The 288,358-nt window shown below is 47.0% G+C and overlaps 2 protein-coding genes and 2 long non-coding RNA genes across 7 annotated transcripts in view; 3 read left to right on the top strand and 1 right to left on the bottom strand.

Annotated features, from left to right (window-relative positions):
- Window positions 1–36,787, top strand: part of LOC125430911 (disks large homolog 2-like) — a 204,586-nt gene extending 167,799 nt beyond the window's left edge. Inside the window, exons 6-9 of the mRNA XM_048493268.1 lie at window positions 21,501–21,637; window positions 29,658–29,802; window positions 31,195–31,336; window positions 36,349–36,787. Coding sequence (XP_048349225.1) covers window positions 21,501–21,637; window positions 29,658–29,802; window positions 31,195–31,336; window positions 36,349–36,367 — 443 coding nt within the window. The 3' untranslated portion in view covers window positions 36,368–36,787. The remainder of the gene's footprint in view (window positions 1–21,500; window positions 21,638–29,657; window positions 29,803–31,194; window positions 31,337–36,348) is intronic.
- Window positions 36,788–39,871: 3,084 nt separating this feature from the next.
- On the bottom strand, window positions 39,872–53,197 carry LOC125430921. The gene is made up of 4 exons (XR_007244256.1): window positions 53,187–53,197; window positions 50,205–50,208; window positions 41,553–41,562; window positions 39,872–39,972 (listed from the first exon to the last, which is right to left on the bottom strand). It is a non-coding gene; the product is annotated as an uncharacterized LOC125430921 (long non-coding RNA).
- LOC125430917 lies at window positions 45,430–48,700 on the top strand. Its single transcript, XR_007244252.1, has 2 exons — window positions 45,430–47,408; window positions 47,538–48,700. It is a non-coding gene; the product is annotated as an uncharacterized LOC125430917 (long non-coding RNA).
- A 75,188-nt stretch (window positions 53,198–128,385) lies between the features above and the next one.
- LOC125430912 (disks large homolog 2) lies at window positions 128,386–278,276 on the top strand. Of its 4 annotated transcripts, none has more exons than XM_048493272.1 (12): window positions 128,386–128,629; window positions 174,247–174,361; window positions 216,992–217,168; window positions 228,363–228,438; window positions 259,734–259,779; window positions 264,706–264,747; window positions 269,630–269,680; window positions 270,402–270,503; window positions 272,389–272,561; window positions 274,460–274,569; window positions 275,977–276,068; window positions 277,168–278,276. In XM_048493272.1, exons 2-12 carry the CDS (start codon window positions 174,291–174,293, stop codon window positions 277,272–277,274), a joined length of 1,047 nt encoding a protein of 348 aa, XP_048349229.1. In that variant the 5' UTR covers window positions 128,386–128,629; window positions 174,247–174,290; the 3' UTR covers window positions 277,275–278,276. The 4 variants fall into 4 exon arrangements, with proteins under 4 accessions (XP_048349229.1, XP_048349227.1, XP_048349230.1 ...); XM_048493270.1 differs by lacking the exon at window positions 259,734–259,779 and adding an exon at window positions 258,056–258,155; XM_048493273.1 differs by lacking the exon at window positions 264,706–264,747.
- The last annotated feature ends 10,082 nt before the right edge of the window (window positions 278,277–288,358 follow it).

Genomic DNA, 288,358 nt, shown 5'->3' with positions numbered 1-288,358 from the left:
AGCTCGTGTATCTAATCTGGAGGAACCGGGTTTGATTCTCCGCTCTGCCGCCTGAGCTGTGGAGGCTTATCTGGGGAATTCAGATAAGCCTGTGCACTCCCACACACGCCAGCTGGGTGACCTTGGGCTAGTCACAGCTTCTCGGAGCTCTCTCAGCCCCACCTACCTCACAGGGTGTTTGTTGTGAGGGGGGAAGGGCAAGGAGATTGTCAGCCCCTTTGAGTCTCCTGCAGGAGAGAAAGGGGGGATATAAATCCAAACTCTTCTTCTTCTTCCTGTTCCACCCTGTCTCCATGGTCCGAGAGAAGCCACCTGCTATTTCCCGGCCATCAAAGGGAAGCCACCTGCTATTTCCCCGGCTTTTTCCTTTCTTTTTAATTTTGCCGCTTGCAGCTGCTTAGCTATACAGGTGCAGCTGGTCTTGTCATGGAACATGGGTATGGCTGTGGGGGTTCATTTCAGCCTGCCTGGGTAGCTATGCATGTGTTGCAGGACGAGAAAACAAAGAGGAGGGTCTCCGTGCAAAGGCGCGACAGCAACCCGGATTGTTTCCGTAGCCTCCAATTGTTGCCTTCACGGGACTCATGTGAATGGGAAAACAGGAAAATGGGTTCCTTTATCACAACTGCAACCCATTATCTGGTTGCTGTGCAGAAGGGCAACCTACTATAGTAGGTGACAAAATCTTATTGTGGTTCCTAGCAAAACAGTCTGGCTCTCTTTTCTTGCTTACTCTCCATTCAGTGACTCCACCCCATATGGGGTCAAATGTCCCTGCGCTGCAGCCATTTAGTCACGTGGGGATGGAAAATCGCCCCCACACCTCTCCTCCTTTCCCCCAGGTCCATACACTGACTTCAAGACCTGGTGCAAAAAACCCTGTTGTTTGGTTGTGGTGGGGGAGGGTGGCCGTCCATGGATGGGGCAGAAAACTCAGATTTTGCAGTGGGCTACATTTTCCCTAGATGCTTCTCTGCTCTACCCCTGCTTGGTTAAATCAACCAATTTCCAGGTGTCTTCCACTGTAGAAAACTGCGAGAAGGGAGTGGATATTTTGGTTCTGTGACATGCAAGGTTATACAAGTCCTTGCAAAGCATACCAGCCTGGGATTACCTGAACAGGTACAGCCCAAACAGCTAACTTTCATGCTGATCAAGACACTCCCTCCACAAGTGTAAACAGTTTCCTTACTTTGACATTGGAACACTTTCACATGTTCGTTGGATTATCAGTACTCTGACTGACATGTGAAAATTGCTTTGTAATTCTGATCCGAACAGCATAACATCAGGGCTTGCAACTGCTAGAGCTGTTTTCTCTGGCCCTTTCCACACAGGTCGTTGAAAATGTTTTGAAAACATCTGCAAAACGTTTTCAATCCTGCTCGCCCCCATTAGTTCACACTCATCCCCTTCCTGGCTGCCATTTTGTGGTTGTTCTGGCTTGTTTTTTTTTTCTTAAAGATCTGTAAATTCGATGGTACGACTCTTCAAAGCCCCATGCCGCGATTCTCGAGGGGTTATGTCTTTGAAGCTATGGAGACCCAACCCCCCACAATTTAAAAAAAATGGCAAAAATACAGCATGAAACATCAGGTGTGAGCTTAGAAAATGGCACCTATGAGGAAATTTGGGAGGTGCAGAAAACATCTTAAAGACCTACGCATTGTCAGTGAGAATGTTTTCAGGAAAAGAACAGGATGTAAACAAATAGTTCTGAAGCTGGAAATAAATCATTTTGGGCTAAAAACCAGGCGGAACTCCTTGGGGGGAAACGTTTTATTTCCTGTCTCAAAATATTTCATTTTAGTTGTGCGGACAGCCCCTCTGTCTTTTTCTCAGCCCCTCTCCTAGCATTTATGTCATGGTGCCACTACAGTCTGTCTATTAGAGTGATCTTATTTTATAGCATGAAATAGGCAGTAATCTCCAAATCGATGCCCACCATTATGTATACTGGCACCCACTTACTTCTTCACCAAAATGATTTCCCCCAAGGCAAAAAGGCAGTTCTGGTTTTCTCCCACCTCACTGGAGCAGGAACTGGTCTGGAGGCATGAACTTCGGGTCAGCGATAAGATTTGCTAGCTTCCAGGCAAGGCCTGGATATTTCCCATAATTCCAACTGATCTCTCAGTTCCCCTGGAGAAAATGGCTGCTTTGGAAGATAGAGTCTATGACATTACACTATGGTCAGGTTTCTCCTTTTCCCTCAGGTTCCGCCCCTGAATTTCCCATCCCACTGTTAGCAACCCTAATTACCAGAGAGCACTTGAAAATAGCTGTGCTCACAATGAGAAAACTTTTGTGTGGGTACATCCCAACCTTTGTCATTGCAACCCCCTTTTCAGCCATTTTGGGCTTGGCCCCGCCTCTCGTGGCAGCCATTTTCCTCAGGGGTGCCCACTCCCCCTTCTCAAAACTCCAGATTTGTCCACGGGCTCAACAAACTTGGGGACCCTTGATACCAAGTGACAGGAAGGAGGACAGAGAAACAGAATTGCAGAGGCAAGTCATTTGGCCGGTTGTCAGGGTGGAATCGGTAGCCGCAGCCATCTGCTCGCCCTGTCTCCCCTGGGGCTAGGAATGCATGATGCGACAATCCCTTTTCATCAAGTTGTCTCACCCTGCAACCCTTTGTTGTCTGCCGTTTGCAGGGCGAGGGCAGGGAAACTCCTCTTCTGAATTTGCTTCACATGCATCGCAGGGTGAGACGTGGAGGAGAATTCTTGAGGATCCTGTTTTGAATGGCGGCCAGTCGTGGGACTGCTCAGTTTGGGGATCAGCAAAGAAAGCATTAGAGCCAGTCTTGATGTTTCGTTAAGGGGAGTCAACTGCCAGTGCTGGGACTATAGATTAGGAACAGGGGAAAGCCTGAGAAAAGGGAATAGCTTTGCCTTTTCTCTCCTTCACCTTCTCTTCCAAAATCATCCTGTGATTTGTGGCCTAATTGCTGGTTACCAGATAGTCCACCTTACTCTGAATTCATCAGAGTCTGAAAGTTAAGCAGGATTGGCCTTGGTTAGTACTTGGATGGGAGACCACCAAGGAATCCAGGGTTGCTAAACAGATGCGGGCAATGGAAACCACCTCTGTTAATCTTTTGCCTTGAAAACCCTATGGGGTCACCATACATCAGCTGTGACTAAATGGCATGTTCTTCTTCTCCTTGTCTTTAAGTCTCTGTTGGACATCAGAATTCAGTGAGAAGGAAATGTGGGGAAAAAATTGGGTAGGGGCATAGGTGGGATCCAGCAGGTTCTCACAGGTTCCCGAGAGTAGGTTACTAATTATTTGTGTGTGCCGAGAGGGGGTTGCTAATGGGTGATTTTGCCACGTGATTTTTGCCTTAGTTACGCCACTCCTCTCAGCAGTAGCTTGAAGCAGAACTTGAAGCAGTCTAGCAGGAGGTGCACCGGCTTGAGTGGCAGCCTGCGCCTGCGTGCATTCGTTTCCCTCCCAAGGACCGGCACATTGGCTGCGTCCTTGCCACAGCCCCGACCAGGAATGCCCCACCCCCTGAATGCCCGGCCATGCCCCCGTCGTGCCCTGCCCAGCCCCATTGGCGCTACGCCACAGTTTGAATCCCACCACCATTTTGAATCCCACCCACCACCAAAATTACTAAAAAAATTGGATCCCACCTCTGGGTAGGGGATAATTTCAGATCTGGGCTTGTGGCTCCAATTCTCGGTGGCAATCAGATTGCCCAGTAATTCGTTATTTGGTTTCCTCCAGAAAACAATCTTGAGACGAAACGTCTCTGATTGTTGTGTTTCCCTGCATCATCAGCTCAGCAGGCCCCTTTGAAGAAAAGTCTGGAAGCTGTGAAGGGAAGTCTCAAGCCATCTTCTGATCTTCACTCCTGCTCTTCCCTCTCTGTACCATTTCGTCCACCCCCATCTCTTGCCGTCTTCACATTACCTTAGTGTGGATTTAGAAGAAGAAGAAGAAGAAGAAGGAGAAGGAGAAGGAGAAGGAGAAGGAGAAGGAGAGTTTGGATTTATATCCCCCCTTTCTCTCCTGCAGGAGACTCAAAGGGGCTTACAATCTCCTTGCCCTTCCCCCCTCACAACAAACACCCTGTGAGGTAGGTGGGGCTGAGAGAGCTCCAAGAAGCTGTGACTAGCCCAAGGTCACCCAGCTGGCGTGTGTGGGAGTGCACAGGCTAATCTGAATTCCTCACAGAAGCCTCCACAGCTCAGGAGGCAGAGCTGGGAATCAAACCCGGTTCCTCCAGATTAGATGCATGAGCTCTTAACCTCCTACGACACTGCTGCTCCTTACACCACTGCTGCTCCTTAGAAGGAACTGAGAGGTGGACTGTAAGTTGGAGCGAACAGTAATTCCTGCAGGTGGGATTTCTGTCAGCAGAAGAGCAGTTTTGACCTCCACCATTCCATAGTGAGGTATAATGTCATAGAATTTGCCCTTTCAATCCACCATTTTCTCCAGGGAAAATCATTTCTGTAGTCATAGAATCATAGAGTTGGGAGAGACCCCAAGGACCATCAAGTCCAGCCCCCTGCAATGCAGGAGGACACAATCAAACCACTCCTGACAGATGGTCATCCAACCTCTCTCTAAAAACCTCCAAAGAAGGCGACTCCACCACACTCCGAGGTCATGCATTCCACTGTCTGCTGATCAGTTGTAATTCTAGGAGATCGCCAGGCCCCGCCTGGAAGTTGGGAACCCCAGAAAGTGCATGTTCACCACAACCTTGGAGAGGTGAACCCACGGGGAATAAATGCACCTTCTTATTCCCTCTCACGGGTTTCATAAAGATTGCATTTGATGAGGTCTGGATTTAAACAGATACATGGGAAAGCACTCCCTTTTTAAGATCTCAAGGTGAAAGGCAGTAAATTTAGCATATCCGCTAAGCTTTTGATAAAGCGGTAAAAAAAAAAAAGACAATTTAACTCGACAGCGCAAGCTGGTATATTGTAGAAAAGGGCAGTATTAAACAGTGGCACTTCGGTAAGAAAATCCTTGCAAGGTTATTCATTTTCAGCTGAGCCGCCTGGAACAGTTTTGCTTTCCCCATTGTTAAAAGAGAGAGAAGGGTGAATATTTTTAAGAGCTTTTATAACAAGCTGGGTTTTTTTTCCTTTTTTTTTTAACCTCCTCACATTTCAAACACTGATTTGATCAGTCAAGCATCCTGGATTTGAAATTTATTGGGAAACATACATAGAAAATGCTGGGGGGAAGAATTAGGACTAATAAAAGGAAACGGTTCTTCACGCAACGTGTGATTGGTGTTTGGAATATGCTGCCACAGGAGGTGATGATGGCCCCTAACCTGGATAGCTTTAAAAAGGGGCTTGGACAGATTTATGGAGGAGAAGTCGATCTATGGCTACCAATCTTGATCCTCTTTGATCTGAGACTGCAAATGCCTTAGCAGACCAGGTGCTCCGGAGCAACAGCCGCAGAAGGCCATTGCTTTCACCTCCTGCAGGTGAGCTCCCAAAGGCACCTGGTGGGCCACTGCGAGTAGCAGAGAGCTGGACTAGATGGACTCTGGTCTGATCCAGCAGGCTAGTTCTTATGTTCTTATGTTCTTAGGGCTGGAATTTTGTTCTTGACCCGGGTACCAATCAGATTCCATTCTAGTGAGGAACTCAGCTGCTAATGTACCATTATGGAGGCTTCTGTGCAGGGGCGTACCGCCTAGGGGGACATATGGGGTCAAATGTCCCTGAACTGCAGCCACTTAGTCATGTGGGGGGATGGAAAATCGCCACCCCCACCCCCCTCCTCCTTTTTATTTCCACTGTGTGGCATGGACCATTTCTGTGTTCAGATTTGTGAGTTGGGACATGTTCTGTAATGTGATGGTGACTTTGAACCTGCTGGATCCCACCTCTGAATAAAACTCTTCCATGTATTGTCATTGTGATGTTGTGTGCGTGAGTTAGGAACACTGCCGGTTCCTGCTGTCGTGCAGATAATGCCCCCGCTTCCACCAGGGGATTCCCTCTCAACCGATGCTGTCCTTTGTCAGTCCTCTGGATTATTCGGCTGCACAGAGATTGCTTTGGGTAGCGTAACCCGATGCCTCTCCCAAACTTGGTGTTTTGCAGTCCGCGTCTAGCCACAAGGGCCTTAACCGACTCCCGCTAGCTCAGCCTTTATCTATCCTAATACTGCCCCCCCCCACCCCAGTTGATCTTGTCTAGGCCACACTTGTCAATCCTTGTCCTGCCGGAGGGCACGGCCTTGTCTTCTGAGCCATGAAGAACAAGCGAAAGGTCACGTCAGGCGCCAAAGATAGAACCAAAACGGAGCCTCCAGGGGGCCTCGTCACTCGTTCGCCCCTCCTTCTCGCTGCCATTGGTTTTCCGAAGGCTGCGTGCAAAATTGAGAGGGGTGTGTGTGTGTGTGTGTGTGTGTGTGTTGCTGCTGCTGCTGCTGTTGCATTAGACACAGCCAGACCACTGACTAGCATTGCCAACCTCCAGGTGGGGCCTGGAGATCTCCTGGAATTACAGCTGATCTCCAAGCCAAAGAGGCCAGCTCACCTGGAGGAAATAGCTGCTTTGAGGGTGAGCTCTAATGCACTTCAGTCCTATTGAGTTCCCTCCTATCCCAGATTCCACCCTCCCTGGGCTTCCCCCCCCCCCCCCCAAAAAAATCTTCAGGAATTTGCCAAACCGGAGCTGGCAATCCTAGATGCATTTTCTACCCTTTACTTGTCCATTCCAGCAGGTCAGGGCTCCCCAGGGTGTCTTGCCAAAAGCTTACTTGATAGACGAAGAAGAAGAAGAAGAAGAAGAAGAAGAAGAAGAAGAAGAAGAAGAAGAAGAAGAAGAAGAAGAAGAAGAAGAAGAAGAAGAAGAAGAAGAAGAAGAAGAAGAAGAAGAAGAAGAAGAAGAGGAGGAGGAGGAGGAGGAGGAGGAGGAGGAGGAGGAGGAGGAGGAGGAGGAGGAGGAGGAGGAGGAGGAGTTTGAATTTATACCCCACGTTTCCTCAAGGTGTCCTACAAGCCCCTTACCTTTTCTCTCCCCCACAACAGACACCTTGTGAGGTAGGTGGGGATGAGAGAGTCCCAAAGAACTGTGACTAGCCCAGCAGGAATGCTGGAGTGCGGAAACACATCTGGTTCACCAGATAAGCCTCCGCCACTCAGGTGGAGGAGTGAAGAATCAAACCTGGTTCTCCAGATTAGAATCCACCTGCTCATAACCACTACACCACGCTGGCTCTTGAAATGACGTAGCCCAGCTAGTACTATTATAACCATAATACATGTTATGCTAAATCTAATTTCACTCTTTTACTGAAATCTAATCTCACTCTTTTCTGCAAACTATAACCACGTTACTATGCTATCCCATATATTGTAACTAGATTCTTGTTCAATTGGCCATGCTGGCAGGGGCTGGTGGGAATTGTAGTCCATAACATCTGGCGTGCCAAAGGTTCGCCATCACTGGCCTAACACAAGGACAGATCAGATTGTTCAGTCTCTAAGAAGTATGCAGAGGGAAGGCCGCATGGTGTAGCCTGATATTGTCAGGTCTGGGGCTTGGATGAGAGACCACCAAAGAAGGCTTCGCAGAGGAAGGCAATGGCAAACCACCCCCGCTTCTTGTTTTGAAAGCCCTTTCTGGAGCCACCATAAGTTGGTTGCAATGTTTGACAACATTCCTGTAGGTAATTTTAAGACGATGTCTCCGTGGTGCCAAAAAAAAGGACCAGCAGGAATATTTCTGAGAAGCCCGTGTGGAATCTTGGCAGACCGACATTGATTTCAGAAATCGTAGCAATTTGACAACACTTCTGTACGTAATATTATGGTGATGTCTCAATGGTGCTAAAAAAGACCAGCAGGAATATTTCTAAGACGCAAACTGTAGGACAAATCTTTTTCTTTGTCAGAAAAACAGAAAGGTGGGGGGAATCATCTGTGGTTGTTTCTTGAGGTGATGAAGACGTCCCTGTTGGACATACCCAGCTGGAGAAAAAGATGCGACAAATAAAAATTGAAAATGCCACCGGAGAAAAGGGAACTTGATAAGTTTCGTTCGCATTCCGTTGCTACAATTTTATACAGACTTGACAATTTATTTATTTATTTGGTTGAATTTATATGCCGCCCTCCCTGAAAGGGCTCAGGGCGGCTTACAATAATAAAAGCATAATATAGTAAAACTCAATGTCTTGTCGAAGGCTTTCACAGCCGGAATCACTGGGGTGCTACACTACATGCTACATTTCATTGTTACTCACTTGCCAGGCTACTCCTATTCTGATGCCCTCACCTGTTGACCTTTACTCACAGGCATTACTCCACTTGCTTTCCTTTCCTACAATCAGATCCTCTGAAGATGCCAGCCACAGATGCAGGCGAAATGTCAGGAGAGAATGCTGCTAGAACACGGCCATACAGCCCGGAAACCACACAGCACCCTAGTAAAACTCAATTAAAAGTGCTATTAATAATTAAAATCAAGTCCAAAACTAATTAACATACAACTGAAATTAGAATCTACTTAAAACTTAAAGCTTGAGTTTTACGGGAGCAGCAGTGGCGTAGTGGTTAAGAGCAGGTGCATTCTAATCTGGAGGAACTGGGTTTGATTCCCCGCTCTGCCACTTGAGCTGTGGAAGCTTATCTGGGGAATTCAGATTAGCCTGTACACCCCAACACACGCCAGCTGGGTGACCTTGGGCTAGTCACAGTTCTTCTGAGCTCTCTCAGGCCCACCTACCTCACAGGGTGTTGTGAGGGGGGGAAGGGCCAGGGGATTGTAAACCCTTTTGAGTCTCCTTACAGGAGAGAGGGGGGGGGGATATAAATCCAAACTCTTCTTCTCTTCTTCAAACCAGGATTAGGGCTGGCGACAGATGTAAATGTATGGGCCTGCGTTCATTGATGTATAACCTGAATGAAGGCTTCCTGTGACCAATGCCTACCTATTTCATTCTTTCCCTATTGTATTGTTGGCTGAACAGAAGGGAAACCGGACTCTTTCGGATACTTCCCTCAGGCTCTAAAACGTTTTGTCCTGTTTCAATAAACGTAGCACACGTTTGAAGAGCCGCTATCGTTTGCTGCAAATGACATCTCCCTTTTTAAAATACGCCTCCACCCCTCCCCTCCCACTTATATTAAAAACTTGGCAGCCAGAATTTCTGCTGATGGAGGGCAGAGTGTCCCATCAGCCAATTGAATCACCAGCTTGCGATCATTTTTTGTTTGTTTGTTGCAGAAGACAGGTGCATATTTTCCAGATTGCCAGCAGGCCTGAGTCCCATAATTGAAGGGGGTGACAGTTCGGTTTCTCGGTGATCTGTCTCGCACGGTAGAATTGGAAACATTTCATTTTTAGAGGGCTGCTGGGCCTTTCTATCACTGTTACTCACATGAACCCGTGATATTTTATTTTTCTGCGTGTTTAGAACAGGGAAGGCGACCTGGGATAGCTTGATCGTGTCAGATCTCGTAAGCTAATTAGGGTCGGTACCTGGGAGACCATCAAGAGAGCCAGCGTGGTGGAGTTAAGAGCAGGTGGATTCTAATCTGGAGGACCGGGTTTGATTCCCCACTCCTCCACCTGAGTGGCAGAGGCTTATCTGGTGAACCAGATGCATTTCCGCACTCCTACATTCCTGCTGGGTGTCCCTGGGCTAGTCAGAGTTCTTCGGAACTCTCTCAGCCCCACCTACCTCACAAGGTGTCTGTTGTGGGGAGAGGAAGGGAAAGGAGCTTGTAAGCCACCTTGAGTCTCCTTACAGGAGAGAAAGGTGGGGTATAAATCCAAACTCCTCCTCCTCCTCCTCCTCCTCCTCTTCCTCTTCCTCCTCTTCTTCTTCTTCTTCTTCTTCTTCTTCTTCTTCTTCTTCTTCTTCTTCTTCTTCTTTGGATTTAGAAGAAGAAGAGTTTGGATTTATATCCCCCTTTCTCTCCTGCAGGAGACTCAAAGGGGCTTACAAGCTCTTTGCCCTTCCCCTCTCACAACAAACACCCTGTGAGGTAGGTGGGGCTGAGAGAGCTCCAAGAAACTGTGACTAGCCCAAGGTCACCCAGCCTTCGTGTGTGGGAGTGTACAGGCTAATCTGAATTCCCCAGATAAGCCTCCACAGCTCAGGCGGCAGAGCTGGGAATCAAACCCGGTTCCTCCAGATTAGATACACGAGCTCTTAACCTCCTACGCCACTGCTGCTCTCCTTCTTCTACTCCTTCTACTTTTTCTACTACTTTTTCTTCTTCTTCTTCTTCTTCTTCTTCTTCTTCTTCTTCTTCTTCTTCTTCTTCTTCTTCTTCTTCTTCAACGCTTATATAAAGTGCTTCAAAAATGTTAAAAACAGCTTGTCCAAAAGTGTTGGTCTGTTGTGTATGGATGCTGGTAACCACAAACCCAAAGGGTTATGTTCCACCCCATGGAGGCCTGCTTTGGGTGTCTTGCTTTCCAGCCACCCAGCGGAACATCCGTTTGAAACAGGATGAGGAAGATCCATCCGCAGGAAATGTAATCTCATGTAATCATCGACTTTCAAAGTCTGCCTGGTGTGCTTTATGGGATTGTAGATTTCACACGTGGCTACAATAGATTCACTTCCCTTCATCCGTCCAGGGTAAATGATTCTTGGCCCTGCTCGGCTGAGTATGTTGCTCGGCCTTAATGGAAAAAGAGACAGGGGCCATCCGTCTGGCGACCAGGAATCAGCTGCGATTTCCTAGGCCTGCTGCGTTTCTTTTCCTCTCCCATCTCCTTATCTAATATTGGAATGCAAAGAGAATTACGTGCAGCGGCAGGAGAATGCGGGGAAAATAAAGTAGAATGAAGGGTACAATCTACAAGTTGGCAGACTTTCTGCGGGGCTTGGAGACCTCCCTGAGTTATAGCTGCTTTCTAGACTACAGACATAAATTATCCTGGAGAAAACGGCTGCTTTGGCGAGTGGACGGCGTGGCAGTACACCCCACTTTCTTCCCCGAATCCTTTCCTCCCCAGGCTTCACTGTAAAAACCTCTGGGAATATCCCAGCAGGGAGGGGGTAATCCTAATGATAGTGCTGAGCCAAAGGAGCAGCAGTGGCGTAGGAGGTTAAGAGCTCGTGTATCTAATCTGGAGGAACTGGGTTTGATTCGCAGCTCTGCCGCTTGAGCTGTGGAGGCTTATCTGGGGAATTCAGATTAGCCTGTGCACTCCCACAAACGCCAGCTGGGTGACCTTGGGCTAGTCACAGCTTCTCGGAGCTCTCTCAGCCCCACCTACCTCACAGGGTGTTTGTTGTGAGGGGGGAAGGGCAAGGAGATTGTAAGCCCCTTTGAGTCTCCTGCAGGAGAGAAAGGGGGGATATAAATCCAAACTCTTCTTCTTCTTCTTCTTTTCCATCTGGAGCACCTTCCCTATGAGGAGAGGCTGCAGCGTTTGGGACTCTTTAGTTTGGAGAGGAGACGTCTGAGGGGGGATATGATTGAAGTCTATAAAATTATGCATGGGGTAGAACATGTTGACAGAGAGACATTTTTCTCTCTTTCTCACAATAGTAGAACCAGGGGGCATCCACTGAAAATGCTGGGGGGAAGAATTAGGACTAATAAAAGGAAACACTTCTTCACGCAACTGTGTGATTGGTGTTTGGAATATGCTGCCACAGGAGGTGGTGATGGCCACTAACCTGGGTAGCTTTAAAAAGGGCTTGGACAGATTGATGGAGGAGAAGTCGATCTATGGCTACCAATCTTGATCCTCCTTGATCTGAGATTGCAAATGCCTTAGCAGACCAGGTGCTCCGGAGCAGCAGCCGCAGAAGGCCATTGCTTTCACCTCCTGCACGTGAGCTCCCAAAGGCACCTGGTGGGCCACTGTGAGTAGCAGAGAGCTGGACTAGATGGACTCTGGTCTGATCCAGCTGGCTTGTTCTTATGTTCTTATTTTTTAAAGAAAGGAGGGTCCCCAAAGCCTGCCCACCCCTCTTTTTTTGTCCTTCCTTCTGTGACCCTGCTGGCAGAAATAGGATTGCCAGCAAGCTTGGAGGGAAAATGTTGTTTCCCAGCATGCCATGAAAAGCGTCACCTGCCCATTTCCACGCATCAAGCCTCTCTTTGAGAGCCAGCATGCTGTCGTGGTTAAGAGCAGGTGGAGTCTGATCTGGAGAACCAGGTTTGATTCTCCACCTGAGTGGCAGAGGCTTATCTGGTGAACCAGATTCGTTTCTGCACTCCTACCTCTCTGCTGGGTGGCCTTGGGCCAGTCACAGTTCTCTCTGAACTCTCTCGGCCCCACCTGCTTCACAGGGTGTCTGTGTGGGGAGAGGAAGGGACAGGAGTTTGTAAACTGCCTTGAGTCTCCTTACAGGAGAGAAAGGTGGGGTATCAATCCAACCTTCTCCCTTCTCCTTGTTCTTCTTCTTGGGACAGGACATTTTTCACCAAGATTGTTTTCAGCCCCAGGTGGAGGACATTGTGGTACGTTCTGCTGCAAGACACCATTTTTCATTTATCTGGAAGTTGGCAACCCCACAGGTTGCAGATCTCTTCAACCAGAGAGTTTATTTGCCTACGGGCAGACATTCAAAGTGTTGAAGGAGCTGTTAAAAATCAGTTACATAAGCCGGGTTCTTTTTTTTTAAAAAAAATCAATTAAATATTTGCTTGCTGGAATATTGCCTGTCAGCCTGTTATAAAGTTGTCGTGAAGCGTTTCTGTTTGGACAGCAATTGATTCCTTCGGTTATCAAGTTCGACGGAAACAAATGACGGTCTCAGAAAACGCGGGGGCCGGCTGTGCGTCTCCTGGTGCTTAACAATCTCTTCATATCATTCCGGCCTGTCGCTTCAGTTCGCGCCGCTTTTCCCGGACTGGTAGCAAATGCTTCCTCGAACGCTCGCTTATCCTCTCATCGCCGACGTTAAGTTATGTTGGTTGAAATTGTTAGGGCTGCTCTCAGTAACTGAATCTGAACCCAGGATTGTGACACGCTGTTCTCTCAGACAAAACGTCTTGAGGCAAGCGTCCAATTGTGCGCAATGAAGTGGTTAAGAGCAGTGGGCTCTAGTCTGGAGAACTGGGTTTGGTCCCCTACTCCTCCAGCTGAGCGGCTGTCATGCCCCTGGAATGTTCAGTATTGAGACTTCTTGTTCAAAGGATTTCCTTTTGTGAAAACAGGATCAGGATTGAGCGTTCAGACTTCCGTTGACAGAACTAAGGATTAAATGCCAAAACAGCTTCCTCAATAACCTCAATTGCCATGGCTTTCACCTCCTGCACGTGAGCTCCCAAAGGCACCTGGTGGGCCACTGCGAGTAGCAGAGTGCTGGACTAGATGGACTCTGGTCTGATCCAGCAGGCTAGTTCTTATGTTCTTAATCCCCCCTCCTATGTCGCTTGATACCATAGGTACTTCGATGCCCTTGGTGGGGGGAGAAGCAGCCACAAGCTGAGCTACCTCTCCCTCTGCTTTCCAAGGCCCCCGCAGTTTGGGAAGCAGAGTGGGGGGAAAGACAGCATGATCCCAGAAGATGCCAGTCCTCCCAACAGCTTGTTTGCAGATCTGTTGTTTGCAAAGCTGGATCCCGGTTTTGCAAAGAGTGGGGATCCAGCAGAGCCTATTGGGGAGGAAAGGCAGGAGGACTTGCGCCCCTCCCCCAGAGGACACCGTTCCCACCAACAGAGCTAGCTCTGTTCAGCATGCAAGATTGCCCACCCACCCCCCACTTTCCAAAGCCTGGAAGCCTTGGAAAGCAAGGTGTGGGAGGGACAGCATAGAGATGCCTAGGAGATGGGGGGAACACTCTCTTTCTTCACAGGCACCCTCCTTGATCCCCCCCCCGCAAAGCTATGATCCCAATTTTGCTAATGGGGAGGGGGGCATGGAAACGGGGAGAACTCCTGCATTCTTCATAGGCACCCTATTGACTCCTCCCCTCACCTTTGCAAAGCTGGGATCCCAGCTTTGCAAAGGGTGGCAGCAGGGTGCCTGTGAAGATGGGGAGAGTTCCCCGAGTCTCCTTAGCCACCCTCCAAAGACTGTACTATCTGAGACTTCTAAAGAAACAACAACTGAATGGAAAACTCCTGGTGTCCTTTGACCGCTGTGCTATAGAGAGTGTCTTAACCTACTGCATCTGTGTATGGTTCTCCAGTTGCACAGTGGCAGATAGGAAGGCGCTCCAAAGGGTGATCACTACTGCACAGAGGATTATCGGCTGCCCTCTCCCCTCCTTGGAAGAACTCTATAATTCCCGAAGCCTCAAAAAAGTCCAAAATATTCTGAGAGACCCGTCTCATCCAGCACACTCTCTTTTTGAACTGTTACCATCCGGCAGGCGATACAGGTCTATCAAAACTAGGACAAAGAGGCTTAGAGACAGCTACTACTCTAGAGCTGTGGCGATGCTGAACTCCGCGGCTTCGTGTTGATGTGTTTGGGGCTGTGTAGGGATGGGTGGAGGAAGGGGAAAGTGAGGATGGGGTATGAGTCTGGAATTGTGTGCACCGAGGAATGCTGCTGTAAATTTCGTTGTGCGTGCACAATGACCATAACATGCTTATGCTTATGCTTGTTTGCAAAGCTTCATCCTGGTTTTGCAAAGAGTGGGGATCCAGCAGAGTCTAGGGGGAAGGAAAGGCAGGAGAAGCTACCCTCCCCCTGAGGACACCGTTCCCGCCAACAGCTTTCTAGAGCTCATTGTATTTGTTCACACAATGGGCTTTTCTGCTAGTGAGTGACTAATATAAAATAGGATTGTTAAAGTCTCAGACTTATTTATTAGCTTTGCTTGAACTTCTTGATTAATATGCAGTTTAAAAATACAGTGGCAATGCTTTATGTTTAGAAATGCAGAAAACAGGATCTATCTGATGAAGGGAACTTTGATTCTCAAAAGCTCATATCCTCAAAGTCCTGTTGGTCTCTTAGATGCTGCAGCATTTTAAACTAGCTCTTGTCATAGCAAATGCCCAGTGGTCTGACAGAATGCAGGGCAGCTCCAAGTAAATACTTGCATGAAGTGTGTTTTCTGTGAAGTCCACTGACTGCACCTAGTTAAATGAGATGCATTCTTAGCTCATTGTAGTTGTTTCCAAATATATGGGTGGTGATTGTATCTAGTTGATTGAGATGCATTCCTGCTTCAATGTAATCGTGACAAGATATATGTATTCAGCCTGCTATATGTTACCACTGCTGTAATAAGGACATTCTTCCCTTGAGCTCTCCTTTATGGTTTCACATGCTTTAAACATAACTAGGCTTACCCCTGACAGCTTCCGCTCCATGGGAAATGGGATGAATAAAGGGGATAGCAAAAGCCAGGTTCGCCAGAACCGGCTTTAACAAGCTGGCTGCTTGGTTGCCTTCCAATAAACACAGGTGATCAACAATCCAGAGTTTGTTTATTGTTTTAAGGTTCGAGACCTAACACTGTCCCACTGGAATCACATCTTTGAGCTATACCAGTCCTTTAGAATGGTGAAACACCACAGTCACATTTATCTTAGATCTCTCTCTCTCTCTCTCTCTCTCTCTCTCTCTCTCTCTCTCTCTCTCTGAATAATCAGCGTCTTAGACGAGAAATGAGACGACACTTTATTTTAATTATCCTGGCAGTTGGCAGTAATTTCACTTATATTTTTAACTGTAGTAATAATTCATGCAGGGTTCACAGATTTCTAGAAATAGTTCAGGAAGTTCTGTCTTATGATGCATTGTCAGTATCAGCGGGCTTTAATTAAGCCATTATACTGTGACATCCTTTCGTCTCTAAAGAGAGTAACCTTTAACAATCTGATGGCGTGCGATCTGTCTGACGGAACAGAGTTCAGAACAGCTCTACTATCGTGGAAAAGGGTAAATGGTATTCTCTATGACATATTATACATGGAGCCCCTACCTCACAGTGGGGTTGTCGGTGGGGTCCCCTTTCATTTCTCTGTTAACATATAAGCAGGCACCCCCACTTCCTGCTGCACGGCTGGCCTGCTAAACTCTCCTGGGTTGTTATTTTAATATCCCTTGCAGAGGTGGGATCCAGCAGGTTCTCACAGGTTCCCGAGAGTAGGTTACTAATTATTTGTGTGTGCCGAGAGGGGGTTACTAATTGGTGATTTTGCCACGTGATTTTTGCCTTAGTTACGCCCCTCCTCTCAGCAGTAGCGCACAGAACTTGAAGCAGTCTAGCAGGAGGTGCACTGGCGTGCGTGGCAGCCTGCGCCTTCATGCATTCGTTTCCTGCCCAAGGACCGGCACAGTGGCTGCGTCCTTGCCACAGCCCCGCCCCTGGAATGCCCGGCCACGCCCCCGTCGTGCCCCGCCCAGCCCCATTGGTGCTACGCCACTGTTTGAATCCCACCACCGTGGGAACCTGTTACTAAAATGTTTGGATCCCACTACTGATCCCTTGGTATTTCAATATTCTTCTATTATATCTATTATTATTTCTGATAGATCAAATAGGGTGCGTATGCTTGAAGTTGAGATAACGTTTTTAAAAACCCTCCTGATCATTGGCAGAAATAGAGCTGGGTGAGAAAGGGTGAAGCAAAAAAGCCCGAAGCAAAGAATAATGCAGGGCCATTTGTTTCATGGAATCATAGAACCATAGAGTTGGAAGAGACCAGAAGGGCCATCAAGGCCAATCCCCTGCAATGCAGGAACACACAATCAATGTACTCCTGACAGATGGCCATCCAGTCTCATCCAGAGAGCAGCAGTGGCGTAGTGGCTAAGAGCAGGTGCACTCTGATCTAGAGGAACCGGGTTTGATTCCCAGCTCTGCCACTTGAGTTGTGGAGGCTTATCTGGGAAATTCAGATTAGCCTGTGCTCCCACACATGCCAGCTGGGTGACCTTGGGCTAGTCACAGCTTTTCGGAGCTCTCTCAGCCCCACCCACTTCACAGCATGTTTACTGTTAGGGGGGAAGGGCAAGGAGATTGTAAGCCCCTACAGGAGAGAAAGGGGGGATATAAATCCAAACTCCTCCTCCTCCTCCTCCTCCTCCTCCTCCTCCTCCTCTTCTTCTTCTTCTTCTTCTTCTTCTTCTTCTTCTTCTTCTTCTTCTTCTTCTTCTTCTTCTTCTTCTTCTTCTTCTTCTTCTTCTTCTTCTCTCTTTAAAAACCTCCAAAGAAGGGGACTCCACCACACTCCGAGGTAGTGCATTCATCTTCCCTGAGAAGCAAGGGGAAAGGTTACTCTTTGCCCATTCTCAGAAACAGCAGTGATTGTGGAATCTTCCGCACAGTGAGTGTGAGAGGCCGGAAAAGGCATCGGTAACAGAAACTCTGCCCCAAAGAGAACCTTTCCTCACCGCGAGTCATAGCACCAGGGTATAATCAGCCTATGAGGTTCTTTCCCCAATGACAACCAGGTGCTTCATGAGCAGAGAGACCTTTTTGATATTTCATGGATTCCACTCTGGGTGATCCACATTTTGTTTCTTTTTTACGCTGTGGCCAGTCTTGAGACGGGCTTTGGTTCAACCATATTGTGTGCACATTCTAGCAAGACTTGACAAGCCATAGAGATGGCAAGGCTGACAATGGTTATAAGAGACAAGTATATGGACAATTTTCTGAAAGACTGGAAATCCTTTGCAGTCTACTTATCGAAAACATACACAAACAGAGAAACAATGGCAGGATTCGAGACTTAAATGAAAACACCGTATTGGATTAAGACAACTTTAGAAGAAGGACTAGAAGTGGAAAAAGGTGTAGATATTAATTATAAGCACTGAGTTAGAATTATGCTTGGATCCTTAGTGAGGTAGCTGGAAGTCACCATATATATGTGTAGGTGTTTATGTATTTTTTATTTAATTTTTTATTTTCATTTAGTATTATTATGGGGGAGGGGGATTGGATTGGGATTTTTTTCTTTATCTTTCTAAGTCTGTGTTATTTAGATGCGTAAAATAAAAATTCTCAAAAAAGACTTGACAAGCCCAGGCACCAGGTTTCCATGGGATCTAGACATTTAATTGTGCTGCCAAGAGAGGGGGGGTGGTCTTTTGTTTGTGGTCACAATATTTCAACTCTGAAGACTGAAATATGAATCAGGCCCCTACATTATTGAGCAGAAACAGAGCGAGGGGAAATTGCACCCACCCTCACCCTGGAACACCCCCGGCACACCTCGCCACCTGGGGTGTCATTCCCCCCTATCCCATGGATGCTACGCCACTGTTGTTGGGCTAGCTTAAAGAACCTAGGAAAGTCTGTCAAGGCATGCATTATAAGCTGCCAGCTTCCACCATCGGTTCCCAAGTCTGTCCCCTCCAGATTCAGGTTGAGAAACTCCTGGAAATTTGTGGATTGAGCCTGAGTGGGGCAAGAACCCCTGTGGGGAGTCCAGCCAGCAAAGTAGCCATTTTCTCGGGGGGGGAGGTGCTGATCTTTGCAGTCTGAAAATTACCTATAATTCCAGGAGATCTCCAGGTCCCACCTGGAGGTTGGCAATCCTAGTTGTATGGTTTCTACACTCCTTGATATCTGACTAAGAGAGCGGACTCTCAAAAACTTAGGTCCTGAACGCCTTGTTGGTCTGTTAGGACTGGACTTGGATCTAGCTATACTTCTTCCAGGTTGTCTTTATAAGCCATTTTTATATATAATAAATGCAAAGGGTTTTTTAAAAAATTTATCGATATAAAATAATGTTTAAAAGCTTGCATTTTATGGAGAAAAACACTGACGTAAAAATAGACGATGGCGCCAAGTCATTAACTAAGTGGTTAATTTTATTTAATGCGGCTGGCCTCCACGCGGGCCAGGGCCTGGCCCCGGCCTGGTGGAACGCTCTCCCTCCAGCTGTCTGGGCCCTGCGGGACCTTGGTGAGTTCCACAGGGCCTGTAAGACGGAGCTGTTCCGCCGGGCCTTTGGAGGGACCAGCCGCTGATAGTGCCCCCCCCTTTTAGGCCCTTTACATCTGGGCCACTTATCATCTAATGGGACTCGCCGCTCCTCCCTCTAGGGGGGAGGACTTTGAAAATTGAGTTGCTGGACGCCACTTATATTTATACTTGCATTTACTATATTAATATATTTAGTTTTATTGTTCTTATCGCTGCTTTTAAAGGTTTTTAGCTATTTTATGATTGCACTACGTTTATATGTTGTACACCGCCCGGAGCCCCCTGGGGACAGGGCGGTATAAAAGTCTAAGGTATAAATAAAATAAATAAATAAAATAGCCCACCTCTTCCCCACAAAAGGTTTTTCAAGGCAATTCAATAAACTGGCTGTCCTGAGTATTCGGGACAGTGCGGCCATGGTCTGGTAGTTTTTGTGCCTAATGTTTTGCCTGCATCTATGGCTAGCATCTTCGGAGGTGTGTCATGGTAAGATGTGTTTCTCTCAGTGACACAGTGTGGAGTGAGTATGTGGTGGGGAATATATGTTTTGTCTACCTGACAGGAGGAAGTGTTAGGTCCGTGGTGGCGAACCTTTGGCACTCCAGATGTTATGGACTACAATTCCCATCAGCCCCTTCCAGCATGGCCAATTGACCATGCTGGCAAGGGCTGATGGGAATTGTAGTCCATAACATCTGGAGTGCCAAAGGTTCGCCACCACTGTGTTAGGTCATGAACCTTGAATAGATGAATGAACCCTGGATTGTTGTTCAGTAGTGCTTATTGGAAGACAACAAAGCACGCCAGTTCTGGCAAATGTGGCTTTTGCTATCCCCTTTATTAAGAAATAACCCCCCTTCCCATTTTCCCAAAGAATGTGAGAAAGAGTTACTTCAAAGCCGAGGTACCCCAAGATCAGTGACAGTTAGAGATGAAACCACCTGTCCTCCTACCTCCACAGAGTTACGGAAACATCCCAGTTCTCATGGGAGCAGAAGATTTCAGGGGGTAAGCCTAGTTATCTGTAAAGCATGTAAAACCATAAAATACAGATCAAGGAAAGAATATCCCATTGCAGCAGTGGTTACATATAGCAGTCTGAGTACATATATCTTGAAGCAATTATATTGAAGCAGGAATGCATCTCAATCAAGTAGTTACAATCACCGCCCATATATTTTGTAACAATCACATTAACCTAGGAATGCATCTCAATCAACTAGGTGCCATCCTGGCAGGGAGGAAGGGTGAGGTGCATTTGTATATGTCCAGGGGAAATGCTTTTGCATTTAACTGCAAATGAACTCCATCCAGACTCATGCAAATGCACCTCACACACCCTCCCACCTGGGAGGTAGACAAAACACTCCACATCGTGCCACGGAGAGGAACACATCTTACCGTGACACGCCTCTGAAGACGCCAGCCATAGATGCACATGAAAGGTTAGGAGGAAAAGCTACCAGATTAAAACCACGCAGCCCGGAAAACCCCGAAAAAACCCAGTTGATTCCAGCCATAAAACCCCATCAGGTTTTCAAAGCAAGTTGTTCAGAGGTGGTTTGCCATTGCCTTCCTCTGTGTGGGCTGAGACTGTCTCGAAGTCACCCAGCAGACTTCATGTAGATGAAGAAGAAAAAGAGAAGAGTTTGGATTTATACTACCCCACCTTCCTCTCCTGTAAGGAGACTCAAGGTGGTTTACAATCTCCTTTCCCTTCCTCTCCCTACAACAGACACCTTGTGAGGTAGGTAGGACTGGGAGAGTTCTGAGACAACTGTGACTAGCCCAAGGTCACCCAGCAGGGAGTGCGGAAACGCATCTGGTTCACCAGATAAGCCTCCTCCACTCAGGCGGAGGAGCGGGGAATCAAACCCGGTTCTCCAGATTAGAATCCACCTGCTCTTAACCACCACACCAGAGGTGGGATCCAGCAGTTTCTCACCAGTTCCCGAGAGTGGGTTACTAATTATTTGTGTGTGCCAAGAGGGGGTTACTAACTGGGTCTGCTTTTCTGTTAGAAATTCCATTAGGTCCAAAAATCATGAAGTCCTGTTGTTTCCTATGTGGCTGGTTAGCGAAGGTAGAAAACGGGATAATTCTCCCTGTTGGGCTGTTTCAAAAACATGTTTTAGAAATATGGTAAAGTTCCTTGTTTCAGGAAAGTATCCTTCTTTTGATTTCTAGAAACAAGATTAAGTATTTGAAAGTATTAAGTATTTGACAGGAAGTCAATTAGAGGAGAAGTTGTTGTTTCTGTTGGCAGTAGACGATAGGGCTTGCTATAATGAGTTTAAATTATGGACAGAAAGATACCAGCTGGAAATTAGGAACTTTTTTTTTACAGTAAGAGTTTTTTACAGTGACAGAGAAATTATTAATGCCCCGCCCCCGGAATGCCCGGCCACGCCCCCGTCATGCCCCGCCCAGCCCCATTGGCGCTATGCCACTGTTTGAATCCCACCACCACGGGAACTTGTTACTAAAATTTTTGGATCCCCCCACTGCACCACACTATGCTGGAATGGCTGATTTTAAAAAAACTTTACATTCGTCTACTGCAGGGCACCTGGATCTCCATGCGGAATGGAGTGGCATGTGGACAACTGAAACACATTGACCTTCTATCCCCACCTTCATCGTGTGTATCTTTTCAGCCTTGTCCTCCCTTCTTCCTCTTTCAGGGCTCGGGTTCAGCATTGCGGGCGGTGTGGGGAATCAGCACATCCCTGGAGACAACAGCATTTATGTCACAAAAATTATCGACGGAGGCGCGGCGCAGAAGGACGGGCGGTTGCAAGTCGGAGACCGGCTTCTTATGGTGAGAATTGGATGACGCACCTGTATGTGTTCGTGCGAACGTAAGAGCGAATAATAGTTCAGTGTGAATTCTCTCCTTGGTTTCAATTGATTACAAGTGACCCCATCAGAACTCCTTAATGGATAGATTTTATTTTATTTGTTTATTAAATTTAATCTCCTGGACTCGGGGAAAGTCTAACATTCATAGAAACAATCATCTGGCTAGATTCAACCCTTTGACATCTACTCTCTGTGGAAGATTCCAAAATGTCGCTTATGTAGAAAGACTCTGCCCCTATACGCTGGGTTGCCCTGAAACTTTACAGCACACTTTCTTCTATTGCCTGTTCTAAGATGAAATCTGAGCGAAGTAAAGAAGCACCATTGTAAGTCATAGGGCCGAGGTTTCTGATACTTCCAAGCTGATCTTCCTACTACAGTGGTGGTGAACCTTTGGCACTCCAGATGTTATGGACTACAATTCCCATCAGCCCCTGCCAGCATGGCCAAGTCACTTCCAATTGGCCATTCTGACAGGGGCTGATGGGAATTGTAGTCCATAACATCTGGAGTGCCAAAGGTTCGCCACCACAGTCCTACTAAGTAGCCTCATTTTAGAAATGTCTGAGAGTGTAGCTAAATTTCTGCAGGAAGCTATTAAACTCCGTCTTCCAAAGAGAGGGTGCTAATTTTTACCCTGGTCTTTTTTTACAATTGCCTTTACAACTCCACGCAGTGTTGTATTGCATTATGTCTTTTATCTATTTTTAATCTCTGTATATTTTAAATTCTTGTATATTATGTAATACTTTGTAGCCTATATAGCCTAGAAGCCGATAAAGGTGTGATTGGTGTTTGGAATATGCTGCCACAGGAGGTGGTGATGGCCACTAACCTGGATAGCTTTAAAAGGGGCTTGGACAGATTTATGGAGGAGAAGTCGATCTATGGTTACCAATCTTGATCCTCTTTGATCTGAGATTGCAAATGCCTTAACAGTCCAGGTGCTCGGGAGCAACAGCCGCAGAAGGCTATTGCTTTCACATCCTGCATGTGAGCTCCCAATGGCACCTGGTGGGCCACTGTGAGTAGCAGAGAGCTGGACTAGATGGACTCTGGTCTGATCCAGCAGGCTAGTTCTTATGTTCTTATGTTCTTATTCTTATGTTCCTATTCAAACGTCCAATAAAACAATATTTCCCAAGTGGCAATTAAATTCAATCAACAGCGAGTAATACCGCCACACCAAGGGGATCTTGACTACAGGGAAATGGTGTGGGGAGGAGAGACTTACCCCCAAAGGTGGGATCTAACCAGTTCTCACCACTTCTCCAGAAGTGGTTACTAATTTTTTCCAAGTGCCGAGAAGGGGTTACTAAAGCAACCTCCCTGCCCAATAGGGACTGGAGGTGCGTGTGTGCGGCGGCGCCACTGTTTGAATCCCACCACCATCGGAACCTGTTATTAAAAATTTTGGATCCCACCTCTGCCCCCCCTCCCACCACCATGGCTTTGGTCCAACTTCTCCTATCTCCCCCACCCCCCAAAGTATTGGCACCACTACCAGAACAAAACAGGTACACATGCCTTAGAAGACTGTGTTGACTTCCCCAAGCAGATCTGGAAGACCGGACCAAGGCTCAGCTCCTTATTTCTTTGAATCCTACCTTTTTTTCTTTTAGAAAAAAAAATCTTTTAATTTCATCGTCTGGTCTTGTATGCCTCCTCCCCACCCCTGTCTCTCCTGTGACAGCTTTCAGTTGCTATGACAGCTAAATTATTTGGTTTAGATGCGTCTTGATCATTCTCAATGCCTTTTCTTTCTAGCCTGAATACCTTGGGAAATATCTGTCAGGTGGACGGTGTTTCTTCCGTTCACCGCTGTGAAAAGTGAGGGATCGAATTCATTACATTATGATATCGGAGTTGCCAGGCTGCATCAATAGAATGGTGTCCCTGTCACCTATAAGATTGGCTTCTGCTTTTCTGATCTCTCGTCCGGGCGTGAAGAATTTGTATTAGTTCTTGGTTTTAGTTATTTGTGTCGTCTCTGCTTTTTGCTTTTTTGTTTGTTTCAAACTTCAGAAAGTTCCATTGCAGAACTTTTCAAATCCATCCAAACAGTTGTCATGACTGTGGAGGCCATTTTGTGGAGGCCATTTTGTTTTGCAGCGTGTCCTGTGATTCATGCTGCCAGCAGAGTTGCCCGATTTCCGATTTCTGCCATCTTCGATTCAGTGAACAAGCTGAATGAAAACTGTGGCAGGCTGCTAATGGAGCAGGCACCAAATAGCCACCTTTCTCACCCTTTCGAAAGGATGGTGAGCAAACATCAGGAACATAAGAACTAGCCTGCTGGATCAGACCAGAGTCCATCTAGTCCAGCACTCTGATACTCGCAGTGGCCCACCAGGTGCCTTTGGGAGCTCACGTGCAGGATGTGAACGCAATGGCCTTCTGCTGCTGCTGCTGCTCCTGAGCACTTGGTCTGCTAAAACATTTGCAATCTGAGATCAAGGAGGATCAAGATTGGTAGCCATAGATCGACTTCTCCTCCATAAATCTGTCCAAGCCCTTTTTAAAGCTATCCAGGTTAGTGGCCATCACCAACCTGGATAGCTTTAAAAAGGGCTTGGACAGATTTGGTGTAGTGGCTAGAGAAGTTTCATGATGTGAAATTCAAAATGGGTTGCATTTTCGCTGGCATCCCTGATGAGCATTCGGAAATATTTAAGTATAGAAGAAGAAGAAGAATTAGTTTTTATAAGCCACTTTACTTTCCTGTTAGGAGTCTCAAAGCGACTTACAATCACCTTCTCTCCCCCTTCCCATAACAGACACCTTGTGGGGCTGGGAGGGTTCGGAGAGAACTGTGTCTAGCTGAGGTCACCCAGCAGACTTCTTGTGTAGGTCTAGGGAAAAGAAGAAGAAGAGTTTGGATTTATATCCCACCTTTCTCTCCTGTAAGGAAACTCACGGTGGCTTAAAAACTCATTTCCCTCCCTCCCTCCACAACAGACACCTTGTGAGGTAGGTGGGGCTGAGAGAGTCCAGAGAGAACTGTGACTAGCCCAAGGTCACCCAGCAGCAATGTAGGAGTGCAGAAACACATCTGGTTTACCAGATAAGCCTCTGCCACGCAGGTGGAGGGGAATCAAACCCAGTTCTCCAGATTAGAATCCACCTCCTCTAGCCACTACACCAAATTCAATTCACCAGATAAGAGGCTGCCGCTGATGTGGAAAAGTAAGGAATTAAATCTGGTTCTCCAGATGGGAGTCTACCACTATTAACCATCAACTTTGCTTTCCTGGAGAAAGCAAGGGAAAGTTTGTGCTAGTGTCATGGTCAAACACCATGCTAGTGTAACCTCAGCTTGTGGGTTCTGTGGGGCAGAACTTGGAATGAATTTGCAACAACAAATTTTTAAAAACAAAATGGTTTACTTTCTTAACATATAACATCAACATTTAACATCACATTTCAAGGTTCTGTTCAGGTTGCATTTTCAAGTCCTTATATTTACAGTCTACTGATACTGCCAAGTCCAATTCTTCTTTGCCAGTGGGTTGGCTCCTGAAGACTCCAAGGGCTTGGTGAACAGGATTCAACATGATGAAGGTTTCCAGGAGAACTCTCACCCATTTCAACCACAAAAAGAAACCCTGAAACAATAAACTCCAACATTTACAACATAGCAAAAATAAACTACCTTCCCAGTAGTTCCCAACAATATTGCAGTTTACCTTAACAAGGTGTCAAGGGCTTATACAACCAAGGTCCGAGTCTGGTAGCCTTGTCTTCTCCAAAGAGCTCTGCAGCCTTTCTGCAGCTCTGAGTCTCCACCCCTTACTGGTTCAACCTATTCTGGGCATGGGGGTTACACTAACAGATGTGTGTTCACATACACCTGTTTTTTTCACTGCCAGCTCCCCTCCTACCTGCTGGTTCCCTGCTCCCTCAATCACAACTTTCAAGAGCAGGAAGGCTCCCCCACTAGCTGGACCAGACCTCCAGCTTTTATTTAAATTTTGCAAAAAAAAATGTGTCCCTTTTAATGTATGGAAACACAAGGGAAATTCTACAACCAGTATCCTGTCCGCTTGATTAGCCAGAAGAAAGCCTATGCTCAGCTTCCAGCCTTCTGGACATCTGCACGGTGATTGAAGTGTCAGGAAGTGGTGATCCTGTGGCCATTTATGCACTTGTGGTATATTGGTAGTGAGCATACATTCCCTTGGGGTCAGATTCTCAGTTATGCACTTGATTTCCTGGCTTCCAAAAGTACCGCACCACAGATCAGAGAATCCCCGCGGCTTCTGAAACAGGGTAAAATGCGACTTTTCCCTGCTTTCTCCAGGAAAGCAAAGTAGATGGCCACGTGTTACTCTCTTCAGGTTTTCTCACTCCTCCCCACCTTGTCCTGCCCACCCAACAGCTCTTCCAGCCTCTCTGTTCTTTTTGTTTTCACGCAGTTGGTCTGTCGATAATTCAGAAGATCCGTGAAATTGACTTGGCTTGTTGAATTATCGATGGATCAGTGATGTCACCCACCAAAAAAAAATGCAGCAGGTAACCTCCGCAGCGGGAAAATAAAGAAAGCGGCGGGCAAGCAAAATGGGAGATCAGAACGGTGTGGCGGAGGACACTTTGTAGCAGGAGACTTCCCTTTTAAACAGAAAAGCGCAGGGAAATCCCACTGCGAGGCATACAACCAGTGGTGGGATCCAACAATTTTAGTAACAGGTTCCCATGGTGGTGGGATTCAAACTGTGGCGTAGCGCCAATGGGGCTGGGCGGGGCACGACGGGGGCGTGGTTGGGCATTCAGGGGCGGGGCATTCAGGGGCGGGGCTGTGGCAAGGACGCAGCTGCTGCGCCGGTCCTTGGGCGGGAAACGAATGCACGCAGGCGCAGGCTGCCACGCGCACCGGTGCACCTCCTGCTAGACTGCTTCAAGTTCTGCGTGCTACTGCTGAGAGGAGGGGCGTAACTAAGGCAAAAATCACGTGGCAAAATCACCAATTAGTAACCTCCTCTCGGCACACACAAATAATTAGTAACCTACTCTCGGGAACCTGTGAGAACCTGCTGGATCCCACCTCTGCATGCAACCATGCCTCAAGCAGTAAGTCCACAAACGGCCTATATTTCAAAATTCCCTGGCTTATAGGTAGTGGTTAATAATGAAGACAGAAGCAGAGTTTGCCTGTCGCTGTTTATCAAAACTTTATTCAATCTTTTTGAAACAAAGAAAACAAGTATATTCGGTGGACTGGTTAACATAGGCCTCAGGTAGGCTAAGAACCAAAGGCCAAGATCTCTTTCAGTGCTGTTCTTCAGTTAATGCCTTTGGTCATGTACAAGCAGACGAGAAGACACGCTCAGCCCCGATGTGGTTCAGCTGCTTTTAGCAATCTACCAAGAACTTCCTGACTTCCTCCTCTGCCTGAAATGCATCTGGCCTCTCACAGACTAAGTGCCTCCAAACAGATTCAGCCCAGATTTCCTTCTATGCCAGAAATACATCTGGCCATTCATAGGCTGAGTACTTGCAAAAGGAGCAAACAAACTCAACTCAGATGTAGTTCAGCAACTTTTAGCAATCTAGAAGAAGACGACGACATTGGATTTATATCCCCCCTTTCTCTCCTGTAGGAGACTCAAAGGGGCTTACAATCTTTCCCTCCTGCAGGAGACTCAAAGGGGCTTACAATGCTGCCTCAGGAGGTGGTTATGGCCACTAACCTGGATAGCTTTAAAAAGGGCTTGGACAGATTTATGGAGGAGAAGTCGATCTATGGCTACCAATCTTGATCCTCCTTGATCTCAGATTGCAAATGCCTAAGCAGACCAGGTGCTCAGGAGCAGCAGCAGAAGGCCACTGCTTTCACCTCCTGCATGTGAGCTCCCAAAGGCACCTGGTGGGCCACTGCGAGTAGCAGAATGCTGGACTAGATGGACTCTGGTCTGATCCAGCAGGCTAGTTCTTATGTTCTTATGTTCTTAATCTCCTTGCCCTTCCCCCCTCACAACAAACACCCTAAGAACCCTGTGAGGTAGGTGGGGCTGAGAGAGCTCCAAAGAACTTTGACTAGTCCAAGATCACCCAGCTGGCATGTGTTGGAGTGCACAGGCTTATCTAGTTCACTAGATAAGCCTCCACAGTTCAAGTGACAGAGTGGGGAATCAAACATGGTTCTCCAGATTAGAGTGCACCTGCTCTTAACCACTACACCCCTTAACCACTACACCACACTAGCAGGATCTTCCCCACTTCCTTCCCTGCCTTTTAGAAAGATCCCCTCTAGCGTGGGCATTTCTTTTATTTCCTAACCCTGAGCAAACTCATTGACCCATTGAACCTTGTCTCCCCAAGACTAACTGAACCCCGTTTCTTACAAAACCCAGGGAAAAATGCAGCCAGATTTATTTGTCTCTCTTCCAACGCCCAGTCAGCACCAGATGTAGCCCATTCAGTCCTGTCCTTTGAGGGAATAATGCACAGCCAATTGGACGAAACAATGGATTTGCTTTCTTAAAACAATTTTTAGGTTTTCAGCAGAAGGAGCGCCTTCCTTTTTAGCGCTTTCCAAATCATTCCACGCTTTTAAAGGGCCACATGAATGCACAGCAATAGACCAATTACCGCCTTCCAGTTCGCAGATGTTTGCTGGAGAATACTCAGTCGCGGCGCACTTCAGTACATTGGCAGCGGAATGATACTCAAGAGGTTTATTTCCCCCTTACAAAAAAACCCCAAAGATGTAACTCTACTGTGGCTTAAAAAAAAAACCACATTCATCTCCCTCTTAGTTGCAATCCACTCAAGTCCCAATGAGCCATGTCTTACAGATGTAAAAAGGGCAATTTTCCACTTGAACAAGAAATGTAAATAAAAATGTGTCTGTTTCGACCAAAAATCTTCGCTTCCTTGCCACGGTTTCTTTTGACGTTCCTGCCAGTTTGAGTGTCGTGAATACAAATAAAGGTTGCTTGTAGGAACCAGGGCTGTTTGAGCACCAGGGTTGTTTTAGCGCCTCTTCTCCGAAGAAGAATTCACAAGTGACTGGACAAGAATGAACCAGGGGTAGATTCTGTTATGGAATATTTTCTGCCCCAAAATACTCACGAACAAGGCAGTCAGCAGTAGGCAGTTTATTGTAGTCACGACTGCAGACGTGGAGAGAGGGCACCTTGGTGGGTGCGGCTCTCTAAAGTCTGTGGGGCAGCACAGCTCATTTTTAAGGCCCCCGCTCTGCCCTCTTGCCCACCCCTCAAGTGGACACGAGGTTCACAATCTGACCAATCAACTTTTAACACATATCCCCTTGATGCATCAGGGCTTTCCACATGCAGGCATTAGCTAAGCAAGCACAGAATACTTTTATTAGGAAATTGGTGGCACAAACATGCGTCAATATCCTGTGTTTCTGGCTACCACAGGCCTAGTTCCCTGTTCTTTCCTCCCCTTAGTTACTCTTTTCTCTCTGTCTCATTTTCCGTAGTGTGACCTTCACACTGTGACCTTCACACTCAAGAAATACATTTTTCCACACCAATTCCACACCCTCTGAGGAGTAACTTAGGGAGTTGGGAATGTTTAGTCTGGAGAAGAGAAGGTTAAAGGGCGACATGATAGCCATGTTTAAATACTTGAAGGGAAGTCGTGTTGAAGAGGGAGCAAGCTTGTTTTCTTGTCATGGTGATGCTATCTAGGAGATTGAGATTCATTCCTAACTCAATGTAACTGCTTGCAACTATATATCAACGCTACTACAAGCTATATGTAGCCAGCCTGCTTTATGTTACTACTGCCATCTGGGGCATTCTTTCCTTGATTTACTTTATGGCTTCACACACTCTGTAGATAACTAGGCTTCCCCCTGACACCCTGGTCTCATGAGATGCGGCAGGCCTGTCATTATGCCATTATTATAACTATTGCAGTCTTGGAGTGGACTTTTATATTCTCTTCAGCATATGAATGATCTGTGCACCTGGTCATCCTAACACACCTGTCTCTGTTTTCCCTGGCAGGTAAATAATTACAGTTTAGAAGAAGTAACTCACGAAGAAGCTGTAGCAATATTGAAAAACACATCCGACGTAGTGTATTTAAAAGTTGGGAAGCCCACCACCATTTACATGACTGATCCTTATGGCCCGCCAGACATTACCCATCGTAAGTGCCTGATCAACTTTTGTTCTGACTTGTTGTTAATAACTTCATGTTACTTCCAGAACTGTTATGTTTCCTGCTCAGTTTCTCTGGAAGGTGCCTTGTGCACACAGCCTGACATTGCCTACTGTAATTGATTCTGGTCCTGATTTTTTACTTCTTGTTTCATTTATTCGACTTATCAAATCATTTGACGAACGATAAATGCTCTTGTATCTAGGGCCCCTTCCGCACAGGCAAAATAATGCATTTTCAAACCACTTTCACAACTGTTTGCAAGTGGATTTTGCTATTCCGCACAGCTTCAAAGAGCACTGAAAGCAGTTTGAAAGTGCATTATTCTGCATGTGCGGAATGAGCCAAAGTGCCATGTTTAGCAATGCACAAAATGATGGTTTTGACAACAGCAATACGGCAAAATGAATGATAATTCTCATATTCACTTGGCACTATATTCTAATGTGGAAGTTTACAATTTTCTCGGCACCTCAACTGACCACACTAAGATCTCTTTCTGAGACAGAGTATAGGCTGAGTGAGTGCCATTGGCCAAAGGGGCAAGAGCAAAGTAGGAAGAAGTTTCCATTAATGGTGGAGAGCTTCAGCTTTTGAAGAAAAAGAGCCAGTTGCAGGCGATATCTTTTGTAATGAGTAGTAAATACATCACCTTTGCACTCACAGCAGTGTTGAAAGCAAGACAGTGTTGAGAGTCCCCTACTTGTGGATCCATCTCAACTGGTTGGAGCTTTCCAAAGCCTATGTCAATATATTAGCCATTAAGGTGTAGCAAGACTCTTGGTTACTTCCTACAACTCTGTTCCCGTTTGTGTTAAAATTTATGCCGTTTCTCCCAGTATTTTCACGAAAACAAAGTTTGAGTAGTAGAATTATAGAAACGTAGAGTTGGTCCATGCCTACCTGCCCAACAGAGGGAGGGAGGTAACAAAAAAACTGCGCCTCCACGCAAAGGCACAACAGCAACTCGCATTAGTTCCGTGGGTTCCATTCACTGTCTGCATGGAGGCATGCGAACGGGTGAACAGGAGAGCGGGTTTCTTTATCCCGACTGCAACCCACTCTACCTGTGCTGTGCGGAAGAGACCATAGAACAGTGGTGGCGAACCTTTGGCGCTCCAGATGCTATGGACTACAATTCCCATCAGCCCCTGCCAGCATGGCCAATTGGCTGATGGGAATTGTAGTCCATAACATCTGGAGTGCCAAAGGTTCGCCACCACGGCCATAGAATGATCAAGACAGATTCAGCAATGTGTCTTGCCTGCGTCACTCCGCACCACAGGACTCTTTTTCTCTTAACGTTTTTACTTTACTTTTCCTCGCATGTTTCACGCCACTAACGTTCAATGTTTATCTATTTTTTTTTCTCATCTCCAGCTTATTCCCCGCCAATGGAAAACCATATATTGTCTTCGGGCAACAACGGCACTTTAGAATACAAGGCATCTTTGGCCCCTATCTCCCCGGGAAGATACTCGCCTATCCCAAAGCACATGCTAGTGGAGGATGACTATACCAGGTCAGATATCCATCTTTACTTGAGTGCCTTTGATTGATCTCTTGCTTCAGGAAATGTGATTTTAATACCATTATTAGAACCTCCGGCCGGAAAATGAAACAGACCGGTAATCTCATTATGCGGAAAATTGTTATCCGGACCGTTCTCTGTCTAACCGAAACTCAAAATGAGCAAGGAAGGGTATACCGCAGGCAACGGTTTTGGAAAGGGGGGAAACGTACATCGTACTTTCCATTATTTAATTAATGGTTTGATTAATGGACTACCATATTCAGAGATAGTCAACAGGCCTTAGCAGCAGTGGGGTCTGGTCAGGGCTGTTTTTCCTTGCTGCATTGTGGCTCGAGGAGAATATTAATCACATTAGGAAAATGTTGCCGGCAGACTCTCTAATGTGATATTGAGATAAATCACATTGGAGAATCTCCTTAGATCAAATTAGAGACTCCAGTCGTAAAATGAGTATGTTTATATGTGGGTTCCTGGATTGCAGAAACGTGTATCCAGAGTCCTCAAGAAACTGTGTATTTTTTTTGTGGTTTCCCTAATCAGTGGAAAACAGGGAACCGTAATAAACTGCCTGGTGTCATTTTCCAGGATTCCTTGAATTGCAGGCACGTTAAACATTTTTGTCCATGATAGCTATGGTCTTCATGGATATCAGAGAGAAGAGGGAGAGGAAATAACAACATTTTTTTAAAATGAGGCGTTATCTTTTTACACCTTGGATCTTGCTCCAAGAGGTTCCTCACGACTGGACAAAATGTTGTCCAGAGGGATTCCACAAGTGCAGAGAAGTTGATCAGACACCATAAAGGATGGAGTCGAGTGAATGGGCTTGTTCGCTGCTCCTTTGCTCTCCTTTTGAGAGCCACAGTTTGGCAAGAGGACCAAGCTAAAGAACATGGGTCTTTGCCCATGCTGTGAATCAAGTTCCATGTTGGCCCCAATTAACAAAGCAATAGAGAACAATTCAGAATAATTAAGAAGGTAATAGAAGAATCCAGAAAATAATAGAGAATGAAGCAGTATTCCGCACTTGGAATACTGTGTAGCATTTTGGTCACCACAGCTTAAAAAACGGGAATATTGCAGGGCTTCAAAGGGTGCAGAAAAGGGCAACCAAAATGATCGGGGGACTGAAGCAGCTGCTGTGTGGTCCCTTCCGCACATGCAGAATAATTCACTTTCAATCCACTTTCAATGCACTTTGCAGCTGGATTTTACTGTGCAGAATAGCAAAAACCACTTGCAAATGTAACCGTAGCTTGTGGGTTCTGTGGGGCAGAACTTGGAATGAGTTTGCAACAACAAAATTTTAAAACAAAATGGTTTACTTTCTTAACATATAACATCAACATTTAACATCACATTTCAAGGTCCTGTTCAGGTTGCATTTTCAAGTCCTTCTAGTTACAGTCTTCTGATATTGCCAAGTCCAATTCTTCATTGCAAGTGGGTTGGCTCCTGAAGACTCCAAGGGCTTGATGAACAGGATTCAACATGATGAAGGTTTCCAGAAGAACTTTCACCCATTACAAACATCAAAAGAAACCCTGAAACAATAAACTCCAACATTTACAACATAGCAAAAATAAACAACTACCTTCCCAAAGTGGTTTAACAATATTGCAGTGCATAACAGGGGTGTTGAGACTTATACAATAAGGTCCGAGTCTGGTAGCCTTGTCTCCTCCAACTACATGAGGTCTGCTGCAGCCTCTTGCTGCTTTGAGTCTCCACCCCTTACTGGGTCAACCCATTCTGAGCATGGGGGTTACACAAACAACTGTGAAAGTGGATTGAAAGTGCATTATTCTTCATGTGCAGAAGGGGCACATGAGGAGCTGTAAAGCTGTTTATGACTGTTTAGTCTAGGGAAAAATGTGAGTAAGGGGGAGCTGATAGAGGTCTATGATAGAGATCACGTGCAGTGTGGAGAGAGAGTGGTCATTCTCCTTTATTGAATAGCTTGAGCCATTTAGGTTGGCATGCACTGAGCCGGCCTGATGGTTGTGATTCTCAGTGGTGACTGTGATTACATTTTCCCCCATGCCTCATTCCCATCCCGAACAAACGAATGAGGAGCATATGTTTTGCCTAGGCACTGATTTTTAATTTTTGTGAACAGTATGAATTTGTCAGGGATGTGACGAGTAGGCAAAAAAAGCCCTCCTTTAAAAGTTTGCTTGGCCTGCGGGGCCTCTAATTTGGTGCGCTTCTGTACTGCAAACGGCTGACTTGTCAGAACATCCCCCTCCCTTAAGAAACCTGCAAAATGTTGCTCTGTGTGGACGCTGAGCATCCTCTATTGAGAGATCCCTTGCCACACAGACAGCTTCAGTTTGATCACTCCCCTGGCAACCATGGCCCAAAAGGGAAGAGACGGGGCGTCAAGCGCTCATTCACTGCCAGCCGAAACCTGCAGTTTTGAGAGTTTTGAGTCAGCCCCAAATGCAAAGGTTTGAGAAACGTTACTTCTGCTTTTGGCAAATGGCTTTTGGATCCTAGATGCGATCGCGAAGCCGCTGTTAGCAGCGCCTCGTGTATTGTTATTGAGTTTTTTCAACCAGCTTTTCTCCAGAACACAGGGGCGCTAGCACATGCAGAATAATGCACTTTCAATCCACTTTTGCAATGGTTTGCAAGTGGATTTTGCTATTTCGCACAGTCAAATCCTGCTGCAAAGTGCATTGGAAGTGGATTGAACGTGCATTATTCTGCATGTGCAGAGAGGACCTCAGTACGAGTGGGATCACAGCGATGATTAACACAACATACAATGAAAATGTGTACGGACTAATGCATATTTAGCTCTCGTTTTAAAGAAGAACAACTAGATGGCCATATTAAGGGTTTCAACAATAACAGCTTCAGGAAAGAATGGGAGCATCCATTTGAATAATTCTAGAGCAGGGATCCCCAACGTGGGTGCCCACGGTTAACTTTCCTGGCACCCACCAAGAGCTTTAGAAAGTAGGCAAGGACAGGTGGGTCTTGTTCCATGTTTGATTGACAGGGCAGTCTGTTTCAAAGCTGCTTCCGCAACAACTGCTTCCGTAGCACAAGGATCTTCACAGTGTTACAACGTGTGACGGCCTGAAAATATTTTTAAAACATGTCCATTTTAAAAGTCACCCTGTCGAGCCAAGCTTCTGCCTAAAATGCTGAAGAGATGCTATCATCTCACCCGCTGACATTTTGTAGTTAGCTCCGCCTCCTGCAGCAGCCATTTTGTGGTTGTGCCGGTCAGCCAGTGTTGGGATTTGAAAGGTGCCCCTGGGCTAATGGCTTTTGTCCTAAGGAACTCTACTGCATTCTACAGAAGGGAGCAACTGATAGGTGTTGGCCAGAGGAGAAGGTTTAGGAAGTTGGCATCTAGAAATTTAATTCTCTTTGCAAACTTCATACTAAAAGCCTTCAATCCACATGTTGTTATAGAAAAGTAGCCTTGTGTTTTGACACTTATTCGTTCAACAGTCAGTCCCTCTCTCCAATGGATCCTGGGAGTTATTGATAAGGATCTCTAATGGACAATTCTCAGTAACCCTGAGTTGAGCTAAGCCAGCGTCTAATCAATAGAAGTTTGTAGAGCAGATCTGGCATTTGAAGCTAATGCCTCTTTTATTGAAACCGTCCTTTTCAACAGCCTATCTGCTGGCCATTTTTCTTGTAAGATAATTCCCTTAGATATGAGTCATCCTGGGACCGTGCATTGTGATGCTATGTGTCCATTAAGCCATTGACCGCAAGAAGAGAATTGCAGGCGGTGGAGGAAAATAAAAAGAACAGCAAACCTATCTGTGTCCCGGCTGTAGAGCCAAGAAGCGGACCCAGGGAATATGTACACCAAAGAACCGCCAGCACAGACCCAAAGGCGTGTTTGCAGATCCCTGGAGGCTTAAGGAAGAGGCACACACATTTCCAGGAAGGCCCATTAGGAGGAAAAAGCCTTCCAGGTTGTGCAAAGGAGTGGGAAGATACAGGGACATAGGTAAGGGGAGGTTCTCGGGTTTAAACCCCCCACCCTCATTGCATGTTCGGTGAGGGTGGGCACTCCTGTGCACCCACACAGGCACAGCCCGCATCCAGTGACGTATCTAGGCAAACTAGCTCAAGTCTGGGAAACATTCATGTGCTACGTAGAACGTGGTTGGTGGAGAACTGGATTTGCACCAGTCCCTCTTCTCTCTGGTGCTGCTCTCACCGAGGGCTCGGATAGGTGATTGTGTCTCTTGGTCTGAGCAGGACTTGAGTCCAATAGCAGCTTAAAGACCAAAAAGATTTGCAGATTTTGTCAGTCTTGAAGGTGCTGCTGGACTTGAATCTCGCTCGTCTGCTTCAGGCTGCCCACCTGCAGCTGTATCTTGGTCTGTTTATATATTGCAAATGGCAAGTTCTGTCAGCCTCAATTTGCAGGGGGCGGGGCATTACAGGAAGGAGAGCCGGGGTTTAACCCTGAAGACCACTCCTCCATTTTCACATTGGAAGCAAACGGGCCTTTCCTACCTCAGCATCTTCAAGGAATAAAACGAAAGTGCGGAATAATGCACTTAAATGAAAGTGCACAATAATGCACTTTCAATCCGCTCCGTCTCTGCTTCCCCTATTGGCCCAAGGCAAATTGAGGCCACGCCAGCCAAAAGTTTGTACATTATAGGCAAATGGACCAAAATGCACAATCTCGTCTTGTCTGATGAAACGTGATTCTCCCTTGGACACAACGCTCTATCCCAACTAGGGGAAGAGGAAGTTGTAGGGGAGAGCAGAAAGGAAGGGAAGGGTTAAACATCTGGCAATTGCTGCTTCTCTCTGGAAAATCCTGCACCCTCGCCAGCCACGTAACAGTGGAGCAGGAGCAGTTCCTGTATTTGCCCCCCCACCCCAGTGTTGAATGTGCACCAAGAATGTGTAACGTGTAACGGGACCCAGATCAAAAAGCATTGTACCAAATCGCATGTTCGGTCTCCTTCAAGAACTCTGGCCCAAGTGATTTCTCTCTCTTTTTACAGATATGACTTCCCTTGGTAGGTGTCTCTCACTGGAACAGGGATAACAGCCAGCCCTTAGGGGAGTCTCACATGAGTGCAAGAGATACAGTCAATCCATCAGACCAGTTAAAATAAACAAACAAACCTTTTTGTTCCTTTTGCTGACTTCTGCCTGCTGGAAAGGGAGAAGATCATATATGCCTTGTTTGAAAGTTAACTTAAGTGCTCCAAACCAGCTTTTACTGGCACCGGCTTGCGAACCTGCTTGATTGTAGTATGGCTATTTGGTGTGAATATTTTCGTGTTGCTAGATTTGCTTGAAACAAACAAACAAACAAAAAACAGAGTGCACCAGCAGTTAGATCTGGAGGAAGTCAACTCACCTTTGGTTCCTCCATCTGCTGCTGATTCTTCCTTCCTTCCTTCCTTCCTTCCTTCCTTCCTTCCTTCCTTCCTTCCTTCCTTCCTTCCTTCCTTCCTTCCTTCCTTCCTTCCTTCCTTCCTTCCTTCCTTCCTTCCTTCCTTCCTTCCTTCCTTCCTTCCTTCCTTCCTTCCCTCCTTCCTCCTTCCCTCCTTCCCTCCTTCCTTCCTTCCTTCCCTCCTTCCCTCCTTCCTTCCCTCCTTCCCTCCTTCCCTCCTTCCTTCCTTCCCTCCTTCCCTCCTTCCCTCCTTCCTTCCTTCCCTCCTTCCCTCCTTCCCTCCTTCCTTCCTTCCCTCCTTCCTTCCCTCCTTCCCTCCCTCCTTCCTTCCTTCCTTCCTTCCTTCCTTCCTTCCTTCCTTCCTTCCTTCCTTCCTTCCTTCCTTCCTTCCTTCCTTCCTTCCTTCCTTCCTTCCTTCTCAAAATTTGTTTTGTTGATGCTATAGAAAAACCGATCCTTAAAGTTAGTTGCTTGCACAATGGTTTTACAACCCCTAGATGGGGGGGGGTGGGGCAGGGAGCTAAATAATGTTAAGATTTGTCATTAGTTCTTTATGCATTTGGGAAGGAGCAATATAGTTCGGAATGCTTTGGGGGATGAAATTCAAAGATGGTCTGTGCTACTGCACCTAACTCTTCTGGGCTGTCCATCAGTTGCTCGACAAGAGTTAAGTATAATTTCTCCCACCCATCTTGCCCTGTTTTGCCTGATAGATACAGCAATAGCATTGTTTGGTGGTGTTATTAATAACCAATATGGGACAGAAGAAAGAGCCATCAAGTCATAGCTGACTGATGGTGAGTTTTCAAGGCAAGACACAAACAGAGGGGCTTTGCCATTGCTTGGCTCTGCATAGGCGCTCTGGGCTTTCTTGGTCTCCAAGTACTAGCCAAGGCAAACCCTGCTTAGTTTCTGAAATCTAACAAGAATGGGGTAATCTGGGCTATCCAGGTTAGTGCAATTGCAAGATAACCTTCTACAAAACAAAACAGAAGAATTCAACATGTCCTTGATGGATCAGAGCAGAGGTTCACCTAATCCAGAGGTGTCCAACTCTGGTGCCTTCAGGTGTTCATGGACTACAATTCCCATCAGCCCCTGTTGGGGATTGTAGTTCATGAACATCTGAAGTGCCAGAGTTGGACACCCCTGATCCAAAATGGTGTCTCCCTAACTTCTCAAGCACAGGTACAGATTTATTTGGTCACAGTTCCACAATGGCCGCCCACAAGGGCTATCATCATTCTTTCTTCCTCTATTTTATTCTCACAACAATAATCTGGTGAAGAAGGTTAGGGTGAGAAAGGGCCATTGCCCAAGGTCATCCCACAAGCTTCCATGGCAAAGGGGGGTATTCGAACCTGGGCGTCCCAGATCTTAGGTCATTTCTCCACTTACCTGCTGCTGCGCACTACTCTCCCCAAGTAGCGCGGGGTCCCCCGGCACTCCCCACTACAGGGGCGGCGACAACGCAGCCTCCCCGACTCTGCCGCTGTCGCACCCCCTCAGCGCGCGTCATTCCTGGCGCTCCTCAAAATGGCGCCTTTTGATGACCCCGCGCAGGGTCGTGGGGAAGCCCGGAAGCGTGCCAGCAATGACACACGCTGGGAGTAGCATGCAGCAACCTTTGGTCAAGGTAAGTGGGGAAACGACCTCAGTCAAGCACTGCATTGAAGACACTGTGCCGGGTCTGCTTTTTGGCCTTGGCTATTGTATTATCCCCAGACCTTAAATCTTGGATCAAAGAAGCAAGGAAATATCTTCCCTCGGCTTGTGCTTGGAGATTAGGGAATTTCTCCATTGACCTGTCTGGTCTGTTGGAAGCTTTACCCTTTTAAACACACACGATCAGACGGTGAGCCAATAAGTTTGAATTTTATTGAGCAGCTCGGCTGCCTAACAAGTTCATGTCTACCTGGCGGTCTGAAGCCAGCTCAAGGCTGACGGCAAGATCGGCTGCTCCATAAAATTCCCTCCCAGGAAATCAGCTATGCAGTAAAGCTGAAGTTGGGGGGGGGGGGGGGCACGTTTTACATCCCTCTAAGTTGCATGGGGACAAACAGCGCGCTCCTAACAAGAGTTACTCCCATCTCAGCCTGTTAAAGTCAATAGGCTTAGACTCAGGGGTGTAACAAGGCAAACTGGAGCCCTGGGCAAAACCTGAGTTGGATGCCCCCCCCCCCCATGGTTGGCCACCCCACCACAATCCCCAAAAATTTTTTGCACCAGGTCATTGGTGCCTGCAGGGGTGCATTTTTAGACATATCACCACCAAAATTTCAGCGTATCATCAGGAGACTGTCCTTATGCTACCCTCCAAGTTTGGTGCAGTTTGGCTCAGTGGGAACAAAGTTATAAACCCTCAAAAAGGTAGCCCCCATCTCCTTAGCTCCCATTGGAAAGAATGGGGGATGGCACACCCCCTTTGAGGGTCCCTAGCTTGGCCCCCCTAAACCAAACTGCACCAAACTTGGGGGGGTGCCATCAGGACAGTCTCCAGATGATACCCTGAAATTTTGGTGCCGATATGGCCAAAAATGCGCCCCCTGCAGGCCAAAAATGGAAAACCACTAAAAATACCCCAAAACGAACCCTGCATTTTTGGTGCCTCCCACAAGGTGATGCCCTGGGCAGCTGCCCACCTTGCCCAATGGGCATTACGCCCCTGCTTAGACTGGAGAAACTCTTCAGAGGATCATGCTAAAAAGCAATGCTTTGGCTCTCTTCATTGCAAAAGGGAGAGGAGGAACAGTTCTCCCTTCCCCCCTAGGATAGAAGTCAGGCTTTCAATCTTTGCATTGCTCAGGGAGGAGAAGGATAGAGCTCGTGTCTATCCATCCTCTTCCTATTCGTCAGTTTCCACTGAACAAAAAGGGCAGGATTGTCATGGGTTTCCCCTGCGATTTTGTTCACTATGTATGATAATATAAAAGAACAGTGGGGAAGAGCTGTGTCCCAAGGGTAGACTGCAGGCGCTGCTGATTCCCAGATTCAACTCCTGCTCTCTCTAGTTCTGTACACAAAGACCGGGACTACACATCCTCTCCTGCCCCTGCAGTTTCATGAGTTTCCATATGTTGCTCCAGCCATACACCAGTTGCACAGAACTGCTTAAAAAAAAAGGAGAGACCCAAATGGGCTCAAAATGGCATTGCAGAAAAAGAGGGAGGAAGTGGTTCTGGTGGGTTTTCCGGGCTGTGTGGCCGTGGTCTGGTGGATCTCGTTCCTAACGTTTCGCCTGCACCTGTGGCTGGCATCTTCAGAGGTGTATCACAGAGGGAAGTCTGTTACACACAAAACGTTAGGAACAAGATCCACCGGACCACGGCCACGCAGCCCGGAAAACCCACCAGAACCAGCTGAATCCGGCCGTGAAAGCCTTCGACAGTACAGAGGGAAGGAGATTTATATTCCGTTTTTCTCAGCCACAAGGAGTCTCTAAGTGGCTTACCAACTCCTTTCTTTTCCTCTCCTCACAACAGACACCTTGTGAGGCAGGTGGGGTCGAGAGAGTTCTGAGAGAACTGTGACTGGCCCAAGGTCACCCGGCAGGCTTCATGTGAAGGAACAGGGAAACAAGCTTGGTCCACCAGATCAGAGTCCACCACTCAGATGGAGCGGGGAATCAAACCTGGTTATCTAGATAAGAGTCCCCCTGCTCTTAACCACTACACCTGCCGGGGAAAGGAATGGTTTTGTGCAGTGTTCCCCATATGGAAACTTTACGAAAGGGAATTATTTTGCTTTTCCACTTACACATCATCATCATCATCATCATCATCATCATCATCATCATCATCATCATCATCATCATCATCATCATTATTATTAATATTATTATTAAGAGTTTGGATTTATATCCCCCCTTTCTCTCCTGCAGGAGACTCAAAGGGGCTTACAATCTCCTTGCCCTTCCCCCCTCACAACATCCTGTGAGGTGGGTGGGGCCAGTGGTGGGATCCAAAAATTTTAGTAACAGGTTCCCATGGTGGTGGGATTCAAACTGCATTAGTATGAGCCAATGGGGGCTGGGTGGGGCAATGACAGGGCATGGGCTGGGCGTTCCAGAGGTGGGGAGGCATTCCTGAGGCGGGGCTGTGGCAGGAGCGCGAGCCACTGCGCCCGACCGCAGGCTGAGGAAGCTGAATGCACACAGGCGCTGAGCTGCCACGCACGCCGGTGCACCTCCTGCTAGGGACGGCTTCAAGTTCTGCGCTCTACTGCTGAGAGAAGGGGCGTAACTACGGCAAAAATCTACGTAGCAAAAAATCACCAATTAGGCAACCTCCTCTTCCCGGTACTGGGGCCACAAATGAGTGAAGTAGTGCAACCTACACTACCTCCTGGGAACTCCCGTGTGAGAACTCCTGCTGGATCCTCACCTCTGGGTGGGGCATGGAAGAAAGCTCCAAAAGCTGTGACTAGCCCAAGGTCACCCAGCTGGCGTGTGTGGGAGTGCACAGGCTAATCTGAATTCCCCAGATAAGCCTCCACAGCTCAGGCGGCAGAGCGGGGAATCAAACCCGGTTCCTCCAGATTAGAATGCACCTGCTCTTAACCACTACGCCAGTGCTGCTCCTCTTCACAGATTTCCTCTTCACAGCACCGTTTTTGCATGGGAAAAATGCTCAGAAAGGAGCCCTTCCTTAATTCGCAGTGCCATTCTGAAAATGTGTGGACTCTGTTGCTGTTTTTTAAATACAAGCAGTACCCCACGACTGCTGTGTAGCTGCGAGGAGCACATGAAAATGACTGTAAACGGGTGAAACAAGTTAACTGATAATTTGGCTCATGGCCCATGGAAACAGAGGTGGGACTTGAATCCAGATCAGCCAGACACGGCTTTTCAACCTGCTAGCTATTGCCGCCAACTTTCAATACAACCCACATTAATGAACTTTGTATATTATGAGAGATGTAATCTCTGGACAGCCCGTAGCTGAACCATTGCAAAAGCCACCTCTGTGATTAATTTCATTCCCCATAGCTATTTTTGCTTATGGAGTTTGATGTAGTTTTTTCTGTAAAAAAAAAATCAGCAACAGGGGAATATGATCATTACCGCCAAGTTCTCGGGGCTTCTTTGCTTGGTAACCGTGACAACCGCAAGAGTATGTTAGCCAACAACGGATGTGCTGCGGACCGAGTTCCACTCAGTTTCCTCTATAGAGAGAGCAATATTCTGTGATTTAATAGAGCCGTATGCAATTCTTCCTTTTTTTTTTTAAGTTCAGCATCGCAAAGCATATGGAGGACGAACTGGATTCCTCTCACTTGTTCACTGCTCTGGTATTTTAGATTGTGCTTCTTAAATGGTTTGAACGTTAACTGAAAGGGGGAAAAAAACCTCTTATCTTGCTTCTCCATCCCATTTTGTTATGAATATAAATGGTTTATTATTAATGGATTTTGCTTGTGTAATATAATGCAATTTTTAGATTACAACTGAGAGAGCACATGCTATGATTTTTTTAAAAAAGTGAATTTTTGCTTACCATAGAATTTTGGTGTGTGTTTTTAACCCCCAAAGTAGCCAAGATGGCATGCAGACAGAAAGGTCAATGATATCACAGATCTTCAACTTTTTACTAAATGGACTTTCCTGTCACTGTACAGACTTGCCTTGGTGTCGGATGTATTGGTTGTTTGCACTGAACTGGCGGCTTTCCCTAATTTTGGACTAAGGAACATCTGTCCCTGCCATATTACTTTTTGAACTTCTCTTCCCTTCTTCATGAGTCCCACAAGTAAGGGTGCCAGACCTACCCGTAGCATGGAAGGCCCCTATCTAACAGACGCTGTTGCCTTCTGCTGCTCACTGTGTTGGCAGGACAACCTGAAAGTGATAATGTGTAGCTCTAGGAATCACCAAAAACTCTATGGTTTAACCATAAAGTTTCTGGGGATTCCTAGAGCTACCCATTTTCACTGTCTCCCTTGCCCCTTCCCTTCAGCCTCTCCACTGGTTGCGAGCCTTGGCCTGTCAACTTGGGAAGACTTCCTGCTAGTGTTATGCAGAGCAGATGCATGAGATGAAGTGTCTTGATCACTTTTTTAGAGTAAGACCCTCTAACTGCATGGGCTTGCAAAGTAGGTATTGATTCTTGTCCAGTTTGCAGCAAGCCTGGACAGTTGGATTCAGACAGTATTGGCCTTGTAGCAACCATGACATTCAAGCCTTTACCTGATGGCACCAGAGTCCCAAAAGCTGTCATTACTGTCTAGCGTGGGCTTTTCACATTGTCCTCAGAAAAAAAATGGAATATCGCCATTGCAGAGTGCTTCAGCTGTATTTCAGTTGGCAACTCCTTTATCTGTATAATTCTGCTTGTGCCTTCTTTATCATCCTGCTTTTCCTCTAAGGAATTCAGGGTTCGGTCTCCCCCTTCTTGCAGCGTTATCTTAGCGGGAGCCCTGTAGAGTAGGCTTAGCGAAGAGATAGTGGATTGGATCCCTTCAACCATTTCTGTGCAGGCAAAGGGGGCTATTTTTTTTTGCCAATTCTCCCCCTTGCAGACCCCTGATAGCTGTTCATGAAGGTCTCCTGTCCCCAGGAACAACGTTTCAAGGTTTCTTTTGCCCTACAGTAACAGAGGGGAGGTAGAACCGTTGTGTTGTCATCGAAGGCTTTCACAGCCGGAATCACTGGGGTGTTGTGGGGTTTCTGGGCTGTATGGAGAAGAGATGATAAAGTCGAGAAATGCTCACTTGGCCACAAAGTTTACTTGTTCAAATGCTCGATTGCCCACAAAGCTCTCACTGGGAGACTTTTGGCCCATTGCTGGCTTGGACCCCACCCAAATTCTCCATAAGGACAACACAACTGGGGTGTTGTGGGGTTTCCAGTCTGTGTGGCCGTGTTCCAGTAGCATTTCTCCAGATGTTTTTGCCTGCATCTGTGGTAGGATCTGACGGTAGGATCTTCAGATCCTCTGAAGATGCCAGCCACAGTTGCAGGCGAAACATCAGGAGAAAATGCTACCGGAACACGGCCATACAGCCCGGAAACCCCACAACATCCCAGTAGTGTTGTCCTTGTGGAGAATTTGGGTGGGATCCAAGCCAGCAATGGGCCGAAAGTCGCCCAGTGAGAGCTTTGTGGCCAATCGAGCACTTGAACCAGTGAACTTTGTGGCCAAGTGAGCATTTCTCGACTCCTAGTTGAACATTATCATCTCTTCTCTACAAAAGGCAGAAAACGTCACTATTCTGGTTGCGCTGCTGGTTTGCCCGGAGCAAAAAATAATCAGTTATGAAAATATCAGCGCTAATGACGTCGCTCAGTAACTTTGAATCCGCTGCGGGAGTTAATTCTGCTATTCCGAAGGATCCGTTTTGTTCAAAGTTTTGTTGTGTGACAGCACAAATCTGCCCTGGAAAAGATAGCGTAGCCTAACACCATGTGATATCTGTCTCTTCTTATAATTGCTTTTGCCTCCCACTACAATTATGATATTGCTATCGTTTTATTTTAATTAAATAAAACAAGAACGCCAAACAAGAACGATCAGTGATCCCAAATCAGGAAACCCGACGTTAGCAGCCGCCTAATGATTGCCGAGATATGATTTAGTGCAAATGTCCTTTTGTTTAAACTGAAAGAAAAGAAACAATCTGGCACTGTTTTTCTTTCTTTCTTTTGGTCACCGGGGATATTAATTCCACCGAGGAAGCCGAAGATCAGTTTTTAAGAGACAGCTGGCTACCTATATTTAGAATAAAATTGGAATTGTTTTTCTAACCACTGTTGCAGATCTCAGATACTTACCCTCATTTGGCTTTAACTGTGTTTAACAGGATAAGGAGGGAGCTGTACTATAGGATCCCAGGGGGTGTGTTATAGAGTACATCATTTCAGCTCACAATAATGATCACATATTATTATTTTTTTGGCCAGCATGGAGGTTTGAAAATTGGATTCTGGGGCTCTAGAGTTCCTTAGAATCATAGGATTATAGAGTTGAAAGAGACCCCAACGGCCATCCAGTCCAACCCCGTCCAATGCAGGAACACATAATGAAAGCACTCCTGGCCATCTAGCCTGTGTTTAAAAATCTCCAAAGAAGGAGTCTCCACCACACTCCAAAGTAGTGCATCCCACTGTCGAACAGCCCTGATGGTCAGAAAGTTCTTCCTAATGTTTAGGTGGAATCTCTTTTCCTTCACCTTGAACCCATGACCAGTGGTGGGATCCAAAAATTTTAGTAACAGGTTCCCTCGCCAGCCCCCCCTCAGCAAAGGGGGCAGAGGCGTTCCTAGGCAAACCTGAGCGCTGGGCAAAACCTGAGTTGGATGCCCCCTCCCATGGGCAGCCAATTCCCACCACTTCAAATCTCTGTAGAATTTTTTGCTGTAATTCAGGTCACTTCTAAATCATCACCACTGCTACTATAGGAAAAAATGTCTCTAACCTTACAAATCTAAAGACAGCAATGCAGTGAAACATACAGGTTCCCTTTGATAGAGACTCAAGTGAGACAAAAGGTAATGTAGGGGTTAGCTGAGAATCCAAAGAACTGCAGTACCTTGAGGCGGACTAACCTAGTTCCAGGGAGTTACATTATTAGTCAGCAATTGCTATATGGAACCCTTCACGCCTAAAGGCAGGATGTTCTTGGGGAGGCGAGGGCTTGGAGAAGGAAGTGCTGACTCCACCTTAGTAAACTCCTCTCGGTACATACAAATAATTAGTAACTCCGAATCTCTGGAATCTCAGGAGAACCTTGCTGGATCCCACCTCTCCAGCTCATGACTCCTGGTCCTAGTCCCTGATATAGCAGAAAACAAGCTTGCTGTCTCTACTCCACACATGACGTTCCTCCGACATCTAAAAATGATGGCCACTGATGGTCACCTCTTAACCTTCTCTTTACCAAACTAGATATACCCAGCTCTCTATATAAGAGACCCAATATTTGACTGCAACAGGACAGCAAAGCCAGCCCCTCAGCCATATCTTATGGAAACAAACGAGAAACAATGAAGTGAAAAGAAAAATCCCTCTGAGGCGTCTTCCGCACATGCAGAATAATGAACTTTCAATCCACTTTCAATGCACTTTGAAGCTGTGCAGAATAGCAAAATCCACTTGCAAACAGTTGTGAAAGTGGATTGAAAGTGCATATTATACTGCATGGGCGAAAGGGGCCCATGAGAGTCTTCAGTGAGCTGGCTAAGACCAGAGTCTCTTTCAACTTCTGTGGTTCCCTGAATGGCCCTCCCTTGCTGTCTGTCATAATCAGTGGTGGGATTCTAATAATTTAACAACCAGTTCCGCTGGTGGGATTCAAATAATTTAACAACTGGTTGCTTACAAGTTCTTTACAAGTTACAAGTTACATTTTAACAACCGGTTCTGCTGAAGTGGTGCGAACCTGTTGAATCCCACCATTGGTCATAATATAATCTGAGCTGTAAAGTAACCTGCAGGCACTGAGTCGCCTCCAGACGAAAGAGGTAGTTTCCAACAATTATTATTATTTATTAATTTTCGTATACTATCCAACCCCTGAAGCCTCCAAAGGGCTACAGGAAGCTGCACTGGGTAGAGGTCCGCGGGAAAGTTGATTTCAGCAAGCATCGCACTTCTTGTGTTGCACAGGAGCATCCGTTCCCAGTTTTATGCCATCTTTCCAGAATCTCTGCAAGCAAGGATAGCTTTGTTGAAAGTGCCATGTCTTTTGGCTGGGATAGCAGTTCTGATTTGAATGGCCTATTCTCAATGGGGAAAAAAAGACTGACAACAGTAGAATTTGAGTGGGAATAGCAGAGTGGGAATAGTCGGAATAGCAGAGCAACGGAAGGACTCCTTCGTGAAAGGGACGCACAAAATGATAAAAGGTTAAAGTGAGGAAACAGGCCGGCAGGGAGAAAAACAGGATGTAGCATAATGGAGGAAAGCCAAAGGAGGCAAAGAAAGAACTTTAAATATTCTATGCTTTATATTTATAATCTCTTATCAGTGACTGGATTCCTCCAGTCTCTTTATTAAAATTCATTGCTTTTTAAACTCACTGTTCAGTGTCTGGTCGTTCAGTCGATGTTTATTGAAGGAAAACAGCCAGCGGCCTGCGTTTAGTGGCAAGCGTCAAATTCGGAGATAGCTTCTTTGATAAAATAAATCCACACTTTCTAGGTAGAAGAAATCTGGGCTGGAATAACTCTGCCTAGAATAGTACGGCAAATTGCATAGACTGCGGCTCCAATTCCGAGAACCCTTTCACGGGTGTAAGTCCTACTGAATAAAGTGGGACTTACTTCTGGGCAGGGCTTCTTCAGCCCTAGCCCTAGCCCTAACCCTAACCCTAACCCGTATCCAGGCCCAACAGTGCCTCATCCTAAAAAGAGGTACACCCACAGAACTCCATGGAAATCAGCGGGCTTAGAAGGGACTAACTCTGCTAAGGAGGAGGTTGTTGGGAGTTTGTTATGTCACGTCAGCTTAACAGGATAGACTGAGGAAATAATGTTCTTGTGTAACAAGGATTTAATGCACAATTTCAACATGTCCAATCGGGTTTCATGATAAGAATGAGTGCAAACGATTGTGGGGGTTTTGTGATCATGGACAGATCTAGGTAGGCTTGCCAACTCCAGGATGGAAAATTCCTGGAGATTTTTGTGGGGATGGATCCTGTGGAGGCCAGAGTTTGGGAATGGGAGGTACGATGTGGAGTACGATGCTATGGAGCAGGGGTCTTCAGATGTTCATGGACTACAATTCCCATCAGCCCCTGCAAGCATGGCCAAGTGGCAGGGCTGATGGGAATTGTAGTTTATGAACATCTGGAGGGCCATAGTTTGAAGACCCCTGCTATGGAGTGTCACCCTCCAAAGCAGCCATTTTGTCCTGGGGAAATGATCTCAGTAGACCAGGTGTCGGTTATAATCCCAGGAGATCTTCAGACCCCACCTGAAGTTGGCATCCTTCACAGTAGGCTGACAAGGACAGACGTGTTCATGATTCTGATCCTTTTTTATTTCTATTTTTCTACTCTTTTCAAATCATCTTTGATTACCTTTTTCGGCTTTTTTTAAAAAAAATTCATAAAATTAAAATGCATCATGACAGATAAAGTAATATGTGAAACTTGCTTACCTGTTCTAACACCTGAACTTACAACTTTTTAAATCCCATTTGGCACTTGCATAACTTGACTTCATTTCCTTTCCCTTCCTCTCCGTATTCTCCTTCCGATTTCTGTTTAAAGCCATTCACAGTACAATCCTAAACAGAGTACACCCTTCTAGCCCCTTTAACTTCATTGGGTTTAGAAAGGTGTAACCAGTGGCGGGATTCAAATAATTTAACAACCGGTTCCGGTGGTGGGATTCAAATAATTTAATAACTGGTTGTTTACAAGCGCCGTTTTAACAACCGGTTCTGCCGAAGCGGCGTGAACCGGCTGAATCCCACCACTGGGTGTAACTCACTTTCAGATTATAGTTTAAGTATGCATAGAAGTGAACTGTTGGTCATTTTTTCTCTGACTGCAAGTAAAACAACTCGGGCTTTGGTTTTGTGGGGAGCTTTTTGGTGGCAAATTCTTATGTACTGTTGCAGTTCTAATCTGTGGATGGTGGATTCGTTTTAGACCAAAACGTTTAAACAGGGTTCTGAATTTTTTTTCTGTTAACATCTGGCTCGCATGCCCAGCAGCTGGTGAGATTTGTATGTATATGAAAGATTACTCCATAGCCCACTTTGTAAGATGTATGGACTAATGCGAATCTTCTGTCCAAAGGTGTGTTTGAGAATGTATAATTAAATGTCTGGATTTTAAAAAGAAAAGACAACTGTATTTGAAATTGAAAATGGGAACGACGTACCCAGATGCTTGGGGGAGAAGCTATTTCTTCTTTTTTTTTGCATTTCTTATGTAATCTGTTTCTATTCATGAGTGTAACAAATGCTTTGTATTTGTGTTAATCACAATAAAAGGACATAAAATGAACAGCTGTTCAGTCTTTGAAAGTGCTTTGGTTGTAGATAAAGTAGCAGGGATCCGTCTTGAAAAGACGCTTATCCATTTTTCCCCCACACATCCCTAATGCTTTTTTTTAACATGATTCCCTGTGCAGATTTGAATTCATTTGGAGAGTTAGTGCCTCGTAATGTAAGCTTTTATTGCCCGTTTCCAATCTACCGTTATATATCTGTATAAATACACACACACACATACAGAGGGTTGTATCCAATGGATAGAGTCATTTAGTTGAAAAAGGTTTGGTAGAGTGGATGGGTCTATGTACTTTCCTGGACTGCGCAACCCACTGCAATTAAAAAAAACGTATCCTAAATGATGTTGTACCCTTCTGAATCCATTGAAATCATTGGGCCTAGGATTATGTAATTGTGTTTAGGATTGCATTTCTTCTTCTAAAAACCTTGATCCGCCATTCTGTCAAGGGGTCCCTTATTCAGTTCAACATGGCTGCCCTCTGAAATGTATTTGTCTTCTTGTGGTAAGATAGGGGAACGTGAAAATGGAGCACAGGATCACCAGTAGGTAGCTTTAAAAAAAAGAAAGAATTGAGGAACTGGCGTTGTTTCCTATTTGGGTCAGAGAAATGTACATGGAGAGTGATTCATTATTCTCAGTCCTGCACATTTTTTTTCTTGAAAGCCAGTGTCTCTGGGTTGAATAGACATCCAAGACAACTGAATAGTGTTGAATAGACATCCAAGACTTCTGGCCCAATTTTTTAAAAATCCTCTTTAAAAATAAATAAGTAAATGCTTTAAGTTAAGTTTTTCCGAAGAGGCAGCATTTAGACTCTCAAAATGAATTATTAATAGTGTGTGGAAACACAACTGCCCTGACATGAATAGCCCAAGCTAACCCAATCTCATCCGATCTCAGAAGCTAAGGAGGGTCATCCCTGACCACTATTTGGATGGGAGACCACCACCGGAGTTGCTACTTTCTAAACATCTTATGCCCTGAATACCCTTCAGCGTTGCTGTAAATCAGCTGTGACTTGATGGCAGATAGATAGATAGATAGATAGATAGATAGATAGATAGATAGATAGATAGATAGATAGATAGATAGATAGATAGATAGATAGATAGATAGATAGATAGATAGATAGATAGATAGATAGATAGATAGATAGATAGATAGATAGATAGATAGGATGGATATGGGGAATTGGATAGGGATGGATGGATGGATGGATGGATGGATGGATGGATGGATGGATGGATGGATGGATGGATGGATGGATGGATGGATGGATGGATGGATGGATGGATGGATGGATGGAGACAATGTTTTTTTAAATGTCAATTTATCACTTGGTGAGCCAGTTAAGTAGAATCATAGAATCATAGGGTTGGAAGAGACCACAAGGGCCATCAAGTCCAACCCCCTGCCATGCAGGAACAGACAGTCTAAGCACCCCTGACAGATGGCCATCCAGCCTCTGTTTAAAAACTTCCAAAGAACACTCCACTCCACTCCAAGGAAGTGTATTCCAAGAAAGTAAGCTCCAGACAGATAACTAAAATGCCAAAGGATAGGCTTTCTCAATCAGTGCCGCCCTTGATTCCTTTTTGATGTTTTCTTGGCCACATGAAAGCCCCATTTCCAGGTGCGAAACCTGTGTGGTTGGGGCTGGGTCTTGTTGACTCAACTGATACTGTCGAGCCTTCCCATACCCCCTCAGCCATGTCTGTGCAGTTGTGTCATTCAGAACTGGTCCAGGGGCGCTCACAGAAAAGGGCCCACCACACAGCTTGGATCACATCTGTAAGTTGATAGGTTCATGAAGGTAGCAATGTTAGGCTCATTCCGCACATGCAGAATAATGCACTTTCAAACTGCTTTCAGTGCTCTTTGAAGCTGTGCGGAATGGCAAAATCCACTTGCAAACAGTTGTGAAAGTGGTTTGAAAACGCATTATTTTGCGTGTGCGGAAGGGGCCTTAGTTTGCAGTAGAAGAACTGCATTTGAGTCCAGCAGTATGTAAGGTTTTAAGAGTCAATACCCTTTGTCCGATAGGGACGACTATGCCTATTTGTATCTGACAAAGGGAGCTTTGATTCTCAAAAGCTTACACCCTGAAAGTCGTCTTGATAACCAAGATGCTACTGGACTAGTATCTCGCTCATCTAAAGGGTCAAATCTGTCATCTTGCCAAGTAATTAAGGAAGATATAATCGTGTGCTTGATGCAGATGAGAGGTGAAAGAGTCATCTGTGAAGGCTGTTTACGACCTCCTGCCAAAAGGTGAGGGAAATACTTGTTTGATAGGGCATGGAATGGGAAAAACAGTTGTCTGGAATCACCCAGCAGAATGTTGGGGCTCAAGTGTGCTCTAGGAAACCACTCAAACATGTTCCTGACCCCCACAAATGTATAAATATAAGGAATGACTGGACAGTAATAGACATCCGTGGGGAACCTCACCCCTGCTTTGCTGTATTCTAATATGCTGGGTTCTTCCATAATTCAATGACCTTGTCCATCTATCACTGGTGCCATTTCCACCTTTCTGTTCAATTATTAAAGGAGAAACCCCGGGTTGGTGGTACAATCTGGCTCCACAGCACTCCAAATGTTGGCTGTGCTCTCCGAAATAGTTTGCCACTTGTAATCTTTTCCTAGATCAATACCTTACCAAATTCAGCTCCTGGGGCTCAAGTCTGCATGAAGAAAATGCTATCCAACTGGGAAGGCCTGATCCCTCACATCAGATGGGTGGAGTCCGAATGGTGATGGAGGAGATGCGTGTTCTTTCGATGGGGGACGGATACTCGAATATAAGCTTGGGGGCTTAGACCCATTAGAAATTAAGTCTTTCCCTAGTTTTCTAGGAAAGGCAGAAGTAGTGGATTTAGCAGGAGAAGAGATATTTCTGTAGGCTCCAATTGCCTTGGGACTTAGACCATATTTCTGGGCTTTAGATTTGGGTGAAGATGAAGGTGTCCTAGGAACATCAGGAATTATGATACTGCCAGGTTCTTCCTCACCATCTTCCTGCCATTAAATCCTTCTCCACTTTGCCTGTGACATGTGTCCTTATTCCTACCTTGCTACTTCTAAAACAACCCTCTTCTTCATTATACCCTCAGTATTTTGATCCAGTTTAGATACTGGCTGTGATTTTTGCCTTTCCCGCTACCTCTGGTTTCCCATCATCGATCAGATCCTTTGCTTCTCCATCCATTCTGGCAGTGGTGGGATCCAAAAATTTTAGTAACAGGTTCCCATGGTGGTAGGATTCAAACTGTGGCGTAGCGCCAATGGGGCTGGGTGGGGCACGACGGGGGCGTGGCCGGGCATTCCGGGGGTGGGGCATTGCTGGGCGGGGCTGTGGCAAGGACACAGCCACTGTGCCAGTCCTTGGGTGGGAAACGAAGGCTGCCACGCACGCCAGTGCACCTCCTGCTAGACTGCTTCAAGTTCTGCGCGCTACTGCTGAGAGGAGGGGCATAACTACGGCAAAAATCACATGGCAAAATCACCCATTAGTAACCCCCTCTCGGCACACACAAATAATTAGTAACCTACTCTCGGGAACCTGTGGGAACCTGCTGGATCCCACCTCTGCATTCTGGTATCCACACCTCAACCCTCCTTTAAGCAGCTTCTGAACACTGGCTCACTTGAGGACTTCTACACGGAGGCAAGATATCCCACACCTTCGGTCCTCCTATATAGCTTAAGGGCAATGGGTCATATATCAAAAGCAGCCTGATGATTTTTCCTACTGCTGACTGAATCTGTTCCGATCCGTTCTCTTCAAGTTAACTGAGTCTACCAAATCTATTGATTTGAGCTGCTCTTCACTGTTGGCCTTCTCCCCTGAACAACATTTGGCTTTGCAATTGCCGGTACTACAACACTGGTGTGGTGGAGTTGCATGTTATTTCAAGTTGACAGATAACTGACATGTAGGTTCTCTGTTGACCTCAAGACACTATTATCAAAATTTGTCATCAACACATACATGAGTTTTCTGAGCTATACCCTGAAAAGGATAAAGGTTGAAAGAGCAGAGGGATCACATTTCCATCTCTGTCTAAGAGGATTTAAGAAACGTTGTATTTGGGATTTATTCTAGCTGTGTGAATGATACTCAAGAATCTAATGCTATGCCCACAGCAATTTTCCAGACAGTCATTTTCACTTTGTACTATTACTTCGGTCTGTGGGATTTGCCAAAGGGGTTGGCTGTTTTTCTTCACATTTTATCAACAGGGTACCATGATCCTTTTATGCCCAAAGGTAACGATGGTTAGCATCAAAAGAAACGACTGCATGTACACCCAAAGGTTAGAACTTGCCCAGTGGGATATTTTGCTCTTTGAAAAACAAACTGTTATGCCATATCACGTTTTGAAGATCCTCTTAATGTCAGAGGAATTTTTGCCACTTGACCAAGTTGGAGCATTTGAAATGAGTTATGTGATATTATTGGATCCCAACCAACGCAGGATCTCAACCAATATTTTGGACTACAGGAACTAGAAATAAGCCTAGCATAAGAACCATGGTAAACATGGAGAGAGTCCTTTTTAGAGTAGATTCTCATAACCATTCCTTCCCCTGCAGTTTGACTCCTCCAGTGGATTCTGAGATGTAGAAGTAGTCTTGCTTCAACATGATTTCCCCACCCCCACCAGGATATGACCCTTTAAATCTTGATATGTGTTGTAACATTCACAAGAGCAGAATATCTGGGATCTATTGAAGAGATCAGATCAGTTGAAACATATATAATCTTCTGCCACACAACCAAACCTCACCAAATACCCTGTTTATTACTTAGGCGGTGGTCTTCTGAACATGATATATGTGTGCAGATATGGTTTATCCCAGTGGTGATACTTTATGCCAAGTGGTGAGCCTTCCTTTGATGGAAGATGTCCTGTGGAGAAAGATGCCATGCAAAAGAGGAAGGGTCTTTACTTGATGGAACAGAGTCCTTGGGTTAGATCCTGCAAGCTTTTCAGCTTGACCTTGCTCAGTTGCTCTCATTATAACTCCAATTTTGGGGGGCATTTGTCCATGTGGGTTCTAAGATTTCCAGCATGTTTTTGGAAGTCAAAAATGGCCACTCCCCCCTCTTTTGCTACCAGAAAAGCTGGTGAGCCTCAACCCGCTGGATTCAACCCGTTGGATTCAACTTACAGTGAAGTTCCAAAATGTTGACAGCAGTCCAGTTTGGAAAGCAGACGTTCCTCATTCTACAGCTTGCAAGTGTATGTTTAGTTTGTTATTTAGAACAGCTATACCCTTCCCTGATCATATGTTCTTCCAATGATATAAGAAATACAAACTGAACAAAATGACTAGAAGTGTATTGCTGGGCCAGGGGAAAGTACAGGTTGGAGAATTCACAATCAACTACTAAGGTATTTGTTACATATATTTACTGATTTGAGCTTCAAGAGATCGTTTTTGGGTTGTCGTTTTCTTCCAAAACGAGACAATCCTTCAAAAGCAGTGCTGAACGGCACATACTCTCTGTCTGTCTTTCAAATACTTGTATAATTGATTCTAAATAACCATCAGCTTTCAAAGAATGGAAGCCTGTGTGCTGATCTTAAATGACCACAAAAAAACCCCTTCTATGCCACCTTTTTGTTTATTAGTGTCCCACCAATGTTAGAAGGTAACACTATTGCTAACATTTCCAAACTTCCCTCATATAAGGGGTTATTTTTACATTTTCCAGATGCCCATTCCAAACCCTGTATATTTACTCAAGTAAATGCAATTTTTTACTGTGAGAATGTGATACATCCAGACAGCCGAAAAGCCCATCTAAACAGGCTTTCTCTGACATTGTCTTCCAAGAGACTCACACGAGGCTAAAGCGATGGAGAAACCAGCAAAACAGAGGGACTGAAATGAAATTTATTCTTTGCATAAGTTGTCAAGACTCACTGTGTCTTTTTGATTCTATCCAGGGAAGCTCTGAAAATGGGATTTGACCTTAAAAAGGTATAGAGATGAGCGTCATAAAATTGGATCACAATGTTGCCCAAAGAATGAAAATGGTTTTATTCAGATTATTACTTTCTGTATTGAATCTGCAGGGCCTCTTAAGGTACAATAAAGACTTTGGGTGAGGGATCTCCTCCTCCGCTTTTAGGCCGACGATATCACTTGGGCGTTCAGAGCGTTATGTTAGCCACTGTGATGTACAACGCATGCTAACAAAGATTATATATCTGGATTGGATTTGGGAGTTCGGATGATACAGGTGGCCTACGCGCATGAGGAGTTTGCGAGAAACCTCTCTAAATTTGATTTCCTGAAGATTGACAAAATGGGAAGCAAGAATGAGATTGCTCGTTTCTGATGTTGCCACTGCCACAGCAAAACCAGCCTATCAACTACCTTCTTGACTTGTAGATGCTGAAAGGTTTACTGTTTGAGACTTGAAGGATCTGGGATCTGTCTCTTCCACAAAGCGCTTGAACCGACTGATCCTTGCTTTTTTCGATTCATCGTGGAGCGTATTTCTGGTTTTTTTAAAACTGTTTTGTATTCTGATAGCCAAAACGACAATAATTCTCCCAAACTGTGTATTTATTCAATTGTGTAGTTTCGGGTCTATGGTAAAACTTTGAAAGGTGTCACCTTTGTTCCTTGTGCTATCTTGAAAGTCTCCTTGTCTCGAACGGTGGTTTCCAGACTGATGGATGATGGTCAACCGTTGCGTCAACGATCCCTATCCATTTTGTGGGGTAAACTCCAGTCACAATATCAGAACTGTTTTGGTCCCTGGGAATCCAAGATCAGGGAAGGAATTTGGCCTGCTGGTCAAATCTTCTCTGTTATCAAATTCTATACCAAATTTTATAACAACCGTACGTCTTTTGCCCACAAATGATGGGTAGAAGGCTAGAATGCGTATACTCGTTTTGAGCCATCCACAACTTTGAGCAAGGAAAGATAACTGCTCTGCATGATCCCTTTCCTTTCTCAGGGAAGCACTAATGCACCTGCATAACACTTGATTGTCCTAACTCACTTTGTCCATGGTCCACCTGTGGACCACCCTGGACCTCACAGACAACGTCTATTTCAAGAGCAACCACTTAAGGAGCCACAGTTATAGAGGCCGGAGACATCTTTTGTGTTGTTTTCTACAATTCATGAATGTGTCACTCATAAATATATGCCGTAGAGGTTCCATAAACGCCTGTAGGCTTCACAATAACTAGTGCGCATGCACATCGTCATCCTCGTAGTGTGAATGTGTGTGCGTGCCTCGTTTTATTGCTGAGATGATAAAGCTGTGTGTCTTGCTTTTTAGTATAGAGGTACTGGTAAAGTATAGCCCTTTTTGGAAAATAAGCACCTCGATTGGGTTCCGGAAGGTAAGACGTAAACTGCTAGCCAGGCTGAAGAATGAAACGTTATGGTACGGGCATGGTTGCCAGTTTACTTTTTCTCTAGCTGTTTTTCGTGTTCGGTTCCGTGACTTCCATGTCCTTAATCTTCGTGACTAGCGTCCTGTACCTTAACAGAAGGTTTTTTTCCTTGATACATGTATCTAATTCTTCTCCTGTTAATCTTCTTTGCATGCTTGGCAGTGCCGTGGGGCGTCTGTTCGACGGTGTGTGCATGTTAACGCCCATCTAATCTCTTGTTCTTGTCTCTGTTATCACCAGGCCTCCTGAACCAGTTTACAGCACTGTGAACAAATTCTGTGATAAGCCACCTTCTCCTAGGCACTATTCCCCTGTCGAGTGTGACAAAAGCTTCCTCCTTTCAGCTCCTTACCCCCACTACCACATAGGCCTGCTCCCTGACTCTGAGATCATCAGGTACTGCATGTGCTTCTTCCTCACTTCCTCACACGTTAGGTTGCATGCGCGTCTTGAGAATGTGTGAACCAGATTTCGCTTCTTATCCTTGCAGTAAAGCACCCTCCGTAAAGGCTTGTGTTCACCTGATTCCCAACCACCATAAAACGGGCTCCTTGTACTAAACCTGGTTTATTTTGTTTATGTGTTCATAAGAATGTTTGTGCCCCACCTTTGCTCATGGTTCAAGATGGCAGGAGTTGGGTGTTAACGAACTGGTAAAGTCCAGGCAAAAGTAACCGTTTTCAGTTCTTTATTGTACTGGCAGTCATAGTCGAATACAGGCAATGCGAGTTCTGAGAGCCTCAGAACTTTGATAATAGTTTTTTTTTGATAATTAAATTTTATTAAGTTTTGAATAATACATTTACAATCAACAATCCGTATAGTTACAATTAGTATGGATACATAGTAAACAAAACAGAACAGATGTGTCATAATAAACATGAATTATCATAAAAAGCTAATAGCGTTCTCCTTAATCTATCTAATAGCCTTTATCTTGGGTGTATATCTACCCTTCTTTAGCCTATTTCCAGAATATTAATAATAATAAATAAATTGGCTTCTTCACCTAAAGTCAATTAAAAAAAATTGACATGAAGAGGAAAAAAAATTACATACTAATAAGCGAGCTAACGTAATAGTTGATACATTTTTAGTCTTGTTTACATTTAGGTAGGTATTTACATCTACATCCTTTGTTATAACAAAACATATCCATTGCCATAACAAATCATATCTATGTACCTCCTTATCTATCTTTAAAACATATTATAAATTAGTTTCCACTAATAAAAGAGAAGGAGAATAAAAGAGAAGGAGAATAGATAATAGTTTTAACACAGTAGCAAACCTCCTTCCCGCCACATGAAATTCAACAGTGCATAGTTTCACACAGTCAAGCCGAGATAACGTGAAAGCAAAACATCCCCAGTCCAGGCAGAGAGCCAGGGCTGACAGGCGGGAGAAACTCAAGGGCAGAACACACATCAACATCACTCTGACATTGGGTTTGGATCAGGTGGAGTTAGGTTTGCAAAGAAGAAGTAGGGATCTGCTCTAGGGTTGCCAGTCCCCAGGTGAGGCCTGGAGATCGTCCGGAATTACAGTTGATCTCCTGGCTATTTTTATTTTTTTATTTATTATTTACATTTATAGACCGCCCCATCCCCGAGTGACATCAGTGACATCAGTTCCCCTGGAACAAACTAGCTGCTTCGGATGGGGCACCATATGACATTATACTCTTCTGAGGACCTTTGCTCTCCACAAACCCTGCCCTTCCAAGGTTCTGCTCATCAATCTCCAGGAATTTCCCAACCTGGGTTTGGCAACCCTATACTGGTTCGTTATCTCACCTTAGGTTGGAGGAAGTGTGGGTTTTCTGGGCTGTGTGGCCGTGGTCTGGAAGTTGTACCTCCCAATGTTTTGCCCACATCTATGACTGGCTTCTTCAAAGGCATGTCATGGTAAGACGTGTTTCTCTTCATGTCACACAAAACACTCCACACGGGGCCACAAGGAGAAACACATCTTACTGTAACATGCCTCTGACGAGGGCGAAGCATTAGGAGCTGAAACTACCAGATCAAGGCCACACAGCCCACAAAACCCACAACAGCCAGTTGTGAAAGCCTTCAACAATACAAAGAGTGGGCTGTGGGAGGCCGTCTACTGAGTTAAAGATACAGGCAAGAGTTCATAACTGAGTCTCGCAGCCATTCTAGCCCACCGGTATAATCTTTTCCTTTCTCTCACATCTTGCGGTTCATCTCCTGTAAGGCAACTCCAAGGTCTCATAAGGCTTCTCATCTACACTACACCGATTTTATGCAGTGCTCCACAAGAGAGATGTCTTTCTAGCCTGTAATGAAAGAGTCGAGCCAGCTGCATCTCACAGCAGGCCCAGAAGACAGAAAGGAAAGGGCTCAGTAGAAACATCCTTGAAAACTTGTAGAGGGAAGACGATCTCTCGTGGAGATCTCTGTCGGTTGAGCACTCCAGGAAGGAATTTACCTTTAATTAAAAGATTACGATGCCACCCTAGCTGGCATCATAATCTTCCATACCCAATGGTTTGTAGCAGTTTATGGGGACCTCACTGCAAATGGAGATTTGATTCCACAGTGCATATTATCAATTTAACATATAAAGGTGTGGACGTGATTTTCGAAGAAAATCCCTAAATGCAGCACTCCCTAAATGCGAGTGCTGCCAGATGACTGCTTCCCCCAGAGATGGTAGTCCCCCAAATTTATTTATTTTATTTACTTCATGTATACCCCATTTTTCTCACCCCATGGAGACCTATAGCAGCTGACATAATTCCCTCATTCACCTGTGTGGTAGGATAGGCTGGCAATGTGTACTGACCCAAAGGCACACGGGCCCTTTCTGTGGATTAAATGAACCCATGTTGAATGTCTCGCTGCTCTCATGGCAGGCGCAGGGGCCATCTGGGGCCACTGGGATCCGGCGACAGGATGCGGGATGTTTCAACAAGAAATGCTTGTTTCCTTGTGAAATGCGCATCCGAGAATCCACCCACCCACCCAAGGATCCCTCCACCCAGGCATCCCCCCCCCCAAAAAAAACATTCTGGCACAAAATGGAAGCTGCTTAGAGAATCCACTCTAATGGCGTCTGCCTACCGAATCCACCATAATGGTGGACGGAAGTGGGAGAAATAGAATGCTTCCTGCTTGCCGTAGTTCACACAAGCAAACAGAAACTGTGTGAAACCCTGGCTAAAGGAGGAAAGTCACTAATTAATAATTTTCATTTAATCTGGGTTCAGCAAAATAAAACAAGTTAGAAATGTGTGAGGGGGAAGGGGAAGTCCTGTGTGGACTTCTTCCCAATAACGCTTTTTTCACACCCCTTAGCTCAATATATTTTGCCGGGGCAGAATCACCCCCAGTTATCGACCATGGCAGAGCGGGGATTCAAACTTGGGTCTCCAACCCTTTTTAACTTCCAAGATCTCATGAAATCAGGCCATCCAAGTCAGAACAACTCTGTAGAACGTCCAAGCATTAATGTACAGGGCTTTCTGGTGGTCTTCTCCTGGGAAGGCTTTGAGTCCAAGGAAGTATCAGCCTGTCACTGGGGCAAATGAGGCAATCCTTTGGAGTATCAAATTTCCAGAAATGCCTGTCTCATGACAGTCAGTCTCTGAGAGATAACTGTTCCGTGCGGCTTGATAGGAGATATACTGAGGACTCGAGCGCAAGTGATGAAGATTACACAAATTGTTCCATCCATCAAATGCAAATTGCTGGCTCACGTAGCCTCATTTTGCCTCAAGGCTGTGCAGGAAAGGGAGAAGATGAATCAAGATGTACTCTGTTCTGGAGTTTAGTGTCTGCCCCCTGCATTCCAGGAGACATAATGAAGAGCCTTCTCTTGGGCCTCCAGAAAAAAGTTGCAGAGGAGAGAAACTGAAGTAAAAGGCCCTGAAAACAGGAAATAGGTTCGAAAGCAGTTCTTGGCTGTTTAATGTGCTGCTCTTCAGCTGTTCAGCCTCTGATATGTGAAGAAGGGAAGATAATGTTAATTCACTTGGGGAAAATGGCAAATCTCTGGCCAAAGGGCGTCAAATGCAGGGGTTAAAATTCTATTCCCTGGTGGTCAGGTTGCTGAGTGAAGGTCTGTTCTGTCAAATTGCTATTAAAACAGGAAGCACAGATTTCATTCTTCGGCTCATTCCGCACATGCAGAATAATGCACTTTCAAACTGCTTTCAGTGCTCTTTGAAGCTGTGCGGAATAGCAAAGTCCACTTGCAAACAGTTGTGAAAGTGGTTTGAAAACGCATTATTTTGCGTGTGCGGAAGGGGCCTTCTAGTTATCTGACCTACCTCAAATTTAGGCAGTTGGCGTATAATCTTAGTGCTGTGTGTGTTTGTCAGCATTTAAGTGTCCACACCAAGATGATTATTACAAGCATTATTGTTATTATTATTTATCATCATCATCTAGCATACCAACTATTATTTCTTGAATTGACCCTACCTTCCCCCTCTTGATTTGAACAAGGCATCACATACCGTTACCTTTTATTTCAGAAGGTTGTAAGTTCTTTGCAGTGTCGACAGCATGCGTGTCTGGGTTTCTTTTTCCTCAGCCATGGGCGTGGATGAAATCACTGCCCATGCTGAAGGTTGTGATGGGAGTCCATTTTTTGTGTATGGCCTCTAATTCCACAGCAAACTGATATTCCACTCTCATAGTCTTTCAGATCATTCTTTGTTTTGGGTTCTGCGTTCCTTTTTCTTTCCGAGCGTACATCATTCTCTTCTGCTTGCGGTTGAGATTGGCGTGTTTTGCATGTTTTGAAACGAATCACCCCCTTTCACTCATACGTCACTGGACTGTGCATGAATGAAACTCCTATTCTGAAGAGCCCATAATCCTGTAAATTACCTTTGTTTCAAGAAACCGTGGCAGGTGAGCCTGCAAGTCCACTGGCTGGGGCAGAGTATCCCCCGCCTCATTGTTGCATGTGGATTTTTGTTTTTGTAAAAGGCAGCGTTGCATACACCGTTATGTCTGTTCCAGTGAAAATCAGGGATGGAAAAGTAGTTCTAGAAATACTGGAAACCATGGTTTCCATCAAGGAAGGTGAGGGACTTCTCTGCCCACTCAATCAGCGTAGCCTCAGTCTAATAGTTTGTCTCTTTTTTATTTTTTAGGGCAGTCTATAATTTTTCCCAAAGTCACTGGCATGTCAATCCTTACAGAGTTACACCCTTGAAAGCCTGTTGGCTTCAGTAGGTTCAGAAGACAGAAAGCCTCCTTAGGATTGCAGTCAGTGAGTTTCATGATAGAGTGAGAATCGGGGAAATGGTTCAGCTCCATTCTGATACTCTAACTATTACTGCACTTTCTCTATGGTAAATATTGTACTAGATCAGGGGTCTTCAAACTATGGCCCTCCAGATGTTCATGGACTACAGTTCCCATCAGCCCCTGCCAGCATGGCCAAGTGGTAGGGCTCATGGGAATTGTAGTCTATGAACATCTGGAGGGCCATAGTTTGAAGACCCCTGTACTAGATCATCCTTTCCAGTGGTGTGGCTTTGCAGCCCCCACTTTTGAAAAGAAGCTGGCTTGGATGTGCCCTCTGACTGAGGAACTGCACCTCATCCGAAGACATAAAGTAACCCAAAGATTTATGACAAGGCATGGGCTGGAATTGAGGACCTGTCTCCTCTGGGCAACGGACAAAGTCCATGCCTTTTTCAGAGCGGTGGAGAGGGGAAGCCGACTGCCTGTATATATGGAACCATTAGTGGTTATAAAAGAAGGCTCAAATAAACTCAAAATCACACACCTTGCACTCTGGCTGTGTCCAGTCTTATATATTGATCTTACATATAATTAAACAACTTAAAACTTCTATTTGTATTTACATTTCCGTATTTCTCTAACAAAGTTCTTAAAGATACAGCATAAGGCTTCCAAGCTCTTGTAGCTAAACATAAATAATCACTTAGTCCATTCAATTCTTGACAAGACAAAGGGAAGGCAGAGATGGGAGCGGGCAACTCTGAACAGAGAGCCAATATACCCATTAGAAGCCTCAAAGAACGGTTGGAAGTGGATTGAACACACTGGCATGCTGAGGAAGACATACGAAAAACGTTTTATACGCGTGCGACGTTTTTATGTAGAACCTACTGAATTGGACTATGGATTATATGGAACTGAAGTTTTGTTTCTGAACAAAGAATTGAATGGACTAAGTGATTATTTATGTTTAGCTACAAGAGTTGGAAGCCTTATGCTGTATCTTTAAGAACTTTGTTAGAGAAATACGGAAATGTAAATACAAATAGACGTGTTAAGTTGTTTAATTATATGTAAGATCAATATATAAGACTGGACACAGCCAGAGTGCAACGTGTGTGCTTTTGAGTTTATTTGGGTTAACTTTGACATTGCACTCTTAAAGATAGTGGTGATTTTTAAAAGAAGGCTCACCATGTAGAAAAAATGTTGGTCTCTGGTTTTTATGTTTTCTGTGTGTGAGAAAGTTGATCGTATTCTGCGTATGAGGTTTGAATTGCCAGTATGGCTCTCCACTATGCTTCACAAGCCTCTTTGGATTGGGTGAGTTACGATTGGGCAGCTCTTGTCTGGATGTTGGTGGGGAGCTGACCTGCTCTATGGCTTTCTCCAGTGGCACAGGGGGCGGACAGGGTCGCTTTTCAAAGCACCGAATTTTCAGGCAGACGTTGCCCGTCCTCCCGGAAAATTCGTGAAACCGAACTGGGTTCAGCGTGACTTGCGTATCTGTGTTAATGGTCAGTTCTGTCTCATTGGCCACGTTTTCGGTTCCCTTCGAAGAACTTATCAATGTCATCTGTGCTGTTTGGGGGTGAACAAAGGAGACCAGCCATTTAAATATGCCTCGTGCCGGTCCGTCTTGTGTAGAGTTGTCAACACTGGGTTAGATATTTCCGGAGATTTGAGGGTGGAGTCTGGGGAGGGCAATATTTATGGAGTGGGGGGACCTCAACAGTGCCCTATAGCCCCCCCCCCCCAACGCAGCTATTTTATGAAGAGCTGATCTCAGCAGTCTAGAGATCAATTATAATTCTGACAGATTTCCAGGCCCCACCTGGAGTTTGCTAGTATAGTTTTATTTTATGACCATCGTCTATACACATAAAATTCCTAAGAGGCCTTTGAAGGGTTTTCAGAACCCCAGACTTGCCTCACTGGCTGAGGTCAAAGATTCATAGAATCATAAAGTTGGAAGAGACCCCAAGGGCCATCAAGTCCAACCCCCTGTAACGTGTGTTCCACCATTGCAGGGGGTTGGACTTGATGGTCCTTGGGGTCTCTTCCAACTCTATGGCTGATTCCGCATGGGCCAAAAACAGTGGTGTGAAAACGGTGTGAAAACAGTATAAACCCTTTTACACCGTTTTAAACCGTTTTAAACCCTTTTACACCGTTTTAAACCCTTTTACACCATTTTCACACCATTTTCACATTGCTGTTTTTGGCCCATTCGGAATCAGCCTATGATTCTATGATTCTGTGAGGTCCTACAACAGGAGTCAAATCATTATTCTCAGAGTCAGGGAGTACCATGTGTACAGTGGGAGTCTATGCACAGACTATTGCCCAGGGAATGATAAACAGATAGACTTCCCCACAATCATCTGATCCTGCGTTTTGTACCATTTCAAGGACTGTTATACAGCCAGTGGCTCCTTTCCAGGCATTTTCAAGGGTCTCAGGAAGTTTATACTCTGGCCAGGTAGGATTGCCAGTTTCCAGGTGGGTCCTGAAGAACTCCCAGAAGTACAACCAATTTCCACACTATGGAGAATATGGCATTATAGTCCTGAGGTCCCTCCCTTCTCCCTAACCCCACCCTCCTGTAGCTTCCACTTCCAAATATCCAGGAATTTCTCAACCTAGAATTGTCATCCCTACATGTAGCTGGATTGACTGTAAGAACGGGAGCCAGGAATTAAGCTTTTTCTGTAGTTTGCCATGGCGGCCATTGTGGTACAAACATCCAATGTAGATCCCACCATCGGTCTAATTTTCCACGCAGGTGTAACTCTTCACGCAACGTTGGTCCAGTGCCGATATTTGGGTTGCACCTGGGCCCTGACTTTAATAGCTGAGAGCGTCAATTAGTCCAAGAGGTTCCATAAGCAAAAGAGCCTGCAGGTTTTATTAATATGGTTTTCCTTTCTTCCCCCTCCCTTTCTTTCTCTATAGTCATTCGCAGCACAGCACGATCGCCCGGCCGCCCACAGTGAGCATACAGCGGAGCATTTCTATAGAAGGGTAAGGTCAGCTTTGCTTAGTCTTGCTGTTTCCTTGATCCCTCCTCCTGTTCTGAACCATTGGGAGCTAATTCCCTGCGCATTGGCAGACAGATGGTTACCTGCCCGTGCCTTTGATAAAATGACCAATGGGAGAAGGCCAAGGCCAAAGTTGCCGGCAATGAATTTTATTTATTTATTTATTTATTGTTCACACTTTTATACCGCCCCATCCCCTAGGGGCTCTGGGCGGTGTACAACAACTTAAAACACAATAAATAAGTTATTAAAATCTTTAAAACAGCGGTAGCACAATACTAACAATGGTAGTAATAGGAAGGCGTCCGACCAGCCCCATTTTTCATTAAAATTCTCCCAGGGGAAAGCAGGGGGGGGAAGGCGGCGAGCTACGTCAGATGGTAGCCTAGATGACCGGCCGGCTGGGGCACCATTTCAGCGGCTGGTCCCTCCAAAGGCCCTGCGGAACAACTCCGTTTTACAGGCCCTGCGGAACTCATTAAGGTCCCGCAGGGCCCGAACCGCCGGAGGGAGGGTGTTCCACCAGGCCGGGGCCAGGGCGTCAGAAGGCCCTGGCCCCGGAGGCCAGCCGCATCATTGAGGGGCCAGGGACCACTAATAAATTAGCCTCCGTTGAGCGGAGAGGCCGTGCAGGGACATACGGGGTGATGCGGTCTCGAAGGTACGAGGGCCCCAGGCCGCGTAAGGCCTTGAAGGTCAACACCAACACCTTGAAGATGATCCGGAACTCCACCGGGAGCCAGTGCAGCTGGCGTAATACAGGCTGAATATGATCATAAATGGCGCTGCCTGTAAGTAGCCGCGCCGCTGCATGCTGGACCAGCTTTAGTCTCCGGATCAAACGCAAGGGAAGACCCGCGTAGAGCGAGTTACAATAGTCTAATCTGGAGGTGACCGTTGCATGGATCACAGTGGCCAGGTCTGCTTGGGAGAGGAAAGGAGCCAGCCTCCGGGCCTGGCGAAGGTGGAAAAAGGCAGCCCGGGTTGTATGGGCCACCTGGGTCTCCATTGAAAGAGACAAATCCAGGTGGACCCCCAGGCTGCGCACGGAGGACGCAGAAGAAGAAGAGTTTGGCATCCCTACATGTGGTTTCTCTCCTTTCTCTCCTGGAAGAGACTCAAAGGGGCTGACAATGCCTCCTTCTCCCCTCCCCCCGAACAGCAAACACCCTGTGAAATGGGCAGGGCTGAGAGAGCTCTGAAGAACTGTAACTAGCCCAAGGTCACCCAGCTGGTGTGTGTTGGAGTGCACAGGCTAATCTAGTTTCCCAGATACGCCTCCACAGCCCAAGTGGCAGAGCGGGGAATCAAACCCGGTTCTCCAGATTAGAGTGCACCTGCTGTGATATTTATTCTTCTTCTTTTTCCTTCCTTCCTTCCTTCCTTCCTTCCTTCCTTCCTTCCTTCCTTCCTTCCTTCCTTCCTTCCTTCCTTCCTTCCTTCCTTCCTTCCTTCCTTCCTTCCTTCCTTCCTTCCTTCCTTCCTTCCTTCCTCCCTCCCTCCCTCCCTCCCTCCCTCCCTCCCTCCTTCCTTCCTTCCTTCCTTCCTTCCTTCCTTCCTTCCTTCCTTCCTTCCTTCCTTCCTTCCTTCCTTCCTTCCTTCCTTCCTTCCTTCCTTCCTTCCTTCCTTCCTTCCACTCTGTCCTTTTCCTTTCAGAACTGAGGTATCTAGTCTGCTCAGCAATAGAGTACTGGGGAAAATGTCTAAATGCCAACAATGAAAAAAAAGTACTGCTATTAAAACCCAACAACTCAAGTGGAAGCCAGAAGTTTAACAAATAAGGTTACCAACTGTGGTAGGGTCATTCTTGGAGCTTTGGGAGGCATAACCTGAGGAGGGTAGACTTTGGGGGAGGGAGGAACCTCAGTGAGATATTACACCATAGAGTTCACCTTCCAGAGCAGACATTTTCTCCAAGAGAACTGATCTCTGCAGTGTAGACATCAGTAGCAATTCTGTGAGCTCTCCAGGCCTCACCTGGAGGTTGGCGACCCTACGATACATACGTCTAATACTCAGAAATACAACATAAGGCAGTTCGCAACAACCGCGACAGCGCCAGTTTCAGTCCTTGTTAATTCAATTACCTCTATTATAAAATTCTCATTAAGCGATTCTTTATGCTGAAACGAATCTTGTCTTTGAGGTACCATAAAACTCCTTTTCTGCTTACGAAGAAGGAGAGCGTCACTAACACCCATTCAAATGCATTGTGCCATGGCGTTCAACCTTGTAGAAATCAATACGTGCATAAGGTTGAAGAAATTAAAAACACAAGAAAACCATGAGGTCACGTTGCACAGTTTTAAACTGTGCACAGTTTTAAATGTTGCACAGTCTAGCTTTAAAAAGGGCTTGGATAGCTTTAAAAAGGGCTTGGACAGATTTATGGAGGAGGAGTCGATCTATGGCTACCAATCTTGATCCTCCTTGATCTGAGGTTGCAAATGCCTTAGCAGACCAGGTGCTCGAGAGCAAAAGCCGCAGAAGGCCCTTGCTTTCCCATCCTGCATGTGAGCTCCCAGAGGCACCTGGTGGGCCACTGCGAGTAGCAGAGTGCTGGACTAGATGGACTCTGGTCTGATCCAGCAAGCTCGTTCTTATGTTCTTAGTTTAGAAACCGGCTTGAGAACCAGGGGCCGATTACCCACTGCTGGCTGTTCCTGCCCTTGCCCCACTCTGGCACAAAAAGTTGTGCCAGGAATGCTCTCGCTTTCCCTGCAGAAAACGAGAAGCGCGCGTGGGGCAAGAGGAAGTGTGTCAAGACAAGAAATCTTGCCCCGATGCGCCTCCTCTCTTGGCACGCTCAAAAGAGGAAGCACGTCAGGAAAAGTTTTTTTGCCCCATTGCGCTTCCAGTCCCCTCACCAGTGGGTAATCAGCCCAAGTCTTCATGAGGAAAAAGTGGCGGGAAAATGTGACCCAATAAGGATGCCAGCCTCCAGTTGGGCCCCAGAGATCTCTGGGAATTACTGCTGATTTCCAGACAACAGAAATCAATTCCCCTGGAGGAAATAGCCATTTTGGAGGGTAGAGTCTATGGCACTCTACCCCATGAGGTCTCTCCTCAAACCCTGCCCCCCTGCTCCACTCTAAATTTCCCGCTCTGAAACTGAAAACACTAACAAACATTTTTCCTCCCCTACCGTATCAAGTCTCAGAAGCTGAACCAGCATCAAACGTTCAGGGAAGAGGGCCCCGATCCATCAGGAACGTATCCTGTGCCCGCTCCGTGGAAATTTCTTGTGCGGCTTCCGTTCAGTCGAAGGGGATTTGATCAGGAGAATCCCCCGCTGCCCGCTTAGTTTGGAGAATTAACTCACTTTCTCTCTTGAGTAGCAGCCATTATCCCGACCGTTTCCCTAGCTGATGACAGAAAGTGCTACTTGACCAATCTCGGGCGTTAAACATGTCAGAGAAACGTCTTTGTTGCTGCAAAATGTCTGGAGTACTTTGAGGAATTGATTTGTGAGATTTCTCTCTTTTTTAAAAGAGAGGAAGAGAAAACGAGCGCCTTTAACGATGCAGAAGCGGACTCTTTTTTTTAAAAGTCCTTGGAGTGTGCCTTTTTGATACTTAAATGATCAGCTCCATCTACCGGCGGGAAACTAGAAAAAGATCATTTCAAACAAACCTGCTCCTTGAAATCTGGCAAAGTGTGCTACATTGACACAGCCTTTCCTGTACGATGTAGAATTTCAAAGCCTGCAGACTTTCCAGATTCTCTACTAGCTCTGAAGACCCGCAGAGCTAGAGCAGGGGTCTGCAACCTGCGGCTCTCCAGATGTTCATGGACTACAATTCCCATCAGCCCCTGCCAGTCGCAGGTGGCTGACCCCTAAAACTCTTTGCTGGTTGAGCCAGATTTGAGTCCAGTAGTACCTTAAAGACCAAAAGGAAACTTTGTCTCTTCAAAGCTGGCAATCGTATTGGTTTTCAAGGCACAACTGGATTTGAGCCTTGCTTCAGACCAGGGGTCTTCAAACTATGGCCCTCCAGATGTTCATAGACTACAATTCCCATGAGCCCTACCACTTGGCCATGCTGGGAGGGGCTGATGGGAATTGTAGTCTATGAACATCTGGAGGACCATAGTTTGAAGACCCCTGCTTCAGACCAACACAACTGCCTACCTGAAACGTTCATTGGTTGAGAGTCTCAAGATATTTGGCCGCTCCAAGCTGGCGTGTGGCGAAACGGGCTTGCTTTTGGCTGGCAGGCCCTATTTCACACTCTGCACACCCCCAGGAGTTACCGACTTTTCCTGGGGAGGGCTAGCTTTCTCTCTGGGTATGCTGCCCCCACCTGATCATTTGAGGACTGCCCGCTGAGGAAGATCAGGATCTCCCAGCTTACTCTGCTAGACTTTGCCCCGTAGGCATAGAAGCATAGAATCTATTCCAGAGTCCTTTTTAAATCATTCTTTCTATGTGAACCTTCAGCAAGGTGTAGTGATGAAGAGCAGGTGGACTCTAATCTGGAGAACTCCTCCACGTGAGCGGCGGACTCTCGTCTAGTGAACTGGGTTTGTTTCTCTGCTCCTACACATGAAGCCTGTTGGGAAACCTTGGGCCAATTCCCAGTTCTCTTTGAACTCTCTCAACTTCACCTACCTCACAAGGACCCTTTCCGCAGTGCGGTATAAATCCAAACTCCTCCTCCTCCTTCTATTTTTGAACCCCTCCTCTCTAAAAGGAAAGGGCAGTCTGATAAAACTGGTGTATTGTTTCTTTTGGCAAATCAGAACCCAACTATAGTTGTGTGGGTTGCAGAGTTCCTTCCTCATGCTATAAGGCTGTGCCAATCCAGCCTGTTCAAGGTTTGATATCTTAGAATGTTTTAAATATCTTATGTTTGTGTATCCTATTTATATTTTTGTGCTTTTACTATATGCCAATATAGCCTCTGTTGTTTAACTAGGGACCTTGCCTGTACAGGATCTGCTACAAAAGAACCTTGCTGACCAATGGGAGAGAATTAAGCTGTCATATATGAGATCAATAGTGTGAAATATCCATATCAGTGGACATATCACGATAGCACTCATTCACAACTATGTGGATGAGCCTGTCACATTGCAAAGGATTTCTGTGCTTCAACAGTAGTGTAATATCCAATGACCTTTGGATGCAGCCTTTGATAAGCCTGTGTCCTTTTGGAAGTTATCCCACTGGTCAAGCAGGAATCTGATACTGTCAGGAGAGATAACTGAGCAAATCACTGAAGGAGCGTCTACTGCGACCCAGTCTCTTAATCCACCTGGTTGTTTCTGCAGGGAACCTCGCAAAGTTGTCCTCCACAAGGGCTCAACAGGACTCGGGTTTAACATTGTGGGAGGAGAAGATGGTGAAGGCATTTTTGTATCCTTCATCCTCGCGGGCGGGCCAGCCGACCTCAGCGGGGAGCTGCAGCGAGGAGATCAGATTTTATCCGTAAGTACTCCAGATTCCCACTTGCATATCGTCCCCCAGCCTTATCCCCTTGGTTGTGCGTTTTCCTTTCCACTTCAGCTTGCTTTGCTGGCTCGAAGCTTTACAGAAGACTGGGCTCGTATTGACAAAGGGTGGTGAAGCTTTATCGTGTACTTGACCCAAGAGTCAAGCACGGCTGGGTCAATGACCATCCTTGGGCTTTGTAAACACTGCTGTTGTGATTCAGTACCACTTACTGGCTTGTGAAAAAAACACTGTGTACGATGTTGCCATTTGTTAACATCTTCATCACAAACGAGCGTTTGCATCACAATGCTGGACCGTTTTATTTGTTTCTTTTTAAAAAAGATGTATGAACCACTTTTCTCCCCAAGGGGACCCAAAGCAACATGATTCTCCTCTCTTCCATTTTACATCATTGTACACCAGCCTGGTGTAGTGGTTAAGAGCAGGTGGATTCTAATCTGGAAAACTGGGTGTGATTTCCTCCGCCTCCACCTGAGTGGCAGAGGCTTGTCTGGTGAACCAGATGTGTTTTCACACTCCTACATTCCTGCTGGGTGACCTTGGGCTAGTCACAGTTCTCTCACGAACTCTCTCAGTCCCACCTGCCTCACAAGGTGTCTTTTGGGGGGAGAGGAAGGGAAAGGAGCTTCTTCTTCATCATCTTCTTCTTCTTAAGAACATAAGAACAAGCCAGCTGGATCAGACCAGAGTCCATCTAGTCCAGCACTCTGCTACTCGCAGTGGCCCACCAGGTGCCTTTGGGAGCTCACATGCAGGATGTGAAAGCAATGTCCTTCAAATGGCCTTCTTCTTCTTCTTCTTCTTCTTCTTCTTCTTCTTCTTCTTCTTCTTCTTCTTCTTCTTCTTCTTCTTCTTCTTCTTCTTCTTCTTCTTCTTCACAACTACCATTTGAAGTAAGTTAGGCTGTAAGATAGTGACTGGCAAATGCCAACTTGGCAAACCTTTGTGGCAGAGAGGGGATTCAAACCTGGGCCCCCCAGATCCCAGTGCAACATGCCAAGAACTATACTGTACCACTCTGAGAACGCTGAGTTCTTCACTGAGTAATGGATTTTACTCCACTGCAAATTAACTGGCCTGGAATTGGGGTACTTGCTTGGACAGCTACCTCCTCCTGTACTAACCAGCTGCCATTAGGACCATGTCCTTCTCCTTATGCCCCACGCGCCACCACTAAAAAGGCCCTGTCTTTGGTTCACCTTCTTCCCAGCTCCCATATGCAGGCCTTCAGATTTCAGGACCTCTAAAAATAGTTTCGGGGGCAGGCAGGTATGAACCATTTACTGTTGATGCAGCAGAAGCTAGGGAAACCACAAAGCACTCATTCATCACCAAGCCTTGTTGGAGAGCCTACTAAGAAGAGAGGAGGCAAGGTGTAACCCTATCAGCATTCCTTCCCGATGCCGAGGATACAGATTGGCCAAAGACTTGAGGAAGTCACTGAAGCATCCTTGATGACCCCATTCAGCCTCTTTTGCAACTTCACACCTGGCTGTGAATCTGGATTTCTCCTATCAAATAACCAGAGGTGGGATCCAGCAGGTTCTCACAGGTTCCCGAGAGTAGGTTACTAATTATTTGTGTGTGCTGAGAGGGGGTTACTAATGGGTGATTTTGCCACGTGATTTTTGCCTTAGTTACGCCCCTCCTCTCAGCAGTAGCACGCAGAACTTGAAGCAGTCTAGCTTAGGGGAGGCAGTGCACCGTGATGCAAGTGGCAACTCATCGCGCCTCGCGTGCATTCATTTCCCCTGCTTCTAAGGACCAGCGCGAGTACAAGGCTCGCGTCCCTTGCTTGCCACAGCCCCTGCCCAGCAATGCCCCGCTCCGCCCAAAGTGCTGCCATTGCCACGCCCTCATCGTGCTCCCACTCCTAGCCCCTAATACTTGGAAGGCCATATTTCGGAGCAGTTTGAATCCCACCACCATGGGAACCTGTTACTAAAATTTTTGGATCCCACCACTGCAAATAACCATTTATTGTGTTTGATTTAAAGTAATTTTATCCTGGTTCTCTTCCCAGTCGGGTCCCAAAGACAGTGTCGTGGTTAAGAATGGCAGACTCTGATCTGACAAACCAGGCTCGATCCCCCCTTCGTCACGTGAAGTCTGCTGGGTGACCCTGGGCCAGTCATAGTTCTCTGAGAACTCTCTCCGCCCCACCTACCTCACAAGGTGCCTGCTGTGGGGAGAAGGAGGGAAGGAGCTTGTAAGTCTCTTTGAGACTCCTTATGGTTGAGAAAAATGGGGCATAAAAACAAACTCATCTTCTTATAAAATATAGAAACTGTGAATGGGATGGGGGGGGGGGGATGGAACCAGAAACAAACAGTGCAGTAATTATTCATTCATTCATTTAGCCTTTATTTGGCATAAACAGTATAAAAACACATCAAAATCTCATCAAAATGCAAGCTTGCAATATATAACAAATGAAGTTGATTCATACATACTGTTGCTTATGGGATATTTCCAGCAGAAAGTTCGCAGCCATTTTGCAGAATGTAGCATCAGAATTATTTAATAAAAACAATAGTCTGCTTAGTTCATCCAGCTCGCTAGGCATCATAGAAAGCAACCTAGAGTATTTGACTCTAACACTTGCCAATTTGCACCGAGACTCAACACGGAATAATTGGTGAGAGTTAATGTTTTCTAATTGGATTTTGCATCACATATGAACACACACCCTGTTGCACATTTCTAGGATTGTTATATCCTGCACCTGCCATTAGGTAGTATGGCAGAAGGGAAAACATTGAAGCGAGCGAGTGAAAAAACTCTTCTCTGATCTGGATTGGTCAGATGATACAGATAGGAGGCCATTCTGTTATGTTGTAAGGGGACTGATAGATGTAAAGGTGAACAAGTTTTCCTCGCTGCCAGAGTTAAATAGTTCCATTCTCTCACCAACAATTTTTGTTTTAATAATGTATACGGTTCTGAACAAGTTAAAGGTAGAAGGGAGTCAAGGGGTATACCAATTGATTCGATCTTCCTCTCTATCAGTGAGAACCAGGAATTGCAGTAATTATATCCAACGAGTCCTACGTCCTCTGAGTCAGGGTTTAAGGCTATGAGACAGAAGCCCTGCCTTCTGGCTCCTGTCTCTAGTCACCCCAGGCTGAAATACCTGCAAAAAGAGGAGAAATAGAAGTTCAGCTCCCATTTCATTCAGCTGCCCTCCCTACTAGTAGAATCGCTGACCTTACCTACATATATACTAGGGATGAGCACAGTGGTAGGATTCAAATAATTCAACAACCGGTTTCGAATGGACTCAGTGGTGGGATTGCAACCAGTTCTCTGAACTAGGCAAGAAATATAGCTATATATATTTATTTATTTATTTATTTATTTATTTATTTATTTATTTATTTATTTATTTATTTATTTTCTTGAACTTTTATACCGCCCCATCCCCGAAGGGCTCTGGGCGGTGTACAACATAGAGGAAACAATATAAAATAAACATTTAAAAACAGCGATAACCATAAGAACTATTTCTAACAATATATAATAAATCTCAATAAACTGAATAGCGTTCAACAGTCTATTTATAAATTTCCATCCCCTCCCCTAAAAGGGAGGAGTGGCATCCAGTATTCTAGCTTTAAAATTCCCTCCCCTTCCAAAAGGGAGGAATGGTGAGTCTCATTGGATGGCAGTAGGCCCAGATGTCAAGGGCCCGATAAGGCCCGATAAGGGCCGATAAGGGGGGGCACCATCAGCGACCGGTTCCTCCAAAGGACAGTGTCTTTTATTAATTTTTGCTCCCAAAGATGCGCTACGTCTTATTTTCAGGGGATGTCTTATTTTTCTGTGTTCTGTTCGTCGGGCATGCTTCCAAACAAAAACTTTGCTACGTCTTACTTTCGGGGGATGCCTTATATTTCGCACTTCAGCAAAACCTCTACTAGGTCTCATTTTTAGGGGATGTCTTATATTCGGGGAAACAGGGTAGTGTGATTTCTAAGCATCCACGTATCACTATACCTAACGGACTACCACTATTTACTGATGCCTAATTCTAACACATAACAAATACTTATTAGCAAACATACAACTCTTGCTCATAACAAATACTTATTACCAAACATACAACTCTTACTCATAACGTACAGTTTAGACATACAATTAAATATACAAACATACAAGAAGCCATTAAGAATGTAGAAGTTGGGGGGGGGGGTGTTAGCCCTTAACTGATCAGTTTATGTAGTCCAATTATATTAGCTTCCTTCTCTTCTTGGACCATGAAGCCAGAACAATTCAACTGTCCATGAGAAATTTCCAATTAAGTCTTGGAGGCCATCCAAACAGATTGGCTTCTCTCTTCTCTCCATCTGAGCATCTCAAACGGGATCCGCGGTATCATTCCACTTTTTCCGAAAAGCAATCTTCTTCAGTGGAAGCTCAGCATAAGTCATTTGATAAGGGTATCATAAGCTATTAAGCTCCCTGTCCCTCTTGACTTGAATCCGAATTACCTGTATATTGAGGCTTGTGTATTAGGCAGATATATCTTTGTGTTTTGGAACTTATCCGCTGTACACTATTGGATATTGATTTCTTTTTTTAAAAGCCAGATAAAGGGGTACTCCTTTTCTGAAATTTTGTTGGCCTTTTAAAGCCGAACCTGAGCTGCAAAGCCGAGTGATGGGATTGGTCGAGCTGACATCTGCATGCCACTCTGCTGGCTGGACTGGGAATAGCTGAAGAAGCTAAAAACCTTTCCAACTTCGTAAGGCTTTGGCTGTTTGGATCTATCTGGATAGACTAGGGTTTTTTCCTGCCCCCCAAATGATAGAAGAAGAAGAAGAAGAAGAAGAAGAAGAAGAAGAAGAAGAAGAAGAAGAAGAAGAAGAAGAGAAGAAGAAGAAGAAGAAGAAGAAGAAGAAGAAGAAGAAGAAGAAGAAGAAGAAGAAGAAGAAGAAGAAGAAGAAGAAGAAGAAGAAGAAGAAGAAGAAGAAGAAGAGAGGAGGAGGAGGAGGAGGAGGAGGAGGAGGAGGTGGTCACCCAGCAGGAATGTAGGAGTGCGGAAACACATCTGGTTCACCAGATAAGCCTCTGCCACTCAAGGAATCAAACCCAGTTCTCCAGATTAGAATCCACCTGCTCTTAACCACCTCATCACACTGGCATAGAAGGCATAGAAGCTCAGCCCCAATCTCCTTAACTTTGCTAAGATGCTGCACTTCCCTGTTAGAAGAGCCCCTGGCCATACCCGGACTAAATACCTGTAAGAAGAAGACAACTTCAGCTCAATTTCCATTCAGCTGCCATAAAGATCTCGTTCAGCGGTCACAGCAGCAACCTGTTTGGCAGTCATTGAAAAGTTCAGCCTGCCGCTGTGCATTGTGGAGACAAATGGGACTGCCTACAGGTTTCTGTTGGCTCTCTTTTCATAAGAGTATGGAATTATGCTGTAGGTTTCTCCACAGAGCCACGCTTTAGCAAAGGAGGTCTACGCCTGCCATCTACTGGACGCAACTGGGCCGGGCGGGCCTCCGAGAAACACACTGAAATGAGCCGGGGCGGGTTTCTTATCTCCGGGTCGGTAATGAATTGGACGGCGGCTCTGCGATTCATTTTCGAATTTGCGATGGGTTTTTTGTCACGCCTCTGGCTACATTTCATGCATTTAGCGCTGGTGACATTATCATAATTGCCTTTTCATTTGTACATTGATAGGGTGGAATTAAGAAACTATGGGGGATGGATTGGAAGGGCTGGCCCAGAAAGGGAGCTTATGCTTTGAGTGCTGTACACGCAGAGGGGTTTTAAGCACAGCCTGCTCGGTTCCCAAAGCATAAGTAGGAAAGGTGGCCGTTGCTTTGGGATTGAAATGGCCAGCAGGGAGAATCCAAGAGGGAGAGCTCTAAAGAACTGTGACTAGCCCAAGGTCACCCAGCTGGCATGTGTTGGAGTGCACAAGCTAATCTGGTTCCCCAAATAAGCGTCCACAGCTCAAGTGGCAGAGCGGGGAATCAAACCCGGTTCTCCAGATTAGAGTGCACCTGCTCTTAACCACTACATCAGACTGGCTCTCTAAGAATAAAAGATGGTTGGGAAATAGCAAAAGGATCTATCGGTAGCATTTTATTAAAAGAAGGAAACCCTGAAGCCTGTGAGCTGTTTAAAAAATTGCAATAGCAAACAGAGGGGTTTTAAGCACAGCCTTTCCTGGTTCCCAAAATATAAGTAGGGAAGTAGGGAAGGTTTCTCTGGGATTGAAATGGCCAGCAGAGAGAATCCAAGAGGTGTCTTCTTGAATAGGAACTTAAGTGGCCAACTCTGGGTGGGGAGGTTCCTGGACCTTTGAGGAGGGAGGCTGGGGACCAACCTTGGCAGCATGTAACGCATAGAGCAGAGGTTTCCAACTGGGGTTCTGCAATACCCTGGGTGCCGTGAGCACGTCGCAAGGGTACTGCGACAGTTCTACTGCCCCCCTTTGAAGAATCGCCTCCCACACAGACCTAGCAAGCTGGCAGAGCATGCATCATGGGGGTCATGAGGTGGGGCAAGGGCACTCGCATGACGGCAGGCTGGCCCTACGAGCCATTGACCCTCTGGAGCCAGAGCCTGTTCCGGCACGCCGACTCGGCCCCTTCCGGCCTTCCAAGCGGTAGACCTGGGCCTCTTTCGGCCTTTCAAGCTGTAAACCTGGGCCCCTTCCGCCCTTCTGAGTGGTAGACCTGGGCCCCTTCTGGCCTTCCAAGTGGTAGACCTGGGCCCCTCCGGCCTTCCAAGCAGTAGACCTGGGCCCCTTCCGCCCTTCTGAGTGGTAGACCTGGGCCCCTTCTGGCCTTCCAAGTGGTAGACCTGGGCCCCTTCCGCCCTTCTGAGTGGTAGACCTGGGCCCCTTCTGGCCTTCCAAGTGGTAGACCTGGGCCCCTCCGGCCTTCCAAGCAGTCGACCTGGGCCCCTTCCGCCCTTCTGGGTGGTAGACCTGGGCCCCTTCTGGCCTTCCAAGCAGTAGACCTGGGCCCCTTTCCGCCCTTCTGAGTGGTAGACCTAGGCCCCTCCGGCCTTCCAAGCAGTAAACCTGGGCCCCCTTCCACCCTTCTGAGTGGTAGACCTGGGCCCCTTCTGGCCTTCCAAGCAGTAGACCTGGGCCCCTTCCGCCCTTCTGAGTGGTAGACCTGGACCCCTTCTGGCCTTCCAAGTGGTGGACCTGGGCCCCTCCGGCCTTCCAAGCAGTAGACCTGGGCCCCTTCCGCCCTTCTGAGTGGTAGACCTGGGCCCCTCCGGCCTTCCAAGCAGTAGACCTGGGCCCCCTTCCGCCCTTCTGAGTGGTAGACCTGGGCCCCTTCTGGCCTTCCAAGTGGTAGACCTGGGCCACTTCTGCCCTTTTTTTTTTGAGTGGTAGACCTGGGCCCCTCTGGCCTTCCGAGCAGTAGACCTGGGCCCCTTCTGGCCTTCCAAGTGGTAGTTCTGGGCCACTGTCAAGGGTACCGTGACTTCAAAAAGTTTGGGAAACACTGCCATAGAATCTGCCATCCAAACCAGCCATTTTCTGCTGTGGAAGTGCTCTCTACCATCTGGAGATCAATTTGAATTCTGGGAGATCCCCAGGTCCCACCTAGAGGTTGGCAACCCTACTAGGAAGAGGTCTCCTCAATGGCTGGAGTCACCAGCAGCCAAGATATATTTTGTGCCTTGCCCAAGTGGTAGCCCTTTGCCGCTTTCCCACACAAGCGTGTGAAGCTGTCGAACGCCAAATCAGACTCTTGGTCTAGCCAGGCCAGTGTTGTCTTAGACTGGCGACAGCTCTCCAGGGACCTCCAGGTTGAGGTCCTTCACATCATCTCCCTCCTGATCCTTTTAGATGCCAGGGATTGAACCTGGGACCTTCTGCATTCCAAGCAGATGCTCTACCACTGAGCCATGTCCCTTCCCTGTGGCTCTCTAGGGTCTTAAGGAGCAGTCTATCCAGAGGCGGAGCTACCAGGGGGTGGGGGTGCACGCTGCACCGGGTCCATGACTGGGGGGTTAGAAAATCACCCCCACGGTGCCCCCCCCCACTTACTTTAGTGAAACAGTGCAGGCTGGAGAAGCAGCCTGTTCCCTTCAGGCTGAAAATGGCCTGGTGGGAACTACACTTCCCAGGAGACCTTGCAAGCCCCAAGGTCTCTTGGGAAGTGTAGTTCCCACCAGGCCATTTTCAGCCTGAAGCGAACAGGCCACTTTTCCAGGCTGAACTGAGGTAAAGGGAAGGGGGTGGGGGGCAGAAAACACAGAGTGCGCACCGGGCGCAGTAGGGCCCAACTACACCTCTGAGTCCGTCATACCATTTCCTACCTGGTTGTTTTAACTGGAGATACTGATAATTGAACCTGGGACGTTCTGCATTCCAAGCAGATGCTCTACCACTGAGCCATGCCCCCTCCCTGTGGCTCTCTAGAGTCTTAAGGAGCAGTCTGTCCAGAGGCAGAGCTACTAGGGGGTGCAGGGTGCACGCTGCACCGGGCGCATGACTGGGGGGTTAGAAAATCACCCCCACAGTCCCCCCCTCACTTACTTTAGTGAAACAGTGCAGGCTGGAGAAGCAGCCTGTTCCCTCCAGGCAGAAAATGGCCTGGTGGGAACTACACTTCCCAGGAGACCTTGCAAGCCCCAAGGTCTAATGAAAAGCGTAGTTCCCACCAGGCCGTTTTCAGCCTGAAGCGAACAGCCCGCTTTTCCAGGCTGAACTGAGGTAAAGGGAAGGGGGTGGGGGGCAGAAAACACAGAGTGCACACCGGGTGCAGTAGGGCCCAACTACACCTCTGAGTCCGTCATACCACTTCCTACCTGGTCGTTTTAACTGGAGATGCTGAGAATTGAACCTGCGACCTTCTACTTGCCACAGAGCCTCAGCACCTCCCCCTTTTCCTGCCTTCCATGAAAGGATGAGACTCTTCTTTCCTTCCCTTCCTTCCGCATGAGCCTGTTGTTTTCCCTCACTGCAGTGCATAAGAAGATGGGCTCCCAAACATTCAGAAGAGTTCAGGAGGCTCTACTGGGCTTGCTGCCTAGGGTTGAAAAAGGGCTGGAAACTAGAGAAACAGGACGCACGCTAACTCTCATCCTAAGGGCAAGGGATGGGAGTTGAGCAGAGAGAGTATGAGGGGCTCTGAGGTGCAGTGGTTAAGAGCGGGTGGATCCTAATCTGGAGAACCGGGTTTGATTTCCCACTCCTCCACCTGAGTGGCAGAGGCTTATCTGGTGAACCAGATGCCCTCCTACATTCCTGCTGGATGACTTTGGACTTGTCACAGTTGTCTCGGAACTCTCTCAGTCCCACTTACTTCACAAGGTGTCTGTTGTGGGGAGAGGAAGGGAAAGGAGCTTGTCAGCCACCTTGAGTCTCCTTAAAGGAGAGAAAAGGTGGGGTACAAAGGAAGTAGATAAATAAAAATTCCTCAGTGTCGCTAAATTAGACACAGTTGTGCACATGAACATAAGAACATAAGAACAAGCCAGCTGGATCAGACCAGAGTTCATCTAGTCCAGCTCTCTGCTACTCGCAGTGGCCCACCAGGTGCCTTTGGGAGCTCACATGCAGGAGGTGAAAGCAATGGCCTTCTGCGGCTGTTGCTCCCGATCACCTGGTCTGTTAAGGCATTTGCAATCTCAGATCAAAGAGGATCAAGATTGGTAGCCATAGATCGACTTCTCCTCCATAAATCTGTTAAAGCTATCCAGGTTAGTGGCCATCACCACCTCCTGTGGCAGCATATTCCAAACACCAATCACACGTTGCGTGAAGAAATGTTTCCTTTTGTTAGTCCTAATTCTTCCCCCCAGCATTTTCAATGAATGCCCCCTGGTTCTAGTATTGTGAGAAAGAGAGAAAAATTTCTCTCTGTCAACATTTTCTACCCCATGCATAATTTTATAGACTTCAATCATATCCCCCCTCAGACGCCTTCTCTCCAAACTAAAGAGTCCCAAACGCTGCAGCCTCTCCTCATAAGGAAGGTTCGGGGAGTACGGTATATAAATATAAATAATAAATAAATAAATAATAAGCTGCTCCAGTCCCTCAATCATCCTCGTTGCCCTTCTCTGTACTTTTTCTATCTCTTTGATATCCTTTTTGAGATGTGGCGACCAGAACTAAACACAGTACTCCAAGTGCGGTTGCACCACGGCTTTATATAAGGGCATGACAATCTTTGCAGTTTTATGAAAAAATCTTTTTTGTGATAAACAAACATAAATTATCCATCTGTAGGAAACAAAGAAAGGCACTTTCTGTTATAAGGGAGGCAAAGCACGAATGTTAGTTTGGAAACCTCTGGCAGAGGCCAAAGGCAGATGTGCATTTCTGCGTGGCACGTGGCTTCGGGGAAGAGGCCTCCAGTGTGGGTGGGAAGCACGCATTTTCATCCCCTTCGACATGCCAACCAACACACCCCTCCTTGGCCGTTCTCCTGGACTGCACAGTCAGCATTGCTTGCGGTCCCACTTGGACCCGGGCCTGGGTACGTTCGTTTTTGGTTCGTACCCGGCTCGCGTGCGAGAGAGAGAGATGAGCTGTTTTGGCCCGGTCTTGTCGGCGCCAAATGAAGTTTTGTGTCTCATCAGTCAAACGGAATCGAAGCAATCATCCAATTAGGGCTCCAGCCGTCCTCTGGCAATTTCAGGGGGGAGAGAGAGAGCACACGCCAAGTTAATCAAGCGCGGATAATGATAATAAAGGCATTCTTCCACATCCGTCCCCAGCGAAAGTTCACATTACGCCACGCGGCCCTCTTCCAGGGGCAATTGCCGTTAATCAGTTTGCTGAACCAGAGCCAGGGGGAGTTGGATATCAGCAAAAAGATACATTTGCTTGCCGTGGGTTTTAATATGTTTGGAGAGATGAAGCCCAAAGTGGCAGCTTTTCACAGGCACGGATTTTTTTTTTTGCAATATGGAAATGTATTCCAACTCCCTATGAGAGCCAGAGAGGTGTAGTGGTTAAGAGCAGGTGCACACTAATCTGGAGAACCAGGTTTGATTCCCCGCTCTGCCACTTGAGCTTTGGAGGCTTATCCGGTGGACTAGATTCACTTGTGCACTCCAACACATGCCAGCTGGGTGACCTTGGGCTAGTCACAGCTCTTTGGAGCTCTCTCAGCCACACCTGTCTCACAAGGTGTTTGTTGTGAGGGGGAAAGGGAAAAGAGTTTGTAAACCCCTTTGAGTCTCCTAACAGGAGAGAAATGGGGGATATAAATCCAACTCTTCTTATGACCGTTTTATACCAACCTTTCTCAAGGGAGCTCAGGGCCTGTGTACATATTTCTCTCTTCCCCCATTTATCCTAAAAACAATCCTGTGATGTAGGCCAGTCTGAGCGTCATTCTCCCTCATTCTCCTTCAGTGAGTTTCATGGCAGAGTTGGGATTTGAACCCGGACCTTTCCAGTCCTGATTAATCACCTTCACCGTGAGGCTACACTGACTTTGACATGCGCTGTTTGCATGGTGTCCTAAAGTACAGGAAGGGCTTAAATAAGGAGCAATATTTCTAAGTAGGTCGTTTGTATCAGAGAAACAACTTTTGAGGGGGGAGAGGGCACTTAGAAGCACGTGTGAGGATCTTCTGTTTGTCTTTTCAGCTGAATAAATTGGTTGGGTTAGTAAGCTAACCTAAAAAAAATTAAGAACTTATTGCTGGCAAAACCAGCACCAGAGTGCACCATTTCTCGGTATACTCTGGAATAATCTCCCGTCCTGCATGCCTGCATGTGCACTCTGATGACATTTGCTAAACTGGATGAACAATAGCATTAAGAAGACTGTTTCTAGGTAGCCGGTTCCCAGATAAGGTATTATGTTATCAATGTATGGAAATTCCAAACTATATATCAGATAGAGGATTATAGGCACGGATTGTGAACAAGATCAACTGTGACCTTCGTCTGGAAATATAAATTAGAGGAAAATAAGGAGATATTACAGGTCCCTTGAATAAGCCATTGAGTGAAACAAAGGTCCCTTCCACACATGCAGAATAATGCACTTTCAATCCACTTTCGCAATAGTTTACAAGTGGATTTTGCTATTCCGCGCAGTAAAATCCATTCAGCTTTATGATTCTGACACGGGCACCTTTTTAACCGAAAAGGCACTGTAGAGCACAAAGGAGTGAGAAGCCTGAACATTCTGGGTTCTGCTTCAGCACCAAGGACAGCTCATGAGGTTCGCATGTTATCGCACCATAGATCACCTAGCCCAGGGGTAGGGAACCTGCGGCTCTCCAGATGTTCATGAACTACAATTCCCATCAGCCTCTGTCAGCATGGCCAATTGGCCATGCTGGTAGGGGCTGATGGGAATTGTAGTTCCTGAACATCTGGAGAGCCGCAGGTTCCCTACCCTTGACCTAGCCCAAGGCCAAGCTAGAGAGAAAGCAGGAGGATCTGTGAATGGTTCTTCCATGTGGTTTTGGAGTTATACCCCACCTTTATCTCTTGTAAGGAGACTCAAGGTGGCTTACAAGCTCCTTTCCCTTCCTCTCCCCACAACAGACACCTTGTGAGGCAGGTGGGGTTGAGATAATCCGGAAGAACTGTGACTGACCCAAGGTCACCCAGCTGGCATGTTTTGGAGTGCACAAGTGAATCTAGTCCACCAGATAAGCCTCCACAGCTCAAGTGGCAGAGCGGGGAATCAAACCTGGTTCACCAGATTGGAATCTACCTGCTCTTAACCACTACACCATGCTGTCTTTTGACAAGCAGCAACTACAGATTCCCACAACCCACCCACCCAACTTCATCTCAAGTTTTAAACATTCCCCCTTTCACGATGTTTTCCCAACTGCTGCAATGAGGACTTTTATCAGAAAATATTGCATAATAATACTTGCCGCAACTTGGATGTCCCAGGATTTCATCAGATCTTGGAAGCTAAGTAGGGTCAACTCTAATTAGGACTTGAATGAGGGGAGAAGAAGAAGAGTTTGGATTTATATCCCCCCTTTCTCTCCTGTAGGAGACTCAAAGGGGCTTACAATCTCCTTGCCCTTCCTCCCTCACAACAAATACCCTGTGAGGTAGGTGGGGCTGAGAGAGCTCCGAGAAGCTGTGACTAGCCCAAGGTCACCCAGCTGGCTGGCATGTGTGGGAGTGTACAGGCTAATCTGAATCCCCCAGATAAGCCTCCACAGCTCAGGCGGCAGAGCAGAGAATCAAACCTGGTTCCTCCAGATTAGATATACGAGCTCTTAACCTCCTACGCCACTGCTGCTCCCATCTGTTGCCTTGAAAACCCTACAGGGTGTCCATATATTTAGGCTGCAACTTGGTGGCATTTTCCAGCACCATGGCGTAGCGGATCCGGGAGAGAGCCTTCTTGGTGGTGGCGCCCACACTTTGGAACGTTCTCCCGACAGAAGCCCAGTGCGCTCCTTTTGTGCTCTCCTTTCATCGTTGGGTGAAGGTGTTTTTTTTAATTTTGGATGGCTTTCAACGTCTACATTTTAGCAAGCAGCAATTTATTTTTTGTAGGTGTGTTTTATTGTAGGCTTGATTTTTACAGCACCGTGTGGCCCTGAAGGGTCTTCAAGGGATGTTCAGAGGTGCTTTGCTATAAGAACATAAGAACATAAGAACTAGCCTGCTGGATCAGACCAGAGTCCATCTAGTCCAGCACTCTGCTACTCGCAGTGGCCCACCAGGTGGGCTAGCCTGCCTCCATGTCACAATCTTCATGTTTGTGGAGGTCTCCCATCCAAATACAAGCCAGGGCTGAGAGAGTGTGACAGGCTCCTACAAGGGGAGGAAGGGGGTTTGTAAGCCCCTTTGAGTCTCCTACAGAAGAGAAAGAGGGGATATCAATCCAAACTCCTCCTCCTCCTCCTCTTCTAAATTAAGTGAGAGGCTGTATGGGGAAGACTGAGATCTGGGTTCAAATCCCCACTTTGTCATAAAACATTCGGGGGGGGGGCTTCAGGGCCATCCCACCCACCCATGCTCACAGAGTTCTGGTGCGGAGATAATGAGGCAGGGCAAGGATTCCTGGCGTTGTGATCTCCTTTGGGGAAGGAATGGGTAGCCATGATCTAGAAAAACGAAAGGCAAGTCAAGCAATCTGGAAAAGAATATGTGAGAAATGATCCCACTGTTCCTCCAGGTAGCAAATCATGGCACTGACAGGGCCATGTAGAAGAAGAGGAAGAGGAAGAGGAAGAGGAAGAGGAAGAGGAAGAGGAAGAGGAAGAAGAAGAAGAAGAAGAAGAAGAAGAAGAAGAAGAAGAAGAAGAAGAAGAAGAAGAAGAAGAAGAAGAAGAAGAAGAAGAAGAAGAAGAAGAAGAAGAAGAAGAAGAAGAAGAAGAAGAAGAATTATTTGGATTTGGATTTGGACTCAAAGGGGCTTACAATCTCCTTGCCCTTCCCCCCTCACAACAAACACCCTGTGAGGTAGGTGGGGCTGAGAGAGCTCCGAAGAGCTGTGACTAGCCCAAGGTCACCCAGCTGGGGTGTGTGGGAGTGTACAGGCTAATCTGAATTCCCCAGAGAAGCTTCCACTGGGGGGGGGAAGAAGAAGAAGAAGAAGAAGAAGAAGAAGAAGAAGAAGAAGAAGAGGAGGAGGAGGAGGAGGAGGAGTTTGGATTTATATCCCCCCTTTCTCTCCTGTAGGAGACTCAAAGGGGCTTACAATCTCCTTTTCCTTCCCCCCTCATAACAAACACCCTGTGAGGTGGGTGGAGCTGAGAGAGCTCCAAGAAGCTGTGACTAGCCCAAGGTCACCCAGCTGGCGTGTGTGAGAGTGTACAGGCTAATCTGAATTCCCCAGATAAGCCTCCACAGCTCAGGCGGCAGAGCTGGGAATCAAACCCAGTTCCTCCAGATTAGAGCTCTTAACCTCCTACGCCACTGCTGCTCCTGTAAGAAGAAGAGTCTCCTGTAAGAAGATTCAAGGTGGCTTACAAACTCCTGTCCCTTCCTCTCCCCACACAGACACCCTGTGAAGCAGGTGGGGCTGAGAGAGTTCTGAGAGAACTGTGACTGGCCCAAGGTCACCCAGCAGGAATGTAGGAGTGGGGGAACACATCTGGTTCCCCAGATAAGCCTCTGCCACTCAGGTGGAGGAGTGGGGAATCAAACCCAGTTCTCCAGATTAAACTCCACCTGCTCTTAACCACTACTCCACACTGGCAATCAAGGAGATATGCGAAGCAGGAGATGTACCAAGAGTGCCTCCGAGCTTCCCAAAAGCCAGGGGGTCGCACTGCCCGAGGCCAAAGAACAGTTCTGAAAGCAAACATATGTATTTCCAGACTAAATTTAAACATAGAAGCAGGACGTTGTTGTTGCAAAGAGAAGACTCCCGTGTTACATTAGGGGCCCCGGTGAGGTTTTTAAAGGAAACCTTTTTAGCAAAGTCATGTCTCTTCCTGAGCAAAATGCTGTTTGGGTACTTGGAGTAGACTAACAGACAGCAATTTCTCCATCCATCAGCAGTCAGAAAGAGTTTCCAGTTGTTTAATTAAGTGTTAAATAACAAAACCTGGGTTTTTCATTTGCCCCCCGCATGCTGGAATGAACATAAGAACGAGCCTGCTAAATCAGACCAGAGTCCATCTAGTCCAGCACTCTGCTACTCGCAGTGGCCCACCAGGTGCCTTTGGGAGCTCACATGCAGGATGTAAAAGCAATGGCCTTCTGCTGCTGCTGCTGCTCCCGAGCAGCTGGTCTGATAAGGCATTTGCAATCTCAGATCAAGGAGGATCAAGATTGGTAGCCATAGATCGACTTCTCCTCCATCAATCTATCCAAGCCCCTTTTAAAGCTATCCAGGTTAGTGGTCACCACCACCTCCTGTGGCAAACACGACATTCCAAACGCCAATCACACGTTGCGTGAAGAAGTGTTTCCTTTTATTAGTCCTAATTCTTCCCCCCAGCATTTTCAATGGATGCCCCCTGGTTCTAGTATTGTGAGAAAGAGAGAAAAATTTCTCTCTGCCAACATTTTCTACCCCATGCATAATTTTATAGACTTCAATCATATCCCCCCTCAGACGTCTCCTCTCCAAACTAAAGAGTCCCAAACGCTGCGGCCTCTCCTCATAAGGAAGGTGCTCCATTGTGAAGACACAATGTCCAAAGAAGGGTTGATTGTTGACTGATCTGCATTGTTATTAAATGCTTACAGCGGTGGGATTCTAAAATTCCAACTAACGGTTCACCCCCCCCCCCACTTACCTGGCTGCTGTGCTGCGCCCCCCCTTCCGATGTTGGGCAGGGGGGAGTACGAGGGATGGTAGCAGCTGCTGGTGCTCCAGCAGGCCTCCCCCAAAGCGATGACCGTGCCACCAGCCACGAGGCGTGGCCGCCCTGGTGGGATTCCAGCCGATTCCACCTCTGAATGCTTCTCTCTATTTACGCTTGTTTGGGTATTTGTTTTGGTTACTCCAAATTTATCCAGGACATTTTATGGTACATTGATAAAATATAATGTAACAATCCATGTGTAGACATATAATGCCACTTAAAGAAACAGATGATGAAGAAGAAGAGTTTGGATTTATTTCCCCCTCTTTCTCTCCTGCAGGAGACTCAAAGGGGCTTACAATCTCCTTGCCCTTCTCCCCTCACAACAAACACCCTGTGAGGTGGGTGGGGTTGAGAGAGCTCCGAGAAGCTGTGACTAGCCCAAGGTCACCCAGCTGGCGTATGTGAGAGTGTACAGGCTAATCTGAATTCCCCAGAGAAGCCTCCACAGCTCAAGCGGCAGAGCTGGGAATCAAACCCGGTTCCTCCAGATTAGATACACGAGTTCTTAACCTCCTACGCTACTGCTGCTCACAATCCTGGGCTAGTCTTGATACTTAGATCCTGGGCTAGTCTTGATACTTACAGGTCCCTTGCTGCAAATCATAGAATAAGAACCAATGTAGGGTTGCTAGGCCTAGCCCGACAACCAGTAGAAAACCACGCGTGGCTAGAATTGATATCAAACCTTTCTAGGAATTGGGCAACACTCTGGCCAAACCATAGAGTTTTTGGTGATTCCTAGAGAGGACTGAACATCACTTCTGGCAAAAACCTGATTTTTCCATAAGTAACGTTGCCTCGTTGGCCAATGGCCTTTTATAATTTTTTTTCCTGCCGCTGCTCTGAACAGTCATGAGAAATGCCAGCTGTGTTGCTGGCAAACCGAGGCCCGGTCTCCCATCTGAATACTAACCCCAGCCAGCCCTGCTTAGCTTCTGAGATCTGACCAGATGGGTCTAGCCTGAGCTATCTAGGCCAGGGCCTGGTTTTAATTAGTAATGCTGTGATGATTAGTGATAAGCCACCTTGGACCAAGAGGAAAGGCAGGATATAAATACTTTATGGACTAAATAAAACAAGGAGAGCGGCTGTTGAATGAAACCAGTTGCGCAGGGTCAGGGGCAGAGGTGGGATCCAGCAGGTTCTCACAGGTTCCCAAGAGTAGGTTACTAATGATTTGTGTGTGCCGAGAGGCGGTTACTAATTGGTGATTTTGCCATGAGATTTTTGCCTTAGTTACGCCCCTCCTCTCAGCAGTAGCGCGCAGAACTTGAAGCAGTCTAGCAGGAGGTGCACTGGCGTGCGTGGCAGCCTGCGCCTGCGTGCATTCATTTCCCACCCAAGGACCGGCGCAGTGGCTACGTCCTTGCCACAGCCCCGCCCAGGAATGCCCCCCCCTGGAATGCCTGGCCCCCCCCCCCTCGTGCCCCCCCCAGCCCCCTTGGCTGCCACGGCCACAGATTCCTTCCTGAATCCCACCACCATGGGAACCTGTTACTAAAATTTTTGGATCCCACCACTGGTCAGGGGGTGTGAGCTCTTCATCCCTGGCGGTCTTCACACAGAGGTTGGACCATCCTCTTTCAAGAATGCTGTCACTTTGGACTTCTTGAACTGAGCATGAGATTGGGCTAGATGGATTTTCATCCCCCTCTAGTTCTTGACCTCCATGACATGTAAAGTGAAAAATGTCATCCGGTTTCCTGCATATCATTGCTCATGTTAATAGAAGAGAAGAAGAAGAGTTTGGATTTATATCCTCCCTTTTCCCTCCCCCCTACCCACAACAACCCTGCGAGGTGGGTGAGGCTGAGAGCGCTCCAAAGAACTGTGACTAGCCCAAGGTCACCCAGCTGGCGTGTGTTGGCGTGTACAAGCTAATCTGGTTCCCCAGATAAGCCTCCACAGCTCAAGCGGAACAGCAGGGAATCAAACCCAGTTCTCCAGATTAGAGTGCACCTGCTCTTAACCACTACACCACACTGGCTCTCTAATCTAAAGCATTTGGAGATCCTGCAACATCCAGTTGATTCCTAAAACCTGGAAGCAAAAGTATTGTGGGTTTTTTTAAAAAAAATCCATATCCATTTTCAAAACACATTGGGGTACGGCGATTTTTAGAAAGTGCTTGTTCCTTCAACATTCATTCCCAGTCTCTGAGGAAACATCTTTCTGAAGCTATCTCACTGGCACGCCTTGCTATTATTATATTTTCTGTCATAGGATATCGAAGAGATAGAAAAAGTGCAGAGAAGGGCAACGAGGATGATTGAGGGACTGGAGCACCTTCCTTATGAGGAGAGGCTGCAGCGTTTGGGACTCTTTAGTTTGGAGAGAAGACGTCTGAGGGGGGATATGATTGAAGTCTATACAGTTATGCATGGGGTAGAAAATGTTGATAGAGAGAAATTTCTCTCTCTTTCTCACAATACTAGGGGGCATTCATTGAAAATGCTGGGAAGAATTACAGGACTATCAATAAAGGAAAGCGGCTTCTTCTACGCTAACGGGTATGATTGGTGTTTGAATATGCTGCCAGCGGGAGGTGCGTGATGGCCACTAACCTGGATAGCTTTTAAAAAGGGCTTGGACAGATTTTATGGAGGAGAAGTCGATCTATGGCTACTAATCTTGATTCCCTCCTGATCTCAGATTGCAAATACCTTAGCAGACCAGGTGCTCAGGAGCAGCAGCAGCAGAAGGCCATTGCTTTCACCTCCTGCGTGTGAGCTCCCAAAGGCACCTGGTGGGCCACTGCGAGTAGCAGAGTGCTGGACTAGATGAACTCTGGTCTGATCCAGCAGGCTAGTTCTTATGTTCTTATGTTCTTATTGCAATCACTGGACCCACATTTCACCAGCCCTGGCCAGGACAGGCCCTTTGAAGATGGAATGTTCCCAGACACATCAGCGACTCTTCTGTGTTTGACAGCTCCAGCTGCCCTAAGTGGCAGCTGCCGAAAAGGACTGCTGGAGAAGGCCTAAAGGATTCTTTGCCAGCCATCTGGCTGTCGAGGGGTATTCGGAAATGAAAAAGTTGGGAGGGTTGGTTGATCATCTAATGTGCTTTTTGGAGTGGAAGGAGCCATTTACTTCCCATGTGCAAATCCCAGAACGATCGGGCTTTAAAGCAATGACATTGACAGCACCGTAAATACTCTGCACTTCCGGAGCCCCAGTTCAGTTATCCACAGACACTTTGGATCAGAGTTTGGAAGGCCCTGGGCCGTCCCTTCTTTTTCCCATCACTAGACCCCTCCCCACACCTGTCTGTCTGTCTAGAGCCAGAGTGGTGTAGTGGTTAAGAGCTGGTTCGTTTCCCCACTCCTCCACATGAGCAACAAACTCTTATTTGATGAGCTGGATTTGTTTCCCTGCTCCGACACATGAAGCCTGCTGGCTGATCTTGGGCCAGTCACAGTTTGCGCAGTAGAAAATCTCGCAGTTTGGTGGTCTTATTATTAATCAACCTGGCATTACTCAACACCAGGCGTGGAGCAGAGTTAAATTTCAACAGTCTACAACCTGCATGTCTCGGAATGGGACGGAGGCCAGAAGGTGGGCGAGCATAACCATCTCTTCCCCACCTTCTCTCATATGGCCCCTGCCCACCACAGTTACTTTGCCCCATAATAACTGGGATCCCTGGCCACATGCCGGCCCAACAGTCTTCAGATCCTCTGGAGATGCAAGCCACTGATGCAGGCGAAACGTCAGGAGAGAATGCTGCTTGAACATGGCCATACAGCCCAGAAACCGCACAGCACCCCAGTCTTTTATCTGTCTAAAATCCACAGCTAAATTACTGACCAATCCGATCTCCAGCCTAGACTTTATTGATACATCTACAAAGTCCGGGGAGTAATTATAATATCTAGTTTACTGTACTAATACTACCACTGGATCACTATACTAATGCAACAGCTGATGTACTATACCAGGGGTAGGGAACCTGCGGCTCTCCAGATGTTCAGGAACTACAATTCCCATCAGCCCCTACCAGCATGGCCAATTGGCTGGTAGGCTTTGATAAGAAACAACGCTGTCCTAATTTATCGGAAAACTTACACTCCATACTATTACCATCCAACTACCCTTAGGCCCCTTCTGCACAGGACAATAAACCCAAGGTAAGGGTAGGGAAAACCCCGTTTCAGGGAGAACTTCGCATGGCTCCCGCCCCTAAAGTGAGGCTGCCCTGCGTTCCCCCCTCCCCCGAAATGGGTTATTGGAGAATCGCGCTATCCACGATTCTCTTGTTTTAATGTGTTTTGCAGCTGCTCGCAAGTGAACAGCTGCCCCAGGAAGTGCTTTACTCAGCAGCACTTGCTGGGTTTTAACAGTTACTTTATCCCGCCTGCAACCTGCTCTCCCTGTGCTGTGCGGAAGGGGCATTCGTTAATCAGTCATTATTCCAATTGTACAGCACTCAATAAGCCCTTTTGTTAACAAACATTCTATTCAGTGTCTTGTCGAAGGCTTTCACGGCTGGATTCAACTGGTTGTTGTGGGTTTTCATGGCTGGATTCAACTGGTTGTTGTAGGAGCAGCAGTGGCTTAGGAGGTTAAGAGCTCGTGTATCTAATCTGGAGGAGCCGGGTTTGATTCTCTGCTCTGCCGCCTGAGCTGTGGAGGCTTATCTGGGGAATTCAGATTAGCCTATGCACTCACACACACACCAGCTGGGTAACCTTGGGCTAGTCACAGCTTCTCGGAGCTCTCTCAGCCCCACCTACCTCACAGGGTGTTTGTTGTGAGGGGGGAAGGGCAAGGAGGTTGTAAGCCCCTTTGAGTTTCCTACAGGAGAGAAAGGGGGGATATAAATCCAAACTCTTCTTCTTCCTCTTCTTTTCCAGGCTGTTGTGGGTTTTCCAGACCATGGCCACACAGCCTGGAAAACCCACAACAACCAATTCTATTCAGTCTACCAAAGGAAATGAAATAATAAGCAAAATAGATCTATTTTTGTACTGTATGTCTTATGTAACCTCAAACACACACACACACACACACACACACACACACACACTCTCTCTCTCTCTCTCATATGGACAGGAAAAACCCTACGTCTACTGCAGGAGGCCAAATGGGTTTCTACCACATCCGCTCCAGCAGGAGATTCCAGCTGGTTGAAAAACCCATTACTACAAGCTCTGCTGCCTCCTCGCTCCACGAACGATTGCGCCTGACGATAAAAGCAAATGGGACTCGAACAGTTTCAACATGCGTCTGAAAGACAGATTGTTTACGGGGAAACGTTTCTCCCTCGTTCACCTCATTCGGTGTTTTGGGTTTCCTGTCTGGTTGAGCCAGAAGGGAGTTTTCCTCTTGTGTGCGTAAAGGGTCATCGGGTCGCAGCTGATTTATGGCACGTGAAGGTATGGGGTAAATCCCCTATAGCAGAGTGGCTCAATATACTGGAACACAGTAGGAAGTCGGACGCACACAGCAGCTCAGCTTCACAGAAGCGGTCCTACTTTTATCAGTTCACAAGTATAGCGCACACAGACAAAGTGCTTCGCCAGGCAGTGCGAAGACAAGTGTCTCATAGTCCTCAGTATACTGCAGCCTTATGTCTGGTTTACTGGCCTATCACAGTCCCAGAATGTCTGGTTTACTGGCTTATCACAGTCTCAGCCTTATGTCTGGTTTTTCTTATCGGGCTTCCATCAAGCAGCCCCAGAATGTCTGGGTTGACGTGGGTTGCCTATCACAGTCCCAGAATGTCTGGTTTACTGGCCTATCACAGTCCCAGAATGTCTGGTTTACTGGCCTATCACAGTCTCAGCCTTATGTCTGGTTTACTGGCCTATCACAGCCCCAGAATGTCTGGTTTACTGGCCTATCACAGTCCCAGAATGTCTGGTTTGCTGGCCTATCACAGTCCCAGCCTTATGTCTGGTTTACTGGCCTATCACAGCCCCAGAATGTCTGGTTTACTGGCCTATCACAGTCTCAGCCTTATGTCTGGTTTACTGGCCTATCACAGCCCCAACAATTGGTTTACTGCCGCCTATCAAGCAGCCCCAGAATGCGTCTCGGGTTTACTGGCCTATCACAGCCCCAGAATAAGTCTGGTTTACTGGGCCTACCATGGCAGTCCCAGAATGTTCAGTTTACCGGGCTCTATCACAGTCTCAGCCTTATGTCTGGTTTACTGGCCTATCACAGCCCCAGAATGTCTGGTTTACTGGCCTGTCACAGTCCCAGAATGTCTGGTTTGCTGGCCTATCACAGTCCCAGCCTTATGTCTGGTTTACTGGCCTATCACAGTCCCAGAATGTCTGGTTTACTGGCCTATCACAGCCCCAGAATGTCTGGTTTACTGGCCTATCACAGTCCCAGCCTTATGTCTGGTTTACTGGCCTATCACAGTCCCAGAATGTCTCAGTTTACGGCCTCGCTCAAGCAGTCCCAGGAATGTCTTCTGGTTTGGCTGGCTTCATCTACAGTCCCAGCCTTATACCTGGCCTGCATTGGCCTACTTTCCACAGTCTCCCAGAATGTCTGGTTTACTGGCTCATCACAGTCTCAGCTTCCAGCCTGGTTTGCTGTATTGGCCTATCACAGCCCCAGAATGTCTGGTTTTGTTGGCCTATCAGCAGTCCCAGCCTTATGTCTGGTTTACTGGCCTATCACAGTCCCAGAATGTCTGGTTTACTGGCCTATCACAGTCCCAGAATGTCTGGTTTACTGGCCTATCACAGTCCCAGCCTTATGTCTGGTTTACTGGCCTATCACAGCCCCAGAATGTCTGGTTTACTGGCCTATCACAGCCCCAGAATGTCTGGTTTACTGGCCTATCACAGTCCCAGCCTTATGTCTGGTTTACTGGCCTATCACAGTCCCAGAATGTCTGGTTTACTGGCCTATCACAGTCTCAGCCTTATGTCTGGTTTACTGGCCTATCACAGCCCCAGAATGTCTGGTTTACTGGCCTATCACAGCCCCAGAATGTCTTGTTTACTGGCCTATCACAGTCCCAGAATGTCTGGTTTACTGGCCTATCACAGTCCCAGCCTTATGTCTGGTTTACTGGCCTATCACAGCCCCAGAATGTCTGGTTTACTGGCCTATCACAGTCCCAGAATGAGGCAGGGTCAGGTGTTACCTGTCAGTTAGCTGTCAGATTTTGATGATCAGACACATGTTACATCAGTGCTCTGACATGGCAACCCCTGTAGGGTTTCAAGGCAAGAGACCAGCAGAGGTAGTTTGCCATTGCCTGCCCCTGCCTAGCAAGTCTGGACTTCCCATCCAAGTACTAACCAGGGCCGACTCTGCTTAGCTTCTGAGATCTGACGGGATTGGGCCCTCGAGGTCCGTTTTCTTCACGCTCTGTAAAAGAGAAACAGCCAAGGTGGTGCAGTGGTTAAGGGCTTTGGACTCTGATCCAGAGCACTGGGTTCGATTCCCCACTCCTCCACATGTGCAGCGGACTCTTACCCGGTGACCTGAGTTTGTTTCCCTATTGCTCCACACAAAGCCTGCTGGGTGACCTGGGGCCAGTCACAGTTCTCTCAGGACTCCGTCAGCCCCACCTACCTCACAAGGCATCTGTTGTGGGGAGAGGAAGGGAAGGAGTTTGTAGGGCGCCTTGAATCTCCTTACAGGAGAGAAAGGCAGGGTATAAATCCAAACTCCTCTTCTCTTCTTCTTTTAACAGAACCCTGTGTTAAAGAACCTCGCTTAGGATTACAGATGCTTGATATCTTCCTGTAGGGCTTTCCTCTGGCGTGAGGGATCTTCTGCTGATGCAGGGAAGTACAAGAGTTCTACAAGCAGACCTTGTGTAGACCTTCATATCAAACTAGACTTGACACTGTGGTTCTGTAATCTGGTCCCCAAAGTAGCTGCAAGAGGTCCTAATATTGATGGGAGCCCATTGGGCTGGGGGGTGGGGGGGAAGGGGTTAACTTCCCCTGCACTGTCTCCTTATATCAAAACCAGCCAGCCACCGGAGGCTGCTATTAGCCTTTGCGGAGGAAAAAAGACAGGCAAGCTGTGGTTGCCTGTCTTTTTCCTCATCTCTAACATCAGTCTGCAGGGGGGTTTCTGACTGGGGAAATAGCTTGGAAGGATGAGTTACCCCTACCACCACCACCTAAATGCAGTGGTGGGATCCAAAAATTTTAGTAACAGTTTCCCATGGTGGTGGGATTCAAACAGTGGCGTAGTGCCAATGAGGCTGGGCGGGGCACAACGGGGGCGTGGCCAGGCATTCCAGGGGCAGGGCATTAATAATTTCTCTGTTACTGTAAAAAAAACTCTTACTATAAAAAAAAGTTCCTAATTTCCAGCTGGTATCTTTCTGTCCATAATTTAAATTCATTATAGCAAGTCCTATCGTCTAAGCTTTCACCACAATGAAACAACTACTTCTCCTCTAATTGACTGCCTGTCAAATACTTAATACTTTGAAATACTTAATTTTGTTTCTAGAAATCAAAAGAAGGATACTTTCCCAAACATGGAAACCCTTGGTCATGTTTCTAAAGCATGCGTTTTTTAAAACAGCCCAACAGGGAGAATTATCCTGCTTTTCTACCTTCGCTAACTGTTTCAGCTACATACAGGTGAAACGGTAACAGGACTTTATGACTTTTGAACTTAATGGAATTTCTAACGGAAAAGCAGACCCAATTAGTAACACAAATAATTAGTAACCCACTCTCGGGAACTGGTGAGAACCTGCTGGGATCCCCACCTCTGCTTCTGGAACAGGTGTGCATGAACGCATACATGTACGCGTGTTCAATTTTGAGATAAAACGGCACCAATCCCTGGATGGATGTGAGGTTACTGGCACACATCCAGCTGTGCGTGTGCTGAACAGAACGTGAGAATTAGGAAAAATCAAGGATGCCCTGTACACAGATTGTACATATGTTCACTGTAACTTGTGACTCAACTTTAATCCACATCAGGAGATCTCTGCAGCAGCTTTCTGGAACTTAAAATTTTTTCAGACAACTCGATCACAAACTCTCCGGCCCCTTTCCGCACATGCAGAATAACGCACATTCAATCCACTTTCACAATTGTTTAAAAGTGGGATAGTAGCGGATTTCTTCTATGATAATAGAGGGATTTGGATCGGGAAGAGTCAGTTGCTTTTTCACGGTCGGAATTCATTGGTCTGAAGTTGTGGTGGGTTGGGCTGTGTGACAGAGGTCTGGATAGGTTCCTAACGTTTTGCCTGCATCTGTGGCTGGCATCTTCAGAGGTGTTACATCAACAAACCAAACAATAGAGGTGTATCACAGAGGGAAGTCTGTTACACACTGTCTATCTGTGATGCACCTCTGAAGATGCCAGCCACAGATGCAGGCAAAACGTTAGGAACAAGATCCACCAGACCACGGCCACACAGCCCGGAAAACCCACCACAACCAGTTGAATCCGATCGTGAAAGCCTTTGACAATACATTCCAGATCCTCTGCACATAGAGCATCCTTTGCTATACTCAAGCATGGATTGAGTTATTTAACCAAGGGGAAAAAATCAAGCATAGAAGCTGAAACAATTTGTCAGCAGATGGCAAATAACCCTGAAATGTGGCTAAATTATGTCCTTTGGCAAAGAAATATGTTTCCAAGCTTTAATGAGCAAAGGATCTTCTAAGTTTCTTAACTGATTTCCAGTGATGCCAAAGTATCCTCAGAGGGACCAATAAATGTGACTTTAGAACATTGGGAGCTGTGTAAAATCAGGACAGCAGAGAAGGAACCATCGTCCAAAAGGTGGTGTGCTTCTTTGTAGTTCAGGGCTAGGTGATGATGCAGTAGAGATAAGCAAGCCATCATCTGATGTTTTGGGAGAGCTGTTAAAAAATAAAGCAGACCTTGATATTGGGGTGCTGTGTGGTTTCCGGGCTGTATGGCCGTGTTCTAGCAGCATTCTCTCCTGGACCATTTCAGCTTGGCATCTAGGTTGCAGTTACAGCCATAGATGTAGAATCAGGTGAGAATGCTGAATAGAATACTGCCATATACAGCCTGGAAACCACAGCCACTCCCAGTGATTCCAGCCATGCGAAAGCCTCTTCGGCTACAATGGCGGCGATTATATCTCGACATTTCTTTAAACAATTTATATTCCCTTTTTTTTTCTCTGTGCAAGAATCCATATAGAAATTTGGGGCTGTTAGGGAATTTCCGCGCTGGCCCAAGTTCCAGGAGCATTTTCTCCTGACGTTTTGCCTGCATCTGTGGCTGGCATCTTCAGAGGATCTGGTGGTAGCAAAGCAAGTGGAGTATAAACCAGGGATGGATGTCTCTTATTTTGCCAAAATCTTTCACTCTAGATCAGGGTCTTTTCAATTATATTCTCCCAGATAAAGAGGACTACAATTCCATCAGCGCCCTGCCAGCATGCAGCCAAAGGGCTCACAGGGTCTGTGGTAGTCTGATGAACATCTGGAGGGCCATAGTTTAAAGACCCCTGCTCTAGATAGTCAAGCCAAAGGAATCTGTGAAGGGCAGCATGATTGCTGTCTGAATGTGAGTTGCCATGCATTTAGGAAGGTGGTTGGACGACTTGGCTTGACGAAGCCCAAGTTCCCCACTTCTAAGTCCCATTGATTGCAACTGGAGAGTTCAGCAAGTGGTGAATATCTCCTTTCCCGCCGGAATTGATGGCGCTTAAAATACACCACATTAAATGAAACAAAAACTAAGCTGGCAAATGCCATTTGAAAACTGGGATGCTTGTAGCATGACAACGTTTATCAGTGTAGATTGCTGGTGAACAGAGTGTTGGCAGGTTGGTTTTTAATCGGCTTGAGGGACTGTCTTGAAGCAAGAGATAAGATAAGAAGGGTATCTTGATCACCAGGAGATGCCTCGATTTGTGGAACAGGGGAGGGAAATGTGAAATCGGAAGCTTAAATCTGTGCAGATATCTTTCCTCTGACTGTGATGAAGCTGTAGGGCATTGCAGAATGAGGTCCCAGGGGACTAGCTACATGTTTAAAAGTGGGTGGGTGTAAGAAAGAAAGAAAGAAAGAAAGAAAGAAAGAAAGAAAGAAAGAAAGAAAGAAAGAAAGAAAGAAAGAAAGAAAGAAAGAAAGAAAGGTTAGAAAGACACATGGAAAGCAGAAAGTGTAAGGTGACCAGATGGTGCACCTCGAAACCCGACGGGGGGTAGGCAGCTGCGCCATTACCTTGGCGTGCATCTTGGAGATGCAGCAGCCTGAGACACTGCCTTCTGGGCCACTGCCGCTTCCCCTCCCTGGGTGACAGGGTAGGAACAAGTGCCTCCAGAAGGCCGCTCTTGTTTTCTGCCTTCATGGGAGGCTGTCGCCGACTGCCTTGCTCCCTAGAGAGGCTGCAGTGCCACCCAGCCTCCCAAAATCGGAGGACAATGCAAAGGAACCCGCTGGACGCAGGACAATATCACTATATCTGAGGCAGTGGGATTGTCCTGCCAAAAGCGGGATGGCTGGTCAGCCTAGCTAAAGGGATAAAGGTCCTTGTGGTACCTCCCATCCCCTTCTGGGCCAACATAGGCTTCCAGATTCTGACTCGGATCCAAAAGACTCCTTCCATGGGTGGAAGGATTTCTTGCCTTCACTTCCCAACAGAAACATTTTGAAAGAAAGTATTCACTCTTTGTTCCCTGTGCATAGGGGCCTGTAAGGGAGTTCTTAGAGCTGCTCTGGAGCCCCTGGACTTTGGGGTGGAAGGCAAAACGCTTGCAAAGGAAGAAAGTGCTAACCTCAAGTCTACTTACTCATGAAGGTCTTACCATAGAAGTTCCTGGCGATCTCCTTTGTAGAGCAAACCTAGAAAGTGAAAAAAGGGGTGGCTCTAAAAAATTCCTACCTAAGCTTGCCATAAAGTTTCTGGCAATTCCTAGAGCTACCATTTTCACTTGTAGCTCCAGGAGTCTCCAGGAACTCTTTTAAGAACCTCCTGCAAGTAGACAAGGTCTTCCCTCTCCCTTTCATTACTTTTTCTCCCAGGATGCTGCCCCACAATAAATCCTCCTCGCTTTGCCAAGCAACCCTAGCTCATGGAAAATCATGTGGATTGCTAGGGTCCTGAGCCACACTCCAAGGAAATCAAGAGGCAACTCCACAATAAGAAAAAAAAAGGCAAAAATTCAGATATGCTCTTTACTGTAGTGGAAAATAAAAGTGAGTTTATAATCTGAGATTTATATAATTATTCAAGAAGAAGAAGAAGAAAAAGAGTTTGGATTTGATATCCCCCTTTCTCTCCTGTAGGGGAAACTCAAAGGGGCCGACACCCTCTCATTCCCCTTCCCCTCACAACAAACACCCCAGAGGTAGGTGGGACTGAGAGGGAGGCCTCAAGAAGCTGTGACTAGCCCTAGGTCATCTTGGCTGGCAAGTGTGGGAGTGCACAGGCTAATCTGAATTCCCCTCAGTATGAAGCCTCTTACAACTCAAGCGTGCAGAAGCCGTAAATCAAACCCGGTTCCTCCAGATCAGAGTGCACCTGCTCTTAGCCGCTGCTCTTAGCCACTACGCCACTGCTGCTCCTCAAAAGAAAATTCTGCAAACAATTCTAAGTGCTTAATCCTTACTAACAAAATGTTTACAAAACATAGATGGCGACTGCACATCCAACAACCATCGTGTGTATTTTCACAAGGTCCCAAAACTCAGAATGGTTGTTTCATGTACTTAATACAAAGGAAAAAAAGGGGGAGGTTCAAATAAAAACGCACGCTTTCCGTGGTGGACAGAGCTTTGTTCTTCACAAGTAATACATTCAAAGCCAAAAGAACCGTTCCTGGTAGGGATGCTTGAAATGAAGATGTGAGGAGAAGCTCTTCCCTCGTACGCTTTCTGTAGCTGGTGCTAGGGTGCAACGCTTCTACCTACACCCAGAGGTGGGATCCAGCAGGTTCTCACCAGTTCCCGAGAGTGGGTTACTAATTATTTGTGTGTGCCGAGAGGGGGTTACTAATTGGGTCCGCTTTTCTGTCTCCAGCGCCCTTCCCCGAGAGGCATCCCTGCCTTTGAACGTGGAAGGTTCCAGATAGCACCATTGCTAACTAATAATGTAACTCCCTGAACTGGGTTAATCCCTTTCAGGTACTGCAATTCATGGATTCTCAGCCTTTCGTACCTTTTATCTCACCAGTCTCTATCAAAGAACCTGTGTGTTTCACCATTGCTGTGTTCAGATTTGTGAGTTGGAGTATTTTCTATAATGTGATGATGATTTAGAAATGACCTGGTGCAAAACAATTTTGGGGGGTTGTGGTGGGGTGGCTGCCCCTGGGGGGGCATCCAACTCAGGTTTTGCCCAGGGCTCAGGTTTGCCTAGGTACGCCTCTGCCCCCTTTGCTGAGTGGGGGCTGGCGAGGGAACCTGTTATTGAAATTTTTGGATCCCACCACTGCCTACGCCACCGTCTGCCTTTCCGTCATATGTTGAGATCCCGTCTCACAAGCCCCAGGGTCCAAGATCATAGGTTGTGAAGGTCCGCTGTTTTCATCAGGTGGGAGCTGCAGGAGTTGGGTTGGGTTGTTGCCTCACCTGCATAGAATTTGCGGATCACTAAATGCAGGAAAGGAGCCTGGTTAAGAGTCTGGGTGAGGCCACTTCAAAAGGAGTCCAGCTTAGGTGTTGCCTGGCAGCGTCAAATCTCTCCTCCTGGTTTCAGGTCTCTCTTTATGGACTGCTAACACCGGGGAGGATGAACGTGCTGACTTAAGTGACGGTAAGTCCTGGATTTCTCTGGAGTCTGTAAGGTACTAAAGCTGATATGGAGTCATAGGCTGGGGGTGTCCAACCCTGGCCCTCCAGATGTTTGTGGACTATGATTCCCATCAGCCCCTAGTCCACAAACCTCTGGAGGGCCAGAGTTGGACACCCCTGTCATAGATTTTGTTGGAAGGGTATCAGGAAGCCTTCTTCTGAAATAGTTTTGTCAAGTAGAAGAATGGTATTATTAGCTGGTTGGGCAAGGAGGACTTTAAGGAGCTCTACGGTGGCTCCACTGTTGGTATCTTCAGCATGGCCCTTTTATACCACTGGAGCAGCAGTGGCGTAGGAGGTTAAGAGCTCGTGTATCTAATCTGGAGGAACTGGGTTTGATTCCCAGCTCTGCCGCCTGAGCTGTGGAGGCTTATCTGGGGAATTCAAATTAGCCTGTACACTCCCACACATGCCAGCTGGGTGACCTTGGGCTAGTCACAGCTTCTCGCAGCTCTCTCAGCCCCCCCCCCCCACCTCACAGGGTGTTTGTTGTGAGGGGGGAAGGGCAAGGAGATTGTAAGCCCCTTTGAGTCTCCTGCAGGAGAGAAAGGGGGGATATAAATCCAAACTCTTCTTCTTCTTCTTCTTCTTCTTCTTCTTCTTCTTCTTCGTCTTCTTCTTCTTCTTCGTCTTCTTCTTCTTCTTCTTCATAATTGTTCATTTGGACATATTTGCATTTTTGACCAATTTAGTTGACTTCCTTACTTTTGAAACACAGGGACAGAGGTGTAGCTTGTTTTGGCACATGGTTCTTTTTTTTTTTTTTTTGCTTATTTAAACTGTATTTTTTTAATTTGTACTTTTTGTGTCTGCACTCGGGAGAAAAATACTAAAATAAATACAAATCGGCATGATGGAGGTCTGGAATATTTGTGCGTGTATTGTCAGGAAGTAGATAAACCTTATTCCTTCCTCTGTTATATCATTGGGACTTGCAATCACCCTATAAAAACTGACTTGCCATGAATTTAAGTACAGTTGCTAAAGTATTCACCCGCAAAGGAGTCTTCCCATTGCATCTCTGTGTGATATACTGCTCCGGTCTTTCTCTTCTTCAAGTCATCCTCTGCTATGGGCAAATCAGTCAACGATCAGTGTGCTGGGCGCGACTGGAATAATTTAGGATTACATGTCCTCAGAATCTCTGCATGAGTCACTGTTCTGGCCTTTTTTCCTTCGAATTAAGATGCACATTAAAAATCGTGCGGAGAGATATTTAGAGGTTCAGTTCTTCTGAGGATGAATAATATTTTTTTTGTGCTCTTAAAATAAATCAGGGCTTACGAGTGAGACGTGCCTCCAATTTTAATTCAGAAAAAGGCACATCCTTTGGGCTTTCAGAGGGAGCGCAAAACGGCGTTGTGTGGCATATTTCTCAGAGGAGACTTCACCATGATTAAGCCTGACATTTGCTTGACGGTTAAAATATACCAATGATCAATATTCAACTTTAAGACAGACTTCTACGGTTTCTGTTTCCCAGTAGGTGGTTTTCATTAATTCAAAGCCGCAAATAGTTATTGACTTGAGCATATTCTATGCCATACGCGAGCGATGGAGCCAAATCTGTCCTACTTTGAAATTCGGGACTCGTACACACTTTTCTGTCTTGGGTTGAAGAGAGATAGGCGTTCTGTGTTGTGCTTCCATAATTTCCTTTTGAAACCCAAAAGCTGGGTCCCTTGTGGCCTAGAAGAGAATGAATGCATTTGGAGAACCATTCGTTCAGCACACTGTTGTTCAAAAATGTCATTAAATGGGTCATTTTTTGAGGCACATGGTGTTGTCTGCAAAACAGACACTCTGGTTCACCGAAATCGGTTATTTTGGGAGTCCTGAGAAACCAGGCATTGCCCTGTCTTGTTTTATTTACGTATGTAGTTACTTTGCTTGTAATCTTTCTTTCTTGTTCAGCTTCAAGACAAATTATAGAATCGGGAAACAGTGCAACAGAAGTCAGTAGAATGCATGCAGCAAACGGAATTCCAAAATTAAGAGACCAGTGAAACAGAAATGGCTGAATAAACCCAACCCATAATACAAAGGGGTAAAAACAGTTTAAATTCCTCAGGTAGAAAAGCAGCTATTTCATAAAATGAGCGCTGGTGCACAATGATATTTTGCCCAGCGCTTCTGTTTTGCTCAGGACTGATGTGATGGCTCGGATCCAGCCCGGTAAGCAAGTGGGAAACGAAACAGATTCTTTACTACACAGTTCGACTCGCTAAGTGGAGATCTTCCAAGAATACCTTTTCCTCAACACATGCAGACTAATGCACTTTCGACCCTCTTTCACAATTGTTTGCAAGTGGGTTTTGCACAGTCAAATCCCGCTGCAAAGTGCATTGAAAGTGCATTGAAAGTGCATTGTTCTGCAGGTGCGGAAGGGGCCCTAGCGTTTCCCCCCTGTATATATTACAGTGCCCCCCAGTTGGTTGCACAAGATCTCGCGCAAGTGGAAACATGAATGGAAATGCAATAACTTAGTGACTGACTTAATTGAAATGTTGCGCTGGATCCAACCCACAGAGTTGGGAAATTTGTGTTTAGAGCCCTTGAGTAGAGAGCAGAGTGAAAATGTAGCAGAGAGCAGAGTGAAAATATGGCTGCCACTAATTGTCACTTTAATTGAAACAAGGCTCAGCTTAAAGAATCAGTGGTTGCCACACTGGGCAGCCTTGTGGGAGAGACTGTCTGGGAGGATCCTACAAACACCCCCCCCCCCCCGGAGCAATGTGGGCAGGGTCTGTTGTGCCGCCAGCATGCCTACATCACTTCTGGTTTAAACAGGAAGTGATGCTCTCTCTCACTCTTTCTCTCTCTGGCTTTACCATAGAGTTTTTGTAGAATTCTTGAATGCACTATGCCCATTTAAACCAGAAGTTACATGGGACTTCCATATTCCCCCCCCCCCCCCGTTCCTCCTACCGATTCTTGAAGCACCAGCAGGCCTCACAGGGAATTTTCGGGAGGCCTCCTACTATAGCAGAAGGCTTGGTATCCCTAAGACACCCAAAGCACCATCCCATCCACATCCTCCCATCAAACAGCCAGCGTGGTATAGTGGTTAAGAGCAGGTGCACTCTAATCTGGAGAGCCGGGTTGGATTCCCCGCTCTTCCACTTGATCTGTGGAGGCTTATCTGGGGAACTAGATTAGCTTGTGCATTCCAACACATGCCAGCTGGGTGACCTTGGGCTAGTCACAGTTCTTCGGAGCTCTCTCAGCCTCACCTACCTCACAGGGTGTTTGTTGAGGGGGGGGAAGGGAAAGGAGTTTGTAAGCCCCTTTGAGTCTCCAACAGGAGAGAAGGGGGGATATAAATCCAACTCTTCTTCTTCTCTTTGATGAATAAATTCAATATTGTTCAGCCCAATTTCTGTCAGTCTCTGTCCATGCATTGTGATTAACTAAAGCTCATCCCATACTCAAACCTCAACCGGGTTTGATTCCCAGCTCTGCCGCCTGAGCTGTGGAGGCTTATCTGGGGAATTCAGATTAGCCTGTACACTCCCACACACGCCAGCTGGGTGACCTTGGGCTAGTCACAGCTTTTCGGAGCTCTCTCAGCCCCACCCCACCCCCCACCTCACAGGGTGTTTGTTGTGAGGGGGGAAGGGCAAGGAGATTGTAAGCCCTTTTGAGTCTCCTGCAGGAGAGAAAGGGGGGATATAAATCCAAACTCCTCCTCCTCCTCCTCTCCTCCTCCTCTCCTCCTCCTCTTCTTCTTCTTCTTCTTCTTCTTCTTCTTCTTCTTCTTCTTCTTCTTCTTCTTCTTCTTCTTCTTCTTCTTCTTCTTCTTCTTCTTCTTCTTCTTCTTCTTCTTCTTCTTCTTCTTCTTCTGTGTGTTTTTCCCCAACAGTAAACCCCAACGAATATCATTCAATGTACCGGCTGAGTCACCAAGCGTAGGGTTGGATTGTCGGCAAACGTTCACGGGCCCTGGTAGCAAATGTCTCCGCATCTCAAATGGCAAAATTGGATGCTTTCAGGGGAGAAAAAACAGACACAGCGATTGCTCGCTCTTTGTTTGACTAACTCCAGTCAGCAGACAGAAAATAACGTCAAAATACAGGGAGCTTTTTTGCCTTTGTTGTGAAGTTTGAGGCGTCCTCCTGTTGTTCGTCAGCTGCACCGTCAGCTGTCTTGGTGAATGGGTCCCTCATCCTCCGTAGTCAGTTTCTTTATACAAGAGAGGGGGGGAGAACCGGCAAGTATTGAGTCTTTGTGCCCCCCCCCCCCCGCTCAAGCGGCTGCATTTATGCTGGCATCGCAATAGGAACTGCAATCCCAGACAACCCCCTCCCCTTTATCCCCACCGAATCTTATTTTGTTTCCTGAAAAGAATAGATGCGTTTGAAACGGCTTGTGTGGTTAAAGTTGCCAGCACAAAGCTTGCCCTGGAGGGAAACTCAACAAGACAAAGTGTGCCGTTCCTGGAGATGTAATGATGTTGCCGATGGCGTGCTGACATCACTTCCTGTGTGGCCAGAAGTGACAATAGCAGCTAGGGACAATGTAGCATTCGGGCAAAATGATATCGGTTAACCGTTGAGTTTTGCCCTAATGCTACGGCAACCCCAGCAACACCCTGACATCACTTCCAGCCTCACGGGAAGTGATGTCAGGATGTAAACCCCACCCACCCCCATTTTCCCCTCTCTTTTTCTCCCACTGTCCAGCTTATCCTCCTGCTCCCAGCAAGGACCTGGCAGGCCTACATTCTGTGTATTGCTAAAAATCAGTGATGTACACTAACCTTTACTTACATCCCAGAGGAATCAAACTGGGAACACACTACTGGGCTAGATCAGGGGTAGGGAACCTGTGGCTCGAGAGCCGCATGTGGCTCTCCTGCCCTTGCACTGCGGCTCCACAAGCCGAGCCGCTGGCCCCATCCTTGCCCGCCCTGCAGGCAGCAAGCATGGCGAGCACCAACTGCCCACGGTCGCTGGGCACTTGCATCCAGGCTTCCCCTCTCACCTGCCCCATTGGAGCGGGGCGGGCGCTTTCTCAGCAGCAGGCGAGGCCGATCCGCTGGCCCCATCCTTGCCCGCCCTGCAGGCAGCAGGGCGGACGCATCCATGCACTTCTCAGAATGGGCGGAGTAAAAGGTAAAAAAACCCAATATATACAGTGTTATCTTTAATTTAAATGTCAAACATTATTTGCGGCTCCAAGTGTTTTCTTTTCCCATGGAAAACGGGTCCAAATGGCTCTTTGAGTGCTAAAGGTTCCCTACCCCTGGGCTAGATGAACCTTATGTAAGATACAGTGAGATAGTTTGTAGGGGATCCCACCACTGGTTAATCCCCCCACAATGTGACTCAGGCCCCTTCCGCACGTGCAAAATAATGCACTTTCAATCCACTTTCACAATTGTTTGAAAGTGGATTTTGCTATTCTGCACAGTAAAATCCAGCTGCAAAGGGCATTGAAAGTGGATTGAAAGTGCATTACATGGATTACCTCTGTTTTAAGACTCCCTGGAAAGATGAAATCTAAAATACCCATTCTGCAGGCCTTGACACATGGAAATATTCATAATTAATACTCCTAAATAACAAAGCAGTGCAAGATTGTCGTCCCGCCCCCCCCCTAGTTGGACTTGGATATGAATGCTGAGAAAATAACATTGTATTCTGTCCGCCTGTTTATAAAGCTGGAGATTGCAATGATAGAAAAGGCATGTAAGAGCCCCCCAAAATGTCCCATCTGCTCTGAAAGGAACAGGCTTTACGGTAAGCACACCTTGGATTGATAAAGGGGGGGAAAGCAGAAGAGAAGCCAGCGAGATGTTGTCATGGCAACCGTAATATTGGATTTGATGGACTTATTGCAGACGATCTTTGTTTTGCGAAGGGGGAAGGAAGGGAGGCATCAGCGAGCCAAAAAGTTAAAAAAATGACATTCACGCCACGACCCCCTGACTAGTCTCCTCCCCGAGACATTTCACAAATTGTTTTCATTATTTTGTTTTACTGTTAAGATTAGGGGGAAAAAAACCCTGACCCGGATATATTGCGGGTTGTGAGTTCCAGTTGTGAGACTTTACAAAAATGATACCAGCTGTTGACATTTCCTAATGAAATGGATGGACATCGATTTAGGACACAGTGGATAAACTACTTCCTCGCCCAATGCGTAATTAGTGTACGGAGTTCATTGCATGACTCAGTAGAACTTCCATAACCAGAGGCAATATACCTTCGAATGCTAGTTGCAGTACCCAGAGAGAGCTGCTGTTTTCACGCCATGCTCATTCGCTGCTTCTGGGTGGCCACTGTTGGAAACAGGATTTTGGACTTGGGTCTGATCCAGGAAAACGTTGTTATATACCTTCCACATTTCTCAACTTGGGAAAAGCCTTCAAATTTCTCTCGTAAAATAATAACTGACTTCCTAATTAGACCATGGGATTGCCTAGGCCTGGATTCCTTCTTTGTTCAGCAACAGTGGCCAACTCAAACCTCTGGTCAGTAGCATCAGTAATTAGAGGACTGAAAGCAAACTCTTGTGACATAGGAAAAGAAGGGTGGGGCACAAATCTAATAATAAATACATGAAACATAGGTGTGACAAAGCATCCCAGAAAATATCCCAAAATCTTTCCTGTGCGTATTTGGAATCTGTTTGCAAAAGATTTGTGCTTCGTGACCGTGAGAAACAAATCGGCTTTAGAAAACTGAAAAGATACAAAAAATAGTTGAGTATGTCAAGACAGGTCATAAGAACATAAGAACGTAAGAAAGAGCCTGCTGGATCGGACCAGAGTCCATCTAGTCCAGCATTCTGCTACTCGCAGTGGCCCACCAGGTGCCTTTGGGAGCTCACGACTCACCAAAGAACATAAGAAAACCCCTGCTGGATCGGTCCAGTGGTTTATCTGATCCAGCATCCTGTCTCACACTGTGGGGCTTTCCCCACTGACAGAGTTGAACTGGTTTCTACCTAGGTTCATCTCAGTGAATCCCCACTGCCACCGAGCTCAACATTGTTTTGTCTCAGCGCCCCCCCCCCCCCCGAACTGCGACATTCTTCTCCCAATTATGAACTATACTTTTCTGCCGGAACAAGGTCGATACCGCTTCGAAGCGTCGAAGTGGGGAAGCATTGAAATGACACCTCATCCATTCAACCAATAACGAGCCGCTTTTGTGGCATGTGCAGAACGGGAGAGTCGTGGCAGGCAGAAAGCGCATGTAACTGTAAACTGTAAAAACTGTTTTAAAAAAAAGAACGCTCCTGTTTCCCGCAGTAACACAAGCGCCAATCACGATCGAGGAGGAAACAGGCACCAAGATGATCCCGCTTCTGACTTAGCTTTCGGTTCCAGGGGGCCAACTCAGTTGCTGTGGGGACAGCCTGGAATCGCCCTCCACTGTAGGGAACCGAGTCTACCTTAGCTCCCTTCTGTAGTGGGGAAAGCCCCTGTGTCATGGTCCAGCTCAGTGACAGTGAAGACTCCTTGGAGGAAGAGGACCTATACAGCACTATGCAGCTGGCCCACAGCTGATAGCAGGTTACTATCAGAGTGATCAGGCACTCTCGGGATTGCAGGCAACTGTTAGTTAAAAGAACCCCAGCACCTGACTCGGAGGCAGCTAGGGCAGAACAGCCCCCCCACCAACTCCAGTTCTCCAGGGTCACCAGCCTCACCCCAGAAGCCTGTAGAAAGAGACTGAAGTCAGAACTGCAGGTGCAAAGATGAAGGTGGGCACCTGACTGCTCAGTGCAAGGTGAGATTTCACAGGATTGCTCTTGAGAGGCAGGCTGTATGCTTGAGGTCCTTGTGGGCAGTGGTGTATCTACCTAGGGACAAGGGGTGCCCCACTGTCCCTGGGCTTAAATTTCTTCTGGTCGCGTGCAGGCTTAGGGAGTTCTGTGTCCTGCTGCCTCATCCGTTTTTTTGCATGCCTCAACCTATTCGTGGTCCAGTCCAAGGCACTTCAAAAAACAATGAGGCAGCAGAGGACTTCCTGCTGCCTCCAAGCACCCTCAACCCCCCCCAGACTCCCCCCTCCCTTCCTTCCTTCCTCCCCTCCCCAGTCAGAAGAGACTGCAGGCTGCTGGCTGGGAGCCCAGCTGGCAGGGGGAGGGAGGGGTGAGCACCCTGCATTGCCCATTGTCCCATGTCCCATGAGCCGTGACATGGGGCTGAGGTCAAGGTCAGTGGGGGTGGAGCCTGGGGCATCAGGGGGCAGACCCGGGTGGTGGTGGGGGGCAGAGCCTGGGGGCATCCTGGAGACAATTTGTCTCCAGGCACCATTTACCCCTGGTGCACCTCTGCTTGTGGGTGGCTATAAAGTTGGGGTGTCCAACTCTGGCTCTCCAGATGTTTGAGGGATTGGAGCACCTTCCTTATAAAAAGAGGCTGCAGCGTTTGGGACTCTTTAGTTTGGAGAGGAGACGTCTGAGGGGGGCAAGGACATAGGTAACGGGGGGTTCTCGGGTTCAACCCCCCATTACATGTCCCGGAAGTCCTACCCGCTTTGTGCTCGTTTTTTATATTTTTTAAATGTTTTTTTAATTTTTGGCCTGGAGGGGGTGTAGTTTTTAGGCTAGCAACACCAAAATTTCAGGGGTTTGTTGTGAGACCCTCCTAATGATATCACCCAGATTTAGGGAAGTTTGGTTCAGGGGGTCTGCCATCCCTGGCCTCAGAGAGCTGCTTTTATAAGCACTGAGGCTGGGGGCGGGGCTTGGGGAGGCATGGAGATGTACACTGCTAAGTGGTCCCCTGGCCCATCTTCAACCTGCAGATGTCTTCCTGAAAGCCAGCATGGTTTACCCTTGAGTTGACAAATCCCTGGAGACTTGGCGGTAGAACCAGGAGAGGGCAGAGTTTGGTGAAGGAACGGGAGGGTACAAAGTCGTACCATCCACTCAGGGACAGAGTGAGGGGGAACGGTGCCCGGGGCATGCGTGCATCCTGTGCCCCCACCCCACCCCAGAATGCCCTCCCAAACACTGTAACGTCCATGCACTGGGGCGTCCCTCCCCCTGTCCCATTGATGCTACGCCACTGCGTCCACTGTCCAAAGCAGCCATTTTCTCCAGGGGAATTGATCTCTTTCGCCTGAAGATCCGTCATAATTCTGGGAGATCTCCAGACCCCACCTGGACATTGGCATCTGCTGGGACTCAAAACTAGGGTTCCAACAGGAAACGGTGGTTGTATGAATGGTTCCCACATGGCAAATGATGTGAAACCAAACACAAGACTCAGTTATTTCGACTGGTAGTAAACAACAGGCAGAGGGCCAGTGGGACGTGGAATCTGTTAGTGCTGTATAGACACAATAATCAAGTTCTTCTAATCACTGTAATTAATTAGTCACTTTCTGGCAACCTGATTGCTTTTTCTCTTCTCCCTTTGGGTGATTTTCTCATTCATTTCCCCCTTTCTATGTGCGTGTGTCTGCGCTCGGCTTACTCATGTGAGGAGAAAGCGAGACAGGAATTCGCCGGGGCGTGTTTACTCTCCCCGAGTTTTCGTTTCTTCTCATCGCTGCCACGGATCCTCGATACACCCGTGCGCGATTTCGACGTTTGCTCACCCCTGCAATTTAGGTTTCCAAAATTAATCATACGAGCAATGTGGGAGGAAGTATATTATTAATCATTGTCCCAATTAATTGTGTTTCACGTTGCTAGCTGGCTCGTGGGCACCTGGGCTCGACTCTATAAAATCCATTTCTGTTATACTCCCTTCTCTTTGGGAAACTTGGCAGCCTGCCGCCGCGTAGCACATCTGGAAGGGACCCAAAATTCCCGCCAAATGAGTGTCCCGAAGCAGATAACATGTCGTAAGCAAACCACAATCTGTTTTTGACAACAATGAGCCTGAATTCTGTGATTCCCCCTCCCCCTCCTCACATTTGTAAAATGGAATAATTGCAGAGATGGGGGATGGAATTCTAATGTGGATAAATGCCGACACATCATTTAACAAACTCAAATGTGACCTTCAATGCACTGGTGGACTGCCTTGCTTTAAGTGCACGTCCCTTTTAGGTTGGATTTTTGATTATGTGCTCCTTTTGGCCTCTTTGGAAATCACCACGCTGTCAGATCAGAGAAGCTCGGTGGTTTCTGAAAGGCAAAGTGTGACTTTTCCTTCCCTTCTCAGAGAAGGCAACGGGAATTAGCACATATTACGCTTCCTTCAGGTTTTCCAGATCCTCCCTTAGAAGGGTCAAAAGAGGAGAAGCCCAGCAACTTTCTTCCAGACCTCAGACTCTGACTTCTTTTAAAGGAGTTATCACTCCCTTCATTGGCCCCCTGGGCTGCCTGAACCGGGAGCAAGCTCACCCCGGGACCTTGGAATCGGGTCCTCCTCCTGTCTGTCTTCACTTTATCTCCATTCCTACCCCTTCTGCAAGCCCTAGGTGCTGCTTTCTCTGCTCTGTCTTGCTCCGTCTCCAAAATCTCCAGGTGTCTCCCAACCCACAGCTGGCAAACCTTCTGTGAGGTATCAGGTGACCCAAGATGAACATATGTATGGTCCCAATTGGTGTTATCTGGGTTTGTTTTAGTTTTGTCTTGTTGGTGTTATTCATTGTTATTCAAGTGATATTCATTACCAGAAGATGTGGGAATGGCGTCTGCTCCTATTGACTAGTTGCCAGCTGATGCCTAATTAATTTATTTAGGAGTTGGCATGCAATGGCAGTTAGTAATTCACTGCTTAAATACCTGACATGCAACGGTATTTAGCCCTCTCCAGTAGAGAGTCAGGCTGCTGTTTCTCAAAGGGGAGGGTTACACCAAAGACAAGGATATGCCCCCTGGTTCTAGTACTGTGAGAAAGAGAGAAAAAGGTCTCTCTGTCGACCTTTTCTACCCCATGCATAATTGTATAGACTTCAATCATATCCCTCCTCAGACGTCTCCTCTCCAAACTACAGAGTCCCAAATGCTGCAGTCTTGTAACGGTAGTCAAGTTCAGAAGGAAGGAAAAGATGTAAGTGGAATGCTGAGATTGCTTTTCCCACTTCTGGTGAATAGTTAACTCCCTTTGGTAGCTAAGTGTCTGCCAGTTTACATTTTCCCCAAGATCCCCGTAGAGCTCTGATATGAATTATTATCTATTGGAGGTGACAGGGGGAGGCGAACGTTCCCAGGTTACAAGAATGCATCTCTGTTCTGTGTGACAGCCCCTTTCCTTGTTGGCTTTGCTCGGGGCAAATGTGTGTTAACCATGTTTATATCTACCTTTCCTTTTGCTGGTTTACAGTATTCACTGGCACATCTCCAACCATCCAATTCTGGGAATACAGACATTCTGGCTCAGTGGTCAAGCATCTCCTTTGGAGGCAAAAGCTCCCGTGTTCAATACCCAGCATCTCTGGTTTAAAAAACAACAACAGGTAGTAAGTGATATTGAAAAACTCTAGCTAGGTCACAGTGGTGGCGAACCTTTGGCACTCCAGATGTTATGGACTACAATTCCCATCAGCCCCTTCCAGCATGGCCAGTTGGCCATCCTGGAAGGGGCTGATGGGAATTGTAGTCCATAACATCTGGAGTGCCAAAGGTTCGCCACCACGGAGCTAGGACCTCAAAGGAGAGACTTAGGGAACTGGGGATGTTTAATTTGGTGAAGAGGTTAAGAGGTGACATGATAGCCATGTTTAGATATTTGAAGGGATGTCATCAGTGGTGGGATCCAAAAATTTTAGTAACAGGTTCCCATGGTGGTGGGATTCAAACTGTGGTGTAGCGCCAATGGGGTAAGGGTACGACAGTGGGGGCATTCCTATGGGCTGTGGCAAGGACGAAGCCGCCATGCCGTCCTTAAGGGAATTGAATGCACGCAGGCGCAGGCTGCCACACACGCCAGGGCACCTCCTGCTAGACTGCTTCAAGTTCTGCGCGCTACTGCTGAGAGGAGGGGCGTAACTAAGGCAGAAATCACGTGGCAAAATCACCAATTAGTAACCCCCTCTCGGCACACACAAATAATTAGTAACCTACTCTCGGGAACCTGTGAGAACCTGCTGGATCCCACCTCTGGATGTCATGTTGGTGAGGGAGCAAACTTGCTTTCTGCTGCTCCAGAGACTAGGACCAGGAGGAATGGATTCAAGGTGAAGGAAAAGAGATTCCACCTAAACATTAGGAAGAACTTTCTTCACTGTCAGAGCTGTTAGACAGTGGAATGCACTACCTCGGAGTGTGGTGAAATCTCCTCCTTTGAAGGTTTTTGAAGAGAGGCTGGATGGCCATCTGTCAGGAGTGCTTTGATCGTGTGTTCCTGCATGGCAGGGGGTTGGACTGGATGGCCCTTGGGGTCTCTTCCAACTCTATGCTCCTAAGGCCGGATTCAGTACAAAGCATGTGTTCATTTGTTCATGGTCCAGACAGTGTGGTGTATGTGATAGGGATCAATAGCCCAAAAGAACTAATTAAGCAAAGCTCATAATAAATATAATTTGAACAAATAACTCAAAATTACTTTTAATTGTTCATAAATTACATATCTACCGAAAAAATTGTTCTGCTTATGCATGAACAGTTTGTCAAATAATGTGATACAAAAAAGAAAATCCCAAATGTGTTTTTTCAGTGGTGCAGTATAACACAATTCTGATACATATAAAGGTAATTTCCACATACAAATAGGTCTAAATATCTCGTATATCAGGTTCAGTCCTCATGTTCAGTACATGTTGTAAACATACTTGAAACCAGTGTGGTGTAGTAATTAAAAGCAGTGGACTCCAATCTGGAGAACCGGATTTGATTCCCCCATCTGCGCATGAACAGTGGACTCTTATCTGGCAAACTGGATTTGTTTCCTTGCTGATACACACCTGCTGGGTGACCTTGTTGGGCTAGTCACAGTTCTCTCAGAACTCTGAGCCTCATCTGCCTCACAAGGGCCCTTTCCCCACTTACCGTTTGCGGCGCGCTACTCTCAACGCGAATCATTTCTGGCGCGGGGTTGTGTTCCCCACTGCTGCGGGGTTATCGAAAGGTGCCGTTTTTTCAGCGCCAGAAATGACGTGCACTGAGGGGACATGAGAGCGGTAGAGTCGGGGCGGCTGCGTTGTCGCCGCCCGGACTTGTGGGGAGCGCCGCTGGACCCCGCGCTATTTGGGGAGAGTAGTGCGCAGCAAACGGTAAGTGGGGAAAGGGCCAAGGTGTCTTTTGTGGAAGGGAAGGAGTTTGTAAGCGGGTTTGAGACTCCTTACAGTTGAGAAAAGTGGGAGATAATTCCAAACTCTTCTTCTTAAGAAGAGAGGAGGGCTCTCACAATCTGCATCTATGGGAGAATTCACTGGCAGAATTCTGCCGGTTGGTCTTGAATGCGATTGGATGTTCATACCAACATTACCTTATGCATTTCTTGATTGAGTTTTGTGCCTGTGCCTCTTATATAGGTGACAGGAATTTTAAAAAAAGCCTTGTCCTGAATGTAGTCTGTATGTATGTGGTGATTACCTTTACACCCATTAGAAGTTTTTTTTTTCATGTCACCAACAGGTTGGGTTCCTATTACAGCAAATAAACCATTCCTGCATATCGCTCCCTAGCATATTCTGATTCATGTAAAAACTTCCCTTCTCACCAAGGCTAAAAACACTGCTGTAAAAACAGCACAACACATAAAGCTAACAAAATTAAAGAACGCTGCGTCACAAACACAGTTTAACACAGACAGTAAAGCAAGAATTACAGGAGAAGAGACCGTGGCCATGGAACATAATATTACGTACAGTAAACTGTAGTGAAACTGAACTGCAAAATTAAAGAGCAGCACGACAAAGAAATCCCAGCACAAGCTGCAAAATGAAGACTGCATTCAGTTTCACAGGCATTAACTACAAGTTTAGGGTTTAATCCAAGCAAATTTTCGACGGGTGTGAAAGGGAAGATTTAACAGCCATGTTGTGAGCCGCCTGGAGCCCTTCGGGGATAAGGCGGCCTATAAGTTTAATAAAATAAAATAAAATAAAAGAGAGAATCCCGCAGACCAGCGTGGACGGGTCTGTAGTAAGAAATTGAACTGGGCGAGGCTGAGTGAAAATATTGCCTGGATCTAACTCTTATGCCCTTTGTCTTATCATATTTCTGTGGAATTGTAGGTGTACAAAGTCCCCCAAGCACGTTTTCTCCCTTTGGCAGCGGGTATGAATGATCTATGCGCAACACATTCATTATTGCTCGCTTGTAACAGGGAAGTCCCCTTTTCTTTCTTTCTTTCTTTCTTTCTTTCTTTCTTTCTTTCTTTCTTTCTTTCTTTCTTTCTTTCTTTCTTTCTTTCTTTCTTTCTTTCTTGATTATATTTATATACCACCCTCCCCCGGAGGGCTCAGGGCGGTGAACAACAAACATAGATAGAGCACAATAAAACCAAAGATTAAAATCAGTTAAATATTAATTAATTTGGCTCTATATAAAACAAACCCCACCCCATTAAAACACAGCACACTAAATCAGCATAACAGATGGCACCTACTATCAAAGCCCCTAAAAGAAAGAAAGGGAGGGGGGACGGCAGGATCCACTGATGTTATGAAAAGGAGGGGAGGGGGCCATCGGCGGCCAGCCTCCCCAAAGGCCCGGTGGAACAGCTCAGTCTTACAGGCCCTGCTGAACTCATTAAGATCCCACAGGGCCCTGACAGCTGGAGAGAGAGCATTCCACCAGGCAGGGGCCAGAGCTGTAAAGGCCCTGGCCCAGGTGGAGGCTAGCCGCATCATTGAGGGACCAGGGATCACCAGTAGATTGGCCTCTGCCGAATGCAGAGACCGATTCAGGACATATGGGGTAAGACAGTCCCGCAAGTACGGAGGTCCCAGGCCGTGCAAGGCCTTAAAGGTTAACACCAGCACCTTGAAGGTGGTTCGGAATTCGATCGGTAACCAGCGCAGGTGGCGTAACACAGGTGTGATGTTTGGTGTGTTGTGCGTTGCACATGCGCAGCTACACAGGTGCAGCCAATCATATTGTGGGACAATCGGCATGGCTGCAGGGGCTCATTTCTGTACGCCTGCACAGCTACGCATGCGTTGCAGGAAATTGAAGAAAAAGAGAGAAGCGTCTCCGTGCGAAGGCGCAAAAGCAACCTGGATTGTTTCCATGGGCTCGCTGCCTGAATGGGTGAAGGACACACGTGTGAATGGGGAAAAGGAAAACGTGTTCCTTTATGATGACTGCAGCCCATTCTACACATGCTGTGCGGATTCCACCTCTGGCTCAAATCTTAGGCTGCTAGGAAGCTCGCTGGATGAGTTTGGACCAGTCACTTACCTTATAGAGTTGCTGCAAACAGAAAATGGTGAAAGGGTAGAATAAGGGTAGAATAAACAACACAAATGGAGCAGCAAAAAGCAAAAATAAGTATATTCTCAGTCTGAGTAGTCAGAAATTCAAAATGACTCCCTGGACTATAAAATACTTAATATAACCCTAAATATAACACAACAAATGTGATGGTTTCCCCACTGGTTTGGGCATTGGATTTCACCTCTAAGCAACTAGCGGTGGAAAGCAAATGTAGAATAAACAACAGAAACCATTTACACAGCTTGTTTTCTTAGGGAGCTGGGTATGTTTAGTTTGGTGAAGAGAAGATTTAGAGGTGACATGATAACCATGTTAAGATATTTGAAGGGATGTCATATCAGTGAGAGAGCAAGCTTGTTTTCTGTGGCTTCAGAGGCTAGGACCAGGAGAAATGGGTTCAAGGTGACGGAAAAGAGATTCCACCTAAACATCAGGAAAAAACTTCCTGACAGTCAGGGCTGTTAGACAGTAGAATGAACTACCTCGGAGTGTGGTAGAGGGCACTTTCCCACTTAACTTCTGCCCCACGCTACTGTAGGCAAGTAGCGCGGGGTCCCCCGGCACTCCCCACTACAGGGGCGGTGACAACGCAGCTGCCCCGACGCTGCCGCTGTCGTGCCCCATTAGTGCGCGTCATTCCTGGCGCTCTTCCAAACGGCGCCTTCCAAACAGCGTCGTGGGGAAGCCCAGGCGCGCGCCAGAAATGACGCGCGCTGAGAGTAGCGCGCCGGCATAGGGGGCTATGAGGTAAGTGGGGAAACGCCCAGAGTCTCCTTCTTTGGAGGTTTTTAAAGAGAAGCTAGATGGCCATCTGACAGGAGTGCTTTGATTGTGTGTTCCTGCATTGCAGGGGGTTGGACTTGATGGCCCTTCTGGTCTCTTCCAACTCTATGATTCTATGAACCATTGGGAGCCAGGGGCACAAGAGTTATTACGATTTTATAAATGCACAAGACAGATCTTCCTTTTTAATGAGACGAAACCAGGCTGCGGCCTTCGTTTAGGAGCAAGAGCATTCAGGACTCTGTTCCAGATTCCACAGTTTCCCAAAACGGCCGTGCGGACGTCACCCACGCAGTGCCCAAATGGTTAATTTCACAGTTGATCTAGTTTCCATTACTAAGTTGCTTCCCTTGCTGTACAAGCGGCAGATCATGCATTCTTCATCGAAGGGGTCATTTTCCTTCCATCACCAAAAGCAATCCAATTTTCTCTCATGTTATTACATTTGTATGCATTGTTGTGGCTGAATATTCCTCTCTCCGCCCACCCAGCCTTTGAGAGGGAAGGCACAAAGAATCGCCGGCTGCTCTCTCCGTCCCTCTCCGGATCATTTCATATGATTTATGATTTATTTTTGTGCGTGTGCTCCGTTCCCAGGTGGCATTTTCAATTACATTTTGTTTTTGTAAAAAAAAAAAGTCTATACTATTGGCAGGGCGGACATAATGAATTCTTTGAATCCTTTTGTGCATGCTGGAGACATACGTGGCATTAATTTGCAGTCACTCTTGACCTAGACCTTGTTTTGTTTCTGCATCTGTTCTCCATCTCTCTCCCCAACTGAACGCATGCACGTAGCAGATTCCCCCAACAATGGCTGCAAATGTCATGGGAAGTTTGGGGAAACGAAGTTTCTTTCAAAAATCCCTTTCTTCGGATAGGATCATTTTGTATCAGGGCATTCCCAAAATCAGAGAAGCTTGTTATCCTAATGGTCTGGGTAGCAGCATGTGCGGACGAGATCTTAAGAACATAAGAACATAAGAACAAGCCAGCTGGATCAGACCAGAGTCCATCTAGTCCAGCTCTCTGCTACTCTCAGTGGCCCACCAGGTGCCATTGGGAGCTCACCTGCAGGATGTGAAAGCAATGGCCTTCTGCAGCTGTTGCTCCCGAGCACTTGGTCTGTTAAGGCATTTGCAATCTCAGATCAAAGAGGATCAAGATTGGTAGCCATAAATCGACTTCTCCTCCATAAATCTGTCCAAGCCCCTTTTAAAGCTATCCAGGTTAGTGGCCATCACCACCTCCTGTGGCAGCATATTCCAAACACCAATCACACGTTGCGTGAAGAAGTGTTTCCTTTTATTAGTCCTAATTCTTCCCCCCAGCATTTTCAACAGATGCCCTCTGGTTCTGTGAGAAAGAGATAAAAATGTCTGTCAACATTTTCTACCCCATGCATAATTTTATAGACTTCAATCATATCCCCCCTCAGAGGTCTCCTCTCCAAACTAAAGAGTCCCAAACGCTGCAGCCTCTCCTCATAAGGAAGGTGCTCCAGTCCCTCAATCATCCTCGTTGCCCTTCTCTGCACTTTTTCTATCTCTTCAATATCCTTTTTGAGATCTTGCAGTATGGATGGACAATCAGCCAAATATGAGCAGTCATTTGCCCCTTCTGCACGTACAGAATAATGCACTTTCAATCCACTTTCAATCCACTTTGAAGCTGGGCTTTACTGTGCGGAATAGCAAAATCCATTTTCAAACAAATGTGAAAGTGGACTGAACGGGCATTATTCCGCACGTACGGAAGGGGCCAGCGTGACGCAGCGGCAAAAAAGGCGGATGCGATCTTGGTGTGTATCCATGGAGGCATGACATCCAAACTGCAAGATGTCATATTCCTTCTGAAGACTGCACTGGTCAAGCCACACCTGGAGGACTGTGGGCAGTTCTGGGGACCTCGTTCGTGGACAGAATTGTTTGGGTGCAAAGGACAGCGATGAGGATGATCAGGGGCTCGGAGAACAACCCCTTTGTGGAAAAGTTGAGGGACGTCAGGATGCTTAGTCAGGAGAACAGGAGGTCGAGGGAGGTCATTGTTGCTCTCTTTAAATATTGAAAAGGCTGTCACTTGGAAGAGGGCGGGGAGGTATTCCAGTTGGCAGCAGAGGACAGGACTCACAACGATCGATATAAATCCTGGGCAGAAAATTACCAGCTAGATATTAAGAAAAAACTTTTTTTACAGTCAGAGTAGTTCAGCAGCGGAATTGGCTGCCAAGGGAGAAAGCGAGCTCCTCCTCACTGGCAGTCTCTGAGCAGCGGTTGGATGAACATTTGTCAGGGATGCTCTGGACCACAGGTGTCAAACTAGCAGCCCTCCAGATGTCATGGACTACAGTTCCCATCATCCCCTGCCAGCATCATGCTGGCAGGGGATGATGGGAACTGTAGTCCATGACATCTGGAGGGCCACGAGTTTGACACCTGTGCTCTGGACTAATCCCGCATTGAGCAGGGCGTTGGACCAGATGGCCCGTGTGGCCCCTGCCAACTCTATGATTCTGTGGAATTATTCAAATTCTTCACTCCTGGATTTCTCTGAGTGCTCAGTTGTTGTTGCTCACACATAGAAGAATTGCTGATGTTGGGACAGGATGATCGTGAATTTCCCAGCTTTACTTACCTGACCAGTGGTGGGATCCAAAAATTTTAGTAACAGGTTCCCATGGTGGTGGGATTCAAACTGTGGCGTAGCGCCAGTGGGGCTGGGCGGGACACAACGGGGGCGTGGCCGGGCATTCCGGGGTGGGGCATTCCTGGGCGGAGCTGTGGCAAGGACGCAGCCACTGTGCCGGTCCTTGGGTGGGAAATGCAGGCGCAGGCTGCCACACACGCCGGTTCACCTCCTGCTAGACTGCTTCCAGTTCTGCACGCAAAAATCACGTGGCAAAATCACCAATTAGTAACCTCCTCTCGGCACACACAAATAATTAGTAACCTACTCTCGGGAACCTGTGAGAACCTGCTGGATCCCACCTCTGTACCTTACTCGAAAAATCTCTGTTTTGTTTTCTTTTCCCCTTTCGTGAACCGATTTCCCGAATGCATAAGGGGTCCTTGTTCTGGTGCCATTTTTCATTCATTTCATTTTTCATTCATTTTCACCTCGTGCAGAGGGGTAGCTGCAATGGGGACATCTGGGGTGGCTTGCCCCGGGCACCGCCATTTCAGTCACATGTCGGGGGCGGGGCATGTCGGGGGTGGGGTGGAGCAGGAGGGGGTGGGAGAAGTCATTTCAGGGGCGGGAGGGGGCTCGTGGGCAGTTCACGTCCTGGGCGCAGTTTCCCCTCCCTTTGTCACTGCCCTCGTGGCAATCATCCTTTAAAGTCCCGCCTCTCCTCCAGGGCTCTGAACCAATCCTTACTGTTTTGCCGTCATGCGAATCCAAGTAATTGTTAGCCAATCGGAGTCCAAGGAACTCCGCCAGATGGGAGGGGTGAGCCAGTTTCAGCTTAAGTTGAGGTGAAAACTCCCCCTTTTGGACAGAGATTTTGTGGATCTAGAGAGGAGCACCCCTTTAGCCAGGTTTTTATTTGGCCTTTAGGGATTGGCTTAGGGAAGAAAACTGGTTTCAGGCCCCTTCCGCACATGCAGAATAATGCATTTTCAATCCACTTTCAATCCACTTTTGCAACTGGGTTTTACTGTGCGGAATGGCAAAATCCATTTGCAAACAACTGTGAAAGTGGATGGAAACTGCATTATTCCGCATGTGCGGAAGGGGCCTATGTGTGACAAATAAGCATCCTTTTAAGGGCTCATCATTTCCAACTGGTATGCATGGGACCTGTGAAAAGGAGATGCATGTGGTAAAAGAGCAGACTTGAAGCTGTTAAGAGAAGGGGAATCAAATCTCCCTTTAGGGTTTCTTTGCTGTGCTTGAGGCTCAGCCAAAAAGTTTTTCTGCAGGGAGAAATTTTATAACATTTTGGGGTGAAGTTGAGAGCCAGTTTTATTTTGTATGTTGGAGCCATCTGCGCAAGATGCCGGCCTCTTAAAACCTTTATTCTCTGTTAAAGCCTGTTGTTCATTCCCAGCTGGGTCTTGTCTTGAAAATCCAAGCAACATGATCGCTCTTTGTGTGTGTACAGCGCTGTGAAGTCGCAGCCTGGCTTATCGCGACCCAGCAGGGTTTTTAAGACTAGAGACGTTCCGAGGTTCATAGCATCTTCTGTGTAGTGCCCCTGATATCTCTTGGTGGTCTCCCATCCAAGTACAAACCAGGGCCAACCCCGCTTAGCTTCTGAGATCTGATGAGGTCGTGTTAGTCATTGCCCACTCACACTGGGAGGAAGGGGCCTATCATCTGGTCAGGGGCCACCCATCCAGGGGATAGGGGAGGAGAGGGGTCCCATCACCCTTTGGGGGAGGGAGGGGAGAGCCCAAACTATCCAGGTCAAGCCAGATCAGATCTCTATTTACCTGATATATAAGTATAGCCATAGTCCAACAGATTTCCAGGTAAGATGCCTGGAAAGATTTAAGTTTATTAAAGCTAAAGAATAAATTACCAAAGAATAGTGAAGTAACTGATTTGATTTAGATGTATTGAATTATATGTTATTGTTATGGGTAGTTGGGGTAGGATAGATTATGTTTGGGTAACTGTAAATGTGGGTCATTTGTTACATGTTAATATTTGTTGATGTCTCATGTGTTTCAATGGTTTCATGTATGTTTCATGTTCAATGTGTTTTTTAAAGAAGGAAATTAATAAAAAGTATTTTTTTAAAAGATGCCTTTGAGAAGTACATATTTTGCACAATCTACTGTGTTTCCCCGAAAATAAGACAGTATCTTATATTAATTTTTGCTCCCAAAGATGCGCTATGTCTTATTTTCAGGGGATGTCTTATTTTTCTGTGTTCTGTTCGTCGGGCATGCTTCCAAACAAAAACTTTGCTACGTCTTACTTTTGGGGGATGCCTTATATTTCACACTTCAGCAAAATCTCTACTATGTCTTATTTTCTGGGGATGTCTTATATTCGGGGAAACAGGGTATAATTTAACACTTTTGTCTCTCTCTTTTTGTTTGATTGTGGGTGGTTGGGTTTTAAAGAATCTATAGGAGAGGCCAGAATGTGGAGTTGGATATTCTTCAGTCTAGATGGTCCTCAGGGCCTCCCCCTCCCCCTCCCCAACACAGAATCATAGAATCATAGAATTGGAAGAGACCACAAGGGCCATCTAGTCCAACCCCCTACCATGCAGGAACACACAATCAAAGCACTCTCGACATCTGTTCATCCAGTTTCTGTCTAAAAACCTCCAAAGAAGGAGACCCCACCATCTCCTATAAAGCAGCAGTGGCGTAGGAGGTTAAGAGCTTGTTTATCTAATCTGGAGGAACCGGGTTTGATTCCCAGCTCTGCCGCCTGAGCTGTGGAGGCTTATCTGGGGAATTCAGATTAGCCTGTACACTCCCACACACGCCAGCTGGGTGACCTTGGACTAGTCACAGCTTCTTGGAGCTCTCTCAGCCCCACCTACCTCACATGGTGTTTGTTGTGAGGGGGGAAGGGCAAGGAGATTGTAAGCCCCTTTGAGTCTCCTGCAGGAGAGAAAGGGGGGATATAAATCCAAACTCCTCCTCCTCCTCCTCCTCCTCCTCTTCTTCTTCTTCTTCTTCTTCTTCTTCTTCTTCTTCTTCTTCTTCTTCTTCTTCTTCTTCTTCTTCTTCTTCTTCTTCTTCTTCTTCCAAGGCAGTGGATTCCACAGTCAAACAGCCCTGACAGTCAGAAAGTTCTTCCTAATGTTGAGGTGGAATCTCTTTTCCTGCACCTTGAATCCGTTACTCTGTGTCCTCGTCTCTGAGGCAGCAGAAAACAAGCTTGCTCCCTCTTCCACATGGCACCCCTTCAAATATTTAAACATAACGATCATGTCCCCCCCCTTAACCTTCACTTCTCCAGACTAAACATCCCCAGCTCTGTAAGTCTGTCCTCGTAGGGCAGGGATTCCAGACCTTTTGCCATTTTGGTTGCCCTCCTCTGGATTTCTTCCAGCTTGTCAAAATCCTTCTTGAATTGTGGTGCCCAGAACTGAACATAGTACTCAAGATATTGCTGCTACTGTTGACTTGGTTTGTGTGTTGGAGGTGCTGGATGTTTTAAAGTGTTTTAACTGAAATATACTATATTTTTATTGAGGTATATGGATTTGTTTGTTTAAACTGTACGCCGCCCAGAGCCCTTAGGGGATAGGGCGGTATAATAAATCCAACTAATAAATAAAATAAATAAATAAAGATGAGGTCTGACCGATGCACACACACATCTTATCCTGTAGCTGCCACGATAAATTTTTCCCCGTCAAGTATATGCCAAGTTAATGTTCTTTTTGGCATCTGTGGCACATAAAAGACATTAAAATGCCATAATAACGTCATGCAGTGCCATCAAGGAAATAAACCGGGGCCTCACTCAATCACAACGAGCCGCGTGGAGAGAAAAAAGGAAATGGAAAAGAACCCGCCAGCGCCCCCTAAATGATGTTCAAATACCCTCAACCAGAGGTGGGATCCAGCAGGTTCTCACCAGTTCCCGAGAGTGGGTTACTAATTATTTGTGTGTGCCGAGAGGGGATTACTAACTGGGTCCGCTTTTCCATTTGAAATTCCATTAGGTCCAAAAATCATAAAGTCCTGTTGTTTCCTATGTGGCTGGTTAGCGAAGGTAGAAAACGGGATCATTCTCCCTGTTGGGCTGTTTTAAAACCATGTTTTAGAAATATGGTAAAGTTCCTTGTTTCAGGAAAGCATCCTTCTTTTGATTTCTAGAAACAAAATTAAGTATTTGAAAGTGTTAAGTATTTGACAGGCAGTCAATTAGAGGAGAAGTAGTTGTTTCTGTTGGCAGTAGACGATAGGACTATAATGAGTTTAAATTATGGACAGAAAGATACCAGCTGGAAATTAGGAACTTTTTTTTACAGTAAGAGTTTTTTACAGTAACAGAGAAATTATTAATGCCCCGCCCCCAGAATGCCCGGCCACGCCCCCGTCGTGCCCCGCCCAGCCCCATTGGAGCTAAGCCACTGTTTGAATCCCACCACCATGGGAACCTGTTACTAAAATTTTTGGATCCCACCACTGGCCTCAACTTGGTTGTTTTATACCACCTTCATCCGTCAGCTCCGCCTCTTACAGGATCTGAGAGTTTGCAGCATCTTGGGGGCTTTTAAAACGCTATTTCGTTTTCTCAGTGTCTCTGTAGTCTGTAAGATGCTCTGTTTAACCAGATGGGGTCTCCGTCTGCTTCTCCGCCATTGGAGGCACCAGGCCTTGAAATGCACAGGAATTGACAAATTGCATCAGGCCGACTCGAGCAATGAGTTGTAAAAAGAGCTGACTGGCCGGCCGGCATTAAACAGCCTAATGTTAGCTTCGGTAACAGAGCAGGCGTTTATCCTTTGCAGGGGATTATCCCCCCCCCCCCAAAAGGGAAGCCAAGCAGTCTTTTCAGTAGAAACACAGAACAGGGAGCTATCGCGTCTTCCGGCGTCGAGGACAAATGCTAGTCTCCCAAATGACCGACTAAGGGCCGCTCTTCACACGCCCAAGACCTCGTGTTTTGCTGTAGGAAGACACAAAGCTTCATAGCTGAGTAGCAGTAAAGTCTGCGAAATACAGAGGGCCTACATAGGGTGTGTGTGGGGGGGGGAGTGTTAGGGCATGTAGGGGACTGGTTTTCCCAGCTTGTCTTTGACGGGGAGGGAGGCCAGGCCAAGGAATGGGAAGGCAGCCTCAGTTTGCCTTGCGTTTGGGGGGGGGGTTGAGAGGTTGGGCAGAGGAGGCAGGGGGCTTGTTCGGGGCCGGGGTGGACGCTGTGGGTGGGGGGAGGGCTGAGAGGGCTAGGGGAGGGTGAGGGTGACAGGGCTGGTGCTGCCCCACAGCAGTGACACCAAGGCGCCACTGCCTGGGGGTGGGGGGGGAAGGCCAGGAGGGTTTGCTGGGGATGGGGGAGGGTGCCAAAGCAGTGGCATCAAGGTGCCGCTGCCCCCAGGAAGAGGGGGAGAAACCTGGGAGCACTTGCTGTGTGGGGGATGGTGACAGGGCTGGTGACACCCCAGAGCAGTGGGAGTGAGTCTTGGAGGGCTTGCTGGGGGTTGGGGGAGCAACAGGGCCGCCCCGGAGCAGGGACGGAATGTCTGACAACGAATCTTCCTCCAATAAGAGAGCAGGACTCCCTTTATGAATCCTGCTCCCTTATTGGTGGAGAGTTCGTCGTCGGACATTCCATCCCTTAGTGCTTTATTATTGGTGAGATGGGCAATCAGATTATGTTTCCTGAATGCACACCAGCCCTCTTCTTGTGGAAGATTCAGCTTCAACGGCCCCTTCCACACATACACGCATCATTTGTGCATCCTCAGACTACCCCATGGAGCCATTCCTGGCTTTGGTCCACAAATCACGCAACTGAAGTTGGCCACACATAATTCCGTCCAATCATGCCCCCCCTCCCCTGTAATCTGAAGTTGTCAAAGTGTTCAGAGAGAAGACCAAAGCTACTTATCCCTGCAACCAGTGGTTAAGAACAGAAAAGGACCAGGGTGCATCTGAAATGCACCCAACGCCCATTGTGGGTCAGATGCAAAGTCTTTATGTCATCCACAAATAGACACAGGGACTTTGTTCCATAACCGTTGGCCGTAAAGTCATGATACACACTTGGCTGCCACTGAAATTAACAGTCACAGGTCTTCTCTCTCCCTCCATCTCTTGCTCTTCCTAACCTGTTATGGACAAACGAGAGATCCTGTCATTGGCTGATTACCTCTCTGGCACGTGTTGGGACAGGAAGCACATCTGGGCAAGAAATTTTGTCCCGACAAACTTCCTGTTTGCAGCGCACTGAGAGCGGAGGCTTGTCGGGGCAAGATTTCTTGTCTCAACACGCTCTCTCTTGCCCCCCGTACGCATCTTGCTTCAACTGGGGAAAGTGAGAGCACTTTTGGCGCATCGAGGCGAGGCCAAGGAGTGCTGGGAGTGGGTAATCAACCGTTGTGTGTAGTCTGCCTTGTGAGCCTTGCCAGCCCCACAGAGAAGCAAATGCTTTGGGGGGATACATTCCGTGATTGTAGGGCTCAACTCGACGATCCTGGCCAAGTCCTTGTCGCTCAGTGATGGCAAACCTTTTCGAGACCGAGTGCCCAAATTGCAACCCAAAACCCACCTATTTATCGCAAAGTGCCAACACGGCAATTTAACCTGAATACTGAGGTTTTCGTTTAGAAAAAACGGTTGGCTCCGAGACGTGAGTTACTCGGGAGTAAGCTTGGTGGTAGTCGGTGGCTTTGCTTTGAAGCAACCTTGCAACTCTTCCAACGGGTGAATCACGACCCTAGGAGGGTTTACTCAGAAGCAAGCCCCATTGCCAGCAACCGAGCTTACTCCCAGGTAAAGGATCGCGCTTTAGTTCTTCGCATGAAAATCAGTGGGGTTTAACAGCACTTAACAGGGTTGCCTACACTGCTTCCCCAAAACTAGGTCTGAGGTTTAATGCTAATAATTGAGCCCAGCTGCCCAGACCAGCCTAAATTGGGGGGGGGGCAACTCTGTTTGCGCGTGCCCAGAGAGAGGGCTCTGAGTGCCACCTCTGGCACCCGTGCCATAGGTTCGCCACCACTGTTGTAGCTTGACAACAGCCCTTTAGGGGTGCTGAGCTACTTAATCGTAGAGGCTTCGGTGAATATTATAAATGATTATTCAGACCAAATCCAAGAAGGCTTGTCCAAATTATTCAGCCTCTTCCCTCCAACCCCCCACCCCCCCCCCCACCATAACCTGATGGGTCGTCATTTTACTTACCAGCTGCTCCTCGTTCCAAATCCAGCTACTCATGTCCCGGAATCTATGAAGGGCCCCCCCCTTCCCTTTTAAAGTCTCTTTTATTAACGGCTAAAGCAAACCACTTTCTTTTCACTGCCTTTGATTTCCTGGACGTCACACACACATACACACACACATACACCGTTCCTGAAATCAATTATTCCAATGCCGCCAACCGTCTCCCCTTGGACTTATCTGCCGGGCAGTTTTTCTAAAGAAGAACAGGGGCAAACTTGGCTGGCACCATATTTAAAAGAGGGCGGGATGCCCAGAGGGAACAGCGTGGCTCTTTGACCTACGAGACCGTGCCCGAGATGCATGGATGTGCCTGTGATACATGTGTTGTTCTGATAATTGGTCTTCCGCAGCGAGCGCCGTGCCTCCGTAGCGCCGTACGAGCCCTTTGCAAATTAGTAACGACCTTTGATTCGTTTGTGCCTGCAAGAGGGGTTTTTCGTTTGTTTTTAATTAGATGGAGGGATTCGGCAGAGTCCTTTGTTGAGACCAGAGGGGTATGAAAAGAGAGAAGAGAGATTGGTTTCTGCGGGCTTTCTCGGGTTTGTCTTAGTTTGTTTGCTTTGGGAAATTGCACGTCCCTTCTCTTCCTGGAGAACAAAGCCGTTTCTTGTTCTTTCAGACAATTGAGCCGTAGGCAAAGGATCGTAAGGAATTAGCGAAGGAGTTGGGCTGAGCCTTCATCTTGACCAGGGTTTATTAAATATGAGCTCCACAGTCCATTTCCAGTGGTAAGAGAGCCAGGAGGTGTGGTGTTTGGGGGGGCCAGACTAAGAACTAGCAGACCCCCAGTTCGAATCCACACTTGGTCAGAGAAGCTCTTGGGCCAGTCACACACACGCGGCCCAACTCAGCTCACAGGACTTTTATGGGGTTAAAATGGAAGAGAGGACAAGAAGAAGAAGAGTTTGAATTTATATCCCACTTTTTCTCTCCTGTAAAGAGACTCAAAGGGGCTTACAAGCTCCTTTCCCCTCCTCTCCCCACAACAGACACCCTGTGAGGTGGGTGGGGCTGAGAGCTCCAAAAAGCCGTGACTAGACCAAGGTCACCCAGCTGGCGTGTGTGGGAGTGCCCAGGCTAATCTGAATTCCCCAGATAAGCCTCCACAGCTCCACAGACAACTTGTGTGGTAGGTAGGGCTGAGAGAGTTCTGAGAGAACTGTGACTGGCCCAAGGTTACCCAGCGGGAATGCAGGAGTGGGGAAACACATCTGGTTCACTGGATAAGCCTCCGCCACTCAGGTGGAGGAGTGGGGAATCAAACCTGGTTCTCCAGGTTAGAATCCACCTGCTCTTAACCACTACACCACACTGGCTCTCAACAATGTAAGCTGAATCCTCACCAGGAAGAAAGGTAGGGTATTAATGATACAGCCCTGAGCCCACGAGGGGATGGGTGGCATATGTTCATTGGCAGGGCGGGGACAGAAAGGAGATTTTGAGCCCCTTTGATTCTCCTTATAGAAGAGAAAGTGGGGATATAAATCCAAACTGCTACCACTACTACCCATGTTTCCCCGAAAATAAGACAGGGTCTTATATTAATTTTGCTCCAAAAGATGCATTAGGGCTTATTTTCAGGGGATGTCTTATTTTTTAAATAAATACAGACCAAAAAATCACAAGACGCACGTGTGCTGCACAGTGCCTTGTGTATATTACAATTATTTTTACAGTGTGTAAACATACATAAAATGCAATTGCTATTAATTCCAATTGTCATAAGTAATTGTAATATACACAAGCCACTGTGCAGCACACGTGCGTCACGTGATTTTTTGGTCTGTATTTGGTGAATGCTGTTAGAGGCGCACTTACTCTATTCATTGATGTCTTATTTGTTCCCATGATTTTGCGCCCCCCACGTGACCAGATCAGCTGCGCCGGGGAATCTGTAACTAGGGCTTATTTTTGGAGTAGGGCTTATATTTCAATCATCCTCCAAAAATCCCAAAAAATCATGCTAGGGCTTATTTTCAGGGTAGGTCTTATTGTCGGGGAAACAGGGTCCTTCTTCTTCTCCTTCTCCTTCTCCTTCTCCTCCTCCTCCTCCTCCTCCTCCTCCTCCTTCTTCTTCTAGTTCTAGGTAATTCCCAGATTCCACTCTGACATTGCAGAGACTCCATAGCCAACTAATGTTATTTCTTACCCAGTTGCTTTGTTTCTCCTGGTCTGGGTTTATTTCTGGTCTGGGTTTATTTCTGGTCTGGTCTTTGAGAGTCCAAGTGGAGCCACACAGTGTGCCAAGGGGGGCACACCAAAGAGGGATCCTCTAACCTTCCCCTCTTCAATGGTCCCCCGGGCCTTCTCTTTTGCCACACCCCCATCTCTTCCGCATTCCGTCCAGCCCTCACGCCCACCTGGACAGTTCTACCTTAACAAGGTGCAGTGAGCGACAGCCGGGGATGCTGCACAGAGATGCGAGTGGGAGGCGTGGCGTTCCATTGGCTGGTGCCTGTACATCTCCGGCACCAATTAGAATCCCCGCTGCCATCCCTGATGTGTTTAGTGGGATGAGGGATAACGGCATAGATGTACACAGGCGGAGTATATGAGCGTGTGCACGCTGGTAGATGACCTGCCCCCCCTGTGATGTAAAATCGGAGAGTCTGGCAGCGAACCGTTTTATAATTCATCAGCTCCGGTGACTGAGCAGAGCTGCTTGGTTTAATTATAAAGGCAAGCCTGTGAACTGTGCAGAGGCTTGCGGGAGAATCTTGGAAGAGCTGCGGCGGCGGCTGCGCCCGCTGCTGCTGCTGCTGCTGACCGGGCTTTCTCTGTGTGAGTGTCGATCTGCTTTTGTGCTGACGAATTCTGCCTTTGGGGTGAGTGTGGAGCTTTCACTTAGCCCAGGTGCTGGGAAATCTCGTCCCCTTTGTTTGTCTTTTCTGGCAGAGACACCGGTCGGTGGGACTCGGTGTGCCATTCCGATCCTTCTCTCTTAACCACATCGGGTGAGACTCTGGGGAGAAGGACGAGGTGCCGAATTGCAATGTGTTGCCGAATTTTTGCAAGGGATTCAGAGCTGGCTGAAGTTTCGGGCTGGTTTTGGGGGCCGCAAGGCGTCCGGTGGGCAGCCCCCCTGGCTGGTTTCGGTTGCTTGTGTTTGCCGTTGAGACAGGCGAGCGATGTGGCGGTGGGCAGCCAACAGAGGGAAGATGGTACAGCGAGAAGCATTTGGCGTTTTTCGCAACTCCGGTGTACGTGCAACTTCTGCTGTGTGTCTGTATGCAGTGAGCTGTGACTTGCATGGGAGGCGTAATGAAGCTAGCTGAGAGCTTACATGGCGATGTGTCGAAAGCCACTTTGAAATTAATTCCGAGAGCTGGGATCCCTCTGCAGCAAAACCCACAAAGTCCTGTCACGCCCATCTCTGGTCCCCTTTGCAGGTGTCAGGGTAAATTTTCAAAACTTGGCCCATGGCAACATTCACGGGTGAATGGCAGCAACCCCAGGCGAATCCAGTGACCGCCTTCACTCTCTGAGATACGACGCCAAATACTATCTACCATCTACATGGGATAGTCAGCATTTGTTGGGGCATGACTGAAAAATGGGAAATGTGTAGTTGTTTCGGGACACTCCCCAATTTTATCTCCCCCCCAAAAAATAGCATGTGCAAATGTTGAAATTCACCCGTTTGTAATCATCTGTGGGTGCCCAGATGTAGAGATCCACTCTTTTCCCACGTGCATTGGGGAAAGTGAGTTCCAATCCAAGAGAACCTCAGCCAGAATAAATTGGCTGAACTTCAAAGCGCCACAGAACTCTGTGGTTTCACATCAGAGATTCTTTCCCGTCCCATCTTGGAAAGCAAAAGCACGCCGCGTACAAAAAGTGTGCTATGCTCAGAGATACTTCGGTTCTGCTCTTATTCCTGCTGGGCGCTTCTTTCAGAACCAGAGGGGTATGTTCCGCACGGCAATTATCATCCGCCTTGTATTGACCTTTACTTTCAGGGACATTGACCTTTACTTGTAGAAAGGAAGTGGAAACGGCTCCCTGTTTATTCCGATCCTCCCTTGTGTAGCTTTGAAAGACAGAGAAGGGGGCAGGGAGCGATTCTTTCTTCCGGCCACCCAGTTCACATCTCTGCCTGCAGATTTAAGCTCTCTACTTTGGGGTCTCTTCTTCCTGCTCCTCAAAGCAGCTGAGTTTCCTCTTTCCCATAATTGCACACCATCAAGTTGCAGCTGGCTCATGGCAGCCCCGGGGTCCATGGGATTTTCACGGGAGGAGCACAAACCGTTTGCCATGGCTTTTACCTCTGCATGGTGCCCCCTGTCTTCTTTGGTGGTCTCCCATCCAAGTACTAAATGTGGCCAGCCCGGCTTAGCTCCCAAGCTCTGATGAGACTAGTCTGGGCTATTATTATTATTATTATTATTATTATTATTATTATTATTATTATTATTATTATTATTATTATTCATTCATTCATTCATTCATTCATTCATTCATTCATTAAATTTAGTATACCGCCCTATCCCCGAAGGGCTCAGGGCGGTGTACAGATAAAACATCAGCTAAAAACATACATATAATTAAAACAACAGTAGTATTTTAAAACATCGCCCACACCCTTACGAAACCCTCCTAATGTGAAATAATGGGTCCTGATGGTATTAGGGCCCATGGGGGTAAAGAGGAGGGAGCAGGGGCAGGTTTCTATTCCCCATCTGGGTGTTCAGAAATGAGCCGAGAGGTTGGGCATGGATATAACCAAACCTTGAAGTATCAAGGACGGTGGGAAGAACGGCACCTGTTGATCTAACGCCTTGATTGCTGGCTGTGGTTTTGGCATTGCTCGGGCAAGCCGTATTCCTCGGTGTGTCCGAACTTGCGAATAGACTGTAGAAGTGAAACAACAGACCCATCCTTGCTTAAGGTCCCATTGTGAGCTCTTAAGCCACTGTCTCTCTGCCTGGGGCCTTCCACCCCACCCCCTCCACTTACAACATTGGGAAGTAAACACTGATCTTCCTTGCAAGGTTGTTGTAAGAATTGGCATGCATGCCAACCATTTTGAATTCCGTAAAATGCAACCTAAATCCCATATTATCTCGTCATTGCTACTTATTATTGTGAATAAGAACATCTAAACTTAATTAGGGATAGATGTGGATATTTGAAAACCTTTATGTTTTCTATTTTCCCCCCTTATTGTGAGGGGAAGGAAGAGGAACCAACCTTTTCAGATGACTCTGAAAGAGTCGAAGCGCTCAGGAGAGGGATTTTACTAATGAAGTGTCCTGCCATTAAACCTCTGCCATTTAACCAGCTGTGAAAAAGAGAGATCTTTGCCTCAGAATCCCTCCGTGATAAATGTCTCCGGTTTTTCCCATTACTGTTGTTTTCCTTGTTATCCTTGTCAACAGCAGCAGCCACACAGGGTGCAGAATCACAACATAAGAATTAAAACTGAAATAGCTGAAGCCTAAGAAATCAGACGCGCGTCAAATTTAGCTCTGGGAAATACTCCAAAGAAGCCAATTGCTTCCAGTGCAATCTCTTGACACCGTTCTTCTACTCTAGGAGCAGCAGTGGTGTAGGAGGTTACGAGCTCGTGTATGTAATCTGGAGGAACCGGGTTTGATTCCCCGTTCCGCCGCCTGAGCTGTGGAGGCTTATCTGGGGAATTCAGATTAGCCTGCGCACTCCCACACATGCCAGCTGGGTGACCTTGGGCTAGTCTCAGCTTCTCGGAGCTCTCTCAGCCCCACCTACCTCACAGGGTGTTTGTTGTGAGGGGGGAAGGGCAAGGAGATTGTAAGCCCCTTTGAGTCTCCTGCAGGAGAGAAAGGGGGGATATAAATCCAAACTCCTCCTCCTCCTCCTCCTCCTCCTCCTCCTCCTCTTCTTCTTCTTCTTCTTCTTCTTCTTCTTCTTCTTCTTCTTCTTCTTCTTCTTCTTCTATTTCAGTGAACTTAGCACAGGATTGCCCTGTTGGTGATGTACCAATGCATTGAATTTTGGTGGGACCCTGATACCTGTGGCGTACTCACCTGTGGGGAACTGGGTGGGATAAAAATGCGAAAAATAAGTAAACAAAATAAAAATATTGCTCATGCTGAGTCAGACCTTTGGTTGATTTCCCCCCTTAAACTGGCAACGGCTCTCTGGCTTTCAGACACCGACTTGACCCAGGTTTGTTATTTGAGACTCTTTTAAACTAATTCGAATCTGGAACCTTCCAGATTGATCTGCTCTGTTGCTGAACTGTGTCTTTCTCCCAGGTCAGCCTTGCCCGATTTATGGCTACCAATCTTGATCCTCTTTGATCTGAGATTTCAAATGCCTTAGCAGACCAGGTGCTCGGGAGCAACAGCCGCAGAAGGCCATTGCTTTCACATCCTGCCTGTGAGCTCCCAAAGGCACCTGGTGGGCCACTGCGAGTAGCAGAGAGCTGGACTAGATGGACTCTGGTCTGATCCAGCTGGCTTGTTCTTATGTTCTTATGCCCTGTATCAACATATATTCACTCGACAGGTCCACATTCACCAGAGAATCTTCCCTTCATTCTGAATTTGGACATCGGCACCATCTTCGCCCTCGCCGAAATAGTCAGTTTGCGGTTCTGCTAGCACCCCCTCCCCTCTTTCTGCAGAATCTGGAACTGCATCCATCTGTCAGAGTATTTGCATTGTGCTTATCACCATGGGTACTATTTTAAGCAGCGCTGGGGAAACGAACCGTAAAAATATACATGCTGCAACTGGGGGAGATCAGCAGGCAAAGGAAGGAGATGGAAGCCTGAAGGGAGAAAAGAGAGGGATTTGGTCAGCACACAGGTTTTTAATTAGTTTGAACGTAGTGTGGTGCAGTGGGTAGCAACGGCCATGAGTTGGGAGAACCAGGGTTCAGACGCACGAATCCCTGAGGCCCCTTCCGCACATGCAGAAGAATGCACTTTCAATCCACTTCCAATCCACTTTGCAGCTGGATTTTACTGTGCGGAAGAGCAAAATCCACTTGCAAGCCGTCGTGAAAGTGGATTGAAACTGCATTATTCTGCATGTGCAGAAGGGGCCTGAGTCATTCCCTCTGACTCTTCTTCCTCTAGAAAACAAGACCAAAACTGAAAACTAGTTTTGTGTATTACAGTGCTATGCGGAAGCAGGGAGCCCTCTATAGGATAAGTAACAGAAATCATATTTAAACATAGCTATCAGCAGTGGCGTAGGAGGTTAAGTGCTCGTGTATCTAATCTGGAGGAACCAGGTTGGATTCCCAGCTCTGCCGCCTGAGCTGTGGAGGCTTATCTGGGGAATTCAGATTAGCCTGTACACTCCCACACACGCCAGCTGGGTGACCTTGGGCTAGTCACAGCTTCTCGGAGCTCTCTCAGCCCCACCTACCTCACAGGGTGTTTGTTGTGAGGGGGGAAGGGCAAGGAGATTGTCAGCCCCTTTGAGTCTCCTTGAAGGACAGAAAGGGAGGATATAAATCCAAACTCCTCCTCCTCCTCCTCCTCCTCCTCCTCCTCCTCCTCCTCCTCTTCTTCTTCTTCTTCTTCTTCTTCTTCTTCTTCTTCTTCTTCTTCTTCTTCTTCTTCTTCTTCTTCTTCTTCTTCTTCTTCTTCTTAACTTACACTTCTCCAGACCAAACATCCCCAGCTCCCTAAGCCTCTCCTTGTAGGGCATGGACTCCAGTCCTTTTTACCATTTTTGTTGCCCTCCTCTGGACCCATTCCAGCTTGTCAAAAAATCAATTTGTGAAGCTTCGTTTTTCACCCCATCCCAATGCTTCTTGGCTCTCACTGCCCCTTTAAGATGGTCAGTGATGGTGGAATTCATGGAAAGGTGAAAGAGTCCTGCTAGGACCTCTTGCTGCTCTCTGGCTTGTACCCTAAGGAGCTGGGATGTTCCTGAGCATTCTGTGCCCTCCCGCCAACTCAACTGGCTCACAGTTCAATCCTAAGCCATCTTAACTTCTATTAGAAAGGTGTAACTCTGCCCATGACTTCACTGTATGTGTGTTAAGTGGTGCCAAGTTGCTTATGACTTATGGCAACCCTATGAATTAAGGATCTCCCAAACATCCTATAGTTAACCATCTTGCTCAAATCTTGCAGAATGAGGACTCTGGATTCCTTGACTGAGTCAATCTATCTCATGTTGGATCTTCCTCTTTTTCTGCTGCCTTCCACATTTCCCAGCATTATTGTCTTTTCCAGCGACTCCTGTCTTCTCATGAAGTGTGCTAGCCTCTGTTTAGTCATTTTAGCTTCTAGGGAAAGTTCAGGCTTGATTTGATAGCCATGTTGAGATAATTGAAGGATGGTGGTGAGGGAGAAAGCTTGTTTTCTGCTGCTCCAGAGACTAAGACCAGGAGTCATGGGTTCAAGGTAAAGGAAAAGAGATTCCACTTAAACCTCTGGGAAAAACTTCCTGACAGTAAGGGCTGTTCGACAGTGGAAGGCACTGCCTCGGAGTGTGGTGGAGTCTCCTTCTTTGGAGGTTTTTAGGCTGGATGGCCACCTGTCAGGAGTGTTCATGATGGTGTTTTCCTGCATTGCAGGGGGTTGGACTTGATGGTCCTTGGGGTCTCTTCCTACTCTATGATTCTATGATCTAGAACTCACTTATTTGTCTTTTTGGACCACACCATAGTGTCAAAGACGCTATGGGTACAGTAAAGCCAGGTTACACATAACACAGTACAGTGTGAGTACAGTAGAGCCAGGTTAAACGCAACACCGCTGCTTGAGCATCATAAATAGCTTTTTAAAAAGTATTTCCCTATGTTCTGTAGAGTTGTAAATATCAAATAAGAAAAAATGGAATGTGCCCAGAAAAATGTCTATTGAGATGGTTTGGGTTCCTGATTTGTATCTGTAGTTTTTAAACCACTTTGGATTCTCTAGTGCACAGGTGTCAAATTCGCGGCCCTCTAGTGCACAGGTGTCAAATTCGCGGCCCTCCAGATGTTATGGACTACAGTTCCCATCATCCCCTGCCAGCATCATGCTGGCAGGGGATGATGGGAACTGTAGTCCATAACATCTGGAGGGCCGCGAATTTGACACCTATGCTCTAGTGCAGGGGTAGGGAACCTGCGGCTCTCCAGATGTTCAGGAACTACAATTCCCATCAGCCTCTATCAGCATGGCCTGACTTCTTTCCCACTGTAATTTTTTTCTCCCCATCTGCCATCCAGTTGGGAAGAAAGACAAAGAAACTGTACCTCTCCTGCAACACCTCGCAAGTTTCAGACAGATAGGAGAAGATGTCCTCATTTTATAGGCAATTAAAATGCTCATTTTCACAGTGGGCCTGGGGAGGCGTGAATTAATAGTGAATGATTCCTTCCTTCCTGGGATTTTCAAGCAGGGCTTTGGGAATCTATTTTTAAACGAGGACAAGATGTAGGAAACTAACTTCTGCCTCCTTCCTACTCTGGTGCATGAATATTTTTTATTTCTTGCTCTGTAAGGTTTTGAAAGCAAAAAATTGGGCAGGTTCTTTAACTGCTTTAAGCCCCCATGTATGGTTGGAGAAGGGGGCGGGGTTTTCTTTTCTCACCCACCCCCTCTGTTTTTGTCTAAATATAGCAGCGCTCTGGCTCCTTTAAAAAAAAATCTGAATGAACGATTGCCTGTCGTTTTCCCCCTCCTACTGTTAAGGACCGCTGGAAGGAGGGGATGATTTGCATCAGGAAAACAACAGACTGTTTTTTCCATGACATGAAAGACATAATTTCCATGACATGAAAGAGATGCCAGTGTGGGACAGTGGTCGGAGTGTCAGACTACTAGGATCTGGGAAACCCAGGTTTGAATCCCCACTCAGTCATGGAATTGGCTGGATAATTTTGGGCCATTCACTCCCAGTCAACCCAGCCTTCACCACAAGCTTATTGTTTTGAGGACAAAATGAAGGGATGGTGTCAAGAGATGACCTGGGGAGAAATTTTTAGGTGAGATAAAGAGAGCCAGGCAGAACAGATAATGATGGATGGATGGATGGATGGATGGATGGATGGATGGATGGATGGATGGATGGATGGATGGATGGATGGATGGATGGATGGATGGATGGATGGATGGATGGATGGATGGATGGATGGATGGATGGATGGATGGATGGATGGATGGATGGATGGATGGATGGATGGATGGATGGATGGATGGATGGATGGATGGATGGATGGATGGATCTCCTTACACTCAGTGAGGATCAAATTTATACATACTTGTGAGTTTATCTACCATGTTTCCCTGAAAATAAGACCCACTCTGAAAATAAGCCCTATCATGATTTTTCAGGATTTTTGGAGGATGTTTAAAATATAAGCCCTACTCCAAACATGAGCCCTACCGGTAGTTACAGCTCAGGATGGTGTGAACCATCAGGGTGCCAATGAGGATGTGGCTTGCGTCACACGTGACGGGGAAGCAACGGGGCTGCCGAGAGCCCACCTTAATTAATTGTGAAGGTACCGTATTTCCCCTAAAATAAGCCCTGCCCCGAAAATAAGCCCTAGTGCATCTTTTAATATCAAGTAGACCCTACCACCCCTCCCCACCTTTGGGGGTTTAGTGGGAATTGATAGCAGGCACCATCTTTGTGTGTTAATGTTTATTTTTAATAATGCTGCATTTTAATGGGGTAGGGTTTATTGAATTTATTAGAGCCTTTTAATTGATACTATTAGATTTTAATCTGTTGTGCTCTATTTACGTGTTGTTCACTGCCCTGAGCCCTCCGGGGGAGGGCGGTCTATAAACCCAATAAATAATAATAATAATAATAATAATTTTGGTGCAAAAATTAATATAAGACCCTGTCTTATTTTCAGAGAAACACAGCATATATCTATATCTATAGATACACACACACAAAATATCAGAATTTAATCCTTACTGAATGTAAGGAGAAATCTAGAGGTGTCAGATCCTTCTTTATGCCATATCTCTCACATCTCCTCTAATTTTCTGGGGGGGGGGGCATTTGCCTCTTTCCCACCCCCCTGCAGCTGGCTGCTTATTTGCCCTAGTGTACAAGCAACACATTTCTGTCTCCCCTGCACACATGCTCCACGTCATGGGGCTGGGGGGATATAGTTTAGATTTGCCTTTGCTTCTATCCCCTTTGTTTCTATCCCCTGCTCTCATCTGTGGCTGCCTGCCTTCCAGAGGGTACAAGCAACTGTTTCCCCCCAGGATTCCACAGGCAGTCACCAGAAGGGTGTGGCCTCTGTGTTTTCCCACACACATATGCTGTAGTGTGTTCATTCAGAAATAGCTGAGCAGAGCCAGGGGTTTTTTTTTCTCCTACAAAAAGCGGAGCGAAATTGCGTGGGGGAGGCCAAAATGGCATGGTTTAAAAGCTGAAGCGCCGGGTGCAGAGAGAATAGAAATCAAGATATGCATTTTGTGTGGGTAAAATAGCTGAGTAGGGAATCACATTCTGCTAATAAGAACTTGCTGGTGGTCCCTGGCCCAAAAGAGATCCAACCGGCCTCAACCAGAGCTTTTTTGACCCTGGCCCTGTCTGGCAAAACACTCTAAGACCAGGGCTCTACAGGACCAGGTGCAGTTCCGCAGGACCTGTAAGATGGGGCTGTTACACCAGGGTTATGGTTGAGGCAGCTACAGGAGTAGCAGCTTAATTGGCCTCCCTGTCTCTGTCTCCTAAGAAGAAATTTTTTTCATGGATAGAATAGGGCTTTTCGCTGCAGAATTTACACCGTCGTTGGATTACCCATTATTTATCGCTTGGGCATAAATTGGGAAATGCTTTTACAACCCATGTTTTTAATTGTGTTGTCATACGTTGCCAGCTTGGCTGAGCCCGCAGGCGGAAGGGCGGCCTAGAAACGTAACAGAATAAATAAATGTATGAATTCCAACCCGTAGCTGACGAATGGAGCTTTGCCTCCCGAAAGCTTTTGCCCTGAAAATCTTGTCGGTCCCTGTGGCGCTACTGGACTCAAATCTAGCTGTTATGACTCCTTGAAGTCAAATGAAAATATTGTACGATAGCATGGGTTTTTAGGGCCCAGAGCAGAGGTGCAGAGTGTTACATTCAGTTGGCAGATGTGCGTGTTTTGTGGTGGGCAGAGCACAGAGATGGTGTTGTGCCTCTTTCCCAACTGGCAATGAATGAGCAAAGTAGGCACTGGCGTAATGCCCATTGGGCAAGGCACCAAAATTTCAGCGTATTATCAGGAGGCTGTCCTTATGCTACCCTCCAAGTTTGGTGAGGTTTGGTTCAGGAGGTCCAAAGTTATGGACTCCCAAAGGGGGTGCCCCTATCCCCCATTGTTTCCAATGAGAGCTAATGGGAGATGGGGGCTACAGTTTTGAGGGTCCATAACTTTGGCCCCCCTGAACCAAACTGCACCAAACGTGGGGGGTATCATTAGGGCAGTATCCTGATGAGACCCTGAAAGTTTTGAGACAGTGCCTTCAGAAATGTGCCCCCCCAGCCTGCAACCCCCATTGACATCAATGCAGAAAACTCAATGCAGAACAAAGATTCTCGGGCAAATTTCTAGGAAGTTCCTGCAGGGGGTGCATTTTTGGATGTATTGTCATCAACATTTCAGGGTATCATCTGGAGATGATGGCACCCCCCAAGTTTGGTGCAGTTTGGTTTAGGGGCTCCAAAGTTATGGACCCTCAAAGGGTAGCCCCCATCTCCTTAGCAAAGAATGGGGGATGGGGCACCCTCTTTGAGGGTCCATAACTTTGGACCCCCTGAACCAAACTGCACCAAACTTGGTGGGTGCCATCATCTCTGGAAGATACCCTGAAATTTTGGTGCCGATACATCCAAAAATGCGCCCCCTGCAGGCACCAATGTCCTGGTGCAAAAAAAAAAATTGGTCGTGGTGGAGTGGCCGCCCATGGGGGGGGGCATCCAACTCAGGTTTTGCCCAGGGCTACAGTTTGCCCAGGGCTGCCTCGTTACGCCCCTGAAAGTAGGTTAAATATGAACAGCGTGCATAAACCTGCGAGGAGATTTTGTGGCTTTCGGGATTGTCAGCTCCCGGTTGGGAAATCCCTGGAAATGTTACGATTGGAGCAGGTACTAGAGTTGACCAAGAAGGCCAGGTTGAGTACACAACTAAAAGAAAAGAGTTTAATCAAGTTCATGGACAATTGGAACATCTAGAAAAAAACGGGGCAAAATAAATTGATGACTATAGTCGCTCTCAGAAAAAGATGTTATTAGAATTGTGTATCCCTCCACCACAGAACTCAACATGCTGGACCTTCTTTGTTGTAGAATGCTTCACCTGGGTCCTAGTGTCTATCTGTTTGCAAAAGGTAAGTACTGGTGATAGTCATCCAATCAACTATAAATGCTCTTGTATCAAAGTACCATGTAATGCCCGAAATAACGGTTTTGACAAAGGCAGCGCGTGAAAATGAATGATAATCCTCACATTCGTTCAAGACTACATTGGAATGTGTAAGCGCACAATTTTTCCCTCCCGCTGCACCTCAAATAACCGTGCTAACATCTTTTTCTGAGACGGAGCATAGTGGCTTTGAAAATTAAGGAGTGTTAAATTTAGATCCAGTAGAGAAAAGTGATACTGTTTATTAATAACGGTGCTAAAGATTTTATTTTATTTTGAAACTTAATGGCCAAAGTGCTGAAAGTGTGCGGTTTAGGGGTTAATATTCGGTGTAGAAGAAACAGGGAATCCATACGAAATAAGTTCTTTATAATTTGGTGAATTACTGCCTTTTGTATGTTTTGGACTTCTGATTTTAAAAAAACTTCTATTGGATCCTGGGCAGGATTGGGTTTGGGAAGAGGAGAGTAAAATGCCATAGAGCATAGGTGTCAAACTCACGGCCCTCCAGATGTTATGGACTACAGTTCCCATCATCCCCTGCCAACATCATGCCGGCAAGGGATGATGGGAACTGTAGTCCATAACATCTGGAGGGCCGCGAGTTTGACATCTATGCAATAGAGTCCACCCTTCAAAGCAACCACCGTCTCCAGAGGAATGAAGGTTGTTTATAATTCTGGTTGTGGTGCATTTTCCGGGCTGTGTGGCCGTGGTCTGGTAGATCTTGTTCCTAACGTTTCACCTGCATCTGTGGCTGGCATCTTCAGAGGTGTATCACAGAGAGAAGCCTGTTACACACTGTGTCCAGTGCAGAGCAGTAGCAATGGGGAACTGCGCCCCTGCCACGCCCTCGCCCTCACCCAGCCACACCACGCCCCGGAACACCCACGCCATGCCCCCACACCGCCCCCGCACTGACGCACACCCAGTGCAAGACGTCACACCCCCTGCCAGCTATGTGTCTGGTCCAGAGAGAAGGGAATGTTTAGTGGGGTATATATTGTCCATGTCCCAGAGTGGGGAACCAATCAGTAAGGGTTTTGGGTGGAACTTGCTATGCAAAGGTGAGATTGACTGCATTGTATTGCGGGTGTGGTTATCAGTCCATTTACATTTGTATTTGCATTTGCATTCCCTACAGCAGCAACAATATTAGCGAAGGCAGATCCTGTGTCTGGGTGGAGTTCTTGGTCCATGAACCTAGCATGCCCTTGGCCTTTGATTCTCGTGTTTTTAAGTACTGGTAGCCAGGTTTTGTTAATTCTCAAGGGCTTCGACAATACATAATGCTGGGAGTTCACCAAGCCCTGTCTGGCGGGTGGCAGCCATATGATTTTAGCGTACTACAGTTTTGATGTACAGGAGGAATAAAGTGGATTTTTAAGTAGTAAACTGAGTAGTAAATTGACATGGGAACAAAGGGTTTTGAAGTCCCCTGCCATTCCCATGTGTAACGGAGCAAGCATTTGCAACCTACACTCACCCCTGGATTCCTGCCCCAGTCAAGACATTTCATTGTGGAAACAAGCGTTGTGTGGCGAGGGAGGCTTTGTGTGTATTTTTGGCTGGGAAAGCGGTGATTTCTTGATTTCTACCTGCACACGTAGCTCATGAAGCTTTGCGGTCAAGTGCTGGATTTTGCAGATTGGGCGCGGCTTCTCAGCAGTGTGGTGCAGTGGTTGGGCTAAGCCGGAATCCCCGCTCTGCCCGTGAAGGTTGCTGGGTGACGTTAGGCTGCTCATACTGCATCAGCCTTATATACCCCACAGGGTTGTTGTGAAGACAAAGGGAAGAAAAACAGAGTATTAATGAAGTGAATTTGAAACCACTGATCGTTTTTAAGGGAAGGAGCAGCAGGCAAGTCCCGCTTGACCGCTTGCAAAAAGCACCCCAAAGTGTCCTTTTGGACCACGTGACATCCAAGAAGAGCCAATTCAGTTCCAGTGATTGATATGAAACTGAGTGTTTTGCTGAAATCTCAGCTCCTTCGGCCTGTCTGCTCAGGGGACTTGGCCATCCTTGTGCCTGACGACTCAATTATCAGACTATAATTTTAAAAGCCACAGGGTGGTTGAAGGTGCTGAGGTTCAGTTTTCTAGATAAGACCCCACTTGCCAAATGTGGTGGGAAGTGTTAGTGTAACCTCTAACTGTGGGTTCTGTGGGGCAGAACCTGGAATGAGTTTGCAACAACAAATTTTAAAAACAAAATGGTTTACTTTCTTAACACATAACATCAACATTGAACATCACACGTCAAGGTCCTGTTCAGGTTGCATTTTCAAGTCCTTATATTTACAGTCTACTGATACTGCCAAGTCCAATTCTTCTTTGCAAGTGGGTTGGCTCCTGAAGACTCCAAGGGCTTGATGAACAGGATGCAACATGATGAAGGTTTCCAGGAGAACTCTCACCCATTACAAACATAAAAAGAAACCCTGAAACAATAAACTCCAACATTTACAACATAGCAAAAATAAACAACTACCTTCCCAGTAGTTCCCAACAATATTGCAGTTACCTTAACAAGGTGTGAAGGGCTTATACAACCAAGGTCCGAGTCTGGTAGCCTTGTCTCCTCCAACTACATGAGGTCTGCTGCAGCCTCTTGCTGCTTTGAGTCTCCACCCCTTACTGGGTCAACCCATTCTGAGCATGGGGGTTACATTAGCCTGCATAATTGGGCGGTATATAAATCAAAGAAATAAATAAATATAAATAAATAAATAAATAAAATAATTTCCTCTCTGAGATGTAAACTCTAAAAGTCACATTTAGCAGCTGTTGGGGACATTCAAGGACATTAGAGAGAAAGGCTAAGGGAGCCGGAATGGGACTTCTGACTGCTTTATACAGAAAAGGGGGCTTTCTGCATGAAGAAAGCTAGCATGTCAGGCAGAAAGCTATGACATTCCCCTTTCTCCTGAATGTGCTGATTTACTAAAAGCAGGGATGTTTTCCTTGACAGGACCCTGAAAAATAAAATTCTCCTCCTCTCAACAGTCAGAAGTAGTATGTCCGAAAATTCTCCAACTGCGTTCCCTGTGGTTATGAGTTTACATATTTAGTTATACGTAAAGAGTAGCCCTCTTTTTACCCATGCGTTAAACAAGGAAGCAACATTTAAATGAGAGAATGGAGTTAAGCTTAGGGTTGTCAGTCTCCTGGTGGGACCTGGGAATCCCCTGGAAATACATCTCATCTCCATATAGAGATTGGTTCCCTTGAAGAAGAAGAAGAAGAAGAAGAAGAAGAAGAAGAAGAAGAAGAAGAAGAAGAAGAAGAAGAAGAAGAAGAAGAAGAAGAAGAAGAAGAAGAAGAAGAAGAAGAAGAAGAAGAAGAAGAAGAAGAAGAAGAAGAGGGAGGAGGAGGAGGAGGAGAAGAGGAGGAGGAGGAGGAGGAGTTTGGATTTATACTCCACCTTTCTCTCCTGTAGGGAGACTCAAGATGGCTTACAAGCTCCTTTCCCTTCCTCTCCCCACAACAGACACCTTGTGAGGTAGGTGGGGCTGAGAGAGTTCTGAAAGAACTGTGACTGGCCCAAGGTCACCCAGCTGGAATGTAGGAGCGCCGAAACACATCTGGTTCACCAGATAAGCCTCTGCCACTCAGGTGGAGGAGTGGGGAATCAAACCCGGTTCTCCAGATTAGTATCCACCTGCTCTTAACCACTACACCACTCTGGCTTTGAAAGGTAGGCTCTATGGCACTCTGGCCCACTGTCCCTGTCCTCTCCATGTTCTGTTCCTAAATCTCCTGGACCTGTCAACATGTGGCCCCACTCCTGGCTGGTAGCCAAGAGAGACCTGGCAACCCCAGCCTATTTCCTACACCTGATGCTCCTTCCCCCATCCAATTGGGCATAGCTATCAAATGGGGTGGTCCTGTCAAATGCCATTTTTTCACCACAAAATAAAATTGCTGCACACTTCAGAAACAGGGCCTGCTAGATGCACAGCAGCATCCAGGAGTCTAAAAGCGTTCCAGAAACCATCCCTTAGCAACAGCATAATTAGACACACACACACACCGCGCTGCATTGCCACGTTCGGTAGCGCCGAGAGTTAAGACAAAATGAAGCAGTCCTCAAAGGTGTTAAAGCTAAACCCAATTATGAATCTCAAAGAAGGGAGGGAGTCACCAGGGGTTTGCTATGTTGGCGCTTTGTACAGTTTCAAGGAAAGGGACCAGCAAGAGTGGATATTTGCTAAGTTATTGAGGGCGGCCCCTGAGTTGTGGTCCTCATGCCCCAGCTCCCAGACAGCCGCGTCCACAGTTCCCATCTACCAAAGGAACCACATTTACTCCCCCAAAGAGGCTGGCAACTTACCTGTTCTTCTGGTGGCCACCTTTTCAAAGTGGAAGCCACTTACCAGCCACATGTTGGGGCTTCACCTAGTGGCAGAGGTGGAGCTATGGGAAATGGAGCCCGGAGCAAAATCAGAGTTTTGCTGCTTACCCCCATTTCCATTTGTGTTTTTTGTATTTTTTTAGAGTTTTTTCAGTTTTTGGCCTGCAGGGGGCGTATTTTTTAGGCTAGCAGCATCAAAATTTCAGGGTATCTTTAGGAGACTTTCCTGATGATACCTCCCATGTTTGGTGAAGTTTGGCTCAAGGGGCCCAAAGTTATGAACCCTCAAAAGGGTAGCCCCATCTGCGATTGGAAACAATGGGGGATGGGGCACCCCCTTTGGGGATCCATAACTTTGGACCCCCTGAACCAAACTTCACCAAACTTGTCTGGTATCAGCAGGAGTGTTGCCGGACAATATCCTGAAATTTTGGTGCCGCTCTCCTAAAAACTGCACCCCTCCTGGCTAAAACACTAAAAATATCAAAAATACATTTTGCTGGCCCCCTCCTGACCAGGTGCACGCCCGGTGTGGCATGCACCTCCCTGCCCCGTGCTAGCTACGCCACTGCCTAGTGGCCCTGTTGAGGAACAGTGCTCAGAAAAGCCACAAGTGGCAAATCTGTCAGCCACCTGTGGCTCCCAATCCACTGACTGCATATTATTGTGTAGGGATGCCTAGGGTAGGACTTGGGGATCCCTTGTAATTACAGCTCATCTCTAAAATGCAAAGACTGGCTCTCCTGGAGAAAATGGCTGCTTTGTAGGGTGTGGCATCGTACCCCACTGAGGTCCCTGTCCTCTCCAGACTCCACCCCCAAATCTCCAGGAGTTTCCCAATCTTAACCACTACACCACGCTGCCTCTCCCCTCCTTCTCTACAAATATTTAAACAAGCAGAGGATTTTTCCCTCCCAAATCCCGACTGCTGCTCTTAGCAGCTTGTTCTCATTTCATCTGCTCTTCTTAGGATTTGTCTCACTTTCTTCGATTCCAAAGAATGCAGGATTAGATCTCCCCGTTTGTCGTTTAACTGGGAAAAGCAGCCAGGGGTGCAGTAATACAGACTGAAGCGAAGGAAAATACGTGCAAAAATGGATTAACTCCCCTCCCGCCGTGTTGCTGCTTTGTTCAAAAATGTCTGCCTCTCCCATCTGCTTTTAACCTTGTTAGAGAAATAAGACATGCATCCATTCTGCCTGTCTTTTTGTCTGCTGGGTCTAAAAGCAGCTCAAGGGGGAGTTTCAATCAAAGAAATGGCACGGGGCAAACAAGTGAGATTTCCCTTCCTGGCTCTGAACTGCAGCAGGTACCCCTATGGCTACATGTTGTGTCTTTATCTCCTGAAATCTGTGCCCGGATCCACAGTGTCACATTAGTAAGTCCATAGCCAGAGTTTGTTCTTTTTATGTAATTACCACACAGGGCCTGGTGTTGCTTTGTTAATCGCAAATATTCTCCGCTGTTGTGCCTTTTATCATTAACGACAAATGGGTTTCACTAATTTCCACACAGCTTTCCAACCCAAGCCCCCACAGAAGTACATGAGAACTATACGAGGGCTTTGTATAAATCTTTTGGTTTGGGATGGTGCTGGGGAAATTCCTGACTAGATTGTGTCGAAGGCTTATGTAAGTGGCGAGACAGTGTGGTGTAGTGGTTAGAGGATCAGACGAGGGCCTGGGAAACCCTGATTCCTGTTACCACGCTGCCATGGAAGCTCTTTGGGTGACCTTCGGCTGGTCATGCATTCTAAGCCAACCAACCTCACAGGGGGAAAATGCTTTGCTTTCACCCTCTGGAAGGCAGGCACAGAAGATGGCAGGGTTAGATGCAGAGACTGTATGTCTTCTCACCCACCCCATCCCTACAGTGATAGGCAATAGTAAGCAGCTTAGGAAAGCAGGTAGGCACGCCAAGGAATGGTGAAGAATCAAATAATAGATAATAATATAGAGAGAATCCCGATGAAAGGCAAGAGATGCAGAGCCGTCGCGAGGGGGAACTGCACCCAGGGCACGTGTGTGTCCTGCGCCCCTACCATGCACCGCACGTGTCCGGGGCAAAACACCCCCCTCCCCCATTTCCTGGGCATTATGCCACTGAAGAGATGTCAGAAGAAATGAAGAGACCCAGTGTGGGATACCGGTGTCAGGCTAGGATCTGGGAGACCCAAGTTCACATCTGTACTTTGCCATGGGAGCTCCCTGCTTGACTTTAGGCCAGTCATGCCCTTGCGGCCTAACCTACTTCACAGGGTTGTTGTGAGGATGACATGGACAGGAGAATGATGTAAACCACCGTAGGTCCTTATTAGCAGCGGTGGGATCCAAAAATTTTAGTAACAGGTTCCCATGGTGTTGGGATTCAAACTGTGGCGTGAACTTAGCGCAACAATGGGAGCTGGTAGGCACGACAGGGGGGCATGGGGCGGGGCTATTTCGTGGCAGGGCGCAGCCACTGCACACCCCGGTCTTAGAGGCTGGGAAAGCGAATGCACGCAAGGCGCCAGGCTGCCACGCACGCCGATGCACCTCCTGCTAGACTGCTTCAAGTTCTGCGTGCTACTGCTGAGAGGAGGGGCGTAACTAAGGCAAAAATCACGTGGCAAAATCACCCATTAGTAACCCCCTCTCGGCACACACAAATAATTAGTAACCTACTCTCGGGAACCTGTGAGAACCTGCTGGATCCCACCTCTGCTTGTTAGGGAGAAAGGCAAGGAGATAAATGGAATAAATAAACAATTAAAGCTAAATGTGTGGGGTGTATTAGGGATCTGATACGCTCCTGAAAGTATCAGCAATTCTTACGAGCGGGGCAAATCAGATGAAGGAACATAAACATGATTTTCTTTTTCAGAGCCTTTTTTTCCCCATCCGGAGCTTTACGGGAAGCTCTTAATTAAGGAGCTGGCGAATCTCGGTAAATACCAAGCCTATAACCTTGAGTGATACAAAACAATCAAGAACTGATTTAAGAGTTCCGTGCCCGACCACGTCGCAACCCTCCCGTGAAAGCCCGCATCAGGGATGCCGGCTTGTAATCAACGGCATTGTGCCGGCTTTTCCATCGTTATTTGTTCCCCCACCCCACCCCCCGTTTCAAGCGGATTGCTGTGTTCGGCAGCGGGTCCAAACAGCTTGTTAAAAAAAGCGTATGGATCAGCCAGCGACCCCGTGGCACAAAGCTTTCCAATTAGTGCCAGTCCAGAGCAGACCGAAGGCACAGGAGGAGAAAACGCCTGGTTTCTTCTGACAAATTATTTTTTAACAAGAATGGCTGTATTCCAGATTAATATCGCTAGTAAAACTTCAGTGGAGAGATCGGTTTTCTAAATTATTTTTTTTGGCATAATGAGAACCCGAATTCTCTTCTGGGTAACGTTGCAAATGACTTTCTGCTCACGAGAGGAGACAAGCATCAAAATCCTAGTCCAGCAGATTCTATCTAGCATATCTTTGGCCCTCTCATACCCGATCTGTGCTCCCTATTTTATCCCAAGGAACAGAGTCTGTCAAAAAAAATTCCAAGTGGATCCAGATGGCTCTGCCCATCTTTCACAAATGCATGATTTGATGACTACTCCGTCAGGGCGTTACTTGCATGTGTGAATGAACTGTCGAAGAGATGAAGCTGCAGACATAATTCTCATCCTAATTCTTAATCTTTCTCAACACAATGATTTTCTAGTAATTTCACACATTTGGATTTCAGAGAGATTGCGGTTTAGTCTGTATGGTTGACATACTGCTTGATTGGAGAATTCAAACTGCAATGTCTCAGTTGTGCAAGGGGCCACACTATGTAATATGTAGGATTGCCAACTGATGGGAAGACTGGGGTCGGGTGCAGTGGCAGCCATGTCCCTATATCGCCTCCAAGGGAAACCCAGAATTAAAGAAGGGTAGCACAAGGAATTGCAGGGAACTCTGTGGTTTTAGCCATAGAGTTTCCAGCAGTTCCTAGAACTACCCTAGAACTACCCTACACCACTTCCAGGTTTTCCCCAGATGTAGGGATGCAGCTGATGTCACATGAGGAAAATCATCTGAAAGCTGCAATTCTCTTCAGCTCCTGGGCTCCCCAAGTTGTCTCTATGTTAGGCCGTTTCCACATGGCACTATCGTACCAGGTTACAATCGGCATCTTACAATCTGGCTCTGTTTTATCCTGGTTTCTCCCTTCGCACGGCTGCCCGTTTTGTGAAGGAATCCAGTGAAGGCTTGGAGGGAATACTCCAGTTTGTTTTGCACGAGCCCGGGTCTTTTGTATTTACATTGCAAGCATATCTGAGCATGCCCGGTGTCCCACATTCTGATTGGCTGTAGTTTTTCAATGGCAGCTTGAATGAACGTCAGGCGGGGAGATTAGGGGGGCAGGCAGACAGGCGGGGAGATCAGGCACCTGGGTGGGAAAAATAAACAGGTTCTTCTCCCATGGTGTTTGTACGGTAACAGGCACACCCCAGGATTTTTTAAAAGAATCGCCAAATTGGTGATTTTTGAAAATCCTGGGATGAGGGAAATATTGCAGGGCAAACTCACTTCAGGACCGGGAACTGTGCAAACTTCTTGCATGGAATGAGGTATTTCTCTTGTTTAACCCAGGATATTTGGACCGTGCAGAAATGGCCCTATTTATACAGAGAAGTTGAATTAACAGCGTCTACTAATTTCCTCAATGATGTCATTTTGGGGAAAGTGGGTGTCAGTTTCTTGGCATACTCACCCTGTCTCAAAACTCCAGGGCACTGGATGGCGGTAAGGCTCAATTATAGAGCACCTTCTTTGGCATGCAGAAGGTCACAGGTTCAATACCTACCATCTCTGGTTGAAGCATCATGCACTAGAGCACAGGTGTTAAACTCACGCCCCTCCAGATGTTATGGACCACAGCTCCCATCATCCCCTGCCAGCATCATGTTGGCAGGGGGTGATGGGAACTGTAGTCCATAACATCTGAAGGGTCGTGAGTTTGACACCTATGTACTAGAGTATGCGAAAGTCCTCTACTTGAATTCTTGAAGAGCATCTTCAAGTCTTGAGTAGACAGAACCGACCTTGACAGACCAATTCAGTGCATCTGCATGTGAGTATTTTTTTTCCTGAAACGGCATAAAATGCTCTAAGAGATGGCACGTTAGAAGTCCATCAATGGTGAGATCGCACGCCCAAAATCCATCTTTGCTCTTCTGCCTTGGACCAAAATTTAGTCATCTTATGTAGGCGGTACACCAAGTGGACTCTGTTGGGATTTGAGTGTTTCTGACATGATGCACATGAGTCATTTGATCTCTCACTGCGCATTTGAGGTGGGCAACGATCAACAAAGGGTGACCTTTGCTTTGACCTCCTACAGGTTTTGTGTCCATTAGAAACGTCTGGAAATTGCTGGACCTACAGTGTTCAATGCTGTTATCCTGAAGATTTTTTTAAAAAAAATATTATTTTACAAATGGCTCAGCAAAAGCATGAGCGGCGGAAACCAGGAAAGCCAAGGAAGGCCAGCTCAGCCAAATATATTTTGTCCTTTTTCTCCCCTTTGGTGGAGGAGACATTTTACCTGCCCTTTGTTTATTACCCAGAGGTCACCTCGCTTAACGTTTTTTTTTTGGGGGGGGGGGCTTTCAAAGGTTCTTGTAAAGGCCTGATATGCATATCAGGTGCTCGAGTGGAGTGCACCTATTTGGATGGCGTGTAGTGGATTGCAAACATTGAATGCGGCTTCTTGAATAAACCTCCACGCAAGTAGAAAGTTAGCTTTGCAGGCAGAAAGTATCTACTCTCTCTCTTTGCTTGCTGTACTGATTTTATGTCGGAGAATGTATCAGGCAGAGAACTTTTCCATGATCCTCCATTGTACCACTTCAGTTATCTGCCACCTCGTGGCCACCTCATTCCCATGTATATGTAAACTGGACCTTCCACTAAGGTTCACATTTCTTCCCATGTACCTGGAATAAAGGCTGCTCAGGCTTCTACCTGTCAGCTCACATGGCACCCACCCAGTGGTGGGATCCAAAAATTTTAGTAACAGGCTCCCATGGTGGTGGGATTCAAACAGTGGCATAGTGCCAATGGGGCTGGGCTGGGCAGGGCACGACGGGGGCGTGGCTGGGCATTCTGGGGGCGGGGCATTAATAATTTAGCTGTTACTGTAAAAAACTCTTACTGTAAAAAAAAGTTCCTAATTTCCAGCTGGTATCTTTCTGTCCATAATTTAAACTCATTATAGCAAGTCCTACTACTGCCAACAGAAACATCTACTTCTCCTCTAATTGACTGCCTGTCAAATACTTAATACTTTCAAATACTTCATTTTGTTTCGAGAAATCAAAAGAAGGATACTTTCCTTAAACAAGGAACTTGACCATATTTCTAAAACCTGTTTTTAAAACAGCCCAACAGGGAGAATTATCCCGTTTTCTACCTTCGCTAACCAGCCATATAGGAAACAACTGGACTTGATGATTTTTGGACCTAATGGAATTTCTAACAGAAAAGCAGACCCAATTAGTGACCCCCTCTCGGCACACACAAATAATTAGTAACCCACTCTCGGGAACTGGTGAGAACCTGCTGGATCCCACCTCTGCACCCACCCATCCTTTTACAAGCAGGGAGCCTGTTCAGTAGGCCATTTGAGCGGCTCGTGACCTAGGGCTGTGCATTCAGATAAAGGCAAGTTGAAGAAAAAGTTCACTAGGAGTGAAATCACAATATCACTGTGGCCCCTTCTGCACAGGCAGAATAATGCACTTTCAATCCACTTCCACAATTTCTTGCAAGTGGATTTTGCTCTTCCGCACAGTCAAATCCAGCTGCAAAGTGCATTGGAAGTGGATTGGAAGTGCACGGGTCCGCCTGTGCGGGAGGGGCCTGGCAAATTACACCATCTCTTTGGCTCACCATGGAGATTTGGGAGCTTGCTGAAATATCGCTGAGGAATGTGCTGAGAACTTCTGGGAACTGGTTCAAGATTGCAGTGGATTGGACACTCTGGAGTGTTTTCACGGATGGAAGAATTTTCCTCCCCCTCCCCACCATTGTTTTGGAACGCTCCGCTTGGCTCCTAGTGCCTTATCTAGTTCTGTCCCCAAGGCACTAGGACCGTGGTGGTGAACCTTTGGCACTCCAGATGTTATGGACTACAATTCCCATCAGCCCCTGCCAGCATGGCCAATTGACAGGGGCTGATGGGAATTGTAGTCAATAACATCTGGAGTGCCAAAGGTTTGCCACCACTGCACTAGGACCCAAGCGGAGCGTTCCAAAACAAAGACAGTCTAGGAAACTGCAGATCAATCCCCGAATCTCCTTTTAACTTTAGTTGGGACAGCGTCCAGAAAAGAACCTAGAAACTTCTGCTTGCAAAAGCTGCTACTCGGCCACTGAATCGTTTCTTCTACCTGAGCTTCCAGTAGCACCTCTGCACGGAATGAGATTAAGTCTGACAAAGTACTCCCGAAAATTTATTTTACTTTTTACATTGCGTTTTACATTTTAAGTTACACTGCTTGGCGTGTAAAGGAAACTGAAACATGTCAGGGCTTGCATTTGCTCAGCTTATGGCAGATTAGACGTGGTGCTGACAGCGACCGAGATGGCTGGGCGCTCTTCGAAAAGCCTCTGCTGTTCTTCTTCTACTCCTGCCTCGTAATCGATCCTCTCCAGCTTCTGCTGTCAATTCGTCAACACGCGAAGTTTGGCGTTAATGAGAAAATCACCGTTTCTCTCCCCCTGCTCCCCTTGTGTTCCTGTTGGCCATTTCCCTCAGCTTTGTACTAACGAACGGTTTGATCCTACTGCAGTTGTACAAACAGGTCTCACGTATTTCAGGAAAGGCTGCCAATCCCCAGGTGACACCTGGAGATCTCTTGCTACTACACTTGGTCTCCGGATGACCACGATGGGTTCCTCTGGAGAAAACGGATGCTTTGGAGGCTGGACTTTGTGGCATTATACCATAGGTATTAACATACAAACCACGTAACCCACTGGCAGCCAATTTAAGTGTGGTATTTCTTATTTGTATAATAAGGAACAATGCTCATAACATACAATAATATAATTCACTGTTGTATCATCACATGAATTATTTTTCTCTTTTTTCATTCAATAATCTAAAACTAAAACTCTTTTTCTCTCTTTTTTTTCATTCTAATAGTCCCTTTCTAAAGGTGTATCATCCACATTCTATATATAAATCCAAATTCATTATAAATCCAAGTTCTTGCAATTGATAACAAAGTTCAGTCATAAATATTGCAGTCTTCAATTCATTGCTGGCAGTAGCGCCAGAGTAAAATTGCGCTCTTCGGTGCCTTCATCAGTGCCAATTTGCCATTTACTTGTACATGAGGTGTTCTATAGGTAATAAACGCTTTCCAAGAAGCTGTTAGATCCTACCACACCTTCCTCTGGTCAGCTACCAGACAGGTGAACCAGATGTGTTTCTGCACTCCTGCATTCCTGCTGGGTGACCTTGGGCTAGTCACAGCTCTTCGGAGCTCTCTCAGCCCCACCTACCTCACAAGCAGTGGTGGGATTCAGCCGGTTCACACCACTTTGGCAGAACTGGTTGTTAAAATGGTGCTTGTAAACAACCAGTTGTTAAATTATTTGAATTCCCACCACCGGGACCGGTTGTTAAACTATTTGAATCCCATCACTGGTCGCAAGGTGTCTGTTGTGGGGAGAAGAAGGGAAAGGAGCTTGTAAGCCACCTTGAGTCTCCTTACAGGAGAGAAAGGTGGGATTTGAATCCAAACTCTTCTTCTTCTATTATAAAAGTCCAGGTGCTCAGGAGCAGCAGCAGCAGAAGCCCATTGCTTTCACATCCTGCACGTGAGCTCCCCAAGGCACCTGGTGGGCCACTGCGAGTAGCAGAGAGCTGAACTAGATGGACTCTGGTCTGATCCAGCTGGCTTGTTCTTATGTTCTTATGTAAAAGCACAGAAGCATGCCAGTGGATTGTTTGTGGACAGTTGGCAACCTCGGGATTATTGAAGAGTTTGTGTCAGCTGGCTCACGTTCAATCCGGGCACAAATATTCCCCCCCCCCCAACTTACACAAATTAGGAGGAAGGGAAAGAAAAGAACATGCAATAGGAGCTCACGTAGATCCGCCCCCAGTTTGCTCCGGCTTCTGGAGAAGGAAATTAAAATATTAATTAAAAACCGTTTCTCTTGGGTAGCATTTGGAGAGGCTCCGCAAACACGCGTTCTTGGCACAGTTCAGGGAGCAGCGCTGGAGGCTGGCCTTTTGATTTCAAATTCTCCCAGAGGGGAATCAGAGGCGGAAGGAAGCTCATGTAAAGATCACACTGACAAGAGAGGGTAAATCGGGCTCCCACGCAAAATGCTGTCGACAGCCATGTGTCAATTGAAATGTAAAGGAGGATGACACGCTCCCTAATATGACTGAACTGTTGGCAGGGGGATCTCTTGCCCCGTATCTTTCTTCTCTGCCCTCAAGAAGCAAAACATGGAGGTTTCCTCCACTGTTCAGGGCAGCACCCTGCAGGGCAGGAATGGTTACAGTTGACATTTAGATTCTCTTCTTTGTTTTATGATAGCACCGTATTTCTCTGGCTGCCCTCTCAGGGACATTCTTCAAAGAAAATGTTGTTTAAGGTCTCTCTGGGTCAGTGGCTCATGTTTGACTTGGGGTGTAGATACAGGGCCAGGATGCGAGAAGGTCCATGAGATAGGATCCATTCCTCCGGGTTACCTAAATCCCTCTGAAAAGTAAGATTGCAGTCCTGTGCACATTTAGCTGGGAATACTCCCCGTTGAAAACCATGGGATTATTTTCTTATCCTGATACATCTTGGTAGATAAAGAAGATTCACCTAACGTAGTATTTGAGTGAGAGACCACCGAGGAAATCCAGACCTGGTATGCAGAGGGAGGCAACGGCAAACTCACCATCTCTTGCCTTAAAAACCCTACAGGCAGAGGTGGGATCCAGCAGGTTCTCACCAGTTCCCGAGAGTGGGTTACTAATTATTTGTGTGTGCCGAGAGGGGGTTACTAATTGGGTCTGCTTTTCCGTTAGAAATCCCATTAGGTCCCAAAATCATAAAGTCCTGTTGTTTCCTATGTGGCTGGTTAGCAAAGGTAGAAAACGGGATAATTCTCCCTGTTGGGCTGTTTCGAAAACATGTTTTAGAAATATGGTCAAGTTCCTTGTTTCAGGGAAGTATCCTTCTTTTGATTTTTGGAAACAAAATTAAGTATTTGAAAGTATTAAGTATTTGACAGGCAGTCAATTAGAGGAGAAGTCATTGTTTCTGTTGGCAGTAGACGATAAGACTTGCTATAATGAGTTTAAATTATGGACAGAAAGATACCAGCTGGAAATTAGGAACTTTTTTTTAACAGTAAGAGTTTTTTACAGTAACAGAGAAATTATTAATGCCCCGCCCCCAGAATGCCCGGCCCTGCCTCCTGGCGGAGTGCAGTCCTTCCTGCCCAGCCCCATTGGCGCTACGCCACTGTTTGAATCCCACCACTATGGGAAACTGTTACTAAAATTTTTGGATCCCACCACTGCCTACAGGGTCACCCCAAGTCAGCTGCCCATGGACAAAAAAGCTGTGTGTATCAGGAGGCAATGGTGAGGAAGGGTAACAGACAAAATCTCCTCGCTCTTCCGCAAGAGAGAGGGTCAGAGCTCCCAGGTAACACATGGAAAACTCTGCTTCCTGAGGAAACCAGTATGGTTCCAGAGGGGCTAGGCCTTAATGTAGACAAGTGTCCACGGCTTGGTGGTGGACTACCCGTTTTGCTTGCAGACCATCTTAGTCAAGGTAAATCTTATGAATCCCTCTTGAAGGGATCTAGTTAAGGGAAAGATGCAGTGGTGGGATTCAGCCGGTTCGCACCGCTTCGGCAGAACCGGTTGTTAAAATGGTGCTTGCAAACAAACAGTTGTGAAATTATTTGAATCCCACCACTGGAACCAGTTGTTAAATCATTTGAATCCCACCAGTGGAAAGATGTCTCCCTTGGGTTCCTCCGCTTTGCAGTTCTTCTGCAATCGACACTTCATAAGGCACCTCAACCCTACCCTAGTGTCAGAGATGGCGCCTGGGTGACTGAGGGGCATTCCTGGCTCAACACAAATGTTGCAAAATATATTGACGGCGATTGTATCTAGTTGATTAAGATCCATTCCTACCTCAACGTGAGAGCTGAAAGATATATGTAACCAGCCTGCTTTATCTTATCATTGCTGTTCTTTCCTTGATCTCTCTTTTATGGCTTCACAAGCTTGGTAGATAACTCGGCTAATCCCTGACGCCTTCAGCTCTCATGGGAAACGGGATGTTTTCCGTCACTCTGTGGGGGTAGGAGGCCAGGTGGGGTTATCTTTATCTGTCACTGACCTTGGGGCACTTCAGCTGAAAGATATATGTAACCAGCCAGCTTCATGTTATCATTGCTGTTCTTTCCTTGATCTCTCTTTTATGGCTTCACACGCTTGGTAGATAACTCGGCTTATCCCTGACGCCTTCGGCTCTCATGGGAAACGGGATGTTTTCCGCCGCTCTGTGGGGGTAGGAGGCCAGGTGGGGTTATCTTTATCTGTACCTGACCTTGGGGCACTTCAGCTGAAAGATATATGTAACCAGTCTGCTTTATGTTATCATTGCTGTTCTTTCCTCGATCTCTCTTTTATGGCTTCACACGCTTGGTAGATAACTCGGCTTATCCCTGACACCTTCAGCTCTCATGGGAAACGGGATGTTTTCCGTCACTCTGTGGGGGTAGGAGGCCAGGTGGGGTTATCTTTATCTGTCACTGACCTTGGGGCACCTCAGCGCTGCTGTAACTCTTTCTCACATTCTTTGGGAAAACGAGAGGGAGGATTGTTTCTGGGTAAAGGTTCACCAGAACTGGCTTCAACAAGCTGGGTGCTTCGTTGCCTTCCAATAAAGGCTGCTGATCAACAATCCAGAGTCCGTTTATTGATACAAGGTCCGAGACCTAACACCGTAGGGGTGGTTGAATCTCAAGGACCAGCAATGCGTCTCGTAAGCAAGTAAGGGGGTGGATAATTGCTCGGTTGAAAGGAAGCAAAGCACAGGTGGTTACATTGGCAGCCAAGTTCATATCCTACTTCCATCACCTGGGTTTGTTTACCTGATGGTTTTGCCAGAGTCTGAGGCGCCTTTGCTGTTATTGACCCAGCAGGCTTTCCTCGTTCCGTATGGTAATGTTACCAAGCAGGCCTGATCTAATATTGATATCTCCAGCTCCTGTGGTTCTGACTGCTGAACTTGATGCTCTTTGAAAGGATTACCTCAGACTATCGCTTTCATGCTGGGTTTATAAAAGAAATAGGCTTAATTTTGTTGTGTGGGTGCCCCCCCCCTCCACCTCCAGTTTTGGAGAAAGAGAGAGATTATCCATCATCAACATGCAGACATTGTAACAGTTGAGAGCCAAAATGGCGTACTGGTTAGAGGGTTGCACTGGAACCTGGGTGAACCAAGGTTTGAATGCCCTCTCTGTGGTCGATTCCCCACTTCAAAAGTGAAAATAGAGAGGGCCCCTGCTCCGTGTTCGGCGTGCCGTTTCAAAAAAGTGTACTTCCAACCAGGATCCAAAATGACGCACGCTGAGGGGCGGGAGGAGCGGCAGAATCGGGGTGACTGCGTTGTCGCTGCTGGTGTAGTGGGGAGTGCTGCAGGACCCCGGGGTATTTATTTACCCGTGAGGAGCACGCATCTAATGGTGGGTGGGGAATCGACCCGTCATAAAAGCTTGCTGGGCAATTTTGGTAAGGTTGCCACTTGCTTCTCGTAGTACCTTAACCTTACTCTAAACCTACAGATAAAGAGATGACTTAACACTACCAATCCTTTCATCCCAAACAATTAAAAAATAGCTTCCCATATGTTCAGTCGCTGAGAGTAAAAAGGAATGCCACCTCTAATGCAGATTTTCTTAGTGAACGTGAGCAACTGATGCGACATCTTATCAACAGACAATACCCTCCACCCATCCTAAAAAAAAATGCTTGGCAAAGAGTTATACAAGTCAATAGAAGCGTTATATATCGAGAAACTGATGAAGATAAATATTGATTTAAATAATGACTTAATGTTCATGGGTGTAATGGAAGACAGAAGGGTGGACAAACAATATAGTTATATGTATAAAATAATGATCAAAGCAGCCCATGCAACAATAGCCTTGGGCTGGAAAGAAAAGAAAAAATGGACACTTCAGAGATGGTTGGAATATATCTGGGAACAAGTGACACTTGATGTTTTCGATATATTAACCAAAAATAAGATGTGGCAAGATAAACAGAATGAAATTTTGAAGATATGGATATTATACGTGGACTGGATGAATGAAGCTCGAGTCAACGAAGAAATATGGGGAAAGAGGCTACAGAGAATGAATGTATTGCTGTTTGTGTGACAAAAATATGAAGAAGAAGCAATGGAGGGAGGGAGAAAAGGGGGAAAATGTATTGTTTGAAAATGTATGAAGAAGAAAATTACTATAAACTGTAAAATTCAAATGATACAATAAAAAAATTATTTAAAAAAATACAAGTCAATAGAAGCCAGAGGCATAGCTCCAAGGGGGCCAGGGGGTGAATGACGTACCGGGCGCGTGCCCCTGTGTGGGTGTGGTGAGGGCGTTCGGGGGGCGTTCGCGGGGGGGGGACGGGGCGGAGGATGCACCACTCCACCAGTCACTTTCCCCCCTTGCTACGCCTCTGATAGAAGCCAAACCTTGAAAAAAGTTCCTAACACTTTCTCAAATTGGCTTGCTTTTGCCTTAAATTCCACTCCACTGGCCAACAATACCAACAATATCAAAACCATTGTTCATCAGCTTTGGCGCGTTATTGCTGGTATTCCTGGATGTGGAGATCATCCCTGTATTTGTTATATACATACTTCTAACTTAGGTGATTATTTAGTAAGACGCAATTTCACAAAGCATTGAAGTCACTTTCAGGTGAAAACCTTCCAGGCGCCGTCTGGAGATTGGCAGCCCTAATCTCCGGCTATGCCCAGATTTCACAGCTGAGGTTTGGTTTCAGCACTGCATTGTTGACCATTATTACAAACATAGGTTTGAGTATGTGAATCTATCCGTTGAAATGGCTATATTAGCTGACCAATGGGACTGATCATTTTAAGGCTGTTAAGCTTGAATGCTAAATGGAACTTCCCAATACTAGTTACAGGGGGAAGAGCTATGGGAAAGCTTTCACTGTTCTGGTTGTAACATCTGTGGCCACTGGGGCATTTGGGGGGCCATCAAGAGAAAGACCATGCTGAAACATATAAACACAAGAAATGTGTTCCTTAAACTGAATCAGATCCTTGGTCTCTTAAAGACACTACTGTCTACTCTGACGGGCAGCCGTTTTCCAGGATCTCAGAAAAAGGCCTTCCACACCAAACTTTTCATTTGGGGGGGACGATGTTGAACCTTCAACCTTGTACATACATAGTTCTGATCCTCCCTCTCCTCCATTGGCCTGATGCAGAAGAATTCTACGTACATTCTCACAGAGTGATATTTTCTGTGACATTTACTATCTGGCATTTGATAGATGACTTGCCATATTATTTATTGCTAGACAGCTGATGGTTTACGAGATTCCATAATTGACGCCTGCCAGAACAATCAAGAACCGCCAATCAGTTTAAAACAATCGGGTTTGGAACTCTGCAACCTTCACGCATCCACCATTTGAATACGGGCGTTGTAAACTTTGGCTGAGTGGAATCTTTGCAGATAATTGTCTGGATTGCAACTGCTGTATTCTGTTCTAACTTAATGTAGATGCACCAGTACATTGGAAATAATAATACTGCTAGCAAGGGTTGGGTTGATTTGGAGGCCTCTCGGGAACTGTATCTGCCCAGGGGAAAAGAAGAAGAAGAAGAAGAGGAAGAGGAAGAAGAAGAAGGAGGAGGAGGAGGAGGAGGAGGAGTTTGGCTTTATATCCCCCCTTTCTCTCCTGCAGGAGACTCAAAGGGGCTTACAATCTCCTTGCCCTTCCCCCCTCACAACAAACACCCTGTGAGGTGGGTGGGGCTTGATTGATTGAATCTGAAAGTGATAGACCACCCGCTAGATCGTCTTGTCACATGACCACATGTTGCCTTTACCAGAGCTGAGCATTCGGTGGGCTATTTGGCCTGCCTTTGAACAACCCAAAAATTTATGCCATAGAAATGTCATTTGCATGCATAGAAATGTGTTCACCACATTAGCTCCTCTGCAGCTTCCATTGTACATTTTTTTTAAAAAAGAAAAAGGATTACGATAAAAGAAAAATCTTCATCGGAACCTGTCTGACCGCCTAAATGTTAATTGCTGCAAAGCTGCTCAAATCCAAAGTAGTGTGTTGCAGGCACACTCTTGAATGTACTCACGGCAGCTGTTGTTCATTACCTCCCGCTGCTGCTGAAATAAATCCCTTTAAACATTTTTATTGTAAAAATAATCAAAAGATGCCTTGAGCATGCCCCCAACACAGATAACTAAAAAACAGTAGCATACCTGGGGGGAGCGCAAAGGGGCTGGCAGTGGCGTAGCGCCAAGAGGACGGGGGGCATGATGCACTAGGCACGCTCCCCTGCGGAGGCATTCTGGGGGCTTGGCAGGGGCATTCCAGGGGGGGGATGGGGTGTTCCAAGGGCAGACAGGGGTTTGGAGGGGTGCAGGGTTTGCATGTGCACCAGGCACAGTTCTTTCTCGCTCTGTCTCTGGGGGCTGGCACCTCAGACACCATTTGTGAAGGTCATGTGGGGGCACATTTGGCCACCCCTTCCTTCCTGCACCCCCAGCCTCTGCCTGTATGCGGTTCTCTCATTTTTCAGTTTTATCCTTCCAACCCACCCAAGGGGAGAAGTCTAAGAGGTGACATGATAACCATGTTGAGATATTTGAAGGGATGTCATGTTGGAGAGGGAGCAATCTTGTTTTCTGCTGCTCCAGAGACCAGGACCAGGAGTCATGGGCAGAGGTGAAGGAAAAGAGATTCCACCTAAACATCAGGAAGGAACAGCCATGACTTACTGTGGCTGCCATTGCTGATGGGGAAGGGACAGCCTCCACGGTGCTGCCTCCTCCCGCCTTACCCTTGCGAGCCTCCTCTGGAGCTCACTTGAGGCTTTAGCTCACCAGCAACAGCGGGGCCCAGTAGAGGCCTTACCAGGCACCAGGCAGTGACAGCAGGCAAGCCCTTACCGATCATCGCCTGGGGAGGTGGGGCTGGGCAGCCTATTTAGGCCCGAGCCCAGCCTCCCCGCCTCCCCATTTGTCGGAGCGTGCGCGTTCGTCGTGGATCGACCCCTCCCCCGCAGTGTGCGCTATAATTTTTCATCGGCAGGCGTGCTGAGAAAAATTTAGGTGTCTGGGGGACAGCACTGTTGGCTGCCCAGTACACATACCACAAGATCAGACCCCCATGCTGCGCCTTACGCTTTTGTTTACCTTGAACCGATTTTGTTAATAAATGTTTTATTACCACACAGAAATGTTGGTCGTCGTAAAAGTTCTTTCAATAGCAGGAGAGTATTAGCTGCTTCCCTCAGGCAGCAAGAACTTCCTGACAGTCAGGGCTGTTCGACCGTGGAACACCTTGCAGTGTGGTGGAGTCTCCTTCTTTGGAGGTTTTCAAAGAGAGGCTGGAGGGCCATCTGTCAGGAGTGCTTTGATCGTGTGTTCCTGCATTGCACGGGGTTGGACTTGATGGCCCTTGGGGGTCTCTTCCAACTCCATGATTCTATGATTGTAAAAGACATTTGACTGAGAAAGTATAATTGCTCCACTGTCAATCCTCTTCAATGAAAGTGTGGGGATTTAAACGCAAGACTCCCGGTTCCTAGTCTAACACGGCACCTGTCCCTTTAGAATGGTTGAGTTCTTCCCTACCCTGTTTCCCCTAATATAAGACATCCCCGAAAAATAAGACATAGTAGAGGTTTTGCTGAAGTGCGAAATATAAGGCATCCCCCGAAAGTAAGACATAGCAAAGTTTTTGTTTGGAAGCATGCCCGACGAACAGAACACAGAAAAATAAGACATCTCCTGAAAATAAGACATAGCGCATCTTTGGGAGCAAAAATTAATATAAGAAACTGTCTTATATTCGGGGAAACACGGTAGTAAACGCTGGAGAAGACTCTACCTCCTGCACTCATTTCTTTTTCAGTAGTCTGCTAGACACTGTTTTGAAAGCCAACATGTTTGTTCTTTACATTAAAGTCAAGCTAGGAAAAAAACACCATTGTTCTACCGTCTGTTGTCGACCATTCAAAATAAACCTCCCCATGTGAAGTGGCAGGTACTGGAATAACAAAGGGACTTCACTATTCCCAGTCATGCATTTCCACACGTCCACAATAGATTCAAGCAAGCTGCAGTTGCCTCTTCCTTGTTCCAGAAAAGTAGATATCGAGAGACGCTGGAGAGGGAGCAGAGCGCTGAAAAATGTGAACCGATGCAACCCTACTTCAGTAAGGTTTCCACCCAAGCTAAGAATAGGGACAAAATGAGAACAGTGATTTAGCGAGGAAAGGCTGCAGAAAATAGGGACAGTCCCAAGTCAATAGGGAGCGTTGGAATGTATAGACTCCATCTGGCGTAGGAGGTTAAGAGCTTGTGTATCTAATCTGGAGGAACCGGGTTTGATTCCCAGCTCTGCCACCTGAGCTGTGGAGGCTTATCTGGGGAATTCAGATTAGCCTATACACTCCCACACACGCCAGCTGGGTGACCTTGGGCTAGTCACAGCTTCTCGAAGCTCTCTCAGCCCCACCTACCGCACAGGGTGTTTGTTGTGGGGGGGGAAGGGCAAGGAGATTGTCAGCCCCTTTGAGTCTCCTGCAGGAGAGAAAGGGGAGATATAAATCCAAACTCTTCCTCCTCCTCCTCCTCCTCCTCCTCCTCCTCCTCCTCCTCCTCCTCCTCCTCCTCCTCCTCCTTCTTCTTCTTCTTCTTCTTCTTCTTCAGGCTGTGAATTTTTTTTAAAGGAAGATTTGGATTGCCAGTATATGGGAGCAGAGGCGTAGCAAGGGGGAAAGCGCCCGGTGCGCTGGTGCGTCCTCCCCCACACCCCCAGTGCGTCACGCACCCCCCCCCCTGTCCCCTTGGAGCTATGCTTCTGTATGGGAGACGTTATTTAGAAGTACCTCCTCAAAATAGATGCTTATTACTTAATAAATGAGTAGTAGGAGTAGTGGTGGTGGTGGTGGTGATCATAGGATGGTGGTATAGTCATAGTAATATAGTAATAGTGTGTAGCCATCTTAGTGTTCTCGTGTCGAACTTTTTGTATTTTGTTAGTCACCTTGAATGTGGGCTATAGAAAGGCAGGTTAGAAATACTTTAAAATAAATAAATAACGTTGCACGGTCACACCTCTCAGCCTTAACCCTACCTCGCTTGGTTGTTGTGAAAAGAGAAGAGCCATTATGTCCAGTGGTGGGATTCAGCAGGTTGCACCACTTCAGCAGAACTGGCTGATGCTTGTATACAGCCAGTTGTTAAATTATTTGAATCCCACCACTGATTATGTCCTCTTGATCTCCTGCAAGGAACTACTAGTCAGAATGAATGGATAGATTGTTGGGTTGGGGGTGGGGATTACTATAGTGACTCATATACTAATATGGAACCCCTGCCCCCTGCCCCAATTGAAAGCAGTGGCATAGTGATTAAGAGCAAGTGCATTCTAATCTGGAGGAACCGGGTTTGGTTCCCCAGTCTGCCGCTTGAGTTGTGGAGGCTTATCTGGGGAATGCAGATTAGCCTGTGCACTCCCACACACGCCAGCTGGGTGACCTTGGGCTAGTCACAGTCTACTGCCCAGGTGGAGGAGTGGGGAATCAAACCCGGATCGCCAGATTGGAGTCCACCTGCTCTTTACCACTCCACCACAGTGGCTCTCCGTAGCACCTTAGAAAACAAGTACTGTTTCCAATCTAACCTCTCTCTTTTTTTCACATTTATGCCTTTGCTCCAAAATGAAATGCTTTTTCATTGGGTCTGGAAAGAATCTGATGATAATAACACAAGCTGTGCGTGTGTGAAGGCAATGACCTGTCCTGGCATTGTTTTTGACCTTGGTTATCTGAACCAACTAATTTCCCCAGATCTTCAGGTGACCTGTAAACTGATCTCCTTAGTATAGAAGGTTGCTGATCCAGGCACCACTAACGCCCTTGAGATGCAAGATCTCAGTAGGTTTGCAAGTTCCGTTCGGACAAAACCCCTTTGGGGCCACAATATTCAACCGAAGTGTGTGTGTGTGTGTGTGTGTGTGTGTGTGTGTGTGTGTGTGTGTGTGTGTGTGTGTGTGTATGTGTGTGTGTGTGTGTGTGTGTGTGTGTGTGTGTGTGTGTGTGTGTGTGTGTGTGTGTGTGTGTGTGTGTGTGTGTGTGTAATCTATAGTTAAAACTGCAAACCCATGCTGCTTTTGGAGAAAACATTTGTACTAAAGAAACACATGCAGGCTCTTTCATACAAAACAATTTAGCTTTTCCATTACGTTGTACTGTTTTTTACCTCCTGTGGAGGAAAATAGTTATATCTCAACTGGTCCTAAACCGGTAATGAACAACCTTAGAAGCGAAAGAGGGGAAAAGCAATTTAAAATGTTGTGTTGTATGGATTGGGTTTTTTTTAAAAAAAAAAAACCTTTCGGTTAGTCATTAGAAAAATTATTGCTTTGGTGTTTGCTCTGCTGGTTGGTGGGCGATACTGTTTAACCAGAGCTTAATTTTCCAGCATGGGGGGGGGGGGGAGCTTTTATCACTCCGCTGTTCCCCGGGTGTGCCGCTTTACAATATGGCAGGAATGTATGCATGGAAGAATATTAAAAAAATAAAAATATGATCCACTAAGCATACCATTTGCCCACTAATAGCAGGCAGACTCTTGGCAGTGTCTCAACACAATGGCAGAGAGATGAGGATGGAGAGCAGATAGAAGCGTAGAGTTGAAAGGTTCCTCCAAAGGTCATCTAGTCCAGCCTCCTGCACAACACAGAAAATTATCAGCTACCTTTTCCTCACTCCCCCAAGGGCCCTTTGCTGTATGCCCAGAAGAAGGGGGAAACCCCTCCAGGATCCCTGACCAATTGGCATTACCCTGGGCAAGTAAGGCATCAGCTGATGCACTTCTGGGCAAAGTCCCGGAAATGACGTCGCCGTATCGAACGCCGCTCTAGGAATTTCACAAACCTCTATGGTCTTTGCCATAAAGAATTAGGAAATTCCTAAAGTGTTGTTCAAGGTGGTTATGTCTTTTATCCATGCCCCACCCGTAAAGGTTTCTGCGGGAATAGGCATGTGCCTGTCAGTCGCATGACCTGCACATACTATTTAGGAAAGAAGCCACCCAAGCTTCCCTTGTTGGGTTGCCAACAAGGCTGGGAAATTCCTGGATATTTGGGTGGGGGTGGAACCTAGGGAGGGCAGAGGCCACAGTGGGGGTACAATATCATACAGGCAGAGGTGGGATCCAGCAGGTTCTCACAGGTTCCCGAGAGTAGGTTACTAATTATTTGTGTGTGCCAAGAGGGGGTTACTAACTGGTGATTTTGCCACGTGATTTTTGCCTTAGTTACGCCCCCTCCTCTCAGCAGTAGCACGCAGAACTTGAAGCAGTCTAGCAGGAGGTGCACCGGCGTGCGTGGCAGCCTGCGCCTGCGTGCATTTGTTTCCCGCCCAAGGACCGGCGCAGCGGCTGCGTCCTTGCCACAGCCCCGCCCCAGGAATGTCCCGCCCCCAGAATGCCCGGCCACGCCCCCATCATGCCCCGCCCAGCCCCATTGGTGCTATGCCACAGTTTGAATCCCACCACCATGGGAACCTGTTACTAAAATTTTTTGATCCCACCACTGCGATACAGGCCACCCCACAGTGTAGCAAAGCTCTTGAAGGAAACTCCTCTCTGTAATCTGGGGATCAGCTGTAATTCTGGAAAACCTCCAGGCCCTGCTTGGAAAGTTGGCAACCCATTCCGCCCTGCTTGGATCCAGCTCCTTTAGAGGCCCGATCCAGACCCGCAGCAGCATCAGTTGGCTGAATGAACTGCTCAGCTTCAGGTGGCAGGGACGGGAGTGGCATTCTTGCAGTGTTCCCTTCCCTTGTTTCTTTCTTTCGCTGATACCCTGCTTTTCTTCCCAGTTGGGGACTTGAAGCAGCTGACATCCTGCTCCCGTCCTCCATTTTAACCTCACAACCACCCTGTGAGGTAGGTTGGGCTGAACCTAAAGTGACCCAGAGAACGTCCATGGCATGAGTGGGGATTCGAACTCGGTTCTTCCAGATCCTAGTTTGACATTCGTAACCACTACGTCACACTGACCCTCATGAAAAAGTAGTGTTATTTTTTTGGGAGGAGCTATCAGTATCAGGCCCCTTCCCCACATGCAGAATAATGCACTTTCAATCCACTTTCACAATTTTTGCAAGTGAATTTTGCTCTTCCACACAGTAAAAGCCCGCTTCAAAGTGCATTGAAAGTGGGTTGAAAGTGTATTATTCTGCAAGTGCGGAAGGGGGCATGCATGGCCTCACAGCTGGAAGCGGAAGATTCTTGAATTCTTCCACTTCTGTTCATCAGCATAAAATGGCCGAGAAGCAGTGTGGTGTAGCGGTTAAGACCGGTGGACTCTAATCTGGTGAGTCAGGTTTGTTTCCCTGCTCCTCCACATGAAGCCTTCTGCGTGATCTTGGGTCACCGTTCCCTCAGAACTCTCTCAGCCCCACCTATCTCACAAGGTGCCTGTTGCGGGAAGGCAAAGGTGAAAGTAAGCCACTTCGAGCCTCCTTGAAAGGTAAAGTAAACCAGGGTATAAAAACCAACTCTTCTTCTTCATCTTCTGGTTTGGAGGGTGAACTCTATGGCATTATACCTTGCTGAGAACCCTTCCCTCTTTATACCAGATGCTCCCCAGGTGCCACCCTCAAAATCTCCTAGGAATTTGCCAGCCCAAAGTTGACAGTCATAAGAACATAAGAACTAGCCTGCTGGATCAGACCAGAGTCCATCTAGTCCAGCACTCTGCTACTCGCAGTGGCCCACCAGGTGCCTTTGGGAGCTCACGTGCAGGATGTGAAAGCAAGGGCCTTCTGCTGCTGCTGCTGCTGCTCCTGAGCACCTGGTCTGCTAAGGCATTTGCAATCTGAGATCAAGGAGGATCAAGATTGGTAGCCATAGATCGACTTCTCCTCCATAAATCTGTCCAAGCCCTTTCTAAAGCTATTCAGGTTAGTGGCCATCACCCCCTCCTGTGGCAGCATATTCCAAACACCAATCACACGTTGCGTGAAGAAGTGTTTCCTTTTATTAGTCCTAATTCTTCCCCCCCCCCCAGCATTTTCAATGGATGCCCCCCTGGTTCCTGAGTGTATATTGTGAGAAAGAGAGAAAAATGTCTCTCTGTCCACATTTTCTACCCCATGCATAATTTTATAGACTTCAATCATATCCCCCCTCAGACATCTCCTCTCCAAACTAAAGAGCCCCAAACGCTGCAGCCTCTCCTCATAGGGAAGGTGCTCCAATCCTTCAGTCTGAGGACATCATGCTCCCATTTCAAATTCAGATCACACACGCTTGGGTATTTTTTTAAAAAAAAAGGCTTGGAAGCTCATTTTCATCTCATTTGGCCCTAAAGCCTGCAACCTTATGTGTACTTACTTGCAGATAAGCCTAATTGGGGACTACCTCTGAGAATGAATTGGATCGGGCTGCACATCTGACATTTCTGGAGTTTTAAATGCAATAATATGCATTTTTTAAAAAAATAAGATTCCAGCAGCTGAAGGCCTGAGCTTCCCACGCACAAACACCTGCGGCGAATCTTATTACTATTTTTTGTTGTTTTCAGAACATCCAGTGAGTTATACTTTAGGCTTCAGAGATATCTTTACAGTAATTACTGCAGAAGCAAAAGCTATAGAACTCCCGTTCGGGCATCTTGTAGAAACACACAGATTCTATCCACGGTACAGGAGGGGTAGGAAAAAAATTTTTCACAAATTATCAATCTCTTAAATCACTTGCATGTGAAAGGGATCTGGGGGTCTTAATCGACCATAAAACGATAATGAGTCAGCAGTGTGAAGGGGCGGTCAAGAAAGCCAGTGCAATGTCAGGCTGTATCCAGTGGTGGGATCCCAAAATTTTAGCAACAGGTTCCCATGGTGGTGGGATTCAAACAGTGGCGTAGCACCAATGGGCCTGGGCGGGGCATGGTGGGGGCGGGGGCGGGCATTCCGGGGGCGAGGCATTTCTCTGATACTGTAAAAAACTCTTACTGTTAAAAAAAAGTTCCTAATTTCCAGCTGGTATCTTTCTGTCCATAATTTAAACTCATTATAGCACGTCCTATCGTCTACTGCCAACAGAAACAACTACTTCTCCTCTAATTGACTGCCTGTCAAATACTTAATACTTTCAAAAACTTAATTTTGTTTCTAGAAATCAAAAGAAGGATACTTTCCTTAAACAAGGAACTTGACCATATTTCTCAAACATGTTTTTAAAACAGCCCAGCAGGGAGAATTATCTCCCGTTTTCTACCTTCGCTAACCAGCCACATAGGAAACAACAGGACTTTATGATTTTTGGACCTAATGGAATTTCTAATGGAAAAGCAGACCCAATTAGTAACCCCCTCTCGGCACACACAAATAATTAGTAACCCACTCTCGGGAACTGGTGAGAACCTGCTGGATCCCACCTCTGGCTGTATCGATAGGAGCATAGCGTCAAAATCGAAGGATGTAATTGTACCTCTCTGTTCTGCATTGGTTAGACTTCACCTGGAATATTGTGTAAAGTTCTGGCCACTGCAATTCAAGAATGATATTGACAAGCTGGAACAGGTCCAGAGGAGGGCAACCAAAATGGTCAAAGGTCTGGAATCCATGCCCTACGAGGAGAGTCTTAGGGAGCTGGTTATGTTTAGTTTGGTGAAGAGAAGGTTAAGATGTTGTTACCGCCGGGAAAATAGGAAAAATATTTTCCTGAGCCTATCGCTGAACTACACTGGCTAAGGACCAGAGCAAAGAGACCAGTGTTGTCCAAAAGCCTCCACAAGGCCTGGAAAGGACGTGTATATGTGATTGTGCCAAGGTTTTACATGGCTTCCCTCTTGCTTTTGTCCCTTTTAGGATTTAAATGTAAGCCCCTCAGTGTTGAATTTATTGTCTGTCCCATGTTTAGGCTTATATGTTAGCTAGGTTTCCCCGTTGATTTAAGGTTTGTTAATGCTAGGTTAGGATATTTCGCTTATGCTCTTTTATTGTAAGTTCATTAAAATTAGGAAATGTTTTTTTTGATATTTGTATCTGTTAGTAAAAAGCAACAGCTTGTAGCAGCTGATATTAAGAGCCAAGGAAGCTAGTCTTGGAATTCAGTTTGGGCCAACACCTGGTAAATCTCTTTAGCGAAAACAAAGACCCTTTTGGAATTACAAATTGAATCTGATGACAGCACCCCAGATATCCCAGACGTTGAAGGACGTGCCAAGATCACCATTGGACCATTTGAACTTTCTTTTGTTGTGGGACTGAGGTGCGGGAGCCTCAAGACATAGCTCAAGGAAGCAGCCCATCTGATAACCAGATATCTGGGTGCGTTAACAGCCTCACCCAATTTTATGAATGGACACTCTCCGCTCTCCGTTTCAGCACTATCGTAAAGTCTCGCAGGAAGACGCCTGACAGCGAGATCTCATGGGCCCATTCACAAAGTTGTAATTGTCCCTTTTCTTTTATGTGTTGATGTTTTCTTTATTGTTGCAAGGTAAGGGACCTGCCCCCTTACCTGCCCCCCTTGCCCCTTTTGATGTGTATGTATAAAAGTTCTTGCACTTGGCTACGAGAGCACGATTCCCCTGCCTGAGCTGTAGCCACCACTTCCAAATAATATACTTTGCTTTTGAAGAACACCGGCTTCTTGCACCTCACTACGTTGCCTGAGTTGAAATCACTTAATGTTACCCAAGCAGCAGTGGTAACAATGTGACATGATAGCCATGTTTAGATATTTGAAGGGATGTCATGTTGGGGAGGGAGCAAGCTTTCTTTCTGCTGCTCCAGAGACTAGGACCAGGAGTCATGGGTTCAAGGTGCAGGAAAAGAGATTCCACCTAACATCAAGGAAAACTTCCTGACAGTAAGGGCTGTTCGACAGTGGAAGGCATTAGCTCGGAGTGTGGTGGAGTCGCCTTCTTTGGAGGTTCTTAAAGAGAGGCTGGATGGTCATCTGTCAGGAGTGCTTTGATTGTGTGTTCCTGCGTGGCAGAGGGTTGGACTTGATGGTCCTTGGGGTCTCCTCCAACTCTACGATTCTTTTTGGTGCATGCATGTTCAGGAAGCAGCTGTGTCAGAGTTCCCACTTTCTATGATGAAGATCTGTGCACGGCATCTCCAGTTAAAGAGCGTCTTAGGAAGCAGGTGATGAGAAAGACCTCGTTCTGCGGTGACCAATCTGAGCAGAGGATACTGAGCTAGATGGGCCCGATGGTGTGAATCAATATTACCTAGATTAATGAGTTTCCTTGTTATTGGATTTGTGGGTTTAGTCAGGAAACGGACTGTGGCTCAGTGGTAGAATATCGGCTTGGCGTTCGGAAGACCACAAGTTCAATCCCGGGCCTCTCCAGTCAAAAGGATCAGGTGTTTCCACTTAGAATATGAAATACTTGCTTGAAAGATTATTGTTCTATGTTTGTAGTTGAGAGGCAGTGCAAGGTAGTGGTTTGAGTAAACTAGAACGAAGGAGATGCTGGCTGAATGCTGTTTGCCATGAAATTTACTGGGTGATTGTCAGCCAAGCAGTGCTGTTGTATGAATTTAATGGTAGAGGGGATAACAGGGTTTTCCTTTTGTCTTTTCATTTTTACTAATGAAGGGAGTTGGACTTGATGGTTCCTGGGGTCTCTTCCAACTCTAGAATTCTAAATGTTGGGCTGTGTTTCGCAAGCCATTCGGATATCATCCATCTGTGAAATTCTGTGCACAAGACTCCTGAACAGAAATATCAGATCTCAGTAAAGTGATTGAACCGTCCATTCCAAAGCACAGATGTGCTTCTCCGCTGAAGTTCACCCGGGAGCTCATGCTGGCTGACAGCAAGGCCTGCCGTTGATCTGACACTGTGGCTCTCAGAGACTCGGCTTCTTGATCTCACTCCACGCTCTGCACACTGGAGTCTAAATATAGACGTTGACTGCCACGTGCATAGAATTTCTCCATTAGTTATTCAAGAGGAAACTGCACTGAAAAGGGTTTTTTTTTTAAAAAAAAAAAAGGATCTTTAGCCAGAATAGCTGATGATAAGACATCACTGGTGGGGGACAAAGAAACCAACTTTGAGTTTCTTCAGATGTTACAAAGGGAAGCCGTTTGGAAATGAGACGCAAACTTTCCGCAGACGCATGAAATGTGTCTCTTAAATTCACTGCAGCTCAAAAGGCATACGTGATTTTCTTCTTTGCACCTGCTTAAAAAAGCGAGGAGGAGTCAGCAGTGTGACATGGCAGCCAAGAAAACCAATGCAATTCTGGGGTGCATCAATAAGAGTGTAAAGTCTAGATCGAGGGAAGTAATTGTACCACTGTACACTGCATTGGTCAGACCTCAGCTAAAGTACTGAGTTCAGTTCTGGGTACTGCAATTTAAGAAGGCTATTGACAAACTGGAATGAGTCCAGAGGAGGGCAACCAAAATGGTCAAAGGTCTGGAATCCATGCCCTTCGAGGAGAGACTTAGGGAGCTGGGGATGTTTGGTTTGGTGAAGAGAAGGTTAAGAGGTGACATGATAGTCATGTTTAGATATCTGAAAGGATGTCATGTTGGTGAGGGAGCAAACTCGTTTGCTGCTGCTCCAGAGACTAGGACCAGGTGAAGGAAAAGAGATTCCACCTAAACATCAAGGAAAACTTCCTGACAGTCAGGGCTGTTTGACAGTGGAATGCACTACCTTGGAGTGTGGTGGTGTCTCCTTCTTTGGAGGTTCTTAAAGGGAGACTGGATGGCCATCTGTCAGGAGTGCTTTGATTGTGTCTTCCTGCATTGTAGAGGGTTGGACTTGATGGCCCTTCTGGTCTCTTCCAACTCTATGATTCTATTATTCTAGGAGCCAGAGTAGCCCAGACTTGTTTGGAAGCTAAGAAGGGCCACCTGGGATTGATAACTCAATGGGGGACCATCAAGGAAGACTTGGGTTGCTATGCAGGGGCAGGCAATGGCAAACTACCTCTGCTCATTTTTGGCCTTCAAAACCCCTTTGCAGAGTTGCCATGAGTCAGTTTTGAGTTGACAGCACAGGATTCTGGAGAATAACCCAAACAATTTTTGGTAGACCTAGATCCTGTTGAGTTGGGGGGGTCAACCATATGCAAACCTGTTGGTCAGAACAGTGAGTGAGTCCAACCTCTGAGCTTTTATAGAAGTCAGGGAGTATCATGTGATTCACTCTGGCCAATTGCTGCTAAGAGCCTATCTCAATGATCTGGCTGGGCTGGATGGCATCATAACCCCCTATAGCACAGGTGTCAAACTCGCGACCCTCCAGATGTTATGGACTACAGTTTCTATCATCCCCTGCCAGCATGATGCTGGCAGGGGATGATGGGAACTGTAGCCCATAACATCTGGAGGGCCGCAAGTTTGACACCTGTGCCCTATAGGGTTGCTAACCACCAGTTGGTGGCTGGAGATCTCCCACTATTATAACTGATCCCCAGGTGACAGAGATCAGGTCCTCTGGAAAAAATGGCCACTCTGGAAGGTGGACTCTATGGTGTTATAACCATTGAAGAGAAGAAGAGTTTGATTTTATATCCCACCTTTCTCTCCTTTCCCTTCCTCTCCACAACAGACACCTTGTGAGGTAGGTGGGGCTGAGAGAGGTCTGAGAGAACTGTGACTAGCCCAAGGTCACCCAGCAGGAATGCAGGAGTGCGGAAACACATCTGGTTCACCAGATAAGCCTCCGCCACTCAGGTGGAGGAGTGGGGAATCAAACCCGGTTCTCCAGATTAGAATCTACCTGCTCTTAACCACACACCACACAGATTGAATACAGCAGTGGCGTAGGAGGTTAAGAGCTCGTGTATCTAATCTGGAGGAACTGGGTTTGATTCTCCACTCTGCCACCTGAACTGTGGAGGCTTATCTGGGGAATTCAGATTAGCCTGTACACTCCCACACATGCCAGCTGGTTGACCTTGGGCTAGTCACAGCTTCTTGGAGCTCTCCCCGCCCCACCTACCTCACAGGGTAATTGTTGTGAGGGGGAAAGGGCAAGGAGATTGTAAGCCCCTTTGAGTCTCCTACAGGAGAGAAAGGGGGGATATAAATCCAAACTCTTCTTCTTCTTCTTTTTATTGCTTCTTACACTACTGCTGCGGTCTTATTGATTATTAGTAGTGATTTTTCCCTATTGTATTCATTCATCATTCTTAGCCACCGCCCTTCTCCTAAACCAGAATGGTTGGAAACAGTTAAACTCCTCTCCCTCCTTCTGCCATACCATATCCCTGGTTCTAATCAAAGCCTCCATAAAAAAAGAAAAATGCACTGAAGAGCTGTTCATGGATCTTTGGTTATCTCACTTGTGTGACCTTTAGGCATATAATAAGATAAACAAAACTGTCAACAGGCATGAAATGAGCAATGAAGAAACCGTTGCTAAACGTACTCCTGTGTCAGAGAGACGGTTGCTATCAGATCCCGGATTTCAAATTGTCCAACCCAGAAGATTTGCAAAGGGATAAAAATGGCTCGTGTTCCGCAACCACGTAGCTTAGGACAGTGCCAGATTTTAAGCCATCGCGGAAGCCAAACCTTGCCAGTTCTGGACTAAGGAATAAAAATAAGTCGTCCTCATTATGCAACAGCGTCATGTTCGGGCAGCGCACCCAAAAGGACAGTAAATATTAATTCTGGGACCAGAACTGATGCCCAACGGGACAAAATGAGATCCATGCAGGAGGAGAATCTCATAAACCACAATACAGCAATAACGGTTCGATTCAATAATAGGTGCTGACCACGGAAAGAAGTTGAAATGAAGTGGAAACAGAGTTAGCGGATTTGTGGCTTAGCAGGGTTGTCCCCAGGCAAATGAGCTGTTTGATTCAGGTTTGTTGTGCAAAATCTTTTTTTTTTTTAAACAATGCTCTTTCTGAGCAAACTGAAACCAGAATCCTGAACACTGGCTGGATCGCGCCTTTTCTCATTTAAGGAGGGTTACTAAGTGGCATATATACCTATCTGACAAATAGAGCTTTGACTCTCAAAAGCTTATTTCCCCAAAAATCTTGTTGGTCTGTAGAATCACAGAGTTGGAAGAGACCCCAAGGGCCATCCAGTCCAACCCCCTGCCATGCAGGAACACACAATCAAGGCACTCCTGACAGATGACCATTCAGTCTCTGTTTAAAAACCTCCAAAGAAGGAGACTCCACCACACTCTGCTGGAAACTAATCCTGGCAACTTCCTGTGTTTGTATGATGGGTCACCAGATCTAAATTGGGAGATCCCTGGAGATTTGGGGGTGGATCAAGCGGAGGGACCTCAAAAGCATATAATGCCATAGAGTCCACCCTCTAACCACCTGTTTTCTCCAGGGAAATTGATCTTGGTCGTCTAAAATCAATTGTAACAACAGGATATCTCCAGATCTCACCTGAAAGTTGAAACCCCCATAAATGTTTTGTCTGTGTGTTTATATAGCTCCTCACTTGCTGATAGTTGTCCACACTGAGGAGGCAGCTCCCCAGCCCAGGCTTTATATAGAACCAGAAGCATTGTGATTGGCTCCTTGAGTCATGAGCTGTAACTCAGTCAGGTGATCCCGGACACGGGGAGAAACTGCAGCCCAGGCGCTGGTATGGTTATTCACCGGCTGTCAGGAAGAAGAAAACCTTGTTTACATCTTGTGATGGGTATATTGGTGATTTTTGAAGGGGCCGAAAAATATAGAAATGGCAAGACATGGAATTAATTTAGATATTTTTCTAGCATGTGTGTCAAAGAGGGGGCTTTAAAATGCAGCACAGACAGAAATTCCAGAATCACGAAAAGAATGGAACAGGAGATATAATCGCATTTGTGGGGATTTTTTAATTGCATGCTTATTCTATGGCAGGGGTCTGCAACCTGCGGCTCTCCAGATGTTCATGGACTACAAATCCCATAAGCCCCTCGTTCTATGGCAGGGGCTGATGGGAATTGCAGTCCATGAACGTCTGGAGAGCTGCAGGTTGCAGACCCCTGTTCTATGGACAATTCACCCCAAACCTTGTTTTCATATTGGGTGCTGTGTGGTTTCCGGGCCGTATGGCCGTGTTCTAGTAGCATTCTCTCCTGACGTTTCGCCTGCATCTGTGGCTGGCATCTTCAGAGGATCTGATGTTGGGAAAGCAAATGGAGCATATATACCTGTTGGAGTGTCCAGGGTGGGTGAAGAAACATTGTCTGTGAGTAACAAAGAAGACAGCCAGGTCAATAGGTGAGGGCATCTGAATAGAAGTATGAGTAACAATGAAGTCTATAGCATGGGAGTAACAATGAAGATAGCAAGGTCAATAGGTGGCAGCATCTGAATATTCAGGACCCGGATTCTGGGCACGCAGCCCTAGTTTTATTATGTTCACCTCCTCCTGTGTTACCTCAATCTTAATGTGTTTTGTCGTCGCTTTTATGACCAGTGGATGATTGAAAAGCTCTTCTGTTCTGTTCATTTTTCTTAGAGTACGCTCGATTTGAGGCCAAAATCCATGACCTGCGTGAACAGATGATGAACCACAGCATGAGTTCCGGGTCGGGCTCCCTGCGGACCAATCAGAAGCGTTCCCTCTATGTCAGGTAGGCGCACAAACACGGAAGCGTTTCATGGCCGAGGAACGGGGCTCAGAATGAAATTGAGGTCCAACCCACATCGTTCGGGAGGGAAACGGCCCTCGATGAAAGCGTCCTACATTTTTTGACCTCGAGAAACGTTGGCCCATTTCCTCCCCTTCCGAAAGTGTTGATGCTTTTCTCTGAGTTAAGTGGCTCTTCTCCCAAATTAAGTGTTTCTTCCCCCAGCATGAGAGCCACTTAAGATCGAAGAAGGCTCATTAGCTTGGAAGAACAGCCTGAAGTCTAAGGAAGGGATTCTGCTCTTTGATAGGAGGAAAGGAACAAGGAACACCCACGAAAGAAGGAGTTTTGTAGGGACCAATAAATAAACTGGTTGTGCCGTTGTTCCGATTAGTCGTGTTTGTGCTTCCTGCGTTCATTGTGGCTCAGAGGACTGAAGGAAGCGTTGGATTTTGAAATCTTATCGGTCAGTAACATGCGACTGGACTCATATGTAGTTTTAGAGACACAAGGAGAGCCTTCGCTATTTTTTTTCCAGCGGGAAATCTACCTTAGGAGCATGGCTCAGGGAAATTGGAGGGTTAACACTTTCCCCAAGTACTGCTTTCTGCGAAGAAGTACATCAGTCCAGAGGCGTATCTAGGAAAAATGTAGCCTTAAAGATGCTTTATACTGAATCCTTACATAGCTTAGCTAGAAATAAATATCGAGACCCGTGGCTAAGAACTCCCAATGGATAATACTGATTTATCAATTGTGGTAACTATGTTGGATTGTGGGTCTGTAAGAGTATTGGAAGCTATTGTCGAAGGCTTTCATGGCCGGATTCAACTGGTTCTGGAGGGTTTTCCGGGCTGTGTGGCCATGGTCTGGTGGATTTTGTTCCTAACGTTTCGCCTGCATCTGTGGCTGGCATCTTCAGAGGTGTATCACAGAGAAAAGATTAGCAGGGCCTGGCTCCCAGTACTTAAAAAATGGACTGATAACCCCACCCGCAATACAAATCACTCAACCACACCTTTGCATAGCAAGTTCCACCCAAACAGTTAATGATTGGTTCCCCACCCTGGGACATGGACAATATACCACACTAAACTTTCCCTTCTCACTTAGACACAGTGAGAAACAGACATTTCTCTGTGATACACCAGGCGAAACCCTCCAGAACCAGTATTGGAAGCAATGGCTAACTTTTTGTGCTCTGTCATTAGCAAACAGTCATAACTGTATTGGAGATCGTACTTGTCATACTGGTGTCGCCGTTGTTGCTGTTATCTTGCTGTTGTTGTTTTAATTATGCCATTTTGCCATGTTGTTGTTTTAATTATCACCACTATCTTTAAGAGTGCAATGTCAACGTTAGCCCAAATAAACTCAAAAATGCACACGTTGCACTCTGGCTGTGTCCAATCTTATATATTGATCTTACATATAATTAAACAACTTAACACTTCTATTTGTATTTACATTTCCTTATTTCTCTGACAAAGTTCTTAAAGATACAGCATAAGTCTTCCAACTCTTATAACTAAACATAACTAATCACTGAGCAGCAGTGGCGTAGGAGGTTAAGAGCTTGTGTATCTAATCTGGAGGAACCGGGTTTGATTCCCCGCTCTGCCACCTGAGCTGTGGAGGCTTATCTGGGGAATTCAGATTAGCCTGTGCACTCCCACACACGCCAGCTGGGTGACCTTGGGCTAGTCACAGCTTCTCGGAGCTCTCTCAGCCCCACCTACCTCACAGGGTGTTTGTTGTGAGGGGGGAAGGGCAAGGAGATTGTCAGCCCCTTTGAGTCTCCTGCAGGAGAGAAAGGGAGGATATAAATCCAAACTCTTCTTCTTCTTCTTCTACTTAGTCCATTCAATTCTTTGTTCAGAAACAAAGCTTCAGTTCCATATAGTCCATATTCCAATTCTGTAGGTTCTACATAAAAACGTCTCGCGCGTATAAAACCTTTTTTCGTGCGTCTTCCTCAGTATGCCAGTATGTTCAATCAACTTCCAACAGTTCTTTGAGGCTTCTAATGGGTATATTGGCTTTCTTTAAGAGTTGAATGGACTAAGTGATTATTTATGTTTAGTTATAAGAGTTGGAAGACTTATGCTGTATCTTTAAGAAGTTTGTCAGAGAAATCAGGAAATGTAAATACAAATAGAAGTGTTAAGTTGTTTAATTATATGTAAGATCACTATATAAGGTTGGACACAGCCAGAGTGCAACGTGTGTATTTTTGAGTTGTTTTAATTATGCCATGTTTTAATTATGCCATTAAAGGTTTATATATATATGTGATTGGGAGGAAGGCAATTGGCCATGCTGGGAGGGGCTGATGGGAATTGTAGTCCATGAACATCTGGAGAGCTGCAGGTTGCAGACCCCTGGTCTACTCAGACTGGCAAAAGCTGTCCAGGATCTCAGACAAAGGTCTTTCACATCCCCTGATGATAGATCCTCTAACTGGAGATACCAGGGATTGAACCTGGCACCTTCAGCATACAAAGCAGATGCTCTGGCACTGAGCCACAGCCCGTCCCTAGGGCAGCTCCGCGTGTTCTGTTTCCACTCTGGTCATGCTGTGTGTTTTTCCTCTGTTGTTTTTAAAAAGGATTGCAGATAGTGCAATTCTTGAATACCCCATTTTGGGGGAAATAACACGGGGCAGACTCGCGTTAGGGTCAGGAACCTAACCCGACCCTAAGCAGGTGTGAAGTTCCCGCCCGCAATGAGTTTTTTCCCGTTGTTCTCCCGGGCTTATTGGCCCGTGCGGAAAGGACCTAAGGGAGGCAGCTTGGAGTCACTTAGAAGTGACATCACATCCTTCTCTTCCTAGCACAGTGATGGCGAACCTATGGCACGGGTGCCAGAGGTGGCACTCGAAGCCCTCTCTGTGGGCACACACAAACAAAGTTTGTCATGTGGGGGGCGTAAAATCACCCACCCCACCCCCCACAAACACACATCTAGGCTGGCCTGGGCCACTGAGCATGACATGCGCGCACCGTGGTGAGCAGGGAGGTCTCGGCTGGCGGGCCTGGTGCCTGTGCTCCGGATGGCTTCTGCCCGACCGGGGGGGGGGGGGCATAGAGGCGGCAGAGATGCTAGGGAGGCACAGAGCAATGCACGCAGGACTTGCTGGAGGCTAGAGCAGGCTGGCCCCTGCTCGAGTGGGTGGGGCGGAGGAAGAAGGAGCAAACCGGTTGTTTTTTTCTAAACTAAAACCTCAGCATTCAGGTTAAATTGCCAGGTTGGCACTTTGCGATAAATAACTGGGGTTTGGGTTGCAATTTGGGCGCTCGGTCTTAAAAAGGTTCGCCATCACTGTCCTAGCACCACCCCTGAAATTGCCCACTCTTTGAAGAGGCAGTGTTGGGAACTCTAAATAGGAGTAATCCCTGTGCGTGCATCTCTCCTAAAAGCCACGGAAAAGTTCCCGGGCATTTGCAAGTTCCTCCCTTAGCAGAGGAGGATCGAGTATCCTCTGAGCCTCGTGTGGATTGTCCTCAGAAGGTGCACAGCCCCTCGGCCCCGTAAGCTTCTCTGCTTCATGACGGGCGCAAAGAGAGCTGCGCCAGATCCCTTTTTGAAAACAGCAAATCCCTCCTTCGCTAAGTGCCTCCATTTCCCCAGCTCTGCCAATCCTGCTGGGCCTACAGTCGGAACATCTTGATGATTGTGATTGGGAGGAAGGCAATTTGTCAAACCCCCGTCTGTGATGATTGCTCGCGGTGGAACTAATTCAGACGACGACCTTACATCGATTCAATTAAACCGGGGCTCTTAACAATGTGTCAGCATGACGAAGGGCGGGAAATGCAGGCACCCCATCAGGAGGAAAGCTTAATGAAGCCATTTCTAATGGACAGGAAGGGTCAGAAGAAGAAACAGGAGCCATTCTGGGGGTATGTTGGTGGCTCAGCGCCTTGATCACTGAGCGATACCCTCCAAAGGTCAATACAGAAGGACTTAGATGGATGGGCAGGGACATAGAAAAGTGCCAGGCTTTGGGTCCAATTGACTCAGTATTGTCTGTTCTGACTGGCAGCAGCTCTCCAGAGTCACCAGCTGAAAAAAATCTTAACCCACAGGTCCTATCGTAGAGGGGCTATAGCCATACGTTGCTGAATATTGTGCCATCAGTGCGCTATAGCAGACCCTAGCAGCAGGATTGTCTTGCCCACAGAGTCACAAATTATTGCTATAGTGTACCAATATAGCTCCTATCGTAGAAAGGCTATAGCCATACATCGCCGAATATTGTGCCATCAGTGTGCTATAGCAGACCTTAGCAGCTGGATTGTCTTGCCCACACAGGTAAAACCAGTCACAAATTATTGCTATAGCATACCAATATAGCTCCTATCGTAGAGAGGCTATAGCCATACATTGCTGAATATTGTGCCATCAGTGCACTATAGCAGACCTTAGCAGCTGCATTGTCTTGCCCACACAGGAAAGACCAATCATAAATGTTTGCTATAGCATGCCAATATAGCTCCTATCTTAGAGAGGCTATAGCCATACGTTGCTGAATATTGTGCCATCACTGCGCTATAGCAGACCTTAGCAGCTGCACTGTCTTGCCCACACAGGAAAGACCAATCATAAATTTTGGCTATAGCATGCCAATATAGCTCCTATCTTAGAGGGGCTATAGCCATACATTGCTGAATACTGTGCCATCAGTGCACTATAGCAGACCTTAGCAGCTGCATTGTCTTGCCCACACAAGAAAGACCAATCATAAATGTTTGCTATAGTGTGCCAATATAGCTCCTATCATAGAGAGGCTATAGCCATACATTGCTGAATATTGTGTCATCAGTGTGCTATAGCAGACCTTAGCAGCTGCATTGTCTTGCCTACACAGGAAAGACCAGTTGTAAATTTTTGCTATAGCGTACCAATATAGCTTCTATCTTAGAGGGGCTATAGCCATACATTGCTGAATATTGTGCCATCAAGTGCGCTATAGCAGACCTTAGCAGCTGGATTGTCTTACCCACACAGGAAAGACCAGTCGTAAATTATTGCTATAGTGTACCAATTGTGCAGTATCCAACGGTGTAGTTCAACTGGAAATGCCACAGATTGAATCTGCATATGTCCTTCTACTGACTGAAACTCCGCCCTTTTTCAAAAGGAGTAGGTATGAATAAGCTGCCTGCTCTATGGTGGGAGTGTCCATGAATGATTGCTTGTGGCCTGTGGTGTGGGTTTTCACTAGCTCCTGGCTCTTGGCACCCTGGGGAGGGATTGTGGCTCAGCAGCAGAGTATCTGTTTGGCACACAGAAGATTCTGGGTTCAATCCCCAGCATTTCCAGTTCAGAAAGGACCAGACAATAGATGATGTGAAGGACTTCGGCCTGAGATCCTGGAGAGAAGAAAAAGCGTTTGGATTTATACTCTGCTTTTCTTAACTGTAAAGAGTCTCGAAGCAGCTTACAAACTCCTGCCTTTTCCCACAACAGACACCTTGTGAGGCAGGGGAGGCTGAGGGAGTTCAGAGGGAACTGTGACTAGCCCAAGGTCACCCAGCAGGCTTCATGTGGAGGAGCAGGGAAATAAATCTGGTTCAACGGATGAGCCTGCCGCTCATGTGGAGGAGTGGGGAAGTGAATCCCGTTCTCCAGATTAGAAGCCACCGCTCTTAACCACTGCACCACGCTGCCTCTCAGAAGCACTACAAGTCTAAGTAGACCATACTGACTTTGAAGTGACGGATGGTCTGATCCTCGATAAGCCCTTTCACTACTCATGTGTTTATGCCCTCTGAAGTCCAATTATTGTCTTTCCTTCCTAGTCAAGGGCAGGAAGACGATACAGGGGGCGGAAGCTGGCAATTTGAGAACTGTTCTTTTCATTTAAATCTCCAAATTAAGTTGTCCTCTCTCACGTCTAATGGGAAAGAAGCTTATTTAGCATTTATAGGGTATTATTAATGCCTGTGGTAACTCAGCCTTGATCTCACCTTGGCTGATTCTACCTGGCGGCATCAGCACGGAGCAAGGAACAGGAGGGAACAGTGCCCTCAAACCTCTGGTGCCGCACCGTTGGCAGCGGCTCCCCCCCCCCCACCAAACCTGGTCCTCCCCTTAACCTCTTTACGTTGAGAACGTGCTTCAGAGCCCCTCTTTCTCCCCAATTTCCCTTTCGCTGCTGAGCTGTATAGTATTGCTACTGTGTAGCTTTAGCCCTCTGAAGGGAATGGAAGTCCTCTGTGCAAGAGCTAGATCATGACGTAGTGGCTAAGAGCAAGTGCACTCTTATCTGGAGGAACCGGGTTTGATTCCCAGCTCTGCCGCTTGAGCTGTGGAGGCTTATCTGGGGAATTCAGATTAGCTTGTGCACTCCCACACACGCCAGCTGGGTGACCTTGGGCTAGTCATAGCTTCTCGGAGCTCTCTCAGCCCCACCTACCTCACAGGGTGTTTGTTGTGAGGGGGGAAGGGCAAGGAGATTGTAAGCCCCATTGAGTCTCCTACGGGAGAGAAAGGGGGGATATAAATCCAAACTCCTCCTCCTCCTCCTCCTCCTCCTCTTCTTCTTCTTCTTCTTCTTCTTCTTCTTCTTCGGCTTTCACGGTCAGATTCAACTGGTTTTGGTGGGTTTTCCGAGCTGTGTGGCCGTGGTCTGGTAGATCCTGTTCCTAACGTTTCGCCTGCATATGTGGTCCGCCGCTCTTAACCACTAAGCCACTCTGGTATAATGGTCAAAAACCCCTTCCCGGCTTTCTTTATTCAGTGAGAGATGTGGATTCGTGGGGCTTCCTAGTAAACCCAAGTGTTTTGTGTGGCTTTGAACCAGTGCCTGGTGCTTGTATAAACAGGGTAATACTGCCTGGCATGGGTATAATGCTTCCAGGGGCTCAAATCATTCCCTTATTTTAATCCTTGCAACAACCTCGTCAGGTAAGATGCTGTTGTCATTTGCATGTGGCCTCAAACCATCTTGCAGTTTTCAGAATTCAGATAGAGAACTTCTTCATCTGTGCCTCTCAGCCTCTTCACCCCATGACTGCAAACGCAGCTCTTGGGTCTATGACAGTGGTGGCGAACCTTTGGCACTCCAGATGTTATGGACTACAATTCCCATCAGCCCCTGCCAGCATGGCCAATTGACCATGCTGGCAGAGGCTGATGGGAATTGTAGTCCATAACATCTGGAGTGCCAAAGGTTCGCCACCACAGGTCTATGATATCCTTCTCAGACTCTGAAACCAGGATCACTTGCTTGGTTGCGCAAAAGACTTTCCTCCTTGGTGCTTGGTAGGTTTGCCTTTGAAATGTACCATTGAAATGTTCTATTACAAATACTGGTCGAGTCCCCACTACCGTCTTAGCCAGGTTTCAGAACACAAACTAACCAGGTTTGAGGGACGACCTCCCCATTGCTTGCGTGGCAGATTCCGTTTCTGACGCTCGTTCTCCCCGTTAATCCGCGTTCCGGCAGGACCTGTTTACAAGTGGCACAGACCCCATTAACACGGTTCAGAGCTGATCCGAGGGGAGGGATGAGGGTTGAAACCCTGACTCGTTTCCCGCCCTGGAGTGTGACGCGGAATTCGGGCAACCAACCAGCGCTGCGATGTGCGTGCAGCCTTTCCTTGGTTTCATTTCCACTTTTGCGATCGACCAGCAGAAGGGGACGCAAACGTTAAACAGCCAAACGTGTAACTTTAAATCATTAACGGTTTACACAGGTGACGATTAACTGTTTGCACAGTTAAACGTTAAACTTTTACATGTTGGTTTTTTTGATCACGCCCCTACAATGTACGTTTCCGCAGTGGGAAAAGGTCCCACCCCATCGAGGCACGCCAGCCAATCAGGGGAGACCGGCAAAGCAACCTCGCTTGGTAATGGGGATTGCTAAGAGTTCTGCAACCGGGTGTGTCTGCTGTGTGCTCGCTGCGGTGGGGAGGGAGAAACTCCGATGAAGAGGACATGGTTCCACAACGAACAGGTTTGGATCTGCGTGCAAATTTCAAGTGGGGATTCGACCACTGTGGACTGCCAAAAAGACAAGTAGGTGAGTTCTAGATCCAGTCTAGCCTGAAATATCCCTAGAAGAAGAAGGCTTGGTTTTTATTTCACCCTCCTTTCTGTCCTGTAAGGAGTCTCAAAGACGGCTTCCCTTCCCCACAACAGGAACCTTGTGAGGTAGGTGGGGCTGAGAGAGTTCTGAAAGAACGGTGACTGGACTAAGGTCACCCAGCAGGCGCCGTATGGAGGAGCAGGGAAACAAACCCGACTCACCAGATTAGAGTCCACCACTTACGCGGAGGAGTGAGAAATCAACCCCCCTACTCTAGATTAGAGTCCGCTGCTGTTAACCACTACGTCAGGCCGGCTCCCTAGCTAAAATGACTAAACTGAAGCGATCGTACTTTGGCCAGACTATGGCAATACAAGAGTCATTGGAAAAGACAATAATGCTAGGAAAAGCCGAATGCAGCCAGGCAAGAGGAAGACCCAGCTGGAGATGGATTGACTCCGTCAAGGAAGCAACGGGCCCTCAGTTTGCCGGTCCTGAGCAAGGCCGTTAAGGATAAAACATTTTGGAGAACATTGGTTCACAGGGTTGCTGTAAGTCAGGAGTGACTTGATGTTGACAGAGAGAAATTTTTCTCTCTTTCTCACAATGCTAGAACCAGGGGGCATCCATTGAACATGCTGGGGGGAAGAATTAGGACTCATAAAAGGAAACACTTCTTCACGCAATGTGTGGTTGGTGTTTGGAATATGCTGCCACAGGAGGTGGTGACGGCCACTAACCTGGATAGCTTTAAAAGGGGCTTGGACAGGTTTATGGAGGAGAAGTCGATTTATGGCTACCAATCTTGATCCTCCTTGATCTCAGATTGCAAAGGCCTTAGCAGACCAGGTGCTCAGGAGCAGCAACAGCAGAAGGCCATTGCTTTCACATCCTGCATGTGAGCTCCCAAAGGCACCTGGTGGGCCACTGCGAGTAGCAGAGAGCTGGACTAGATGGACTCTGGTCTGATCCAGCTGGCTTGTTCTTATGTTCTTATGATGGCAGTTCACGCACACACACACACACGTACGCACGCACACACATCTACACACACCCTGCAGTCATCAGGTGCCAGAAACTTTCTACTGATTCTGTTTCCCAGAACAGTAAATTTTCTGCACGGTGCTGGTACTGTTGGCTGCAGGAGCTCTTCGCAAGCTTCCCAAAATAGCCTCAATAATGCCAGGGCTTCTGCTAGCAGCTGGTGGAAACATCGGGTCAGAAAGCAGCTGTACAGTTTGAGACTCTGCAGATGCAGAGAAGGGCGGCAGAGGGGTTCACGATTCATGGGGGATTGGAACAGACGGCTGCACATTAGACTACGCTGCTGTTATCAACCCAGCAAGCTACCGCTGGGCATCTCCTGAAATGATCCGAACTGGGCTTGGGGCATAACGCCGCTTTTAAGAATCAGGCATTAGTTCTCTCTGAATCAGGCAGTGGCGTAGGAGGTTAAGAGCTCATGCATCTAATCTGGAGGAACCGGGTTTGATTCCCCGCTCTGCCGCCTGAGCTGTGGAGGCTTATCTGGGGAATTCAGATTAGCCTGGGCACTCCCACACACGCCAGCTGGGTGACCTTGGGCTAGTCACAGCTTCTCGGAGCTCTCTCAGCCCCACCTACCTCACAGGGTGTTTGTTGTGAGGGGGGAAGGGCAAGGAGATTGTAAGCCCCTTTGAGTCTCCTGCAGGAGAGAAAGGGGGGACATAAATCCAAACTCTTTTTCTTCTTCTTCTTCTTAAAGGTGAGGTTAAAAGTGGGGTGAAAAAAGTACTCTTTTTCTTCCCTTCCTCGTCTTCAAAAGCTGCCCAAAATAAAACGACCTTTCAGTGCCCCCTAAAACCTTCTAAAGACGCCCTTCCCTTCCTGAAGAAGCCCATTCTATAAGGTGGAAACCACTATAAAGAAGCAATAAGCTTTAATAGATACTAGGTGGACCTCATTAAGCCTACAAACAGATGGAAGACGGTGACCGTGTGTACGAACAAATAACATCAAGAAAGAATTTTGCGTTTTACAGGGAAACTAGGAACGTGACAACGGCATGAAACCGACGGCTGGTTGGTTTGATTCACTCAAGGGGAAAGCCACATCCAAACAAATCTGCAGAGATGTGAAATCCGATCACATCCCAAGAGGCCGAAGCTCGGGAGCCTCCTTAAACGTGACCTCCCCCGGGTGCAGACATTTCTTCTTTTTCTGCTCCTCGGGAGCAGAGCTTTTTACCTAGGACAAAAATATAGAAATCATTTCAGCTGTCTCGGAGGGTTTTTGTCTTCTCGGACGGTTTGGTTACCGGTGAGATGGTTTTACGTCAACTCAAAAAAGGCCCTTTCTTGTAAGTGCATTAAAAAAAACACACATTAGGCCAAGCAAAACATGAGGCAGACGAGGGGTGGCGGGGACATCCTATCAGCTATTAAGATCCTCCAGAGAGGCTTGTTTGATCTGTGCTTTGCAAACCGCACGTATCTGCAGTCCCTTCAGGAAACTGGGAAGGGAGCGTGCGCAGTCTCAAGAACGGTATTGTGAGCACAACTGGCAAGGAGCCACGGCCCAGGTTGGCCTCCTAAGGAAAGCGAACCGTCAACGAGCAAGATTCGAGTCCGATAGACGGAGAGAGTTAGGAATTATACCCCACTTTTCTCAACCACAAGGTGCCAGCGTGGCGTCGTGGTGAAGAGCAGGCGGATTCTAATCTGGAGAACCGGGCTTGATTCCCCACTCCTCCACCTGCGTGGCAGAGGCTTAACTGGTGAGCCGGATGTGTTTCTGCACTGCTACATTCTTGCTGGGTGACCTTGGGCTAGTCACAGTTCTTTGGAACTCTCCTTCTCATGCCCCTCCCTGCCTCTGGCCAAAGGGAGAGGAAAGGGGAGCTTGCTAATCACTGCCAGACCTGCTTGAGTCTCCCTTTGTGATGCAGCAGTGGCGTAGGAGGTTAGGAGCTCATATATCTAATCTGGAGGAACCGGGTTTGATTCCCAGCTCTGCCGCCTGAGCTGTGGAGGCTTATCTGAGGAATGCAGATCAGCCTGTACACTCCCACACACACCAGCTGGGTGACCTTGGGCTAGTCACAGCTCTTCTGAGCTCTCAGCCCCACCTACCTCACAGGGTGTTTGTTGTGAGGGGGGAAGGGCACGGAGATTGTCAGCCCTCTTTGAGTCTGCCTCCTGCAGGAGAGAAAGGGGGGACATAAATCCAAACTCCTTCTTTCTTCTTCTTACAGGTCCTCCTCCTCCTCCTTTTTTTCTTCTTCTTCTTCTTCTTCTTCTTCTTCTTCTTCTTCTTCTTCTTCCTCTTCCTCTTCTTCTTCTTCTTCTCTTCTTCTTCTTCTTCCTCTTCTTCTTCTTCTTCTTCCTCTTCTTCTTCTTCTTCCTCCTCTTCTTCTTCTTCTTCTTCTTCTTCTTCTTCTTCTTCTTCTTCTTCTTCTTCTTCTTCTTCTTCTTCGTCTACTATCGTCTTTCCCTCCCCACAGCAGACGCCTTGTGAGATAGGTGGGGCTGAGAGCGTTCGGAGGGAACTGTGACTAGCCCAAGGTCACCAGCAGGCTCCACGAGAATTGGGGATCAAACCCATTTCTCCAGATTAGAGTCCGCCTCTCTTTGCCACTACCCCAGGCTGCATAAATAAATTGCAGAGCAATCTTAAGCAGATTTCTAGCCTTCTAAGTCCATTGGGGTCAGTGGATTTAGAAGAGTGTAACTCTTCTTCGGGCAACACTATGGCCCTCTCCGCACATGCAGAATAATGCACTTTCAATCCACTTTCACGACTGCTTGCAAGTGGATTTTGCTATTCTGAACAGTAAAATCCAGCTGCAAAGTGCATTGAAAGTGGGTTGAAAGTGCATTATTCTGCATGTGCGGAAGGGGCCTGTGTGTTCTCTAACAAAGTAGGAAAGCCTCTGAAATAGAGTTCATTACTCCATATAAACATATTGGGCACTGTATCAGTTTCCTGACAAGGCCGTTGTTAGCCAGTTCCATCTGTACAGTGCACAAATACTATAAAAGACTTCTTTAATAAATTGCTTTTCACTAAATGAATGGCTGGAAAGCACAGTCACGTACATCCAAACTGGACAGTAGTTTTAGATCCACAATAGGAGCATAGATTAGCATAGCAGTCCTATTTCCTGAGAGCAAGCCCCATTTGGTAGATTGGAGTGGGATCCTGAGTAGCCCCACCTATGTTGGCACAGTGAAAGACATGCAGATTTGACGCCTCTGCCTAAGACAATTTTCTATTCTGGCATTTGTTCAGCATGGTCAGGATACATGGTGTAGTGGTTAAGAGCAGATGCACTCTAATCTGGGGAACCAAGTTTGATTCCCCGCTCTGCCACTTGAGCTGTGGAGGCTTATCCGGGAAACTAGATTAGATTGTGCACTCCAGCACATGTCAGCTGGGTGACCTTGGGCTAGTCACAGTTCTTCAGAGCTTCTCTCAGCCCCACCTACCCAACAGGGTGTTTGTTGTGAGGGAGGAAGGGAAAGGAGATTGTCAGCCCCTTTGATTCAAGTCTCCTTACAGGAGACTTCTTCTTCTTCTGTTGCATTTCAAAATTTAACTAACTATTTCTAGTGTCCAGTTTTCTTTGAATAACCTTGAGTAGAAATAGCAGCCTCTGTGTGTGTGTGTGTCATTTTTTCTGCCTTATAATATATTTAAACAACGCCTAAGGAAAAATAATACAGCACACTTGACTTGCGAAATGTATTTCTGGTGAGTGCCTCTTCGGTTTCCTTTGGAGGTGTTGACAGTGAATAACCTTTCAGTGAAGAGACCGACTGCTTCCTGGTACGCCATTGAGATTACTTTCTTAGCTGGACCTTGGCTCCTTCAGAGGTGATGTGTCAACAAGGATAAAAAGGGGACGTTCAGCAAGGGAAGAGGGCACAAAATCTGCAGCCGCCAAGCTGCTGCAGTGTTTAAAGAGCCCAGGTGTACAACGGAGCTTTCAGAATGGCTCGATTGGAGTGGCTTAGGACCCAGATGGTTCCAACGAGAGGTTACAACCGGGATGAAATTGACAGTCATTGGAAAACAGGCGAACAGGGTTTCAGCCAAATAGCCCATCTCTCTCTTTCATGTTCCCTTTGTTCATGAGGCGCAGTTTCTAAACAGCTTTTGTGATGTTTCCATCAGCCCCGGCTGTGCGGAAAGGGCAGCGTAAAGCTTTTTGCTCAGCAAGGCGCTAGACGTTACAAGCTTCTTGGGCACAATAGAAAGCAGGAGAAGCAAACTAGGCCTGTAGTTTACACACACGCTGGAGATTCGCTGTTCTTGCGGCTGCTTCCTGGAATTTGGGTGGCTGACTCAGATTTCGGGGGCTGTTTCCTGGCGTGGAAGGACAACTTGCAGGCAGTCCCAATTTCAGCAAGGGAGGGGCCATGGGTCAGTAGTATTTATTATTTATTTTATTTTTTTTCAAACTTTTATACCGCCCCATCCCCGAAGGGCTCTGGGCGGTGTACAACACAAAAAGGGAACAATATAGGCAATTAAAACATTTAAAAGCAGCGACAACCATAAAAACATTTCTAATAAATATAATAAATTACAATAAGATAGATGGCATTCAGCAGTCTACTATTATAATTTCCTCCCCTCCCATAAAGGGGGGGAGAAATGGCGTCCAATATTCCAATTCTAAAAATTCCCTCCCCCCTCCAAAAGGGAGGAATGGCAAGTCTGAGATGACAGTTGGCCCAGGTGTCAGGGCCGGAGGAGGGGGGCACCATCAACGGCCGGTTCCTCCAAAGGCCCGGTGGAACAGCTCTGTCTTACAGGCCCTGCGGAACTCACCGAGGTCCCGCAGGGCCCAGACAGTTGGAGGAAGAGCGTTCCACCAAGCCGGGGCCAGAGCCGTAAAGGCTCTGGCCTGTGTGGAGGCCAGCCGTATCGCCGAGGGGCCAGGGACCACTAGTGGCATGATGGGTTGGCCTCAACTGATCGAAGAGGCCGTGCAGGGACGTATGGGGTGATGCGGTCTCGAAGACACGAGTAGAGCTTGGCACAACAATATGGCCAATGTGGAATATCTAGACAGTTGTCCCACTATACCCACTGGCCAGAATCCAAAACAGTTAAGTAAACAATACAGGTGATTTTAATGTAGAAAAGTTCAGCACCAACCTAGAAGAACAACACACAGAACAAAACAAAACAAGCACGAGAGACAATCCTCTTTTCCTGTATAGGACAATCCCGTATAGTTGTATATTGTCCATTTAAAGTTCCAAGTATCAAGATAGAGGCTAAACATGGTACTGTCACAGTCCAAGTTTATAGCTTCCTCCAAGCAGTCTCTTTTCTTGGCGGTCAGTGCCTACGCGATGACGTCCAACTGTCCTGTGATAAGTTTAATGACTTGGAATTTCTCCCGCTCAAAACTCCCATCCAATTGGCAACTGGATCAACAGAACGTGTTCTGTTGGGCTAGTTGCAGTTCTCTCAGAACTCTCTCATCCCCTACGGAGGCGGGCAATGACAAACCACCTTCGAACATCTCTTTCCTTTAAAACCCTACAGGGCGACCATGAGTCGGCTGCGACATGACGGCACTTTCTACCACATGAAAAGGGCATAAATCCTTTTGTTTATTGGGTTGTTTACAGTTACGCTGATGTCATTGAGAGTGCTTGAGGAGGAAACTCCCCCCCCCCTTCCCTCTGCTCTTCATCTCTGCTAGTAACAACCTGGACACAGGCCTGTCTCTCCAATTTGGTGCCAGGGCCCGTGGAGAAGCTTCTGTTCAGTAGCAGTGCTTGAACAATACCTCAAGCCCCATCAGGAGGTAGAGTTCCGGACTGGCAGGCAGACGGTGGCCGACTATGCACAAAGCATCTGCTGCATGATGGGGGCAAATGTCTGTCGCAGCAAGACTTCTCGTACCGGAATGTCAGACTCTCGAACGTGGAAATAACAGAGACCATAGGAAAGTCCTAAAGCAGTTTATTTCTTGCAACGTGTAGAGTAACAATAGAAAGCAGGATCTGAGCTAGAGAGCTCAGATCCAGGACCTATATCCTTCAACCCTCCCGTTTTGCCCCACACGAAATGTCCCTTACAGTTTCTACAACATTTGCACTACAGAGCTTCAAAGAACCTGGGAACCGTTCACACCTTCTCGCTGATGAGCTGGCGCCAGGAGGTTGCCAGGAAGGGAAGAGGGAAACAGGAAAGCATTTACAGGAAAACATTTGCAACTCCCACACAGCAAGACATCCCGGCACTAACGGGCATGGTCCTGACAGCATGATGGGGGCAAATGTCTGTCGCAGCAAGACTTCTCGTACCGGCCTATTTCCTCAAGTCCTGCTTTCACTTTCTAGTCTCCCTGTGGCGAGCAAGACCACTTGTAGCACGAATTTAATTTTGCTTCACCGTCAGAACGGGGAGATTTCCTAGTGATTTCCCAGCTTCGCCCTGAGCCGCACACGGTCTGCCTGCCTAGCTCCACCCTTCCCACTCTTTGCGCGGCCGTCCATGCCTTTCCCCTCGCCCCCCCCCTTCTATGTTGCCAACTCCTTCCTTCTTCTCTAAACACTCATATTAATATATCAAGGTATGAATATAACAGAGTTGGCTTTTGCAAGGAACAGCACAAGCAGAGGCTGTTTCTGGCTCCAGCCCACCTCCCCTGCTCTGCTTCTGCCCTCCCTGATGATCGGGGGGGGGGGGGGCTTTTAACAACTTTTTTGTTAAGCCTCTTTTTTTAAAACAAGACCATGGCAGCAGCAAGAGAGAGACTGGGAGAGGTAGAGAAAAGGGGAAGGGGGGAGAATATTCGCTCTGTAGTATTGGAACTATTGAGTATTGGAACAATACTAGAACCAAGGGGCATCCATTGAAAATGCTGGGGGGAAGAATTAGGACTAATAAAAGGAAACACTTCTTCACGCAACGTGTGATTGGTGTTTGGAATATGCTGCCACAGGAGGTGGTGACAGCCACTCACCTGGATAGCTTTAAAAAGGGCTTGGACAGATTTATGGAGGAGAAGTCGATCTATGGCAGGGGTAGGGAACCTGCGGCTCTCCAGATGTTCAGGAACTACAATTCCCATCAGCCCCTTTCAGCATGGCCAATTGGCCATGCTGAAAGGGGCTGATGGGAATTGTAGTTCCTGAACATCTGGAGAGCCGCAGGTTCCCTACCCCTGATCTATGGCTACCAATCTTGATCCTCCTTGATCTCAGATTGCAAATGCCTTAGCAGACCAGGTGCTCGGGAGCAGCAGCAGAAGGCCATTGCTTTCACATCCTGCATGTGAGCTCCCAAAGGCACCCGGTGGGCCACTGCGAGTAGCAGAGTGCTGGACTAGATGGACTCTGGTCTGATCCAGCAGGCTAGTTCTTATGTTCTTATGAGTATTATCAGATCTGTGCCTTTAAGTGCAGCAGAGTTAAGAGAACCAGGAAACAGAGGCCAGTTGAGACTAGCTGCAGGGAGGACCGGGCTGCCTCCTCATGTATAAACAGAGAAACGCAAGGAGACCACATTTCAGCCCCACCATGCAGCTAAAAGGCCAGAGGTAAGCGTTTCAAGAGTAATGAGCCAGCAAGTGAGCAGAAATCAGGGATCTGCGACATCAGAACCATGGACAGCAGTCAGAGAAACTGAATGTAATGGATCGTAGTGAATCAGCTCCCTCCAAAAGCAATCTTTTTTTAAAAAAAGAATTATTAAATTTTCCATCCAGTTTAAAGTACTCACAAACAAAGAATAAAAAAAAGGAAAGGGAAAAAGGAATAAAAGGAAAAGGAAAAAAAGGAAAAGGAATAAAAGGAAAAAAGGAAAAAAAGAATAAAAAACGATCAATAAGAAAAAGAAAGAAAAGAAAACAGCATTTTCTACGTACATTTCTTAAAATGAAATTGACTTCCAATAAGAGTTCTAATTTACTTAAATAATTATTTGGTTACATTTCATTACAGATCCTGAAAAGATTATTCATCTCAAATGAGTTAATTCACTAGTATAGTTCTTTAACTACTGATGCTTTAACTTAGATATTTTTCTTGTCCTATCCTGTAGTGACTCCTTCTAGAGCACAGGTGTCAAACTCGCGGCCCTCTAGATGTTATGGATTACAGTTCCCATCATCCGCTGCCAGCATGATGCTGGCAGGGGATAATGGGAACTGTAGTCCATAACATCTGGAGGGCCGCAAGTTTGACACCTATGTTTTAGAGTATTTCAGTTCCATGTTTTCAGTATTGCAAACCGAGCATAAAACATGGGGCTGTAAGATGGGGCTGCAAGAGTCTGGAATGTTCTGAAACTGGAGCCACTGTGGTTTATTTCAGTCCATGGTCAGATAATTAAATCAAAGCTGATGTTAAACTGCAGGCGGACGAGCTGTTTGTTTACTGTCAGACTCCTGCTTCCAGCGACTGGCAGACATGATAGATTCTGAACGAAATGGTCCAAGAGGCATTTGAACCTTCCATCTCGGAGCTCCCCAAAGTCACAGTGTAAGAGGAGGTTTTTCACTTGTTGGAAAAGTCACAGAGACAGCGGCAGACCTGTTGCACAAATTGATTGGGGCGGGGGGGGGGTTTAAAGCAGGAAGCTCCCATCCTTCTACGCAATGGCGTAGGACAGTGGTGGCGAACCTTTGGCACTCCAGATGTTATGGACTACAATTCCCATCAGCCCCTGCCAGCATGGCCAATTGTCCATGCTGGCAGGGGCTGATGGGAATTGTAGTCCATAACATCTGGAGTGCCAAAGGTTCGCCACCACGGGCGTAGGAGGTTAAGAGCTCTTGTATCTAATCTGGAGGAACCGGGTTTGATTCCCAGCTCTGCCGCCTGAGCTGTGGAGGCTTATCTGGGGGATTCAGATTAGCCTGTGCACTCCCACACACACCAGCTGGGTGACCTTGGGCTAGTCACAGCTTCTCGGAGCTCTCTCAGCCCCACCCACCTCACAAGGTGTTTGTTGTGAGGGGGGAAGGGCAAGGAGATTGTAAGCCCCTTTGAGTCTACTGCAGGAGAGAAAGGGGGGATATAAATCCAAACTCTTCTCTTCTTCTTCTCTTCTTTTTGAAACGCAGCCATGTGAGTGGCCGCAGCCTCACTTGAGGGGACTGTAAAGTCACTTGACATATCAGTATCAAGACCCCTTCTGCACATGCATAATAATGCACTTCTAATCCACATTCACAATTGTTTGCAAGTGCTATCTTGCTACTCCTTACAGCACAATCTAGTTGCAAAGGGCATTGAAAGTGGATTGAAAGGGCCTTATTCTGCATGTGTGGAAGGGGCCTCAGTACCCATCTTTATTACGATCATAGACAATCATATGGAATCATGAACTAGATAAAAGGTTGGGGAATAATCTCCAAAGTCAGATCACTTGTTTTTTAAAAAAGCATGTGACAAATAATAGAATCAGGAAACATACTGGGGGTGGTTTGGAGCAAACTGCCCTCCGGAAAGCCAGCTTGGAAACAGATTTTAGGGGCGGGGGAAGTAGGAACCTAATTAGGAGGGGAGATTATTGTCCAGCCTACTGACAGTTTGTCAAGATTATTCAGTGAAATTCAGCCACAGGACAGTGGCTTTGGGCTGCACAGCAAAAGGAGAGGTCATAGCTTTTGTGCTGGGCGCCTTCGCACGTACTGAATATTGTACTTCCTATCCATTTTCAATGCACCTTAGCCATCGTTTGTCATCAGCTTTTGTCATTTCATGCAGTAAACTCCAGTTGCAAAGAAAGTGGATTGGAAGGGCATTATTCCGCGTGCGTGAAAGTGTTGATGTGTGTAATCTGTTTGATCACGATCCCCTGATATCCCTTTGCCTGTTTCCTCTGAATCTAGATAGTAATTTCGGTAGGGATCTTTTATTTTGAAGCTCATGAGAGAGACTGCCATCGGTAGATTTGCCAGCCTCCAGGTGGCACGACGAGGCCCCTTCCGCACAAGCAGAATAGTGCACTTCCAATCCGCTTTCCCAATTGTTTGCAAGTGGAGTTGGCTATTTCGCACAGTAAAATCCAGCAGCAAAGTGGATTGAAAGTGCATTATTCTGCATGTGCGGAAGGGGCCTGAGATTCCCAGCTATCACAATGGATTTTCAGATGCTCAAGGTCAGTTCTCTTGGAGAAAATGACTGCTTTGGAAAGTGGGCTCTATGGCATTAGACCCTGCTGAGGTCCTTTCCCCGCCCAAACCCCAACATAAAGTTTGCAGGCTGCATTCCCCAAAAGTCAAGGTTGTCCCCAACCCCAAACTGCAAACCCTAGCAAACAGCTCGTCCGCCTGCAGTTTAACATCAGCTTTGATTTAATTATCTGACCATGGACTGAAATAAACCACAGTGGCTCCCGTTTCAGAACATTCCAGACTCTTGCAGCCCCATCTTACAGCCCCATGTTTTATGCTCAGTTTGCAATACTGAAAACTTGGAACTGAAATAGCCTGGGTGGCGCCTGGCTATTCCACCTCCTCATTAGCCAGCCAGCCTGCGGCCCATTGGCCGGCTGAACCACACTCCTCCTCCTTGCCCTGGGTCCATATACTGACTTTGAGACCTGGTGCAAAAAAAGTTTGGGCCTGGTGGCTATCCATACGGGGTGGGGGCGGAAAACTCAGATTTTGCTCTGGGTTACATTTTCCCTAGATACGCCTCTGTCTCCAGGGCAAGTAATTCCCAGTGCATCTTCTGTCTCTTTGTAAGTGAATGGTACAATGTGAAGGCGCTAAAACAAAGTCAGCCTTGTGCAGCGGCTGAAGTGTTAAAGTAGGAGGTCTAGGTTCACACACACACACACACACACACACACACACACACACACACACACACACACACACACACACACACTCTGCTTGCTGAGGGACCTTGGACCAGTCACAAACTCTCAGCCTAATCCTACCTCTTAGAGTTGTTGTGAAGATAAAGCAGAGGAGTGCAGAGTGATGTAATGAATGCTGTGTCCCTCTCCCCAGATTTTACAGAGTCGTTTGGCACCATTTTCTCTATGTAACACACAACATGTGCGGTCTACCTGATCCATCTGACAATTTTTCATTTTTTTTCATTTCATTCCATTTTTAAACCGCCCTCCCCCGGAGGGCTCAGGGCAGTGTACATCAACATCAAACAAATACAACTATAAAAACAATCTATAACAATATTAAATTCATAGAATTTAAACCATTTAAAATTTGCAGATGGCGACTTTATCCCAACCCCATTCCCGCCCATGGGAGACCAAGATGGTATGAGGGTCAGATGGTCATCCCGGCTGGCCAAAAGCCTGGCGGAACAGGTCCGTTTTGCAGGCCCTGCGGAAACTCTGAAGGTCCCGCAGGGCCCTGGTCTCCTTAGGGAGCCTGTTCCACCAGGTAGGGGGCAGGGCAATAAAAGCCCTGGCCCTTGTTGAGGCCAGCCGGATCTTTTTTGGGCCAGGGATTTCCAGCAACCACTCCTCCGCAGAGCGGAGGGCCCTAGTAGGCCCTTTTCCACAATTGAATTGCGGCCGAGTGTTTTCGTGCTGTCAATAAACGTTATCCTTCCCCGAGTCTTGTACCGAGGCATTTTTTCCCCCATAATGGATTATCAAGAACATCTTTCATTACCGAGCTGTTTGTGCTTTCGTCTCCCACCAATCCCTCTCATTTCCTCTTCCTCGCATAAAAAACCTTCATGCTAATGACTTGAAAGCACAGCTCCTTAAATTATGCAGACCAGAATATATCGCCGCTCTCAGTTTGATCTGTTTATCGAGCTTGGGAGGTCTTTGTGCCGCAAAGAAACCTCTATTAGAAAAAGTCGTCTGGGTCTCTAAAGGGCCGCGCGTGAAATGCGCGGTTTGTTGAGACGGCTGCAGAAATTGGGGTTGCCAACTGACTACGGGGAGGGGAGCAGCCGTGCTTGCTCCTGTGCCTCTCCATTCAGTCAAAAGTTTTTGCCTGCTTATTTCTGTGCACGGAGCTACTGCTAAACAAACAGAGCGGGATTGTATGGCCTGTGACTAGTGAGATTCAAGTGGGTTTGCATGAGTTCCCATAGGGCAGTGATGGCGAACCTATGGCACGGGTGCCAGAGGTGGCACTCAGAGCCCTCTCTGTGGGCACACGCAAACAGAGCCCCCCCCCCCCCAACACATCTAGGCTGGCCTGGGCCGCTGGGATCAATTATTAGCATTACACTTCAGACCTAGTTTTGGGGAAGCCGTGTAGGTAACCCTGTTAAGCGCTGTTAAACCCCACTGATTTTCATGTGAAGAACTAAAGTGTGATTCTTTACCTGGTAGTAAGCTCGGTTGCTGGCAACGAGGCTTGCTTCTAAGTAAACCCTCCTAGGGTCATGATTCACCCATTGGAAGAGTTGCACGGTTGCTTCAAAGCAAAGCCACCGACTACCACCAAGCTTACTCCTGAGTAACGTACGCCTTGGACCCAACCGTTTTTTCTAAACTAAAACCTCAGTATTCAGGCTAAATTGCCATGTTGGCACTTTGCGATAAATCAGTGGGTTTTGGGTTGCCATTTGGGCACTCGGTCTCAAAAAGGTTCGCCATCACTGCCATAGCGTAGTGGATTCTTCTGCTCTGATCACATCTGGAGAGATCAGCCTGATTTCATCACATCTCAGGAGCTGAGCAGGGCTTACTCTGGTTAATACATAGATGGGAACTGTCAAAGAAACCCAGGGTTGCTATGCAGGGGCAGGCGATGGCAACCCTCCTCTGATCATCTCTTGCCTTATAGCAGTGGTGGCGAGCCTATGGCACTCCAGATGTTCATGGAATACAATTCCCATCAGCCCCTGCCAGCATGGCCAATTGGCCACCACATTCGCCACCACGGCCTGATAGAATCATAGGCTGTTTCTGCACAGCACAATTACACCAGGTTTGAACCAAGGTCTTACATAACGCATCTAATTTATCCCTGTTTCTCCTTCTGCATGGCTCACTGCTTCTTCCCAGGAGCAGAGTTAGGACTAGGAAAAAATGCTCCTGTTTGTTCCGCACAAGCAGAGGACTTCTGTATTTACTTCGGAAGCTTCTTTGAGCATGCCCGGCGTCCTGCGTTCTGATTGACTGATATTTTTGAGTGGCAGCTGCAAGCACCTCTGAGCATGCCCGATGTCCTGCGTTCTGATTGGCTGCTGTTTTTGAGTGGCAGCTTGAATGAAATGGCTGACGGAGCAGCTGGGCCTTGAAAACCTTATGGAGCTTGCCATATATGCATCTGCTGTGCTGTTGTCTTCAGGGCATACTTGCACTTAGGGGGTGCAGTCACTAAGGCCCCTTCCGCACATGCGGAATAATGCACTTTCAATCCACTTTCAATGCACTTTGAAGCTGGATTTTACTGTGCGGAATAGCAAAATCCACTTTCAAACAATGGTGAAAGTGTTTTGAACGTGCAGCTGAGGCGTAGCGCCAAGGGGACAGAGGGGTGTGCAATGCACTGGGTGGGCAGCCTTGCGGAGGTGTTCCGGAGCGTGAAGGGGGCGTTCCAGGGGTGGTCCGGGGGCTTGGAGGGTGTGCGCACGCACCAGGCGCACTTCCCCCTCACTCCGTCCCTGATGTGCAGTATTCTGCATGTGCAGAAGGGGCCTAACTCCTGGTTGGAAAATGCCTTAGGATTTGGAGATGCTGCCTGCGGAAGATGGGTTTTGTGGATAGTAGGGTCTTCAGTGTACTATAATGCCAGAGAATCCATCTTCCAAAGTATCTGTTTTCTCCAGGGAACTGTCATCTGGAGATCAATTTGGGGAGAACTTTAGACCTGACCTGGAGGTTGGAAACCTTATCGGGGGTGGGGGCGGGCGGATGGAGCAGTACCCTAAATGGCCCGTTCCGAGCTCACAGACCCTCGTTTTAAAGTTGCAAGGCATAATGCAGGCATCTTTCCAAAGCAGCCTCGAGACTTTGGCTGTTCTATTTTCCTAAAGATTCCGCAGCCTCAGACGTGAGGTGGGAACGTAAACAGAATTAAGTAACACACAGGGTAAATATTAATATGTTCCTGGGTTTCTAATCCCTTTTGTTCTCCACGCCTTCCCTTCTGCTGTTGACGGCCCGCTGGGCCGCGTTGTCGTTCCAATAAGTAGGACTTTTCGGCCGTTTCCGCCTACCAGGACTTCAGTTGAGATGCTGCCATTTTTGGTACACGTCAAGTTAATCATTTGGGGGGGTTCCCCCCCCCTGAGAGTCTCAGAAGCAGCTTGGCACACGGTCTTTAGGGGGGAGGGATTTCTTCCAAATATCCTTAACTGCCTTTGCTGGCTTCGCTGTTACATCACAGTTTTTCACTTTCTTGCCTTGCCTGTCTTACAAACCTGGTACTTTTCAACATTTTCGCACCTCTAGATCAACGGTGTCAAACTCATTCATTACAAGGGCTGCACAAAAATGTGACTCGGTAGGATCAGGTTCTGGGACAGTGGGGTGGCTGCCTCAGAAAAGCACTGCGGGGTGGAGAGGAGTCACAGACCAGGAAAGGGATTTGGGCGTCTTAGTTGATAGTTCCATGGGAATGTCAACTCAATGCATGGCAGCTGTGAAAAAGGCAAACTCTATGCTGGGGATAATTAGGAAAGGAATTGAGAATAAAACTGCAAAGATTGTCATGCCCTTATATAAAGCAGTGGTGCGACCGCACTTGGAGTACTGTGTCCAGTTCTGGTCGCCACATCTCAAAAAGGATATCGAAGAGATAGAAAAAGGGCAGAGAAGGGCAACGAGGATGATTGAGGGACTGGAGCACCTTCCTTATGAGGAGAGGCTGCAGCGTTTGGGACTCTTCAGTTTGGAGAGGAGGCGTCTGAGAGGGGATATGATCGAAGTCTATAAAATTATGCATGGGGTAGAAAATGTTGACAGAGAGAAATTTTTCTCTCTTTCTCACAATACTAGAACCAGGGGGCATCCATTGAAAATTCTGGGGGGAAGAATTAGGACTAATCAAAGGAAACACTTCTTCACGCAACGTGTGATTGGTGTTTGGAATATGCTGCCACAGGAGGTGGTGATGACCACTAACCTGGATAGCTTTAAAAGGGGCTTGGACAGATTTATGGAGGAGAAGTCGATCTATGGCTACCAATCTTGATCCTCTTTGATCTGAGATTGCAAATGCCTTAACAGTCCAGGTGCTCGGGAGCAACAGCCACAGAAGGCCATTGCGTTCACATCCTGCATGTGAGCTCCCAAAGGCACCTGGTGGGCCACTGCGAGTAGCAGAGAGCTGGACTAGATGGACACTGGTCTGATCCAGCTGGCTTGTTCTTATGTTCTTATGTTCTTATGGACTGGCGACCCCGCAGCAAGGTGGGGTGGCTTCCTTGAGAGGGCTTATCAGGCCCATAAGCCAGCTGAGGAACACCCCCCCTTGCTGCTCACCAGGTGAATTGGGTATGGGGGGTAGGGTGCCTCAACTGTCTTGTGGGCCTGATAAACCTTCTCAGGAGGTCGAATCCAGTCCCAGGCCTCATGTTTGACACCCCTTCTGTGAATTCCTTGACTGACAGGGACAGTGTTTATTAAGAAAGCGTGAAGAAAATACTTTTCTAGGAAACTGCAGTATTAGCGCCCAGGAAACGATGGGGGAAACGTCCTTCTCCTTTCAAAAAACTGGAGCACGGGCTCTGAAATCTCTTGCAGAAGGGGGCAGAAATGGTTTCAGGACTGAAATGAAATTAATCCAGCGGTTTTGGGTGAAATCCTATTATTCCTCCACAGGGTTGGGAAGGGGGGCTTAGGGGAAGATTCTCTGGAGGCGTTGAATGCATTTGGCAACCGTTCGGAGGAATTCTGTGTTGATCGAAAGACAGCAGCGTGGAAGAGGGTGGTTCATAATTGATGAAGCCCGTGGAGCATTCATCAGAAAACAGCTCTCCCTTGGGAAAGTGAGACCACTTTAGAACGGCAGATCTGCGCTGTGCTTTCCAAAGTCCTGTTTATGTAGCTTCAAAAAGCAAAGTGTTCAGAAGTCACTGTTAGTCAGTACCGCTGGGAAATGTTTGAGATCAAGGCGCTCAAATGGGCTGGATTTCTTCCTCGCTGTCACATTTTTATCCCACCCTTGAAAGTCAGGAGAGACTCAAGGCATATCGTACCATTAAAAGTGGAGTGAGAACCGTATAAAACCAAGCAAGAAGAGTTTGGGTTTATTTGAGCCCGGCTTCAGTTGGTGAGGGCAAGAGAGAAATCTAATATAATAATAATAATTGACAAAATTAACATTGGTCAAATTCAGAAGGCAGCCCTGCTGGGATCCGCACGAATACTACACCGATACATTACAACTTCCTGGGCCTCTGGGTGAGGCTCGAATTGTAATGAAGGCCAACAACCAGCTAAAGATCTGGCAGCTGTGAAATCTAACATAATAATAATAATTGTCCAGAGAAAGTAATGGAAAATGAGAAGGTCAAGATCCTGTGGGACTTTCGAATCCAAACAGACAAAGTGTTGAAACACAATACACCAGACATCACTGTGATCGAGGACAAGAAAGTGACCATCATCGACATAGCAGTCCCCGGTGACAGCAGGGTCATTGAAAAAGAACACGAGAAGGTCACTAGATACCGCGATTTGAAAATCAAGCATCAGCGTCTATGACACAAACCAGCTGAGGTCGTCCCAGTGGTAATCGGCACGCTGGGCGCCATCCCAAAAACACTAGGGCAGCACTTGAAACATCTTCGAATTGACAAAATTAACATCTGTCAAATTCAGAAGGCAGCCCTGCTGGGATCCGCATCTAATACCATACACCGGCTATTCATAACTTCCTGGGCCTCTGGGTGAGGCTCGAATTGTAATGAAGGCCAACAACCAGCTAAAGATCTGGCAGCTGTGAAATCTAACATAATAATAATAATTGTCCAGAGAAAGTAATGGAAAATGAGAAGGTCAAGATCCTGTGGGACTTTCGAATCCAAACAGACAAAGTGTTGAAACACAATACACCAGACATCACTGTGATCGAGGACAAGAAAGTGACCATCATCGACATAGCAGTCCCCGGTGACAGCAGGGTCATTGAAAAAGAACACGAGAAGGTCACTAGATACCGCGATTTGAAAATCGAGCTTCAGCGTCTATGGCACAAACCAGCTGAGGTCGTCCCAGTGGTAATAGGAACGCTCCGCCATCCCGAAAACACTAGGGCAGCACTTGAAACATCTTCGAATTGACAACATTAACATCTGTCAAATTCAGAAGGAAGCCCTGCTGGGATCCGCACGAATACTACGCCGATACATTATAACTTCCTAGGCCTATGAGTGAGGCTCGAATTGTAATGAAGGCCAACAACCAGCTAAAGATCTGGCAGCTGTGAAATCTATAATAATAATAATAATAATAATAATAATAATAATAATAATAATAATAATAATAATAATTTATACTTTGCCTTTCTCTGCGGAAACTCAAGGCAACTTTCAAACTCCTTTCTCCTTGGCAAATTCCGCACGGGCCAAAACAACAGCGGTGTGAAAATGGTGGGAAAATAGTGTGAAAATGATGTATGTATGTGAGGTAGGTGGTGCTGAGAGACTTCTGAGATTAGCCCAGACTCACTCAGAAGGAATGTAGAATTGGGAAACAAATCCTATTCACCAGATAAGAGTCCACCGCTCACGTGGAGGAGTGGCACCCACTTCCTGCCTTCAGAATTCCCAAAGGGCCCACCACTGAAAAGCCACTGAAACAACACTGTTAATCCGTCCTGTCAATTAGATCTCCGGTGGCCAAACAGAAGCCCTGGCTAGTGCCCCACCCACTTTCTAGAAACCCTCAATGGATGACAGGAAAAGTGTCATCAGGCACCACGGAGCTCATACGCAACATGTTGGGGTCCACTAATCTAGATCAACACTGTGATGCAGGGGAAAGAATTTAACATCTCCCTCCAAGCCATTTGGCCCAACTCTATCATTCCTCTGCCCAGCTGCTATTTGTTCTGGGGGAGAGCAAATAAATAGCTATCCACATAATGGCTTAATTCCCCACCCCTCAAGAGAAATAGTAATGCAGGAAATGGCAATTGGGAAAACAGTAATTGGAAAAGTAATGCCACCCCCCCACCCCCCCGGCTTGGATCACACTTACCTGCAGCCATTATTAAGCAAGACATCCATCGTAAAGCCCCCAATAGCACACCTAAGTGCACATGCTTACCCACAAAAATGTGTTCCAGGCACACATTCAACAATCATCAACTTGAGGGCCCCCTTTTTGCGCACTAATTCAATTCAGCTGAGAGGATAAGATTGGCAATCAATTCGTGTCATCTTTTTCTCCCAAGTTCTTTCTTCTTTTGTGAATTCCAACAGGTTCTGAATAGCATCTCCGTTTGCCAAGCTGACTGACGCCCCTGTAATCTTGTTTAATAACCTGACAACCTTCTTCATCTGTGTTTATCACACGCAGTTATCTTTTCAACTCTGACAAGATTGTTTCCTTTCCAGCATTTTCATTTTCCAGCGTTTGCTAAGTGCGAGTGTCTACGGACGCATCCACTCTGAAATAATTTTCTCTCTGAACTGTGGCTATGAAACGTTTCATTTCATTCCCGTATTTTCTCTCCGGATCACGGGCTTTTCTCTTTTCTAGATGACATTTCTTTCTTGGCAAGCAGATCTCTGGAAGAATCTTGAAAAAAAAATCACCACATTCCTTTAACAAATTGGGGCTTAGAAAGTATCAGTTTGAAGGGAGGTCAGTTCACTGTTCCCATTAATGTGCTGGAAAGCCCAACGTTTGGGAATACAAGTAGACTTGATCCGAGTGCATATTTCTGTAAAATGCAATTTTTCTCTGCTTGAATTAAATCCTTAATTCTAGAAAAGACATCTTATAATGATTTAAAATGCACCGGTGGTTGTGGGTTTTCTGGGCTGCATGGCTGTGGTCTGGTAGAACTTGTTCCTAACATTTTGCCTGCATCTGTGGCTGGCATCTTCAGAGGTGTTTCACAGAGAGACAGTGTGTTATACACGCTGTGTCCAGTGAGAAGGGAATGTTTTTAGTGGGGTATATATTGTCCATGTCTCAGGGTGGGGAACCAATCAGTAAGTGTTTTGGGTGGAACTTGCTATGCAAAAGTGTGGTTGACTGCATTGTATTGTAGCTGGGGTTTTCAGTCCATTTACATTTGTAAATGAAATGAAAATCCTACCCGCAATACAATGCAATACACCTTTGCATAGCAAGTTCCACCCAAAACCGGGAGGAAATACACCAATTTCTTTCACCCGAGTCCTGGATTTCTGTATTTACATTGCAAGTGTATCTGAGCATGCCCGGTGTTCTGATTGGCTGTTGTTTTTGAGTGGCAGCTTGAATGAATGTCAGGTGGGGAGATCAGGAGGATGGGCAGAGGGGTGGGAAGATCACGTGGCTGGGCATGAAAAATAAACTGGTTCTGCTCCCATGCTGTTGTCACAGTAGCGGGCTCACCCCAGGATTTCTTGAAAAGAATCCCCAATTTGGCAATTTTTGAATTCCCTGGGATGAGGAAAATATTGCGGGGCAAACCTGCTTGGGGAGCAGGAACTGTGCAAACTTCCTGACTGCACAGGGATATTTCTCTTGCTCAATCCAGGATATTTTGGCCGTGCAGAAACAGCCTCTGTTGGGTAGGAGGAGAAAGGGGGGAAGGCATGCAAGATGGAAATGTACATGGTTAGCGAGACTGACTTATTATTTGGTTTAGACAGGCCCATGGGTTCCACCAAAGGCCTGTGGAAACATCTCTGTCTTGCAGGCCCTGCAGAACTTTTTTGAGGTCTCTCAATACCCTGGTATCAGCCGACAGAGGGCGTTTCCCCACTCACAAGGATCCTCCCTATGCCGCGCACTGCTCTCAGCGCGCAGCATCCCTGGTGCGTGCCCGGGCGTCCCCACAATGCGGGGTCATCAAAAGGCGCTGTTTTCTCCAGCGCCAGGGATGCCGTGCGCTGAGGGGGCGCGACCGCGGCAGCGTCGGGGCAGCTGCGCTGTCGCCGCCCCTGTTGTGGGGAGTGCAGGGGGACCCCGCGCTACTTGACGAGAGTAGCACGGGGCTTAAGGTAAGTGGGGAAAGGCCCAGAGAGGTCCTCCAAGCGGGAGCCAGGACCAAAAAGGCCCTGGCTCTGATTGAGGCCAACCGAATGTCCTTGGGTCCAGGGGTCACCAGGAGGTTACATAAAATATGTTTTAAAAGGGGGGGGGGTTAGGAGAGACATCTTAGCTCGATTCCTGCTCCACTCGTTGCTCAAAATACCCCCTAATGTCAGCCCATGGATACAGTAACTTTGTCCTGGAATAGCTTGAGAGGAATTCAAGATCCAAAGCAAGAGGGGCGAAACTGCAATGGCGCCCCTTTTAATCTGCAGCAATCCTCCATATCCCAATTTTACATATTGCTATGCTAAGACGTGTCAAGACGTAGCCGGGATGTTGCGAAGTGCTTATTATGTATATATCGGAGAGAGCTGACAAACAAAACCTTCTTTTGTGTTTTGCTTCGAAAGCAAATGTCAGCTTCCAAAAAGGGTTGTTGTTGCAACGTGAGCTAATGGGCCAGCACAACAAAAGCGTTACCGATTTCTGGCGAAGTGGAGTATTTGAAAAGATCTCCCAAACTCAGCATGCTATAATGACACCATCCAAAAGATGATGAGGGTGCAGGATAGATGGGGGGGGGGGTGTATAAAAGCTGAGCGATCGGTGATGCTTTCAGAGGCGACCGCTCTTGAGTTTAGACTGATGGAGCGAAACCTCAAACAGTCCCATTAATGTTTGAACTCGTACGCAATCAGCAACAGTTCTTTATAAAATGCAAACACTTCTCTGCTGTCTGTTAGCAGCTGGCATTAGATTTCCCTAGAACTTCAAATAAAGCCCTTCCACAATGCCACGATCTTCCCCCACAGTGTGATTTATTGTTAGAAATGGGTAAAACCAGAGGTGGGATCCAGCAGGTTCTCACAGGTTCCCGAGAGGTTACTAATTATTTGTGTGTGCCGAGAGGGGGTTACGAATTGGTGATTTTGCCACGTGATTGTTGCCTTAGTTACACCCCTCCTCTCAGCAGTAGCGCGCAGAACTTGAAGCAGTCTAGCAGGAGGTGCCCCGGCATGAGTGGCAGCCTGCGCCTGCGTGCATTCATTTCCCGCCCAAGGACCGGCGCAGCAGCTGTGTCCTTGCCACAGCCCCGCCCAGGAATGCCCTGCCCCCAGAATGCCTGGCCATGCCCCCGTCATGCCCCGCCCAGCCCCATTGGCGCTACGCCACAGTTTGAATCCCACCACCATGGGAACCTGTTACTAAAATTTTTGGATCCCACCACTGGGTAAAACCCTTCAAATTCTCATCTCTAAACCAAATGTTTGGATCCCACCACTGGGTAAAACCCTTCAAATTCTCATCTCTAAACCAACTTCCTCTTCATAACCCTTTGGCCCAGGAGCAACGGCACCCACTGGCACCTTTTCTGGTGCCTGGCAAGGGATTTGTGCAGATTTTTGTAAGGGTTGCTTTGGCATCAGCTGCCACCAAAACACACGAATGTGCACAGTGTGCCTGAAATTAAGCTGAGGCAGCCATTTTGTGGCTGGTTGTGCCTCCCATGGCTGCCATTTTGTTCCTGTACTAACCAGGCCACATGATAATTCCAAATGTGCTCCCAGGCTCAAAAAGACTGGGGACCCTTGTCACAGTCTGTAAGCCACGATTTACGTTTGCCCTTCCTCCAAACAAGCTGTGGAGACGAGCTGTGGTTAAGAGCTCGTGTATCTAATCTGGAGGAACCGGGTTTGATTCCCAGCTCTGCCGCCTGAGCTGTGGAGGCTTATCTGGGGAATTCAGATTAGCCTGTGCACTCCCACACATGCCAGCTGGGTGACCTTGGGCGAGTCACAGTTTCTTGGAGCTCTCTCAGCCCCACCTACCTCACAGGGTGCGTGTTGTGATGGGGGAAGGGCAAGAAGATTGTAAGCCCCTTTGAGTCTCCTGCAGGAGAGAAAGGGGGATATAAATCCAAACTCTTCTTCATCATCCTAACAACAACTTTGTGAGGTATGAAACGTGAAAGATTGTAGCTGACATTCTCCCTATGCTATGAAGCGACCTGGGGGGCGGACATACATTATCCGTCCTTTCCCTTTTTGTTACCCCACCACAGCAGAGCTGGAGTGAGGAGGAACTGTGCTCTTGCCATGCTCCCGCCTGCCCCCACCACACCGCCACACTAGTGCACGCCCAATGCGTTGCACACACCCCGCCCCTTCACCACAGCTTGGAATCATCTCTCAGTCTCACCTGAGAGAGGTCGTTTTCCCACTTACCTGCTGATGCGCGCTACTCTCCCCAAGTAGCGTGGGGTCCCCCGGCACTCCCCACTACAGGGGCGGCGACAATGCAGCCGCCCCGACACTGCTGTCGCGCCCCCTCAGCGCGTGTCATTCCTGGCGCTTCTTGAAACGCCGCCTTTTGATGACCCCGCACAGAGCGCGGGGTCGTGGGGAAGCCCAGTAGCGTGCCAGAAATGACGCGCACTGGGAGTAGCTCGCAGCAACCTTTGGTCGAGTTAAGTGGGGAAACGACCACAGTCTACTCAAAGGCTGTCTGATGCTGAAGAAGACTTGGTCTTTATATTCTGCTTTTCTCTCCTAAAAAAAAGAGTCTCAAAGCAGCTTACAAACTCTTCCTCTTCTCTCCCTACAAAAGACACCCTGTGAGGTAGGTGGCAGAGAGCGTTCTGAGAGAACTGTGACTGGCCCAAGCTCACCCAGCAGGCATCAGGCGGAGGAGCGGGAAAACAAACCAAGTTCACCAGATTAGAATCATGTAAATCTGGGAAACCGTGTTTGATTCCCCACTCCTACAGCTGAGTGGTAGAGGCTTGGGAGCAGCAGTGGCATAGGAGGTGTAAGAGCTCGTGTATCTAATCTGGAGGAACCGGGTTTGATTCCCAGCTCTGCCGCCTGAGCTGTGGAGGCTGATCTGGGGAATTCAGATTAGCCTGTACACTCCCACACACGCCAGCTGGGTGACCTTGGGCTAGTCACAGCTTCTCGGAGCTCTCTCAGCCCCACCTACCCCACAGGGTGTTTGTTGTGAGGGGGGAAGGGCAAGGAGATTGTGAGCCCCTTTGAGTCTCCTGCAGGAGAGATATAAATCCAAAACTCTTCTTCTTCTTCTTCTTCTCTCGTGTCTGGTGAATCAGATGGGTTTCCACACTCCTACTTTCCTGCTGGGTAACCTTGGGCTAGTCCCAGTTCTTCAGAACTCTGTCAGCCCCACCAACCTCACAAGGTGTCTGTTGTAGGGAGAGGAAGGTGGGGTATAAATTCAAACCCTTTTGAATCTCCTTACTGGAGAAAGGCGGGCTCTAAATCCAAAGTCGTCGTCGTGTTCGTCTTCTTCATCATCATCTCTACCCCATACTGGCTGTCTTTGGAGGCAAGAGGGATTCTGTTCTCCAGCCCTACTGCCTCAGATAATTTTCGCTGAGCTTTTCTCTGTCTGTCTTTCTCCCCCTTCCCCTCCAGTGCCCCTTTTCTCTTTCTCTAATCAGCCTTCCAAGTTGATGATAGCCATGAAACCTTTCAATCACTCGAAGCCTTCACTCGCTGATTCACCTGCTCCAGATCCCTAATCTTCTTTTAATTAGCATTGTGCATCATGCCCCTAATCAACTCACCCAGTCAGGTCCAGATGTTGCCATCTGCATTCATCACGGCTGAAGCCAATCACAGGAAAATGAAACCCTCTCACTGCAGATGAACCAGACGTCTCATTTGAAATGCCACATTCCGTTCTGAGCACGAGAGTTCAAGAGGGATTTGTAAAGGAAGGAAAACTGGGGTGGCTGCTAGGAAGACGACAATCTCACTCGTAAGAATAGACTGAAGGAATATAATACTTATAACATGAAAATAGCAAAAGTCATAAAGGCAGATGACTGAAATACCATAGAAGAAGAAGAAGAAGAAGAAGAAGAAGAAGAAGAAGAAGAAGAAGAAGAAGAAGAAGAAGAAGACGACGACGACGACGACGACGACGACGACGACGACGACGAAAAGAAGAAGAAGAAGAAGAGGAGGAGGAGGAGGAGGAGGAGGAGGAGGAGTGGTGGGATCTAAAAATTTTGGTAACCATGGTGGTGGGATTCAAACTGTGGCGTAGTGCCAATGGGGCTGGGCGGGGCATTCCGGGGGCATGGCCGGGCATTCCAGGGGCGGGGCATTCATGGGCGGGGCTGTGGCAAGGACACAGCCGCTGCGCCGGTCCTTGGGCAGGAAACGAATGCACGCAGGCGCAGGCTGCCACGCACGCCGGTGCACCTCCTGCTAGACTGCTTCAAGTTCTGCGCGCTACTGCTGAGAGGAGGGGCGTAACTAAGGCAAAAATCACGTGGCAAAATCACCAATTAGTAACCCCCTCTCGGCACACACAAATAATTAGTAACCTACTCTCGGGAACCTGTGAGAACCTCCTGTAGGAGACTCAAAGGGGCTTACAATCTCCTTGCCCTTCCCCCCTCACAACAAACACCCTGTGAGGTACATGGGGCTGAGAGAGCTCTGTAGAGCTGCGACTAGCCCAAGGTCACCCAGCTGGCGTGTGTGGGAGTGACTAGCCCAAGGTCACCCAGCTGGCGTGTGTGGGAGTGCACAGGCTAATGCACGCAGGCGCAGGCTGCCACGCACGCCGGTGCACCTCCTGCTACACTCTCGAATCTTTCGTTTCTGGGGAAGGTAATTGAGAGAGTGGTGTTGGAGCAGCTTCAGGGTTTCCTGGATGACGCATCGGCCTTCGATCCCTTCCAGTCCGGCTTCCGTGCTGGGCATGGGACGGAGACCGCTCTTGTCGCCTCATCACAGATACACTCCGTGATCCAGCGCTTGACCGAAAGTGGATCGGCATGCTGCTGGGTTTTGTTAGATCTTACCGCAGCTGCTTTGGATATGGCCTCCACCATGACCTTTTGACTCCACCGCTCTGGCCAGCTTCCGGGGTTCGGGCATTGTTCCTTCAGTGGATTGCCTCCTGCTCCCTCCGGGACCGGAGTTTCAGCAAGTGTGGGTGCGGGGATGAAGCCTCCAGGAAGTGCTGCCTCGCTTCAGTGGCGCGGAGTACCTCAGGAGCTTGCTTATCCCCGCTGGCTATTATTTAACATCTATATGCGCACCACTCTTTGCTCCAGCTGGTGCGGAGCTTTGGGCTGATCTGTCATCAATATGCTGGATGACACTCAGCTCATTCTGTTGATGGAGGGGGGGGAGCGGTTGCTCGCCCCGGCGGCTCTCCAGCATTGTTTGGAGGCGGTAGCTGGTTGGTTGCAGCAGAGAGAAGGTTGCAAACTTGAATCCATCGGAAGACGCGAGATCCCTCCTGGCTAGGCCAAGCAGGGGTGAGGTTGGGGATTTCCAGCCGCCGGTGTGGGAGGGGGGGTCTCATTGGCGCCGAATTCCTTCCTCCGGGCTCGCGAGTCCTGGGGGGTCCACCTGGATTCGCCTTCTTTCAATGGAGACCCAGGTGGGCTCCATATAACCCTCGGGACTGCATTTTTTTCCATCTTCACCAGGTAACCCTCGGCGTGGTTGGCTCCCTTCCTCTCCCAGGCGGATCTGGCCACTCGTGTGATCCATGCAACGGTCACCTCCAGGCTGGACTATTGTAACCTCGGGCTGTAATACCGGGCCTTCCCTTGCGCTTTGATTCGAAGTTAAAACTGGTCCAACATGCGGCAGCTGCCTGCCTGCTCACAGGGGGCTTCTCTTCGAGAACATCACTATCCAGCCTGTGCTATGGGCGGCAGCTGCATTGGCTTCCTCGCTGAATTCTCAATCATCTTCAAGGCGTGTGGGTGTTGACCTTTAAGGCTCATGGCGCCGCCTGGGGCCCCTTGCATTCCTTCGGACCGGTGATGACACCGGCGCCATATGCCCCAATTCGGCCTCCTGCTAAGGTTCTGCAGAGGCCAATTTGCTGGTGGTCCCCTGCCCCTCTATGACATGCGGCTGGTTCCTTTCCACGCCGGGCTAGGGGCTCTTACGGGCACTGGGCTCTCCCGCCTGGGTGGAACACTCCCTTCCTCCAGGCTGTCCTGGAGTTCACCTGCGGGACTCTGGGTGAGTTCCCCGCGAGAGCCTGTAAGACCGTGGTTGGGTTCCACCGGGCCTTTGGAGTGCGTCCAGAAGCTGCTAATATGGTGCTCCCCCCACTGCTCTGTGCCTGGGGTAGTTACCATCAGGGTCCCCTCATATGAGGGGCCCCACTGGCCCCCCCTCAGGGAGGTAGGTTTTAAATTGGGGCCAGACGCCTTCTATCTATTTATTATGTATTCTGGTTATTCGCTGTTTTTATGAGTTTTAAGCCATTTTATGAGATGGAGCCTATGTGTTTCTATTGTGTGATTGCTCCTGTTGTTCACCGCCCGGATCTCCCTTCGGGGATCGGGCGGTATATAAATTGAAAAAATAAATAAATAAAAAATAAAAATAAAATAATCTGAATTCCCCAGATAAGCCTCCACAGCTCAGGTGGCAGAGCGGGGAATCAAACCCGGTTCCTCCAGATTAGAATGCACCTGCTCTTAACCACTGCACCACTGTTGCTCTCTAAAGGTAAGAGTATTCCCCTGTACAAGCACCAGTTCATTATTGACCAGTGGGGTGACATCATCTGGTAGAGGAGTGGGGAATCGAACCCGGTTCTCCAGATTAGAATCCACCTGCTCTTAACCACTACACTACGCGGGAGGTAAACCCCTGCAGGGGATTCAAAAGGTTGTGCAGCAGGTGACAAGTGATGGCTGAGGCTACAAAAGGAAAATAGGACCCCTGACACATCCGCAAAGCACATTCATGTGCCTCTACTCTGTTCAGAATTTAATACATCACAAAGGTGCCAGCGCGTTTCAGTCAACAGTGCCTGTTATGACTGAATGGAATGGGCTGGACCACGGAACACCCAGGACTTTACCCAAGCAGAAATATAACAATTCCCTTTGCAAAGGAACCCTAAAGATAGCATTTTCCTTTCTTGCCTAATTTCACCCTAGACGGATGCTCCCACGGCTTTAAAAATTATTTTGCCGTGCAGATGCAATAAGCCATGAAAACAGCCGCAACTGTGATAACGACAGTTTTGCAAACATCCGTTTCATTAGCGTGACTAACCCGCTGTGGGGTTTTTTTGTGTGTCCCTTTAATGATGCTAGAAGGGCTCTGGGCAGCGGAATGACGGTGGATAAGCAATTAATTTGACAAAATGATCCCTATTGAAGTTTCTCTGACTGCAAAGATGCCCCAGCTATTGGCACTAGCAAGCTAAAAATAAGATCCCCATCCTTGGCATATATACCCCGCTCCCTGAGAACTGTTTCCCATGGTATACGTCCATGCAATTGTGGTTCGTTTGTGACCGCTGTGCTCAAGTGTACATATACAGGTCAACTTTACTCTGAGTACTTTGCACAGCAGAAATTGTTTGCGCATATACATAGCAGCCACCAGAATTGTCGTGGTTGAAACAGTACTGTTGTTAGCAGAGGTGGGATCCAGCAGGTTCTCACAGGTTCCCGAGAGTAGGTTACTAATTATTTGTGTGTGCTGAGAGGGGGTTACTAATTGGTGATTTTGCCATGTGATTATTGCCTTAGTTACGCCCCTCCTCTCAGCAGTAGCGCACAGAACTTGAAGCAGTCTAGCAGGAGGTGCACCGGCGTGCGTGGCAGCCTGCACCTGCGTGCATTCGTTTCCCGCCCAAGGACCGGCGCAGCAGCTGCATCCTTGGGCCTACAGCCCTCGCCCACTCTGTGAATGCCCGGGCCCAAAAATGCCCTCGCCACTCCCCCCCCATCGTCCCCATTGGCACTACGCCACAGTTTGAATCCCACTACCATGGGGACCTGTTACTAAAATTTTTGGATCCCACCACTGGTTGTTAGGTCTTGACCCTTGAATCAATAAACGAACTCTGGATTGTTCATCAGCAGTGTTTATTAGACAGCAACGAAGCACCCAGCTTGTTAAAGCCAGTTCTGGTGAACCTGGCTTTTGCTATTCCCTTTATTCAGAAATAATCCCCCCCTCCCGTTTCCCCAAAGAATGTGAGAAAGAGTTACCCTGGAGCTGAGGCACACCAAGGTCGGCGACAGATAGAGATAAAGATAGAGATAAAAATAGAGATAAACATCCTGTCTCCCACGACAGTAGAAGTGTCAAGGGTTGTTAATATCAAGGCAAAGGCAATTAAAAATATAATCGATAAACAGTGACCTGCCATGCCCAGAAACTTTCCATATATTATGAGGAGGGAGGGAAAAGAGAGAAAGAAGAGGAGGAAAGAAGAGTCTGGATTTATACTCTGCTTTTCCCGACAGTGAGGAGTCTCAAAGCGGCTGACAAATGCCTTCCCTTCCTCTCAGCAGTGGCGTAGGAGGTTAAGAGCTTGTGTATCTAATCTGGAGGAACCGGGTTTGATTCCCCGCTCTGCCACCTGAGCTGTGGAGGCTTATCTGGGGAATTCAGATTAGCCTGTGCACTCCCACACACACCAGCTGGGTGACCTTGGGCTAGTCACAGCTTCTTGGAGCTCTCTCAACCCCCCCTCCCTCCCACCTCACAGGGTGTTTGTTGGTGGGGGAGGGAAGGGAAAGGAGATTGTGAGCCCCTTTGATTCTCCTGCAGGAGAGAAGGGGGGGAATATAAATCCAAACTCTTCTTCTTCTAGAGCAGGGGTCTTCAAACTATTGCCCCCCAGATGTTCATGAACTACAATTCCCATCAGCCCTTCCACTTAGCCATGCTGGCAGGGGCTGATGGGAATTGTAGTCCATGAACATCTGGAGGGCCATAGTTTGAAGACCCCTGTTCTAGAGTCTTCTACCAGGCTGAGGTCCAAACTGAGGTCCAACCAGGGCTATCTGGCCCTGGTTGAGGGCTGCCAGATAGCTTCCGGCCTAGGGACTATCAATAATTTGTCAAACTCGGGGATTTGGGGGGAACATATTGGTGACTTGTAAGGTGATATCCACAGCTGCCATTTTGTGTGTGAAATGGCCAACGTGCGTATTCTCCGTTGCTGTTACACACAGTCAGAAACCCAGAAGATAACTTGTAGCTTTGTTATTCATTGTGCATTTCAGATTTGGGTTTTCAAGGTACCATGAGCCGCAGTGGAAAAGTAGATTATCGATATTTGACTAGACGTTTATACAAAGGGGTGACTGCATATCAGAAGGATTACAGGTCCCAGTTTCATGAGGTTGTTTGTGCCCAAATCGTAATGAATGGACAGGGCTAATGAGAGCTGGCCAATCTTAACGCTTAGTAGCCACCAGCAAATGTCTGTTAGAACTGTACCTGCCTGCAGTTAGTAATTTAAAATCTGCTGCATAGATGTGTGAGGAGAGAGCGAATCCAATTAGATATGCGGCGATAATTCAGTGATTTAATGTAGCGGTGGCAACATATTTGTGGAGGCTTCTTGTTTAATTTAGAGGCTGGGGCTGACACGAGGTAATCAGTGTTACTTTTAAAAATAAAGAACATTTTGTTCAGTTGAGTTTTGCTAAAACCCACTTTGATTGCATTAGGCAAAATAGACCGATGTTCTGGCGCTGTACGAATCAGCACCCTGACCTGCTGTCCCTCCTGTATCCTGCATAAGCATTCATTGATTCTGTTGGTGGAAGGATGGTTATTTTATTATCAGTCCTGGTCTTTCCTTCCTCTGCTTGGCCCCGTTCTCTTTACATTGCAACTCAACTATTGCAACTCAACATTGCAACTCAATATTGCAACTCAATATTGCCCAGCTAGGGCCCTTCACTCCTCGGAGGAGCGTCTGCTGGAAATCCCCGGCCCAAAAACAGATCCAGCTGGCCTCTACAAGGGCCAGGGCTTTCACAGCCCTGGCCCCTACCTGGTGGAACAGGCTCTCTAAGGAGACCAGGGCCCTGCGGGACCTTCAAAGTTTCCGCAGGGCCTGTAAAACGGGCCTGTTCCGCCAGGCTTTTGGCCAGCCAGGATAGCCATGTCATCCAAGACCCCTGTGGATGGGGTTTGGGGGAGGGAACTGTCGCCATTGATTGTTTTAAATTACAGATGGAACTACTGTTTTATATTTTATTGTATGTTTTAATTATGATGTACACCGCCCTGAGCCTACTGGGGAGGGCGGTCTAAAAATATAATAGATAGACAGACAGACAGACAGACAGACAGACAGACAGACAGACAGACAGACAGACAGACAGACAGACAGACAGACAGACAGACAGACAGACAGACAGACAGACAGACAGACTTCATATTGCATGAACACATACACAGAGAAGTTGTCTGTTACGGAATCAGACCATAGCACCATCAAGGGCACTGTTTCTACTCAACCTGGTAGCAACTCTCCAGAGTCTTGAATAGAGATCTTTAACATATCCTTTGATCTGACCCTTAATGGGGTTTGAACTTGGGACCTTATAGCAGATGCTCTACCACTGAGACACAGCCCCTCCCCCATCTATCAGGTTGAATACCTTTATCGCTTCTACCACTGGTACTGTGGTCTTATCGATAATCAGTAGTGATTCTTTTTCTGTCTTGTCCATTCTAATATTATGCATTATTAGCAACAGCTACAGAGGTGTAGTGGTTGGAATGTTGAATGAGGATCTTGGAAACCCCCATTCAAATCCTTCTCAGCCATGAAGCTCAGTGAGTAGCTTTGACCCAGTCACCCGCTCACCGGGTTTTTCCAAGGATAAAAAGGGAGAGGAAGAATCATGCTAGAGCTGCCCATATAAAGCATGGTGGGTGCAGACACAAAATGGCTGCCACAGGAGGCGGAACTAGCCGCAAAATGGCTGCCACAGCTTACATTCATTTACACAGGAAAGATTCACCTTAGCTAGGTGTAATGCCCTGCCTTCTTCCTTTAGCCTTGGATGCCACCTTGGAATTCCATATAAAGAAAGGAAATGCCCGTGTGGCATGGGTTCTGTGGAAACAGTATCTCATATGCTGTTGAATTGTCCTTTTTGTGAGATAGATAGGAAGAAGCACATAATCCCCTTCCTGCATGGAAGTGAAGGCATTACGAATAAACAGAAGGTTATATATCTTTTAAACAGCCACAACTACAAGCTGTTGGAAGCGGTGGCTAAATTTTTTAATGGTGTCATTTTAACTCGTCAGAGGTTGTAAAGGCTGTTATTATCTTGCAATGTTAATGTTAAACTATTTATATGCCGTTAAAGGTATTCGAAATCGAGTGGGTGCTTGGAAGAAAATATACAGCACAGGGAAAGATTCTTGCGCCATGGCGGCAGCTGCTCCCAAAGCTACATATTTTAAAATCTGCAGAGCCAATCAAATCTTCAGAAGCTTCACTGGGCAAAAGCCCCACCTGGCCCCACCCACTTTCTAAACATACAGAAAAGTTGGGCACCATGACACCTGTTGGGAACCACACGGGGGGCTCATGAGGCACGCTATCCTAAACACTTTTGAAGAAGGGTGGGCTCAAAATATTCTAGTTATTTTTTATTATTATTATTGGCAGCTCCCTTGTGGGCAGACTTGAATTCAAGGCCCTTCAAGGCCTTGCCTTCCCACTTTAATTCTCTGGCTTTGTCTTACCTCAGTAGATATGAATCCCTGATATTTGATCCTCTACCTCAGTAGTTCTCACCCTGGGGGTCGGGACCCCTTTGGGGGTCGAACGACCCTTTCACAGGGCTCCCTTCAGACTCTCTGCATCAGTGTTCTCCATCTGTAAAATGGATAAATGTTAGGGTTGAGGGTCACCACAACATGAGGAACTGTATTAAAGGGTCGCGGCATTAGGAAGGTTGAGAACCACTGCTCTACCTCATCAGCCACCTTATGGCCTCCTGCCTCCTTCAAATGGTTCTGGTCTTCTTTCCTGACTCAATCAGGTGGTCAGTTTCAGACTGGGAAATTGCTAGAGGTTTGGAGGGTGGAGTCTGGGGAGGGTGAGGTTTGGAGAAGGGCAGGACGTCCACCTGATATAATTCCATAACCTTCACTATCAAAAGCAGCCATTTTCTCCAGATCAAGTTGAACTTTGTGGTCTGAAGATCTGTTTAATTCTGGGAGATCTCCAGGCCCCACCTAGGGGCTGGCCAGGAGATCTGTACTTGAATTCCCTGTGGTTAGTGTTTTTTTTTAAGCTGAAAGAAGCTACAAGGGGAAATCAGGTGAGGGAAAGTGGAATGAGGGAAAGGGACATTTAACTCTTGAGGGTTCCCAGGTCCCCTCTGGCCACCTGTGAGGGATGGGGAAGGGGGTTGCCAGCTCCAGGTTGGGAAACTCCTGAAGATTTGAGAGCAGAGGCTGGGGGGACAGGGACCTCAGTGGGGTACAATGCCACTGTTCTGCCCCCCAAGTGACTCTGTTGGAGGTTCCCTGTTCTTGGCTAGCACAGAAAGGGGGAGACACAAGCTAGTTTCAACAGTTCTTATAATGGCTTTATTAATGGAGAGAAACAAGACCCTAACTCCTCCCTTGGGTCTAACTAATCAGAGCACTTGTTTGTCTTCAGGATGTTAGAAGCTGCGGACTTTGTCCTTTTCTGGCTGCTTTCAGATAGTTCATTGTCTCTTGCTTCCTTACTTCTCTGTTATTCTTGGTCTTTGCTCTAACTGCTGATCAACCTGACTTGTTCTCTTTGGACCACCATATAAACATATGGACGTCACGAATATTACAGACACCAGCCTCCCTTAGCACCTCATTGAGACTGACTGACTAAACTAAAACAGAGGGCAGCTGGGTAAGGAAAGGAAATTGCCTACTGGGAAAAGTCTTAAAGGGGCAGGGGCTAACTAAAATACCCTCCCATAAAGAATCAAAACCATACTAACTGTGGGGAAACAAAATCTGAAAGGGGAAATAACCAAAGGCTCTGTGGGGGCATGACAGCCACAAAGTCTTCCTTCCAAAGCAGCTGCTATCTCCAGGGGAACTGATCTCTCTCATGTGGGGGTGAGCTGTAATTTCAGGGGCTCTCCAGGTCCCTCCTAGAAGTTGGCATGCCTACCCTTGCCCCATTCTCCTGCTCTAAATCTTGCTCACTTATAACCAAAAGCTGACCAAACCAAAACATAACTGAACCAGTACAGTGTTTGCATTTCCCCCCTGAGGCAAATAATACCTGGGGGGTGGGGGATAAGTCATGGGGGGGCAGGGAGTGAAACATCTCCACCCTGAGTTCTGTTTGCCCAAACTCTCCCTCCCCCATAGCTACTTTGAACTTTAAAATAAGAAGTTTTAAAGTTCATCCCGCAGAAGATCCACTCCAGGAAGTCCGCGCGTCTCAACTAGCTTGGAGACAAGTGTCTTCTTTCTAAACAGATATCAAGAACAGTCTTTCTCGCATGTGTACACCTGTCTTTTCTCATATGCCCAGAAATGCATCTTTTCTGCCAGCGGTTCTCAGACAAATCTCTGTTGAAAGACTCTGCTTCCAAATGCTATTAAAATAAGGTCACTGATCAAAGAAGGGGGGAGGTTGCCAAATCACTGCTGCCGTGATCCATATCATCACTCTCTTTTTCCCCCCGCTTCTTCTCTCTCTTTCAGAGCCATGTTTGACTATGACAAGAGCAAAGACAGCGGCCTCCCGAGTCAAGGTCTCAGCTTCAAGTATGGAGACATCCTCCATGTGATCAATGCCTCTGATGACGAATGGTGGCAGGCCAGAAGGGTCATGCTGGAAGGGGACAGCGAAGAGATGGGTGTCATTCCCAGCAAAAGGAGGTACGTGTGACATTTTCCTTTTCCCCATCATGCTAAGCGTTCTTTGCAAGGTGTGAGTATGTGTTGTGTACTGCCAAGCAGAGGCGTAGCTGGGCCGTACTGTGCCGGGTACGCACTCTGAGTTTTCCGCCCCCTACCCCCCGCCCCACACACACACACACACTTACCTTAGTTCAGCCTGAAAGTGGAGGCTGGAAAAGCGGCCTGTTCACTTGAGGCTGAAAACGGCCTGGTGGGAACTACACTTCCCAGGAGACCTTGCGAGCCCCAAGGTCTCCTGGGAAGTGTAGTTCCCACCAGTCCCTTTCCAGCCTCAAGTGAACAGGCCGCTTTTCCAGCCTCCACATTCAGGCTGAACTAAGGTAAGTGTGGGGGTGGGGGGGCACCGCAGGGGGGGCAATTTTCCACTCTTCCAAGCTTGCGCCCAGTGTAATGCACACGCACACATAGGAGGTTAAGAGCTCGTGTATCTAATCTGGAAGAACCGGGTTTGATCCTCCGCTCTGCCGCCTGAGCTGCGGAGGCTTATCTGGGGAATTCAGATTAGCCTGTGCGCTCCCACCTATGCCAGCTGTGTGACCTTGGGCTAGTCACAGCTTCTCGGAGCTCTCTCAGCCCCACCTACCTCACAGGGTGTTTGTTGTGAGGGGGGAAGGGCAAGGAGATTGTCAGCCCGTTTGAGTCTCTTACAGGAGAGAAAGGGGGGATATAAATCCAAACTCTTCTTCTTCTTCTTCCTCTTTTCCATCTGCCTTCAGCTTTTCTTTGCCAACAATTCTCATGTGCTGTGTGTGCGCCCGCGCGAGTGTGTGTGTTGAGTGCCGTCTAGTCACTTCCAACACATGGTAATACTATTAATCAACATCCTCCAAAACATCCTATTGTTATCAGCATCAATCAGGTCTGGCGCAGTGAGAGCCTTTATAGATAGGCTGACCAGCCATCCCGCTTTTGGCGGGACCGTCACGCCTTTGGACAATTTGTCCCGCCTCCCGCGGGTTCTACAAATTGTCCCGATTTTGGGGAGGCTGCTGCACTGCCTTGGGGGCGCAAGGCAGTGCGGCAGCCTCCCATGCGCCCGGCCGCAGGAGCGCATGGCCTTCTGGGTCTTGCCGTTTGCTGCTCTGTCACAGGGCGGCAAACGGCAAGCCCCAGAAGCCCGTGCGCTTCTGCGGCCGCCTCCCTGTCCCGGATCACAAAGGTGACCATCTGGTCACCTTATTTATAGAGGCTCCTTTATAGAGTCAATCCATCTCCTGTTGGGTCCTCTTTTCCTGCTTCTTTCCACCTTTCCTGGCAATGTTGTCTTTTCCGATGACTCTTGTCTGTCTTCTCACTACGTGACCAAAACACAACAGCCTCAATGTAGCCATTCAGCTTCTCATGACCGTTTAGGGATCGTCCTCTACTGTGAACCAGTTTACAGTTCCACGATTCGGACCAGCCCGATATTCAGAGTGGTTTCTTTTCCTGCATGTATTTTGAGTATAAATGTCACAGTGGCTTTCAAGAGTAATTTGCCTCCAGGAAACTTTATGCACATTGACTTGTCTGCAAGGAACCAGCTGCATACTGAAGAGGACCCTAGGAATACGTTTGGCAGTATGTGTTCAATTCAGATATGCCCGTGGGCCCTCACCATCACTCTCCACATTTGGAACTCTGCCGTACCACATGGGTGGGGGAGATACGCGAATGGGTCGTGCCCTGATCTAAGATGATTGGTTCCAGAGATGCTGCTGCCATTTGCAAAACACGCAACAGTACTTCCAAAGGGTATCTGTGTTTCCATGGGCCAGCAATAAAGAACAAAGAATCCAGTGATGACTTAAAGAGTTCTTAGGCCCCTTCCGCACACGCAAAATAATGCGTTTTCAAACCACTTTCACAACTGTTTGCAAGTGGATTTTGCCATTCCGCACAGCTTCAAAGAGCACTGAAAGCAGTTTGAAAGGGCATTATTCTGCATGTGCGGAATGAGCCTTAGAATCAACAATGTGCCCTGGAACCGAGTATCTTTTATTTTCTTGATAAATTTTATTCTTCTTCATGATTAACGAAAAGAGAAGAAACGCATTCATGCATTACTAACTGAAATGGATCTTAACATTAGTAATATTCTATACTGAAGAGCCTCTGAAATGTCCCAATAATTTGCCACAAAAAATCCTTACATGTTTGATTAAGGCTATAATTTTAAAAGTTAACTATTACCTGTTCTACCCATTAACTAAGTTACCATTATTTCTAAGCTTCAGCACTAACTCTCTGTCATTTTACCCTCGTTCATTTTCTTTATCAATATTACACAATATTACACAATATTATTACACAGTATTACAATCTTACACTTACAATGTACACTTGTTCTCGTTTTAAAGAATAATATGCAAAATGTGACTTCCATTTCTTCCGCTTGTATGTGAGGCAAAGCCATAGACCAGTGGTGGCGAACCTTTGGCACTCTGGATGTTATGGACTACAATTCCCATCAGTCCCTGCCAGCACGACCAATTGGCCATGCTGGCAGGGGCTATTGGGAATTGTAGTCCATAACATCTGGAGTGCCAAAGGTTCGCCACCACGGCCATAGACCTACAGACGAGCACTCTCTGCCTCATCAACTTTCATCAAATTATGTACAAGGAAAAATTAGGCCTTCCCTAATGTGGAAGCAAACTTGCAGCTGTTTCTTAGCTTAATGGTCACTAACTGATTGGGAGAGAGATCTTTTTCAAAACTCAAAAGAATTAAAAATGAATTAAGGGCCACCGGGTCGCAAGAGAGGTTGTCCACACTGAGCATTCTGTCCACTGAAAGTGACAAATTTTGATGAACGGAAGAAGGAGGAGGAGGAGGAGGAGGAGGAGGAGGAGGAGGAGGAGGAGGAGAAGCAGAAGAAGCAGAAGAAGCAGAAGAAGAAGAAGAAGAAGCAGCAGCAGCAGCAGAAGAAGAAGAAGAAGAAGAAGCAGAAGCGAAGAAGAAGCAGAAGCAGAAGCAGAAGCAGAAGCAGAAGCAGAAGAAGAAGAAGAAGAAGCAGAAGAAGAAGAAGAAGAAGAAGAAGAAGAAGAAGAAGAAGAAGAAGAAGAAGAAGAAGAAGAAGAAGAAGAAGAAGAAGAAGAAGAAGAAGAAGAAGAAGAAGAAGAAGAAGAAGAAGAAGAGAGGTGGTGGTGGTGAAGGAGGAGGAGTTTGGATTTATACGCCACCTTTCTCTCCTGTAAGGAGACTCAGGGTGGTTTACAAGCTCCTTTCCCTTCCTCTCCCCACAACAGACATCTTGTGAGGTCGGTGGGGCTGAGAGAGGTCTGAAGAACTGGAGTAGTAGTAGTAGTAGTAGTAGTAGTAGTAGTAGTAGTAGTAGTAGTAGTAGTAGTAGTAGTAGTAGTAGTAGTAGTAGTAGTAGTAATAGTAGTAGGGACCAGAATGGCCCAGGCTCACCTGATCTCACTGCATCTCAGAAGCTTAAAAGAGTCAGCTCTGGTTAGTCCTTGAATGGGAAACCACCAAGGAAATCTAGGGTCACTTCCCAGAGGCAGGCAATGGCAAACCACCCATGAGCAGCTGCCGTAAATTGGCTATAGTGTGACAGCACTTGGCACGCATGTGCAGAGTTCATCTCAGGAGAAACCAGAACTTGCTGTAAAGGAAACAGCAACATTAAGAGATGTTTGCGTGGTTTTCATAGGCTTCGTTATTCTGACTCTGAAGACTTTCTCTTCCTCTTTCCAAAAGGTCTAAAGAATTATACATTTGCACAAATCTTTCCCCTGTGTGTTAGTTAGCATGCTCGGAGCACTCACTTCTAATAAATCTAACAAACCTATTCTTATGTTAAAAAGCCAGGATTAAAATCTTGAGGGAGGTTGCGGGGGGAAAAAATCTCTTAGTGTTTCTCTTCTAAAAAGAAAACCCAGTCGAGTGGATAAACATGTCCTGCTGACAAGCCAGGCAGAATAACAAAATGTAACATGACTTTAGCATCCAGAGGGTTTTGGGGTTGTTGTTTTTTCGTCAAGCAGAAACTGTTAGCTGTGTGCCCTTGACAATTATTTATGAAGGACATTTCTCCCTGTACACGTTTGGCATTTTTTATTAAAAAAGGAGAGTGGAATAAATAGCTAGATGTCATATTTCTGGAAGCAGCAGGTTGGAAAGATAACCTGGATGGGTTATGTAATATGCTGCAAAGCGGGGAAACCCAGGACAACTTCCTTGCCTCCATTTAGGGTATAAGGGTTAGATCAAGGTTCCCCAACATGGCGCCCATGGCAGCATGGTGCCTGTTGACACCTTTCCTGGCCACCACCAAGTGACTTTAAGCCCCTTCCGCACATGCAGAATAATGCACTTTCAATCCACTTTCAATGCACTTTGCAGCTGTGCAGAATAGCAAAATCCACTTGCAAACACTTGTGAAAGTGGATTGAAAGTGCATTTTTCTGTATGTGCGGAAGGGGTCTCAGAATATGTTTGAGATCAAAGGAATCTTCCGCCCCTCAAGGCTTCTTGGATGGACACTAGAGATTTGACTGGCTGTACAGATTTTTTAAAAACATTGTTTGGGATACCAGCTGGAAAAGACACAACAATAGAGTCTGCTGTTTCCCCTAGATCCGTGGTGGTGAACCTTTGGCACTCCAGATGTTATAGACTACAATTCCCATCAGCCCCTGCCAGCATGGCCAATTGGTCATGCTGGCAGGGGCTGATGGGAATTGTAGTCCATAACATCTGGAGTGCCAAAGGTTCACCACCACTGCCCTAGATCCAGATACATGCCCATTGCTCTGTGTTTCAATAGGTTGATCAGGATCACCTACCCAAATGGAATCTAGTAATGAAAGGTTGAAGCACCTGCCTAGACACTTGTACTTACATTATAAGAAGAAGAAGAAGAGTCTGGATTTATATCGCCCCTTTCTCTCCTGTAGGAGACTCAAAGGGGCTTCCAATCTCCTTTCCCTCCCCCCCCCCCCACGACAAACACCCTACGAGATGGGTGGGGCTGAGAGAGCTTTAAGAAGCTGTGACTAGCCCAAGGTCACCCAGCTGGCGTGTGTTGGAGTGTACAGGCTAATCTGAATTCCCCAGATAAGCCTCCACAGCTCAAGTGGCAGAGCGGGGAATCAAACCCGGTTCCTCCAGATTAGAATGCACCTGCTTTTAACCACTACGCCACTGCTGCTCCCGGAATGAGCAGCCAGTACACTAGAAAGATGTAGTGTTGCAGGGCCTAGTATCTATCTGGACCTGCTGTTGTACCATCACTTCTGTTCAACGCCTTGTGGTTAGTTGTAACTACCTAACTGGATGGCTCCTTTGCTGTCTTGGCAGTTTGGCCTTGGAAGCTGGTGCTGGCTAGCAACTTCGGAAGGAAGGCAGCGTAGTCTGATCCATCAGCTCTCGGAAAGTAAGCAGAGTTGACACTTGGATGGGAGACCACCAAGGAAAGCTTTGCAGAGAAAGGCAGTAGCAGACCACTTCTGCTTCTCCTTTGTTTTGAAAGCCCTTACTGGGGTTGTCCTAAATAAGTGACAACTTGACAACATCTATCATGGGAGGTGGCATGGTATAGCCCAAACTCATCAGATCTCAGAAGCTAAGAAGGGTCGGTACTTGCAGTGGCGTAGCGCCAACGGGACGGGGTGGGACGCAATGCCCTGGGAGCGCACCAGGGCAGGGACATGGCGAGGGAATTCCAGAGCATTCCGGGGCAGGGTGGGTGGGGCAGGGGCACAGGGCACGTGCGTGCTCCAGGCGCAGTTCCCCCTCGCTCTGCCCCTGGGTACTTGGAAGGGAGACCACCACCGAAGGCTCTGCAGAGGAAGGCAATGCCAAACTACCACTGTTTCTCCATTGCTTTGAAAGCCCCTTGCTGGGGTCACCATAAATCAATTGTGACTTGATGGTACTTCACATGGACATACATGATCTCAGTTGGGAAGGCAGCACGTTTGTAGCCCTGTCTTGTCGGACCTTACAGCTGAGCAGGGAGGGAGACCACCGAGGAAGATTCTGCAGAGGAAGGCAATGGCAAACCACCTCTGCTTCTCTCTTGCTTTGAAAGCCATTTGCCAGGGTCCCATAAGTCACCTGCGACTTCATGGCACTGACATGTAGGCAACTTAACCTATCTTGCTAGTAAGATAAGGAACTCTGCCCCAGAGCTGGCAGGGATCGGGGGTGGGGGGCCACAGATATTCATAGTCCAATTTTGTTTAACTGCACTTTTAACAAGGTGTGGTTTGTAGCAAAGGAACGAGTACCTTCTTAATACAGTTGCTTTAAATTATGAGCAGGTTTTAGGATTAAAAATATATTGCAGTCATTGCCATCCTCCAAAGAGCACTGAGCGCCACACTTGTGTGTGTGTGTGTTAAGTGTAGTCAAGTCACATCCGACCTATGGGGAGCCTCGGAATTAATGTCCTCCAAAATATTCTATCATTAATAGCCTTAATCAGGTCTGGCAGACAGAGGGCCGCGGCTTCCTGTAGCTGAGATTAACCCATCCCGCTCTGCGTTTGTTTTTAATTTAACTATCTCTCAAAATCAGTTTTTAAAAGCAAAACATTGAAATTAGAATTTTCAAAATTATGAAAGTCACATTTTCCTTTCCGTTTCTTTTTTTTTTTTTACAAAAGAAAATTCAGCATTGTATTGATCAGGGCACAATATCTCATTTTGCTTCTAGGAAAACCTTTCCATATTCACTCCTTCTTACCAGTGAGATATATTTGATCCAGAAAAGCATTTTGCAGGCTGGAACGAGTCTGTCCCTGTGAGATAATGGATCCATTATTTTCCTTATCGTCGTTTAATTTACAGAGCCTCTCTGCCATTGCCGTAAAAGCAAAATTGTTTTAAGAGAAAACCTCAGGCTTGAAAGATCAATAATTAGATTCCCGCCCCTCTTGTTTTAAAGTGCTAAAGGTTGCCTTACGCGGACTCTATTTGGATTGTGATCGTGCGGGGGGGGGGGGAGGTTTTCAATTTGATTTCCCCTGTGTGGATTCACCAATCAAAATTGGCCCCGCACACTGTTATTATTGAAGGGCAACAGGTATATTTGGCATTTATAATCCTGTCAAGCAAAGTTGCGGGCGGAAATGTGGATTGTGCGGCACGTCAAATTAGAATAGTTATCTGTCAAAAGACCAGCCGCTTTACCTCAGAAGTTCATGAAAACATAAGCAGAACTTTACTTAACCTGAGAGAGAGAGAGAGAGAGAGAGAGAGAGAGAGAGAGAGAGAGAGAGAGATACATTATATACACAGTATCACATAATAGTTACATGCACGGCTCATGGTTTGTTACAGTTTGGTTGTGTTACAATATCTTTTAGTCAGAGCACTTTATATATCGTTTGGTTTACAGCAGCATACAGAGCATCCTTCTTTTAGTTAGTCAGTCAGGCAGTCTCCTAGTGTGTGGTGAGGGAACAGAACACTACCAACGGATTTTAACTGTCACCTTTAGAGTGTTCGTGCAGCTTCCCAGAATTCCCTCTGCTGCTGCATGCAAACAAGGCTGGAAATTCCAACAATTATTTCTCATAGGAAAAAAAGATGGCATGAGGCAGGATTCCATGTAAGTCACACATGGCCGTGTACCACGTCAGATCCTTCATGCAGCCCCATGACGGCAGTAAAACCCTCCCCCGTCAGCCGGGAAGCTCCATGAAGGAGCACTTACTACGCCACCTTTTTTGGTGGCGAAGTCCAGTCTCTGCCTGGAGTACAATGGGGCAATGGCCAGGAGGAAGCCAACTAACGTCAGCTCCTCTCTTGGCCATGCCCTTGAGCCACCTCCATTGCACCTGTGACAGGGGCGCAGGGATGCTGTCATGGCACCCAGTGTTGGGTCGCACCACCAGGGAGGGCCGTGACAGCTGCAAGCCAATGATGCTTTTGAGTGACCTTCATGGTCTGGCTCACTCAAAGGCAGCATCCTGTGTTCGTGAGTTCATCCTGTGTTCATTAGATAGCCAGAGCTATCTAAACCAGCTGAATTTTCTGGGGTTTCTTGGAAAGCATCCTGCAAAGGATACACTGCAGTAAATAGATGTGCCATTAAGAACATAAGAACAAGCCAGCTGGATCAGGCCAGAGTCCGTCTAGTCCAGCTCTCTGCTACTCACAGTGGCCCACCACTTTGGGAGCTCACCTGCAGGATGTGAGAGCAATGGCCTTCTGCGGCTTTTGCTCCCGAGCTCTTAGTGGCTCCCAAGAGACAAAGAAAACACGTTGCAAACTAGAAATGATTCAGAGCCATTCTCTTGGTTCCTGTTTACCCAATCTCCCCCTGAAATCCAATAACCCTTTTCCTTAATTCTTTTTTAGGAATTTGGAGTCATTTTCCTAATTATTTCCAGTTTGATCCAGAACAGATCTGAAGGGCCAGGAAGGATGGGAGATTTTGCAGGGTTTCAGAATTTTACTGTGTGTGGATGCTCAGAGGCAGACAATGTTTACTCTAAACTTCCCACCAGGGCCCCACCCTGAGGTGTGTAAGATAAGGCAGTTTCAAGGGCGGATGTTAGAAATGGATGATTTCTCTTCCAAGAGAAAAAGAGAAATTTCCCTTCCAAAGAGAAATCAAAGAGGATAAGAATAATCAAAAGCTGTATTTTTTTAAAACGTGAAAAAGAAATTCTCCAGAGTAGTAGTAGTAGTAGTAGTAGTAGTAGTAGTAGTAGTAGTAGTAGTAGTAGTAGTAGTAGTAGTAGTAGTAGTTTGGATTTATACTCCAGAAGAGTAGTAGTAGTAGTAGTAGTAGTAGTAGTAGTAGTAGTAGTAGTAGTAGTAGTAGTAGTAGTAGTAGTAGTAGTAGTAGTAGTAGTTTGGATTTATACTCCAGAAGAGTAGTAGTAGTAGTAGTAGTAGTAGTAGTAGTAGTAGTAGTAGTAGTAGTAGTAGTAGTAGTAGTAGTAGTAGTAGTAGTAGTAGTAGTTTGGATTTATACCTCACTTTTCTCAACCATAAGGAGTCTCTGAGAAGCTTACAAGCTCCTTTCCCCACAACAGACACCTTGTGAGGTAGGTGGGGCTGAGAGAGTTCAGAGAGAACTGTGACTAACCCAAGGTCATCCAGCAAGAATGTAGGAGTGCGGAAACACACCAGATAAGCCTCTGCCACTCGGGTGGGGAATCAAACCCGGTTCACCAGATTAGAATCCACCTGCTCTTAACCACGACACCACGCTGGGAAAAGGGTGCAAGTTTGAAAGCAGGCTTTGCCAAGACAAGCGAGGATTGCCCGATCATGTCGGAGCGGACTCCTGGCTTTGCCAAGCTCAACTAAATTTTGATATCACGTTATATCTGAAATGGCCCCAGAGGAGCAGGTGAGCAAACATGGTGGGGGGGGGGGGCTAATTATGGCAGAACAAGATGAGAGGGAGAACATCCTCTTCAGCACGAAATAAAATTAATACTTTGGTTTCAATGCTGCTCATTTTTAAACATTTGCCAGCTGCAAGACCCTGCGCCTAGGTTACTATAGTTACCACTGAACTTTGGAATAAATTAGGGTTTTTTTTTCCTGAGAGGAAAGCATGGGTTGAAACAGGTGGCTGTGCTGTCTCCAAAAATGGGAAGAAAAAGCAACGCTCGGGAAATAATTAGCTCCAAGCCCGATGCTGCTTTTTAAAATTATTGTTATAGGTGGATATTAATTCATATTTTCCTCTTTTGTCCCAACCTCCAAAAGAGGCTTTACTTCATTTGGTGACTAATTCAGTGCACATGTGACTAATAAAAACAGTCCTCCTTATTTTCATTAAAAGCTTTAGACTGAGTTAAACCGCTGGGTCCCAGCTGCGGCAGAAGCAATCTGGCTACAGGGAGGTGCACCTTCGCTACCAGGCACGCTGCAACTCTACATACAGACCATGCAGAGGCACAATGCACCACTCACTAGGTTCACGCCAATAGGAACTGAGTCACCCACTGTCATAGGGCGATTCCGCACACGAGTAAAATAGGTTCGACCCAGTTCCCTGAGAAGGGTACTAACCTAGGACAAAGCCATTGTTGTTCCCCACTGCAACCAGCTTGATCCCAGCTCTGAGGGCGAATCATCCTGTGCCTCTTCGCCCTCGTCCATTGGCTACTGTTCTACGGCTATGTTTCGCCTATCCCCACACACGCTATTTAAAAAAACTGCCACAGGAGTGGAGGGACGGTATGCTTTTTGATTGGCCAGCTGTATCGCGATGTCTCGAAACACTCACAGCTGCATTTCATTGAATGGGGACTCCTGGCACCAGAGATTCCGCGACTTTACTGGAATCGAGCTGAGTTCTGCCGCATTCCCTTAAAAAGTAGTAGTTCTCAACTGGAGTCGGAAATTTAACTGTTACACGGGGCGAAGCTGGTACAAAACCACGTCGATACCAGTGGTTGTGCAAAGCACTTAGGTCGAACGCAGCTCGAACTTAGGTTGATAATGCAAGTGCGGAATCGACCATAGACAGTCTGGTGCTAAGTGAAACACGGACCTAGAATGTTCTGCCCCACAATGAAATCGGCTCTGTGACCTCCTCCTCCTCCTCCTTCTTGTTGCCAGGTAGGGGTGCCAAAATGAGGCCTGGCAATCCCCCAGAATTATAACTGATGCCAGTCCTCCAAAACAGCCATTTTCTCCAGGGAAGCTGACCTCTGTCATCTGGGCCTCAGTGGTAATTTTGGGAGATCTCTTAGTTCCACCTGTGACAACACTGTTGTAAATAGTGGGTAACGGGCTAAAGTGTAAAGCCATTAGCAACTCAACTATTATGAGTGAAATATAAGAGATTTATATTAGAGATTGTATATGTTATCTGAATTTCCAGGCATGTGAATGTATATTAGAGACCGTACATAAGGAACTTTCTATGAGTTAACTTATGTTATGTGAATTTAAACAGCTGTGAATGTCGAAGAAATAAATCAGAGACTGCATATCGAGATTTTGGCAATTTGTTCTATTATATGTTTAGTTTTGTGACTGGCTCCACCTCTTATAGCAGCCATTTTATGGCCCCACCCATTTTGTAGCAGGCTCCACCTCCTGTGGAAGCCATTTTTGTGGCCACACCCACCTTGCTGTGCCAGAATTCCAAAGGTGCCCACATGCTCAAAAAGATTAGGGACACTGTCCTAGAGTCGATGATCCTAAAGATCTCTTTCTTTTTTCTCTCTCTCTCTTTCTAGAGTCGAAAGGAAAGAGCGAGCACGCTTAAAGACAGTGAAGTTCAATGCGAAACCTGGCGTGATTGACGCAAAAGGGGTATGTAACTCCAAAACCAACCAAGTATGGAGATTTCAGTCATACAGCTCTGTGAATTTGTTGAGCGCTATGAAGGAGAGAATGAGAAAGGAAGGTACAGTAAAGGAAATGACGGGAAAGAGAAAATGCAAAGGTTTGGGCTGCAACAGAGGAGCAGGGTATAATGCCAGAGAGTCAGCAGGCTATAATGCCAGAGATCACATCAGGGTATAATGCCAGAGAGTCAGCAGGGTATAATGCCAGAGACCACAGCAGGGTATAATGCCAGAGAGTCAGCAGGGTATAATGCCAGAGAGTCAGCAGGCTATAATGCCAGAGATCACATCAGGGTATAATACCAGAGAGTCAGCAGGGTATAATGCCAGAGACCACAGCAGGGTATAATGCCAGAGAGTCAGCAGGGTATAATGCCAGAGAGTCAGCAGGGTATAATGCCAGAGACCACAGCAGGGTATAATGCCAGAGAGTCAGCACGGTATAATGCCAGAGACCTCAGCAGGGTATAATGCCAGAGACCTCAGCAGGGTATAATGCCAGAGACCTCAACAGGGTATAATGCCAGAGAGTCAGCAGGGTATAATGCCAGAGAGTCAGCAGGGTATAATGCCAGAGACCACAGCAGGGTATAATGCCAGAGAGTCAGCAGGGTATAATGCCAGAGAGTCAGCAGGGTATAATGCCAGAGAGTCAGCAGGGTATAATGCCAGAGACCACAGCAGGGTATAATGCCAGAGAGTCAGCAGGGTATAATGCCAGAGAGTCAGCAGGATATAATGCCAGAGACCACAGCAGGGTATAATGCCAGACAGTCAGCAGGGTATAATGCCAGACAGTCAGCAGGGTATAATGCCAGAGACCACAGCAGGGTATAATGCCAGACAGTCAGCAGGGTATAATGCCAGTCAGTCAGCAGGGTATAATGCCAGACAGTCAGCAGGGTATAATGCCAGAGAGTCAGCAGGGTATAATGCCAGAGAGTCAGCAGGGTATAATGCCAGAGACCACAGCAGGGTATAATGCCAGAGAGTCAGCAGGGTATAATGCCAGAGACCTCAGCAGGGTATAATGCCAGAGAGTCAACAGGGTATACTTCCAGAGACCACAGCAGGGTATAATGCCAGAGAGTCAGCAGGGTATAATGCCAGAGAGTCAGCAGGATATAATGCCAGAGACCACAGCAGGGTATAATGCCAGACAGTCAGCAGGGTATAATGCCAGAGAGTCAGCAGGATATAATCACAGTATGGGTATAATGCCAGACAGTCAGCAGGGTATAATGCCAGACAGTCAGCAGGGTATAATGCCAGAGACCACAGCAGGGTATAATGCCAGACAGTCAGCAGGGTATAATGCCAGACAGTCAGCAGGGTATAATGCCAGACAGTCAGCAGGGTATAATGCCAGAGAGTCAGCAGGGTATAATGCCAGAGAGTCAGCAGGGTATAATGCCAGAGACCACAGCAGGGTATAATGCCAGAGAGTCAGCAGGGTATAATGCCAGAGACCTCAGCAGGGTATAATGCCAGAGAGTCAACAGGGTATACTTCCAGAGACCACAGCAGGGTATAATGCCAGAGAGTCAGCAGGGTATAATGCCAGAGAGTCAGCAGGATATAATGCCAGAGACCACAGCAGGGTATAATGCCAGACAGTCAGCAGGGTATAATGCCAGAGAGTCAGCAGGATATAATGCCAGAGACCACAGCAGGGTATAATGCCAGACAGTCAGCAGGGTATAATGCCAGTCAGTCAGCAGGGTATAATGCCAGACAGTCAGCAGGGTATAATGCCAGAGACCTCAGCAGGGTATAATACCAGAGAGTCAGCAGGACATAATGCCAGAGGGTCAGCAGGGTATAATGCCAGAGAGTCAGCAGGATATAATGCCAGAGACCACAGCAGGGTATAATGCCAGACAGTCAGCAGGGTATAATGCCAGTCAGTCAGCAGGGTATAATGCCAGACAGTCAGCAGGGTATAATGCCAGAGGCCTCAGCAGGGTATAATACCAGAGAGTCAGCAGGACATAATGCCAGAGAGTCAGCAGGGTATAATGCCAGACAGTCAGCAGGATATAATGCCAGAGACCACAGCAGGGTATAATGCCAGACAGTCAGCAGGGTATAATGCCAGTCAGTCAGCAGGGTATAATGCCAGACAGTCAGCAGGGTATAATGCCAGAGACCACAGCAGGGTATAATGCCAGAGAGTCAGCAGGACATAATGCCAGAGAGTCAGCAGGACATAATGCCAGAGAGTCAGCAGGGTATAATGCCAGAGACCTCAGCAGGGTATAATGCCAGAGAGTCAACAGGGTATAATTCCAGAGACCACAGCAGGGTATAATGCCAGAGAGTCAGCAGGGTATAATGCCAGAGACCACAGCAGGGTATAATGCCAGACAGTCAGCAGGGTATAATGCCAGACAGTCAGCAGGGTATAATGCCAGAGACCACAGCAGGGTATAATGCCAGACAGTCAGCAGGGTATAATGCCAGAGACCTCAGCAGGGTATAATGCCAGAGACCACAGCAGGGTATAATGCCAGAGAGTCAGCACGGTATAATGCCAGAGAGTCAGCAGGATATAATGCCAGAGACCACAGCAGGGTATAATGCCAGACAGTCAGCAGGGTATAATGCCAGAGACCTCAGCACGGTATAATGCCAGAGAGTCAGCAGGGTATAATGCCAGAGAGTCAGCAGGGTATAATGCCAGAGACCACAGCAGGGTATAATGCCAGAGAGTCAGCAGGGTATAATGCCAGAGAGTCAGCAGGGTATAATGCCAGAGAGTCAGCAGGGTATAATGCCAGAGACCACAGCAGGGTATAATGCCAGAGAGTCAGCAGGGTATAATGCCAGAGAGTCAGCAGGATATAATGCCAGAGACCACAGCAGGGTATAATGCCAGACAGTCAGCAGGGTATAATGCCAGAGAGTCAGCAGGGTATAATGCCAGAGACCACAGCAGGGTATAATGCCAGACAGTCAGCAGGGTATAATGCCAGTCAGTCAGCAGGGTATAATGCCAGACAGTCAGCAGGGTATAATGCCAGAGACCTCAGCAGGGTATAATGCCAGAGAGTCAGCAGGACATAATGCCAGAGAGTCAGCAGGACATAATGCCAGAGAGTCAGCAGGGTATAATGCCAGAGACCTCAGCAGGGTATAATGCCAGAGAGTCAACAGGGTATAATTCCAGAGACCACAGCAGGGTATAATGCCAGAGAGTCAGCAGGGTATAATGCCAGAGAGTCAGCAGGATATAATGCCAGAGACCACAGCAGGGTATAATGCCAGACAGTCAGCAGGGTATAATGCCAGAGAGTCAGCAGGATATAATGCCAGAGACCACAGCAGGGTATAATGCCAGACAGTCAGCAGGGTATAATGCCAGTCAGTCAGCAGGGTATAATGCCAGACAGTCAGCAGGGTATAATGCCAGAGACCTCAGCAGGGTATAATACCAGAGAGTCAGCAGGACATAATGCCAGAGAGTCAGCAGGGTATAATGCCAGAGAGTCAGCAGGATATAATGCCAGAGACCACAGCAGGGTATAATGCCAGACAGTCAGCAGGGTATAATGCCAGTCAGTCAGCATGGTATAATGCCAGACAGTCAGCAGGGTATAATGCCAGAGACCTCAGCAGGGTATAATACCAGAGAGTCAGCAGGACATAATGCCAGAGAGTCAGCAGGGTATAATGCCAGAGAGTCAGCAGGATATAATGCCAGAGACCACAGCAGGGTATAATGCCAGACAGTCAGCAGGGTATAATGCCAGTCAGTCAGCAGGGTATAATGCCAGAGAGTCAGCAGGGTATAATGCCAGAGAGTCAGCAGGACATAATGCCAGAGAGTCAGCAGGACATAATGCCAGAGAGTCAGCAGGGTATAATGCCAGAGACCTCAGCAGGGTATAATGCCAGAGAGTCAACAGGGTATAATTCCAGAGACCACAGCAGGGTATAATGCCAGAGAGTCAGCAGGGTATAATGCCAGAGACCACAGCAGGGTATAATGCCAGACAGTCAGCAGGGTATAATGCCAGACAGTCAGCAGGGTATAATGCCAGAGACCACAGCAGGGTATAATGCCAGACAGTCAGCAGGGTATAATGCCAGACAGTCAGCAGGATATAATGCCAGTGACCACAGCAGGGTATAATGCCAGACAGTCAGCAGGGTATAATGCTAGAGAGTCAGCAGGATATAATGCCAGAGACCACAGCAGGGTATAATGCCAGACAGTCAGCAGGGTATAATGCCAGACAGTCAGCAGGATATAATGCCAGAGACCACAGCAGGGTATAATGCCAGTCAGTCAGCAGGGTATAATGCCAGACAGTCAGCAGGGTATAATGCCAGAGACCTCAGCAGGGTATAATGCCAGACAGTCAGCAGGACATAATGCCAGAGAGTCAGCAGGACATAATGCCAGAGAGTCAGCAGGGTATAATGCCAGAGACCTCAGCAGGGTATAATGCCAGAGAGTCAACAGGGTATAATTCCAGAGACCACAGCAGGGTATAATGCCAGAGAGTCAGCAGGGTATAATTCCAGAGACCACAGCAGGGTATAATGCCAGAGAGTCAGCAGGGTATAATGCCAGAGAGTCAGCAGGATATAATGCCAGAGACCACAGCAGGGTATAATGCCAGTCAGTCAGCAGGGTATAATGCCAGACAGTCAGCAGGGTATAATGCCAGAGACCTCAGCAGGGTATAATGCCAGAGAATCCACCTTCCAACGGAGCCGTTTTCTCCAAGGGAACTGCTGTCTGTTGTCTGGAGATCATTTGTAATTCTGGAAGAAGGGTGCTTGAAAAGTTATTACCAGAGGATTCCAGCAAAAATACAAGACTGGAAAATAAGTAATCTAGGAAATAGAGTGGACATTTTATGTTTATATTGTTGTGGCAAACAGTGTGCTGAGAAGCTAGCATATATAACAGGCCAGCTCAGCAAATAATGAAACCTTGGGCTCTCCTAGCAACATATTCCCAAAATATTTATTCTTTTTTTGAAACTTTAAGCCTCACTGCTCCGTATTGTCAAAGTCCTACCAGCACAGAAGTAGCCAAGGGATTTTCATAGGGCAGAGCTCCGGCGCAGGAGTTCCTGACCTTTTTGAGTCTTTTGGGGCACATTTGGAATTTTGAAGTGCCATGGTTGGCACAACCAAAAAAAATGGCTGCTGCAGGAGAAGGAGCCAGCCACAAAATGGCTGCCACAGGAGAAGGAGCCAGCCACAAAATGGCTGCCACAGGAGAAGGAGCCAGCCACAAATACGGGTTATTAGGAGATGCTTTAATCTCAGCCAAAATGGCTGCCACTACTTCAGTAATGCATTGCAGGTACTTATGCTGTGGTGGCAACGTCTGACAAAGCTGCATTTAAAAAAACTGGCACAGCCAATCAAAAATCAAGACAGGTGTGCATCTGTTTGTGAAAAACCATGCAACATACTTGAAAGCACTTCACGGTCTTCTAACACTGTTCAGTTAACTATAATTTAATTTGAAGGAAGCGACAATGTGTGTAGGCCCACGCATAGAATTTATTTTCTCAGTTCCTTAATTTCGTACAGAGGGATACTGAGGCTCAGCCCAGTTTTGAAAATAGGCCCTCTGAACCAATTCTACACAAGTGAAAAGAGGCTGTGGTTGCCAAGTTTTGTGAACAGTAGACTTTACCGTTCTCAAAAGTGCACTTCCTCATTTTTGTGTTTTTCAGGGATAAACCATGGCGGTGAAAAAATACCCTGGGTCAGGTTGCATTCTCAAATGGGTAGTAGGCTAAGTTGACCAGACGTCCCGCTTTTGGCGGGACAGTCCCGTCTTAAACCAATCTGTCCCGCGTCCCGCAGGGTTTTTTAACTGTCCCGATTTTGCCTTATGGGGTGCTCCCCTTTTCGGCAGTAGGCAGTGCGGCAGCCTCGCATATAAATAGGGAGCTACTGCCTTTGGGGCACTCCCCGGTTTCCGCTTCCCAGTATAGATGCCCAGAAGGCAGTGGCAGCCTCCGCTAGCTGCCACACTGCTCTTGGGCGCCTCGCCTTCCGCCCTGTCACAGGGCGGGAAATCGGGGAGCATCCCAAAAGGCAGTGCGCTCCTGCGGCCACATACGCATGCGCGCCCCTGTCCTGGTTTTTAAAGGTGACAATCTGGTCACCTTATAGTAGGCCACCGTTTCCACAACTATAGCCCTCAAACTCTGTTCAGCTACTCAGAGGCCACTGATTTATCTACTAATCTTTTCCTCACAGCAATATGTAAAAATATAAAGCAGATGCCTCCCCTCTTGGCAAGGTTGCTATGACAATGGAAATGATGCCTCAAATCTCTTTCGTTTAAGGATCTTATACACACACAGGTGCAGAGGGGCAGGGAAGAACCAAGGAGAATGTGTTCCAGCTCTTGCCCAAAAGACAAGAATTTTGGTTATGAATGTATTAAAATATTTTTATCTCACCTTCCCCCCTTGGCTCGATGTGGAGGAAGAATTGAGAGTTCGTTTCCCTCCAGATCTCACCTGGCCCATTCTTGGACAAACTTATGATTGTCCATCCCACACCTGAAGAAGATTTCCAGTCACTCACCTAGAACAGGTGTCCTCAGCCTGGCACCCTGGGGTACCATGACACTGGCCATCACTTCTCCTGACACCTGCTAAGCATGGGCGGGGCCTGGGGAGGCTTTTGCCCAACAGTGCTTCTGATTGGTTGTTGGAGATTTGATTAGCTATGCAAATTTTTTTGAAATGCTGTTTTGGCAACACCTTCCATCACAACACAAAGAACTTCACTTTAGATAAGAACATAAGAAAGAGCCTGCTGGATCAGACCAGAGTCTGCCTAGTCCAGCACTCTGCTACTTGCAGAGGCCCACCAGGTGCCTTTGGGAGCTCACATGCAAGATGTGAAAGCAATGGCCTTCTGCTGCTGCTGCTTCTGCTGCTCCCGAACACCTGGTCTGCTAAGGCGTTTGCAATCTCAGACCAAGGAGGATCAAGATTGCAGCCATACATCTAATTTCTCCCTCCATAAATCTGTCCAAGCCCCTTTTAACGCTATCCAGGTTAGTGGCCATCACCACCTCCTGTGGCAGCATATTCCAAACACCAATCACGTGTTGTGTGAAGAAATGTTTTTCTTTTATTAGTCCTAATTCTTCCCCCCAGCATTTTCAATGAATGCCCCCTGGTTCTAGTATTGTGAGAAAGAGAGAAAACTTTGTTAACATTTTCTACCCCATGCATAATGTTATAGACTTCAATCATATCCCCCCTCAGACGTCTCCTCTCCAAACTAAAGAGCCCCAAACGCTGCTGCCTCTCCTCATAAGGAAGGTGCTCCAATCCCTCAATCATCCTCATTGCCCTTCTCTGCACTTTTTCTATCTCTTCGGTATCCTTTTTGAGACGGGGTGACCAGAACTGAACATGGTACTCCAAGATAAGCCGTGGCAGCCATTTTGTTGCTGGCTCCACCTCTTGCAACTGCCGTTTTGTGGCAGCCATTTTGGACTTTCAAAGGTGCAAAAAGGGTGGGGAACTCTGACTTAGAGGATGTGAAGATTGCCGTATCTTCCAATAATCGTTTCAGTCCCTTCAGACCTTCCTGGATATCAGCGGGCGCCTAACCTTCAGACAAATGACGTCTTCAAAATGCCCATTTCTGTTCTGTAGCCTAAGCTTGAAAGAATACATTGTTCATGTGGATAATGATGCCTCACGCAAACCAGAGTCTGGTGAGAATCTAATTACCCTTTAATTTCCTGCATCCCTCTTCCTGCATCTCGCTGCCGAGGTAATATCAATCTTATCGCCCCTAATTCTGTGACTGGTGGTGACATTTTCAGAAACGGCATCATTAGGGAATCAAGCTGGTCTAGCCTTTTCAAATCCCCGTGTCACTCTTTATCTTGGTCTCAACCTGTTTGCCTGTTGGAAAAGATCATCTTTGGCCTAATGTGAAACATGAGATTTTAAAGAGCGTGACGTTTGCAGAGAGAAGCATGATTCAATCTTGCCATCCTTACACGGAAAATAAAAATGGATGGAATGATGCGGGGAAAGAAGTGACCTCTGACCATTTATCTCTTTCAACAGAGATAAATGTCAGATTCCACACTTAGGCAGAAAAGAAATGTAATGCACAGATATAGGATGCGTGACACCTGGCTTGACAACACTTCATGTGAAAGGTTAGTAGACTACAAACTGAACATGAGTCAGCAGTGTGATGCAGCAGTCAAGAAAGCCAATGCGATTCTGGGCTGTATCAATAGGAGTATAGTGTCTCGATCGAGGGATGTCATTGTGCCTCTCTTTTCTGCATTGGTTAGATCTCACCTGGAATACTGTGTACAATTTTGGGCACCAAAATTCAAGAAGGATACTGACAAGCTGGAATGGATCCAGAGGAGGGCCCTGACTAGATCTTCATTGATCACAGGATTCATCTGTGAATATCATTTTTCTTCAGTTCTATTGTTACAAAACAGACCCATGGTGTTTTTACTGCAGTGTCTCTATCTATTATTCCAACCTTAGAGGTGGCCTAGGAATGCAGTGCCAAGATGGATGCAATCCTCTGCTTTAGCTCAGTGCCACCCATAAGAAGAAGAGTTTAGATTTATATCCCACCTTTCTCTCCTGTAAAGAGACTCAAGGTGGCTTACAAGCTCCTTTCCCTTCCTCTCCCCATAACAGACACCTTGTGAGGTAGATGGGGATGAGAGAATTCCGAGAGAACTGTGACTGGCTCAAGGTCACCCAGCAGGAATGTAGGAGTGTGGAAACACATCTGGTTCACCAGATAAGCCTCTGCCACTCAGGTGGAGGAGTGGGGAATCAAATTCAGTTCTCCAGATTAGAATCCACCTGTTCTTAACCACTACACCATACTGGACAGAAACCTGCCTGAACAAGCCTTCTGCCAACATCAACTTGTGAAACAGCTTGCCTCACCCTTTCCTAAAGTGACTGGGAATCTTCAGCTTGGGAAGATAGTTCCCATTTCTTCCTCAGCCTCCCTGCTCCCATGAAACAAAGGGTATCCTAAAATGATTTAATCAGGAGTCCCTGAAAGCTATTTTTGTAAACACTAATCTCATCTTCTGGTTCAACTCAGACTCAGGAACTACTCCATATCAGCCCCTACCAGCATGGCCAATTGGCCATGCTGACAGAGGCTGATGGGAATTGTAGTTCCTGAACATCTGGAGAGCCGCAGGTTCCCTACCCCTGGACTAACCCCTCCAGAGACCACCTTCATTTACACTGGCATTATCCCAGAGCTGTTATTGAATTAATTTCATCCTAAAAAATCTAGTTAACTCAGGTCGTTCTCGGACTTAGAACGTTAGGCCTAATTGGATGGCAAGAGCCACCTTCGTCCTGGGAAGATTAGGATCATTTAGCATAACCTGAGGGCCCATTTTCCCCTGTAACTTGTCACTGTCAGTGTCATGGACACAGAAGACTCTGATGCAGAACCTGACCACACTGTGCAGCCAGAGTTGGCTGCTCCTGAGGAAGACCAGGCAGCAGAGCCAACTCCCAGCCCTTCCCTGCCTGATGATGTGCAGATGGAGGAGCCTGAATTCTAATGTGGTAATTTGGCACTCCAGAGGGGCTATGGACTATTGCTCTGACAGCCCCTGCCAGCCTGACAAATTGGCCATGCTGGCAGGGGCTGATGGGAATTGTAGTCCGTAACATCTGGAGTGCCAAAGGTTCGCCACCCCTGTCCTAGGGAATCCAGTGATGAGTCAGTTGTGCACAGGAGGTAGAAGCAGAGGCAGCTGCTGCAGAAGCAAAGAAGGAGTGCTCGTATTGCAGCAAGATCTGGGGAGATAAAGGTCTTTATTCCAGACCTTTACCCTCAACTCTATCCATACTTGAGGACTGTGTGAATTTTCTGTGTGCTCTGACCATTTGTGCACTTGTACATTTATTATTTTACTTTTCTTAATAAAACATGTTAAACTTTTAGTCCGGATTCCGGCAGATTTCTTGCAAAACCACCTCCATAAACCCCAGTGGGAAAGATCTGGTTTTGCTTAGCTCTCGTTAAATACAGTCTGTCTCAGCTAATTCCCCACTCTAAGGGGCAGACCCCAGCATTTAGGGTAGCACTTTTGACTTAGAGTACTTTCATTCTATTAGCCAAATGCTCCGGGGTGATCTGCTATCTAGATTTTTGTCTTTAAGGAACGTCAGAGTTAATCCTTTCATCATGTATGTTATTCTCATTATCTTTTTATATAGCTTTTTTTCCCAGTCTATCTTTTCCTCCACTTATTTCCCAGGATATTTTGCTCAAAAAAAAATTCAAGGCGTGTTAAACCAATCGGTGCGCAGCAGAAAATTTACCTCCGTCCCAGGTGACTGTAAGGCAGATAATAATATCAATTCAATTAGAGGAGCCAGCCCCTAGATGGCTCTTTTTAAAAAAGCAGCAAGCCAGGGGTATAAATAGCAGGTGTGATTTCATCGAGCCAGAGCGAAACCTGAAATTAGCCCTTGAAGCTACCTATTAAGCCTTTTAATTTGGCGGGTTTAATGGCATCACACTTCTCCGATCATTTCAGTTTCCACTTTCCTGATTATTTGCGTGCAAGGCCCATTGTCGTGAGCCCTGTGACACAGAGCGGAAAGCTGCAGTATTGCAGTCTATACTCTGCTCACGATCTGAGAGCCAGTGTGGTGTAGTGGTTAAGAGCAGGTGCACTCTAATCTGGGGGACCAGATTTGATTCCCCACTCTGCCACTTGAGCTGTGGAGGCTTATCGAGCCCTTCGGGGAGGAGGCGGCCTATACATGTAATCAATAAATAAAATAAATAAATTATCTGGTGAACTAGATAAGCTTGTGCATTCCAAGACAGCTGGGTAATCTTGGGCTAGTCACAGGTCTTCAGAGCTCTCTCAGCCCCACCTACCTCACAGGGTGTTTGTTGTGAGGGGGGAGGGAAAGGAAATTGTAGGGAGATATAAATCCAAACTACTACTCCTACTACTACTACTACTCCTCTTCTTCTTCTTCTTCTTCTTCTTCTTCTTCTTCTTCTTCTTCTTCTTCTTCTTCTTCTTCTTCTTCTTCTTCTTCTTCTTCTTCTTCTTCTTCTTCGTTCAGCCCCATCAGCAGTCGATTTCCGGTAGACAGCTCCATGTTGACTCAGCCTTCCATCCTTCTGAGGTCAGCAAAATGAGTTCCCAGCTTGCTGAGAGAGAAGTGCAGACAACTGGGGAAAGCAGTGGAAAACTACCTTGTAAATATAGGCCCACCTACCTCACAGGGTGTTTGTTGTGAGGGGGGAAGGGCAAGGAGATTGTAAGCCCCTTTGAGTCTCCTGCAGGAGAGAAAGGGGGGATATAAATCCAAACTCCTCCTCTCCTCCTCCTCCTCCTCCTCCTCCTCCTCCTCCTCTTCTTCTTCTTCTTCTTCTTCTTCTTCTTCTTCTTCTTCTTCTTCTTCTTCTTCTTCTTCTTGACAGCGTGACACTTTAAGACACTACTTTATGTTGTGATTAAGCAGTCGGATTTAAAATACATATATTAAGAAATAAAGAAACTACAATAATTAAATACACTAAAACTAAAAAAAAGCTTTTCCCCCTGGTTTTCCTCATAGCAAAATCATTCAGTGTGGTGTAGTGGTTAAGAGAAGGTAGATTCCAGTCTGGAGAACCAGGTTTAATTCCCCACTCCTCCACCTGAGTGGCAGAGGCCTATCTGGTGAACTAGATGTGTTTCTGCACTCCTACATGCCTGCTGCGTAACATTGGGCTAGTCACAGTTCTTCAGACCTCTCTCAGCCCCACCGACCTCACAATGTGTCTGTTGTGGGGAGAGGAAGGGAAAGGAGCTTGTAAACCACCCTGAGTCTCCTTACAGGAGAGAAAGGTGGTGTATACATCTAAACTCCTCCTCCTCCTCCTCCTCTTCTTCTTCTTCTTCTTCTTCTTCTTCTTCTTCTTCTTCTTCTTCTTCCTCTTCCTCTATTATGCACATGTGTCTGTCCCACAGTGAGCAGACATTTTCTTTGGGCCTGATTTCCGGTTGCACACTTGTTTTACCTACCCTCACAGTCAGGACGCTGCAGATCCCCGAAACCCCATGTTTCCAAAGAGCAGGGAAAGCTTGAATTTTCCCCGTGCTCCAAAAGGAAAGTGAAGGAGATGGCTCTGTGTTACACTCTTCAGCAAGGTCGATCGGATCTGCTCTGCCGGGTGCTTCGCATGAAAAGCTCAGGGGAAACTCCGCTCCAAAGTAAACAGCTTTGGATAATGTCTAATGGGCCATGGTCTGCCTAGTAAATGTCATGATTGTGATGTCACCTGATGGGTCGATAATGACCCAGTTCTTGCACAGGGGACTTCCCTTATCTTTAATATTCTTACAAGAAGGCGGTGTCTCCAAAGCAAGGTATGGCTGTTTTGGCAATGATGTGGTCGCCACATCTCAAAAAGGATATCGAAGAGATAGAAAAAGTGCAGAGAAGGGCAACGAGGATGATTGAAGGATTGGAGCACCTTCCTTATGAGGAGAGGCTGCAGTGTTTGGGACTCTAGTTTGGAGAGGAGACGTCTGAGGGGGGATATGATTGAAATCTATAAAATTATGCATGGGGTAGAAAATGTTGACAGAGAGAAATTTTTCTCTCTTTCTCACAATACTAGAACCAGGGGGCATCCATTGAAAATGCTGGGGGGAAGAATTAGGACTAATAAAAGGAATCACTTATTCACACAATGTGTGATTGGTGTTTGGAATATGCTGCCACAGGAGGTGGTGATGGCCACTATCCTGGATAGCTTTAAAAAGGGCTTGGACAGATGAATGGAGGAGAAGTCGATTTATGGCTACCAATCTTGATCCTCCTTGATCTGAGATTGCAAATGCCTTAGCAGACCAGGTGCTCAGGAGCAACAGCCGCAGAAGGCCATTGCTTTCACATCCTGCAGGTGAGCTCCCAAAGGCACCTGGTGGGCCACTGCGAGTAGCAGAGAGCTGGACTAGATGGACTCTGGTCTGATCCAGCTGGCTAGTTCTTATGTTCTTATTTTCTTAAAGCCCCAAAGGTTTTCATTTGAAGACTTACAGGAACTTAGATGTGCCAGCATCCAGCTTAGCTGACCCCCTTCCTACCAGTCATGGTAAACAAAGAGCCAACCTCTTAATGGGGTGCTTGGTTGCTACTCCTGGTGCGTAGCTACTTCTGTTGTGTATTCCCTGTCTGGCACTTATCCATAGCAGCGCCTGCTGTTTTCCACTGACATTTTGTTCTCAATTTGATGCCAAACTCTGGCAACTGTCAGTGAGACAGTGTGGCATAGCAGTTTGTGTGCCAGGCTAGATTTGGGTTCAAATCCCTCCTTAGCCATGAAGTTCAGCGCACTGGAAGGCAGTCAAGGAAACACAGGCCTTCCATCCTGTGCTTTTAGGTTTGCTTTGTGGCTGAGCAGGAGAAATAAAAGCCATGTGTTTGAGGGGGGGCACCAGACTAGTGGGGGCAAATCTGATCCTTCCCCCACTATGAAACTTGCTGTGTGACTCTCTCTAAGCCTCGCCTACACCACAGGGTTGTGGGGGTTTAAGCTTCGAGCTGAAAGGGAGCTCAGTGATCGTTCAGTCCAACCCCATGCACAATGCAAGATATACACAACTACCTTCCCCACCACAACTCCCACCCTGCCCAGAGGAAGCTGACCCCCGCCCCCCCCCCAACCACCACCACCAAACAATCCCTGGCCAATCTGGCCTGGAAAATAATTCCTTCCTGACCTCACAGTGGTAATTGGCATTGCCCTGGGCCTATCAGAAAGGGTCACAAGACCTCTCTTGATCAGCAGTTATGTCCAATGGCCATCTAATCTGGAGCACTGACTGGACTGGAGCACCTTCCCGATGAGGAGAGGCTGCAGCGTTTGGGACTCTTTAGTTTGGAGAGGAGACGGCTGAGCGGGGATATGATTGAAGTCTATAAAATCATGCATGGGGTAAAAAATGTTGACAGAGAGAAATTGTTCTCTCTTTCTCACAATACTAGAACCAGGGGGCATCCATTGAAAATGCTGGGGGGAAGAATTAGGACTAATAAAAGAAAAACATTTCTTCACGCAACGTGTGATTGGTGTTTGGAATATGCTGCCACAGGAGGTGGTGATGGCCACTCACCTGGATAGCTTTAAAAAGGGGCTTGGACAGATTTATGGAGGAGAAGTCGATCGATGGCTACCAATCTTGATCCTCCTTGATCTGAGATTGCAAATGCCTTAACAGACCAGGTGATCGGGAGCAACAGCTGCAGAAGGCCATTGCTTTCACATCCTGCATGTGAGCTCCCAAAGGCACCTGGTGGGCCACTGTGAGTAGCAGAGAGCTGGACTAGATGGACTCTGGTCTGATCCAGCAGGCTAGTTCTTATGTTCTTAATCTCTATTTAAAAACCTGTGGAGAAGGAGAGTTCACCACCTCCCGGGGAAGCCTGTTCCACTGAGGAACCACTCTGTCAGGACATTCTTCCTAAAGTCTACCCAGAAGCTCTTTGGATTTAATTTCAACCTGTTGCTTCTGGGATAGCAGCATATGCAGCCCAGTCCTCCTTAAAGGCAGGGCAGGATATAAATATGATAGGCAGATGGTTCATCTGAAGTACACTTAGAAGTGCACTTCATTCACTCCTCAAGAAAGCGTCAACACTTTTGCAGCTAGGGGGAACATGTACCAGCATCAATGTGCACCGTTTCCAGGCAAGCTGGTGCCTGCGACCTTGTCCTCTTCCGACAACTTTCCTTTTTTTGAGGCCACCTATTTCCAAATTACGGGTTCTTCGCTACGGTCCTATTTTCTCCTTTTCAGATAGCTCCATTAATGGCATCACACTTTTTGTCTCGTTGAATGGGAACAGGAAAAGATTAATCCATCAACACTTTGCCCTTTGAGTCGAAAGGAGAACTTGAAAGGTGACATTAGCAATTGCCGGGTTCCGTCTGTCACTCAGCAACCTCCTTCGCTGTTCCAGCTTTGATTGATGCCTCGGTGCTCTCTTGGCTTCGAGAATAAGTCAGATTTTGAAGAACTGTTGACATCTGTGAAGGGGTAGACAATGGAATACATTAGACATTGTGGAATCACAGGTGGGGCAGAGAAAAAGACCTCCGGTGCTTCTGGGAGGTGGCTACAAAAGGGTCTTTGATATGTGTCACCATCCAGAAGTCCACTGTGGTTGGTTGGCAACTTTAGCCCACACCCAGCTGTCTCAACTTCTGGGAAGTAAAGAGAGAAGTTCTCTGCCCTGAGGCCTGTGACTCCTACAGATCTTCTTGCTCATTAGACTTGAAAAGAATCCTGACTTGGAAGTTCATGTGGAGGTCAAGGAGCACCATAAACAAAGATGCCTTGTGTTAAGTCAGAAAGGAGTCCTGATCTAACTCAGTACTGGAATAGGCTGAAATTCTCCGAGATCCCAGGCTAAGGTCTTCTCCAGCCATGATACACAAGGTCAGAAGAAGAGCCATGCTGGATGAGACCAGTGAGGGTCCATCTAGTCCAGCATCCTGTCTCACACAGTGACCAACTAATTCCTCTGGAGGGCCAACAACAGAGCATAGAGGCCAAGGCCTTCTTAAGAACATAAGAAGAATCCTGTTGCATCAGGCTACTATCCTGATCCAACTAGTCCATCTAGTCCAGCATCCTGTCTCACACAGCAGCCAACCAGTTCCTCTGGAGGTCCAACAACAGGACACAGAGGCTGAGGTTTCCTCTGGTGTTACCTCCTCCACTGGTTTGAGGTTGACTGGGCAAAAACCTTTCAAAGCAGACAGAACCAACAAGCCCAAATAGCCAGTGCAGAACCAGACAATCCCAGCAGAAGCGTGGGACAATATGGCCCGCCTCACCACAACGGATGTCAAACTGAAGAATCCAACCAATGTCAACCCAGAGAATCCACCAAGCCTGACCAGATAGGAATGTCACTGCCGGCACAGCAAATATAAAATCAGAGAATCTGAGCCAACGCACAACCCGAGAATTGAAACCAATGTTGAATCCCCACAGTTCATCGCAAACCTAACACAAACTCGCTCCAAGGACACAATGTCACAAGACCAACAAAACCAATTTCAAAGGACATAATCAAAGCCAAGCTAACATAGCAACTTCTGAACCCAGGAAGACACAGAAACACAACATTAAAGGAAAGAAGGCATGGCAGCCTTTAAACTCTGGCTCATGAAATTCAGGGTCCATTTCCCAGTACCCCAAATAATATCGGACACCCTCTAGATGGCCAGATATATCTCAAAAATACCCATGAAGTCTTTTTTGGATATATAATAAAACTGGTGTTCTTCCACAAAAGCTTTGTTCAACTGAGCAGGGTTTTTGCAGGTGTTGACCTGCAGATGGACAAAATCTTCAACTGCCCAACACGTGCTTTCAACTGCCCAACACGTTATGGCCCCCATCTTATGAAATGGCCTGCCTGAAGAGGGTGAGAAGGCTCCCATTTTTCTGGCTTTCCACAAACTCTGCAGAACTGAATTATTCAAGGAAGCTTTTCTATGCAGGAACAGAGTTGCACTATGTTGTTGTTGTTGTTGTTGTTATTCTCACAATACTAGAACCAGGGGGCATTCATTGAAAATGCTGGGGGGAAGAATTAGGACTAATAAAAGGAAACACTTCTTCACGCAACGTGGGATTGGTATTTGGAATAAGCTGCCACAGGAGGTGGTGCTGGCCACTAACCTGGATCGCTTTAAAAAGGGCTTGGACAGATTTATGGAGGAGAAGTCGATCTCTGGCTCCCAATCTTGATCCTCCTTGATCTGAGATTGCAAATGCCTTAGCAGACCAGGTGCTCAGGAGCAGCAGCAGCAGAAGGCCATTGCTTTCACATCCTGCATGTGAGCTCCCAAAGGCACCTGGTGGGCCACTGCGAGTAGCAGAGTGCTGGACTAGATGGACTCTGGTCTGATCCAGCAGGCTTGTTCTTATGTTCTTATGTTCTTATGGATTTGTCTGAATACACATCCGTGGTACAATGCAGTGCTCAGACCATATTTCTATATGGCATTCCTCAGGATTCATGGCATTTGAGAGTCCAATTTTTTCCCACCCTTCTTGACACTGGAGATAACTTCAAAGCCTGTGCGGTGGCAGGAGTTGTATTTTTGACAGCAATAATGGGAAATGGCCTTCTTATGTCTACTTTCAGCTCTGGCAGGTTCCCCCCCCCCCCCCCACCTCCCGAGGCCATTCTTTCACACCAGCACCAAGTTTCCGCTGCAGACTCATCCTTTGCTTTGGAGTGATTTTCTTCATAACCGTGACTCATTATAACTGAGGGGGAGCGGGGAGGCCTGACGTTCCAGCCCAAGTTCACTCTGCTGTGTCATCAAACCTGCCTCTTTCCCCTTCCGTCAAACAGCGCTATTATTTGCCAGCTCCTTTCATTCCATTGAGAATTTTTACGCTCAGTGTCTCCAGAAAGGAGCCTCGGTATTGCTAGTAGAGATTTCATTGTGTGGAATGTTCTAACCCCCAGGAAATAGTTCTTTAAAGAGAAATGAGTAATGCTCTACAGCAGTGATGGCGAACCTATGGCACGGGTGCCAGATGTAGCACTCTGAGCCCTCTCTGTGGGCACGCACAGAGTTCATCATGTTTGGGGGGGGGAGGAAATCGCCCCCACACACATACATCTAGGCTGGCCTGGGCCGCAGGGCTTGATTATTAGCATTAAACCTAAGACCTAGTTTTGGGGAAGCAGTATAGGTAGCTCTGTTAAGCGCTGTTAAACCCCACTGATTTTCATGCAAAGAACTAAAGCGCGATCCTTTACCTGGGAGTAAGCTCGGTGGCTGGCTATGGGGCTTGCTTCTGAGTAAACCCTCCTAGGGTCGTGATTCATCCGTTGGAAGAGTTGAACGGTTGCTTCAAAGCAAAGCCAACAACTACCACCAAGCTTACTCCCGAGTAACGCACGCCTCGGAGCCAACCATTTTTTCTAAACTAAAACCTCAGGATTCAGGTTAAATTGACTTGTTGGCACTTTGCAATAAACAAGTTGGTTTTGGGTTGCAGTTTGGGCACTCGGTCTCGAAAAGGTTCGCCATCACTGCTCTACAGAGATATACAGAATGGGTCGAGCCTGTATCTGCAAGAGTTGGCTCCGTATTGTTGAAGGCTTTCGCAGCCGAAACCACCTGGCATTTTGTCATGATCAGCCCCTGTCTGATCCTGCCATGTCTCAGGATACGGGAAGCTTTCTCTTCTCATTCCCCTCCCGGTTATGCTTATGTTTTTCTGCTTTGCTTCTCAGGCTTTCTCGGCTCATTCGAGACTTGCTGTTGTAGCTCTGTCAGTAATGTGGAGTGTGGGTTGTTTTGATTCCAGAGTGGAGGGGCAGTTTCTTCTTTCCTGGACCGTGGGACTGCAGGTTGCCTACCCCCCTTGAGAACTGGTAGGCAGGGGTGGGGTTATGTGACACAGGGGATGATTTGGGGTATAATGGCAGCTGCTGTATTATGAACGTAAGAAGAGCCTCCTGGATCAGACCAGAGTCCACCTAGTCCAGCACTCTGCTACTCGCAGTGGCCCATCAGGCCTTTGGGAGCTCACATGCAGTAGGTGAAAGCAATGGCCTTCTGCTGCTGCTGCTGCTGCTGCTGCTGCTGCTGCTGCTCCTGAGCACCTGGTCTGCTAAGGCATTTGCAATCTCAGATCAAGGAGGATCAAGATCGGTAGCCATACATCGACTTCTCCTCCATATATCTGTCCAAGCCCCTTTTAAAGCTATCCAGGTTAGTGGCCATCACCACCTCCTGTGGCAGCATATTCCAAACACCAATCACACATTGAGTGAAGAAGTGTTTCCTTTTATTAGTCCTAATTCTTCCCCCCAGCATTTTCAATGAATGCCCCCGGTTCTAGTATTGTGAGAAAGAGAGAAAAAATTCTCTCTGTCGACATGTTCTACCCCATTCATAATTTTATAGGCTTCAATCATATCCCCCCTCAGACGTCTCCTCTCCAAACTAAAGAGTCCCAAACGCAGCAGCCTCGCCTCATAAGGAAGGTGCTCCAGTCCCTCAATATTGATATTGGCTATGCTTTTTATCCTTGGTATGAGTGTATGCACACTTCTTCAGATACATTGAAGCAGAAGTCGCCAACCATTACCTGTCAATAGCGGTTGGGGATGGTGCTGCCTAGAAGGGTTAGTTAGGGTCAATGTCCATAAGTAACTGAGGCCGGTTCTGCACAGCCACGCTGGGGGTTGGGTCGGCATACATGACGCCGACTCAACCCCCCCCCCCCCCGGGACCGTTCGCACGAATGGTCCTGGTTGCGGTGGCGAAGACTGCGCAGCCTCCGTGCAGGCTGCGCTGTTCCCCAAACGCCTTACCGTGTCCTCCGGCCTCCGGTGCATCACACAGACCAGGGGACATGCCTTCCTGCCCTGCGCGACAGCTCGGAAGTCGCAGGGCAGGGGGGGGGCATGTCCCCTGGCCTGTGCGACGTGCCGGAGGCCAGAGGACACAGTAAGGCATTTGGGAAAGGGGGGGAATGGCACCTTCCAGCTGCTGCCATTCGCATGGCAGCGATTGAAAGCTGCTGTTTCCCAAAAACCTCGCTCGGGGAGCGAGGTTGGGAAACAGCAGCTTCGCGCCGCTGGGGGAGAGCGTGGGTGGCGCGGCTGCGATGCAGCTGCGCCCCCATGCAAACAGCTCCCTAGGGACGTCGTTTTTGCCGTCCCTAGGGCGCTCTTATTGGTCCATGCAGAAAGGGCCTGAGTGTTAAGTAAGACTGGGTTAACACTGATGGTGAAAGGGTGATTGGCAACAAAGTGTCCTGCAGCGCATTGGTTCTTTCTGCACAAATTCCCGAAAAGTTTTTAAAAACATTTTCAATCCCCTCCCTTTACTATGAGGAATGTCTGCACTCGCCCCTTCGAAATGACTCCTGGCCGCCGTTTTGTGATTTTTCCTTTTTAAAAAAAAGTTTGTTGAAGAGTTGATTCTTCAGAGTTTCCCAGTCTTCTCCCTCAATTGGCTACTCCTCGTATAGTTGATGCTTTGAAGACTGCCCCCCCCTACAAAAAATTAAACAAGCAGAAATGGAGCAATAAGCAGGTGGGGGGGACAGAGTGAGCTGAGAAAATGGCACCAAGGAGAAAGTCTGGGGACTGCAGAGAGGCATGGGAAACGTCTTAAAGAGATCGCACAGACAAATGAAGCCATCTTGCAAACATTTCAACTGAAGCATCGTTTGAAACGGGCATTCGTGAAGTTCTGAGGCCACAAATAAAACATTTTGGGGAACCAAAGGAGGTAAAAAAGACTCAGAACTTCTTGGAGAAAATGTTTTATTACCTGCATCGAAATATTATAGAAGATTTGTGCGGAAAGGACCAATAAAAGAATGTACAAACAGATGCAGGAACTATATGACATTAGCCAATGCAGGGAGATATCAGAATCCAATCTATCTTAGCAGACCAGGTGCTCAGGAGCAGCAGCAGCAGAAGGCCATTGCTTTCACATCCTGCACGTGATCTCCCTGGTGGGCCACTGCGAGTAGCAGAGTGCTGGACTAGATGGACTCTGGTCTGATCCAGCAGGCTAGTTCTTATGTTCTTATGTTCTTATCTATTGAGTCCTGGCATTGCCATTGTCCTGAGTGTCATAATTAGTTGTGCTCCCAGATCTTTGTCAACCTCACACCCGCCCTTGCTAATCCCAACGCTGCAATACTCACAGTTACGACATCCGTAGGTATGAGTCAAGGCTTGCGCGAAGGAGGAGGAGGGAGCTTTCCCCGTCTTCTAAATTTAGTAGCCAAAAGGGGGGGAGAATGGCTGAGAGCTACCAAAGAATAATGGATGTGTCAAATTTTTCATTGTGTAGGATTCCAAATGGGATGCATTTCCAAGCAGCGCAGAGGCTGGAGACAGATTAAACAGCATGACTGTGCTCTCCGGCAGCGCAAGTGTGGGCGGTTTTTTGCCAAGGTGGCGGAGGTGGTGCCAAGTGACTTTGAAACCTCTTGGGATTCTCCGCCGCCCCTCCATTCATACACCCGCACACACACTTTTCACAATGTTCCGCCAGCGGGACTACTTCCCACTTTTCTCCTGCCTCTTGGAATTACTGCTCAAAGTTGCTGCACCACTGGGAAACAGCAAAAGTACTAGTTGGCTTCTCCAGACTCAAGAGTTCACTCACTGGGCCTTTCCCCACTTACCTTCTGCTGCGCGCTACTCAGGCCAAGTAGCGTGGGGTCCCACGGCACTCCCCACTACAGGGGCGGCGACAACACAGCCACCCTGACACTGCCGCTGTCGCGCCCCCTCAGCGCACGTCATTCCTGGCGCTCTTCAAAACGGCGCCTTTTGATGACCCTGCGCACAGAGCGCGGGGTCATGGGGAAGCCCGGGCGCGCGCCAGAAATGACGCACGCAGTGAGTAGTGCGCAGCGACGGTGGTAGAAGGAAAAGTGGGGAAAGGCCCACTGTCAGTCTTTAAGCAGTGGCTGGATAAACCCTAGTCAGGGATGCTCTAGGATGGTCTTGAATTGGCCAGGGGGAGGGACTGATTCCCTCTTTGGACCCTACTATATGGTTGTAGCCAACAACTAAGATAGGAGTGGCCGGCCTCTGGTGCTCCAGATGTTCGTGGACTACAATTCCCATCAGCCCCTGCCAGCATGGCCAATACAACACATAAAGGTACAGCAACATAACTTGAGAACTTTGGTCAGCAAATGTTCTGATGTTGAAAAGAGAATGTGGAACTGAACGTCCTCCAAGAACAAGACAAAAAAACACCTAACTGCTAAGAAAGAAGACAAAATCTGGGAGGTTTGAGTTGACCCTGGACTTCCCCAAGTTGACAGCAGTTAAGGCTATATCAGCCTTCCCACAATTCAACCAACTGGCATTCACCTATATCTAGGTTTATGCCTGGTAGAGTCATCAGATCACTAGGAGGAACAATAAGAGGAGCACATTTTTATAGAGCCAAATTGTCCCAGCAATACGTGGACATGTCTTCAGTTGTCAGATGACACCTGAGAGGTTTGAGGCGGCTCTGAATCGTCACCTGTGGGTTGCAGCGATCTCTCAGACTGTGGGTCATGGCTCAAGGCTCCAGTGGCAGTGGGGACGGGCAGATATGGCAAGAAACCAAACCTTCCCAAAAAACCCGGAAATGACATCACCACAATTGCAGTGATGCTCTAAGAATTCCACCGACCTCTATAGTTGACCATAGAGATCCGGGGGATTCCTAGAGTGTGATGTCTGGGTTTTTTTTGGCAGGAAATAACATTGCTACTCATGCCATGCTATTTCCCCCTCTCCCTACAAACCCACTGTTTGTTCAAACAGTGGCAAGGACCCAGGAGGACCAATGAGAAGTTGGTAAGTGGCATCTCTTGTTGTCTTTGGGGTGCTGTGTGGTTTCCGGGCTGTATGGCCGTGTTCTAGCAGCATTCTCTCCTGACATTTCGCCTGCATCTGTGGCTGGCATCTTCAGAGGATCTGATCCTCTGAAGATGCCAGCCACAGATGCAGGCTAAAACGCCAGGAGAGAATGCTGGCGAGAACGAACATACGGCCATACAGCCCGGAAACCACACAGCACCCCAGTGATTCCGGCCGTGAAAGCCTTCGACAATATCTTGTTGTGTTTGCTTGTACAGGGGCACAAACGGCAGGGTTAGTTTCTACCGAGCCCTCTTCTGGTTTGCAATGGGAGCAGAGATTAAGGAGCAGCCTGCCTGTCTGTTGACTTGCGCACAAGCGGGCTAAACGCCTTAAACCCTTCGATCCTTGCTTAATTCGAAACAATGCCTCCGGTTATTTGCCCGCTATATATTTAGGCCCTCGCAGCAGCGGAATAATATTGTTGCCATGGCGATGTAGTAAAGATCTCAGTACAGCCTTCTGGAAAGTCAAGCGTTTGATGTTGTGGGATGCAAAGAAGAACCGAAAAATGCAGAGGTATGGCGTGCGCCCTATTCCAGAGGGAACTGCTTCTGCCAGGAAGCGTTGAGAACTTAAAAATAGCTGGCTTATTTAAATCTTTGCTCCCGCATCGCCAAGACACGTCTTAAACCTCTCCCCAAATCGAAGCGTTGGTGAATGGGATTGGGTAAGAGAGACACTTCATTTGTCAACACCCTGTGCGGGTTGAGACCTGCAGGTTCATCCGGTGGGGACTGGCATGTGTGAACAGGTCAACGTGTCAGCATGACAGCTTGAAGTGGAGTTTTGTGGGGCGAGGGGGAGCGGTTTCACGAAATTCAGAGCCGTTCAGGATGGAGGAATCACATAAATTGTCTTGCATGCATGAAGCAGCCCAGACATCCCCAGCGTGGTGTAGTGGTTAAGAGCAGGTGCACTCTGATCTGGAGAACCCGGTTTGATTCCCCGCTCTGCCACTTGCGCTGTGGAGGCTTATCTGGTGAACTAGATTAGCTTGTGCACTCCGACACATGCCAGCTGGGTGACCTTGGGATAGTCACAGTTCTTCTGAGCTCTCTCGGCCCCACCTACCTCACAGGGTGTTTGTTATGAGGGGGCGGGGAAGGGAAAAGAGTTTGTAAGCTCCTTTGAGTCTCCTTACAGGAGAGAAAGGGGGATATAAATCCAAACTCTTCTTCTTCTTCTTCTTCTTCTTCTTCTTCTTCTTCTTCTTCTTCTTCTTCTTCTTCTTCTTCTTCTTCTTCTTCTTCTTCTTTATGCTTTAACACTACAACGTATATCGTAGCATCAGCCTTTCCCCTGCTGAGTATTGACCAATGAGATCTACAGCAATTAGGTGCCCTTTGAAGTGAACAGATTCTTTAGAAATATTTTGCTGCTTATAAATAGTTTACCTTCAGTCATACACTGAAGATGCGGGTGTTGCGGCAGCAGCTCCTGCCAAAAGCAATATGTGGTGGGTTTTTTTAAAAAAAATCTTCACAGCAGTGGCCAGTCAGGTGGGCAAAGGCACATCTGGCTCCACCCACTTTGGCAGGCACCAGGAAAGGCTGGAGCTCTGATGCCCATAAGCCCGAGGTACCACCACAAACCCTTGTGAGTCTACCAGCTACGCCGGCTGAGATTATGTCCAAATGACCTTCCCTCCAAAAGAACTCTTGTATAGTAATTGGCCCCGCTTCAGAAGATATTAAAGCCCAGCAGGAAGCAGACCGCTGTGTTCTGCACTGGCCATGTTTATGACTAGCTCTAGAAGAAGAGGCGAGGAGAAGGAGGAGGAGGAGGAGGAGGAGGAGGAGGAGGAGGAGGAGTTTGGATTTATATCCCCTCTTTCTCTCCTGTAAGGAGACACAAGGGGGCTTACAAATTCCTTTCCCTTCCTCCCCCCACAACAAGCACCCTGTGAGGTGGGGTGAGGCTGAGAGGCCTCTGAAGAACTGTGACTCTGTGTAAAACAAATACATTGTAAAAATAGGAATGATAATTGCTAGGTTTGAAACGGAGCAGCTAAGCAACCAGCTGTTTACCGCACAGCAGCTAGCAGTAGGGAAAACTTGCTGGTCACCTCCCGCACAACCTAGAAATCAATCAGGCAAAAAGCGGCAGGTATGGCTGCTAGTTGCATTTTATATAGGAGGCTGAGTGGCTCATCCGAGAGAGCCTGAATTTGGACAGTTTCTGGCTACAAACATAAGCAGATATTGCAAGATTTTTTTTAAAAAAAGTATAGTTAGGTTTGCCAACCTCCAGGTGGAACCTGGACATTTCCTAGAATTACAACTCAACTCCAGACTATAGAAAACAGCCCCCACCCCCTGGAGAAAATGGCTGTCCTGGAGGATCGACAATGGCATTATACCCTGTTCAGGTACCCTACCTTCCCCTTACTCCACCCCCAAACATCTAAGAATTTCCCATCTTGGAGATAGCAGAAAAACTTACTTATTTAGTAAGGCAAAAAAAGCTTTCCATTTCCCTTTTTAACAGCAGCTTGTATTGTTGGGGACGCACTGATCTAACGATAACACATTTAAGGTTGGAATAAAATGATGGTTGCAGTGATGGTACGCTCATGCAGCAATCTGATAACCTGTCGAGTTCCAAAAATGACAAGATATAACCAGCCAATTCAGACCTTGTGATTTGTGTGTGTGTGTGTGTGTGTGTGTGTGTGTGTGTGTGAGTTCCAAAAATGACAAGATATAACCAGCCAATTCAGACCTTGTGATTTGCGTGCGTGCGTGCGTGCGTGCGTGCGTGCGTATTGACTGATGTCTGCAATAAGACAGTTCCGGATAAATTAGTTTTCAAAATGTCATGAAGCAGAAAATGTTACTATGTCAAATGGTTCACTTGGGGGGCAGGGGAGGTGATCACAAAACAATAGAAAAGCAAATCCTCCCACATTTTAATTTCCATTAGACGCTACGGACCATTCATGTTATCCGCATGCTGCTTCCTCGCCCCAGCCCCAATTGTTTTCAGCCCTTTACTTGTCGACATTTGATCTGCCTTTATTTTGGATGTGCATGAATTCTCTGTGTTGCTTCTGCATGAAAGTCATGTGATTTCAGCTCTTTGGTTCTCCACCTGAGCCATTCCCCGCGGAGACGGTCGTAGGTTTTCATGTATATTATTTCCCCCTTTTGTTTTCTGTTACTAAATTTTTTTTAATGCTTGCAATGTAAAAGCGGAATGAAACTTTGGTGACACCTGTAATGAGGCCCTTCCAAAGCTGGAATTGGCTTTCTCTGGATATTTATACCAGTAGTGATGGCTGTCCTTCAGTTTCGGACGCAATGCACTGCTCTCTCTGATCTTCAACTCTAAATTTAAAGCCAAACCTCGATCAGCTCAGACCAAAGTCTGTTTAATTTTTATCTGTTACAGCACTTGAGATGGAAAGGGAGGAAGGACAAAATTCCTTGTTCCCTCTGTGCTGTGACATTTTTTAAATGGTTACATTTTCCTCTAAAATGGCATTGGCTACCATGGGTTGGACATGTGTGGCTACCATAACATCGGTTTTGGCCAAGAAGGAGATTGGTGCTAGGTCCGTGGTGGCGAACCTTTGGCACTCCATATGTTATGGACTACAATTCCCATCAGCCCCTGCCAGCATGGCCAATTGGCAGGGGCTGATGGGAATTGTAGTCCATAACATCTGGAGTGCCAAAGGTTCGCCACCACTGTGCTAGGTGGAGAAAAGATACACAAAGTTCCTTTCTTAAACTGGGCACATTTTTCAAAATCCTTCTGTCAAGTAGAATACTTCCAGAACAGACGGTGGAAAAATTTAGGCACAAAGTTCAGTATCTTTATTGATTGGGGTCAAAGGCCATTGCATTTTCAGAACAAAAACAGTGCTCATAAATACAATTCTCATGACATAAAAGACAAGGTGGGATCTTTTGTTCCAGTGAAATGAAAAACAGATTCAGGTGAGTAGCCGGGTTGGTCTGAAGCAGCAGAACAAAATTTGAGTCCAGTGGCACCTTTAAGACCGACGTACTTTTATTCTTGGTGTAAATTTTTGTGGGTTTGCATCCTTCTTCCAATATGAAGAAGAGTGCATGAACACGAAAGCTTATATCATGAATAAAACTTTGTCTTAAAGGTGCCCCTGGACTCAGACTTTTTTTTGGAGTGACAGGCCATTTCTGCACGGCCAGTTTATGCCGATGCACCCCCCGGGACTGTTCGCATGGCAGGTCCCGCTGGGTGCGGTGCCGACGGCGCAGCCTTCGCACAGGCTGCGCAGTCCCCAAACATCTCCTTACTTTCTCCTGTCTTCTGGCACTCTGTGGAGGCCAGATGACACGCCCCCGTGGCCAGAGCAATGGCTGCAGCGATGGAGGCCAGGAGGCATGTCCCCTTGCCTCCACAGAGCGCTGGAAGACAGGAGAAGGTAAGGAGCCATTTGGGGTAAATGGTGGCTTCCACCCACTGCTGTTCGCATGGCAGTGGGTGGAAGATGCCGCTTTCGAAAAACCTCACTCAGGGAGCGAGGTTCAAAAGCAATGTCTTCACGCCGCTTGGGGGTGGCGAGGCCGGCGCTGTTGCAATGCAGCAGTGCCAGCTCTGCGAACACCTCCCCAGAGATGGTGTTTTTACCATCTCTGGGGCGCTGTTATCCTCCCGTGCAGAAACGGCCAAAGATATGCAGGTTAATTTGGGTTTAATCCTTCCCATTGATACAACATGGTTAGAAGTCGTTGACAAGTATAAGCATTGGACTATAAGCAGCTCCACCGAGTGAGATAAGCAGCAAGGAGATCGCATGCCACTTCCTTCCTGGACTGGGAAAACACATGCAGATAATGTCCAGCTTGACGTCTGCATAGCAATGTGCATTTGGTTCCCAATGGGATCTCCGTTTGCACCCTTGCAGGAGAATGGTGTTAGATATCTCTTTCTGCAATATAACAGTCCACCAGGCCAGTATTGGTGAACCTGACTATAACTGCATCCAAGCCAGAGCGTGTTGGATTGGCATGGCACACCCGTCAACATGGCTACACATTTGAATTTCTGCTTCAAAAACCACCACCACCGTTTCCGTATCAGAGTGGTAAGCTGCAGTATTGCAGTATTGCAGTATCGCCCTACTGCTCCCAACCTGAGTTCAGTCCCAATAGTAGCCAGTTTCAGGTAGCTAGCAAAAGATTGACTCATGGCCTTTCCCCACTTACCTTAAGCCCCGCGCTACTTGAGGTGAGTAGCGTGGGGTCCCCCAGCACTCCCCACGAGAGGGGTGGTGACAGCACAGCTGCCCTGACGCTGTCGCGCCCCCTCAGCGCGGAACATCCCTGGTTTTAAGGCCAAAGGGCGCGGGGTTGTGGGGAAGCTCGGGTCGGGCAGCCATGGGGATGCTTTCGCAACGACGCTAGGGGAATTGCACACAGCAACCCTTGGACAAAGGTAAGTGGGGAAAGGGCCTCAGTCTCCCACCCTTCTGAGGTTGGTAAAATGAGTACCCAGCTTGCTGGGGGTAAAATGTAGGTGACTGGGGAAGGCAATACTAAACCACCCTGTAAACATAGTCTGCCAAGTAAACGTTGTGATGTGTCCTCTCCCCATGGGCCAGTAATGACTCGGTTTTTGCACAGGGGACAATGTTTTACCTTTTACCTTTTTTAATTTGCATAGTGCCTTAGTGTCCCTTTTGTATCTGCCATCCCTGCAGTCCCCATGAGCTAAGACACTTTTACAGATGAAGAACTGAGGCACGCAGAGAGAGAAACCGTGCCAGAAGCACATGGCGAGTCCAGGGAAGACACAGGTCTTCAAAGCCAGGGCTTTCAGAGCCAAGACTTTGGGGTCATATAGTCTGGCCACAATGTGCGCTGGGCCCAATGGGGTAGATCTAACCTTAAACCAGCGGTGGCGAACCTATGGCACGGGTGCCAGAGGTGGCACTCAGAGCCCTTTCTGTGGGCACACGTGCACAGAGTTCATCATGGGGGGTGGAAAATCACCCCCAATATCATCAATAACATCTATAGGCTAGCCTCAAAGGGCATGATCCTTTACCTGGGAGTATGCTCGGTTGCTGGCAATGGGGCTTGCTTCTGAGTAAACCCTCCTAGGGTCATGATTCACCCATTCGAAGCGTTGCATGGTTGCTTCACCAAGCTTACTCCTGAGTAACGCACTTTGGAGAGCCAACTGTTTTTCTTCAAACCAAAACCTCGAGTTATTCAAGGCTTAAATTGCCATGTTGGCACTTTGCGATAAAGCCGGAAGTGGGTTTTGGGTTGCAATTTGGGCATTCGGTCTCAAAAAGGTTCGCCATCACTGCCTTAAACGGACCAAGGCTAAGCCAAAATTCTAAGTGTAGCACCTGCCTATCACTATTTTTCTGGTTTTAACTTCTGCCAGCAAGTCCATTTTCATGAGGCTTTCTCAAAAAGCACACATGTGCGTCAGCATTACAATGCTGAACAGAGAGCATAAGAAGCTACTGGATTCCACAAACCTCCTTGGCCCCTTCCGCCCATGCAGATTAATGCACTTTCAATCCACTTCCACAATGGTTTGCAGGTGGATTTTGCTATTGTGCACAGTAAAACCCAGCTGCAAAGTGCATTGGAAGCGGATCGAAAGGGCATTATTCTGCGTGTGTGGAAGGGGCCCTTCATTTGCAATGTGATAATTTTAGAGAATAGGCATAGCACAGCTAAATTTGAGTCCAGTAGCCCCTTAGTGTCCAACAAGATCTGAGGGGCATAATCTTTCTGACAAAGGCGAGTGTGACTCTCAAAAGCTTATAACCCAATTGTGTTCACTTTATTGTAGTATCCGCCAGGCAGTGCTCAGTTCGCACTTCAAAGATGAGCGCTGTTTTGTTAGAAATGAGCATCTCACGTGGTTCAGGGTTACACTGGAGGCCGTCTTCCATTTCAGCCGGACCTTCGGAGCCCCGGCCTCCTTTGCTCTGATCTGCTTGCTTGGTTTGCTTCTCCCGAAACAACGAAAACGAAACCGGACCGAGTCGCTCGCAGGGTTTTCTCCCGCTTTTACAAACGAGTCGTTTCTGTCAGCATGAGTGTGACAACAATTAGACGTCCCTGTTTTTTGCCCCCCCGTGCCTTCTCTCCTTCACAGTCATTCAATGACAAGCGTAAAAAGAACTTCATCTTTTCACGAAAATTTCCATTCTACAAGAACAAGGAGCTGAGCGAGCAGGAAACGAGTGACCCGGAACGTAAGTAAATGCTCAGAGGCGTTGTCACAATGCAGCACACGGGTGAAACGCATGACACCAGAACCCCACCACGCACACACACACCTAGGCAAACAAAAGTCAGTGTCAGGACAGGTGAGGCATTACTACTGTGACCAGTGTTCAACAGCAATCTGGATTCAGCTCCATTTCCTCTTTTATATTCTTCCCTCATAATAAAACTAAAGCAGTAACCATTGACTGATGCATTCTCGATTACTGAATTTGCAAAACAGATACTTAAACTCCTTGTTCCAATTACCAAGTCTCAAATTTTGGTTGAAGAGAAAGCCCATGCTGTTCGGTTTCTAGTGGCCACAATTGCTTCTGAGACCCGGCGTGGTGTAGTGGTTAAGAGCAGGTGGGTTGTAATCTGGAGAACTGGGTTTGATTCCCTCCTCCTCCACCTGAGTGGCAGAGACTTATCTGGTGAACCAAATGTGTTTCCATACTTCTACATTCCTGCGGGGTGACCTTGGGCAAGGCACAGTTCTCTCAGGTCTCTCTCAGCCTCACACCTGCCTCACCAGGTGTCTGTTGTGGGGAGAGGAAGGGAAAGGAGCTTGTAAGCCACCTTGAGTCTCCTTACAGGAGAGAAAGGTGGGATATAAATCCAAACTCTTCTTATTTTGCTAGATATCAGCCCAATCCAAAGGGCTCGGGCAGCTGAGAACAACCCTGCTGCCACACTGCCATACTGCTACCTGGGCACTTCCAGGAGGCACAGCAGTGAGGATCTGGAAAGCTACCTCAAAAGCCCCCATAGCCCAAACTGGGCTTTTGGGTGGGGTTATGCCTGGGGCATTCCTGGGCTGAAAGCTCCGTGGAAGACAACTACAGTTGTCTGTGTCCCCAGAAAGCCCATGCAACGCCCACCTGCCACCCTCTTTGCTCCCTCTACTGGTGCATTCGCCACTCGTGCCAGCAAGTTGGGCACCCATGTCAGTGCAATCCAGCTCCGATTCTACTTTTTTTCCCCCTTAGAAGACATTCCCCACAACTGCTGTGTGGCTCCAGGAAACGTGAATCACAGAATCACACGTTGCCGCTAAGAACACCTTAATTTTGTTCAGTTATGTCCCCCAAGCGTATGTTTGTATCGTTCTTTCTTTCTTCGTTCCCTGCACAATTCCGTCTTTCTTAACTTCTTTCGAAAATTTGTGCGCTGCCTCTGCGGCACACGCGTGAGGCGCCTTACAGCCGAGATGATAAAACAGTCCCGGCAAGCGAGAGAAACAAGTTGAGCCGATAAAAGACAAGACACCCGAGAAAACAACAAAAAATATATTCGGCCGGTGAAAACAGGTTGATAAAAACAATAAAAACGCATCCCCTGAAAAATGCGGGCTTTCTCTCTTGAACTAAAACGTTTCGTAACCTGGTGGGAATTTGGGCGGAAGGCCAAGCACAGGACACTGTTTCCAAACGAGAGCACGAATCCAGACTGTGCGCTGAACACGGTCAGTCATGGTAGTACCCATTTCAACTCCACTGACTTCTACCTTCCTCTTCTGCGGCTGTTCTTTTCTCTCATTGCTCTCTCTGGGGGCTTCCGTGCAGGACCTCCCCGGATTAGGTGACGACGGTTATGGGACGAAGACTCTGAGTAAGTTTCCAGGAATGATCACTGTGACCTTTAACCTTTCTGTTTCTTTTTTCCCCTTTTATTTTTTTTATTTTTTTTGGCTTTGGTTCCTTTCCCGAGGACCTTTCATTCCCTGGCATGCACAAGATTAGATTTTTATTTTGTCCCCTCGCCCAGCTTGGAATGCGATGTGTGTGGAGGGGTGGGGAGCGGCGGGACGACTCCGTGGGTTTTTATGTTTTGCATGACAATATGAAGAATGTACACCGTATGAAGCAGATACGTTGGCTTCTTTGTAAGGAACACCATTTTGCTTCCGAGTCATTTGTTATCGATCCCGTAAGAAGATATCTGTTGCGGTGAGATGAAAAGAAGGAGTCTTCTCTTCTTCACAATAGGGCAATAGGGCCCCACAGGTGTCAAACAGGCCCTCCAGATGTTCATGAACTACAATTCCCATCAGCCCTTGCCAGTATAGCCAATGCTCATGTTGGGAGGGACTGATGGATAGTTCATAAACATCTAGAGGGCAGCGAGTTTGACACCCTTAGTTTGTATGCTTCCAGTTCATCAATGGCTTCCAGTTTAGCATCCTTACACATGAGACTAACTTTTATCCCTTGGCAGGCTTTAGATAGGATATCACAGGAAATAATACCATGTTTCCCTGAAAATAAGACAGGGTCTTATATTAATTTTTGCACCAAAAGATGCGTTAGGGCTTGTTTTCGGGGTAGGGCTTATTTTAAGGGAAATACGGTACCTTCACAATTCATTAAGGCAGGCTCTCAGCAGCCCCACTGCTTCCCCGTCACGTGTGATTCAAGCTGCATCCTCATTGGCAGGGAGTATCCTGCTGGATCACACCATCCTGATCTGTAACTACCAGTAGGGCTTATGTTTCAAGCACTCTCCAAAAATCCTGAAAAATCACGATAGGGCTTATTTTCGGGGTAGGTCTTATTTTAGGGGAAATACGGTACCTTCACAATTAATTAAGGTGGGCTCTCGGCAGCCCCGTTGCTTCCCCGTCACGTGTGATTCAAGCTGCATCCTCATTGGCAGGGAGTATCCTGCTGGTTCGCACCATTCTGAGCTGTAACTACCCTGTTTCCTCGAATATAAGACATCCCCGGAAAATAAGACGTAGTAGAGGTTTTGCTGAAGTGCGAAATATAAGGCATCCCCCAAAAGTAAGACGTAGCAAAGTTTTTGTTTGGAAGCATGTCCGACAAACAGAACACAGAAAAACAAGACATCCCCTGAAAATAAGACATAGCGCATCTTTGGGGGAAAAAATTAATATAAGACACTGTCTTATATTCGGGAAAACACGGTACCGGTAGGGCTCATGTCATGTTTGGAATAGGGCTTATATTTCAAGCACCCTCCAAAAAATCCTGAAAAATCACGATTGGGCTTATTTTCGGGGTAGGTCTTATTTTCGGGGAAACACAGTATGCCCTGCTGCTTTCCCAGCAAAATCCCAGTGGCCCGTGAGAGTTACAATTCACGTTTCCTAAGATGGGATTTATTAGCCAGGTCCTCTCTCAATGCAAATTCTGGAGTTTTCAAATTATTCTAATGCATGAGACTGAGCATTCGTAAGCCCGTCTGTGCATTCATAGAATAAATTTGTTTTGCCTAATTATGGCTGGCATACGAACTGGAAGCTGCCTGGGACGAGAATTACTCTTTGGAATTTAATGGAACCAGACAAAGGATTCACGATTGAAACTGATTTGTTGTGACTCTCGAGTCTTCCCACGCTTAACCTGAGAGGCTGAGCCGGTGCAGCTGGTGCCATGAGGAGATTTGATGTGGATGGTTGGCATCTTTGAGTTGGACTCAACTGCCACACGCGTCTGTTCCAGCAATTGGAATTGAGGAAAACTTTGCCTACTGGGTCCCGGACACTTTGTCCAAAGCAACGCCAAAATTTCGTAGGGTAGTTCACAAGGAATGCCTCGGCTAGACTGCTCAGGCCATCACAGTGCTGCAGAGGGAGGAAAAAATGACATAATTGATACCATGATGTCATTTCCAGGCAAAACCCGGAAGTGATGTCACACCCACCTATGAAGCCCACAGACCTCTATTGTTTTTACCATTTTTTTTCCTTCTGCCACCATGTTAATCAGAAGCAGGCTACTGGGTGCAGTGGCAGGGGATTGCCCACCAACACCCGAGAGCCAGCATGGTGTAGTGGCTAAGAGCAGGTGGATTCTTATCTGGAGAACCAGGTTTGATCCCCCACTCCTCCACCTGAGTGGCAGAGGCTTATCTGGTGAACCAGATGTGTTTCCGCCCTCCTACATTCCTGCTGGGTGACCTTGGGCTAGTCACAGTTTTCTCAGAACTCTTCCAGCCCCACCTACCTCACAAGGTGTCCGTTGTGGGGAGAGGAAGGAAAAGGAGCTTGCAAGCCACCTTGAGTCTCCTTACAGGAGAGAAAGGTGGGATGTGAATACAAATCCAATCCAAACCTGGAAACTCGCAACCTTAATCCTAGCTTCCACCACTGAGCGCTGCTGACTGGGAAGTGGGATATGGCACCTTTCCCAGAAGGCACTGGGAGGCATGTTCTGGCATCAGGCAGCCTCCCGATAATGCATTTTTGTGCTTGCAGAGAAGATATGTGCATTTTCCTTTATGTTGTTTCTAGCTAGACAAAAGCAGCTCAGGAAGCCACTGATAATAAGAAAAGTCTTAACCGACTCTGCCCTGGTCCATCATTGCTATTTGCAAGACAAAAGAACTGAAATACCCAATTACAGCTCTCCTATAATGCTTCCTTAGACTCCCATTTGATTAATACCTATTAAAATGCTGAGCTGGGGAACTCATTCTTGCCACTGGGTGGAAGTTGAAGGGTTAAACTCCCCTCTCTTTCCTGCACAGCCCCAGGGCAAATTGAGGCTATGCCCACTTGCAATTTGGAATTCACGGCCAGAGGAAAACGTGTAATCTTCATCTCACCTGTCTTAAGTCCCGAGTCGGACCATAGATCCATTTAGCTCAGGCTGGATTTATCTCATTCAGACTGGCAATCAGTTTTCCCATACCTCAGGCCGAGAAACACTAGATACCGGAGATTCTTCCACTGGATTGAACCCAGAGCAGACCTGGGCATTATACGGCCCGCGGGCCACATCCGGCCCGCCGGATGACCCTGACTGGCCCCCCTGCCGTGCTGGGGAGCGAGGCGTCTTTGGAAGCGCCGGAGAAGCCGGTTGCCTTGGCTGCCGGCTTTCTGCGGGGCTTTCAAAAGCGCCTCGCCCCCCTGCCTTTTGGCCCGGCCCTCCACAATATTTTCTGTTTCTTATGCGGCCCCATGGAAAAAATAATTGCCCACCCCTGACCCAGAGGTTCAGATATGCGGCATGAGCATATGCTATACTATACATGTCCTAGTATAGGAATTCCCAACACTTGGAATTCTGACACAGAAAGGAGGGCACAGCAGCAAAATGGCTGCCTCAGCTTCATTTCAGGTGTACCATACAAGTCCCTGGGCACTTTTGCACATGCAGAGTAATGCACTTTCGATCCACATCCAATGCACTTTGCAGCTGGATTATTTTTACTGTGTGAAATAGCAAGCTTCACTTGCAAACAATTGTGAAAGCGGATCGAAAGTGCATTCTTCTGCACGTGCGGAAGCGCCCCTTGAGATCTGGTGGCAGCTAATACCAAAGCAGCATTTCCAAAAATCTGCCCAGCCAATCAAATAGTAGCCAGTCAAAAGCCTTGCTGGGCAAAATTCCTACCTGGCCGCAGCCACTTCCTAAAAACACTTCGCAAGCTTTAGGGAAAGTATTGGTGTGCACCACAGTAACCATAGGGACCACGCTGGGAATCCCTGCTGGAGTGTCAGGTCTATGAGTCATTCAATGACAGACATAGCTGGGCCAAAGTGCGCCCAGTGCACACTCTTGGCAAGTTTTCCTAGGAAGGCTCCCTCTGTGGGAGTTCCCTCGCCCCCCACACACCCTCTACCTTTAGTTCGAAGTTTGAGTGGTTCGCTCAGCTCTTTTCTCAGGCTGAAAACAGCCTGGTGGGAACTACACTTCCCATGAGACCCTGGGGCTCGCAAGGTCTCCTGGGAAGTGTAGTTCCCTCCAGGCCGTTTTCAGCCTGAAGGGAACAGGCCGCTACAGCCTGCACTGATTCACAAAGGTATGTGTGGGGAGCACTGTGGGGGAGAAGAGGGGGCGCCGCGGGGGGCGGGAGGGGGTGCCACGGGGGCGATTTTCTGCCGCCACCCCCCAGGCAGGCACCCGTTGCAACGCACACACCCCGGCCCCCTGGTAGCTCCACCTCTGATGACAGACTCTAAATTTCTCAATCGGAAGCCTTTATTGGAACGAGCACTGAACCCCCGGCTTTTGCAAAGCCAGTTCTCAAGGGTCGAATCCCCACACTCACCGCTCTTAGCTATCAGGTTTCAGGAACCAGAACAAATCCAACCAGGTTTGAGGGATCGATTCTCCTTCTAGTCAGTTCCCCAGTCACGGCTCTGCCCAGCCAGCGTTTTCATAGAACACAAACCTTAATTTCTCAAACCTGGTTAGTTTGTGTTCTGAAACCTGGCTAAGACAGTAGTGGGGATTTGACCAAGCAGAGAGAGAAAGAAGCAACGAATGGCGAGATTCAACAACCCAGAGAGGCCCCAGACCTTAAGACGTTAAGCGCAGACTGACATCTAATATTTGCAAGGGCTGCTGGGGGCTTCTGCCGATGGCACGCGGCTCTTTCTCCCTACATCTGCAAGCGATAACGCTTTGGCCCTTTGCCGGGTCAGTTCCGTGAGTTGGTCTGGGCTCGTCTGCCGCGCTGGGGTTTTCCTCCCGATCTGCGAACGCCCCCTTTTGCATGAGACGGGGCGGCTCTGTGACATTCTGGTGCTTGGTTATGTCCTTTTAATTTGCTGTCCTGTTCTTGCAGAACATGTTTCCTCTATTGCCAGCGATAGCGAAAGTAGCTACAGTAAGTTACGGCTTTCGTTTGAGACTCTTTTCCTTTCACCTGCCTGTTATGAGTTTTTTTCTTCGCTTGTTTCTTTTTCTCTTTGCTTTTCTAACTTGGAATTTTTAAAAAAAGCATCCCCAACAGACTATCCCCGGTGCAAATGGCTTGATGTAGAATTGAAATGCAAACAGAAATCCTTTGTCGAACAAGACGCTGAAATAAATGAGGGGTTTTTTAGACATTTTTCCAAGGGGGTTGGACAGATTCATGGGCGCCTACGTGTGTTACTGCTGTCAAGTCGATTCTGACTGTGAATTGATGACCTCCAAAGTATTCTGCTCTTAACAGGCTTGCTCAGACCTTGCAAACTGAAGGTTGTGGCTTTCTTTATTGAGTGGATCCATGCTAAATCTTTTTCAGCAGCACTGTCTTTTCCAGTGACCCTTCTCTTCTCGTGAAGTGGCCAAAGGACGGTAGCCTCGGGGTAGCCATTTTAGCTCCTAGGGAGAATGTAAACTTCATTTAGTCTCGAAGCGAATCAGTAGCTATCAGCTCAATGGAGCCTTCATATTCAGAGATATGTCTGTTTTGGTTGCTGGTGAGGGCGACAGGAATGAGTCTTTGGTTTCCGTGGGCGATTCCGCACACAAGTAAAATAGGTTCGACCCAGTTCCCTGAGAAGGGTACTAACCTAGGGCAAAGCCATTGTTGTTCCCCACTGCAACCAGCTTGATCCCAGCTCGGAGGGCAGAATCATCCTGTGCCTCTTCGCCGCTCCGTTCCGATTGGCTACTGTTCTATGTTCCGTCTATCCCCACACACGTTATAAAAAAACTTCCACAGGAATGGAGGGACGAAGGTGGCGTTTTTTGATTGGCCAGCTGAACGCATGCCCAAAACACTCAGCTGTGATTGGCTGAATGGGGGACTCCTGGCACCAGAGATTCCACACTTTACTGGAATCGAGCTGAGTTCGAGCGTGGTTCCCTGAAAAAGTAGTAGTTCCCAACTGGAGTCGGAAATTTGACCGTTACACGGGGCGAAGCTGGTACAAAACCACGTCGATCCCAGTGGTTGTGCGGAGCACTTAGGTCGAACGCAGCTCGAACTTAGGTCGAGAACACAAGTGCGGAATCGACCTGTGTCTCTGCTGTTGGGCTTTCTGGGGCATCTGGTTGGCCTTCATAAGGTATTGATGGACCGTTATATTCCGATTGGCCTTCATATGCCCATCGTGGTGAGCCATTATTCTGGCCCAGCAGGGCTTGTTTGTGAGTTCTTATTATTTTATAATGCAATCAATGCCCAGCAACCTGCAGACTGACACATAAAGGGTTTCCAAATATCTAAAAATAAGTCCACACGTAATTGTCATCTATATGAAGAGCAGCAGTGGCATAGTGGTTAAGAGCAGGTGCATTCTAATCTGAAGAAACCGGGTTTGATTCCCCGCTCTGCCGCTTGAGCCGTGAAGGCTTATCTGGGGAATTCAGATTAGCCTGTGCACTCCCACACACGCCACCCGGGTGACCTTGGGATAGTCACAGTTCTTCTGAGCTCTCTCAGCCCCACCCACCTCACTGGGTGTTTGTTATGAGGGGGGAAGGGAACAGAGTTTGTAAACCCCTTTGAGTCTCCTACAGGAGAGAAAGGGGGGTATAAATCCAAACTCTTCTACTTCTATATGATGTGTTCAAATATTGATAGACTTTTAAGGTCATCGATTGATTTACCGGAGGTGGGCATTTATCTTTCCAGTGTTGTAAGACGAGTCTTCTAGAATTCTGACATTGACAGAGCTATGGTCTGACTTGGTATGGCAGTTTTAATTGTCCATAAGATTCCTAAACTTTATTAGAGTAGATCACAGATCAAGGACAGGGTGTTTCACATATGCTGTGCCACAACAGAAAATGTCACGTCTCTGATAAGCCTCTCCTTCGCCTTTGCAAGAGCTGGACCACCAAAGATAAGCTCAAAAATGGAGCAAGTAGAAATACTTTCTGGAAAACCACAACCTGAGACAGACCTCCTGTCGTTGCGAAGGCACCCATTAAATATGTCACTGACCTGAACTGCGGGATAAAACTGATTTGGTACATTCCACGGTGGGACGTTCTCTGTCAGAATTTCACAGAATGGTCCCGGCATGACGTTGGCTTTCAGATTTCTGAAAACCCGTTGCCGCTAGCCCCGATTCTCTTATACTGTTTGCTTCTCATTCTCAAACCATTTGTGGAATAGATCTGTTGGTGCCCCTCGCACGGAGCTCCTGACTTTAACTGGGCCCAGCTAACCATGGAATTTTGGACTGTCATGGTTATAGGCTTTTGAGACTATCGGTTTATATTCAAAATCATAACAAAGGTTGCCTTCTTTCAGGGAAAAAAACGAGATGTTGCTCAGCAGATTATTTGCATAACCTGAATTTGCATGAAGAAATTGCAAAAAAAAATACAACTTTTGCAGCTTTTTGATCATTTGTGCATGTCCTGCACCGTTCAGGGAGTCAAGGTACCAGGGAGTAAATATGGTCGCTGTGGCTACCTGCTTATTAGGCCGAGCTAGATTCATTGATGCCTCTTTTGCTTTGCAATTCTGAATGCTTTCCGCATAGCAGAGCTTCCTGACTTGCTATTCTAACTTTTCACAAGCGGGGAGATTTCTGAGATTCGGACAGACATCCTCCAAGCTGATGTGTGAAATTGTATGATTCTTGGGCGAGGGGGGAGGGGGTTCATACAGCAGCTAGCAATATGAAACACCTAATACATAAAAGTAATTCTGGCGATCGAAGACACTGAGTCGGATCCTACCTGCTTTACGGCCGGCACACAGAGAAGAAGGGACCATTTTGATCTCCAAAATGGCTACGTTGGGGGTGGGTGGGACCAGTGTAGCACTGTTAACAACCTGTAGGGAAAAATGTCCCCCCGTGCTTAGAAACAGGCCAGCTCTAGTTGGAAACTCTGGCCTGGTGCCGTGCATTCAAGTTTTGGGCCAGGATTTGTTTTAATCGGGATGAACTGGACTATACATCCCAAGGACTCACCATTCTCCACACAACTCAGTGGCGGGTTAAAATTGAAGCCAAACTCAATGAGCTGGGCATCCCCTTGGAGGACCTGCTAGTGTTAACAGAGCAGGAGGTTTATGGGGTTATCAAAAAGAGACTTTTTGACAGAGAGTTTCGACAGATGCTAGAGGAAGCTAATAAAACCTGTTCCCTGATCTCCCTGGGAATACCCTTGGATAGGTTAACCGTAGCCCGGTATCTTTATCTCCTGGTTGAGGCCTGGTGGCGTAGAGCAATCACCTTAGCTAGGTGTAATGCCCTGCCTCCTTCCCTTAGTCTTGGATGCCACCTTGGAATTCCACAGGAAATGTCCGTGTCGTATGGGCTCTGTGGAAACAGTATCTCATAGTTGTGAACTGGGTTGTATGGTCAGTATTTAGCAGTATTTTGACGTTTCGCCTGCATCTGTGGCTGGCATCTTCAGAGGATCTGATGGCAGGAATGGAAAGCAAGTGGAGTATATATTTCCATGCTTTCCATTCCTACCATCAGATCCTCTGAAGATGCCAGCCACAGATGCAGGCGAAACGTCAGGAGAGAATGCTGCTAGAACACGGCCATACAGCCTGGAAACCACACAGCACCCCAGTGATTCCGGCCGTGAAAGCCTTCGACAATACAGTATCTCATATGCTGTTGAATTGTCCCTTCTATGCGATAGAGAGGAAGAAGCACATAATTCCTTTCTTGCAAGGGAACGAAGGTATTACAGATAACCAGAAGGTTATATATCTTTTAAGTAGCCACAGCTACAAGTTGTTGGAAGCCGCGGCTAAATTTTTTAATGCCGTTATTTTAACTCGCCCGAAGTTGTAAAGGCTGTTGTTACCTTGTGGTGTTGATGTTCATGTTGATGTGGAATTATTTCTATGCCATTAAAGGTATTCGATTCGATTCGAAATAATAATAATAGTAAAAAAAAAAAGTCCTGTCTCTTTTATGGAGGATTGATGTATGGAAACAGGCAGGTGAAGCCTTTGATGGCATGGCAGGCAATAACATCACCTGGTCAATAACATCCTTTTAAGCCTAAAGGAACAGGATGTTTTTCTGACTGGCCGTTGGCAAATCTAGACCTACCTGTTCAGCGTTGTTTCCCCATCTCAACTTTAATCAGCGGATTGCCTTTTTGAAGAAATCCTCAAAATTAAAAAAATGCATTGGGAGGGAGGACGAAACAAAAACTATTAAGTGGAAAAACAGCTCGGGGTGTTTTTTGTAACGCTTGGGGATCTTTTATTACCCCCAACTTAATCAAAAATGAAAAGCCTTCACTTCTGATACCATTTAAATGATTCCTTATTTTTGAAAACCACATTAGTCGAATCGAACTTTGCCAGGCGTGGCTGTTCTAGAGGTTCCGTTATACGGGGCTGCGAATAGTTATCTCCTCCGTGACACACAATGGCAAAGTCCTCGTTTTCCAAACCTGAGGTTCCCTGCTCACTTGCTCGCCTCATCCATTATGTCGAGCTAATCGCCGCGCGAAGGATGTTATCGAGCTCGTTTGCATTTCCTTTCTGCTTGCCTAGCCTTTCCAAAATATGAATCTTCGCAAGCAAACTGTTTCGGGATGCTGCCAAGCGATAAAATTGGTCATTCCTTTCCAACCTTGTTCCTGTTGGCGCCGCCACTGGTAATTAAGAAGGAGGTTTCGTTGCCACGGCCTAGTAATTCTAAAATGGAATCACTTCACTCTTTAAACCACTGGGGTTTTCAGAAAGCTGTTATTCTAAGCGGCTAGTTGATAATCTAGAGACAGAAAGAGGAGCGCTGTTTATCATTCTTAATTTTGCTTTCTTCCTTTCTTCCCTCTCTTATCAGGAGGTCAAGAGGACTGCATTCTCTCCTACGAGCCAGTTACAAGGCAGGAAAGTAAGCACACCATCTTGATTAAATCAACTTGAGCCTTGGGATTATCACTTGGGATGTCCCATGTACCACTCTTAGGTGTTAGACTCCAGAAGGGACAGATGTTTGCAGATGTGAGGGGCAAAACCGGAAGTCATTCCACCAATGGTGGTACTTTCACCTGATCCAAGGAACCAGAAAAACCCTTTGCATCTGTTCACAGAATCGATCTGTGAGACGCTTCCCGATGTTTTCAAATATGTAACTAACTCTTGGGATGTGGTTCACATTGTGAACTCTCAGTTCCATTTGTATTGTTGAAGGCTTTCACGGCCGGATTCAACTGGTTGTGGTGGGTTTTCTGGGCTGTGTGGCCGTGGTCTGGTAGATCTTGTTCCTAACGTTTCACCTGCATCTGTGGCCGGCATCTTCAGAGGTGTGTCACTGAGAAAAGTCTGTTACACACTGTGTCTAGTGAGAAAGGAATGTTTAGTGGGGCATATATGGTCCGTGTCGCAGGGTGGGGAACCAATCAGTAAGTGTTTGGGTGGAACTTACTATTACCAGTCATATACTGTCTCCAGCCAACTGTCAATCCAAATGATTAAAAGAAAAGTTCTCCTTGGAGTAATCCCCATTCAATTCAATGTGTTTCTACTACAATAAATATTTATGTGGCAGCTCGCGTTGTTCTTTTTAAAATGACATTCTTCACTAAGATCTTCCTTTTCTTCCTGCATTCCAGTTAATTATACTAGACCAGTAATCATCCTTGGTCCCATGAAAGATCGGATCAACGATGACTTAATATCTGAATTTCCTGACAAATTTGGCTCCTGTGTACCACGTAAGTATTTTTCCTCCTAGTTTTTACGTTTATGCTGATTTGTCGATTTGGAACATTCCTAACCTTACCATGTTACTTACAGCGGTGCTCAGAGGGGTTCACAATTTAAAATTAACAGAAAGATGACAAGTACATCATTAACATAAGCCCAGTACATTTACAAATAGCCTTAGAAGCTGTTTAGTGAAAGAATAGGATGCAACTTACAGCCGATCAGTATGACATTTAAACAAAACATAATCAAAACAGGTTCTAAAAGTTATTAAAGATAGTGCTGGGCAAATTTGGCCAATGAGGTCATTCCACAACCAGGAAGTCAGCACCAAAAAGGTCCTGTCTCTGCACCCAACCCTCAACCTCTCACAATACTAAAACCAGGGGGCATACATCGAAAATGCTGGGGGGAAGTATTAGGACTAATAAAAGGAAACATTTCTTCACGCAACGTGTGATTGGTGTTTGGAATACGCTGCCACAGGAGGTGGTGATGGCCACTAACTTAGATAGCTTTAAAAGGGGCATGGAGGAGAAGTTGATCTATGGCTACCATTGTTAATCCTCTTTGATCTGAGGTTGCAAATGCCTTAGCAGACCAGGTGCTCGGGAGCAGCAGCAGCAGAAGGCCATTGCTTTCACATCCTGCACGTGAGCTCCCAAAGGCACCTGGTGGGCCACTGCGAGTAGCAGAGTGCTGGACTAGATGGACTCTGGTCTGATCCAGCAGGCTCGTTCTTATGTTCTTAACAGTGAGGGCCCTGGTTCTATTTTTGTCTGCTGTCCGTGGTGCTGAACTCTGGCTCTTTCTCTTCCTAACGTGTTCCACTAATGACAGCTGACTTCCTGTTCCATGCTCACTTGTACCCTGTTAACCGGGACTGCTTTCAGTTACTGCCTTTACTGCAGACTCAGGGAGCATCCACTGCTAAGGGAGGAGGAAAGGATTACCAAAAAGAGCTGACCGTTTATCATCTGTGCTGAAGTCATAATTCACTCATCAATTTGCATCAGGAGAAAACAGGGAACCACCCCTCCCTTTTAAAAAAAATTCATGTCATCATTATTTTATGCAGCTTTGATTTTGGTTGGCCACTTTGAGCTCGCTAATGGAAAAGTGGAATGTAAATGTGATCAATCAGCATTCATTTTTTGCTATTCAAAGACAGACCTTAATTTGTGTCAAGGGTCACTCTGAATGTAGATTTTGAGCATGTGCTGAGCGAATTCCCTGATTTGTTTAAAAAAAGCTTGGCCTGTGTTCCACCATTAACTAAAAAACTGTTCTGTTCAGAGGATTTGAATTTCTAGATATTTGGGGATTGAAATTTCTGGATTTGGGGGATTCAAATTTCTGGGTAGCAGATGCTGTATTTGATTTAGTGTCAGGTGTTCCTGCCACCTCTCTCAGACGTCATTTCTTGTTTGACAATTGTTTGTGCTCCTTCCAGAAGGATGAGAGGCTTTGGCTCAGTGGCAGAGCACTGGACATTCATGCCGATGGTCCCAGGTTCAATTCCCACCATCTCCAGATATAAAAATTAGGTAGTGGTTGAATTAGAATACTTCTATTTGAGAGCCTGGAGAGTCACTGTCACTCAGCATAGACCAGTGGTGGCGAACCTATGGCACTCCAGATGTTCATGGACTACAATTCCCACCAGCCCAATTGGCCATGCTGGCAGGGTCTGATGGGATTTGTAGTCCATGAACATCTGGAGAGCCACAGGCTGCAGACCCCTGGCTTAGACAGTTATGATCTTGATAAAATAGTGACCTGGACTCAATATGAGGCATTTTCACATATTAACAGGGTGGGGGTAAGATATGTTTTAATTTATCAACGCTTACAGAAACCCATTTTCCCTTCCAAAATTTATGTTTCCCAAAGATACAACTCGACCAAAGCGCGATTACGAAGTGGATGGGAGAGATTACCATTTTGTCATGTCTAGAGAACAAATGGAAAAAGATATCCAAGAGCACAAATTCATAGAGGCTGGGCAGTATAACGATAATCTGTATGGAACAAGTGTGCAGTCCGTGAGATTTGTAGCAGAAAGGGTAAGTAGGCATTTGTGAAGTTTGGGATATCTTTCCTACATAGGGGTTTATAAAATTATCCCTGGGATGGGAAAAGGGCATAGACAGAATTTTTTCTCCTTCTCCCATAATACTAGTGAAGGTGATAGATAGTACATTCAGAGCAGACAGAAGACAGTTCTTCATATAACAGAATTATCAGGTAGAACTCACTGCCATGGGCAGAGGCATAGCTGGGCCACACTGCACCCAGTTCCGCACTCTGTGTTCCCCCACACACAGTGCCCTGCCCCCTCCCCCCCACACTTACCTTAGTTCAGCCTGGAAAACCAGCCTGTTCCCTTCAGGCTGAAAATGCCCTGGTGGGAACTACACTTCCCAGGAGACCTTGGGGCTTGCAAGGTCTCCTGGGAAGTGTAGTTCCCACCAGGCCGTTTTTAGCCTGAAGGGAGCAGGCCACTTCTCCAGCCTGCACTGGCCATGGGATGCAAAGAATGTCTCCACTAGACTTAAAGACAGGATTACACAAATTTCTGGAGGATATGTCCATTCATGACTAACAGCCATGGCGACTAAACTGCCAGAGACTAAACTGCAGGCCCATATTCAGAGTCAGTACATCTATGAATACCAACACTGAGAAGCAATAAGGGGGTGGAGCCTTGCCCCTGGCCTTTTTTGCATACCTGCTCAAGTTATCTGATTGGTCCCTGGGAGAACAGGACGCTGAACCACGGGTCTGCCTGAGCAGAGCTGTTCTTATATGCTCAATCCTGCAACCTGTTCTACATCTTGCTTTTCTTTCTCTACTGAAGTGTAGGAAGTTAGTCATCCCCAAAGCTCTCCTGTTGTTTTCTCTGAAACGGATCTCCTGCCCCCAAAGCACAGTTGTCGTCCAAGATTCATTCTGGCTGTCTTTCAGAATCCAGGATTGCTATTAGCCCTTAAAGCAAGAGGTGGAGGAGGCCGCGAGAGAAACTGCACAAGCAGAGCTACGCAAATACGAAATCTCATTGGCCTGCCATGTGCAGGGATGTTACAGAAAGGAAGTTGTTTTTCACACAGTGGCCAGTTAAACTTGTGGAACTCTCTGCCAATAGAAGCAGCAAGGGTCATTCAGTCTGATGGCTTTAAAAGAGGGTTAGAGATGTTTGCAGATGGATCGGTTTATCGATGGCTTCTTGCTGTGATGGCTAAACAGAATCTGCTGCTGCCAGAGGTGAAGTACCTCAAGATACCACCTGGAGGATCAATAGAAAGAATTTGGCTTCCATGCCCTGCTTGTAGGCCTTCTTAAGGCAACAGGTTGGCCACCATGGGATGCTGAACGAGACAGACTATTCCAGCAGGGCTCTTCTTATGGTCAGGAGTAGACTTGGTCAATACCCTAGAAATCTGGTAAAATTCGGATTCAGATTAAAATTATCTGTATGCCCAATACTCAGACTTCTTTTGTATTTTTGGTGTTTTTTCACGTTTTGACCTCCAGGGGGTGCATTTTAAAGCTAGCACCCCCTACAGGCCAAAACGTGAAAAACACCAAAAAATAACCCAAAAATAGTCCGAATACCTTGCATTTGGATTTGTTCATATTCGGGCTGGACATATTCGGCTGATTTTTGCCTGAATATGCCCAAATTCGCTCAGATTTGGGCCGAATTCGATATCTGTTGTGCCCGAATCTCCAAACCTAGTCAGGAGCTCCACTGAAATGAATGGTATCTAGACAAGGGCATGGCAACTCCCTTGGAGAGTTCTTGTTTGCTTCAGTGGGTCATGTCCAAAAGAACTTATGGGTTGGACTTGTCTGGTAGTGACTATCGTTTTCTGGACCATTGCTGCATCTCAACAGCCCTGCCTATCTTTCTGGTTGATGTTCCAATAAAATAAGGAAACCCCTCTTCATCTGCTTCCAACAGGGCAAGCACTGTATACTTGATGTATCAGGAAATGCCATTAAGCGGCTACAAGCGGCCCAACTCTACCCCATTGCTATCTTCATTAAGCCGAAATCATGGGAGCCTCTGATGTAAGTACCACCTCTGTAGCCTAGTTGTAAACCAGGGTATAATTGGAGGTTTACTCAAGAACATAGGGTGTTTGGGTTTCCAAAGGTTTCCCAAACTCTGAACGTTGTTCTTGTTTCACATGACACCAACAATATGAATACAGGATGTCATGGTTTCCTGTATTAGCTTATAGCATTGATATCCAGGGTGGGGGCATGCACCACTCCCTCCTTGAATAATTCACATTCTCTTTCCACAATAGGAACATGCACACACCTCCTGTTATGCCTGTTTTAAACGTTAATGGCATGCATCAACACAGGAAGTGCAAAAAACACCAAAAAAATAACCCAAAAATAGTCCGAATACCTTGCATTTGGATTTGTTCATATTCGGGCTGGACATATTTGGCTGATTTTTGCCCGAATGTGCGCAAATTCACCCAGATTTGGGCCGAATCCGGTATTTGTTGTACCCGAATCTCCAATCTCTTTGCCTCCCCCTTTTTAACATTCTGGGAGCTGTGACACCTGGATCTACCGTCCCCCTCTCTGGGAGGGGTTTTATTGATAGTTTTAATACTGGACCCCGAGTGGTTTTTGTAGAACGCTGTAATTTTATGCTTTTAATGATGTTATTTATATTAATTATTTATTGCTTATGTAATATTAATTTGTTGTTCACCGCCCAGAGCCCTCAAGGGATAGGGAGGCATATAAATATAATAATAAATAAATAAATAAAATAAAAGTTATACTTCCTGTCAGCATAGAAGCTTAGAGCTGGAAGGGACCACAAGAGTCATCAAGCTCAACCCACTGCACAACACAGGAAATTCACAACAACTTCCACTCTCCCACTGACACTTGCTCTATGTCCAGAGGAAGACATTTGCTTGAGAGTGTTGTGTTAATGTAGCAGGGCCACACCCCCAGAAAACCATTTATTCTCTTGTCCAGTGGGCTACCCCCACTCCAAGTTGTGAAAACGTGAAATGACAACTCGTTTAGCCTTGGACGCCACCTTGGAATTCCACATAAAGAAAGGAAATGCCCGTGTGGCATGGGTTCTGTGGAAACAGTATCTCATATGCTGTTGGATTGTCCTTTTTATGAGATAGGTAGGAAGAAGCACATAATCCCCTTCCTGCATGGAAGTGAAGGCATTACAGATAAACAGAAGGTTATATATCTTTTAAACAGCCACAACTACGAGCTGTTGGAAGCGGTGGCTAAATTTTTAAATGGTGTTATTTTAACTCGTCAGAAGTTGTAAAGGCTGTTATTATCTTGCAATGTTAATGTTAAACTATTTATATGCCATTAAAAGTATTCGAAATCGAATCGAACTCGTTTGAGCTGATTTTGGCTTCTGCATGGGGCTTGCAAAATGCTGACTTCTCTTAATATTTCAAACTGTACCTTCAGGGAAATGAATAAACGCCTCACAGAGGAGCAAGCCAAGAAAACGTACGACCGAGCTATGAAGCTAGAACAAGAATTTGGAGAGTATTTTACAGGTACTTGTTGCTTTCCTTGAGATACAAGTTTCGATCCATCTCCGGAGTGATTTGTGTCGCCGGGACGGCTTCCACATAAACAGTTTGAAACCATAACAGCAATTCCCCAAAACAACCAGCAGCTGCTGACAATAACGTTATCAATAAAACACAACCACAAGCGGCAGCAATAAGAACGTGCATTTTAAAAATCCCAAAGCATAAAAGCAATAGAAATCAATCAGGAAAAAACCCCAGCTCAGAGTAAATGACCTCACCAAGGACAGAGGGAAAAAAGAATTCCTGGGGAATTTGTGCTAAGTCTGACAGGGCAGTTAGGACCTGCAGTAGTCAATGATGCAAGTGGAATGTGAAATCTGATTTCAGTGGCATGCTGGGAGGAATTACAAGGATTGTCCAGATAATAAAGGATGAACAGAAATAGTAAACTATAATGTTGTGTATTAGAATAGCATGGCAGAGTCCCCTTCCGGAAGCACTGAATGAGGCCCTGGAGTGAGAAACTGGGAGTGGCTTGAAAACAGCAGCAGCTATAGGAAGTGCGGGTGGATTTTCAGTACCTGGGAGAGCTCCTTGGGAACAAAGATGTTGTTCTAACAAAGATGTTGCCCATTAGACCTACCGTGTTTCCCTGAAAATAAGACAGGGCCTTATATTAATTTTTGCACCAAAAGATGCATTAGGGCTTATTTTCAAGGTAGGGCTTATTTTAGGGGAAAGGCGGTACCTTCACAATTCATTAACGCGGGCTCTCGGCAGCCCCGTTGCTTCCCCGTCACGTGTGATGCAAGCTGCATCCTCATTGGCAGGGAGCACCCTGCTGGATCACATCATCCTGATCTGTATTTACCGGTAGGGCTTATGTTTGCCTTATATTTTAAGCCTCCTCCAAAAATCCTGAAAAATCATGATAGGGCTTCTTTTCGGGGTAGGTCTTATTTTCAGGGAAATACGGTAGCTGTCCTTTTCAATATCACTGAATGGTGGGGCTATCCCACCACAAACAAGAGCAGTCCACATTTCCTTGAGAACACCTGGAACAAAGTTCATATTCAGTGGCGTCGAATTCGCTTTATTAAAAATCTGTTTCTTCCTGCAGCTATCGTCCAAGGAGAAACCTTAGAAGATATATATAACCAATGCAAACTTGTAATTGAAGAACAATCTGGGCCTTTCATCTGGATTCCCTCCAAGGAGAAGCTATAAACCTGTCATTCACTTCTAATCACAACGGAAGAGTATTTAGAAGAAAACCTTAATCCTATACTATTTGGAACCTTTTCTTCGGGGGGCGGGATTTTATTTTTTAACAAAACAAATTGGGTGGCTTTTACGTTTCTTGCAGTCAATGTGATTTTTTTCTGAATGTACAACACGAAGTGTTCGAAGCCATGAAGGACATTGGTTTGGTCATGAAGGGTAGAGAAGAAAAAACTTTTTAAAAAAAGACTTTTGCCATATAAAAAAAACCTCTGACCGTGTGCTCACCGTACCCTTGTTGGGATAGACATTCAACAGGGAAACTTGCGGTTGTTCGAGCTGGCCACCCACTCTGCCTACAATCCAGCTGGTATTCTTGGCTCGACTTGGTACACTTGTTGATTGCTTTAAAAAGGAAACCCCCAGGTCTTCGACTTTGATTTGATCCCGCAATCAACATCACTTTGACTCCTGTTTGCAGCCCGGGAGGCCGAAGCGGACACGTCGACGCTGCTTGTCTTTTAACTTTGGTTCTCCAAATGAGAAGCGGAGCGCCTTCAGTGTTGTGGCCAAAAGAAACTGGCCCATCTTCCGTCGAACTCTGCAAAAATCATGAATGATTTGTTCGGGATGTTGAATCAAGGTCTGAGTTTGGTCATAGTACATCCACCTTGCGTTTCGTTTATCTATGCACATCTTTCTGTTGCTTCGTTTTTTTCCTGTGACCAATCTGGAGCATCCCCCCCCCCTTTCAAACCCATCATTTCATCCAGTTCGTAATGTCAAATTGGGTTTGTTCGATGGGATTTGGTGGGGAGGGAAACGTTTCAAGTGGAAGCACGCTCAGACGCAAGTGTGAGACTTTGCAGGGTTTAAACTTGACCAAAAGGGATACCGTTGGGAAAAGCTTTACATTTTTTTGTTGTTGTCGATTGTCTATATTATCATTTATATAAAGATAGAAGGTACTTAAAGATGGGATAATTTATTAAAGAATCTATATTGATGTATAGGCGCTAATTTCTATAGGGGAACAAAGTATTTTGTGAGAGATTTTGTAAAGATTAAGAAGGTGAACTATTTTTCATTCTTGGCTGGCTATAAAATGCGAAGGAGGATTTTCAAGTTGCACTATCCCACTAACCCTGTTATCGTTCTCTATAATCTTACGTTCTAAGTTCCAGACTTTGTGGTCATACCCTCCTTTTTCATTTTCGTTATGATAAAATCCCTGTAGGGAGCACTCTTCTTTTTAAAAAAAATCACCTAAAATAAAATGAATCTTTTAATTGAAATGGATAGCAGGGAGTAGACAGGTTAGATATAAAATGTCGGAGGCGTCAATGCACTTTCTGGGGTATGTTTTTTTTAAAAAAAAATCTGTCTCAATGAGCGAAAAGATACAATTTAAAGCTGACTTTCGGTCTCTTTTCTGAGGGGGTTTAAAGCAATGGCAGAGATGCTTTTTTCACTAGTAACCACTGATAAGCTTTGGGTTTCATGGTCTACGCAAGTTATGTAAAGCAGGACGGATTGCATTAACTATTGGCGAGTGGATTTGGAAGCCATTCTATGTTTCAAGGTACATTGAAGGTCAAAGCATAGTTGACTTTTTTTTGGTCAAGATTTCAGGCCAATGGGAAGGCCTCCCAGCACATTTTTCTGTAAACCCCAAACAAGAGGTGCTCAATTTTGTGTTGTGACCCTCCACTGTCTGAAGCAGTAAACCTCTGAATACCCTGTTTCCCCGAAAATAAGACCTATCCCAAAAATAAGCCCTAGCATGATTTTTCGGGATTTTTGGAGGATGCTTGAAATATAAGCCCTACTCCAAAAATAAGCCCTAGTTACAGATTTCGTGGTGCAGCTGATCTGTCATGTTAAGGTGCAAAATCTTGGGGGGGGGGGGATAAGACATCCCCTGAAAATGAGCTGTAATGCAGTGGTTCTCAACCTGTGGGTCGCAACTCCTTTAGGGGTCGAACGTCCCTTTCACAGAGGTCACCTAAGACTCTCCGCATCAGTGTTCTCCATCTGTAAAATAGATAAATGTTAGAGTTGGAGGTCACCACAACATGAGGAACTGTATTAAAGGGTCGCGGCATTAGGAAGATTGAGAACCACTGCTCTAACGCATCTTTTGGAGCAAAAATTATTGTAAGACCCTGTCTTATTTTCAGGGAAACACGGTACTAGTGCTAGAAGGTAGCATCAGGGGAAGGTCTTGATCTCTGTGCCCTGTTTGTTGGACCTCCACAGTAATTGTGTGAGGCAGGATGCTAGACTAGTTGGACCTTTACTCTGATCCAGCAAGACTCTCCTTACGTTCCTATGAAGGCCTTGACCTCTATGCTATGTTGCTGGACCTCCACAGTAACTGTTTGGCCACTGCGTGAAATGGGACGCTGGACTAGATGGACCCCTGGTCTGATCCAGCAAGACTCTTCTTATGTTCTTGTGAAGGCCTCAGCCACCGTGCCCTATTTGTTGGCTGCTGTATGAGACAGGATACCAGACTAGACGGACCAGTGGTCTGGCCGAGCAGGGCTTTTCTTATGCCTTTTTACCACGGTGATCAGGATCTCTTGCGATTTTGCAAGCACAGCTGTGAAGGGCCCCTTTCAAATCCTGGTTGCTTGTAGGGCAACAGAGGTCAGTCTTTCCCTGTAGTTTGTTTTCCCACCTAAATAACCCGGCTATTTGTTCCAAGGGTTGAAACATTCAGACGCTATGCTATTTTACTGTCAGGACTGGACTTTGCAAAGTTCACTGGTCCGGGTCCCCTTTTCTGCAGGAAGGGACTCAAATGTAGACCGTAGCTCGAGATGGAAGAGGTCCACTCAGCTCACCTCCATATTTGATCCTGTACGTTTTCCTGCCCAGTGCATTCTGGGAAATGTTGTTCCCAGGAAGGCTGATGTTAATGATATTGATATGGGTCCTGCTTCAATAGACCATCGGCATTGGTGGCTGCTTTTCAAGAACGCTAATTGTGGATCTCCCAGATCATGTCTAACCCTAAAGCTAACTTGAGTAGCCCAGTCCTGTGAGAAGCACACTCTGTCCATGCTCAGAGATGCATTCACTGAGCAGTTTTGGTGCTGGACCTATAACCCTACAAGCACCGACTTAAATTACAGCACTACTAGAAAGATAAGGCTTTATTTTCTTAATTTTTGGCCACTAAGTGTCTCAAGACAAGGTTTCCCTGTTTACATTCTGAGAAGGCTGTAGAAGATAATTTTTACCTTCGTTTCTGAATTATTTAACTGGGGGGGGGGGAGAGAAATGAACCCCTGCAGATCAGTTGTCAGGACTCCATCTTTTTCACAGCTTTTCTTTGGCATCACAAAAAAAAAGTTAACATCGCTTCCATTTATGAGTATGAATTAAGGACACATATCTCTGGGTTTTTTCCCCACAAAAAGTATTTTAAAAGAAAAAAATTTAATTAAAAAAATGTCAAGCTCTCGTCTAAGAAAACAACCCAGAGATGATGAATGTGACTGTAATAGGAAAATGGTGATTTGTGAAAAAGACGACACCAAGGAGAATTACACTTTTGTAAATCTATTAAAAGTCAACCATGCTTAGAATTGCACTGTACATCCTCTTGGGTATTAATGTGTTACTTTCCCGCTGGATTTGGAACAGGGGGGGGGGGTCCCCAGTGGTGGGATTCAGCCGGTTCGACCACTTCAGCAGAACTGGTTGTTAAAATGGTGCTTGTGAACAACCAGTTGTTAAATTATTTGAATTCCCACCACGGGAACCGGTTGTTAAATTATTTGAATCTCACCACGGGGGGGGGGGGGTCCAGATCTCTACCTACACCCCAGATTTTCCCATTTCTTTCAAGAGGAGCTCTGAGAAAACATGTTTGTGGGCAAATGAACTCCAGAGGCGACACCTGTCTAGAATTACCGAATAAGGGGTGAAATCTACCTTGACAAGCAGAAATAGCAAGAAACTTGATGAGAAAAGTGTCAGACATGAAGGCGAGAACAGATCTGAGAACTGAATGGGTGAACCTTTTATGTAGCACTTTTCACACACCAAGTGCTTTTATGACCTTTGTCTACTTCATCCTCACAATAACCTTCCGAGGGCTGGTCGTTTATTATCCCCATTTTACAGGTGGGAGCGGGGAATACCGAGTCCGATGCCAGATCCACACATCACTGGAGACTGCTCTATGGCAATCATTGTATGTCCCAGATTGCCTTGTCCATCCAGGAAAATCCAGTTGCCCAGTAATAGCACAGGATCCAATGTGGCACAGAATACACCCAGGGGAACACAAATTTTGGCTAAGGTAGAGGTGGAGCTATAAGGGGCGGGGGGCACCATTCACCCTTGCCCCCCATGCTCCCCCACTTACCTTAGTTCCATTCTCCTGCCTCTTAATTCCTCTCTCCTGCAACCTGGTGGGAACTACACTTCCCAGGAGACCTTGCTCCTGGGAAGTGTAGTTCCCACCAGGCTGCAGGAGAGGGCTTTTCCCCACTCACTGTTTGCTGCACACTACTCTTGCCAAGTAGCACGAGGTCCAGCAGCACTCCCCACTACAGGACCGGGGACAACACAGTCACCCTGACACTGCCGCTCTCGCGCCCTCTCAGCGCGCGTCATTTTTGGCTCTGCTGAAAACGGCGCCTGTTGATGACCCCGCGCGGGGCAGTGGGGAAGCTGGGGAACACAATCCCCACGCTGAAAAGGTCCACGCCGGATGAAACCGACATCATTTTTAAAAGTGGGGAAACGGCCAGAGAGGAACTGAGGTAAGTGGGAGGGTGTGGGGGGCAGGGCGCCACAGGCCGGGGAAAGGTGCCATTTTGCCCCGGGCGCCATTTTGCCCCCCTACACCTCTGGCACAAGGCCACCCAAAACAGGAACTCAAGTCATCCCCTCCCTGCTCAGCATTCAGTTCTCTATTCGCTGGGCCACACTGACTTGGTCAACTAACCCGTTAACACAAAATACAGATACACACTTTTAAAAAAGCATTCTTCTCTGATCACGCTTTTGCCTAACCCAGCTCGCAAGTGGCAGGCTTGCAAAAAAAATAAAATAAAAGTCTGGGTTGACTCATCGAAATATTTTTCAAAGAAGGGCTAGAAACTTTTGGGTTTTTTTAAAAAAATGGGGAAAATAAATCAGCGTAGGAAAGGTTAAATCTGGGGGTCTTCTTGCAGACGCTCACAGGATGACCTCAAATACCTGAAAAGGATGGAGTATTTGGGGTTTTTTATTTCTGTGAAACACTGTCATCTCAGGTCTGGGTCACGGTACACTTGCCCGGGGGCCTGACGCAAAACCCTTCAGTCTGGTTTTCTGCTTTGTTTTTCTGCACCGGTCCGTCCTCCGTTAAGCATGCAATTTTCCCGAGATCTCCTACTGGTAAATGTTCTGTTCTGTGCCGCGCTTTCCGGTTTGGCAATACTACTGTGGCTAAGTACAATCAATTTTTCCCATCAATCCTGGGTTTACTGTAGTCACATTTGTTTTTCAGTTTCCCCATATTTGTTCATATGTATTTTTGTGTTTCCAGCATAAATTTGCCACTGCACTTTTTTTAAAGAAAAAAAGAGAAAGAAATGTGTATATTTTAGAGCAAAAACAAAAAAATGAAAATCACCAAGGGAAGCGATTACAAAGAAAAAAGTCTAGTTCTCTTTAGGGCTTACTTTTCCATTTATTTCATGTTTGGATACTCGTGTATTTCATGTTTGTTGGCGGCAGATAGAGATTTGATGTGCGTGTGTGTGTGGGGGGGATGATATTTCTTAAGTGTTCCAACATTGCGCAGGGCACCTGCCATTCAACAAAATGCTCTAAAGAGATTGTGCCCCTCCCCCAAAACAAACTGAGGCTCATTCCGCACATGCAGAATAATGCACTTTCAAAGTGCTTTCAGTGCTCTTTGAAGCTGTGCGGAATGGCAAAATCCACTTGCAAACAGTTGTGAAAGTGGTTTGAAAATGCATTATTTTGCGTGTGCGGGAGGGGCCTGTGAGAGAAGAATCCTAGCAGGTGTTGAAAGTAAAGGATTTGTTCTGGCAGGCCGATCCCCACCGAGCAATTAGCTCTTCATCAGGGGAATGTAAAATAAATCTTCACACATTCCTCCCCATGAGCTACTATCTGCCAATGCTTGTAATGATCGGGAGCAAATTAGGGGAGTTGAATTACAGTTGTTCTTGCTTTCTCCTAATGAATAGGCAATCGCTCAAAATGTACTGGGATCTACATGCTGGAATCGGCCTTCCATGCCTTTCAGATTCTTTTTACCCCATCCAGCAATAGATCTGGCAGCGATCTTATATCAAAAATGTGGAATAACATAAAATGGAAAGAGCGTCACTAATTAGGACCACGACCACCCCAAAAAACAACTTCAGACCAATTCTGGAATGGTCCTCTCAATAAGGAACGCTTGAGACCAGAGGCCAAACTAGACGTTATGGTGTCTGCGGGTGGCAGGAGGAGAAAAATATTTTTAATGACGTCACTATGCTGTTTACAATTAAATAGGGCGGCTCTAGGAATCTCCGGAAACTCTATGGTCAATTCTGGAAGTGATGTAACGACGTCGGTGAGGTTGAGCCCACTCTCACGTCTCCGCTCCCAACTTTCCTGCTGGGCCAGGCTCAATCCTAGCTGGAGGCCCAGTCCTGATTGAGTCTGCAGCGCAGTGGGACAAGGCATTCTTGTCCCCACCCCTCACACACCTTTTCAAGGACCGGAATTGACTGGGGGACAAAATTGCCCAGTCTCACAGTGCCACATGCCCCTGAGTGCTTTGAGACGGCTGCTCAACTCTAAAATGGAATTGGTGTCCACAGATCAGAGCTGCATACACTGTAACATCTAGTTTGCCCCCCCCCCCCGCCCCCAGGAGCAAGGCTTTCAGGGTCGATATTTCACATGGGAGAAGATTTGATAACAAAGGTTTTTGAGGAGGAGGGGAATGGCAGGTACTGGACCCTGTAGGGAGCGTGCCGGATCACTTCTCTGGTGCTATTTCTCATGTTCTTCTGGCACACTTTGTAGCGCCGTAAGAAGTCCAGGATGGATGAAAAATAGCTCAAAACTATTCATGCTGCCCTACGGCTATTCTTGTGCTGACATGGCCAATTTGGCCATATTTCTCTGCATTTCTGTTTCACAAACCATCCCCCCCCACACACACACACACACAACACTTGTCTGGAACCAGTCCCCCCCCCACCACCGCCACCTGTTTGATATATCTGTGGCGTAGGAGGTTAAGAGCTCATGTATCTAATCTGGAGGAACCGGGTTTGATTCCCAGCTCTGCCGCCTGAGCAGTGGAGGCTTATCTGGGGAATTCAGATTAGCCTGTGCACTCCCACACACGCCAGCTGGGTGACCTTGGGCTAGTCACAGCTCTACGGAGCTCTCTCAGCCCCACCCACCTCACAGGGTGTTTGTTGTGAGGGGGGAAGGGCAAGGAGATTGTAAGCCCCTTTGAGTCTCCTGCAGGAGAGAAAGGGGGAATATAAATCCAAACTCTTCTTCTTCTTCTTCTTCTTTCATGGGGAAGTGATGGCACTTCTTTAAAAGTCATTCATGTGGAATAGCTCTCTTCCTTCAGTGACCCAGTGAGGTGTAGTGATATTGGGAGCGGTAGACTCTCCAGATATTCAGGAACTACAATTCCCATCAGCCCCTACCAGCATGGCCAATTGGCCATGCTGACAGAGGCTGATGGGAATTGTAGTTCCTGAACATCTGGAGAGCCGCAGGTTCCCTACCCCTGCTCTAACCTGAAGAAAGTTGCTTTGATGCCCCACCCCTCCACACGAGCAGCAGACTCTTATCTGGTGAACTAGGTTTGTTTCCCTACTCCTACGCATGACGCCTGCTGGGTGACTTTGGGCCAGCCACAGTTCTTTCAGAACTCTCTCAATCCCCCCTACCTCACAAGGAGTCTGTTGTGGGGAGAGGAACGGAAAAGGAAGTTTTTAAATTGCCTCGAGATGGGGCATTGATCCAAACTCTTCTATTCTTCTCATTAAGACTGTCCAGGAGGATGTAGAAAAGGGATAACTTGTACAATACTGCAGAAGTTTCTGATACCGCACTTTTCTCAACCATAAGAAATCTCAAAGCTGCTTGCAAACTCCTTCCCTTCCTCTCCCCTCAATGCACACCTTGTGAATTAGGTGGGGCTGAGAGAGTTCTGAGAGAACTGTGACAGGCCCAAGGTTACCCAGCAGGAATGTAGGAATGGGGAAACGCATCTGGAGTCTGCCCATCATGTGGAGGAGAGGGGAATCAAACTCTGTTCTCCAGATTCAAATCCACCTGTTCTTAACCACTGTACCACACTGGTTAAGAGACAACGAATGGGTTAGGGTCATGAAGCAACCTTCGTGACAGACTAAGATTTGAACCTGGGTCTCCTGGATCCTAATCTGACACCCCTACCCACTACACCATATTGTTTTCACCACACAGAGTTAGCCAGAGATGACAACACCATCACGAGCATACTCCCTCTATATTCCTCTTTTCCCCAATAACTCCCCATCCCCTTTCTACTGTTCTCCTCGTTCTCTAACCACCAAAGAAACCTCTTCAATTCTGCCCAACCGAATTTCCCTCATTTTCACTTCTGGGTCAGTTTTTCAGATGAGGGTTGATGGGGAATGGAGGTGCTTCCAGCAGCATTGAGGGACCCTTGGAGAAACTGGAGGATCTGGGCAACCTGATACTGAAAGGTTCTCTGGGGTCGATTCCGCACTTGCGTTATCGACCTAAGTTCAAGCTGCGTTCGACCTAAGTTCTCCGCACAACCACTGGGATCGACGTGGTTTTGTACCAGCTTTGCCCCGTGTAACGGTCAAATGTCCGACTCCAGTTGGGAGCTACTACTTTTTCAGGGAACCACGCTCGAACTCAGTAAGATTGGTAAAGTCTGGGATCTCTGGTGCCAGGAGTTACCTATTCAGCCCATCACAGCTGAGTGTTTTGGGCATGCCTGGCTGGCCAGTCGCGCCACCTTCGTCCCTCCAGAACCATAGCAGCGTTTTTTATAACGTGTGTGGGGATAGACGGAACATGGCTGTAGAACAGTAGCCAATCGGAACGGAGCGGCGAAGAGGCACAGGATGATTCTGCCCTCCGAGCTGGGATCAAAGAGGCTAGTTTGCCCGGTGGGAGACAACAATGGCTTCTACCTAAGTTAGTACCCTTCTCAGGGAACTGGGTCGAACCTATTTTACTCGTGTGCGGAATCGCCCTAGGATTTGATTGACTTCCGTCTTAGATGATAACCTCGTTGTCTTTGTAAAGCTGGAAAGAATAACTAGGACTGCAGGCCAAAGGACACTTTCCTGGGAGTGAGCCCTACTGAATATCTAACAGGTCTACTCAGAAGTTAGGCCAACTTGGGTTTCCTTCCCCAGATCAGTAGCAATCTTCAGCTCATAGCTAGAACAGTGCGGTCAAGAGAGACAGCAAGATCTTAGTAGATGATTGCCTTGTTTGGGGGGATTTTATAAAATTGGGGTTTTTTTAAAAAACGTCTAAGGCCTTTTTTGGGGAAAAAAGTTTTTAATCAATTGGTCGCAGTTATAATACATATGTTTATGTGGCAGGGAAATGCATAGTTCCAATATATATATATATATGTATATTGCAATTAAAGGTATTCCTGTGGATGCAGATTGGCACGGCAGTGCAACAGTTCTGTATAAATGAATGCATGGCCCTTCGTCTTGGATCAGGCCGAAAAATCTATATCTTGTTACAATTCACCTATTGTCAATAAGTTTTAAAGGAAATCCCAGGCAGTTAGCCATTGGAAGGCCATTGATTTAAATGGGGTAAAGTGGAAGTAATTCCTTACAGGATTACACTTCAGGTATAAAAAAGTCTAGCTAGTACACTGATGGAACATTTTGGTTAAAAGATAGGTGTCCAATAGCACTGTGATTTTCAGATATATTTCCAGGGAATCTTTTTGAACCAGCTGTCTCTGCCCATCTGCCATTTAGCCTCCATGTACCCTGGAAGAGAAGAAGAGTTTGAATTTATATCCCTGCCCCCCAATTCTCTCCTGTAAGGAGACTCAAGGTGGCCTACAAGCTCCTTTCCCTTCCTCTCCCCACAACAGACACCTTGTGAGACAGGTGAGGCTGAGAGAGTTCTGAGAGGACTGTGACTAGCCCCAGGTCACCCAGCAGGAATGTAGGAGCGCAGAAACACATCTGGTTCACCAGATAAGTCTCCACCACTCATGTGGAGAAGTGGGGAATCAAACCCGGCTCTCCAGATTAGAATGGGGAAGATGCCCCATACTTCATGTGGAATTTTGGCTGGGCTTCTTGAACTATGCCATGAGGGGACATGTAACAAAAGCTCAGACCTCCTCTCTGGCTGTTCATTGCTGGAAGAGAACAGGTCTTTATAGACAACTGCCTTTTAAGGAAGTCCTTCTGCTGTCATTAGTCCTGCCGAAGAGAAGAAGAGTTTTGGATTCATACCCTGACTTTCTCTCCTATAAGGATACTCGAAGGATCTTACAAATTCCTTTCCTTCCTTTCTCACCAACAGACAACTCGTGAGGTAGGCGGGGCTGAGAAAGTTCTGAGAGAACTGTAACTCGCCCAAGGTCAGTCAGCTATCTTATGGCAATCCAATACAGTGGTGGCGAACCTTTGGCACTCCAGATGTTATGGACTGCAATGCCCATCAGCCCCTGCCAGCATGGCCAATTGGCCATGCTAGCAGGGGCTGATGGGAATTGTAGTCCATAACATCTGGAGTGCCAAAGGTTCGCCACCACGGCAATAGGATTTTCAAGGCACTTGGAGGTGGTTTGCCATTGTCTGCCTCTGCATGGGGCTGAGAGAGTTCTGAAAGAACTCTGGCTAGCCTAGGTCACCCAGCAGGATTCATGTGTGGGAGTGGGGAAACAAATCCACCAGATACAAGTCCCCCACCCATGTGGAGGAGCGAGGAATCAAACTCAGTTTTCCAGGTTAGGGTTCACCACTCTTTACCACTATACCATGTTGCTGAAGACCGCCTGGTAAGTTTCAGACAATCCTGATATGGGG

The sequence above is a fragment of the Sphaerodactylus townsendi genome, linkage group LG04, assembly GCF_021028975.2.
Source record: "Sphaerodactylus townsendi isolate TG3544 linkage group LG04, MPM_Stown_v2.3, whole genome shotgun sequence".
Lineage (NCBI taxonomy): Eukaryota > Metazoa > Chordata > Lepidosauria > Squamata > Sphaerodactylidae > Sphaerodactylus > Sphaerodactylus townsendi.
Note: the sequence above shows the minus strand (reverse complement) of the source record. Positions and strands in the feature narration are given on the sequence as shown.

Bases quoted from the DNA above. Each gene is read 5' to 3' on its own strand.
- LOC125430912 (XM_048493270.1), top strand. From the start codon at position 174,291: ATGATGAACCACAGCATGAGTTCCGGGTCGGGCTCCCTGCGGACCAAT. The intron at 174,362-216,991 runs GTAGGCGCACAA...TCTCTCTTTCAG, and splicing joins AAGCGTTCCCTCTATGTCAG to AGCCATGTTTGACTATGACA. The intron at 270,504-272,388 runs GTAAGTATTTTT...TGTTTCCCAAAG, and splicing joins ATTTGGCTCCTGTGTACCAC to ATACAACTCGACCAAAGCGC.